General features: G+C 37.7%; 3 protein-coding genes and 2 long non-coding RNA genes across 21 annotated transcripts in view; 2 read left to right on the plus strand and 3 right to left on the minus strand.

Annotated features, from left to right (window-relative positions):
* Positions 1-15,739: 15,739 nt before the first annotated feature.
* SNX20 (sorting nexin 20) lies at positions 15,740-23,237 on the minus strand. 2 transcript variants are annotated; one of them, XM_054840837.1, is made up of 5 exons: positions 23,104-23,237; positions 20,873-21,050; positions 19,492-19,594; positions 19,084-19,235; positions 15,740-16,519 (listed from the first exon to the last, which is right to left on the minus strand). In XM_054840837.1, exons 2-5 carry the CDS (start codon positions 20,882-20,884, stop codon positions 15,851-15,853), a joined length of 936 nt encoding a protein of 311 aa, XP_054696812.1. In that variant the 5' UTR covers positions 20,885-21,050; positions 23,104-23,237; the 3' UTR covers positions 15,740-15,850. The 2 variants fall into 2 exon arrangements, with proteins under 2 accessions (XP_054696812.1, XP_054696811.1); XM_054840836.1 differs by lacking the exon at positions 19,492-19,594 and having other exon boundaries at positions 23,104-23,223.
* Positions 23,238-29,202: 5,965 nt separating this feature from the next.
* Positions 29,203-57,932, plus strand: CYLD (CYLD lysine 63 deubiquitinase). 5 transcript variants are annotated; one of them, XM_054840363.1, is made up of 19 exons: positions 29,222-29,358; positions 32,856-32,937; positions 33,536-33,596; positions 33,800-34,456; positions 35,502-35,804; positions 36,615-36,720; positions 37,756-37,854; positions 39,495-39,611; positions 41,295-41,674; positions 43,163-43,328; positions 44,154-44,295; positions 44,860-44,982; positions 46,301-46,392; positions 46,780-46,846; positions 49,668-49,800; positions 50,431-50,539; positions 51,217-51,335; positions 52,004-52,220; positions 53,694-57,932. In XM_054840363.1, exons 4-19 carry the CDS (start codon positions 33,950-33,952, stop codon positions 53,876-53,878), a joined length of 2,865 nt encoding a protein of 954 aa, XP_054696338.1. In that variant the 5' UTR covers positions 29,222-29,358; positions 32,856-32,937; positions 33,536-33,596; positions 33,800-33,949; the 3' UTR covers positions 53,879-57,932. The 5 variants fall into 5 exon arrangements, with proteins under 5 accessions (XP_054696337.1, XP_054696341.1, XP_054696339.1 ...); XM_054840367.1 differs by having other exon boundaries at positions 29,224-29,358; positions 35,502-35,669; XM_054840362.1 differs by lacking the exon at positions 32,856-32,937 and having other exon boundaries at positions 29,203-29,358.
* LOC129212160 (uncharacterized) lies at positions 41,505-234,336 on the minus strand. 4 transcript variants are annotated; one of them, XR_008579083.1, is made up of 11 exons: positions 234,237-234,336; positions 171,114-171,392; positions 164,129-164,243; positions 144,439-144,605; positions 141,989-142,060; positions 141,137-141,263; positions 138,531-138,576; positions 137,385-137,525; positions 133,388-133,482; positions 44,602-44,903; positions 41,505-41,639 (listed from the first exon to the last, which is right to left on the minus strand). It is a non-coding gene; the product is annotated as an uncharacterized LOC129212160 (long non-coding RNA). The 4 variants fall into 4 exon arrangements; XR_008579084.1 differs by lacking the exon at positions 141,137-141,263; XR_008579085.1 differs by lacking the exons at positions 41,505-41,639; positions 44,602-44,903 and adding an exon at positions 62,007-62,099.
* Positions 103,767-116,055, plus strand: LOC129212161 (uncharacterized). The gene is made up of 3 exons (XR_008579087.1): positions 103,767-103,842; positions 112,812-112,929; positions 115,890-116,055. It is a non-coding gene; the product is annotated as an uncharacterized LOC129212161 (long non-coding RNA).
* A 51,941-nt stretch (positions 234,337-286,277) lies between the features above and the next one.
* Positions 286,278-288,358, minus strand: part of SALL1 (spalt like transcription factor 1) — a 32,152-nt gene continuing 30,071 nt past the window's right edge. For all 9 annotated transcript variants that reach the window (XM_054840476.1, XM_054840479.1, XM_054840478.1 and 6 more), the window contains one exon: positions 286,278-287,799. In XM_054840476.1, the coding sequence (XP_054696451.1) occupies positions 287,359-287,799 (441 nt within the window). In that variant the 3' untranslated portion in view covers positions 286,278-287,358. The remainder of the gene's footprint in view (positions 287,800-288,358) is intronic.

Below are 288,358 nucleotides of genomic sequence, written 5' to 3' on the forward strand. Positions count from 1 at the left end.
AGCTTTTTAGAATGATTTTCACAGACATTACTGAAGGGAGGAGACATTACCTGAATGAATAATAACAAAAATGTGCTAGGCAGATGGTACAGAGATCTAGGATCCAATTTCTGCCAGACTTCAAATGTGACCATTCAGCTGCCTTTACGTTTTCTATGTGAGGATAAGAAAACCAGCTTTGGAAAACTCTCATCTCTCCCTATAAACTTTAAGCAATTTCTAAGAAACCTCTGAGATTTTTTTTGTTTTCTTTTGACAAAGGAAAGCTGGTGGTGTTGTTAGAGCTGTCTAAAATATTTTGACATGGAGCTGTAGTACAATTTTCACTTGAAAAATTTCATTTTCAAGTAGAAAACCCTTGCAGCTTGTGGGGGATTGGGAAATTTCCAGTCAGATATTTTTTGGAAGGAAAAGTAACATGAAAAGTGTAATGATTTTCTTGCTGAAAATGAATCAAGATTGCACTGTGAATCAAAATTTAATGTCAGCTTTGAGAAAGCCATTTTGGATTTCTGTCTAGCATACTACAATGACTGAGATGCGTGCATCCTATGCTAGTCGTCTTTATTTTCTTTTTTTTTTTTTTTTCTCCACTGGTGGGTTTTTTGTTGTTATTTCTATAACTGCCCTCTTATTTTTCTGTTTTTTCCCCTGTGCACTTCATTTGTTAAATTTTAATTCTATGTCAGCATTTCATTATTCTTTTAAATCCCTCCCTCCCTCCCTTGTACTTTTAAACTTTTCTAGATTTGACTACTTTCTTTTTTCCTTCCCTCCTTCCTTTTTTTACATAAGCTCCCTTTTTAAAAATCCTGTGGGTTTTTGTATGCTTTTTTTTTTCCCAAGTGGAAGACCAATAGTCAAGGCAGCCAGGAAAGTGATAGTCTCTTGGTAGTTGTACAAGGAAGCTGCTTATGTGGGAAAGAGGTTGCTGATGGATGGGAACTGGAGTATCAAAATGCAGGCTGCCATTCAGCCTGCACAGAGCAAGGCAGCTACCTGGCTAACAGATACTGAAGGTTTGGTTCTTTCTTTTTGTAGAAATGAATATTTTAATTTTTTAAATTGTATATTTCTAAGTACTGCAGCCTGTAGCTAGCAGAATTGGAGAAATGTAGAGGGGCTGGAATTTGGGACAAACCAACCTGTGGACATCAAAAAGCACTTAGCTGTCTGAGTGCTGGACGCAGTTAACGTGTAGCAAGATGTTTCAGTAGCCTCCTCTCTTTGTTCTCCAAAGAACACTATTCTTACTGCCATTTCCTTTCTTAATTTGCAGATTCTATTTCCTCCCTGATGCATCTCTGACAGTCAGTTTTGCTCTGTAGGTATGGAAATTACCCATACATTTTCATCACACAGTGTCAGGGCTCTCTTGATGTTCCCTGGAAAGTTTTGACAAATAAAATAGAGCTGAATACCAAGTGAAAACTTGTGTCTTCCTGAAGTGGCCCTAAAACAGAATCAGTATTTTTTCCACAGTCATAAAGATTGAAGAGCAGCCCTTTTTTCAACAGTTTAGAGCTTCCAGTTTCAAGCTTTTAAAGCTACAAACCTTAGTCATTGCTAACTCCTGTAGAGGCAGTCACCTGTGGAATCTCTGAGAAATTATTCTCTTTTGGAGCAGGACTGGATGTTATAATCGGCTTGTATTGCTGAAATTCTTTTCTAAGTTTCAAGCTCTATCTGCAAGTGGCTGCTAAATGCCCTTTCAATACTTAACTTTGAGATTTGTAAAAATAGGCCAAAAATGTGTCGTGCTGTTCTGGAGACCAAGATGTTTCTTTAGTAAAATGCATTAAATGGACAGTTCATGTAGGAAAAAACCCCCAAATAAACAAAAACCCAAACCAAAAACATAAAAGATCTGTGGTCTTGAATATAAGAGGTACTGTTTCTCTGGAAGTGTTTTGCACAAGGGAAAGCTGCAAGAATAGCATTGGTGAGCCTTAAATAGTGAGCGTAGAGCTGTATATCTTCCCCAACTAATGATTCTTCCAATGAATATGATCACAAACGAAACTGAATTCAAACATCAGCTTATTCTCATGCTAATCAGTGCACTCTCTGACTTTCTCGCAAGATAACAGTAATCCAGACAGAATCAAAAGCAACTTCTGTTGGGTTTTGGTGGTTAACCTTGTAATTGTACTTTGGTTATTACAAATAGTATTATTTTAAAAGAACAGAGCCCTAAGAGTATGTGTGATTGTGACTTTGGAGGTATGGACCAAATTCAGGGCTGGTGTTAATTGGTGGTTCAGCCCAGTGAAGCTAATGACCATAGAAGCTGCCTCAGGGTGTCTGTCTGTTTATGTAGCTCCACTCTCCCCTAGGCTACTTCCCTGGCTTAATCCCTCCCCTATCCAGCCTAGAAAGACACTTTTTCTTATTTAAGATTCCATAGACCCATCATATTTAATATTAGTATAGAGGAGAAACAGAGGCCCAGGAGACAGATCAGAGTTTCTGCTCTGTTGAGGCATCAGAGTCATTCTTCCCTTAATAAAGAACAGCAGGATGGATGAAAATAAATGACTTAATTAAAAATCCAATTTATTTTTTTGTGTTTTAAAAAAAAAAAACCTTTATTGAGTAAAACTATTTAAAATTAAGTTTTAAACCTATGTTAAGTCCAGTTTCTGATGTATTAAATGTATTCTGATATATTAAATCATTCAAAGTTTAAAGAAAATAAAATCAAAAAATGTGTATTGCTGGCAAGGTTTTCATATCAGGCCAGTGACTCGCTACTTGTTCGCAGTGAAGAGAAAATAGTTCTCTAGGTTCCATTTACTCACTTAATTTTATTCAGTGACTGAAGTCAACACAAAGAAAATTGAGATATTTGTTTTCACTGTGTACTCTTCAGTTATTTTTCTAAAAAGATAGCAATGTTAAAATTTTTCCCTATTAATTAAATACATTTAAATTAAATACATCCTTTTTGCCATATCTGGCACTCAGCACTGGGTCTCTGAAAAAGCAGGATGCCCATTTTCCTCCAAGACCTGTGGTTAAAAATGAAGTGTAAGATGAGACATACTAGTTTTAAAATCTTGAATGCCATGCTAGTCAGAAACAACCATTGCAAGTCACTTTGAAAAGCCTTCCTTTGTTGATTAAAATAATTAGTCTGAAGAGCAAAATATATTTTGATAACTTTACATTTTCCCTTTGAGAATACTTGCATTAATTTGTATTTAGATTATAAATACTGACTTATAATCTACATTTTTGCATATTATTACCTTCTATAGTTGCTCTAATAAATGTGTATAGTTAGAAAGCAATGTATGCAGACATAATAAAATGGCTATATTTAGTCATCAATCAACATGTTTTAAAAGTTACCAGCCTGAGATAATTAGTCTCTCTTTAGAAAGATAACTGAGAAGTATCAATGCAAAACAAAAATAAATCAGTTTTCTGTCTGCTGACTTAAAGGTCATGATTCACTATCAGGCTGTTCTGTTCTAAGCCTTCGAATAACTTGCCAAAAAGCCCACAGGTCTAGCTCATCAGGGTTTAATATGCAATTGACCAAGTACATGTGACAGCAGAGGTTATTCGCAGGAAAAATCACAGTGCTACCACCTTTTGGCACGTCTGTGTCAGGCTTGAAAAACAAAAGCATGTTGTCTAGACATCGGCCAGGAAGGAGGCGTTGAAGGGTGTGTGCGTGTGCGCTATTGTTTGGAGAAGGCCATGTAGGAAATGAGCCTGCTGTTTGATTTGCGTGCATCTGTGTTTTGTTGTTTAATTCAAAAAACTGCAACAGCCTGTCCTACCTTAGCAAGATACCTATCTATTTGCATTTGACCATCATCTGGGTTAGCAAAAACATATACAAGTGGCCCCTGTGGATGAGATCTGCAGAAGCAAATTAGAAACAGGAATTGGAAGAGGAATTTGCTCAGAAGGCTGAGCAGCTCTTCACAGCACAAATTAAAATCTTGCCACTTGTTTGGGACTGGTCTCAATGCACGTTTCATTTGATCCATGGGGTTTATTCCACTTGTTTTCAGTGTGAGTAAATGGAAACATGTCCATGATTTTAGGGCCTGAGGATGTGCTAACTGCCTCCAGTCCTCACTTGAATTGACAGCCTTTGCACTAGCGGGCACAATTCACTTTGATGCTGAAAAGAATTTTGCTCTGGCAGATCCTGAAAAAAAGTAATGTAAACTGTCATTCAGCACTGAAGGGTAAAGGCCTAATCTGGATTTGGATTCCAATTTTTAACACCGCTGTATCATGGGCTAGGGGGGGAAGCTATATGATACCTTTTCAGCATGTGCAACGTGCGAGGGGAGGAAAAAGCAAATACTGTTGCACAAAGAAATGAAGCTCCACATTTGCATATGGAGTTGTTTCAGAATTCACCCCAGTACAGGTTATTGATGGGAGCAATATTTCTACTTACTCATCAATATCCTGTTTTGTTTCTTTTGTAGAAGCCCCCCCCCCCCCCCCCCCCCCGTTGTCTTTGTACCTAGTATTTTTCCACACTTTATTTCCTAAAAGACTAGCAGGTTTGATGATGCATTGTGATTTCTTTTCTACAGGGCTTTATGAAGGAAGCTAGAGGCAGTTCTCATTAGTCTCACTGACATCTTTTATCACTTATCAGAGGAACAAGCAAACGGAGAGCAATTCCTTTGATCATGGCAAAAGTAGAAAGAGTATTAAAAACCCTATGAAGATTCACTAAGTAGAAAGTGGGAAAGACAGTCTGTGGCATGTTTCAAAGAAGTAACATGATTTAAAGTTGCCAGATTTGCTTGTATATATTAAAGAATTGTTAATGATGCTACGTTTTACATGCATCCTTAGGTTTTTGTTGCTTTTTTTTATTAAAAAAAAAAAAAAACCAAACAGGCAAAGGAGTTCTTAGGTAGAATGGATGGATTAGATAAATTGGAAAATATCTAAAAAAGGTGAGCTGTGTCAGAGAGGAATTCTGTGATTCAATGAAAATTCTTGAAAATAAAAATAAGGTTGTAACTGTGGCACAATGGATTGAAAAAGAAACCTGCTCTCATGGGAGCATGTTAAGAAATCTTAAGAATTCCTTTTCTTTTGGAGGCACTATGGTAAATCAATGTATGTTTGTGAAGACTGCATATAAGAACTGCAATGCTTGCAATTATCCATGTATACCTGACTGCCTAACTCTGACCTCAGCGTGCCACTGCTTCTTCATTCTATGGAAAAATAAGATTTTTCTTAGTGGTTCTGTGTATTGATTCACCTAGCATGATGCCCTTGTCGTGTGCCTTGCGTTATTACCAACAGGGAAGGGAGAAAAGAGAAGTGAATACACCCTCCTACCCACAGCTATTGAGCATTATGTAGTCTAGATCCACTAATGCTTTTCTGTACAGATGCAGCTCGGTTATCCACTGCTTATAGACCCCTTCTTGATTTCTGCATGTGATCAGCTCATATCTCAAAGCACCAGATTCAAATTGCCATTGGAGACCCTTGTCTTAACCTGTGAAAATACAGAGACCACAGTTATTTAGGCGTTTTTGTCCAGCATAGACTCTGTGCCAGCCTTGTCCCTGCAGTGTTTTTTACCACCATAGCTAATTTTTAACTATGTTGAATTTGATTTGGATACGATGCAATGTAGTACATTTCTATAGCACCTTTTAGGCAAGCATCCCCTGAGCACTTTCTGATCAAGCTAAAATTAGCTCTGAACTACTTACAAATTTCTAAAAGATTAATTTGAAAAAAAGCTAGTAAAGAGAAGGTAGAAATGTATGCACTCAGTTCAAAATTAAAACAGGCAGAGGGCCAAGTTCTTCCCTGTTACACCAGAGTAACAGAGGAGGAACTAATTCCATATATTGCTTTATAACAGGCTTGGAGTGTGATTCTTCAAGTAGTGCAATGCATTGCTTTAGCAATACTGACCAGAATGAATTGCATGAATGCTGTAAATGACCTGGAGGTGGCAGGTAAAGCAAATACGTAGGTGGGTTATCTCCCTTTATGTTCACATTGTTCTAACATTTGCTTCTTCTGATAAGAAATGGGAAAGCCACACAATTCTTTGTGATACATGGCCTCAGTCATCCATGAGGAATAAATAAATAGCTTTGAGGGACATGAATCATGGATCCAAAACAATACAAATCTTTCTGCCAGAGCAAGGGGCTTGGAGATAAAGCAAGCTCCAGTTGGTGTCTCGGGATTAAAAAAAAGGAGATTGTTGCCAGAAGTTGTCAGGAGGGACAGGCTGGCACAGGGTGACGTGCTGAGGAAGGAGGCCGAGTTAGATCTTTTCCTAGACCTAGAGATTTTAATGAAAATTGGATCTCTTTCATTGTTGTAAGACTTTCTTTTGATCCTTTTCTTTGAAATAAATATTTCTTTTTAAGGCAGTAATTTGATCACCACCATTACTCCTACATGGAATAGAACTGTAGGGCTTGAAGATGCATCAAATCTGCTGAGAAAAGTAGAAGAGAGATTGCTGTCTGAGACAGGTGATGATGGTCTGAACTAGCAAGAAGGGAACTGAACATTGTTAGTTTGGTGCTCTTACTAATAATGGTCATGCATGTTTGTTAACAGTTCTGCCTGTACCAAAGGTGGTAGTCAGGCTGGTGGAAGTCCACTTCCATGGCTTGCCCCTGCTGTTTCCAGAGCAGTGAGACAAAGGGCATCAGTGGCAACCACAAATTGTGGCAACTGTGTGACCATTGCGGATACTTGAGGGTCACCTGCAACAGGCAGGAAAGCCTTAAATGGCAGTGAACAAAAGGAAGAGAAATTTTATAGCCACATGGTGAGGAAAGACAGTATTTGAAGTCTGGCATTTGTTACAAAGAACAATGAAAAAAAAATCTTTAGAGAAAAGTCAGTTTTTTAAATACAACTATACAAGGAGACGTAAGGTCTTGTGACCATAACTAATAGATTAAGCAAGTAAATTGCATTTTCTGTGGACGTGTGCCTTCTAACACTTCATGGCCCAAGACTGCAGCTGAAAACTTGCTACAGGGCACAGCTGAGCTGTACTGCACTAAGGCAAGAAGGGCAGGAAGTGTGTGTGTCTGAAAACTTTATCTTAGGCTGAGCTTTTTAGATCTCTAAAGCTATATGTGCTTTTGCGAAATTAAGAACTTTACCAAAATAGGAAGACAAAATATGGAGAGGATGTATATTCAGGCCACAGTGTTCAGTGAATAAATCCCATCTGGGCCTGAGGAAAGACCAACAGCATAGGTCAGTTAGGAAGTTAAGGGCACCTCTGGAGCCTGTCCTGCTGCAGCCAGTCCTTTATACTGTGGTGAATCAAATGTGGCAACAGTGAGGAGAGATGGTCTCTCAAGTACATTGTTTCTGATTTAGAGACCTTTCTATAGCTAGTAAATTGATCTATTTTGCTCCAAATATAATTGCAGTGTCTGAGAGAATGGGATGAGAGGAAGGAGCAGAGAGAAGGTCTGTGGAGCCACACGGTGACGTTGTGAAACATGCAAAACAGTATCTATAAATACATCCAGTGGAAACACTGAACCTCTGGACTGACATACAAATAATCTGCCCAGCTCTACCATGTGCTTCCTCTGGCTGTGATTAGCTGCATAATTGTTCTTTGTCTCTGCATTCCACTTGATGTTTGTTTATTGTGTTTACTGCTCCCTCATCCCCTCTATTGTGAGCATCAGTGGCATGCTACAGTGTGGCAGAAATAGGGAAAACAGGCCGAGATCAGATAAAGTGTCTCCCTCCTCTGCTTCTTAACTTAGATATTGAATGGTTTTGGGGTGGCAGCAGCACAAAGGCTGTTTCAGAGTGCTCTGCCTTCCCAAAGGGAAATTAATTCCTTTCCTATACAAGAGATTTATGTGGCAAATTAGGTCAGTTATTATTAAGCTACCACACAGCAGGACAAATCATAATTTTAAATACATTTAAAATGTAAGTACATTTAAAATACATTCTGATGCAGTACAAATCAAGCCTCTTACAGTTGCTATGTGGACCAGTTAGATGAAGATGAAGCATAATAATCAAGGAACAAGTTACTTGGGTTTACTGCTGCTTGTGAAGAATATATAATTTATACCATTTTTTATGTTTATTTACCCTTGTTGCTATCTCCTCAGGATGGGAAAAATATAAGTACCAAAACCAGTTCTTCCTGTCAGTCTCTCTGAGTTACTGTTTTTTACCTTAAAAATCTGCATGACTGTTCTCCAGAGGAGATGAAATGAATGGAAACTTATGCCCTTCCTTTCCCAAAGTTTCCCAACATCAGCCTTAAAAATGCAGCCATCTGTTATGCAACTGACCAGCCGTTTGTTTGCTTCTTCCCAGATTTCTTTTCTCTCTTCATGATTCCCAGATAACAAACTTTTCTTCCTGGCTGTGCCTCTTTTAAGTCTCCTTTTCTGATCATCACAATTTAGTTTCATGGCAGACTTCATAATCTCATGGGCACCAGAGCCCTCTGCCAAGGTTTATGCAGATTTAAAGCCTGGATTAATCTGGCCCGGTATTTATAAAATGCTCTGAACATGTGAAGCATTATAAAAGCACTGTATATTATTACTGAATCCATGGAAGTTCGTCCCCTGCTAACTCAGCACACATTTAAGCTGCTGTTCCTGGAGGTGAGGTGCAGTGACAGAAAAAAACAAATCCATGTCTTGTTTTCTGAGATGGTATCTTTCTGTCTCTTTTTTTTTTTCTTCCTTTTTTTTTTTTTTTTTTTTCCCTTCCAGGATTTCTGGAAGAAACTGAATAGGCAGGAGGGAGACCCCCTTCAAAGATTTCACCTCCTGAGAGTATTCTTTCAAAGACTATGGCGTAGTCTTCCTGCTTTTTTGCTGCTGCTGGCTGGACTGCCCAGTTCCCTCATGCTGTTTCCTAAGCACTTTTAAAAGCTAGCAGCCTCTGCAGAAACCTTTTTTGGGGAAAAAATACCTTGATGCAGGGGGAGGCTGCTTTCAAACTCTGGTCTGCAGCTGGCACTCAGTGGGAGGAGAAGCCAGTCTCCGAATCCAGGCCATCCCAGCAACCTGATAGAAGTCACTAGCGCAACTCAGGGAACTGTAGGCCTATGCTAGCCAGATCTGCTGTGTTTTTCAGGGCTGCTTCCAAAAACATTTCTATGTTTTGTTACTTAAAGCACAGACAAAAGAGATGATAGGCAACTACGGTCCAGGTTTAGTTATCATGTATTCCCCTTCTGTGTTATCAACAAGGGGACAAAGCTCAAAATAAAACATGTACATATAGTGTTTGCAGTATATTTATGCCTTGATATAATTAAATTGGTGGAGCTTTAAAATATTTTAAAGTAATTGAGCTCAAAACAGGATCAGCTCTCATTTTCACACTTGGAATTGTGGCTATCTAAAATGGAGTCAAGGAACTTTCCCCAGCGCTGTTCAGAAGGCATTATGGGTCCATTTATTTTTACTTCCCTCCCCCCATTATTTGATAGTTCTTTTAAGAGTTGTGAGTTTTACTTGGTTCCTTTTGATCAGAAGGAAAAGGTACTGCAGGAACTGAGACGCTGCAGTGACTCTGGCTTTGAACTCACCAGGTCTAAAAGCCTGCAAGAACATTTCCTCTCTCAGCTTTCTAGCCAGCTCATAGAGCTGGCTGATAAAGGGGTATGTTAAATTGTCCTGAAGGACAGCTGGAAAGCTAGGCGCTACAATCTGAGCTCACATTGGAATCGATATGTATATATTTAGTGTAATCATATTAAAATTTAAATGTTAGACTTTAGGTTTTAAAAAAATTCAAGTGGTGAAATCCTTTTTGTTAAAAAAAAAAAAAGTTTATTTTCCATTCACTTCAGCTTGCGGGGGACCTGAGCTCCTGCAAATGCTGCAGCCCCACCTAGTGGCCCTGCAGCCCGTTGTCAGAGTGGAGGCAAATCTTTTAGAAATGCTAGTAACGAAGAGAAATGTTAGGATTTAAATTCTGTATGTTCAGTGAAATTCTTTAAGATTTCCTTTCGGTTATCACAGAGTTTGCTCTGGAGCTGTCTGGAATGAAACAATATTTAAATTACACTTGTTTAGAGAGATTAGCATATGAAAGTTCATCCAGTCTATTTCTCTTCAGTATTTTTCTTGCCTGAATAATCACAGACTTGCAGATGTATTCCTATTTCTAATAAAAGAAGGTAGTATTTTTAAAACTATGTATGTATATATAACCACGTGGTACTTGTAAAAGTAGCTTTGATCCAAATTTCTTAAAACACTTGGCAAACATCTATTAAGCATCAAAACATTCAAATTTGTTTCCTCTATCTGCTCATCAATCTATCTGTCCATCCATCCATCATGTATAGAGATTGTGCACGTTTTTATAGACAGTAGACCTTATTCTGCTCTCAGTGGAGTTACTCTCAACTTGCACTGGTCTGACAGGAAAATTAGTGTCTTGTATATCTGTATATAAATACATACAAAGTGTGATGAACATATGTTGTAATGTGATCTTAATGTAAATAGGTTGGTTCTTTGGGGTTCTCACCTCATCCAGATGGGAACTGACATTCAGTGTTTTACACCATTACAACTGTGTTTAGTTTTTCAACACATCTTGCTCCTGCCTTTGATCTAATCAGAAAATAAACATTCTTGATTTGATTTGCTCAGCTGCTGTCTGAGCCACAAAACCTAGATTTCATCTTGTGTCCTGAACTCGACTCCCATGCTGCTTGTACAAATCTGTTGAATTCAATAAATGTATTTAGCCTTATTAAGATTCAGGAAAGCAAATATTATCCTCCAGTGATGCAGCAGATAACAGGAGTTAATAACAAGTATGTGATAAAGATCACAGGATTCCCTGTAAACAAGATGCTGCATTGCACAGAGACCATCTTGTCTGCATATGTTTCATAAGTAACTAGGCATCCTCATGGGCTTCTTTAGTTATTTTAGAAAGTTGTGTAAACAGTATTATCTACTTAATGCCCCAAATGATATAATAATTGATATGGAAATGGGGCAAAGCTCAATAGATCGTAATACAACTCTCCATGGACTCTTGGAGATGATCTGCCCAGATTTTATTTACATTTTCTCCTAGCTTGTATGTATGCAGCCTGTGGTTTGTTAGATGTGCTAGGCAGACGTTGGTTGGACAATATTTTATTTTTTTTGACCTTTTTTCTGGAAAAAAATTAAATGTGAATTTATACATGGATTTTAGTTGTAGATTTACTTCAGAGGTGTCAATGATAATGTGAAGAGTAAGATCATATTGAAAAGCTCTGATGCATTGTGTGCTGTTGTTGAGAAGAGTGGATAACAGATTGCTAGCATATATGGTACCCTGTAATGGTTGTGTGATTCTTCTTGTTTAGACTACAAAAGCAGTGGAAAGAAGTACCAGAGTTCTAAGAAATGCTTAAGACTGGAAAAATGTATTTGAAAATGTTTTTCTGTTCCTTCTTGTGAAAAATGGTATTGAAGCCTGGAGATTTTTTAATATATTCTAAAAATCTCTTACGCAAGACTTTCTGCTTTGTTATTTTTATGAAGTAGTGGTTAAAATATTTTCCCTATGCGACCAGTTATTAGTTCTTCAAATGCATTAATTAGTCAGACTTACTCAACTGTTTTCCATAGACATCACATGCAATTGTCTCCATTGTATGATATCAGCCAAAAATTAAGTGGCTGCCCATGCAGATGAACTTAAGAACATGAAGCCATGACATGTCTCTGTTTTGCAAAGCTGTGATGCCTGTTGTGCTTAACTATTTCTCCAGACAGTGTGGTCTCCAGACCACTGTGTTAGACTTTTGGAAAAAAATCACTTTTCTTATTTGTACCACAATTCCCCCAGCTGTAAAATTGGGAAAATAATACATTGGAATGTACTGATAAAATATAAGTAAAACATAGCTTCATAGAAGAGGGCAAAGCAATATTGCTATTCAAAAGAAATCTGAGATCTGAGTAGACTTGATCAAGGTCACTCAGTGGTTGCCAAGAGTAGAGCTTGGGTCCCAGACATTCTGTCTGTTGACTCCAGCTGCCTTCCAGGTACGGAGCATGGCTGATGAACGTTAATAAAGTAAACAGGACAAATGCCAGCAACTGCTCATTTCCATTTATTTTATTAAACCAAAGAATTTTTTTTTTGTAAAAAGCACACGTTGTTTTGGGAGACGGGAAATGGATGAAATGGATTTATTTATAAAACAGGCTTTTATCACTCAAATATTGTACAGCAATGAAGAGTGGAAGTAAAATGGCTATCTGGAAGCAGGAACCACCTGCTTGCTTGATTTATGTCCCATTCTTGCATATGTGGTAGTGCCAGAGTTTTCTTGTTCCAAAATAGCTTCACTGATGTAGTGCTATTCACTTTTGCTGGCCTGGCACCTGGGGAGGTGGGATGTGTACTCTGGGGACAGCATGCAAACCCCATGGAGAGTGCACAAGTGTTTCTCCAATGGCTTCTTAACAAGAGTTAAGGAAGGGCAATAGGTAAGCAAGATAGATGTGGATGAAAATGTTAGCTATTTCCTGTTTGAGCCATTCAATAAAGCATATGCAGAAGTTAATTTTTGAAATGAGAGTAAATGAAAGCAGAATTCTTTTGACAGGTCCAACAAGTCTCTGTGAGTACACAGCTAAAAAATCAGAACTGGCCGATTGCCTGTGGAGCTGATGAGCCAGCATGGTCTCGCTACAGTCCAGTGCAATAAATAGATAATTTTGTAACTTCTCTAGTGTATAAGGAAAGTAACGCCTGATTCTAAAGTAAGACTGCATTAGTAAGAAACTGTGCAATCAACGGTAAGCACACAGATTTGGCAACTTACTGCCTCTAAGTTCTCTTCCATTTCAAGATACCTTCAAGAAATGACATAGGCTTGTATAAATCATAATTGCCTCCCTCCCAATGCACATTTCTAAGTTAAATGTTAGAGTTAACTTATTTGGTCAAGTTTCACAGCTTTTCTATTCAGTGAGTTCTGAAAACCTGAATGAGGAGACTTTACTGGGGAAGTACTGGGTGAGGAAATAGGGGCACAGAGTTTAAGTTACTTGTGCAAACTTCAGACCAAGTCTGTGGCCCAGCTCCAGATGAAATCCAGCCCCCATGGGTTGCCATTCATTGCCATCACTGTACTAGCTTTCTCTTTCCAAGGATTTTCAATGTCATCTCTGAAGAGATTAATAAATCTGAAGGTCACAGTATCTGCATTTGTAGGAATGGAATACCTAGGTGATTTGCTTGGGGGAGGTTGAATTGGTTGAAGTGGCTTGACTGGAAGTTTCAATGCAGCAGAAATTGAAATCAGCCCTTTGAGTGAGGCAGATGATATGTTCTTCCTGGGTAGTTCTGAAGACGTTGTGGCTGACTGGTTGCCACAGATGCCCCATGGGAAAGGCTCTCCATTAAGGAAGTTCAGTGTGGGGGAATTATCCAACAGATGCATTGTTCTTTCTTCACACCATTCCTGTATTTATTTAGTTCATTTTCCCCCCATAATACACGGAGGCTAACCTCTGCCTGCTGGTGGATAGGGACAAAGTGACCTACTCTAGGACTGTTTTGCTGACAAAACTCCACTAGTACATTATATGGGAAAGCATCGTCAGAAGAAATTTGGCTCATACTAACAAAACAGTGGAGGTTTTGGCCCTGATTATTTTAGTACCTCTTGTATTATGTAAATTTTTCTCTTAGCCAAATAGCACCTCCTCATATTTCTAATGTGCATTGCTATGCCAACAAAAATTGGTTAGCTTTGGATCAGTTAATCCTTCAGAGATGTAAAGTTATAGCATTACCACAAGTAAAGGTTACTTGCAGGATGTGCTGCTTTCCTGGTACTGGTCGTTGCCAGACACCATGTACTTACGGACCCTCCAAACTTGTAGTCAGCTGTAGAGTGAGGGTCTGTGGACACAATTAGCTACTCGCATACCATCCCATAGGAACCTGAAGAGAATCCAAGGCAGCTGTGCCTGGGATGCTGCACACAATGAGGGAAGGGAGCAAAAAGGGGGAAATTATTTTTCCCTTTTCTTTTGGTCTTTCACCACAACCTGCTGTGGAGATAGAGCAGCGTGATGGCCATGCTTCCTTTCTGCCTTAACTCCAAGTCACCCGAGTATGATGCAGAGCCCAGACATGCTTTCTTCACCACTTTGTAACTGATTCAGACATGATCCTCTAAGGTGGTTTTACTGTTGATCCATTTTAACTGTCCTGCAATATAGTATGTTGTGGGAAGACTAGTCCTTAAGTCTCTTAATTAATTACTCTTAATTCTCTTATTTCTGGTACAACTATAAAAAATAATAGTTGTCAAATAACGATCCACATATTTTTAGTTTAATGCCTAGCTCTTAATAGCTACTTAAAATATTAACTTTCTACTCTAGACACTCCTATTATTCTGTATTTTTTCCAAACCATCCTTCTTGTAACAATGCACAGTAATGTTTTTCAGGTTCAGTGCACTTTCAATTAGCTGATTCTTTTATGTGTCTGGGAGGTAAGTTAATACAGTTATTCCTAATTTATAGACAGTGTCATCGTGGTGCACGTAGTATCTGTACCTGGAGTACAGGCCTGATAGTACTCAGTGGACTACGTTCAGCAGAGAATAATGACCCTGCTAGCACGACATGTTAATTACAATATTTATAAGAATTAATTTACCAGATTATTAAAATAAGTGTATGGGAGAGAGAATAGAGTTGAGGGAAATTACAGAAGCAGGTAAATAGAGACTTTTTCAGCTCTTAGGAAGCTTTCACAGGAGCATTAAAGCCAAGACAAGCTTAGTATTTGTATATGTGGGTTGGATCCCTGAAAGAATTAGCTGTAATACTGCAGTGCCACCAGGATGATATTTGCATGGTGTACCAGGCTGTAAAGCTAAGGCAATGCCCAATTTACATAAACCTCTGAAAGGCAACAGGAAAGCACATGCTTAAACAGACTGTCTGTTAACCATGTGTCTCACAGCTTGGTAATCATAATTAAATGCTAGCATTATATTAGCCAGATGTTCTCCCCAACAGCACCCTTCCTTTACGTATATATGTTCCTTTCCATTATGTATATAACACACGTGGTATGAATTTTCTACCCCAGTCAGAACTGTACTTAAAGATCACCCCAAACAAGAATGTGCCTTCAATGCAAGTCATAAAACTGCATCAGCTACAAAAGGGAAATGAAGCATATTCCCTCATCTTTGATGGAATGATCATCACTCGTATTTTTTGCTCCTACCAAAGTTGATTGTAAACCTTCCTCCCAGGGCCTCCTGCCCACAGCAGTTGACTTCAGTGGGAACAGGACCAATCCCATCATTCTCAGAAATGGCAAAGTGCTGTTTGACCAGGCTCCATCTGGAGGAGTAAAAAACTGCATTCAGTGTCTGAAGATGCATCCTTTACATTGCATCGTCTGAGAAGATATTTCTCTTCTTGAAAGGAAGTAGTTTCCACATAAGCAAGCAATGCCTCTGATTCTGCAGATTCCTAAGTGCTTTATTCATTGTATTTTCCTATTCTGACTTTTCACATGAAATAGCCTTTGTTCAAAATAAGCAAATCATAAATGATTTTTTTGTTGCAAATTTCTTTCCAAAAACTTTAATAAGCTTAGGTGCTCCTTATATCTGTGGAATAAATATAATATTTGCTAACATAAATGATAATGTCCCTTTTGAACATGGGAGATACTGGATTTAATTTTTTTTCTATTAATTAAAGTTATGTTAGCCAAACAGGTAATTTCCAGTTCTTACTCTTTTAAGAGTTTGTGTTTGGGAAAAGGAGCTGACAGCTTTGCTCTTCAATGAAATTGTTTCTTGTGTTCATTGTACATACTCCCGAACTGCAAGTTCTTTCAGGGTAAAAACCCGTATGGGATCTTTTTTTGCCTTCCATTCTTCTAGTTTTTCTTGCAAAGACAGAAAATCCTTGCCAAGTTCATATGCCAAAGTGATCATTGTTTCTAACAATGGAATATAATACCTGTGGCTGCTATGCATACGCAGGTGTGATAGAGCTTTTTCTCCATATTCAAAGGCACTTGCTGGGTTTTCCAGGTCCTTGTGGCACACTACGATAGCACAGAGAGTAGGGACAACTGAGACAGGGTTGCCTCTTGTCAACCTTTCCTGCAGACCAATGACTTCTAAAAGGATTTCCAAAGCTTTGGTGTACTGGCCACCCCGCAGGCAACCATATGCTTCCTGAAGCTCTGGCCTTGTTAAAAAGTCAATAAATTTTTTTGATCTTCGGATATATTTCATAGAATATAGAAGTCTCAGATAGTCCTTGAAGGCTAATTTTCTCTCATTGATTATTTCTTCTGTGAAGTTCCCTGTTAGAGTTTTTTTGGGAAAGGTCACATCTTCCATTTCTTCATTAAACTCCTCCAGTAGATTTCTGTGCAGTTTCTCAAAATCTGAGTAACGACGTTCAATTACAGACTTGTTGCTGTCAAAACTCCCTGTTTGCAAAATGATGATTTTATACATCTAAACACAATAAAACAGAAAAATAAGCATGAGAAGGACCATTCTAGCCCCAGTGCAATCAGGTTTTGTCTGTTATCGCTTTGAAAAGACTTTGTGCTTGTATATTCCACCAGCCGAAAGCTTCCTCCGCCAATTTTATGTGTGTAATGTTGTAAACTCCTATGGCTTATATCAGTGCTGCTAAATTAGTTGCTGCCTAGGATTATGGTACGTGCTCAGTGTAGGCCTGATCTTTGAGATCTGTAGCCATCAAATTAATAACTCCCAGCTCCTGCTGTTTTGTACTTTTGTCACCAGACTTAGCCTTAGCATGTAAATAAGTTGTAGATAAACGCTGCACAAACAGATCCCATCCTGCAAGGTGCTGGGAATGGTGAACTAGCAGCAGACTGCAGCATGTAAAATCACTTACAAAGCACTTCCATAGCTGTACTTTGTTTATAACAGCCATGGCTGCTGCAATCAGTCATCTTCAGTGAAGTGAATGGATTTCCCAGACTTAATATTGAATGTAATCTATTTTACATTGGTCGTAATACTCAGAAATGTTGTTTGTATCAGACATTTCTAGGGATTTGGGGGTGTTATTAATGCTGTGAAAGAAAAAGAGTATTTGGCAGTAATATTTGGTGTGTGCAAAAATAAGATGGAGCAACTCCAAAGCCTTTTTTCCCCTCTAAATCATTGTCCTGTTATTCAAACTTATTTGGCATATAAATAATGCAAAAAAGTGACATTTCTACAAAAATCTGTTAGCTATCCAAAATCCTTCACTAACAGCAACACTGTCCTACATTAACAGTATTCTAGAGTATGTCTTCCTCAGCTCTTCACTAGCCTCAAAATGTCTATAATAAATGTGCTATTAGAAAAATAGCTGAAAAATAAGATTGTGTGTTATGTGTTGTACAAATAGATTCTCTTCTGGTCCTGATCCAAGCACAATGATGTTGAGGAAGGGCCAAATTCCTAATATGTGTAAACCAGTGGAGCTCCTCTGAGGCCAGCTTAACTGTGTCACAGTACACCAGCTAAGGATATGGACTGTTGACCTTGCTGGTTTTTGGACAGTGACCACATTCACATTCAACTTCACCCTGTTCCCATTGAATTATACAGGAATTAGAGCAGTTTTACTCATGCCAGTTGTTTTCTTTGCTGCTGTTGAAGGATGCAAACCAGTACTAGCTTTAGTGTTTGTCTGATTCTTTGCCTTGTTTTTCCTTAAAGATAAGTTCTTTCTTTTAATCTTCATAAATGATCTTTACAGGTGCTCCTTGAAAGGTTTCTAAATTTGAGCTGACTTCTCTGATCTCTCTTCATTTGTAAGCACTGTCACATTTTCCTATACTTTGTCCTGCTCCCTGCTGAAAAGTGTGTACGTGTCTGATGAATATCCAAAACAATCATAAGAGCAATTTTTTGAGCTATCATTTTATCAAGGGCAACTAAGTGAATAATTTACAAGTACTTGTTTTTTTATTTGTGGAGTGTGCAGGAAAAAGGGAATATATACCATTTAATTAGACTGTCATTCAAATTGGCTCAATTTTGTTGTGATGTTAATCTTTTTGCCCAGGCATGTAACACAACTATGTTTAGCTACTTGCACACACATTGAATGATATTCTTGTTCTCATACAGTTATACTAAAACAATTTTTAACTATTCAACAAGCTGGATACTATTTAGTGTATGCAAGAATGGTAGCATCTAAGTAGGTATGTATAGCATGCAACAAGATCTTAGGAGAGTCTCCAGAACATTTACCTGCTTCAAATTCTGCTGAGCTGCATCACCCAGTATCAGCAACACTAGTATGCTTCTTAGCATTTTTCATCTACAGATCTCGGAGGTTGTTGCAAACAAGGAAAACATCCCTATCTGAATTTCACAGGAGTACTGAAAGAGACTCACTCTAGATCAGTCCTCCCAAAGGCCAGGAGCAGAATCAGAAATAAACCCCAAATCTCAGCACTGTGAGTAAAGATATAAAAATCCAACCTGTTTGGTTGTTCCTGTCCCTCATATTCATGTTTCACCTTAAAAATATGACAGAAACATGCCATCTAATGGAGCTGTAGGTAAGGAAGGAGAACGATCCCAAGCGATCTAGCTGGAGGATGCCTTAGACTTTGTCAACATCAAAGAATTTTGCACTTGTGCTAACATAAATCTCTGATGTGCAAGTTATACAAAGGCAATGCAGCTGCTACAGCAGGCTAGCTCAGTGGAGGTGTAACTATATTGATATTTTTATACTTGTGTGAATTTCCTTAATGTTGACAAGCCTCTGGGTGTTAAGGACATTCAAGCTACTAATTTACCTGATATAACTTTTCCACTGGTGCAGATTTTGTGAACTGATTATTAGAATTTTTTTTTAGGGGCAGAACCCACCAGCTATGCCCATGTGAGAACAGGTTCTACTAGGTATGATCATGGCTTGCAAAACTTGGCCCTTGGTAAGGCTTTAATGTAGTGAGGCATGCTGTGTGCTGTGCAGACCCCTGTAGAGTGAATAAAAATTAATGATCTTCTTACATATTCATTTCTTAGCTTACCACGTATTTAGATAAGTGGTGCTCTACAATTCTGGTCGATGGGATTTCAAAAAGGAGTTTGACTTGTCTGCACTGGCGTTTTTCATTCCTCCAATATTCCTGAAGCTCCTTAGTGGTCATTGAAGAGTTGGGACTTAGGGATGCACTGGAATCTAAAAACAATGCATTTAGCACTTCAGATTAGAGCTTTTGCATTTTGAAAGAAAACTCTTTTATGCATTTATTGTGAAAGGAGAGCCTAGAATTACTGTTGCTGTAACAGCAAGACCTAAAGACTGATAAAATAAGTGATTTCACTGGCAATGAAGACAGGTCCAGATTCTTTGAGGAAAGACACAAAATTGGCTGCAGAATACGAAGTTATAGGAAAAAGTACCGACAAGAAGTATTGTATGTATAGATTGTAACCTCGGGCACAGCCTGAGCAGGGGGTATGCTTCACCCATTCCAGAAGTAGCCGTAAGAAATGTAGAATCTCCTGAATCAGATGTTTCTCCAGGCTTCTTTGTTGCTAAAAGGAGGAGATAGTACAATGAAGCTGCAAATTCAGACATATATTCAAATACTGACCCTCTTCAAATATTTGGTTCATGCAGTAACAGGTGAAAGCTGAGAAAACATGAATAACCTAACTTTAAAGGAGAAACTTGGATAACCAGCTCAGCCGAAGCAGGATTTCTCACATCCTCTTTTTCTTTTGTAGCTGAACAGATGCTGTAGTTCAGCTACAAATATTTATATACCTCCCTCCCTTCCTCTCTCTCCCCCCACAGTCACATACACACACAAAAACATATATACATATGCATATATAGAAATGTAGGACAGCTGGTTGAAGAGTTTGGTTACAGAGGAATTTGATGCAGCTTTTCAAAAGGGTGGGTTCTCTGAAATCTACTGACAACAGTTTTCATCAGGTGGCATACAGGCTAGCAAAGTGGATAAAAGAAATGGAATATTTGTATTTCAGTGGGCACACCCGTCCCAATTTCCTATCAATAATGTCTCTGTCAATGCAGTCAGCTGAATTCAGTCTGCAATGTATCTAACATTCAGACAATGGAGGTGAATGACTACAAATGAATGGAAAGGTAACAGCTTGATGCAGAAATAGAATTGTAAAGGCACCACAGTACTCTTTCAGTGGCCTCACTCTTACATGTTCTTAATCATTTGGCCATACACTTTCAATTATCAAGGCCTTTGGGGTTTGGCTCAATCTCTACAAAGCATATATCTCCTAACAGAGGTGATGTTTATGACATCTTTGCAGGCTGAATATCTTGATGAAATTATACGTATATTTTGGATTATATATAACATTTTATTTAATAACAGATGACAGCAATCTTCGGCATAGTAAAAGTTCAATGCTGTCTCTTCATAAGGCATGTGAGAGACTACTGCTTGGAATTAGCTTCAATCCAGTTCTTGGTGTCCTTGCTGATACTGCCAAGAAGTTCAGATTTTGTGATGTATGGAAAGAGCACTCCTGAGACAGGCCATCTGATGATCACTGTTTTTGTCCCTGGTGTGTAAATTAAATCTGGAATACATTTTAGGCACAAGGGATTTAAAAGGAAAACTGTGTGTGTATATACACACCAGGATGTGCATCGGCTTCATTATCGCTACATTATTACTACAAGTTTAATCAAGGCTTATCTTCAGTGGAGTATAGCAATGTAAATCTGGACTACTGCTGCAATAAATAAAGCAAATTTTTTTATATAAAAGATTAACGGCATCAATAGCTACATGAAAAATAAAATAAAAGGATAGCATCAACCTTGCAGGTCATCTTTTTCTGGGTTTTCTTTTGTCACTTGACATGAAATTTCAGCTTTGGGTTGATTTTGTTCTTCATCAGATGGACTTGTGGTAGAAAATGTAGTAATCCTGCTTACAGCTTCCAACAGCTCCCTTTCTGCTGCGCAGTGTGAGTCTCGGTCCATTGCAAGCTATCACTGAAAGGTTACAAAAAATATAACATTTCTTAGTAGCATGCCTTTAGAAGATCTAGTCTAGTAATCTTTTTTTATTCACTTACTCATTGTTCTCTGTGAACTTGTATGAGAGTAACTGTAGTTTCATAAAAACTAAAGCAATAAATAGAAATATCTACATAGCTACCAGTGAAAACCATTCCTATTACTATTACCACTGTGTGTGGATATCTTTTTGGCAGATTAAAATCAAACAGGAAAACAATAAGAAGTTATGCTGAATTAGGTTAGGTGGGGAACTCCATTCTTATCTATGAGAATTTTGTCATAAACCTCAGTGGGAGCAGACTCTTCCTCCTGGTATTTTGCCCTCAAGCTTGCAAGTACGAGTTCAGGTGAACTAAAACCTTGGTGATAATTAGTATAACTAGCAGCCTGGCTCTCTTGTACTGCTAGAATTTACTGTTCTCAAGACTCCAAAACTTGCCATCTGCTCTTAATCACAAACTGTAGGGCAAAATATGGCCATATCTAAAATAGTCTAATACTTTTGTCATATTTCACAGTTTTAAGTTCTCTCCAGAGACTTGTCTGTGAGAACAAAATAACTGAATCTGACAATGGCTAGGTGGAAAGAGAACTGAGTTTTCTTATTCTTATGCAGAAGCACTATCCCTTTACTTGTCCTTTTAACCTACGTACTGTGCTTGTAGTAGATTTGTATGCCTGTTCTGCTAGAACTGCTATTTAACCACATACTGATAAAATGCCTAACACAAAATACTCCTACTCCATAGACGAGAATGGCCATTCTGCTGCATAGATGTCTCCCTGGGATGTTGGTTTTTTTAAAAAAAAAGAACAAATCCTACCTGTTACATCATTGTGTTATACTAGCAGTCAAAAAAGTTCTAAGAGCATCCTAACAACTTTGACAGGGTGCTGTGTTCTGTTAGTTAGCCTGAGAGAAGTGTTGCTCACAATTCAGCCAATGGGTGAAAATCAAATAACAGAACAACCTACTTTAAAAAACCCCAAACAAGTCTCCCTGCTACAAATGCAAAAATTATGCCCAAGCAGTGGTCATTAAGTAATGAGAGGGTTGAGGACAAGGATGTTGCTATATATAATTTTGCCTCCACTTGTTTACCACGCAGTTATGCAATGCTGGATACAGAGGTGAGGAAACTCCTTCAGCAGATCTATTAATTTCTGGCAAACTGCAAGGTTATAAAAAAAAATAGTAATTACTTTCCCTGCTGGAGGTAATGGAAGTGCAAACCACTTTCCTCTAACAGAAACCCTTCCTCTGCCTGGCTTGGATGAACAAGTACATAGATGTTGTCATCCTCCTTAATAAAAGTATCATGGAAGCCCTTATTTTTGGACTTCGGACTAGGAGCTGAAAGTTCTCACTGTTCTTCCAGTCCTCCTTAAGATCTCCTTTTTGAACATGAAGAGTAGCCGCCTACTTATTGTCTAACTGCTCAGTCTTTTGAAAATCATAACAGTTTATCCCAAGAGCATAAACTTGCATATATTTGTTTTTAATGTAAAGATAATCTCAAATATACTAGATTAAATGAGGGATCTGAAAATGGCCAAACACATTTAAATGACTACTTTTGTCTTGGTTGTGAGTTGGTATAACCTTATAAGCAAAATTGTATTTATATTCAATATATATATCTTTATATATATGAAATATGTATATAAGTGTGTATATATATAAAAATACTACTTTAAACCATGATTTACCAGAGAAACTTGTAAATAGAAAAATTCAGAAGTGAATGTTATAAGTGTCCTGCTTGAATATATCTGCCTTGAAAACCACCTGTACTTCATAAAACAGGTTCATTTTCACAGCTAAAAATTATTGTAAGCTCTTTTAAGTAAGCTACTTTAATTTTTACATACAAAAAAATCCAAAACAATACAAAAAACTTGTAACACATTACACAATTTTACTTTGAACAGACACCCATCCTGTTCTGTTTCAGGGCAAATGCCACTCTAACTGCTTCACCGAGTTGTAAGTAACACTAGAAACCGAAGTGCACAGAATACTCACCTGGAAACTGCTGAGAGCTTTTAGTTGTGGTGCATATGTAATCTGTACGAAGTCATGAAAGGCCTGCTTTGCATTTTCAAAACGCAGAAAAATATGTCTGTGTTTTCTTCTAACAGGAACATTCTGTGTTTTACAAAAAGGAAGGAAGAAGTCTTGATTAAATCAGACTTCCTCGTCCAATTGGCTCACTGGTTCAGTGCTGACTGATTACGCATGAAATTTCCTATCTGCCTCAAACAGCCCTTGTGCCGTCTGCTGGCGAGGTGCAGCCTGTTGTCCGCAGTGCGGCTTCAGCAGCAAGGGCAGGTTTGCCAACCTGAGTGTCAGGATTACACGTGCAAACACGAAGTCTGCCAGAGAAAAGAGTTCAACAGTAAAAACAATTACAAAATCAATGAAAACTTCTCCGCATGGATTTCTGAAACCAAAAAAACACACTTAGCAAAAGAGAGATTAGGAAAAAAGAGCCAAATATGTAAATGTACTTTTGTGGAAAAATATGCCCCTTGGGACATCTTTAAAATATAGACTTAACATCCAGTTCAGGACAGAAAATGCAGATGGTCCCACAATAAATAGCCTCGCTCTATGTAAACTTGCACTTCTGACAGAAATCCCAATTCCGCACAGTGCTTAAACATACGATTAATTTCAAATATCTGCTTAATTAAAGTTCAAAAAGGAGCATTATCATATCTGACATAACTACTAAACTTGAAATGGGCTTATGTGTGTGCCTAAATTAATCCTGTGCTTAAATTCTTTGTTGAACTGAGGACAAAGTGAAGAAGAATGACGCATTAATCCACATGTACTTTGGCCCAGATGTTTCCTTTTGCAGTTCACTTCACTTTGGAAATTTGCTCTAAAGCATCAGGATAGCTATTTCCGGGGTAAATAATACGGATGCTATCTTTTTTTAGTACTCTAAGTTTCCCCCTTGCCAAAGCTCACTCACTGAATAACCAAGCAATTTTAATGCAGCACAAATGTGGGAGGCAAGCATCCAAAGGACCACATGGATCCTGACCCACACATTCCTTTAGAACAAACAATTTAAAATAATGTAAAAACAGGGCCATAAACTGGCAATGCCTCTCTTCTGCTTTATTTGCAGCATAAAACAATGCCAACTTTAACTTGGACTCAGTTTAAATGTAGAAGTTTTGCCAAAATAGCTGTCAGAATGATGAAAAATCACTCCCACGCAGCTACAGCCATACTGGCAAAAGCCCTAGTGTAGGTGCCGTTATATTGGCAGAGTCCTTTAGCCAGTTTTGCATGTTCCATGCAGAAAGTGATTTAAGTTACACCAGAAAAGAAATCCGTGCTTGCCAATACAGCTCTAAGGTGTAGCTATACCAGCCAACCCTTTTAAGTGTAAACAAGGCATGGGTTTCTGGCTCGAGTCTCATTCCTTTAGATTTATGGGTTTGGTTACAATTGTGAGTGAAAACCAAGGGGGATTTCAGTGCATTTCACTCATGCAGGCAGTTCACAGATGTATCTAAGCTTTAAATTCTGAATCTGCTAGTTTATGTGTTGCCAAAAAGCAATGTATTATTTTGTGATGCTTAGTGCTATTGTCCTGCTCCTGGTGAAGCTAAAAGAAAAGAGGAAAGTATATTTTTCAGTGTATTAAGTATGACCTCTACTTTCAATTATTTCAGAATAAGTCCTAGTCGAATTAACCTGGATGATTGAAAAAAAGTGAAATCTGTTGTTATGAGCATGGCTGACTAATATGAAATAATTTACAAATCAAGGGTGTTTTGCAACAATTTCGCCTGCCTCGGTAGAGCCAGCTGTTATGGTCACGGCTGGTTCCTGATCGGGTTCCTTGTGTCCAGGAGCTGTGACATCCACAGCAGATTTAGCAGGCTGCTCCTCCTTGTCCTACTCCCATGAGCTCGGGTTTGGTCCAGACAGCCCCTGGCCCTTCACTGGGACCCACTGTTGTTAGCCTGGCAGCATTTTACTTTCCTAAATGTCTACTTGATTAGCACATTCAAAAAAAATCTACAGTATACAGTGGTGTTTGCTAGCAGAATGCATAACTAGTATCTTTTTATAGTCTCAGTTCCATTTCCAACAGTCCATACTGTGTAAAGGGTTAAGCAGTGGAAAAGGGGAATTTTCACAATGGCAGCATACCATTCTGAGAGATGGGCAAGTGCACTTACACCATCAATTTATCTGACTATTCACAAAACTGTGGTAAATTTTAATGGAAAAGCATGTTCTGTCATAATGACGGAAAAGAGATCCTCATGCACTGGCTCACTCAGAGTTTGTCTTCTGTGAAAGCACTGTCTGGCATACATAAAGAGCACAGCATTAAAATGCATCTACCAAGGGACATGGGAAAAGAGTGCTCCGCAATAACAGGAGCGAGGCGAGGTTAAAATCCTAACACTGCAGTGCATAAAAGTGGTTGTCACAGGAGTTAAGTCCTCCATACCAATTTAAGATGAAAGGACTCATTTTAGGAAGACTAACCTGAAAGTTTTAGACATAAACTTGGTAACCAGCCACCAGATGAGCTACCCTTGCGAGGCCATGTTAAGGACCCCTGCATTGAAAGACTGTGTTTGTGCTTTTGATGGTTAAAGAACCAGAAGGGACTGCTGCAATACTGTAAAACATCCTGCCTTGATTTACACCCTGATTTGTGCAGTTCACATTGTCCCAATCAGATACATTACCTAAACCCAGACAGACACAATATTTAACCATAGAATACAAAGCTGGTATCAGCTTGAAAAATTGAGAGATAAACCAACGTTATATACAAACTGCAGTTTACTGCCAGATTTTATTGGCATTTTATTACAGGCATAGCAAGGTCTTATTCTTGTTAAAGACTGTGGTTGTAATATCCCTATTATAAAATACTCTTCAGCTTATGTCCTAAGAAATAGAGCTTCAGGCGACCTCATAGAGTCTGTGCTGCTTTTCCCTCTCGGGCCCCAAACTATGTAACTAACCCTTATTTATTTTACCAAATCATTCATTAGAACTGTAGATAATGAGAACAAAACAAGAGGAGACAGAAGTACCTAACATACTTATCCAGGTCCCCTTTTATCACACAACTAATATTTAGAAAATGCTGCAATGTTGTCTTTGACGCTTCTCTAAGAATCTTTCCTCTCTTTTTTTTAATGCAGCTGGATAAATACCTACCATTTCCATGTTTGAAGCAGCAGAAAAATTCAGCTGTTCTGCATGAATATTCTGCACTTTTAGGGTGATGCTGTGATAAATGAATACCATACTCCTATCCTGGCACAGCACAAAATGCTGTTCCATGCTATTTATATAATGTTTAATTGTGTACTGTTGTGTCATATGAAAGTGGAATTTGTTTGCCGTATTTCATTATTACAAAACGTCTCTTAACAAGAGTGTAGTTTAAAGAAATAATTCACCATTTAATGGCAAATATATCATGCTGGTGTTACTGACAGGGTTTTCAACATGAAAGAAACATAACAGGCCCATTTTACACTGCCAAAGCCCTGTTATCACTTTACAACTCCTTTATACTTCTAAAGGAGTATGAAGGAGCTTTAGAGTAAATAACAGTCTTGGCCTGCCTTTCATCTGTGGTCTGTCAGTGACACAGAGCTGTAATGCAAGCCCAGTGGGTCAATAGGATATTAACTTGGGCTACATTTCACAAGCACTATTCAGACTTTCTAAATGGTCTATATTAGTCATTTTGCCTGCTGAAATCATATAGGGTTAAGTACATAATTACATGGACTAGAGAAATATTGTTATATATTTGTTTTTGAGTTATTAGGTATAGCACATGTAGTCACTCCTATCTAGTATTTTGATATTTTATTCTTATAATGTGTTTATCCCCTTCTCAAATATAATTATGGTGTACTTAGGCTAACACTGATAGTCAGGTTCCATGTGTAGTTTATTTATACCCAAACTGTAAACGTAATGAAATTTGGGATAACAGGATTTATAGCAGACATGCTAATGCATTTTGTAGTAGCATAAAAGGCAACTCTACAAATGGAGGAAAATGCAGCTGCTGTGTATAGATAGCCACCTTGAGGATTAGCAGAGCATAACTTGGGTTTACTGCGTGCCCTTCTGCAAAATGAAGAAATGTAACGCACAAATCTTAGTATCTTTTCACTACTACTTATTCTTTAAAAATTAAGTATGGGTTTAAAATGGAAATCTGCATTTAAGAGACTAAACAAAATTATTAGTGTGAGCATTCATTCTGTAGTAGATAGAATCTCATTGTTTCCTCAGGAGTTTCCAATAAACTCCTGCTGGTTTCTGACACTCAGACTTGCGTCCTTTCCATCTTCCGCATATCCACAGTAACAGGAGCCTGTGTTGTGCCTTCCCATCTTCCTAGCAACAGCAGTGGTACTGACACATCCTTTCAGAGCTCAGGAGTGGGCACTCCAGCCCAGTGCGGGGCTGCATTGGATCAGCTTATTGACCGTCCCTCTAGATTCTGGAGATCTATAGGGAACAGGATTAACAGGAACAGCCTTTACTTTAGCTAATGTTGAACTGCACAAGTCACTAAATTACATAAAAACAAGCACTAAAGGAATGTTAAACACTTTACTAGTTTCTTAACATCTTTATTTGTATGTCAACATTATTGTAACCACGTTAGGTACATGATCATATGCTATTTTTTTCAAAGATGCTTCTTTGTAGGAAGTGCATTTCTAGCAGTACAAAATTTCAGAAGCAGTTTTAAAATGAAATTTAAAGCACCAGTTTAGAAAACTATGTGATTAAAAAAATCTTCTATAAAAGAAATGTTGTCTTCTGGAAATGCTGAATGCGTGAATAGAGCCTTTAAACATAACCGACCTGTTGAGCAACTCTTTTCTATTCCGGAGTTCATTCTCTCATTCATTATTTAACAAGTGTTCACTATATATAAAAAACACTGATGCTAAGTGGATAAAATAGAATAGCATTCAGGTGACAATCACATTCAAAAGTAGGTCAGTTAAAGAGGAGCTACATTTGGCTTTTATTAAATCAAATATTCAGTGGCATTACTTATATTTCTTGAGAGTTAAAGGCATTTCAAAACTGGGTATTGAAGTCAGACCAAGTCTGACATTCAAGAACAGTCTCCAGGTAACTCTACAGCCATGTGCTTTATGAGGGACACTTGGAATTACCCCCAAGTTTACTAAGCGTTGAAAACGCAGTACGCCGGGGACAGCATGTTGTGTAACAGCACTGCAAAAATCACTCTTGCCACCTTCTCAAACACTAAAAGCCAATTGAATTCAGTTTTTAACTAGGAGAGGTTTTTGACTGCAAACTAGGCTGCTGTAAGGTCCCGAGATATCTCATTTTTTCCGTCTCCACGCGTTCATTTGCAGGCCTGCCGCCTTGCCGGGTCGAAGGCGGCGCCTTGCCGCACCCGCCGCCTGCAGAGTCCCGCGGAGCGCCTCCCCATCTGCAGGCCCCGAGCCGTCAGCCGCGCTGCGGATCCAGACAAGACACCGTCTCAGTTCACCCGACGTGAGTGCTACCCCGCTCCGGAAAGCCCCTCCCCGGGCGCTGCCCCGGCACACAGCCCCAGGCCGCCTTTCGCCGCGAGCCAACAGGCGGGACCGCGCTCGCCGGGCGAGCGACGCCCGCTCAGGCCGCGGGGCTTGGCGCACACGCGCGCTCCTTCCAGAGACTTCTGGAGAGAACCGGCCCGGCCCTCGGGCGGCTGAGGCCCCAGCAGGCTTCTACCGCAGCGCCGGCGGCCGCCGCTCGGGGCTCGAGAGCCGCTAGTCCTGCCTCTGCCGCCAATGGGGGCGCACGCACGCGCCATCAAATCAGCCTCGCCGTAGCTCCCGACGTCCCGCCTTCACGCTCTGGACGGCCAATCAGCGCCCTCAAGGGAGAGCGTTCCGCCAGCCGTCTCTTGTTGACCTCCCCGTCCCCTCCTCTGCCGTTCATACAATCTTGATGGAGTGGTAATCTCCGAATTATCTTGTCACCTGGCGGCGCTCTTCGCCAATAGCGCTACGAAGCGGTGGCGCCGGCGCGTTGTGATTGGCTGTGAGAGAGGCTAGGGGACGAGGGGGCGGGTTCTCTGGGGTAGCAGGGAGCGTTTCGCCGGCCGGAGCACTGGGCTGCTGTGACGACGATGGAGGAACGGGGAGTGGGTCGGGCCGCCGCGGGGCTGTGAGCTGGTGCCGGGGAAGTCCCGCGGGCGGGGCGCCGAGGCCCGGAGCTGGGGATGGGGAGGTGAGCGAGTGAGGGACTGTGAGGGCCGGGTGCTGCCGCGGGACGTTGCTCGGCGCCGTCAGGTAGGAGTGAGGCGGCTGCGCGGCGCGGCCTGGCCCAACCGCCCCAAGCCGCTCTCCCCAGCTGTTTCCATGGCCGCCGGCTCCGCGCTGGAGGTGCGGCGATCGCTGCGGGCAAGGCCGCCCCGGCGGTGTCGGGGCGGTGGTGTCGGGCCGCGAGGGCCGACCGGCAGCGGGGCGAGGCCCGGCGGCCGGCTGGGTCGGGCCGGGCTCTCTCGGGGGTGGTGGTGGTGGTGGCTTCCGTCAGGGCAGTGCGGAGCCCCCGAGCGTGGCCCCTGCTGTGCGTTTCCCGTAGTTCAGTGTTAAGCTGAACAGCCCGTTGCTCCGACTTCAAAAATGTTTCGGGACTTTCCTTCCCTGTTTTGCTCGTAACCGCCCAGAGAGGTAGAGAAAATTCTCAAAACTTGGGGGGGGGGGGGGAGTAATAATTGTTCTCAAAAACTTAGCTTTGCACAGAGCCTCGTGACTTGCAAGTACATATGATGCATCTTACCTTGCTAGGTGATAAACAGATACATCACTCTTGCCGTTAAGCACTCCGGTACCGATGAAAGTTAAATGTGATTTGGTTTTCATTTCAAAATCTGAGCGTATGCATTTCATTTTATTGAGAGAACTTGCATATCCTGTTGACAGAAGAGCTGTCTGCAGAATAGTGATGGTGGTGTATTGGAGTATACTTGCCAAATCTAGTCATGCCAGAGTATTCTGATAGTTAATAATGATTTTTGTTCTTCCTCTAAAGTAGAATATTTGAATCAAATTTATAACGTCTAACAAAATTTAGTGGAGTTTTTCAGCTGCATTTTCTTCTAGAAATCATGTTACCAGTATGAACATATTTGTATCAGACAATATTTTAGCTGCTGTTTTGAAGAAACAATTTCTGTTTTTCCATTCATGGCTTGTATTGCAGTCATGTAATTCTGTGTACATTGAGCCGCAACTAAATTTACTTGCTCCTAGTTTTAACCTTCCCTTGAAAATGATTTTTGGACTATTGAAGAACATAACTTTGCACCTCAGCTGTTTAAAACTTGGTATTTAAAGTGAAAGTTCTGTATGAAACTGTACAATTTATTTTAGCCTCTTGATGTTATACTTTGAATCAGAGCTACAGACTTGTGTGCTCATGCTGGAACCTGATAGCTGATTCAGGCATCTCTGTATAGTTCATCTAAGGCTACTGCAGGGTAGAAACAAAGTTCTCATATTTCAGAGCAAACTGTTTTTATGATTAGATGTCTCTGTAGTGACAACAGTGACTCAAGAGAGGGGAAAAAAGGAAAGTAGGAAAGCATTGAAGTTAGGTAGCTTATTATGGCCTACCTCTGACATTATTTTTAATGCGTTTTTCTCCCCCCCTCCCCCAAGTATGTAGTGTTGCGGTCATAACTGTGTTTTCCTGGTGCTTCCCAAAATCCTTTGAGCATGGAAATAATTCAAGTAGTAGGTGGAGTAAAAGAATGCAATTGAACAGGCTCTGACACTTAAACATCCATGGTGATGGTCAAGTACTCTCTGGAATGCACAAAGTTTTATAGTTGCTGATGTGCAGTGTAATGGTAACTTGTTGCTAAACATAATTTGTTTGGTTCCCAGGTTAATTCATACTGAGATCTAATAGTTTATCCTGGTCTAGTCCGATAACATGTGTGCTGTTTGTTCAACAAGTATGCTTTACTCACAGAATAATCAATTCCATGGAAAATGACTCTAAAAAATAGTCTTAAAATCAGTGGTTTATGTACATGTATTTCTGATGTATTGCCAGAACTTAACATCCTTTGTAGCAAGCTTTTCTATGCTGTTAAAATACAGTTTATAATTTTTATTATTCTAAAAGAAGGAGATTTGGTTTTTAGAGCTGTATATTTTCTTTGTCAGGGGACAGTGGTGGTAGATAAATTTGTAAAGGAAGGCATTTTATATAGTGATAATGAACTTTCCCATAATGGAAAACCTGTTGGTACTGTATTCAGTGGCTTAATAACATCTCTGCGGGTGACAAGAACTTTGAAAGTCTGACCATGTACCATATAAAGTTATTGTTATATAATCTAACTGCAGCTGTTAACATGTTTTCACGCTGAATTCTTTACCACTAAATCTGTGCAGATTACATAATATTGCAGCAGTGGACCTGCAAGCAGGGTATACTTCTTAAAAAAAATAGATGTGATATTATATTTTTAATAAAAATTAGGGTTTTTTAAGCTCTTGAGCAGACTTCTCTGTTAATGTATTGTTTCCATACATACTTACTAAAATTAAAAAGAATTATTTCTAAAAGTGAAATAGGAAAGGCCATGATCCTTGTAATGCCAGAGATAATTGTTTGCAGTGTATTGGAGGTTGATTAACTTTGTAGACTGGCTTGCAAAAAGAAAAGTTAAGTCATCAGCCTTTGAAAGCTGAGAACATAAAATGGAACTATGAAGAACTAGACAGTACCAATTTTTTTTCCCCAGTGTCTGGAAAATGTAAGAAGAGAGAACTAGACAGAAGTTGGATGGAACTCTATTTTAATATCTGAGTAGACTTATAAAAACTAATGCTCATTTAATCATGTTTCCTTTGGGGGGAAGATCCTGTTGTGTTCTTCATCAATTCCCATATAAAACATTACTATTTCAATCTGAAACTGATATCAGACTTTCTTGTTAATCATCAACAGACATTAAAGACCATTTATGTGTATCAAATAAAAGTGAAGAAAAATATTTTTAACTTGAAAACAGATTGACAGTCTACCAGACTTTATCTCAGTGAGGTCTGAAACTGTCCAGATTCTTTCCCTCAGATGTTCATTACTTTGCAGATGGAAACATTTTAAACCACATAATTCCTGTGAGCCGCTGCAGCAGCAGCATCAAAGTGTGATGATGACATTGACACCCCTGTGTAACATCTGTGAAGATGAGAAGCATGCTATATTCAGAGTTTGAATGGCTGTATGGTACAAGAGCCTCGCTAGGAGGCTCAGCGGGTCAGCATAGAAATGTGCGAATTCCTAGTAGCTGGAAGATGCTACTTTGCATAAATTTCAGGTCCTCTGTTAATACTTTTCTTTGGGTGAAAGAGTTTTCTTAAATATTCTTTTTGTTTAAAAAGAGATCCTGAAAATAATTACAGTACTGCTGGATGCCATTGCTTTCTGATAGCTTCTGAAGCTGGGATCAAACTGAGTAGGAGAAATAGCAATAGATTTTGTGGTATTTGAATGCCATCACAGAAAAGATCTGGAGGAATAGGGTAGCAAGACAAGGCACAAGGACAAAGAGTATTTGCTTTTTATTTACTGAAGCTAAATCCATAAATAATCATTGAGATTCTCCTTTAACTGAATGCAAACTGTGGCATCACAGATTACTAACAGGAAAACTTACGTGACAATATATTCTTAACTTGTATGCTACCCTTTTCTGTTATCTTTAGAAGAAGAGCAAATCCTGTTAAGGTACTGCGGATCTTTCTTCGTATATCCAGTAGGACCTAAACTGTAGAAATATATATGTGTGTATGTATTTTACTTTTGTATCTGCTACCATGTGCAATGACGTATTTTCAAATTGTTCTTGTTTAGTTTATTCGTTGAGAACTGTAATTCTTATAATGATGTTTAACTAAGGTGTTTTCTTCCAGGGTATTTTAATAACTGTAAGTGATATATTTTCTACTTTGTTGAAGTGAATTATCTTTCTAAAATGATTAAAAAAAAAAAAAAGCCTCCAGGTTTTTCTTCCGAATTGCACGTGGCAATGCTGGTGCAATTTGTTTTTCATACGTTGTTCATTGCTTACTGGAACTGTCCATTTCTGTTATTTAAAGAAATGGCTGTTACAAATTACTAAAGTTTCCATTTTCTGTTGCTATATTACATTGACACAACTTTCTACTTCACTAAATCAAAATGTTGTGTGGGATGACAGATGCAGTACACTTTGTCAGAAATAAGTAGTCACTAAGCATGGGAAAATGTCTTTGTAGCGGAAATCTTCCATAAAATACTGTTGGTAAACTTGAGCAGGATATTTATTCCTGTTCATCTGAAATTAACATTTGTCTTCCCTTTCACTTATGAGTGTTTTCTGCATTTCATTATACTTTTTCCATAGCCCCTTGCTTCAAGGAACTAGAGACGGAAAGGAAATACACAGCAATAACAAGTAGAAATGGGTATGTCCGTGCTCACAGTACTATGGCTGTTTTGTGACTATGTTTGCTGTCTCAGATTTTGCTGAACTATTTTTACTCTGTAGGAGGAGTGGGGCTGGTCACAGATTTAAATGATTGTCTGTTGTTTTACTTAGGACTAGCTGTAGTTCCCCAATTTAATTTTGCCTTTTTTTTTTTTTTTTTTTTTTAAATTTTAATTCTAGGCTTTCTGCTCTGGATTTGGTTCTTTACAAAATGAATATTGCATTGTTTCACAAAGGTTGGACGCTCCAGTAGGATTTGTCACGATCAGAGCATTTAAATCAACAGCTTTTCTTCAAGACTTCTGTGCAGCTTTTAAAGTTTTAATCACAATGAATTCAGGCTTATGGAGTCAAGAAAAAGCAAGTTCATCCTATTGGGAAGAGCGGATCTTTTACTTGCTTCTCCAAGAATGCAGTGTCATAGACAAGCAGACTCAAAAGCTCTTGAAAGTGCCCAAAGGTAGCATTGGGCAATTTTTCCAAGACCGTTCTTCTGTGGGACACTCCAGAAATATTCCTTGTAAAGGCAAGAAACTGCAGATTGGATTAAAGATTCTGGAACAACCTCACGCAATCTTGTTTGTGGATGAGAAGGATGTTATAGAAATAAATGAAAAACTAGCTGAGTTGCTTTTGGCCATTACTAACTGTGAGGAAAGATACAGTCTGTTTAAAAGCAAAAGCAGGTTAACTAAAGGCATCCAAATAGATATTGGCTCACCTGTTAGAGTACAGTTGAGATCAGGAGATGATAAATTTCCTGGAGTTGTTCGCTTCAGAGGACCTTTATTGCAAGAAAGGTCCCTAACAGGAATATACTTTGGAGTAGAGTTGCTGGTAAGTTTCTTACTAAGGGAGAGCTTCATATATATTTTATAAGATGAGCTAAAAATCTTTTGTTTAAAGAGGCAGTCATAATATATCTTTTTCTCTAGAAATATCATTACCCCTAAAAATTCTGTAACCTTCAGTCTTTTCATAAGTATTTTTATTAAATACCTGTGAACACACCATATCACATCAGCCTTGTATTCTATATGTTAAGTGAAGCTTGATGAGGTGCGTGAGCTGGCAAAAAGACTTGAACGTACTTTGACTCTTCCAGCCTAGAAAAATTTAATTACTTCCATCCCCATTGTGGCAAATATCTGACTCAGATCTCTGAGTACTTTGTTTTGCCCTGCATGTGGCAGGATACAATCCATAAATGCAGGCTTGTATTTTAGGGCTGCTGGATTTGTAGAGCCCTAAAAGTCAAATGGCAACTAGTTAAAATAGAGAATGTTGCTGTTGTGTGCCCCTAGTGAGGTATTTCTGCAAAATTAATGTCAACCATAAGCTTTTGAAGGATTAGATTCAGGAGACTGCCACTCTTGTATTAGAAGTATATTTTTCAAAGTCCTCTTTAAACTTTTCCCAAATTCTTTGCAATTCCCACTAACAACCCCAGGGAGTATCAGGCCCAAAGACTTGTGAAAATCAGCTCTCTTTATTTGGCATCTAAGTGGAATTTTTGAATGCTTAGCGTTATGTCTAGTATGAAGTAGTCTTGTCTTGATCTGGCAAAAATTTGATGATGGAAGCAAGATTTGCACCTGAAGAAAACATGCTTCTCTGAGTAAAAAGGCTTCAGCCTGCAGCTACTCTCTAATCTAATGACATTTTACTGATTATTCCCCTTAGATAGGGTGTATATTTGCCACAAATTCTGGCAATAGAATTCTCCCAATATAATGATAGTTCATCAGGCAGCAAATTCTTACTGCAATTTCTTCAAAACACTGGATTATGTTACCGCTTTTGTAGTAGTCTGCTTTTGCACAAAATACATTTCTTTTTTTTCTTTTTTCTTTTTTTTTTTTCCTCCTCCTCCAACACTTAGGAAGAAGGTCGTGGTCAGGGCTTTACTGATGGACAGTACCAAGGCAAGCAACTTTTCAGATGTGATGAAGATTGTGGGGTTTTTGTTGCTTTGGACAAACTGGAGCTGGTGGAAGATGATGACAATGAACTGGAAAGTGACTATGCAGCTCCAGTTGACGCAATGCAGGTAGAACTTCCTCCTCTGGAGATCAACTCCAGGGTTTCTCTGAAGATAGGAGAGAGTATAGAGTATGGGACAGTTATATTCTGTGATGTCTTACCAGGAAACGAAAGTTTAGGATACGTTGTTGGAGTGGACATGGTAAGAAAATAATCTGACTTTAATAACTTTTGCATGTGTGTTAGCTAGTAAATTACATGCAATATAGAAGAAGAAATATTATCGACAAGCTGCTTCAGCGGAGGCTGACCTAAAATGGGAAATAAACACTTGTGTTCAAAGATGCCCCTTGGTGGTAATTCTTTTCTGGCATCAAGTAAATGATATCCTATTTGATGCTAAACAGTTCAGGAGCAATACTCTGGTTACTCTGAGGAGCCTCCACTGAGCTACTTGCAATGTTAGATGTCAGTCTTGAAGTCAGAGTTGAGTGTTTGTCTTGTGAGACTGGCTTTGTTTTTGCCTTTTTTAAAAGTAGGCTGGATGCATTTTTCTTTGTTAGCTGTTTTTAGTTGATCTTTCAAGAAAATTTTTAATGACAAGCTTCTCATTATTTCTTGTAACTTGAATTTTTTTAAAATGAACAGCTCTCAAATTTTTGGTAGTTAAAGGACGTTTTGTTTTTGTAGATCAGGTACTTCTATTTTCTTGATTGCAGTAGCTTTTGCTTAACAGTGCACTGGAATTGTTCTAACTTATAAATAATGGATTTTAGTAGAGAATGCTTGTTAAAATAGGAAATATTTCTCAAAAGAACAGTTTTTAAGTTTATGTTTGTCTTTAAAGACTGTAATGTTTGGCTGTTCTAAATACAAAGTTTGTTACAGGAAAAACTAGATGTTGTCAAACCTTTCATTTTCCTACTTTTTACGTTCCTAAAGGCATATGTGTGTATTCTGTATGATGTAAATCTTCTCTTGGGGTACATGTAACATTTTTTTCTATTTTTAGGATAATCCCATTGGAAACTGGGATGGAAGATATAATGGAATACAGCTGTGCAGTTTTGCAAGTGTCGAAAGTACACTTCTTTTGCATATCAATGATGTTATTCCAGGTATGCTCTGCTTTCTTAACCAGAAGGCAAACTTTGATAACATCTCAACCTAGGCAGAGTTATATAATTAAAACAATACTGCAAAACTAATATCCTAAATTCACTTGAATTGGCTTAGCCTTCTGTGTTGTATTTCTCTTCAGTTTCCTCCTCCTTTTGTTACAGTCTCACTAGTAGGTTTAATATTGAACAAAATCCATGTCAAATTGTATAGTAAATACTATACAGTTGTATAGTATTAATGAATATGTGAATGTCTGTAGCAGGAATCTTTTTATTGAATGTTGTTCAATTTACTTCAGGAGTTAAAATATCTTGGCTCAGAAAGCTGTTCTGTGTTTTGAAATGTCAAGTATTATTGATGTGTTCTGTGAGTGAATACTTTAATAGCAAGACTGTGGAAAAAATTCACTATCTGTGGTAATTCACTGAGTAGTGTTAATTTGTAACCACTACAATCCTCTGATTCCTTTCCTGAAGAAAGAAAGAAGTTTTGTGTAAGACTTTTGTTTGTGCCCTATCCGAAGACTAATGAGTGTGCAGTCTTGTACAGCCTGTAGTCTGTAACTGTTGCCCTGTCTCTTCATTTTGGCTAACTTTTCTTATGTTCACCTCCTAAGTGTGAGTTTAGTTGAGATGCATGTTTTGTATGAATTCTCTCTCCTTCTCCCTTCGTGGGGACTTCTCCATTTCCAGAAAAGAGCATTTGTTGTAGATGTGTTGGTAGAAAACAAAGTTTGGAATTTCATGCCTCTGTTTCCCATAATGGAAGCAAGCACTTATTGAAGAATGTGAAATCAATCTATTTGATGTGTCCAAGAAATAATGGTAGACTTAAAGTAATTGCTGATGTGATAGAAGCAAATCATATATACATAAAATGTTGGTTATGTGCAAACAAGGTTTTGCTCCACTCAGTTTTAAAACTTGCGATGCTAGACCTTGGTTCAGTTATGTTTCAAGTTGAACTTCTCTGTGACATAGCTTCCCTTTTCTATGCTTTTACTAATATTCTCTTCATATACCATGTCTTAGAGACTGTGTCACAGGACAGGAGACCTCCTAAGCTTGCCTATACCTCAAGAGGTGGTGGTGACAAAAGCTTGTTCAATCACAGTAAGCCAAAGGCTACAGGTATGTATGGGAAGTGATTTTCTTTACCTATGTAAGATTACAAATTTCTGTTGCCTGGCATTTTCTATCACTTCATTAATTATTTCAGTTATGTATCAAGTTAAATTTCTCTCAAGTAGAGTATTAGTATGAATTTATTTAATCATAGTAAAGATGGTAGTTTAAGATTGCTCAAAATACCTTCACTTTCATGAAAAAGTTTGAAGTTTAGCAAAAATTCAAGAATGTATTACTTAGTTGTCTAGTGTAACCAGTTCAGGGCTGTATTCTGTCTTTCTAAAAGCGTGGTGTTTTGTTTAAATAGATAGTTTGTTGTTGTCTTCTTTCTGCAGAACTAGAAACTTCCGAATTTTTAGCCCAGGAGCAGATCTACTTAAGAGTGAATATGTTAATTTTGCTGTGATTCAAAACCAAAATTCAATTTCCCAAAATACAAACTTCTTTTGACTCTGGTTTTGGCCAGGTCTGAAAATCCTCCCAGGGAAAAAAGTCAGAAGGGAAATATTTTTTCTTCTTTTTTTTTTTTTTTAAAGGCAGAAATCAAAATTCAGTGTCTTTTGAGTTTACTAGTGGCTATTTTGGGTTGTACTATACTAATACAGTATATTCTGTAAGCTTTCATTCTATCTGACATTGGATTCTGGCAGAGATGGTTGTCACTGAAGTAACTGCAGTTACATGTTGGCACAAGTTATAGCTGTGTGGAATTGGACTGGTAATTTATTTGTCCTCTCTGAATTTATTTTTTTTTTTTGCTCCAAAAACAAAGTGTCGTGGTTTAACCCAGCAGGCAGCTAAAACAACCACACAGATGTTTGCTTACCCCAGAGTGGGATGGGGGAGAGAATCAGAAATAAAAAAATAAAACTTGTGGGTTGAGATCAAGACAGTTTAATGTGACAGAAAAGGAAGATGCTAATACTACTAGTAATAATAGACTATAAAAGGAAATGATGCACAGCACAATTGCTCACCACCTGCAGACCACCGATGCCCAGCTAGTTCCCAAGCTGCAGTCCGAGCCTCCAGACAGCTTCCCCAAAGTTATATACCGAGCATGATGTCATGTGGTATGGAATAGTCCTTTGGCCACTTTGGGTCAGCTGTCCTGACCATGTCCCCTTCCAACTTCTTGTGCACCCCCAGCCTCCTTGCTGGTGGGGCAGCATGAGAAGCTGAAAGGTCCTCGACTTGGTGTAAACATTGCCCAGCAACAACCCAACCTCAGTGTGTTATCAGCATTATTCTCATCCTAAATCCAAACCACAGCAGCATACCCGCTACTAGGAAGAAAATTATCCTAGCCTGCTGTACACTGCTGTACGCTGAATCTCAAATGCTTTCTTATATCCATGATTTTTATAGTAATGAAAAATTTGCACTTGAGGGGTATTTTCTGCCTTCTTTTCAGGTTGGTGACTTGAAAGTTGAGCTTCAAGGACTAAGTTGGTTTGGGGTAAACTGCTACCTTGTTGCAAGCTTAAAACTGGGAGAACTTTGATGGGAGAGTTTGCTGCTTTGTGGAAAGGCAGTTATGGCTTCTTCAAAGTATAGTAACAAATTTATACTATGAAATAAGAGCATAGCTAACATTTTGTAAACAGAGATTAATCTCTTCAGTAAAATGTGTTGTTTTGCAGGACCTACCTCTGAATCTGGAAATAGAAACAGATCTGAAGTCTTCTACACATTAAATGGCTCATCAGTTGACTCTCAGCCTCAAACGAAAACAAAACCTCCATGGTATATTGATGAAGGTAAAAAAAGATTATAGTCTTTTAAGTAGGCATACACTTTCTGTAAAAAAAAAAAAAAAACAAAACTAAAAAACAAAAAACCCTCAAACAAATAAAAACCAAAAAACCCCTAGAGTGTATTGATGTTCTTCAAATAAAACAAGTATGAGTTTAAATTTAAAACAGTTGGAATATGTTGTCTTAGTGGAAGATGTACTATATCATAGAAACATCTTGGAACACCCATGAAAATATACTCTGTCTTAATTGACAGACCTGTTGTTTTATCCTGCATGTAGGAGATTACATTCTTGGCAATGTATGCGCAGCTCTGTGGGAATGCGTATGTCTTGCAGGCAAAATAAAAGCTGAGGCTTGGAAGGAAGATATGAAGATATTCCTTGTAGCCAAGTACATGGAGTAATTTTATTTTGCCTTTTTGTAGCTAATGTTACAGATCTAAGGGAACTGTGGTGTTCTAAGGGAACTGTGGTGTTCTGACATGCCAGCTAATCAGTCTGGAAGTAGGGGGAAAAAATAATCTGACTAAGCATAAATGATTTTTCAGTATTTTTAAAAGTTATTTAAATTCTAATGAGTATGGGCGCACATACCATAAGGATCAATATCTTGATTTGCTTCCAGATCTGTTTTTTTTATTTTATTTTTTTTTCCAAAGTGTGGCTGGCTGGCTTAGTGACTGAAGGGATAAATACTAAACTAATAATGTTAATTTACAATGGAAACCTATTGCAGTGGTAGCCTTTGAATTCCATGAACCATAAAAGAAAATGGCTTAAAATTATTCTTGATTGCCTAACAGATGTTGTTCCAACAGCTTGGAACTCTGTTTAAAAATTAGTTATAGTTATAATGTTTAAAATAAAAAAGGTAAATATCCTATCTAGAAAGGACTAGGGAAGTAAAGGATTAAATAATATTTTTTTTTTAAAATTTTTGGACATTAACTTCAGTTAATAAAACAGCATAGGGAGAAGAGGCGATAAAGAAGAGGCTTTTGCTCTGTGAATACCAATTGTGTATTAGAGATGATGCAGAGAGACGAGAAGATACAGAACACTTGTGCTATTACATCTAGTTGTGATCTCATTTATCAAGCACTGCATTAGTCATGACTTATTTAAATCCTTTATTCTGTATAGATTCCTCGTGTTAGAACCAAAGTATTGTGATAGAGCCAGGGGATAAACACTCTTCCATTTGCAAATCATGTCTGCAAGCAATTACTCGTCTCTGTATAAACTGTGAACCAAATCCTTTCCTCAGTCATACTGACTAGCGAGTTCTTCCTAGTTTTTCCCATTACAGACTTAATCCTTGGGGCTTTTAACTTGTATTCAAAGAAAAATTCAAATGTGGGGGTAAAAAAATTAAAGTTTTTAATCTAAACATTCCTGTAGTTTCTGGCTAACATCTTTCTCTGTGCTGTTCGTTTCTATTGGTTGTGGTAAAAGTGGTATGGCTACAGCAGTGTCGCCTCAGCCAGTTCTGTCCAGGGTTGCCAAGTGACAAAAGCCTTCCTACATGTCCCCAGCTGTTAGTGCCCCCTATACAGGGGACACAATAAATCAGATGTGGTTGCAGATAGCTATCAAACCAATAAAGTGTAAGTCTTTCCTTTTTTGAGATGGGGGGCAAAAAAGCCTGTATCATTTACTAACATCTTGGTTTTGATTTTAACAGTTGCTGAAGACCCTGCAAAATCACTTACTGATTCATCTCCTGGATTTGGGCATTCTTCACCACCACTACAGCCACCTTTAACAAACTCTGTGTCTACAGAAAATAGATTTCACTCCCTCCCTTTTAGCTTGACAAAAACGTCAAGTACTAATGGTACTATTGGACATAGTCCTCTCTCTTTATCCGTTCAGTCAGTCATTGGTGATGTAAATACTACGGCTAACCAGGAGAGTCCATCAACAGCAGGCCCAGTCGGGAACTCACATGGTCTTGAAGCAGGTTCCTTGGCTGAAGTTAAAGAAAATCCTCCGTTTTATGGAGTAATCCGCTGGATTGGTCAGCCCCCTGGAGTAAACGAAGTATTAGCTGGACTGGAACTGGTAAATATAAATTGTAGTTCATATTAATATTAATTACATGTTACTAGTTTTCTTTGTGAGGATTGGTGCCTGTGTACTTTTCAAAAGCAGTCAGTCTGGAGGAATTTGCCCAAGCAGGTCACCATGTGATCTTAAAACATAGCTAAATTCTTAGATGAGGTCCAACTTTGGCTGCCCTAGACCCTACTCTGTTAATAGGCTCTGAGATGGGTTTATGTCACAATAAGTAATTGAATTTTTTGGAATGGTCACTTACTTACTTTAAAGGAGCACCCTTTGCTTACATTATGGAGATTTTAATTGAAAAAAACCCAACCGTATGTAATGGTTCTTTACATAAAATGCCCTGGCTGTAAGGTTCTTTACTGAATATCAGGTTTTTGTTTGGTTGGTTTTTTGAGTACCAGCAAACAGGCAAGTGTCAGAGTTGACTGTCAGAGTCATAACACTGTTTTTGATAATCGATGGTAGTGATATTGTTGATTTGACAGCCATGTGCTTTATGTGTTCCTGTGAGCCCTTTGTAAATTCACAGTTACTGAAAACATGAATTGCTGTTATGTACTGACACCTACTCTGTGGCAGCTGCTGCCGAGGTTGTGACTGACTATCAGTTAAAGTAATGTGTACGCAATTGGTGAGATGGGGTTCTTTATTTTGGGAAAATATTCAATAAATTTTCAGATAAAGCAGTGTACAATTACGTAAATCAACAAACACCTTTAGCAAAGTAGGTAAGAATGTGACTGGAATTTCAGCTGTTACAAAAAATCTTGATGCTTGTGGATTTTTTGGGTGAAGCTCAAGCTGTGGTTTGCCGCAGGTGTTCTGAGACTGCATCTTAGGATGCCTTGTGTTAAATTGGGGTCTTGGACTTGCCCGTCATGTGTTTCTGTGTTAAAACCTAGCAGTTGTTAGTAAGCAGGCAATATACCTTAAATCATGTTATCAAAGATAAATAATGATAACTTGTTATTTTTCATACCTAGTTTGTGTTGTCTTTTTTTGTGTGTTTTGAAGCAGATGTTTTTCTTGTGCAGGCCACAGTCCCACTGGAAGTATTCATAGTACCCAGTGCTTAGTGATTTTAATTGAGTTTTAAAAGGTGCTCAGAAGTGCATGTGTTCGCTTTCTAACTACAGAGGGAATCTGGAGTGACTAGCTAGCTTAGTTAAGTTCCTAATATTGACTAGGTTTAATTCTCACTCTCTGCTCCCACCTCCCCCAAGCTGCTTCTGATGGAATTTTTGGTTTATTTTGGATGGAGTCAAAGTTTAAGCATGAAGAAAAAAGGTGCAACTCTTAATTTCCTCAATAAATCCAGTTGAAGAACACTTCAGCTGAAGCTTTGTATACTAAAATACAGGAACATTGTATATCAAGCTTCAGGGTACCTGAAGGGTGACTTATGGGTAGATATTTTATCAAATATCTTACTGCAGAATTCTAGAAATAAGGAAAATAATGAATTCTCACTTGAATTTTCAGGAAGATGAATGTGCAGGTTGTACGGATGGAACGTTTAAAGGAACTCGATACTTCACTTGTGCTCCAAAGAAAGCTCTTTTTGTTAAACTCAAAAGCTGCAGGCCAGATTCCAGGTTTGCCTCGCTACAGCCCGTTTCCAACCAGATTGAACGCTGCAACTCTCTAGGTACTGACCTTCTGCTTATTACTTATTTATCAGCTGGGAACTGACCTGGGTTTTAGTTTCATTTATTCCTGCAATAAATTCTTTGTACTAAACACTTGAAAAATCTGTACAGATATTACTTAAATGAGATTAATGAATAGAAGATCAGTCTGTACAGAACATAATACGTCTATGGATTACTTTTTTATGCTTTAAAACGAGAAGAAGTTCATATATTTAAAGATGTTTCATAAAATTAAGGGATTTTTTTGTTATGCTGTACATTCTTTACTTTAGAAGTTGTAAAGCAATCTTGCTGAAAATGGTATTTGTAACTCCAGCAATATGTGATTGCATTAGCAGAAATAAAGACAGGGTTTTTTTTCTGGAATGCCAAATTATTTTTTTTTTTTTAAACCTAGAAAAGTATGTATTTTTATGGTGGAAGTTAGTGGTGAAAAAACTCAATTTTTTTTCTAACTTCAAATATTATAGATTTCTTGGGTCATGTCATATTGTCTGGGACAACAGCAAAGAAAAAAAGTGTCTGATACTTGTAAGATAGTGTGAACAGGGCATTTATAATGAGAACTTCATTCCTACTGGATAAAATTAATTCAGTGCTGCAGGCTTTTTGAAGCACTCTAATGTGCATTGTCAGTGGAATGTAAGGCCTTGTTCATTCTCTGGAAGACAGTGAGTCTCAGCTATAATAAAGTGCTATTCTAGTCCAGAGAAGGAATGCTTACACTAAGGCAGCAACTTAGGTATAAAACATTAATAGGAAAATCTCAAGGGGGATAAAATTTGAGGCTTTAAAGTGTCTTTTGAAAAAAAAAATTTCAGCCTTTGGAGGTTACTTAAGTGAAGTGGTAGAAGAAAACACTCCTCCAAAAATGGAAAAAGAAGGTTTAGAGACAATGATTGGAAAGAAGAAAGGTATCCAGGGTCATTACAACTCCTGTTACTTAGACTCCACCTTATTCTGGTAAGTTCATAATTTGTATAGTGGCATCCCATGCTAGAAATGCAGAACACGTGATCTTTGTTGTAATGACTGTCTGTCTGTATTATTGTGCAGCTTACAAAGTTGTGCACTGTAATCTTTGACACATTTCTATGCTACTTCAATTTGAACAAGTTCTGCAGCATTCGCTGCATAACATGAAGCGCTAATTGTGTCCAAATGGTACTGGCCGTTATGTATCTCTGCTCTTTTTGACTGAGTCCCTGGACTGTAAATAGTTGAAGGATGAAAGAGCACACAGGTTGGGGGGTGGAGGAAGGGAAATACCTCTTTTAACTTATTTGCAGAATCCTGCCTTGGCAACTGGTTTTGTACTGTGTTGCAGAAAGGATACTGGGTTAAGAGTAGAATTTAACTACTTAGTACAGCTGTGTTGTCTTCTGTCCGTAACTATCTCTTTTTGAGTTTGTTTACTTCTTTAATTCTTCCTGTGGCTTTGCTTGGTTTGTCTTAGGTTGCTCAGGCATCTGAATGGTTGTATCTTCCAGAATCAAAGCAGCCTTCCTTTTCTTTTCTTCTTTGTAGCCTGTTTTCTTTTAGCTCTGTTTTGGACACTGTGTTACTCAGACCTAAAGAAAAGAATGATGTAGAGTATTACAGTGAGACTCAAGAGCTGTTGCGGACAGAGATTGTGAATCCTCTGAGAATGTAAGTAAAGACATGAACTGGTCTCTTGTCAATGTAAATTTTACACTGGATCCCGCTGCGTATGCATTCCTATGACAAACCTGAAAAGTTTGGCTAGCTGCTGCTGCCAGTCTGTTCGGGTTTTTTTTGAGCATTTTTACTTGTTCTTCATGGTAAATTTGATGACTGCTAACTGGAAATAGTTATTCATTGTTTGGTGATAAAATATTTCCACTAGTTTCTATTTGGAAATGCAGTCAGTATAAAGCTATTGTAAAATTTGTATAGATATGAATACAAAAGCATTGATAAATATGTTATGTTCATTCACAACATTCATATTTATATATTTTTAATGCTGCTGTTCTTGACAAGAAAAGTATTTGGGTTATCTTATGTGGAGTTTCACAATTTGATAGATTTGGTGGTGCTTTAAAAGTTTAATTTTTACACGTGGTCTGCAAGTGGTCAAAGCACTTTTAATAAAAGACCTTAACATGAGCTTTGTAATTTCTTAGGTACAATGAACAAAGGAAATATGGCTAAAATCTGCATGAAAAGTTATTTGTCTTTAGCTCAATTTTTTTTTTTTTTTTTAAAACATGCAGATAATACAGTTGTAGTTCTGAAATTCTGTGGGTCGTCACTGAGCAATTTTTCACAAAGGTTTTCTTTTGATTCCTGAAATGAAATGCTGGCTTCTGAACCCTTGTTCTTGTAGGGGTGTGTGTACTGTGCCTGGTGTGTTCCAGGTTCTGTGGTATAAGTAGTAGGATACACACACCAAGTAACAGAAATCTCAAGTGGCCAAGAAGACCAAAAGTCTTACTTCTCCTACTTTTCCACCATGCTTAAAACTTTCTTTGTACTTTTTGTAAAGTTTTAGAGGAAAAGAATGAATGCTCAAAACTTCAGCTTATATGGTCAGCGGTACAGTTCTGTATCTCTTTCTCAGATACTGAAATATTTTTTTGTTAACAACTCCCACAGTGCTGTTGTTATGGGACAATCTGAAAATGATGTATTAAGCAGTGCAAATTAGAGTGAAAACAAATCAAAAGTAATTGACTGACAAATCAGAAAACAGTGATCCTGGTAAGTTAATGTTTAAAAAGAGCTCTAAAGGTTATGCAAGAACATTCAGCACTGCACTAAATTTAGACCGCATTAATAAAACTGGAAGTCAGATTGAATATGAGGAGTCAGTACATAGTTTTGAAGAAATACTGTACACAAAGAAGGATCTGAGAGCCTGTATTTCAGCTTTTAAGATGGTATTTTCTGCTTCTCCGACTTGATCACAAACTAGCTAATAGCTTATTAAACCCATTTATCTTAGATATGGATATGTATGTGCTACAAAAATAATGAAACTGAGGAAAATACTTGAAAAAGTTGAGGCTGCATCAGGATTCACTTCAGAGGAAAAAGGTAACTGGGGAGGTTTTCCTTTCTTTGAGATTTGTAACAATCATAATACGAAGGAATTAAAATACCTTGCTATATAATTATAGCAGAGCAAAGCACATAGATACTTCTCTGTACCAGTAATGCCTACACCAGAGACTTGAGTGACCATTGTGTGGTAAAAAGGTCTTTTCTGCTTCCTCGGGCCATTTGACACCAAAAGAGTAAATAAAGATTTGTGTCATGAAAATGTTCATAGTTTGTCATAATCTTACTGTGTTAATAAAGCTGTAAAAATGAACCTTTACTTTTTTCCTATAAAACTTTTAAAGCTTACATTATTCAAGATTGATTTTAAATGAATCTGGTTTTGCATACTAACAAGACTTTTTTTTCCTTCCTCCCCCCTAGATCCAGAAGAATTTTTGAATATTTTATTTCACCATATTCTAAGAGTTGAGCCACTGCTGAAAATAAGGTAAATCTTTTTTTTCTGAACTCATCTATTTATAGAGGCTGATGGGGATCTGCTGCCTTTCAAACTGAGATAGCTCTTAGAGCACCTTTGACTTGTGTTTCATATTTCTAATAAGATTCAATATAATAAAAGTTATATTGACAAATTCGACACTATTTCCTACCTTTTTTGCAAGAGCTCATGAACATAGTTTCATGAGAACTGGACAAAGATCCCCTGTCCTAGTGCTGTCCGCTTGAGAGCCTTACTGTCTTCTGCTAATTCTGCTGGAGAAGGGCTGCTCTAAGAGGACCCTACAGCACTTCTTCATGTGTCCTACAGCTTATAGCTACTTATTTTTGGGCCAAGCTGCAGAGATTGTTGAATTGGTGTTTAAGGCATGGAAACTGATTTGCATTTCTTTTTTTAAGGCTAATGAAAATATTTCAGTGGCTTGCCTTGATCACGTTTGGCTTCTCTTACTTGATCAAAATAACAGATACTGACATTTATGTAAACCTTCACTCTTGACTGTAGCACTACAAGGATTCAGCTGTCTAAACTGAGTTTAACAGAGGTTGGGAATGTTGCCCACTGCTGTCATTCTGCTAGCTGGCACCTGATATTCTCAGGTTCCTTGCTCCATTCTGTGGCAGCAGCAGTGTTGCAAGGCATTTCCCATAGTTTTTCAGTCTTGTCCTCATCGCAGGAATTTTATTTGTTTTATGTGCTGCTTTAGTTCAGTGGCGTGTGAAGTGTGTAAGTGCCCACTGTCCATTGTGCTATGCAGAGATACGGCACCATAACTAGAGCATCTGTGTGTAGTATGCTGCAGTTCACTGTGTAAGATGCCATTTGAGCATACTGAGGCTATCTTCTGTGGTGGTTCTGTAGGGAAATTTTAAAAAAGTTTGAGGAGATGAGAGATCAAGGCATATCATGAATTTGGAACTGTGTTCCTGCTTCTGCCTAGGCAAAGGTCTATGTATGTAATCTACTATTAGGTTAAAAAAAACCCAAACCACAATAACTAGTAACTTCAAGCATATATTGGGTCTATATAGAAAAGTATTTAGAGAATAGCTTGCTATCTTAAGACTCTTCACAGGTGTTGTTACTGCCTCTCTCCAATTCTAGGAAATACAATGTGCTGAGAAACCCCTGTGGCTAACATATTTTTCTGGTGAAACAGCCGGGGTACAATACTATAATTATAACATATTATTATAATAATTAGATACTCATGTGAGAATGTATTTCTAGTTTTTGGTCATTAACAGGTGTGCTGCTGTAGCAGAAATCACAGCTGAAAGGAGTAAAAAGCAAGGGAAGATGCCTCTTACTCCACTTGTATGTTTCTGCACTGTCTTCCACATTTCTTTAATCCCTCTTTTGTAAAGCTTGGCCTTCAAAGTTTTTGTCATGTCTATGCCATACAGAGTAGAACAGAACTTAGGTTCCACCGTTCAGCTTTAGCACTGAAGTTGGTGTGTTTTGTGCAAGTACCTTAGCTCTTTAAGAGTAATTCAGAAGTCTCCTTCCTTCTAAGAAAGAAAGCTTAAAATTAATATTACTAACTTAGAGCATTAGAATCCTCTGAACACCTGAGTACTCTAAAAATCAATGCTGTCTTAAATGCTGTCTGGGATGGGAGGAGGTTACCATTTATAGCAAATTAGATGAAAGTTGCCAGAAACTTTTCCCAGGAACTTTGACACTGGGATGAAACAGCTCCTACATACATTTTTTTCTTTTGCTTTTGGAGGCCCCTTACTTCTATATGCTTTTTCTCCATGATAGCAAAATCCATTTCCTAATGTGAGCAGAGTCTTCTATATCCCTTCTTACATCCTTCTAGAGTAGGTTGAATTGCTCGTCTGAAGCTGTCTTCCCAAATATGTCAGATTTCTGTTTATGTAACAGAAATATTGCCTGAAAACATCAGTACTTAATTTTGACTTTTGTTTTGAAACATCTGACCTCGAAACTTACTTATAATTGGTAGTTTAATCCTTTGTCCCTCTCCCTGTCCATATAAAACTGTTGTGGTTTTGTTGTTCTTGTTTTTTGCAGGTTTGTGGTGGGGGTGTGTGTGTGTGTTAGTTTGATGTGGTTTTTTTCTGATCCCCCCCCCCCCCGTGAGGATGAAGAAGTTTATCCAGACCCCTTACTATGGCCAGCGTTGGCAGTTAATGTAGTAGCCTGCCTTCTTAATGTTTGCCTAGGTGTGCAAGGCTTCTTAACGATTAGAGCTGAACAGCCCTTAAATCTGGATTATCCTTTTGGAGAGTTTTCTGTTACCTATCTAGTTAGTCTAGCAACACTAGCCATCTATGTGAGATTTCTACTGTAGGAAGCAGTGTAAATATCTCTCTGATTAAAAGGGAATGTTTCATTTAACCCAGCTTTTTTTTTGACTTCTTATTGGGAACATCATACTGAAGAGAATTATTGTTGTTCCTTATGTTTTATTATTGAAACTCTTACTTGTCTTTCCAGTGAAAGCTGCTTTAATGTGTTGGAGTTTTCAGTGCATATGTTTAGGAAGTATTTCTCAGTTGACAGTTCAGTAATGCATAGGCATATGTTTTCAAACATACTCTGAAACTTGTACTGCTTTTGTTTCTTAAATAAGTTTTTCTAAAATCAGTCCACACTTAATATTTGATTGCCTGTCATCTAAGGCACTTTGTTGCTGGCTTTTTTTTTTTCAAAGCACAATATATTTCAATGCAAAGAGGATGTTGTATAAGCTGTTTTCTGGTAGGTGTTATTTTCCTAGTAAAATACAGTCATTGTTACAGTAGAGCTTCAGAATCTGTTTTTTTAAATCTGTTTTTAGATCAGCAGGTCAGAAAGTACAAGACTGTTACTTCTATCAAATTTTTATGGACAAAAATGAGAAAGTTGGAGTCCCAACAATTCAGCAGTTACTAGAGTGGTCATTCATCAACAGCAACTTGAAGTTTGCAGAGGTTGGTGACAGCTGTTGCTTTGTTAGAAATGACGATATCGAGATATTTGCCCATTCAGCAATGGGACAAAAGTGGGATTTGGTGTAAAAACAAAATGCAGACATGTTAGCAATGGGAGTGCTAGGTCAGTGGTACAGGTTGCCTACATTGCAAAACTATTGTAAGGTTGACTTAATGACATGTATCCTTCGGCTGAACAGACCAAAGTAATTTAGGTAAGGAATTGCTAAAAGAAAACTTCTTAGTTACTGCCAGTTAGTTGTCTTAAGAACTATATTTAGCAATACCTCTGTGTGTAAAAAGCTTCACCAAGGGAAGATTTTCTAATTTTTTTATTTTTATTTTTTTTTCCACCGGGATGGGGTAGTGTAGTCCAGTATATTTAATATCATACTTGAGCGTGACTGGGACTTAGGACAGTTGACAATGATTTAGATGCTACTTTTCTGGGGTTTTTTTAGTTGCAGTTTCTCTCAAAGACTTAATTTTGTTTTGCTTACTGTCTTGTTAATTTTTAAGTCAATGGGCTGCAAGTTTAAATAACATGTTTATTGTGTTAGAAGTATGTCTCTAAATTTAGATAATGTAATGAGGTTGAGATAGATAATTATATTCTGGCATTTTACCTAGGCACCCTCTTGCTTGATTATCCAGATGCCTCGGTTTGGAAAAGACTTCAAAATGTTCAACAAAATTTTTCCATCCTTAGAATTAAATATAACAGACTTACTTGAAGATAGTAAGTATATATCGTTGTGTTGTGTAATTAAAGAGAGTTGTTGAGAGTGACTAACAGTGAAAGTAAGTACTCCTGGTAGTTTTGTTTGGTTTTGTTTGGGGTTTTTTTGTGTGTGTTTGGGTTTTTTTTAATTAAATATTTAACAAGGTAGTGTGAGATGCTCAGGCTGAGGAGAAAGGAGAGTTTATTGGCTAGAATGTTTGTGGGGGGGGGGTTTTGTTGGTTTTTTTTGCATAATAATCTCTGAAAATGGCATGGCCTTTTGTTTTACTGTCATGGCCATGAGCTTATCCTTTTTGTTGTTGTTGGGTTTTTTTTAATTTTTTTTCTGGTGTTGACAGAGATCGGGGCTAAGCTAGCTGTACCAATATGATGAGAGAGAACTAACTTGATTTAAAAGTCTGGTTTTACTTGTTCGTGCAGTTGATAGAACTTTTATCATCTTCTGTTTTGCAACTTACCACTCTAAACCTTTTTCTCTTATTCTACGTTGTGTCAAAGGGAAGAGGTTAAATCCAGTGGTATGTTTCTGCTTTGGGAGTCTGGCTTTAGCTTTTTTAATGTATTTTTTTTCTCCATTTAAAGTAGCAATCCTCTCTCCTTCCCATACCCCTCATCTTAAAAAACAAAAAAAGCCTCCCCAAATTGAAATCTAATAATAATCTTTAAAAATGCAGCTCCCAGGCAGTGCCGTATATGCGGAGGGCTTGCTATGTATGAGTGCAGAGAATGTTACGATGATACTGATATTTCTGCTGGGAAAATCAAGCAGTTCTGCAAAACCTGCAATACGCAAGTAAGTTGTCTTTGTTATTCTACATGGGTTTAACCCAAATGGTGTATGTTGTAATAACTGAAAGAAAGGCATAAGAACGTAGTGAGACTTTCTCACCAGCACAAGTGTAACTGCCCCCACCAAGAAAAGCGTAGCCTTCGGTGACAAATCAAGAACTCCACTTGACCCTGCAATTTATTCATCAACAGTTTCTTACTAAAAACATGGTAACTGCCAAATCCAAGATTGAATACAGTGGAGAAGTAGTAATTGTAGGCAGCTTGGAATCTGCTTCCTGCCACCTGCTTTAAATCCTAATTTTGCGTACATGCTACCTTGTTTGAATTGATGAATTCATGACATAGAACCACTTAATTTTGAGAGCTGTTTGGTAACTTGCATGAAGCTGTCATAGTCATGATTTGTTTTCAAGTCTGAGCATAGTAGAAAATTGTTGCATTAAACCTGACCTCCCTTCTAACCTTAGATTTGAATTTTCTGGGCAATATTGAACTACACTGGTGGGGAAAAATAGAAGAAACATCTAGTCTGCTACTGGTTTTGCAGCTCGTTCTCTAACGCCATTAATCTTCAGTTCAGCAGTAATGTTCTTTCTAGCTTTGTCTGCCACTGAAACAAATAATCTTACAGGGTGTTTTTTCTCTTCTGAAATATCACTTCAATTGTAGGTTCATCTTCATCCGAAGAGACAGAGTCATAAATTCAACCCATTGTCACTACCTAAAGATCTGCCGGACTGGGATTGGCGACATGGCTGCATCCCATACCAGAAGATGGAGTTGTTTGCTGTTCTCTGCATAGAAACAAGCCACTACGTAGCTTTTGTTAAATACGGGAGGGATGACTCCGCCTGGCTTTTCTTTGACAGCATGGCAGATCGGGATGGTAGATCTTCTAGTTATTCTAATTTTCTCTTGATTTTTTTACATGTATTACTGCTTTAAATTTCCGTGCCTATTTCTTAACATTTTGGGGATATTAATAGTGTTTAACTTTTACTAGTGAAGTACTTGATGCTGGGACACTAATCTTGACCCAGCCTTACCTCAGCACATTAATTTCATAGCAGCCACTGATTTGCATAGCCTGAATTTTACCTAAATTGGATGCCTTACTAAGTAGATGGTACAGAAGTAACTGCAGAAGTTTTCTAGCAGTACTTCTTACATGTTTTTCTATACTTTGCAAGTTTGCAGAGAGAATTCATTTTAAATAACCAACTGCAGGAATGTGTTCTTTCAGTCTATATTTAAGTGGATGAGTTATCAGATAGTATGCAAATATTGTTATTGCTTTTGCTTAAATGACTTAGTGTAGGTGTCTCTAGAATAAAAGGAATAGTCACACATTACAACATCTGTGCCATTCCTTTGAAATCTCTTTAGAGTTATCAGTGGGAAACTGTAACCCCGTAATAATACAAATGTCAGTAGAACAAGTGTTCTCTTAGATACTGCTGCATTTTAATAGTGTTTAAGAACTCTGTTCACTTCTGGTGCCTGAGAAAAACAGTAATAGATACAAGTGTCAGACTCAAAGTAATAGTCCTTTGCATGAAGAATTCTTGAACCCCTCTGTTACAGTGTGACTGAGGGGACCGTGGAGGGGAGGAGAATCTTGCCTCCTATTGAAAGTGAAACTGCTACAGGATTTAAGTTTCTTTCTTACAATGACCAGAAAGCAATCGAGCTTAGTTTGAGTGCTTGAAATATGTACGACTGAAGTCCTTAAAGAACTACTTTATTTCAGAAATGTAGATCACATGAGATAATCACTGGATAGATCTCCTGCTGATATTAGGGGGTTTGGTATCACAAATGTCTTGTCTTCAGCTGGTGCTATAAGCCAAAAATGTCTGCTGGGGGAACAGTGTCATGGATGGCCATACTTGTGGTGTTTGAATTTGCTCATTTTTACATGGAAAATGGCTAGGAGCAAACCTGCCTTAGTCTTGCAAGTCAGGTACAGACACTCATGGCTTATAAAATCATCAGCTGTTACCAGTTGTCATGCTATTAAAAAATTCAGTAGCATTTGAGGTGGAATATGTAGTCAGGTCACTTTTTCAAAGTCATACAGAATTTCTAGTTTTAATGAAAACCCAAAGTTCTTGTTCTGGTGGGTTTTTGCATGGTGTTTGTGTGGGTATGTTTGTTAGTAAACAAACATACAAGATATTCTGACACCAATTGTGATTTTTCTTGAACAATAGACTTTCATATAAGTTTACCCTGCAGTAGGCCAGAATGGCATATTTAGGTCCTTTTAGAAGGCATTTTCAAGAACTATATATATGTGTATATATATATGTAGCTGCTAATCCTAATCTGTTTCTCTCTCTTTCCTTATGGTTAAAAGGAGGTCAGAATGGCTTTAACATTCCACAAGTTACCCCATGTCCAGAAGTTGGTGAATACCTGAAGATGTCTCTAGAAGAATTACACTCGCTGGATTCCAGAAAAATTCAAGGCTGTGCACGAAGACTACTTTGTGATGCTTACATGTGCATGTATCAAAGTCCAACAATGAGTTTATACAAATGAACAACGTTTTCTGGAAAACTGAAGAAACAGTATCGAGTTATCGACTGTTGCATTTGCTGCATTTTTTGTTTAGTTTTAATGCAACCGTTGCTGGCAATGGATGCGATGACAAGGAAGAAGTTGACTCTGAGAGCAAAAGGATTACTGTTCCAAAAACTACATGTAGAGTTCTGTAATTGAAGTATTTAAGCATTTTGCACTCTGGGAAGTGTGCTTGTGTGTGTTTTTATAAACAAAGTTTAAGTGAAGTTACTAAAACTTAAAGCTTTAAGTGCATTGATTATACAGAGGTTTTTTTGAAATGTTAAAGGTGGAATTATATCAGGAGAAACCTCCTTAGTCCATTGAGAATGTAAAGATACACAGTGTTCTTGCTCATGCATTTCTGTGGACCAAGGATGGCGATTCTCTTGTGTTTCTCTACCCTCCACCCCCACCACTTATCCCCACCCTTTAAGCACCGTGGATTCTCTCTTGAAGACAGAGTACCTTCAGTTTCAGTTAAGATAAATTTTAGACTGCTCATTGCATATTAATTCTGTTCTGTTATTTATTATATTCTCATCAGTTCACACGTTTGCATCTTCAAAAATTAGCATTCATTCAAAGATCTGAATTCCTATCTTGTGTGAAAATCAAGCACACAGATTTTCTATCTGTTAACTTGTGGTTTTTGGAGGGGAAAAAGAGGAGAAGAGGGTATAAAGGGGAAGCATAATTGCTGAAATGTAAAATTAGCAATGAAAGTTAACATGTCTTTTTCTAAGTGTCTTTTTAAAGAAACAAAGCAGTCTGGAGCAGAACAGCAACTATATACAAGTGATTTGAGGACAAAACAATAAAATAGTGGATTGCCTCAGGGAATGTTACTGAAGTGGATTCTAGTCCTTGGTAAAACAAAACTGACTTTTCTACAGTACGTTAAGCTACTACCTGGGAATATGTTGTACATCTGACTCTTCATTTCAGGATTACTAGTGAATATTGAAAAATCTCTGCCTGCAAAGATGAAATTATAAATAAAAGTAGATCAGGATTTTACTGTATGCCAAGTACCTAAAGAAAACTAACTTGAAAAGCTGCAAAACCCATGTCGATCTAAAATAGTATACTCTGAAGTCCTGTTCCTGTTTTGCAATGAAATACTGTTGGTTTAGTTGCTTTTTAGCTACTTCTGTCTACACTGACTACAAACATGCAACTATATATATACAGTAAAATCTGGTTGTACAAATTGCATATATATGAGCTGTACATTTCCAACTCAAAGATGTTTTATATGGAAAACTTCCTTTTTGGGATCACGTCTATAGAAGGAGAGGTCACAAAATGTAACAGAGAAAAAGCCACTGTTGTAAAGACAAGGCAGACTGATCCCATATTGTAGAAAATGTGGTTACTTTGTTCTTGGAAAAAATCTAAAATCTTTCTTTGGGGCACAGAACAGTAACTGGAGAGATTTTAAAATTGTGCTTCAAGGACTAATCTGTCTAAAGCAAGGGGTGCTGGGAGACTTGATCTGTTCCGTTAGCTGCTGCATGAAGTGTGCTTTAATTTTTTCACTCTCAAGAGCAAGGAAGTTATTAAAAGTGTCACTGTTGCTTTCACTTCTGATAGTCTCCTGGCTTCCATGTTCCCTTGCCTTATTTATCTAGTCTGTGCTCCTTGGCAAAACTCTATTTCTTTAGTTTCACTACTGCTGTGAGCTCTTGAACTCTTCCCTGGAAAAATTTCAGTAAGGTTTTAGGTGATGGATTCACCTGTCAGTGGATGGGGTTATTGTCCATTGGCTCTTCCTTGGCTATATAATGTCCTGCTGTGGGACAGCAGATGCTTAGAAGCGTTGCCAAAGATGCCATAGAAGCATCTCATAGGCAATATAAGGTAAAAAGACTAGTTATAGGTCTTGGCTAGGCTGCTTCTATTTATTAAAATGGCTCAAGAACGCTTGCATCGTCTGAGCAGAAGGTATGGTAACCGGCCTTGGCTGCATATTGATGATGGAGTCTGGCCACAGCCTCCAGGTACCTCAAGCGATGTTTCTAAATAGAGCTGTTTACAAAGCAAAGGCAAGAGGGGGCTTGCAGAAAAAAGGCAGTAATATTACTACAGCCTCTGAACTTGCTCTCTACAGAGTTGGATACCTTGTTTGATATCTTTATCCCCCTAGCCCCAGCCTGACTCTAAACCTGAAAGTAGCTGCAAGCGGTGCCGCCTTCCAAACAAGGAGCAAACATTGAGGCTTTACCAAAAGAACAAGCACAAATCTATGTACCAATGAGACCGATGTGAATGTCTGGAGTCTTTCTCCTCCCTATCCCTAGATTTATGTTCTGGTTTTCATGATGCATTAACTTTATATGTCTTCAACTCGTGCCATCTTTCTCCTGCCCAACCTTCACATATGTTACATAGTACCTAAAGTTACAGGTATACCTTACCTCTTCCTGCCTGAACTCGGAGAACAGCCTTGGAACTGCTGTGGCCAGAGGGGAGACTTGGACTTGGCAATCATAGTAAAGTTTTCTAGATGAATAATTTTGTAGCAAAATATCCACTCTCACTACTGCAAATATCCAAGAATCCCATTTTTTCAGGATGCGTATTCTGTTAGCAGAAGTGACTGAAAACGGATGTAAACAAACTGCTTGGCTTCTTGCCTCCAAGCTTCTGCCCTTTGCCTGGAAATGTAAAAGAAGTTGTGTGAACTCTTACAGTGGTACACATAGAGAACAGAAAAACCTGAGGAAGTTTCAATGCATTCTTGTGCATGCTTCTTGGTCACAAATGCTGTGTTTCAAAATGCAGGCAGTACTTTGCAGCCTGCATTTTGTACTACTTCATACTGTTGCAAAAGAGTAAATGGGATATGATTACAAGGTTAGCTAATTGCTTAACTGATAAGAGGGCAGAGATGTCTTCTATAGCATTAAAAAAGTGTTGGTTTTGACAATTGAGTCTTCTTTTAATCCAAAAAGTATTGGTTTATGGTGTACTGTATTGGAGATAATCTGGCCCTGTAAATGAAATGTTATGGAAACTAACCCCAATCTTTATTTCCTTTCTCGGAGTCTGCAGACAGAAAAGTGGTTTCACTGTGAAAAGAAGCTTGTAAAATAACTTATATACAAAGGTAAGAAACTGTTTTAGCCTTCATGTATTGTGGGAGAATGGAATACGTAACTTTTGAAGAAACAGCCTGCATTTTAAAGCATCTGTTGCTGTTAAATGTAATGCCCAAAGATAGCACTTGGATGATTGTTTCATGGCTCAGCTCTTAAGTATTGCTAACAATGGCCTTAATCTGTGAGTTGGAATACACATAGAAAGTATGGTTCCTTGACAGACTGTAAAAACATAAAGTTTCATAATAAATAAGCTTTCATATTTGGGAGGAAAAACTGCACCCCTATACAACCCTCAGCCCTTACTGTACTCATTATTTTTAGAAATAGGGGTTCAAATCAGTAGAAAATTGAACAAATCACTGTGCCACTAAATGCTTATTTATTTTGAGCAGAAGGTAAAGGTGTTAGTTAAAGGTGATGCCTTACACATTACTAAAATAAAAACCCCAAACCCACAGTGAGGTACATCAGAATGCTTGGCTTTTGGTGTGGGAGATGATTGGAGGAAAAATAGAAATACCTATGTTCAGTAACGGTCTTTCCTATAGCTGCGATACTGATTCTGTGCTCTTGAAAAATGTACTACTGTGTTTTACTAAACAGCTTGTCAGCTTTCCATTTTAAGCAAGTACTATGTGTAACAGGAATTACTCATAATCATAAATGGTTCATTTCTATGCACTTATTTTTCTTGTGCGCTTTATACTGCACTGAGCAGATGAACTTGGTCACCACGCTCCCTAATGATAGCCTGTTTAATACAATCTAAGGCACAACATGCTGCAAACTGGAATTTTATGGTTTCAGACTGAGTTGGTGTAAAAAGCAGCGTGAAAGCTTTGTGTATTTTTATCACTGTAACAAAGCATGTTTTTCCTCTGTTCTTGATGTTTTGCTAAATAAACATCCCATGTTTTGTGCACAAATAGTCTCTTAAACTTACAAAGGCTGCCTCCAAGATTGAGTTAGGGAAACAAAGCATTGTATCACATCGTATCGGATTGCCCTCAGCTAGCCTTAACTTCCCCCACCCCAATGGTAGAGCGGCATTAGCTGCTACTGGAAAGCAATGTACCCTGTGCTCTTTCTGTATTAATGTTAATTAAAAATATTATTCTTATGGCTCAAGTCATTTCTTTGGGGGCTTAGAGTTTTGGAAGTGTCACAAACAATCACTAATACAGTATTGAATCGGCTTGTTTTGTTACTCAAGAGATTTTATATTTTTTTTTTATTGTCTCAATTTCAACATTTTTAGGAAATTTAAGAATTGCTGTACTGTATCAAATCAGGTCTAGGTATACTACTTGTGTCTTACCAATTAGTTCCTGATGTTATAATGGAAAACCAACAAGAAGCTACTGTAGCTAACTGCAGTTTGCCTGTGGGGAAAAATTAATTTATGTTTAAATGCTGAGAGCACTACCTTACTGGCCCTGGATGATCAGCTGCTCCTGGGATCATGCTGTAGCTTCAGTGCTGCTTCCGCAGCTACCATTTAGAAGACCTGCACACCAAGTTTGCCTGCATTCTCTATCTAGAAAAATACTGCTATCCAGTATTTCTAGGTTTGGTGGTTTGGTTTTTTTTTAATTTCCTGAGTATTGTAATAATAGTAGTAATAATAATAATAAACCCCAAGTTCTGCCTGGGTCTGTAGAAGGAATGCTGTCAATTTAAGTATTTTTAAAATCTTTACCTTATTGCAAATACTTAAACACTTGTAAAAATACTTGCAAAAGATTTTTTTCACGAAATGTATTACCTACTTCTGCAGTGTTTGTTTTTTAAACTGAGTTTTTGATTTGCAGTAAGATTATTATTTGATCTTTTTAAAAGCTAAAGCAGAGCCCTCCTGTGAGTCACTATGGGAAAAGTGCTCAGAACATATCACTCAACTTTTTTGTAGCAATGACATCAATGTTTGTCTCCCGTAGAGCCGAGCTCTGCGGAGCCGCTGCCGCTGGAGGTTTGCCTGTAGTTCGAGTACTCAGCCACACGAGGGCACTGCCTGTACCAGCTGGAAACGTCTTGCCTGTTCCTAACCCATGGCTTCTAAAAATGCAGATTAGTATTCATATGTGTCTATATAACTATTGTAATCCCACTTTTATAGTGCTGCTCTTAAAACTACTTTTGAGCTGACATAATTAGGTGCATATAAAATTTGCACAGGTTTATAAATTTCAAACCTACACCAAATTTAACAGAATGGGTCTTTAGTTTGGAATTGCAGATGTGCAATTCCCCTGATGGCCAAGCCCACAGCCATGAAGTGCCGTAAGTCGAGCTCTTGTCGCTGCTGAGTGTGGGAGCTACCCCAGGGGCTGGGCTGGTGTCTCGCACAGCAGCCTGAGTCTGGGCAAGGCGGCTGCAGGGCCTTCCTGCCCCAAAACTGCCCGTGGCTCTGGGGCCCAGCTGCGCTGTGCAAAGCTCCCATCACGGAAAATTGGATCCAAATGAAGCCACTGTTTGAGTGACTAAAGCAGATACTACTGGGAGATGTAAAATTCCTAGGAGATCTTGGGGCATTTGCAGAGCTTAGTGAAAGCTAATGAAAATGGTAAATGACTTGAATGCAGTAGTAATTTTTCAAACCAAAATCTTTCATGAAAAAAAAAAAGTCATAGAAAAAAGCAAAATGTGAGTCACAATCTTCAGAGACTTCATGAGGAGCAGGTCCAGCTGCAGCTGCTGACCCCAGCAGTGTGGCTGCACCCTCCACTGGCCCTACCTTTTTTTCTTTAGGCTCTTCCTCGGCGATCGCTCTTGGCCAGTTCGGGAAACGAGATCTGCCACGTAAGGCAAGCAACTATAGCAAGGGACAGTAGGGAAAAATCAAAAGAAAAAAGGGCTGATTACTGTGTCACAGCACAACCCAGCTGCAGGCATGAATGCCCCAAGGCACCGGGGCAGCCACGTGCAGGCCCCGGTGGGAGCAAGGAGGGAAGACCTATGGCTGCTGAACTGCGTGGGTCCATGAGTGGAAAGGGTGCAGGCGGCCATGCAGCAGCACTACAGGTATTTGTAAGCAGTGACAAATACTTGGGATGCATTTTATAACTAAGTAGTGCAATAAAAACATTTTAAAAAAGAAAAAAAAAACCACCAAGAAACATCCTGCATTTTATGGCCCTAGTGGTCAAGTTTTGCAGCTGCTTGACCTGTGAAATCTGAAAGTGGATGTTGTTATTTATTAATTGAGGAAAAATTTGGAGGGGTTTTGGGTCTAACTATGCTCTACATGCATTAACTGACAACTGCAATAATTCTGTGTGAGTATGTTCTATCTCTGTATATATGTGGCTCTGTGCCATTTATTTGTTATTGTTGATGCTGACTTGTCTGACAACCGTTAGGCCACAGATTCCCCCTGCCCCGCCCCTGGTTTGATGCTCCAACAGTGGGTGAGCTACAGCCTTATCAACACGGGATGGGATGGGATGGGGTGGGATGGGGTGGGATGGGCGCTGCTGGGGCTGGGCCTCCTGCCCACACCACACTTCTGGTCTCTGCTCGTGGTGGTGGTGACACTCGGTGTGTCACCTACAGCCCAGAACACACATGTGTGTTTCATTACACACCCCCACAGCTGGGCACTTCCTCTTGAGGCAACCCTCTCCTCAAATGGAGCCCTCCTATGATGTCACATGGTAGCTACACATCAGGGGGTTTTGGCTAGCAAATAAGTGGTGGTGGTGGTTTTTTTTCCCCTCCCCCAATGCCTACTTAAACCCTGGTTTAGGCAATGAAGTACTTGCGGGGGGAGTGGGGTAGGGGTGGAATATGGCCATAAGTCCTCTTTTCACTTTTGCCACTCTGTGTTCAGCCCAGCTCTGCGAAACAGCACTGTCTCCATTGCAGCGCAGTGAGCAGCCAGGCAGCACCCCTGGCCTGCAAGGCGGGGACAGTGAGTAGCTCCTGAAGGCAGGAGCTGCACAAATACAGCTTTTGTAAGTAAGTGTGACATCCACACTTAGAGCAGCCCTAGCTTAACCAAATGTTTTGCAAAGTGCCTACATTTAGGTTTCCAATTTTTGAGGAGTCTTCTCTTCCCACCCTATTTATCCTTCATTTTCAGCTGATTCCCTGTTCCACGAAGAAAAGAGATATCAGGGAATGTAAGGATAATTGCATATAAGTTACATAGTAATTTCTTTTTAGTCTATATATTGGCTGGATTCACCTTCACTTTCTAACAAGACCAGTTTGTATATGCTAGCACTCACACATTAAGATGCTATTCACTAGGTAGCATCTCACTGTTGGTTTTTTTTTTTTAAAACCATGCAAATTTCCCACTTATCAAAATAATTTGCAAAGGTAATTTTACCTCATCTATTACAATAAATCAATGAATAAATAAATTATAATGCAGCAATCAAATGTATAATAAGATGGGCAACAACTATTAATAAATGCAGAGCTAGTTGCCCAAAGGTGAACAGACGTCCCCCTCTCTTCTTACAAGTCGGGTAATGATCTTTCTATGATGGAGAAACAAGCAGCTGCTAAACATGTAAATGAAACCAAGGGATATATGAGTTCACACTATAATGCTGCTCTTCAGCCTCATTGTTATTGTCACATTATCGGGTTTTCTGTGACTTTTCCTCTGAATATTTAAAGACAGGGAGGGGATATGCAATTATTTTTAAACATCCTTCTGCCAAATGACTGACTGAAAGAACCCAACCATGTTGCTGAAGTGCTGGCTCCCATCAGTAAACTAACTGGTGCAGCACGACTGAGTTTTATCCCAGGAGTGCTATTACAAACTCAGTGTTGATCTGCAGGAAAAGCCAAAAGAAAATGCTGAAATTCCATGAGGGATGAAAGTCCCTCTTTAAAAAAAAAAATCAGCATTTTAAATATCAAATCTGAACAAAACAATACAAGCAGTGTATCTTCTAATTTTAAATATGGCTGTAAATTATAATATCACTACTGCTCCCAGTAGTTTGTTATTGCCATAAAGAAAAACCAGGATGATCTTAATACCTTTTTTGTCCCTGAGCTCTTCCTGCTGCAGTAAGCATGCTCCAGGATGCTTCATGGTTCTTCAGCAACTGTCTATCTTCACTATTTCTTTCCTATTCAAAATTAAGTGCCAGAGAGTTACCATTTCGTAGGAACAGCCTTATTTCTTTCTTCAATAGCCACAACAGTGAACCCCTTGTCATTTTACTCCTACTCTTTCCTGAAAGCGCGCGCTCTCTCGCTCTCTCTCTCTCTCTCTCTGTGTCTCACTTCTCCGTGTTTGCATTTACCCACATGTATGCTCCACCATCTGAGATCACATTATTCAGAAAATTTGTTTTTAAAGGACTGATCGATGCATTTACTGGGTTTGCCCCAATCTGAGCTGACTCCGGCAAGAATGATCCATTAACATGGGGCTGAGGAGATACAGCATAGCCCAGAACATCAAGTTGTTTATCTATCTAAAACTTTCTTATATTTAGAAGAATAAGGGTTTTTCTCCCCCCAGCATACAGTTTCAGAATTTCAAGGGTAGCTCATTAGTTAGCAGAGCCTTCAATGAAGCTACAGTGGTTGATTTATTGTAATAGATGGCAGGAAACAGAATTATCTTAGCAAATTAGTTTGGCTGATAGGAAAGCTGGCCAGCAGATAAGACGCAGTGCTGACGTCTGACCTGACCTGCACATTCTTCTGATGGAGTTACGCTGATTCACAGTTGAGGATGAGTAGCTACACTTAACAGAAAGGGCTCAGGAAGAACAAACAAGCCAGCCATGACCGTAGCCAGGAACTGCATGCAGTATGCTGCCTGGAAGTGCTGTCCTTGAGACTGTCTGGCTGCCCTGCAGTTTCTGGCTCAGGTGGGAAATATTAGCTGATCCATTCATAGTTTTTATACAATTCAAACACTCAGCAGGAGGCTGTTTCACAGAGGCAGCGGGACAAGTGTTTTTCAACTCACATACTGCAGTCACAGAAGTTCAACTTTATTTATCAACCTTAATGAAGCAATTTCTTTGGCTTTCCATTGCTGCACCTGTCTGGGGCTTTAAAACCCAGCAGCAGCTGGCATGAGGGAGATGTACGGCAGTCAGTTGACCTATGGAGATTTTACTAAAGATACATAGTCTTATACGGGATCTCTCATGCAGATAAAACCAAATGCAGCTAACTCTTCCCCAACACTTTACTAACTGACTACTCCCACTTCTCCTGTTTAGACAGGAAAAAAAAAAGGAATCCCAAAGCCTTTAATAAGTTCACCGTATATGTTAGTTATCACTGAATGCAGCTGTCTCTGGAGTAGCGTGCAGAAGCTGTTTAAAACCAGGCAGAAAAAAGACACATGTAGATATAGAAAGCTCATATTTGAGGGGAATTTAGTTTAGGAACTGTCATTAACTGCACATGTGTGTGTGAGGACACAGTAGTGATAAAAATGAAGCAAGATCTTGCCTGCCATACTTCATCTTGCCAATGCTCCCTGGAGCATGATGGCCAGTGCGGGGACCATAGGACAAAAGGCTTCAGGTGACATTGTTGGTTCATTGCTGTACAAGGTGCTCAGGAGACATTAAATGAGTAAAACATTTTCTAAGCAGGCATTAGATGAACCTTCAGCTTTCTGTTGAGGATTGCAGGAAGAAGTTTCAGCACTAACTCTATCTTTGCCAGCAAGCCCCAACGGATCCCCCTCCGGACAACTGACAGGTTTAATCTCTTTCATCCTTTAGAAGCAATTTCTCCCAAGCCCTGGGACACCCACAGTTTGGTCAGGGATGCTGACTGACCTCACAGACAAACATTTCCGTGCTCAGTGAGCAAAAGTCAAGTCCCCCCCATAAGCTCAAAACTGCAGAGTTGTGAAAAAAAAAAAAAAAACAAACCTCATCATAGGAGCAGACTGAGAAACATACACAGAAGTAATGGTCCCCGCAGATATTGGTATCAGTGGGTGGTCAAAGCCTTGCCACTTGTGGGACACCTGGATTAACATATTTATCAATGGTGTGTGGAAATGAGTGAATAACAGGAGCTTTGCACTGTGGTTAGTAGCATTCATCCTGTCTTTGCTGAGGCTGGGAAACCTTCTAGACATTCTTCAGCTAGAACCAATGGCCACCTCCTTTAGTTCTTACGACAAGTGTGGGGAAATTAAATGATAAACATGGGGGGGGGGGGAATGGAACCCTTTCTGCAAGGTAAGAACTCAGTGATAAATAGATCTGTGCATATTTCCCAACCTCATTCCTCACTTGCCAAGTCTGATGCTATTTTCATTAGGTCATGTTACCATACATGTCATTTTATACAAAGGTGCAGTATATCACAACTGGAGGTTGAGGTGCTTGTAGTGAACACAAATGAGCTTGTAATGGTCCATCTGCTTTGATTTTATTTAGTGATCCCTCAAGGGCTGGGAGCTAGAGTGAGAATAACAATGCTTCAACCCATCTGCTATTGTAGTACCAGCTCCAGTTGAATTATCACATGTTCTGAGTGGCTGGCATATGCTGTGACATAAAGCTACAAGAAAGTGTTGCTCTCCAGCTGTTGTGTTGACAAATACTTTTCAGCCAGTCATTAAGTTCAGCTCAATAACCAGGGGGAAACTGCAGCTAAAAGTTGATTATTATTATTTTATTTTATTTTAAGCATTAGAAATCACTAGGACAATATATTTTATTTAAAAATGTGTCACTAAGGGTGCACATTGTATATAAGCTCTAACAATAAAACTTTGTCTGTGATGCCCATAAATTTTTGTGTTAAAGGATTGGATGGGCATCTCTGTAACTGAGAGTGTAAATCTTAGTAATGAAACTATGGGTAACCTTGTTTAAGAAACAGCACATCTGAAGCTGTGTATGTATAAACTTGCTGGCTTAGTGGTGCTATGGGCCATGAGTGTGCACAGAAGGAACGGCTGAAAGCGATTGTGAGCTGAGGCCACGTGCAATGATGGATAACTAGGTTGTCTTTAAATTGAGGAGGAAAGCAAGTAGAGACCCATGTAGAGACATTAACCTGGTGGACGCAACAGGTCTGGATGGCTCACCCGGCAATGCACCTCATCTGTGCATTGCAAGGTGTGATTGCTAAATGTGGCCACTAATTCTGCCTTTGCTCCCTCTTCCACTGTTGGTGGCCTGCTGAATTGCTGAGGACACTCTGGAGCGCCCTAATTTATGCACACACGGGACACTTGCTTCAGAGCAAGTCTTGGAAAAGTATTTGTGGGTCTCTGCTGGCAATGGTCAGATTCTTCCCTTCTCCTTCCTCTCTCCACCCTGTCCTCTCACGGCTGCGGTGGGTATGGAATCTGCCACTGTGTCTGGGAACAAAATAAAAGGAATTTCCCACAGGTTCAAAGGCTTGTATACAGCCAGATGTATGTAGGAAATGTGAGGTTCCCTGCACAGTCTAATGTTCCTCTCTTTCTGCGGATAACACAGCCAGAGAGGGCACATGCCTTTTGGGCACTGTCCACTGTTCAGCAGATGCATGTTCGATAAGAACATAACAAGTAAAATCACTCTCCAGAATTCTCATCCCTAATCTGAGACAGCCCCGCTGCAGGTGGAGACGGGATCGGTGAGGGGTTGCAACCAGAAGACACTAAATGATGGTACCAAACCCTCAGTGCTGCCACTAACCCAGGAAGGCAGGGTGGGCTCTGTGGAGCGTGGCTCTTGTGCATTTCTGTTAACCATTGCATTAGGGATTCAGTTCTTAAATACGACTTATGCTTGTATTTTGTCTCAGAAAAACAATAGGCACTGTTCACACTGAAGCATTTCAGTTCTAGAGGTTTATATTTCCTATTGTATCCGAAGACCTGTGGGTGCCAGCTGTCACTGGTGCTGCCGTTGTATTATGATCCCCTGGCTAGTGCAGGAATTGTTGATTACGTTGCCTTTTGAATCAGTTGATTACCATGAATAATAGGCCAAAAAGGCTGTCAGCATTTTGACTTTAACTATAACTGTTACAATTAATTATGGGTTTAATTAGCATATATGCCTAGCAGTAGAGAATGTAATACTTCATGGGTAACAGATGATCCTGCAGCTGTAACATAAAGTGTGATACAGGTTGGGATACAGATAGTTATTAATAAATGGCTTCTATTGTTTGAGGTCCTTATTTATACAAATTAGCAAGCACGACATAATCAACCCAAACTGTATAATTTATAATAATTGATTTCATTTTGACTGACCACCAGTCGGCCTACTACATGCCCTCAGAAGAAAAATAGCCCTATTAGGATAAGTTTAATCCTAAACATAGCTAATGAATCCTATTACTTTAAGGTCATATTTGAAGCTTTTGTTAATTGTCAGAACCATTTTAAATTGATTAGAGTTAAATTAAATCAATGTAATGTTTAGAAAAACAATATTTCTAATGGATGAGGCCAAGCTGACCTCGAATAAACATATTTATCAACCGATTTCAGTGAATGAGAAGGCTAGCAGCTGGGCTCATAATTCACGATTGTCTATAATATGGGAAATGTCACTATCTAGGCAATTAATTATGTCAGGTAATAAATCTGTTGCTCACAGTTGAGCATTTGCCAGTTGGGGTGACAGTCCCCTCAGCAAGGTTATGATGTTTAGAGACTCTCTCCTCCCCCAAACCCAGACTTTACAGTAGCCGAACAACTACATACAACTTCAGGGAGAATGAATGTGGTTTTTTCCACACCTGACAAATACCTGACAACATGCCAGACTGCGATAACTTAGTATGGAATCATTTCTCTACCAGGTCATTTCAAATTACAAGGATGTTCTATGAGGAAAAAGTTTTGCTGAACTATATTAAAAACATTTCCCAGGCTGGAGAGGTCAGAAGCTATTAATAGTTCCTTACAGACCACTACTAAGTGATTGGTTTGCAGTAAATATATGATAAAATGTATAATGATCAGAGAAATACTTGTTTTGCACAAGCTTGAGAGTGTGAGAAACTCAGAATGGGTTAACATGAACTAGGCTACATGATATGTCACAGGTAATGACGGGTACAGTTTAATACAACAGGACATAGGAAAAATGATACACAGAAGTAGGATCGGTTTAAGGTTAATCATGCATTCAGCAGCTTAGGAAAATGTCTGGCATTATTGCAGACAATTGACACAAAACATCTGTTCCCTGTTCAATATTTTGTCAAAAAAAGAGCAAAGGTAAACTAAATTTTCATAAAGAAAGAGTAAGAAAACAGTATAAAAATGGCACAGCAGTAACCAGAGACAGATAAATTCTCATTTGTATAGTATTACATGTGCAGCATAAGCTGTCTTATGTTGAACAGCTCACAGAAGAAAAGACTGAGTATAAGTAAAACACAGTAAAACAGTAGGATAAATGATGAAAAGTTGACTAAATTAGAAAGAATCTGGCACAGTTCAAAAAGGTTCTTACCATTTTTGTGGTGCTTTACTTATTCTCTAGAAGTAGACTTTCTATTTTGCATGTCGATACAAGATGATATGTTCTGGTCAGCATGCTGAAGCAGCACCATGGTTGCAATGGGTGAATCATCCTCTTACTATCCTGCTTTTGGAGCATCAGCTGGTTTTTATAATTCAGGTTCAGTCAACTGAATTTGACCATTAGCCCTGAACTGTACTAATCATAGAATCATAGAATCATAGAATGGTTTGGGTTGGAAGGGACCTTAAAGATCATCTAGTTCCAACCCCCTCGCTGCGGGCAGGGACACCCTCCACTAGACCACATTGCCCAAAGCCTCAGCCAACCTGGCCTTAAACACTTCCAGAGATGGGGCAATAAACAGTCATATCCTGACAGTCATAATCAAAGGTTAATATAGCCTATGCGATCTTAGATTTTTGCACATGGAAGGTACGCTGCACTAGCAGGTACATGCTGCATGCTGCACTTGCACGTACATGATCAACATTTTGGAACCAAAGTGTTGGCTTCATAAATTAGATATGTGTCTTCAGTGAACCACATCAAATGGCTCTTAACAGCTACAAGTATGTTGTGAATTGGTCTTTTTTTGCCTGAAGTGTATCAACAGCTTTCTAAAAAAATAGTTGTGAAAATAAGAAGTACTCAAATGCAAGTTGTAATCTTACACGTTATCAACAACAGGTACATGAAAAGGCCTTTCAGTCATAATATAAAAATCGCCTCCTATGAGAAGAAGAAGATACAGATGGTTTCCTAGATGCCCAAACAAGGCGGAACATGTTCACTAAAAGGTTCTGCCAGCACGTTTTTTTCATCGTTTCACGGACAGACACTTATGTCTTAGGAAATAAGAAACATAGAGGTCATCTGGCAGGATTAGACCCTTCATATGGAGCACCCAGAACTCCACCCCATGGACAGGTTGCCTTGTACTCTGCTGCCTCTCTTACAGAAGCTACAAGCAAGCCCCAGGCCCCCATTCACTCCCCAAGGTGGGAAATGTTTTGGGTCACACAGTTCAGCGTCCCTTGTGCTTTGCCGTGAGTGTGTCTGAGGGCTGGCCTGCCTGTGTTTATGCTGTGAAAAGCAGCTGCTCAGCCACCACTTCTGATATGGCTGAGCACGACTCATTACAGTGGGTAAAATCCAGCCTTGCTTTCTATTTGGGCTAGGCTCTTACATTAAGCTATTTGTGTTACTAAGACAAGCCATAGTGAAAGAGAAATTTACCCTAATACACACAGACTTCATTTGTGGCTGAAACTGCCATTTGACTTCAAAGCTCTGGCAGATACTTTGCAGATACTACTTACAATTAAGCATTTAAATAGGAATTGGTTACATTTGTAGCAGCAAGTTTGGAAAAATATGAGAAAATCAAACCATCACCTGTGAAACACTGTACTGGAAAGCTGCTTTAGGATATTAAGACAATTTGTGTGTGTCATCTGCGTGAGAAAGAATGCGAGACTGTGTTTGTGTGTGTGTGTATAATTACTATTTCATTTCTTGGGTAAAAGTCCTCCCCCCGTGCTCCCTCTCCCCCTTTCCTTTATGGCAAGGAAAATTGCTCTTCTAACCTGTCTTCAAAATGTAATAACTTTACTTGCAACCAACCACTGTAGACCCTGACTGGACTCTGAATTATTACTGTGAGATGAAACATTTCTTTAACAAAACTGAGTCCTTTAATATCCCCCATCTCTGTTATTAGATGGACAAATGAATTTTACTTTGAACATAACATGTGGCATTGTCTGAAAATTGCCGGTATGAACTGAAGTTGGCAGGTATTTTCTTGCTCTCCTCGTCAGTGATTGCCATTTATTATATGTTGCACCTTTATCTGTCAAATACTGCAGAGCGCTATATTGATTTGTGTCTGCTGCAAAGCAAAGGTCACTTTGATCAACATACTACAAAACCAGAAAAAGTAGGGTTCTGACATTTCATTACCTGGGAAAAAAAGGACTAAAATAAATAAGAATATGTTTGAGAACAGAGCACTTCAATATCACAGTGTGCAGTAACTGTAATTAACAAAAGAACTGCTCTATTGAGGTTAAAGAGAAAAAAGAGAAGGCAGGTTTTCTTGCAGGGACTATTCTTTACATGACTGATTCTGTAACATTACAGCTGTGATCTTACTGAAGGGTTACATTCATTACAAATCAAATACATTGGCTTCTCAGATTCAGACTTTTAATGAGCAATAAAACTCAGGAACTCTTCAGGAATTGGCAAAGATTTTATAAAAACTTTTAACTTTGTCTAAGAAACCCTAATGAGATTGGGGATGTTCTGTGCTATACCCAGATGAAGATATGGTCCCTACCTCAGGAATTTGCAGTCTGAAGAGATAAAACAAAGCATGGGAGAAAGAACTGGACCCACTGCTGCATGTGGCTTGCCCACAGTCTGCAAGGAGTGAAAGGCAGAGCCAAAAATTAAGCCTAGATCTCCATTTTCTAATAGTAGCTCCCAAGAGCTTGGGAGTCTTTCAGAACTAGCACACAATTTAAAGATTTGTAAGGAAAGTGGTGTCCCAGGTGACCTAGTCTTGGTATTTTTCTTCAGGCCCAGTGTCTTTTGGGCAACCCCTACATATTGCTTCACTGGGATCAGCAGTCACTTCTTTGCCTTGTGTAAATTTTTTATTTGTGCGGAAACTTCTGGTTTACATTTTGGGAATCTGCTTTTAAAATTGGTATGGTTCCCCATCCCTTTCCCAGTAGTTTCTCACTTGTTTCTGCAAGAAAATCTGGCATTTTTTCATAAAGCATCTATTTTTTGCTAGTAAAGATAACAATTTTGTGTTGGTTTGGTTGGTATGTTGGTTCCCCCCGCCCCCATGCAGCACTCAGGAGCTGAGTTGGTAGACTGGGCTTTTCCTGGAGCTGGATCTGGTAATTCATATCCCTGGCCTTTCTATACAAAAAAATGAGTATGTTGTCTTGCAGGTATTAGTGCTCTACCTGAACACAGGCAACCAAGTAACCAAACTGCTCTCCCATCATTACTGCTGTGAAGTTTTCTTTTTTCTGGTTTTAAATATAGTGTTTAGTTCTTCACCTGAAGTCACATTGTCATTGAAATACAGCAAGCAGTTATACCTAAGATCTTTTGTTATACCTACGATCATTAGGGTGCATATCACAGCTTGCATGGCATATGGCAGTGCTTATCATGTCAATAACAAAGTCTGAATAATGCAATTCTTGTTTGTAATTATCTTTTATTATTATCAAGGGTCATTCCTGGGCTCTTCATCCTTTCATCTCATGTGGAATTTTGGGCTTCCTTATTAATTAAATAGCCAGTGTGATTGAATTAATTAGCCAATTAGCTCTGCCTGAAGGGAAGAGCATTGATCCAAACAAAGGGTCTGATTCCACAAACTTGTTGCTGTGAGGGAGAGTCTTGCAGGGCGCTGGCTGGCAAGAGTGGGCTTGTAGGACTTGGCAAGCTATTGTTTGCCTATCTATCTCAGTTAATTTGCAATTATTAGACCAGGTTAAAAAAAAAAATATTTGGATACTTTTCTACTAGGAAAGTACTGTTTATCAAACATGAAACCTTCCATGGGGATTTTTGATTTTATTAAAAATAATGTGTGTGAAAAAAATCAGATGTTGCTATATAGTGTTCTGATGCTAGCTTCTTTTTTTTTTCCTCAGAGTGACTTTAAATAGTCGTATTGTAATTTAAAATTTGTAAAGTTTAAAGTGAAAATTGGAACAAAACCTTTTAACATTAATAGAGGAGTCCTGACTGTTCCTAGGTATTGGAATATATTGCCGTAAAAGTCTATATTGCAGAAAATGTCCCACTAAGCAAAAAATTAGACTGTCTTCAACAGCTACTTCAACAAGACAATGTATGTTCCCTAATCCTAAAGCACAGATTCAAATCCCACATGGCAACAGGGCTATGCATCTCTTAAGTACCTGTGCCTAAAAGGCACACTGGATATGTATGCAAATGCAGCTCATCTCTCTCATGCTCCACCATACTCACTCCCTTTTTTCCTCCGTTTATCTTGACATGTTTACTATTTCTTCTACACTGTGCTTCACTGAATAGCAGATCAAACTTCAAAGCAACTTTTAGTTTTAAATTTGTTTCCAAGCTCCTAAGCTATTCTTTTTCTGACAGCAGTGGATAAGAAATTGTCACTACCACTGGTGACATGTCATCGGGAGATACAGGAATAACAGATGGGCAGCAGTGAGATAGCAGGAAGTAACTTCTTTAAAAGATTGTGTTGACATCACCAACTATGAGAGCAGAGGTAGAATGACCCCCAGAAGGGAATCCAATCCGCTCAGCAATTTCTGACTCACAGGCGTTTTGTCTTATTTATTTTTGTACATAGATAATACTGGATTTAAGTTTGAATTAAACCAGCTATGTTAGAATTAATGGAAACTATTAACGAGGATTAAGAAAAGGATGAATGGATTTAGCCACTAACCTCAATGTTTAAATGATACCACTAAAATGATAACTAGGATTGCTGATGTAACTGGTGTAGCTGAATGCCATTAATAAGAGTCAAGAATCCTTGATTGCAATGTGAGATCAATGGGTTATGACATTTTGATGTCAGGCTGATGGATCTGACTTTCTAAATGAAGAATGATTGATTATGACTCTTCAAAAGTATGGCTCATTACCAGCATATCTAGGCAACTCTTGACACCAACCATACATAACACCCATTATGGTATGTCAAAAGTCATCGCTTTGGGTGGGTGGCCGTGATTTCTGAGAAAATTAATTGTTCTGATTACTGCAAGATATTATAGTATATTGCATAAAACAAAATAGTGCATGGCATCTACAAGGAAAGTACGATAGAGGGAAAGAAAAGACAGTGATTTTTTTTAGCCCTTACTGCATTTTGTATGTAACAGATGGTCCACACAGCCTATAAGAAATCTGTTCTTTCTGATGGTAGTAGGAAAATGATATAAAGGACAACATGGGCTTCATTTACTGCATTCTATACAAGTCTTTGAATTTGTCTTCCAAACCAGGAATGACAAAGACCCACAGGAAAAGAGATTTCTTGATTTCAAAGAGAACTGAGTTGTGCTAATTACTTTTGAAAATCTCCCGCTATGCTGCACTTTATATTCCAAATTTCAAAAAAAAAGTGTTAGTGTTTTATTTATAGTACATTACAGTCCAGTCCAAAGTTTTGCTCTAGAGTGTAAACTCCACTGTGTAAAATTGGTGTACAGTGGATAACACGGACACTGTCATGGACTGTACATTAGATGCAGAGCATAACACTATCCATGGTAATAAAATAATGCCTGAACAGTCCAGCCCAATACACCATTCTGTACTGAGCACTACTTTCGAAAGAAGTCGATATTACAAAAGAAAATGCTAAATATAGTTTTAAAAAGGTGTATTAAATGTTGTCTGTCCACCAATTCATTACGTTTTATTATCTCCTTCAGAATTCTTGGAAAAGCTCTGGGCCACTGAAGAAAAACCAGTCACAGCAGAAATTTTTGCCACAAGGTCTGACAGAGTGAAAACAGAAAATAGCCAGGAAAAGAGATTTATCTCGGGAGATAAAGCAGCCAACTACCCTCCACTACTAGCTTCTGAATTACTAAATGTAGGATATGCAGGATTTCCAACAGGCATTTGAAACAGTTTCAAACCACCACATTTAACATTATATTAATTTGACTTGGGCGACATCATAATGTATTGACTTTCCATCTAGGACAATAAGACATTAGACAATTACAAGTTCAATAATATCACTAATTCTGCCAAATCTTGCCAATTATGCTGTCTCCCAAAGGATAAAGAATACAGAAAAGCTTCATACTGAGAAAATTATTTTTTTTACAAAAAATTAAAGGAAAAACTATTGTGAATAAATATTCTTTTAAACCAGGGAAAGATCTGCTGAAAGATTCCCCCCCCCCCCCCCCGTTCTGGGAAAAAAAAAAAAATTGGTGTCTGGTTGAAATAAGGTGGCAGTTATTCAGGTGTGGACTTACTTTAGAGTGCTTCTAGTAGGAGCTGGACTTTAACCTGTGGATTGGTTTTGGAAAAGTCAAGTCTTAAAAATAGCTAACAATTGCTTAATAAATAGTAACAACTACTAAGCAATCATTTTGCAAATTCCTCTCTGTTTTGGAAGGTCATCAAATTCTGAAGTGACTTGTGATTTAGACATACCATTTTACTTTTGTGGCTGCAGTATGTATGTCAGAATGGTGCTTGAGAAGTGGCAATTTCCAACACTTGCTACGCTAGTTGACCTGCTATTTCAGATGACTAAACAGGTCTCTGTTGGTTTTATGAAGTCATATTCACATATATAGTATTGACTAATACTTACATGAGACGCTACTTGCTCCTGCTCTGAACTAGGGCTGAGCATGATCAAAGAAAGAGCTCTGCTCCATTTGGATCTGTTCTTATGTCTATACTGATTGGGGCACATGATTACACAAATCACAGGACAGTGGAGATCTATCCTGGATCTCTGTTGCTGGAACATCACCTGCCAGCAACATCTGGAGTTTCAGTTACTGTAAATCAGTATAATTATGAATTAGTGTTTTCAGGAGAGCAATTGCTTGGGACTTTATCAGATCTTAAGAAATTCTACTAATGTTACATCACCATATCAATGCAGAGCAATTCTAGCAAGCAAATACTGTATCAGGCCCTAGGTGTCAATTTGGAGTTATAGCACTGTAGGTTGTTTTTTAAATTCTGTTTCTTTTTGGGGGGGAGTGGGGGGAAATGTTAAAAAATTAACAAAATCTGTCCAAATCTGGCAGATTTGATGTGATGAACAGATCATAGTCTACTAACCGAAACCTTCTAAGCAGTTCATCAATTACTGAATTTAAGCCAAAAATTTTTCTTCATCCTTAATGATGTCTGTTACAATTTAATAGCGAAGCTACAGAATATTAATAGTGAGTTTATAGAAATTGCCCTGAACATCTACAGCCTTCACTGTTGCATGTCGTTCAGCTGTGGCCGTTTGAATGGTTTATAGAAGAGAATACAGTTCCCCATAATTTTTACAAACAGAGACTGAATCAGTTTACAGCAGCTCCAACACTGGGGGTCCTGGAGAGCTAAGGAGAGCTTGCGTTTCCCCAAGAGGGTTTGCAGGCTCCTCTAACGCCCATTCCCAGCATATCCATTTGCTTCTCTGGCCACCAAACTTCCCCCTGCGGGGGCCTTCACCTGATGCCTGCCTGCTCCGTCCTTCTGGAGCTGTGTAGCTGGTATTTTGCCTAAGAATTCCCTGTGGCAATGACAAAAATCCTCCAAATAAATAGCTAAAAATCAGCCATGTGTCCTTTCTCCCTGACTGCCTCCCTTCTACCTGCGGCATATTAAATTTTTTGGTAGTAATTCTCCTTTTTGGTTTTACCTTCTCTGGAATACATCTGTATAACTTTTATTCTTCAAAGTCAGTAAAGTCAATACAGAAACTTCAGTGACGTGTCTGAACTGGCTGGCCATGAGGAGGGCTTGATCTCACCAATACACAGCCCAAAACTGCCTGACACCACTGGATGAAAAGGAAGAGTTTATGATATATGCTCAGCTTCACTGGGGAGACTGTGAAGACACTTTCTAGAAAAGAAAGACAACTACATGTACCACTGAGACTGTAAAAAATATGACAGGAAAAAAAAAATGCAAAACCTATCTACTGCTGTTAAAGTCTTGTATTTATCTTTAATATTTCCCCCATAACCATTCAAGTTCCTTAACTTAATGTTGTTCATTTGGAAATGATGGCTTGGTTTTTGTATTGACTTGACAGTTATATATTCAGCACACGTAAGCTACAGCTGAGCAAACAGAAAGCAAAAAATAAGGCATGAACTATCATCTGTTGTGCACAAAAAAATGCATGTCAATGGATTCTTAGCATGACATGTAGGTTTAACAATTACAGAAGCAGTATTTCAACAACGTGATTCTCAAACTATGTTCTACAGACCACTGCTGGTCCATGAAATTGTGTTACATTACTTGCAAGGGATGCCAAGGACTATGCCCATTACAAGTCTGCCAGGGTTATGCACAGAGGTCAGAGATAGATACTGAAAGACAAAGAGTGAGGTGCAGCTGTAGACCATGGATGCATTCATGGCAGGTCATAGATAGACGCACAAACGTCCAAATGCAGGACCAAGTCGAAGTTTGTAAACAAGTAAAAGCTGACTTAGTACTGTATTCCAAGTACTGTTTAGCCTTGATCACCTTCGAACTGACTCTTTATGGTGCCAGTTCAATGCGCTTTCCAGTATGAAATATCTTCATATATGCCAGTAGCTCTTAGTAAAGGCAGACTTAGAAAAACCCCAAGCTCTCAGCTTATTGAATGAGGTGGCTCATTCCTAAGCTCCCAGTTTCCAATTTTAGGCAGTATTTGGCTCACAAACTTCCAGGGAAATGTGACCTCACGGTGACCAAAGCAGCTACTTCAATCTGCAGAGCACTTGGGACAATTACCTTATTGCCTTATTCATTTCTGTAGGGTGTTAACCCAGACACCCAGGAATGGTAATGTAGATGTCAGGAGGAGTTATTGAACTCCTCATGTAAGAAAGATCTGTACAATCTGCTGTGAGTGACATCTCATCTTAGTGTCACAAGAGGGTGATAGCTGGATGATAATGCCACTTACTTGTTTCATCCCCCATCAAAAAGAAGAAAAGCCTAGCAAAACAGGGAAGCCCCTAGCAAAGCATCACAGTAATTTGTTATATTGATGATTATTTTTTATTTTTCAGACTGTAAGACTGTTTTGTGCTTAGTGCTGTACAACTGAGGAACTAAAGATGACCCTTTCCTCAAAAAGCTTTCAAAAAAACCAGTGCTAGCCACAGAAAGATGGGCTAACACAGTCCTGGTCAATATAGTAGTCTATGAATTAAATTTTTGCTCATTTGCATAGTGTAAAATGAGTGTCAGTTCTGATTAGCTGAGCTTGGTTTGAAAGCTGGAAGTGTAGCACTGCCAGCACAAGCTGGAGAGCAAGTCAAAGACAGGATAGAGCTGCGTAATTATCCCAAGAGTTGGAAACAAACAGAAGATTCTACTATGCAGTAGCGTAGTTCCCGCTCTCTCCCCATCCTGATTCCCATTTTTTGTTAGGATGAGGTTCTCAAGGACTAGATTTTGGGAAGAAGTGAACAACAGTAGTAGCTTAAATAAAAACACAAAACTCCTGTGAATATAACTGGAATAGACTTTAATCCCTGCATTGATGAAGTAATTTGAAAGGAGTGCTCCTTCTCAAAGGCACAAAGTGTAAGATTTAGAGAAGGGAGACCAATTTCAGTTCTAGGACATCATTAGCTCTTATTCCATGAAAATTCCTTCTAGCCACTTACTTATTCAGACCAATGAAGAACCAAAAAAAGTAATCCATGGACTATTACTTAGGCCATCGCTTGAGTGTTTCAAGGCTACAACTTATAGATGTGATTTTCCCCACCCCCCCATCCCATCCCACAGAAAACTTGTGATTTTATGTGCTTTTTTATGCATGTATTAAACAAATGGCACAGCTGAATAGCTTTTCTTAAAAACTGGACATTCACCAAAAAGAAGTTTGCCAGCACAGACAATTAGGCTTTCTTCTTTTAACAATAGATTGACTGACTGGCACATTTGAAATGCGAGCGTATTTTTTATTCCTCCGTTCACCCTTTGAGCTGATAAACATGAACAATGGGAAACAGCTGGGACAGGAAAACATTTTAGTTTGTATTTTCAAAGCAAGCAAGAAATAAACCCATCAGTGGGAGCCAGATCACATCTTCTGCCTTAGGGGTAGTCAGCAATTGGGGGGAAAAATACGATCCATATTTTTAATCAAACATTACATATTTATTAATGTGCAGCTGGCCTATTGTGTGCATGATTTTTTTTCTTTAACGCTGTGCTGCGTCCGTCAGCCTGACATTGTTCTGTAACTGACATTACTCTATAAGGATCTGGAAATGCACAGATTTAATAGGAATCATTGAGACAATTGCTTTCTGTATTATTAGGTCTGTGTGACGTAGGTACCATCTGAAATTCAATTTTAGAAGAAAAATAAGATATTGTTCTATCAAGGCAATTTTGTGCACCTGTGATACAGTAAGAACATACACCCCCGCCCTCCTATTTTCCTCCTCACTCATCTAACTTCGTGGCCATTTAATGATATGTGCCACTCTTTTGTTAAAAATGTTTGGGCAAATGTATTTTGATGTTTATTGAGATTAAACTTTCAGTACATCTCCCTGGTAGCAAAGGTTGGGCTGTTCATTAGTTGGAGGTTTGGCCTTGTCAGGTTCCATTGACTGTTGGCTAAAAGGATCACTTTATCATCATTTGTCTGCAATGGAGACAGTCTTTATTCAGCCTTGATTCCTCTGGGGTCACAGCTGTCATAACTTCACTTGCTTTATAATGCAGACCCCAGCTTTGCAATCCCCTTAGGTAATTGTCTAATAGATTCAGTTTACCTTAATATAGGTAATACGTTATTTATAAAAACAATACAAGGGAAAGGAAGGGATGATATTGCTTAAAACATCCCCCTCCTAACCTACTGCTTGGGATCAATCATTTGGAAATTATGTTGAACTCAGTTCTCATTTTGAACCCAAAAGGGAAAGATGCTTTTTTTTCCCCCGAGTTTTACTCTCATCTTTTAGCTGCAAATCTCTAGACAGAACCTTCAGGGCTGATTTTCCAGTGGTGAAAGTTGAGGTAACTCCACAGATTTTGACAAGGCTACGGTGTTTTGGAGAAAAAGGCCTTCATTCGCTCTTATTTTCAAGATCTTGTATCTAAAAAAATTCTGGGGGAGTTTGGGCTTGTCTTAATTTATTTTTGGTGATTACTTTGGTTTTGAGATTATGCAACACAGAATGTTTCATCATAAACAACGTATTTCATACTTTTTTGGTTCTCTTTTCATTAGCTGTGTGAAACTGCTGCCACCAACCTTTTCATTACATGACAGGATTTTCCTCAAAAACATACCACTTCAGTGGGTGATGCAGGACATTCTCTTGCTAGGTTTCAGTGGGAGCCAACACAAACAATGGAATACTGCAATTCCTTCCTAATAGCATCCTGAGAACACCATTTGCTCCACTTTCAGCCCCAGGCTTCTGGTTCATTACTGGGGCAAGCCCTAGGTGTTGGCCCACCGCTCTGCCTGCAGGAGAAGCAGGACTGACAGCCAGTGACTGTGCAGGACGGACAGGCAGACGATATTCAGGCTCCTTGGATGGGAGTGCTCTTCGAAAGGTGGTATCTCCTGCAGCATCCAGGAATATCAGTGAAACACATGTTCTGGGCTCACAATTTATTTGCTGAAAACTATAGTTTAATTCAATCTGAAACAAGAAGTTTGACCTAAGGTCAATGTGCTAATGTTCTGAGCGAGAAATCAGCAAGGAGAAAGATATGCTACCATTGCCCCTTCTTCTCCAAGGGGGGCACCCACCCAGGGGCTCTGAGGAAGGGCTCTCTTCTATAGAGCTCATCCAGTTTTGCATTTCTTGACAGAGGAACTGGAAATGAGATTATTTCCCTCAAAAGGAGGCCAAAGAATCTGTTTGTCTCCATTTGATTTAGTAAAACCTGAAACGTGTTACAAAAAGTGGAACAGCTCCATCAGAGCATTGTGAGAAGCCCGTTTTTGAGTGCCTTGGTAACTGATGCACTCCCCTTGCAGGTTAGATGTTGGCTTTCACAGAACCAGAACCAGCTTGACTGCCAAGAAGGGCTGACCAGGTTCAAGAGTTGGTCTTCTTTAAAATTCCCATTAAAGAATGAGGAAAAAGAATCAGAGCTTGATTTTCACACTGTTACTACTGCCTTTACAAACGTTTCTAAAATCTGCTGGCAGCATCAGTTACTGTAAATAAGATATACTTCTCATATTTTTTATTTTATATCTTTTAAGAATTACACAGAAACAATTGTATGCTTCATAGAAAGTAGTTGCCATGCTATGTTCTTAGTAACCCTACCAATGAAGCTTTGCTTTTCACTGTTTATTTTCCATAGGAAGACTGATGTTAAAGTATCTATAAAAGGTATGTAACAGGGACAGTTCTGAACAAAAAGTCCTAGTATAGAACTATACGGGTCCAGACAGATACCTCTTTGCAGGTGACTGCTTCAGGGGAGTAATTTCACAGAGTTTAATCATTAAAAGAAAGCCTTGCTGTAAAGAAAAACATAATGAAAAATAAAGAAACACCATGTCATGGGAGTCTAAACTTCAAGAGGGAAGTTGCGCTTTCCTTTGCATTTGTGGAGGTTTGTGGAAGCTCAGACACACACAATGGTCCCACACCTTCCTCTTCAGGAGGATCCAAACACCAAATCCTCTCCACAATTCACTGGCTGGCTATTTCTTTTTCAGACTGTTTCCTGAGAGAGCGGCTGTATTTTTGAGAGAAAATATGGACTCTATCAATGGCATATTCTCACAGTAAAGTTTCTTTCAAATTCCACTCCGTCATATCTTGTGTGTGCATTCGTGCATTAGCATGTGTTGAATTTCCCAGCCAATATCTTAACTAGAAGTTGAATTTCATTTAAGCTGCTAATTCAATGCCAAAACTCACTGCACTATAATATCTTAATTACAGTTGGAGGTTGATAAGCAAACAAGGAAATGGAGCCGTAATGCCGTGGAAAGTTTCCCTATAAATATTAGCTTTCATTTCTTTCTTATTATTTTCTCCCAAATATTTTCCTTATAAGACATTAATTCAAAACAGTTATAGAGAAAATAAACATGATATAGGGAAAACAAAACCAAAACCAAAAAACCCAAAGCAATCTTTTAAAGTGTTGCATAAAACTGGATATAAATGCCTGTTTCTGTGCGTACTGCTGCACCATCCATGAAAAGAGCCTTTAAGACAACTCATCTTACAAAGGAAAATGTCACGAGATATAGTGTTGATCATTAGGTGTACTACAGTGCATTCGTCTGCTTGTACCCCACTTTGATTAGTATAAAGCAAAGATGGCCACAAGCACTCAGAAAGTTTTATTGAGGTTTAAATCTTCATTCAAATGATGTAAAGGGGCATTGGATGAAGATTTAGAACTCTATAAAGCTGCTTGGCAGTGTCTGTGGCAATCTATGCCACATAAAAACTGAAATGCTTCTACTTTGTTATTGAAACATTTCTACTGTAATTCTTTAATATTAGGTAGCAGCCACAGTGTTGGGACATTACTACATCTGGGAGTATTTCTCTTACTGAGGAGCTTGCCTGCTATCAATTGTGCAGGATATTATAGAACGTACACACTGTTGATGTCTAGGAGATAATGGAAGAGGAATTGTTACTGCAATTACATATTATTATGCTTTTCAGAAGATAATGTGGGTTCATTCATGTGAGTATTTTGAACTAGCAAATACCCTAATTGCTTACATGTCTGTCACAATCCTAAATCCAGTTGACATATCTGATGTACTGTTGCATTGTTATCTGGCCATTTGCACGTGTAGCCTTTATGATTTTCCTCCGACCTGCATGAACTCTGCAAACAAGGAACACAAGCGTCTTGCGCATTTCCTTTGCAGTTTTGGCCTAAGTAAAAATCCAGGAAAACAGAAAGACAGAGCACTGTAACCAAGTGTGCTTTTTTTTCTGGAATATAGAAGTAGTCTGTGCAAGAGCAGGATAAGTGCAAATGATCTGATTATGCTGTAATGACAAATTTATGAAACGAAGAGCGTGCATATTGTTTCAACTGTCCTTTCACAATATATTGGATTGACAGAGAATGTGTGGCAAATTATTCACCCATTCACTTAACCAGAAAACAAAGGGAGATGATTAAGAAACATCAGTATTCTGAAGCAGCAATCAAATTGACCCAGCCAAGGAGTGCAGAAGAACAGCAAGCCCAGCCAAAAAATGCTGCAGTCGTCTCGCTTTATAACCATAGGTTTATGGCCAACATTGTTTCACTGACTTTCCTGAGGTGGCAAGCAGGGGAACAGAGATAACAACAGATAGATACATGGGAACAGCACAGTGCCTATAGTATTCTCATGTTCACACTGAGTGACAGAAAATGTTTGCAGAAAAGATGTATGCTTTTATAAATTCTTGCTTAATAATCCACTAGAGGGAGCTTATGTATAACCTCTGCTAGACCAATTATGTCAAAGAGCTCAGTTTTGCATAATTAACAAAGATGAGGCAGTTATGAGGGGGATACCTGCACTGCTACTCATTTCTCCACCAGTCATCTTGGAGCTCAGAAATGGCATTTTTGGAATCTCCAGTTCTAACCAGAATAGCTATTTGCTTTTCTCAAGTGGAAGCAGCGTTCTCATTGGTGTCAGCTGAGATTCACCTTCATCATTGACAGACTCAAACCTGTGTAAGGGCAGCCACTGCCGAGCAAGGATATACATTTACAATGGAAAAGAATGAGCAAGCTTTAACATACCTTATCTTCTGTCCCTGCCCATTTCAGTTCTGACTGTAAAACAATAATTCACTCTCTATGACTCCCTCAGAAGAAACAGGCAAACAACCTGGATTGCACACGTTGCTTCTTTTTTACTTCAGGACTTCAGGCTTTCAGCACAGTGTTTGCCTGGGTCTGCTTGCTTTCCAAGTGGAAACTGTGTCCTTTCTCTGGGAGACAGTTGATATAAAATTTGGTGTCCTTCACAATATTAACCATGCAAACACCTTCAAGTATTTCCTATAATGTTAACTAATAAAAGACAGGTTTAGATCTGTCGTATCAGAAATATGAACTTTAGTTTAATAGCGAAGATGCACTTGCAATTAGAATTCTGGCTAAATCGAGACATAACACACTTTCAAGCTACATACCCACACAGTACAGTCTAGCTAAGTAGTCAGATACACTATCAAAAAGCTTATCATAAAACTTGAAATTGCTGTATCCTTTACACTCATTTTGCTGCCTTTTTTCTTTCTGTTTTTCTGTTGGAAGAGAAAACTTATGACTACACTTCAGCTGTCACCAGCTTTCAAGGTTATACTGATAGCAATGAGAAACATATTCCTAATCTGCATACCAATGCATTGCGAATGCAAAGGCAGGCTTTTTGCCATTGAATAGATGATGATAAGGTCTTAAGTCTTTTGAATTTCTTGTGTTGTACTTGTATTATCATATGATTTCTTAAGCCAGGAATGAATATGTAAATTTCTTGCCACTGACTTGCTCCAAAATAATGGACATTACACTTGCACAGTGGCAATTCAGAGAGTAAAATTGATTAATATTTGTTTTCAAAATGACATGCAATGATGTATGGATCCTTTTACAACTTAAATTAATACTTTAAAGAGATGAATGGTCTCTACAGAGGATGTTAAAGTTCAAGCTGAAAAATTTGCATATTTATATTACAACCAACTGATAATAATTGTCGAAACAGAATGTAATGTGGTTCGTTTTTCATTTTAATCTGGTTGTACTCAAACACAGGACCTCATTAACTTCCAGCAACTAATACAGCATTATCAGTTCCCATAAAACAGGCTTGCCTTGAATTTATGAATTTCAAAGACTATTTCCAGTGGTGAATCACTGCTAAACACTGGGTCAGTCACTAGCATGTGCACTCCATGTCATATGCCACAGAAGCATGAAAGTTACCTGGGCTAAAGTGCTTGAGAATCCCATGGCCAGTTACCTACTTGCTAGCTGACATTTGGAGTCAAAATTAAAGTGCGATATAGACATCTTGCCTTTGATAGCTCACTCAAAGGCAGAATTTTTTTTTTTTTGCTCTGAATGACCAAAGTCAGGAAATGCAACTTCCTTCTTTGGTTAGGTAATATTCTTCAACAGTGAAAAAAGAGCAAGAGATCTTTCCTTAGGATATAAGTTTTGTATAAGGAAAATGCAGAACTTTTGATAGAGAAGATAAGAGAACTTGGAAGGTATTGAGGTTACAGCCCATGTAAATACTATTTCATTTGGATTTAAATAGCAGTAGCAATAGAATTAGTAGTATAGCGGTTTTCTGAGGAGAGGAACACAAAATAAGTATGGTATCAACATGTAATGGGTAGTGCATTATAGGCATTCTTGTACCAGACATATCAGGAAAACAAACATCTCTAGAAGAATGAACAGTAAGCAAGTAACCTCACAGCTCTGTGAATTTCTTGTTGTGAAATGGATATCTAATCTTCTAATAACGGTGCTTATTTCTTTAAAAATTTCTTTTTTCTATAAAAAGAGGAGGTATTGCTTACAGTGTACTATTTCCAACTTTTTTCATTTTTCCATATAAGTACTAATTAAAAGATAGTGTGATTAGCTTATTTCTATGAACAAGATTACTTTGAAGAAAATAATAAACTATTTTTTCTACATCATCTCATATGTTGACAGCTAATCTGAACTGGTCTGTGGTTTTGAAATTCCATGGGCCTAAGAACTCACATTGACCCATCTGTTCAAGGAGTCTGCTGTATAGCTGGTCTGGTAGGATGGGAGAGCAAATGTAACTTTCCTTTACTTTAATACTCTAACAGCTAGAAATAACTAAGGACTGCCCTTGACTCAAAAGGGCTGCCTGACAGTTGGCAATATCTGGAGTACAGAGGCATTTGCAATCTCTTAAGTATATTCCTACAGGGAAGAGGGTAACGTTACTAAACTAACTTCCTGTAGCCCAGATGTTGTTTTTAAGCAAAGAACAGGTCAGTTAGGTCAGCCCCATGGCTGCTTTGCACAGTCCTGGGAAAGTCCTGAGAGGCTGAGAAAAAGAGGAGGAACATTACAGAAACTCTGTAAAGAAAGTAAATCTATACCTTGCTAATAAGAATAACAAGAACTTTTATTTAAATGAATGAAAATCCCCAAAATGTCAATACCTGGAATTATAACTATTATTTCCTGTGAAGCCATCCAGACTTCCCATTATAAGATCATGAAGAATTTTCTTGTAGATCTTCCTAACAGCTGCCAAATACCTGGATGACAACCCGTTCCAACTGCACAGTGATTGGCCATTCAGTTGTTGTGGCAACTTTATAATGTTGCATGAATTGACTCTTTGGATGCTCCTCGCAAAATCAGTCCACAAAACACGTCAGTGAGATGCCTTGTTCAATTCCCAAGCTTTACTGAATGAGTTATGCTGCATTTAGGCCACCACAAAACTTAAAAACAAAATCAGAAAAAGGGCAGGCAAAATAGTAAAACCTCTCCTCCAGCATATGAATTCATCCATGCTACATGCTGGTCTCTAAAGTATGACAAAATAATTGATTTTTCATGATGAAAGGAATGTTCCTTACTATAGAGCTCTGTAATGGGACCTATGCTATAACAGAATCATAACTGACTTGGAAAAATGGAGGAGTGCGTATTCTGGTGACAATTTAATTGCTAGTAGAACATTACCTGGTACAGTCAAAAGACCAAGATTTGGAGAAGAATCTCTAAGCAACTTGGTAATAAAATGGCTGAAGAGAAAAGATGCTGACAAAAGAAAACATTGAACAGGTGGGGGGAAGGGAGGAAAAAACAATACCGCAAACCAGAAACACAGTATGTGACTCTAAATAATTTATAATCACTTAGCGAAGTGAGAGAGTTGGTATGGACAGCGAACATTAACTCAATGCTTAGGCAAGGAATGGAAAAAACATTATATATACACAGCACCCCTGATTTGTAAATACTTCGCAGTGTTCAATCTCAAATATGGTATTAGAGAATAGCACAGAGAAAAATAATACATAAGATTTTGGAATGGTTTCTGAAAAAAATTAAATAGATAGGATTCCTTTGATTAGGAAAGGAAAGCTTGAGGGAGGATTCGTGAGGAGTCTATAGAAACATGTCTTAGCACAGAAAAGATGAATTGGGAATAAATAGTCACCATCTCTCATACTACATCAATTAGGGAGCAACCCGTGAAATTACAAAGCAGCAGCTATACAGAAATATATATTTCTTTACATGGTTCTTATTTAATCAAAACAGACTTCCATACTAAATTTGGATGTTAAAGTTGTGGGGGGGTTCAGAAGGTGACTGGAGAAAATTCAGGCAAGAAATATCCATCAAGGATTATTAAACACAATGGTGTAGATGTAAACAGCAGTCCCCAAACTCCAGATTTCTGGAAATAGTAAGAATGGAAAGCTTCATTTGGTTGCTCCAGCCTTATGCTTTTTTTTTTTTTGCAAAAATCTGCAGGAGACAGGATGTAAGGCTAGATGCTTGCACAGAGCATGGCCACTGCTGTGCTCTGACAGACTGAAGGAATGGCACAGCAGCAGCAAAATCAAAACTGGAACACAGGAATACTTGTTCTACTCTAATCACAGCTAAGCAGATCACAGAATATTTCGGGGGTTAGCCCCACCAAACATACTGGCAAATTTTCTTAGTGTAGCAAAATTCTTGGCCAGTGAAACCAGGCATTTCTAGTACAAGTTCTGGCAATCCCTATGAGGCAATGAGGGCAAGTTAAGCCATCAGAAATATATATTTACACATGGAAATTGTTAGCAATGCTGCTCTTCTTTTCCCTAGAGACAGCTCCAGTGCAACAGCCTTGGAAAACGCATGCACACACACACGCACACGCAGAGAAACAATCAATAGATACACTTAGAAAGCCTGTTATATCATGTTGTGCTTCACGGATTTTGATAATATCAATCATAATTGAGTTAGATATAATCCATCTGACTTTCAGTATGCTGGGGTCAGCAGGGGATGCAATGCCTCACTTCACATCAATTACCACATATAGTAAGGTGGTGGTAAGCAATTCCATTTGATAGTTTGCAGCTATAAATAATTATATGGCAATAGCAGTAAAGTTGGCTCTTGGGCACAATACAGAATCATGAATTTTCATTTACTTATATCTCAGAAGCTGTTAGGCCTACTGGTTTGAAATGTGAACCCCTGATTAGGTATATCAGTCTTTATATTAATACAGTATATGCAGCTGGTAGATGCTTTTAAATGAACATTTTATGTTTTCTCTTATTTCATGAGAATATTTTCATTACAAATACAACCACATGATACATAAGGACTGATTAGAAATTGCTATGACAAAGCAAACTTGGTCTCATGCTTCTTTAATATCATGTTCCATCTTTCATTCAGTTTAGGGTCTGTCCCATCCAAGTCTCTGTGGGATTTCAGTAAGAAGATGTTTTTTACATGCTGTATAATAAATTCTCATCAATTTGAAAACATACAGAGTAAAGCAGGTTTATTAATCAGAAGAGTAGTGCAGAAAGGTTGCAAAAAAATCAGAGATTTTTCTACTTCCTTGCTTTGGCTGGATACCTGTTCCTTCTTAAATGCTGTTATTTATGACATGTTCTGTGTTTTAAGAGCATCAGTCAGCAGAGACAGAGTGAACATAGATATGAAGTCAGATTAGGAATAAGGTAGGAGCATGAGAAGGAGTTTAGCTGATTTAAATTTGAAAATCAGAAAAGAACCAGGGACACCTAAGGAAGGCTGGATAAGTACAAGAAGAATAGCATGATGATGAAGAGAACTGGAAGAATTACAAAAGTCCAATCTTCCTAAAACATATGGCCCATAAAAATGCAATAGAATTCACTTGAAGTTTTAAAAGCAATTTGGACGTGGCGGCTGGGAAGAGTGAAGATTCAAGACAGTCTGAGAATTAGATAACTCATTTGCCTTAAAAAACCCCACCCGCTTATAGAAACTTTATAATCAAACCTTTCCCTCAGGGTGATGAGTTTGGGGGGGTGTGTGTATGTGCGTCTCCATGTCCGCTCCTACATGACATGGATAAGAAATGAAATATCCTTATAAAGTCATATTTCTAGATTTGAACTGTACAGAAATTTTGAGGAACATCTACTATGTATAACAAAGCTTTTATAAACTCAGAATTTGGTTCAAAAGGAGCAAAGAATCACAGCCTCCCGGTACTTGTCCACTGGGAGCATATAATCTTGACACTTTCAAAAATTAAGCTTTACAGTGTCTTAGGGAGAGTGTCTTGTTGAAATAATGCTGAGACTCTCTACAGAACTAATATGCTGTGGTTCATTGATTCTTGTCTTATCAGAAGGTGGACGAGGCTGTGAGAATAAAACATATCTGGTCTGTGGTCATTTGCTCATGTACAACATATTTCTGGCAAGAAGTAGCCAATCACAGCTAGCAGCTTCTGCCATATACCATATTCCACCATTGATCACAGAATAAATATAGGAACATGCCACGTTCTCTCCTAAAGATTTCTGTGGTGGAGCAGGAGCAAATTTCACTTGTAAGCTTATTTTCAGAAGTGAGCATGCCACAAGCAGGTGTTGCAGAGCACTCACGCAGAGGGCTACTAGCAGTTTACAAAGATGCTGGGACTGGAGGCGCTGTACAGGAAACAAGGCAGGGAAAAACGGTGCTGGGGCAGTGACAGGAATCAAATCCAAGAGTGCTGATATGAAATGGGGCAGACATGGCTATGCAACACCAGGAGGGATTTCACAGTCAAGAATAGAAAAAGATGCCTCATCAGCTAGATGTTGCCATAGGATCTAGATTTTAGGAAAGAGTCTTTCTCTTTCTTTCACTCTGACCTAAAGACCAATTGTGAAAACTATTAGCATTTTGAACAGTAAAGAAAATCAAAAAATGTGCAGTAACCTGAGAAGGAATTAATCTAGGAAAAAGTCTTCTAACCAGGAGGAAGATTAAATGCATTAATGATGTCATAGATATTTGATCAAGAGTTAATGATTTAAAGGAAAGGCAGATTACATGTGCCAAAGGAATGCATAGTTGTCACTAATACTAGATGAATCACTAAAAAACATTTGAATAAAAAAGGGAAGGTTTGCTGTATGATCAAGTAAGAACTGTATCCTTAATTATGACTTGATAGGATAGATCTAATTTTACTAATGCAACCTGTGTAAAAATTATGCAGCCATAGCTTTGGGAGGCTCAGGTCACAGCCCGTAGAGCAGCATCTTGCTGATCAGAGAACTGGTATTTAGCAGCATGAATTGAACGGCAATCAACAAGGAGCTTGATTTGTGTTCTAAATTGGTGTTTAGCAGCATGATCTGAACTGCAATCAAGGGAGAACTCATAGCATTTTCTAGGGGGAGCAAATGGATAGTTTCCAATCTCATTACACAAAATATTTGTAGCAGTTTAAATTAGATTGGAAAAGATCCCAAATTATTTTAACATGAGATCTGTAGAAAGAGAACTTTTTGAATATGTTTCAGAGCAGAAACCTGCACAAATGTCAAGGTTCTAGTAAAAGATCTAGTTTAATTATGTCTTTTATAATTTTTTACATTGGAAAGGAAAAAATATCTGAAAAGCCATTGTAATATAACAAGTAGTTATTTTGTGTCAGGTTTTTTTACTCTGTTCTGCCATTAATTTCTCTGCCCTATAACACGCTGTAACACCTGTATTAGTTGCTGGTTTTTTTTCAGCAAACTCTAATGCTTCCCAGAAAAATTGCAACACATCTTGATAAGAAAGGTATATTGCCTTGTGTCATAGGTCAGTTTCCTGATGTCACTGCTCAGAAGGCTAAAGAGCATAGCATAAAGTAATAATCCCTAGGCATAAGTATTATTAAAGAATTTGGTGGCCTTACCATGACCCTAGTGCGCTGTGCATCATCCCAGTTGGCACTGTTTTCCCTGTAATTATGTCATCAATCTGATATTATACCCCAAAGCTGATATTTCACAATATTCCCACAATTGAATATTTTAACAACCACCTCCCATGCTGTTTTTGTACATTTTGTGTTTGTCTCATATTTTTCTTCTTCTCTTAACTCAATCACAGCCAACGGTCAACTTGATCCGGCTACCCGGCCTGTTGCCATACCTCTGCATATTCATGAGTAAAATCTTTCCATATCCACATGGCAAACCTTTCAAACTGTCATAAGGAAGAAATAATCACCTTTTCTTTAAAATCTAACAAAGCCCACCAGAGCTGTGTTCTTTGTATAATAGTTAACATTGTCACTAGTAATCAATTTATTTTACTGGTAAAGACAGTATTCTCATGACAAGTCAAAGACCTTTGGAAACAGTACATCTGTGCCTGCTATTTAAGCACACACAGACACAAAGCAGCAGAATATATTAGAAACAAAAAATATGTCAGCTTGTATAATGGTCCCATTGTTTGCTCCACCAGAGAGGGATTGTGCCATAACATATGACGCTGAATGTGCTTTTCTTGTTCTCCAGCCTTCATAATAAAGTATTTGATGCAAATACCCTAATCACATGGAGAAGATGCGGATGTTAGTTGTCCTTCCTTTCATTGCTATCCTTGCTGCCTCAAGAAATGTATTTTTATGAATATTAAAAAACCCAAACATCAAATTGATGGAATCTTGCTTTAATGTGTTACTTTTGATAGCAGGTGCTTGATTCACACTGGGCTTAATATGAGCTCCCTCTGCCAGACACTGAAGCTACATTACTGTAATGTTCAGTAAATGACACCTGTCTTGTGCCTTCTCCATTAGGCTGCTAGTTATTTTGTATAGGATAAAAGAGAAGAGGCAAGAAAAGACACAGACACTAGCATACACCCTATGCAAATACATTAAATTGCTCCATATAGCACTGTAACTGTATGCAGCCCTGTGCAGCATTTCCTAATGCGTGGTGCCCACGATTTATAGAAAAAAGTGGCTTTCCAGAAGAGGTAGAATAGGCCAGTTCACTCATTTGTAACACTTTACTTCCTCCTGAGTAGGGGAAGTCTAAGGTGCAACTTCAAATACACAAAGTGACGTTAAGTAACAAGGAGCACATTGACCTTTAATTATGCTGCATGGACCCTGGAATTATCCAGTGCTAAAACAGCTCGTCCAGTTCAATATTTCTGTGCCTTCTCACTCATTTATCAATGCTTGATAAAGAATGGGAAACAACTGCCCACAAGACAAGGACAGGAATAACTGTGGAGAGGACTATGGCTTGTAATAGGGGCCCGAGGCAGAAAAGTCACAGGTTCACCCCAGCTACACTCTAGAAAAGTGCCATTCTCTGTTGACAGGCAACAAACCACTTGGCAAGCCTGCCTCTCCTCTGGCTGTGCACATAGCTCTGCACTAACTGTCACGTACGGCTTGAAAGCTGCTAATTTTTCTGTAATCAGAAAAAGGGGACCTCCATGAAAGAAACAGGACAGGGATGCATTCCTTTATCCCAGCATACTTCGTTGTAATACAGCTACACAACACTTCTATCAGAAGCAGCAGCCTCAATCCTAGTCCTACCTACTGTTGCACATCTCGTGGAGTTTTGCAGTGGTCTTCTGGATTACAGGACAGTTTCCAGACTTCTGCTTTGTGAGACCTAAATGCATTCTTCCCAAGTCATTTGGTAGAAATATAATAGTTCTTTTCTGCCTGTCTGGAGTTGGAATGAAAGGACAGGGCAGGCGGATACTCCTCTGCTTTCCCTTCCTGGGCACTCATTAATTGGGCTATTACATGCATGTCTACATGAGAGTATTGCATGCAGTTAAGAAGCACATGGGGCTTAGAAAATCCATGGCTACCATGTTATATTATTAAATTTCATACTTTTTTCCTTATAGAAACCAAGGAGACTTCACGTGTAAGTCAGCTACTGCAGAAAGCCATAGTGCACCAAAATCAACTGTAAACCAACACTAATTAAATTGAATAGACTAAATATTGCCTGCTGCAGCATGCAGCCACTATGAAACAACCAGAAGTAAAATCAGAGAAGCAATTAAAAAGGTCTGTTAAAAGTACCTGATATTATGCATCTAGGTCCATGTGGCCGCTAATGTCTGGCATGAGCAGAAGGGGCCTACAGTGGTTAGCGTAATGGCTGAAGCTCCTCGGGACCCATTAACAACCTCAGCAACCCTTCCCCCAGACACTGGACAATGTAACAGAATTCCTACATCTCAAAAGCCCACTCTATAAACAGAGATGAAATCTGAATATTCAAACCTTTGGCCCTCCTGCTGAGCACAGCTGAGCCTGCTGCAGCTTAACTTCAAAGGCCAGAGAGCCATGAGAAAGGAAGCGAGGCCTTATAGCGCACACTTGACTCAGCACTGGTGCCTGGCTAAGCTATATGACTATTGTGTGTGCACTATTAAACAGTACCGTAATGTACACAGCAGATCTTCAGCTTTGGAAAAACAGACTCAACATTTGGCTATTCTCACACAGGGTCAAATGCACCTAATTATTATTTGACTGTTAATTTGCATTTCAAAAGTCCAAGCCAGCTCTGCATATATCACTGCTATGTTATATCTTACTGTGGGTTAGATAATAATTTAGGCTATGCAGTGACAGTAGGACACAAACTTTCCCTCTACTGTTACAGAGGTTACTTTGTGCTGGGACCAGGTGCTCCAGGCCATGGAACTTTTGAATCCCGGAGCATGTGCATGAGACTGTGCAGAGGACAGGTACCAACCCCCCCTGCACCTGGTCCGTGCAGCAAAGCCAGGGCTCTAAGCTGCTGCTGACCAAGGATGGAAACTCTGATTCCTGGGGCACAAGAAGAGTCAGGCTCATGCTGCAACAGGCAAGACTCTGGTGATTTAAAAAACCTTTCAGGGATTTGGAGATCCAGCCGCACTTCCCTGTATTGCTCAATTCTGAATTTGCATCTTCTGTATGCCAAGCGTGTACTCAAACTGGTGGCAGTTCAAAGGAGGACTATCAGTGGTAGGTCCTCGTAACTTAACTCTGTTCTGATTTCCCTACTCCCCATCCCACTCTGCACTGAAATGAAAGCATCATTCTTCCAAAATATTTCCCAAAAATTTAATACTTGAGATTTAGACTGCAATAAAGTAATATCCTCTTTGAGGGAGTAGGACAAGAAGATACCTTTGTCTCATTGTGGCTTCTGCTGATGCCTAGGGACCATATTCAGTGTTTCCATCTAGTATTCCATGCAAGTATCTTTAGCGAGACCTTAACACACTCAAGCTCATCTCTACTGAACAGGCATGAAGGAGCCTGGGGTGCTTCCTTGTAAAAGTGTTCAACAGTGTGCTTGTAAGAACACCGTTTCTTTCCGCAGGAATGACCAGACGGCTCCCACATAAGCAGGATACTGTAAAGAAAATTATTTGTCCATTCTTTAGGACTCAGGACTTTCATCATCGTGATTGTTGTTCTTTTGCTAGGACAGTACACAGCTTGCAGTGTTTGAAATGAATGATGTAACTATAATGCAGCCAGATGGTAGCACCACTGACATCCCTGGCAGAACTATTAAAAGTGCCACATCTGAGGGTAAGATTGATTTACTTTTCTTTGTCTTTTAGAAACACTACCTGAACTGTAATCTGTTTGGGTTTGGTGGTGGATTTACTTGTTGCTTCCTTTATCCTTAATGGGAACACACACATTTATCTTTGGGTCACTCATAATTTTTGCTCTCTCTCTGAGCTTTCAAACTGATCCCTGTCATGACCTGTTAGCCAGCACTTTCTAGTTATCTCTACTGCAAGGCCCATTCTAAAAGATAAAATTATAAGAGAATTTGTGCAATCTATGCCCAAGTATCTCAATATGCCCTTGTCAGGCTGTAATAGCATCCCTGTCTCTCATTGAGTGTAGTAGCTCTCTGAAGCCTAGATGCTAGCAATGGAAATGTGGGCTGCTAACACATTGATAGATTCAATTTTTCACTGTCAGTGAAAGCATTTTTATTAAGCAGATATGTTAAAAGAGAAAGGTTTGCAAGAACATGCAGTGAGGTGCGTTGCAGTTGGGAAAGCCATCTTTACATCGAAAGCAGGCGCAGAAGTCTATCCTCATGGGTATCTTTAAAGAATACAGATCTGTGATTAATCTTACTCGCGATTGTATGTCATATAAATGTCATCAAAATCTCAGCATGTATCTGGCAGTAAAAATACCTAGTTGTTATTAAATAAAAAGTGAGGTGATGATGATAGTTTTCCATAGTTCAGCACATTGCTTATTTCATGGATCACTGGTTTGGGGCTGGGAAGAGTAGGAGCAGGGCAGAAATGTTCGTTTCAGGCCCTGATTCTGAAAACTTTTAAACCTTAGTCTTATTTAAGAGAAGGACCTGTATGTATGAATTACACATACACATAGCTATGTGTGAACTCAGGCACTAAATATTTACTTAGCAAACTGTCTAGCTGGCATACAGCTTTGACTCAGTATAGCAGAGTTACAACTGTAAAGTGAACTGAAAATTCATATAGTCAAGAAAGATTCCTCAAGAGAGATTATTTTAATGATGCAATAGGCCAAAACTTCAAGATCTGACACAACTAGACAAATATAATAAGAAGCTTTTGCACTAGTACAAGTGAATGCATACTTGCAACTAAAGATCCTGGGTTGTGCTGAGGAAGATATACAGCTGCTTTTTTTCAATTGCTGCCCACCTTTTTTGTTTATTTGTTTATCCTACCAAGATTGAACACAACAAACTGAGTGACCATCAGGAAGCTCTGCTCCTTTAACAGCTCAATGATTGCTATCTCTAATGGAACTTTGAAAGCAGCGAATCAAAGAAAATCTTCACCCGTATCTGCTCTCATCAGTATCCCAAAGAGACACTCTCGCATTGCGTCCACAACATTTACTAAGACAGTAAGGAGGGAAAAGAGTGTGTGGAAAGATGTTAGTGAGATTGCTACTATATAACTTATAGGGAAGCCAAAGCAGCTTTAGTTTTTGAGCTGATGATTAGTTACATCATGGTTTTGAAATGATTAATACAGTTATATTATGCTGGGCCAGCCACTGTTTGTGCAATGACAAATTAAATATTTATTTTAATTACTACCTATAAACTAAATTTGTTCTGAAGGTACTGTTAGTATATTTATAAAACATGTTTGATGTTAGCTTAGCTGATTAAAAATTGTAGTTAATTAGATTAATAATTTATCACAGTTTTTACTAATTCAAGACATTCCTGTCCTAGCAGACAAGGCAAAGATTGAATAGGTACGGAGAAAAGACAACCTAATCAAGTCCTCAAAGGAGTCCCATCACATCAGGGATGAGACCTGTGCTGAAAAGTGTCCTGCTAACAACCAGGCTGGTGTAGGCAGATGTAGAGGCTACCAGTGCAACATACCACTCACCAAATTTTCCAGTCTATCATGACATAAAGAAATATTTTTGCAGAGTGAAGGTGTGACATTCAACTCCCTTCACTTATTCCTCACAACGATGTGAGGTTATATTGGGTTTTTTTCCCCAACCTGTTTGACATAAAGCAGTGTTCATCTTCTAATAAGAGACCCCAAAAGTTAGGTGTTCCATGAGGGGAGACAGGGAAAAAAAATCACTTTTTCGGTTTGCACAAATTACTTTATTCTAAGTTTTCATGAGCTGAAGACATTGGAAAAGCTATTGATTGCAGGTGAGCAATATCTAGACACCTCACATGAGATTATTTCAAGGTATTTCAAATACCTATTTGAAAGTGTATTTTATTAGAATTACAATGATAAATATTTCCTTCTCAAAAGACACAGAAAAATTGGATTATGAGGAATAAATTTAATTATGTTTTCCTTTTGTTCTCTTCTGCCTCAAAAGATAAAAAAAATGAAAATCAAAATTCCTCAAAAGCTCTAAAAGTTACTGTTGCATTTCATGAGAAATCAGTCAAAGATGTTATTATTTACAGTTTTATTCAAAAACTTTCTCTTAGTCATGGCAGATTACAGGAGAAGTCCAGGCACATCTACACCCTGAAGGCAGAATGAGAACTCATGGCACTAATGCAAATGCAGAATATTGTCCGATTGATTTCTGCAGAGGGTTTTATTTTCAAAGTACATAAAAATATGTTGTGAAATAGTTAAAAACACTATGAAATGTCCTTTTCTGTGTTATTAAAAGGTGCCTCTATAGTCTCATCTAGCTGTTTCTAGGGAGAAAATATTGTTCGTTATTACTTGACTTGTGTCTTGGTGTCACTTCTAAATACAACTGTCATTTTAGCTTAGCTGAAACTAATATTCACTATTAGGCACAGTTTAGCTATAGATTTAATGACCAATTCCTTCCATGTCATAGACTGCAAGATTTGATGAGGAGTACAAGTTGCATTAAAAATAAAGGATAATTCCTTTTAGCATTATTTCCCACTAAAAAAGGAAAAAGGAATCTGACAATCAAAGTAAGCATGTTATAGTTCCCTTGCTCTAATAAATGAAACTATTCTGATACAAAAAGATGAATTAATAACTCCTGCGTATCAGCATCAGAGACTGCCTATGGAAGAAAAATAACCCTTTTCCATTTGGATTGTGCTGATAACATTTATTTTTCTCTTTCCATCTGGAAACCCTGTGGGTATCATGAGAATTGTAGCGAAGCTGATTGGGGTCATGTGTGAGGGCACTGGGATCAGAGCCAATGTCACGTCCAGCCTCCTGCAGCTTCAACAGCTCCCAGAGAGAGTGTAAGTACAAATCTGTGGCATATTGGGAAATGAGGGTGGTAACAACTGAGGTCAGTGGCCAGAGTGTTTCAAATAGTCTTGGGAGCAGTGATCAGTTCTTAACCTGCAGCAGATATATTGAATGGAGTTTCAATACGGAATGGTGGTGTATCCTGCAGGAATGATGCTCTAATCCTGTTGCTTTATGAAATTTGGGTACAAACATAGAAATACATGAAGCTTACAGATTGCACATAGAAAGCCTTCTGTTTTCATCTGGCACAGAAGTTAGAATGGCAGACCTCTTGCTTCTCATTTATTTACTTGTTTAATACTATTGCTGAGAAGAAAATAAGACGACAATGAAATCAGTATTTTAACTACTGTAAGACTTGAGTTTTCCAGCGCCTCAAAGAAAGGCAAAAGTGACAAAAATCTATAGCAGTAGGAGTAACTGTGGGCTTCCCCACACTGCTCCTGCAATGTCTTCCTGAGACTGAAAATTATGTGGAAAATGTACTGTCTGTGCTATATTTCATATCATAAAATATGAGTTGATTTGTCTCATATGAAATTGGATTTTGTACAGGAACTGTGGAATATCATCTCAATTTAGCAAAGGCAGTGAACCACAGAGATTAAATGTGCTGCTCAAGGTCACACAGCAAATCAGTGAGAGCTGGGACCCCCAGCTCCAGTCTCTGCTCTAGCTATGCGCTACTACTACCTTGTTAAAAAAGCTAGTACATGAACACTGGTACAGTAACTGTGGAGACAACCATATTCATTGCCTTCAGACTGCAATACTTCTCTGTTGAAGTTAGAGAACTTTGAGAAGCATCCCTTCCTATAAAAGAATCCAGAACCACCACAAAAACCCTATGAGGAGAAAATAGTGCTGAGTAGCAGATGCCTTCTGAAAACTGCCACAAGAGCCTGACTGCTATGCCACACACCAGTGCTTTGAACGCAGTACACTAACTGCCCTAAGCTATGGGCCACCAATCCACTTGGGGACATGCTGAAGGCAAGACGTGTGAAAGCCCCTCTCTCTCATGAACTCAACATTAGGATTAGAGTGGAATATAACTGCTGCAAGGACAGCTACTTGAGTACATGGTGCTCCTGACTCTGTTCTATACCGCAGTCCGGTGGCTGGAGCATTCACCTATGAAGTGGCAAAATGCGATCCTTCCCCATCGCGGCCCGAGGGTGTTCAGTGTTCCTTGGAGGAAGGCTGGCTACCAGACAGCAGGAGCTAGGTGGGCAGAGGTGCCACTCTGCAGAGTGCTCTCTGGATTCTAGTTCTGGTCCTGTGCAGGAACCAAATTTGCTTTTTTTTTTTTTCTTCACTGAGAGTCAATGGAAAAAGTGTCTAGATAGCAGGACTAGGCCATGCAAATCCAAAGCTCCCTGCCCTCCCAACAGGTTTTGCATCACCGAGCTCGGAGCATTCTCCTTGCTTGCACCTATGAATCATGTGACAGGACAAAAGAAACTGGAGCCCTGCATTCATTTCTGCCCTCTCAGTACAGCTTCCAACACGTGCTCCTCAGGGAATTTGAGCCTCTGGAAGCCAGGTCCATGAATCCTAGGTATAAGATACATTAAAGCACACGGATCAGCCAAGATGGCAGCTGTTGTAGGCATGTGAAACTGTCCTGTGTTCCATTAGCAGCAATTAAGCATACTGTTAAATACACCCAACTTGTCAACAGTATCAGCTACAGAAAACTACAGATTCTTTAACTGAGGTGGAAATGAATGTTCATCATCCTGCAGAAAGAGACATTTTTTCAATTGAATTTACAAGTTTTTGTGCAGACAAAAGTGAATTCTCTGGGCTAAGGAGTCTGGCTGACTGGTATCATCTCCAAAGACACTATATTCCAATTTCATTTTGCCACTATGTAAAGAACAACAAAAGATTCGACTATTCATCTTTCTGAAGAGATTAATGTTTTCATCAGATGCATGTTGGCATGGGATGCATTTAGGTCATCTGCGCTGTGTCAGTCCCAACCCTGAAATCTCAGTGCTCTTAATGTGCTTTTTCAAAAAAATCTGTTATGTGATTATTTGTCACTGTACAGTTTTCATATATACATCTATATACATTTGTATATACATATATCTGTATGTCTCTATACATACACACACACACACACATATATGGGAAAAGGGAACAGAAATCAGCATCTGTGCTTTACTCCACCACCTATACTTTTCACGTCCCCAAAAATACAAGTTGTTGAAGGGGCAGATCACTCTTGGATCTCTCCCCAGATAAGCAGCAACACTGCACTGTTACACCTCAGTGCTTCAAGAGTAGATGCAATATGTCTTCTAGGTAGAAGTCCAGTGCCCTATTATCCAAAACCAGAGTGTTAATCACATGCTCTCAGCTTGTAAACAACAGTAAAATCAGTAGACAGCCTTCAGAAAAAGATTCTCTCATGCCAGCCTGTTTCTGGACTTTAAATTGTGCTTAGAATTTCATAAGTTGAAAAATTCCTTACAATGCGTCAAGATTTCTTTTTAATAAATCAGATTCTAATTCAAGTATTTACTTTCCCACTGTTTTTGCACATAAGTTTAGGACAGCTGGAAAAGAGAATATGCAATGTATAGTTTGTTGTCTGATTCCTAGCATGTAAAAGTGGATTCTAATGGGACTATCACAGACTTGAAAGTGAGCATGGATACCTACACATGAACAGGTATCAGAGCAGTACTTTTTCAATGTGTTGATTTGCTAGACCCCATTTGATAAGTATGGCAAGATCTGAGAAATCACAAGGGCCAAAATATTTTTCACATGCGTGAGCCAACCATCTAACCTCATCCCACTAGGAAATGTGGTCAGCACAAACGTGGTGAGCTCCAAAAATTTAGAAATGCTATAAGCTAGGGCAGAAATTCTACTGCCAGATTTTACTAAATTTTAGAACCAAGAAGGAATATTTGAACAAAATGTTGTTGACCAATTTGTTAGAAGTTGCTCCAGTTCTTCCAGCTTAAGTGGGTAAAACAACAATGATACTATAATTTATCAGGTCTACTTTACCTGACGGCAAACTTTTGACTCAAACTGTTTCGTTTGCTTTATTTATGAAATGCATCTCATAGTTATAAGAAATCCTGCTGCAGATTATGCGAAATGCCTTTCTTTCTAGGAAGCATGCAGTAGCTTCAATGCTACCAGTGATGAAAAAATTTGCATTTTTACAGCTTGTCATATAACCATGGAGGAGAGACAGATGCCTCTGGGGGGGAGTAGGCCAGAGTCAGCTTGCATTTGAATGAAACTTCCCAGTAACAATGTTTTAGTTTTCTGCTATTTGAAGCTATTATAACCAATATAACGAATCCAGTAAGGCACTGCTGCCCACAGCCCAGAGAGAGAGATGCGCTGGAGCAATGCAGAGCTGTCAGAGACCTGCTGCTGTAGGCAAGCTCTGCGCCACTCACACTGAATGGAGCTGGGCTACCACAGAGGTGTGCATTGGGTTTCCTGCACTGGCCAAGCAAACCCAGGACAGCCAGGCTTTTGGGTGCCAGTTGCAGTAAAGGAAAGTCAGTACCCACACTGTTTGAAATTGTCTATTTCCACACAAGTCTGCAAAATCCATTTATATCCAGGAGCTATAGATATCCTATGTCATCACTGGGTTCTTTTGTACCTTTAAGCTGCCCTTTTCCATTCCAAGTTTTTTTTTCCCCTCAGTTCTAGCCCACCTCCTGCTCCCTCTCCCCCAGTTAATATGTTGCATCTTATTTCATGCTGTGACACCATTAGTGGAACCTAATCTCCTCTCTAAAGTAGACTATTAGTGTTGGTTGGGGCCACTTACGAGGTCATATGCTCACACAGCACTTATCTGAAGTAAATGCCTTGTAGCTAATCAGGAAAAGGTAACACACCATCACCCTGTCCACAGCTTCCCAGCACCCAAATTCCACTAATTTACAGTGAAAGAAACCCCGAGCAGACCAAGCTTTGGTTTTTTTTTTCTTTTACATGACAGAAGCCATAGTCCCTAAGTGACTAGGATGGAATGAGAAGGGAATAAACAATTAGACAGGGCTGCTGGAACAAATCCTCCTGTTTCATTTTTCTTCTTCACTTGTCTCAGTGGGAGTAGTTTTACCTCCTATTGACACCCATTGTGCTCTTGGCTGCTCGCTATGATGCAGCTGTTTCCTTAATGCCTATCAACCCTCTGCCTTTTCACGATACAAAGGTGACTTGTTAATACAAATGTTGTTGAAACCTTAATAACAATGAGCCCCAGTTGTGATCAATGATATTGCACCTTGGCAGGGAATGTATCAATGCTTATGGATTCATTTAAAAGTCATCTGCACAAGGCTGCTGATTTTTTATTTTAAAAATCTACACATAAGAAATATGCCTGCTCTATTAGACCGACGTTTCTAACTCTACTGGGTGCAGTAATACAGTATTATAGTTTTACTGTTTCCTGTGATACCTGCTTTGTCTCATATTACCATTTTCTGTCTGCTCCAGAGACTACATTTAAACAGAAACTCAGTCCTCCAATGAAATCCTTAAATCCTAGTTATGCTCAGTTGTCTTAAAAACGTACTTTGATGCACCTGTTCTTCTCCAAAGGTACTTCCAAAACAGAACAAAGAGCCACATGATTCTCAACACCCTTTTTGTTTCATTATCAAAACCTCAGCCCAAAACAAGTGTTGGCACCACCTAACCACCAGCTGAATTGTCTCTGGACTTACTAAGCAGTGTGATAATGTTATTTCAGAAAGGACATTATTCATCAAAGCTGCGTGTATGAATGGCCACACCTCAAAATGCCATTGTGTTCAAAAGTAAACATACAATTTTTAAAGATAACAGACTGGTTCTTCTTTCCTCTATGACATCATTACATGGATGTTGGTCTAGTCACATCAATAGATATATGCTAGTACAAAGTGATACTAGATTAAAAACAGATCAGGAATAATGAAATTCAGTAAAGATACTCATACATGTAACTGACGTTAGTGTGCACAATCCATAGAGAAGTGCCATTTTCAGATGGGAAATGAGCCCAAGCAAACTTCATTCCTCAAATATTCTTAGTCCTTGATCAGAGTATTCTAAGTCATTTCCTTCTTAATCCACTCAACCAGAGGTATGATCATTGGACTATGCAGGGATCAGTTTGCCCTAGAGAATAAAAGCTTTTGGTGTTCAAAACATGAAACCTGAATCATTCAGAAAGTGGGCTACACTGCTATTGTAATTCTAAGTAGAAGAACTATGTAACGCAGCTGCTTTATGCTTTGAAAGCTGTTTCCAGTGTTCCCGTGTCATATATTCCTCCACTCCAGATCATTACACTCTTGCATGAAGCTAATCAACATTACAAAATGAAATTAATCTAACAAACACACTGTTTCTCATCATAAAATTATTAGGTTCCATTACACTGTTTTAAAAATCCACACAGGGATTAGCTGGAATTTTGACAAGTGACAACCGCAAAAGCAGGAATAGTTTCTAATGCCTGATTTAGAAGTCTTCAGATTTTGTACCTCTGTATTGTGAACAATAGAGTCTTTTTTGGACCTTTGGTTTATGCTAGGACTCTGAGTCACCGAATATTTTATGGTGTTCAATGAACTACAGTATGAGTCATTCATCAGCTTTCAAGTATTTTTGGAATTGTGTTATCTTGCTTAAAATTGCAGAAAAATTGACTAGCAGAAGTGATAGAAAAATGCAGCATTGTAGATTTAATAAGATCATGTGATGGAATCAGAGCATATATGCATCAGCATAAAAAATTAATTTAAGCAAAAATTAGGTCTACAAAGGAAACGAGGGATTCAACAATGAATTGTTAGAGAGTTATTGTATTCTGAACAGGACCCATTTTACTGGAGCTAGTTATGGTTGCCAAAAAGTTCTTGCCTCAGATGCTGTCCGTGCTTACAATACTTATTTCCATACTCTGCTGCAGTTTACCATTTCTACAGCATTCTGCAGACATGCAAGATTTTTAGGAGCACTAACTGATTAAGAGCTTTATTGTAGGAACATCAGATATCATACAAAGTGTATGATCCAAAGCTAATTTCGGTTGGTGAAGTCAGTGAAGAAAAAAATCCCATTGAAAAGAGTCAGTCTAACTACAGTCTAGGATACAGAGGGCTATTCCTAGGGCTAAAGATTGATTATTCCTAGATTTAACATAGGGCTTTTGTTATTTTTCTTTTTTTCCTCTTTTTTTTTTTTTTTTTAAATAGTGCCTAAAGCCACTGTATACCATAAGCAATGGCTTCAGCGTGAGGACCTGAATCATCAACATCACTGGAAGGTAGGGAAAATAAAGTTTTACACAAGGCACATGAAGAGCTGTGGCAGAGCTCAGAGCTCCCAAACTTGAGTTTATGATGGCCATCCAACACTGCTTTTCACACAGGTTCAAACTAAATGACATTTAGTCATGGTTCTCTTGAGCAGAGATCACTTTTGGCTTTCTAGCAAGGCTGAACTAAAGCCATTTGGATTGGAGAAATAATGGGAAGAATTGTGTCAAAATCTGGAAGTTTTTCCTCTATTGAGAGCCAAAGTTCTTGTGTCACAAGACTTCGCCTGAAAGAGAAAGTTTTCTTAGATGCATGACTGTGTTGACACTCTTATTCTTGCTTGAGAGTGGCTTTTCATGGTTTTTTTTTTTTTTTGAAACTTCTTACTAAGCAGTATAAACTAAGTCAAATAAGAATGGGCTCATGGGGCTACTTTGGATGGAACTAACAAATTTACACTTTAGTTAATTCTGAACAAGCCTTCCCTGAATACACAAGATCTTAGCCAGTGAGAAGTTCACCATTTCTCAAATTAAAGCTTGGTCATTTGGATATCAAATGGATGGACACCCCATCTTGTTCCCTGTGATGGGAGCAAGAGATAAGTATCAAGCTCGTTCCAAATGTCACTGTTACCAAGTTTCTGAGTGATTAGGGGATGAGGGATCTGCATTTTCTAATGTGATTCTATGAAAAAGACATTAACTCACATCCAGCCTGTCCCAAAAGATTTCAATACCCTTTCCTACTGCATATCCCCAAATCTGCTGCTGATGAAGATGGAGCTCTCTTTCCATACAGTTAGTAGTCTGCTGCAGACAGACTAAAGCCGTGGAGAGTCCCAAGCTCATGAGACTGGCCATTCAGCTTTTAGTGCACAACTTTCCTAAGACGACAGGTATTATTAGCACCAGCAAGGCATCTTTTATAAAATATTTGGTCAGAATACCACGTTTTGTGTAAGTCAAAGAAATGTTTTCTATTGAGTGTTTAAAATAGGTCCTCAGTTCAAATAAGAGGAAGAGGGCTAAGGATAAGTTCTCAACTGGCAAAGGATGTTGTTCAGTGCATCAAACCATTCGAAGTACAATGTCTCCACATCATCATTGATCTGATATGGTGGTGTATCACAGAGTGTAAATGAAGTGTATTTGTAAGTAAATGGTAACATGGCAATCATTATACAAACTTTTTTTTTCCATGAAAAATGTTGTAAGAACACTAATTGTCTTGACACAGAAAAATTATATTTGGGAAAAAAGTTTCCCACACAGCTTCAGTATTATTACATTTAACTGATGAAAAAACTGAGGGAAAGGGTTTGTCTGTCACTAGAAAATCTGCAAGAGTAAGATTATTGCTCGGACTTCAAACTCCTTCCTGTCATGCATGAATGACAGGTGCCAGTTGCAGTACTTTTCTATTCTCCTTCCTGGAAAATTTGAATTGTGCTCCTCTGAAGAAAGAGCTAGCTGCTCACCCACATTCACAGCTACAATGAGTAGGACTTCTACAAACTTCCTCACCACAGTTCCGGTTTGGAGGTAAATTCTCCCCTTTCAAGTTTTAGAAAAATGGCTGCTTAAAAATCAAGGGGCTAACAATAAAGGGGCTGGGGTGTGTGTACTGTTTCTCATGCTACCCTATCAAAGGACCGCATGAGTTAAATAGCTTTTCATCAAAAGGTAAAAAAAAATAGGTACTATATGCCACATAAAGGCAAAGGATAAATCTTTCGTTAACATTTTGGAAGAAAGGTTGCCTACATTTTTGCTGACATTTTTTCTCCAAGCAGATCTAACAAAACATTATATTGTAACAGCGTTTGTCTCAGTCAGTCTAGTACATCATGCAAACATATCATTCAAGCTTGTTTCAGGTACAGGTTACTTTTTCATTAATTATATTCCAAGCACATGTATACATATCAGAGCTGTTGGGATGTCTATTTCTATTAGTTTAACAAGCCCTGGTATTAATGAGATTGCTCTATAATTGAACCTTTTCATGGGTCCCTTGGTGATGAAATTATGCTAATCTGAATCTGCAACCACAAGGCATCCATCATACTTGATCAAATAGTAAACATCAACAGTGATATGCTAGGAGTGTAAATGTGTTGTTAATTATTACATAAATGAACAAGCCCCATTATTTCATCTTTATATTTGTGCAACTTAATAAAATGGGTGAAGACAGAGTGTCTTCCACTATGTGGCAGCATGGTCCACTTAACAAGAGCATGAGCTTGTAAATATTGTGGCCTGATACACTCTGTGTGTATAAGAGAGGAAAGAAGGTGGATATATTTCATCTGCTCTGAGTCGCTGTTGTGGGAAACGATACTCATCAGTTACATGCCTTTAAAAGAGAAAAAGCATCCGATTTCCCAACTGCTGTACTTGTTCACTTCTAAAGCATGTGTGGTTTGTGGATCACCAAGGGTTTTAAGTGAGGAATATATATCTCCAAATGTCTGCTGTGGGATGATTTATATCAACTTCAAAAAATGTTTGTAAGCTGAAGGAAATAAGATCTTATGTACCTACACTTGCAAAAATAGATGGATTTGCAGAATATCTGCGTTCCCGTAGGCATCACTCCCCACCTACGGTCACACCACACTAAAGAAAAGTAGTAAAAATATCAGGCCAGTTTTAATTAACAATATGAGGAGGAATGGAATTGTCACAGTGCAGGCATAAAAATTAATATGCTTTTTTGCCCATGTTTTTTATTTGGTGCACTGTACCTTATAACTGTCTGAGCTAGTACTAAATTTCAATGCAAGTTGCTTCTATTGTTGCTTTAATATATACGGAGGTGAACAGAAAATAAAAGTTAAGACTTTGGTTTAGTTTGGTAGCATTTTAGTTTGACAAATAACAACCCCAATGTTTTATTTTTAGTGACCAGAGTATTCTTCCACCGTTATTCTGCTGAAGGAAAAATATATTATCAGAGATCTTATGAATATTGTGAACATGATAGGTACTTCACTCATGTGGAATACATCAGTGCCAGATGTCAGGGACCAATTTCTAAAAAACAAGATCATTTTCCCTTTTTGAATATACTTCACTAATTTGTATAAAATGGAGTATGGTGTGGTGATGATATTAATTCTAGTTTTTTAACCCAGTTGGCTCTGCCTTTTTAATATTTAACACAACTATTTTAACTGTATTTGTGGAAAAAGATATTCTATAAGCCATCAAGCTACACATTGAATGAATACAAAAATATAAGGATAAATATTTTTCACTATCCATTCCATAAAAAGAGCATATAATTCGATGAAGGAGTATTCAAAAATGTATTCAATAATTTCCAGACATAGTTCAAAATTAAGTTCCCTGGATTGATGCAGCCCTGGCAGCAATGCAACATACAGGACTACAAGTTGTTCATTCCAAGCTGATTCTACTGCTGCTAAAATTAAGATAAAGGTCCTTGTGACAGAGCCTGTTCCAGTATTTATGTTACCTCTATAAGCAACTGAGCTACAAAACCTTTGGTTGATTCAACAAATGAACACACACAAAAAAATGTTGTTAGGAAAGTTTAGTAGATTTCTAAAAATGTTCTGATTGGGTTTCTACTCTTAACATACTTACTGAAAAACATTCCTATTTTAAAACCTAAGTCCCGACTCTTCTATATAGACAATGACACAGAAACAAGTTGAAAGTGAGAACACTGCCCCTCTGAGCTCCCAGGCTTATCGTGTATTTATTCACATCCTGTTAATGACATTTTGCATTCCTGAGATAGTTTGCCCCAAGTTCGCTTTATTAAAATTGAATTATTTTGAGATGTATACCAATCCTGGTCAGAGTTTCATAATACAGAAACAGTATATCAAAAAGTACAAAAACATATTCAGTCTTGCAATTTCTTCCCTTTTCAACACTTATCAGTGGAAGCACACAGGATGTTTCTGCAGCACTCCGCTCCAGAAAGTGCCATGTTCTGTTGCTGGCAATATTTAGCAAATAAAGCTACCAGAATGTGGCTGAAGATCAGGAAGCAGCACTCTTTCTGCACACAGCAACATGTAGCAGGGATTTACACAGACATTTTTTCTATTAAGCATTCTTACTGAATATAGTCACAGAAAACCCACCTTAACTTACGCTCATTGTGAAAGGAGTGAAAACTGTCTCTCTCACAGGTCTCACTGACACCTTACAGGTCAGATGTTGGACCTGATTCTGACCTTATTTACAGTATCATCACTGCTCATTTCAGTAGCCTGACTTACTCCAGTTTCAAGCAAGACTAGTGTCAGGCACTTGATTTTTAAGAGATTATTTCCATCCTTCCTTTTTCTTGTTTTTGACAGCATTGTCTAATGCTGTGTTTCCCTCAGAAGTGTTTTTGTAACTGTCTCCTGCTGAATCAGCAGCCTCACATACTGCTTGTAGCCATGCCAGCTAGATCAGGTTCACTCTGTTCTATGCAACCACCTATGAGTCTTAAACCCCACAGAGAAATGCTGTGATTCAAAAAGATAAGAGATCGCAATGTCAAGGGACCTTGAAAATTAGGGAGAGGTGAAGGAGAAGGGTATCCACATCCAGAAAAAAACCAACAATAAATAACGCCCCCCCCCCCCCAATCTCACAAGTTTCTGCAAGTGTATGGATTTGAGCATACAAAAGCTTTAAATTCCCTTTGTAGGACTGCTGGCTGAGAAATGCTGGCATCGGCAATGGCAGGTACTGTTCCTAGGTACTTCCAGGTGCCTCCCTGAGTCTGCACAGGCTTATACTGAAATCATTGAGCCTTCACAGAGACAGTTCCTTCTCTCTAGTAAGGTAACAACACATCTAGCCTAGCCAAAATGGTACTGAGGCACTTAGAAAATCTGTCCTGCTGGCATAACTCTCCACAGAACAAGTATTTGCTTTCAGATCCCTTCTCAACTCTTTTTGAGCACAAATGCATAGTCTTAAACTTGCAGGCTTCATGAAACACTTCGACCACCTGCTCAACATAGGCCAGATGCTGTATGAGAATGCTCTTAGTTTGGGCTGAACTAGGACATTTTTAAATATTCACATTTTTTTCTCAATGTTTTCAGTGTTAGACAGCCCCTGTAATCACTGCTTATTGTCTCCTTTTTGGAAATCTGCATTTTGTATCACCTGAGCTTGTCTAATTTCCGATTCCAGTTGCTGAATTTGATTTTTATTTATTTCTAGATTGAAGATTCCTTTATCAATGCAGATACGTAAAATCATCCTCTAGATTTCTGTTAGGTAAACTATAGTAACAATAATTTATCATAAGTATCATATAATACAAAAGCATGGAGCAGCTTTTCCCAAAGGCAGAAGTTTATTGAACACTGGTACATTATTTATAATTATACCCAATTTTATTCTATCCAGATAGCACAGTAAAACCACTCACTGAGGTTCTTCTGTTCTTGGCATTTTAAAAATAAAAACCTCAAACTGTTCTTACAGTTCCTACTTTATAGTCATCGAAAGAAATCTATCCTTTCTTTGGTTTTATTTCTGTTATACAATGCCTTTTTACTTCCTCTCCAAACAACAGCAACAAACCACACCTAAAATCCTATTGCTTCTTTGCCCATGGTTCCTAAATATTTAACAAAAGAGTTTAAGCATTCTCAAACTATGAATGTTTCTATTAAAACCAGAAAATCTTTACCTAATTTACATCTTTATGATTAGCTTTGGTATTATTTATGTAAGTTTCTAATCTTGATAATATATTTATTTCGACTACATATTCTAACCAGGTGCTTGATTATCTGCTTGCTTCTCCTCTTTATAGAAGTCACCTATCACAAGATTTGTCAGCAACAACACTAATCCTTTTCTATGTGAGACCATAGATTTCCAAATCATGAATGACACTGAAACAAGTAAGCCCACTAAAGTAAAAGTAGACTGCAATCCTCTTCCTTTTCATCTATTCAAACTTTCCCAAATAAGTTATTATCTGCTATTCTAATTTCCCAGTCATGCACATCTTCCCACTAGGATTCAGTAGTAACTTTGGTCAAATTCATTATTAGCAAGCAATTACAAAACTGTTTATTAGAAATTCAGAATTGTTTCTTATCTATATATTAAGTATAGCACAATAATGTATATATGATACTTAAACAGTTTGCCTGCTGACAAGTATATTCATTTGAATGTAAATTAAGAATGACCATTTAACATGGTATTGCTTGTTTCAAGTGTATTTCTATCTAAACAATTTCCCTTGTGTCAAGGATATCCCTCTATACTTTTATAATCAATATAGTCCTGATCCTTTCTTGACTGGGAGTTCTCAAACCAAGCAAACAATCAAGTAATCCCAAAATACAACAAGGAAAGGCCAGCACTGAATTTGAAAGCCAAGTAAGGTTAAGTAATTAGTGCAGATTTTCCAAAGTTCTTGTCATTCAGAAACTCTCATTCTGACACTTCATGGCCAAAATGCAGATCTCTCTCAGTATTCTGGTTCTAACTAATTTATCTCATCAAACTCAAGATGAACGCCCGAACAATTGTATGCAGTTTTGAAGCTTTCAAGTCAATTTATAGGAGTTATACTCCATGCAAAACCATTAACATTATTTTCCAGACCATCATAGAGTCATAGGAGTGTTAGCTGGACGGAAACACTGCAGGTCAGTTGGTCCAACCTTCCACTCAGGCAAGGACTGCTGTCAGCACTAGAACAGCTATGTCTTTCTGTAGCTGACTCTTAAAACCTGCACAGACAGATTCCACAACAGGCCATATTTGGAACATCATTGTCCACAATAAAATAACTAAGGATTCAGAACAACCTATTTCAAAGATCCATAAATGTCAAAGGTTTTCAGGTGGTCTTGAAAGCCAAATGTTCACCTTATATAGATACGGATGGGTAAATCTGACAGTTACAGCTATCACAAGAATTTGGTCCATGTCAGCCTACAATATTCATTTCTCTCACAGTCCATATAGCCTTTTCAGGTAACTTCAGATGCATGTAACTTCTGATTCATCAGCTGAGAGGAAAAAAGAAGGTATTGCTGGTGCCACAAGAACAAAGATATCAGTGCAGAGCATTGCACTGCAGAGTAATTATAAGCTGAACTTTCAAGGAATTCAAGGTCCATTGGTTAACTATTCCAAAACTCCTGAAGCAGATTTACTTTTGCTCCCCTCCTACTATCTTGTGCCTGTCAATACCTGTCACCCAGCTTTTTTTCTAGATGAATACGTCTCAATCAGTACAACTGAGATAAATGAAATGCCTGTGGATATACACATGCATTACACAGGTATGCATGCTCAGAATCACTAAGGGATGAGAGAATTGGCCAACAAGAATAAAGCACAGAAATGGAAATCTTACATGAAGGGTTGATGTCATTGTTTCGGTGATATTCTGGGGGGGGGAGGGTTCTAAAATTCTAGCTGAAAACTTTAGAAGGCAGTCTCTCAGAGAACATATATCTGTGTATACATGTATGTGTTCATGTGTGCTCATATGGTCCTTTGTTTCCATTGTAACTATAGAAATAAAGTAATTTTCTTTTAGATCAGCCGTACTAACCTTGCTACCACTGCAGTTGGATTCCTACCAGGAATCAAACAATGTAGTTTTAAGTCAGATATGGTATCATTACTGTAGATGACAGTAGTCAATAATAAAAACCTGAAACTTAGTAATATGAAGCGGGTGGAAATCCACGGCAGAAAGGTAGAGTGTCTGAAAAGAGCACAGGGGCTTTGTGGAAAGAGGAAGAAATTACTCTGGAATTGGACATGGCTGTGTGAAATCAGCTTAGTGTTTGGGAAGTATCAGGTCGCTTTGGAGTGGGACTGGAATAAGAAGTGGTGATCGAGGAACTCCAGGGGAGTTTGAGGTTGCCATGAGCCAGCCTCCTGCCCTTGCAGAACACCCTAAATAGATTTCAGGCTGGAAACACCCTCAGGACTGGTATGAATACACCTACTTCCCTTCTCACATTGGACCATCTACTTAATGCCTCAATTAGTGTAACTTCTACTAAGCAGCAGAGTCTGCAGTTTTCAAATATGCAAGCACAGTTTTTACTGCACTAATAACTGTTTGCAGTTACATTTAGACTACCTGGCAAAAAGCTGCCACTGAACAACTTGTTATGGGTACACAAATTCACTTACAACCTTTTTTAAAGAACCTGCTCCCTTCTCCAAAACCCTTAGTGGAAAAAATAATCTGTAGACCATCTTGATCTGTGCCACTGTTAGGTGTTCAGAACTGAATGTGTTCCTTATGTTTATTCCTTGACCACTCCACTCACTTTGTTTGCCTTCCTGGGTGAATCCAAGGTTTTAAAACTCTTACTGCAATCATTTAATGAGATTTCTTATACAGTAAAATGTTCCATGGTCATAGGTTGAATAAGGCCAGTGCCAGCTATTGCCCTGCAAAAAGATTATATGTATGTGCAGATGGGGTCATGTGCCAGGGTAAATGGTTAATGCTGAGAAGGTATCAGCTAGTTCTTGGCTCTCTCCTTTGAAAGAAAATAGGTTTAGTAAATGAATCATCATGTAGTTTTAAAGATTACTTAACTTACATACTTCCTTCACCTTATAAGTTTGTGTTTGCACCTTTGCTTGCTCAAAAGATTGCAGACTTTCTTAATTTCACACAAGGAAGACTAGAGCTTCACATTAAGATTAGATTCAGATCTGCAAAACTCAGGAAACTTGTAACAGTTAATTTTAAGGTTATACCCCACTATCGAGTTACAGAATTATTATGTTCATTAATGCAGCTATGGCTGCAAAACCCCAATGTGTTTACCGCTGAAATAGCTCTGTGAAAAAGCATTATGCCTTCTTCAAGAAGTCATACAAACCCCCGGAAGTTCTACTGCAACAATTCTGTTTGTTTTTACAAAAGGTTCCCTGTTTTATAACTTTTACCTGACAGACCATAGAGATAATACTTTTTCAGGCTAAATGAATTAATCTTTGCTGGACAGATTCCATAGCTATACACTGGATATAGATTATTTGTGAAAGGGGGTGAACGGAAATCTAATTAGATTTCATTTTAAGTCTAGCTGCTGCAATTATGACTTCTGAATAAAAGTGGTTGTTATTTAGCAGGGTAGCCTAAGCAATGCACATAATTATTATAATTATTATGTACCTAATGATATCTAATAGGAGTCAGCATTGTAAATAAATGCTGTAGACTGTTCAGCAGGGTGGCCTGCACTTTGCAGAAAACTAAATAACAAAGGTTAATAAATATGTTTGCAGATGATTGTTTTACAGGAACCCTGGGCAGCACTATCTGTTGGAGATTAGCTACATTAGGACTCAACAGACCAGAAAACATCCAGAATAATAGTCTTGGTACTAGCTTATAGATGCAGTGTATTAAAATGGCTAAACCAAATTCATTCTTTCCCCAATTCTCCTCAAGTATAAGCTATACTGTGAATTTTTTTATAAGGTCACTTAGTGAACAAAATTCAACTTCTTTATTTATTCAACGTTATAAATCAGAGAATGTGAAATCAACCAGACAATCAGTTCTTCTGTTCCAAGCTCCTATTTAATTCTCCGAATTTAAGAATATAAAACGGATGCTGTTGTTTGAAGTGTGGATTACAATAGCTGCAGATGCTGCCTAACCCCTATTTGCACTGTATTAGCAGAAGAATTGTATTTATGTAATGAAGACAATGTCCACTGCTGATATAGATGACACGTTATAGATGTAAAATTGCATGTGTTTGCAAAGTGCATTTCAGAACCTTCAATTTCCAAAATCCATTGTGTTTTCAATTATCTTCCCACCCAGGCAAACTAGGGAGAGACTAATCAAGCATAATGTCCTCACACACTTCCCACTATGCCTTCCTTAGAGAGGTCAAAGGGGACTGTCAGATCAGGATTGCAGCTTGCTCTGCCATGGGAAACACTGGTATGATTTACAGTTTATAGTCTCCATCACTAAATGTAGCCATTAGTAACAGTATGCCTAGCTACAAAATAATTAAGCATTTTGTTATTTAAAGTTTTCCCACATGACTTTTGAGGCAATTTTAGCATTTTAAAGTTATTTTGGTAGTGGTCAGTTAGGTTCCAGAAAACAAAAGATATCAGCCTGTGGTAAATATTCCAGTAATGTATTTAAGGTTCATGCATTGATTTGAGTGTAAATATTTGTTTTTTTAATAACACACATAATACAAGCTGCAAATGAGGGGAAAGGGTATGTATCTCTCAAATGTTAGTAGATGGGTTATTAACTGATTGCTGTCCTAGAATAAAAGGGCATAAACCAGATAGTCACCTAATTGCCTCCTGAATTGGAGGTTTGCAGGTCATCACATAAAAGCTGTCCCCAAGGGAACCTTCCATCAGAGATGAGAATTGGCCACTCACTCACTCACTCACTCACCTCTGTGTTGAGACTGCTCATGTTAAACTATCATTGCTGTGAGAATGAGCACATTGTTACACTTCTCTATCACATACAACAGGCACTGCCATTATCAGGTCGTCTGGGGAGGAGAAAATTTATCCAAGATTCTACAAATGACTTCATTTTGCACACCCAAAAGAATGAGACCTCTAGGACAGTTGAACAGAAGGATAAAGGTAAAAATCATCCTTACCAATATATGTACCCTTTCCTCTATTCACTGTTAGTGGAAGGCAGAGCAGCTTAGAAGTTTTATCCCACTGTATAGCTATCATATACAAGCCATAAATGCATAACTAGAAACAGTATGTTACAACATGTGCCTCAGAATATGGTCCTTTAAATATGTGAAGCATATACCAATAACAATAATGAAATATTGCCTTTAACCTAAAATGGGTTTACTAGAATCTAGAGAGGTGCAGCTGTCACAGTGAAAGTAATCAGTCAACTGAACATTATTTTACAATAATAAAAAAGGTAGCAATGCTTTTGGAACAAAGAGGAGGGCTCCCTTCTGATTCAGCTTTCAATACAGGAATAATGTGAAATTATGAAGTTGATTCAGCTCAGAAAAAGCATAATTTTTTTAATCACAATATTTTTTAAGCCACAAATAGAATTCATTTTAACAATTCATGAATTAAAGATATGCTTTGAAATTGAGTCCAGCTTCCTAAAAGCATATATAATATATCTATACAGCAAACTTAGGCACTAATGTAAACCAAGTTCTATTTACATTTTGATTGCTACCTCATATCTATCAATTAATGTACTGTACTCATAAAACACAACCTTCAACACTCAGCTGATGTGAAGAACTTCCATATACATTTCAGGCTCAGTTTCTACAGACTACTATGTTGCAATGCTATGTGTGAAGTACTATACTTGCATTTTTATCTATCTAGAATATATTTATCTAATATTCTATCAACCAATTTTTCTCAGGTGAATTCCATGCCTTAAAAAATACAGCCTAACAGAGTATTAAAGCAACAAAAAGCAGCCTGTTGCATACATGTTAACAGAGATCTAACAAATTGCATATGAAGTCACAAACCCCATTTTTTCACTGATATCAGTAATAACTTTGATTCAGAGAACTAACATTTTCCTCATTTAGGAAAAAAAAAAAAAAGGCTCTTAACTTGCCATTGGTTTGAACAAGAATTTTTGGTGTGCATAGCCAACAAGTTGGGTCTACCTGTTAGATTGGCAATAGGAATACACGAGAGGTCAGTACGCTTAATGAGTGACCCTTTATTCAGTGAATAAAACAGCCTAAAAAAGAGGCCCAAACCCACTTCTTTTTACATACATATGATTTCAATAGTATTATGCAGGTGAACAAGGGAAGCTGAACTGGTGTGAATGTGCTTGTTTATATATTACTGACCTGCAAAACAAGCCAAAATATGTCCAAAATGATCGATTTGATTAGAAAGATAGCAAGTTGGATATTCAGATGGAAAAACAGGATTCAAAGGATCATGAAAAATTGCAAAGCTCATCCCTGTTTATAAACACAAAATACACGCGCAAGCTATGAATGCTATGGAACTGAACCTGCTCCTCTCTCTCTTTCTCTCACCCCACTTAAATCAGCACTTCCAGTAATCTGGACCCAGTTTATTGATTACTCTAGCTGCTAGGAAGGAGGTGGCTGTTTACACTGAAAGAAACAGCTCAGCATGTCAGAGAAGAGCCTTTCAGAATAAGCCACAGCTCGGTGTTTCAAACTTCTTTAAAGCAAGAAAGATTATTTATTTAAAGCAGGTTGAGTGTTTGTGTTTTGTTCTGTGTTCAAATCCATTGATAGCCACCATGCGTCTTTCCTCTGAAGCCGGTGCTGTGAATACAAATGGTTTGTTAGTCATGGCTACACTGGGCTATTTAAGCAGACCAGAGGCTACGCAGAACAACATCAGCGTGAATTGAGGAATAGAAACTGCTTTGCTTTGAGAAAGAATGATGCCATAAGGAACTTAGCGTGTTAAAACAGGGCTGGGGCATGCACATAGGCAGTACAGCTGGCGGAGTTAGCCATCACTTGTATGCAAATAGGTTGACAAAAAGCTTTGTGCCATCGCAGTGGGTTGGTGCCCACCAGGGTGGATTTTGTGGCACTTGCCACTGAGCTCTTGAAAGATCAGGTTGCAGCGTGTCAATTGAAAAGATCTCTCGCAGAGACCTTTGCTAGTTCATCTCCAAATCTGGCTCCAGTAGTGTCAGTTACAGTGAGTGAGACTGCACATTTGTTCCGGTAACTAAGGCTTGTTCGTATTTATTGCACATTCCCCCAAGAGCCTCCTCCTCAAGGAGGAAGTCTGGTGCACAGTATTGGGAAGCTAAATTTGGGAGCTTTTGTCTCAAAGCTTTCTATAAATTTGACGGTTTTCTGTGTAATTGGCACACCTATGTAAGTGCTACCTAGGTTAATAAGCTTTCTAACTTCTTAGGTGCCTCAGTTATGCACTATGTTGCTCAAGGTAAATATCACCAACTATAACATGCTAAAATTGAAATACTGCCATTATGCTAAGAAAGAGATGTTTCCATGAGAAGAAAGGTTTGTCATTAAATGAAGTGTCAAAATTTATGATGTTTAATCTGCCAGAAATCACTCTTCTGCAAATAGACTTCAAAGTTGACTATAATCTTGTCTTTTTTTTCTCATGCCCTTGATTTCCTGCACTGGAAAGCTTCCACTGAACACAATTAAAAAAAAAATAAAATTGCAATGAGAACAAATCTGATACCAGGAAATTATTTATTTATCTTTACTTAGCAACTCAGTAGAGGGATGAGTGGCAACTTAGGTTATTTTTATTTTTTGTTAATATTATCTACAGATTATTTTGTAATTAATCCTTTGCTGAACTCTCTCCTTAAAAGAGGCCTAACAACTAACTTCCTCTGTTTAAAGGTCAATCCTGACAGCAGTTGGAAGACATGTGAGGAAATTTCTCCACCTTTGCATTCATTTCTTGTGATCATAAAAAAAGGAAATGAAAAAAATATTTTTAAAAAAACAGAATAAAAATTATAGTGATCATTATGAAACAATTATCAGCAGTAGGCCCTCAGAATGAGTGGCATGGACTAATGTATATTTATTTTGTCTCTTCAGGATTTTCTCCAGTCATGAAAATATCAAACATAATATTGAAGTAAGCCTTTCAAGTATCTTTTCTTGACACTGTATGGATTGAAGACATAATTGTTTGTTTAATCTCCCTCAGAAGAAATTGTTAAATCAATTTGGATTTGTGTGGATTTATGTATTCAGATAGAATCAGGAAATAAATGGATTTTTATGATAAGCCTATGTTTGGGAGCATTATTTCCATTTGCTACATAGATATGACCTATATTTTCAAAAAAAGGTAATAATTTCCCAGGAAGACTTCGATACTATTTATGCTTGTTAATTCATTGTGATTGAGAACAAACTGCTTCTGAAACTGGACAAAAAAAAAAGTCAAGTTTTGCAGTTAATACACATGTTCATTAAAAGAAAAAAGACACCTTTTTATTTCTGGTATTTATAATTAAAGAACATGTAAAGAAAGCTCACATGTTGCTTCCCCATCAACAATGAGTTTCTTTGCTTTTTGAAACTGTTAGCATGTATACACTTGAACAGTTTTTTGGTAACTACCTAAAGGAAAAAACAAGCAGCCTTCCTACACAGAATATTTAGAGAACAAACCTGTAGTTTTATATGAAGGTCTATTAAAGGAAGAGATTACTTTGTAAATAAAAGACACGCATTAATCTAGCAGAGCACCACAAAATTGGGTTAACAAATGTTTGTCATATGAAGGCATTTACAGTGTGTATTAGTGGGATAATTTACATTTTTGATGAACTCAAAACTAAAGCTAATTTGAATGTCAGCTTTTAGACTTGTGACTTCAAAGGTCTGTTTCAGGTTTTCATGCTGGTTATCATTGCATTTTCAACACAATGGGGAAAAAATAACTCAAATGCTAGCTATGTACTCTTGTCTTATAGCTAAAAAAAATTTAGTGTCAATTTTGGTTATTTTCATCATGAGGTTATTTTGGTTATTTTCATCTTGAAGATTACTCATTGTACTGTTACATCTTAGAATTTTATAACCATTTAAGCTAGTAAATATGGAGCAACAAGTCCCTTGTATTTTGCCATTTTTGAGGAATGTAAAGATATATTTCTTCCACGTCCCATAACTCTGAAACAGAAACCTGGCCACCAGTTTTGCTTCTCTGAAATTATTCTTAAAGATCAGGTAACAATTTCAGAAATGAACCAAGCAAGCTGAAATCCGCAAATCTACTTTTTATAATCTCCACTGTTAATTAGAATATAGCAGTATTGTTGATAAGGGGCTTGCTTGTGCAAAGTCCCTAGCCTCCTTTTTTTTTTTTCTCTCCAGTGAATGATTAATCCCATCTGAAAATAAAACAGCTGAAATGCTCTCTGGAGAGGTATTTTTTTTCTCTCCATTGACTGTTGGGTAGAGAGAGACTAGATGATAAGTGTAGACTAGATTGCTCAACTTAAAACTTAAATTGGGTAGGATGGATTATTAGTACACAGTCAAGGAAGCAGAGCAATCTGCATGAGAATGGCCAACTTAGACTGAAAATCTAGTCTACAAGGTGGTCTGTGGTAGGAAGGGCAAAGTAAGGACGACTTGTAAATACTTTCTAAAGGGACTTCAGAAGGTAACCATTTTTATAAGCTCTGAGTAGATGGCGTGGTGCACCTCAGATGAGAAAGCGGTGAGCATGGTGGACCGAGCAGCATATTCAGCAGATCAGCTGGGCAGACAACTGATTTTTGCTCCTGGATATAGGTGCTTGTTGACTGCATAGTGAAACTTCCTACTCATCCCCAGTGAGTAATTACCGTAGTATTTTTTTCTTGAAGTACAGAGCTTATAGCACCAAACTTCTAAAAAAGTGAGAGGTTAAATTAACCAGCACTTAGTCAGTTAAGAAGGGGTTCTCATTAGCAGTATATTGCATAGTTATTGTAGTCAGCTATGAAAGAACACATTATTTCTATAGAACTACAGTAGGATGAGTGGCAACTTACACTATCCACATCACTCTGCCTCTCATGTGATGCATCAGATCAGAAATTTATACAAGAGAACTATCTATGCATCACATACATTATCATAATTGTCAGTAAAACTGAGTTCTCATTGTTGAGTTTAGCATAATAATAGCAATCTTGGAATCAATCCAGATTACGTACATTCAGTTTATAAACAGCATCCAATTAAACTCCTCGGAACAGGTTACCTGATATGTTATATCAGTCTGTGAGAAATAGGTTAATGTGGACTTATAAGTTAAAGTGTTTTCTTAATTCTTTCATGAACTGCAATTGCAGACTTTATATACAATGCTTTAATGATGTCCCTTGTAACATAACAGTGATCACTAGGCCTAAAATCTTGCAAGAAATTAACTGCCTCATTGAAATTAGCATTTTAGTTTGGACATATACCAAGGTGGATCAGATCCCTTGTGTTCAGGTAAGGTTAAGCAATACTTAGAAAAGAAGCCTCTTCCAGAAACTGGCACAGATAATGTGGTACATTGAGTTTCTCCCTCAGGTTTTGAACAGAAGGATTTTCCCTATGTAGTATGAGGATATTTTTCTGCTGAAGTGAATGCATTCAGATAAGATATAAGATTTGGGGGGGGGGGTTTGAATTTCTGTAGCCACTACTGGCCCAGTTGACCAGAGTCTATTTATTAAGCTGTTAACCCTGATGTCCTAATCAAATACAAGACTCAGATAATTGCATTCTCTTTGACTAAACTATTTCCTTTGTGTTTTAAACTGCAGTATCAAGTAGCTGTGTGATGTTCAGATTTGGGGAGGATATAGAAAAAGTCACTGTTCCTGGAAGAGGATAGCCTAAACCTTTCTACTGGACTTGTATACAAGTTGGACACTGACCTACTTTAGCACCAAAGTCTGTGTACCTTTAAAGAACAAACTGTAAACTTTTAGAGTGGAGTACCCTCAATGAAGATAAACTCAAGGGCTGTTTCTCTGCCCTTCCTTATAAGGGAGCTTTCAGTTCAGATGCTCGACTGAAGTCAGTATGAGCATAATTCTTTGTGTGAGGGAAACAATGAGGTCCTCAAATTATCTGAACACACATAATGCTGGGAAATGCAGTTTACCATAAGCAAGAGGAAGATACTGTGAGAATTACTGGCTAAAATAGACAGCATGTTACTGACGTACAAAACGTATAGGTGTGGAAGGAGGTGAAAGTTTGTTTAGTTTAGCACGTCACTCATGTTAGCCCGAGCCTTATCGTGCTGCTTCTGACCAACACAGCATTTAGCAAAGCTCTTTGAAGGAAAAATTTACAAAGATGAACGGAGGTGTGAGGGGCTGGAAAATAAAACAAAAGTATCAGGTGACAATTTTACCAGTTTTAGTAGTTTATTAATAACTTCTATCATAGTGAGAGGTAAAACAGCACATGCAAAAATTTATGTTTAACGGGACAATATATTTTACTGTTAAAAGAGGGTCTTTCTTGGGCAGAAGTTACAGTTATTACTTCCATACAGAAGCTCAGAAAAGCCACAGCTAAATAATTTGCATACGAGATTGCAAAATTGCATACCTGTCTCTAGCTGGAAAGCTAAACGGTTATTTGGGCAAATGTTTGCTGTGGTTGCACAGGTTAGTGAAGTGAATGTGAGGTATTTGACATAACCTATGTGTTTCAGAGTAGATCAAAGTGGTAGAGTGAATTGTATAGGGAAGTCAGGGGGGAGGGGAAAAAAAAAAAAAAAGAGAGAGATTTAAGCAAAGAATTTGGTTCTGAGCATACCGGAAATTAACCATTAATGCTGAAGAACCATAGCCCCCCACCTCCAATCATGGTGTGCTCACAGAGATGAAAAAAAAATCTCAATATACTATTGAAAAGTTTGCGTGATGTCCAATGCACAGTCTAATGACTGAGGAAGTTTCCCTGTGTATCAGATCAAGAGACCAGTCACTGACTCTTCTAAGCAACACCTTCTTGAACAGAATTCCAAGACCATTACCAAGCCAGTCCTTTTCATATACGTTCCATTTTTCCTGCTATTTTAATCTCCAAATCAGATCTTTGGAATTATCCTGTGGTTACTTCACTGACGTACTATGACTTCAGACATGCCAGAGACACATGGTACTCACCAAAGCTGCCTTTCTTAAAATCAAACAGTCAGGATTGAGAAAGAAGAAGTGATTGTGGTAGGCATAGGCAGAAATAAGGAACAGATACAGAACAACTACAGCATCTTGAATGTTACTGCCAAGCCACACAAATAAGAGTCTATCTTTACTTCCAGACTAGTTACTGTGAGCTCCCATCATCTGTTATCAGTCCTGGCACAGGCTGCTATACAAAGTTTATTAGGTAGATATAAGCATGGTTAGTCATAGTATTACTGATGACAGTATGAAAAAAAAGGCACCGCAAGCCATCAGCAGTGGCAGTCTGGGCAACACGCACCTATTTGTTTCTTGCAACAATTTGTCAAATTCAAAGTCTCTCATTTCTTTGTTTCTCCCATCAGGAAATTCTTAAAGAATAACTAAACAAAGCTATCATATAGAAGTAAATAGATTTGCTCCCTTGGAACCTCATTGCCAGTATCTCCCAAAGATTACCACATAAACCATCTAGATCTGATGTTTGATTACATTAACAGCAGATGACATAGGTGAGGAGAGGCTTATGGCTCTGGTGAGGTTTCATGCTTTATGCTTTTCTCCATGTTCTGAGGACTCTGATGTAACAGCAAGTGGAAGCATTGCCCAAGAGGATGAGTGCAGGATTATTTCACCTTTATCCCTAGAGAACTAGAGATAAAGGTTCAGCATGTCACCTCACTCAGCAAAATGCAGTTTGGATCAGAGGGGTACCATTGCTGACTTTTAAAACTTCACTTTGTTTCCTAGTGCTGCACAGCATTTGTTAGCCTCTGAAAACTCCCAATAACCCTCTGATCTAGGTTCATTAGGGGTCTTGATTTGTTCCAAAGAAACATGCAATAGGGAAAAGACAAACCCCAGAAGTATAACATTTTATTACATGCAGTTCTTCAAAGGCAGACTGCAGTTTTAGTTAAGTCAACTAGCTCAACAGAGGCACAGTTCCATGAGGATTTAAAATGCCCTTCATTCAAATAGATTTAGCACGCAGATGGCTGGATACTGCGTACAAAATACTTTTCAAACTAGCATCCACAGACAGTTACAACCTGTGGTGGTAGTCATTTCACTTGCAGGAAGAGAAGACAGCTTCACTGTCTCTAGAGGTGATGGAATTAAGAAACAAAATAGCCAGAATTATCAAAATGCAGAAAGCAATAGTATGGGCACATGCACAAGTAGATGTAAATTCTTGAATCTATTAATATGCTCCCCTCCCTCCTACATTGCTAGGGCAACTACATTGTCCACCTGCACACCATGTGGCTCTGGCTCTTTAGTGAACAGTGGGCCATGTTTTTTTTCACTGACTTCATTTCATTGTCGCACATTTATATAGCAACAACATGTGACAGATGATAGACTGAGATCAAGACAGAGGAGGAAGATAACATCAGAGTTTGCCTGTTCATACAGCTGCTGACCACCTTTCATTTCTCCCAGAAGTTTGCCCCTACAGCGCTGAAGCATGAACAGTAAGTAACACAGTACTGCCATAGCCTGCAGCTCCCACTGCCTGCTAGCAACTTACAAAATACAAAACCTGTGCTTGAGAGTACTGACAATCATGGCAAATCCAAGCAACCATCTAGGTATGCCTTCAGTTTTCACCTTCAGGTTTGGTGTGGTTTTTTTGTTCTTTTTTTACTGCTGCACAACCTTTTGTATTTCTCTCTACCCATGCTCCCCCTCACTCAGCTAAGAAAATTCACAAGTTTGAATTTAATCCCACAAATAATTGCAGCTGGGGTTTTTTTGACCAGGCAATATTTTCAGGGGAAAAAAAAATCATTTGATCTTTTCAATTTTAAATAATGTTTTGTTTAAAACCTTAGTTATGTTCAATCATAATTAAAAAGCCCGATTATTAAAATTTCAACTAAGTGAAACCAATGATTCACAGGCAGGTTAAACCACAGATCCAATAAGGTTGATTACTCTGATGTATTGCCATAGTATATAAATACTTGTGGTAACTCAAAATGAGCTGCTACCTCCAGACTGCAGGTGTGCATTCAGAAACACTAGCTCAGGCACCAGAAAGGTCCTCAAAGTGAATATCATAAAAGTACACTATCATCTTGCTACCCTGCTTTTGACTGCAGAGGTGGGTTATTCCACGTTAGCTCAGAGATCACCACGCTATGCAGTGCAGCACACCCTTATGTGCTTTCCTGAAGATTGTTCTTAAAGTCCTAAGACCTCAAAACACAAGTCATTCAAAAGAGAATATGGGCTTTTCAGTTTACACATATTCTTTAAAGACCGCTTTCTCTTAGAGTGTAACCCACTATTTTTGGCCTCACTCTATACCTTCGATTTAAGTATGCTTTTACTGATGTAGTATTTTACACCTCGAGCATTTTTATTAGGATACAAAATGGTACCTGCAGACTAAGGCCACCTAAGACTCACTACAACCACCTTTTGTTTTGCTAAATATCGAAGTTGATACTGTTACCTTTTCTACTCTTTTACCCAAAGAGAAAAAATTAATGAGGATGTTCATAAACAGTCAGAAAGGAGAACTAGGCTGTAGGCTTGATTTGTTCTCTCCACACTTTAAACTCATGAAATGCCATTATCTTAAAAACTGTGTTACTTTCAGTTTCTCCTAGGACAAGACAGGTGATGGTACCAAATTATCTGTGTATTTATTTGCCTTTTACCCTTCCTACCCTTCCTTTTCTTTATCTCCTCCTCACCAGATTCCCACATACATGAATCACAAGAAAACAAAGAAAAGAACAAAACCTGCCATTGAGATTGTAAACACAGAATTCAAATCTGAAGGATCAGAGCATATAACCACAGTGATTCTATTACCAAGGTCAGATATTGCAGATATTAAGTCTCTATTAAAAGAGACTATAAAACTGAGCTATTTTATGCCTTTTTTTTTTTTAATCTGGCAGAACTTTTTCAGATGGGTATTGATGGGTCTTATGAATGCACTACACAGTGAACCACATTCAGAAATGAAATGCAAATAGGAATTTAAGAAAAGCTTTGTTAAATGTATAGCATTTGCTTGAATACGGAGAATTCACAAAGAAAGATGTAGCTTTGTTAAAAACCAAGATCAACTAATAACACTTATAAGCAAAATAGGGATAGTCCCATAGTACTCTGCACAGATTTATTTCATAAAAAAATACAATACTGACAGTTAAGCCAATATAATGCTATGTGTACACTGTGCTGAAAAAGTTTTCTAACAGTTGAAGAGAAGATAAAGAAAATATACTAACAAAACTCTTCTTTTGTTTCTGACTTTGAAAGTTTTCTATTCAATTTATTTGATTATGTTTAAATCAGGTCTGTAACTAAACCCTACTGTAATTTCTCAAATCTCAGAATGCTTTGGTTAACTTGACAGCAAATCTTTGTGTTCTACTCCCTAGAACACCAATATCTTCAGAAATGCTCCAGAAACAAATACTCAGATGAAACTTCAGCAGATTGCAATCCCATATTTTCTCACGTGTTTTTTTTCTTTGTCTCCAAATTCTGTCCAAGAATTTTTTGCTACTGTCCTATAAGGAATTTTGATTAACTTCCATTAAGTGACTAATTCCTTAGACGGTATATTTCTGAGTAGTTCCATTGATGTATGCCAATTACACCAGCTGACAAACAGCCACTGCATTACAACAACAAAAAAAATCCATATTTTTAATGACTCCCTTGCTGTCCTCCATGTACGTGTGTATGTCATGACATACAGCTTTCTGCCATCTGCACCTCTTCCTTTATATATATGCATTTTGTATTATAAATTGCTTGGCTGTGAGGTATCTTGACATTTGACATAACAGCAGAGCTGGCGGGGGGGAGCCTAAGTGCTGATCATTAGATTATTGCTGAAGTATTCTCTCCTTTCCTCCCCTCCTCCCTGTGTTCCCTGGAGACACAGGTGTTAATAAAATCAAACAAAATGAAAATGGGTAAATTATTGCAAGCTATGAACACCTACATTGTGCCATGCCTCACTAGTTTCCAATACCACCTCATTCTTGAGACAACCAAAGAGAAAGATGCAATTTCATCCTGTAGACTGGGTGGTATAAGGAAAGGACAAAAGAGACAAGATATTGCAATCCAAAGGTCAGTGACCCACTCCCTTGTATAATTATCGTATTTCATTTATATCCTACCAATCTGTCTTTGGATGGCTGATAGTAAATTAGTGGCTAAAAAAGAGCAATTGTAAAAATTCCTTAATAACTAGTAACTCAGCTTTAAAGCTGGACCATCATATAAGGAGATGAGCACAAGTACTTGCTTGTAATTTATTTTCTAAAAATAATAAAAAAAATACTCAAAGAGGTCAGATCTAGAGATCTAGTTCTGTGTCTCACTGCTGTACTTCAGGAATCCTGAAAACAGATTTAATCCTTATTCTAAAAACCACACAGATGTTGAAGAGTTTCACGGGTCTGAACCATTCCTGAGTGCAATATAGAGCCAACTGAATCTTCCACAATGGATGCACTTTGTACCTTTTTAAAATGTAACCAGTACATTTTTGTGCTGCATTTCTCATGATAAAGCACATAATAAACTGTGCTCTTCCACTGCATTCTCCCAGAAAGGTTTCATGCAGGAACAAAACCTGTGTAGGAACATTAATGTTGAACTTTTTACTAATATACATTAACAGCTAATACCAAGATTTGATGCTTGCGTTTGGTCCCTCTCTAGGTACTGGAGTAAAGCTTGGTCTAGTAAACTATGTAGGGTCTTAATACTTCTTTGTGGTCACAATTGAATTAAAAAAAATTGATCAACCATAATTAGGAGATAGCTGTAGTTTTGGCTTATCACATATGGTACTTGAGAACGTAAATGATTTGGCCCACCTTTAGTAATGAATGGAGGCCAACATTTTAATAGTCTGCTAGCCACTGGTACTGGAGCAGTATTGTACTGGTCTTCACACTATCATCTACCGAACAACCAGATAAGCACAACATGAAAAAATTTAGATCTGTAGAACTGATCAAAGAATCACTCAATCTATATCCATCCAGTATATCATGCAATGCCAATGACTTACCGGTCTCACTCTCTCTGGCATAGCAATGTTTCACACTTCAATGCAAGACATTAAAATGCTATATATTATACAATTTTATAAGAAACTCAAAGGGAAATAATTCTCTCTAAAGCACAGAAAAAAAAAAAAAATCAAGTGCTGCCTGTTAAGAATACTGGCAACTTAAATATTAAGGGCAGATACTTCAGAGAGCTCCAGTCCCTACAGTTGCAGGTCACACTCATGACCTTCATTTACATTCTAAATATTGACCAGAACTTTGAATTCAAGACTACACCTTCTTAGAAAAAACCTGATAGCTTTCCACTTGCAAAGCTGTCTATCTATATTTATTTCAACCAGATCACAGTAATTAATATTTATGAGAATGAGTGAAAGAAGGATGCTCATCACCAAAGGAGATTATGAAAGCACAAGAACATGCGAAGATGCCAATGGAACTGAATGAATGGCACCCGCGACATACATGCAGCAGGCACATGAAGTGAGAAAAGGGCAGGACAACAGTATGTATGTAGCTGCCTACACATACAGGCACAGAAATTTATTTTTTTTCTTTATTCCACATGCAGTCCAGGAGAGACTTGGTACTTGTACCAAATACATTTACCACCACTTCTTTAACGGGTTTATTTCACTGTTACGGACACTACCATCTGAAACATCTCTGATTTCAGGCTAATCAAAGTAACAGTGGCTGGCACACGTTAGCTTCTTCAGTGGTAAGTACTAGATCTGTTACGGGTTTTAAATGTGAATGTGTTGCATATTTCTGGATTTATATCTTACATGAATATGACGAATAAAAAGTGGACAGAAGAAGAGAGCTCTGGAAAGAGCTTGTCAACAGTATTTTTCAGGTAAAAAAAATGAAAAATAGGTGGGTTTGATCTGCAGAATGTGAAGTGTATGAAGTACAACAATTAAAACAGAAGGGTAGATACTTTGAACTCATTAAAATTTCTTTTGAAGATGAAAGTCATTAGATTTCAATGAGAACTTGGAGCAGACGCTCACATTGACATGAGAATATTTAACCTGTAGTCTACAGTGCTTCAAGCAATTGATAGTATGAGAAATAATTGCTTGGCTGTAGTAACCACATAGAAGGAAAAAAAGGATTACCCTAATCAAATACAGTCAGTGTGGTGTTGCATGTCTCTGTGCTCCACATTTCATTCTGAATTGCTCAGAAGTTTGCAGTTATAAAAACGGAAATCCTGAGTTCTTAAAGAGGAAATTGTAAAGGATTTCTTTTCCTGTCACCTCCAAGAAAACTTTGATAATATTCAGGGTCAGTTCTTCAGCTGGCGTGATCAGCATAGCTGTGTTGAAGCCAGTGGATCATTGCCAATTTATAACAGCTGAATGTCTGGTCTTATTACAGGGACAACTCCTTTTTACAACTTTTTTTGCCCCTACTTTTTTTTTTTTTTTCCTTTTTTTTTTAAAAAAGACATTAGTAGCCAAATATAGTATTTGTTGTCAGGAAAACCTGTTCTCCCCTTCTTCAAGGTACAAGACTCATATTTTCATGTTAGTGAGTTGCACTAGTGATTAATTCTTAATGATGTTAACAGAGGCCTAAAGCAGAGATAATAGGCCCTCCTGAAAAGGCAGAGCAAGCTTGGGTTAGACAGCAATACGCACTGTAAACAGTGCTTTGCAGTTAGTTCACTGTAAAGAAATGAAAAAGGAAGACACAAATAAAGGCTCCAGGCCATAAGTCAATGGCAAACCCAGGACTACTCTTACAGGTTATTCCACTGGATATACAGTGCCCATGCAGCCAGGGGTAAAACCAGAGCTTGTCCTTCCTCACAAGAGGTGCATTTACATAGTAAGCAACACATAAAGACCGTGGGGAAAAAAAATCCTCAAAGCATTTCCTATTCAATCTCTTTGCACTTTCCTAAAAACTCAGATCCTGAATATACAGTGCATAGCAATGTTCTACCAAGCCCTCTTTGCACCCCGAGCAGCACGATCCCTACATAAAGTATCCCTACAGAAAAAGAACCTGACTTCTTTTTAGCATATAGGTACTTTCTGCATGAATCAAGAGGATAAAATTAGGAGAAATTTGCACTATTTGAGATTCCTCCTGAAGGGCTGTGTAGGCAGAGGTTTTCATTTCATTAAGAATACAGAACACAAATTTCACACCTTTCTAATCCTAGGCAATGTTTCCTTTAACCCAGAATTCTTTCTTTTAACAGAAAGATAAAACCTTTATGCTTTAATCCAAAGTTTGAAATACAACTGGTGCCAACAAGCAGTGGCCTCAGTGGCCCACTCCACAGTGCAAGGCCTGTGGGGCGGGTGGGTGCAGGCCCCCGCCCTCCATGCAGCCCCCCTCACTCACAGCCAGCTAACCTCTCCTCAGGCACATCTCTCCACATCCCCACTGCTCTTCAGCCCTGAGCTGCATGCAGTCAGCAACCTTTTACTTCTGACCAGACTTCAAAATGGCACCTTCTTCAAATCAAATTCCTGCTGTCTTGCTTCACAGCTTTCCCTCATTAAGGTAACGAGGTAACAAGGTACACAGCTCCCAGGTGTTCCCAGGGGCACAGCTCCCAGGCTCTCCTTACTACTTTCCTGCCAGTACTGGCGGGGAATCAATTCCACTGTAGCTGTGTAAACACAAAAATCGAAATTGTGAAAAGAAATCATCTAGGAAGGAAAAATCAAAACATTTTATCCTGCATATTTGAAAAAAAGCAGTTTTCTTCCATTTCTCCCCTATAAAGAAAATGCTCTAGGGAAAATAACTGATTTTGTGAAACCTTTTATTTTGACAATAATCCTCTTTGCCTTCTTTGACAAACAGGGGTTTGGGCAAAACATTTCTGACTGACTTGCATAAACAGGCTTTTGTAGGTCCACAGGGCAGCTAGGAAGCCTGATGGTAAGTGATCACTTGTGGGATGCTAGACCAGTATTCATTCACCTCTAAAAAGACATATTAATAAAAAAAACCCATGCTCATCTACAAGAAAATATATAAAGACCCAGCTACTTTTAGCTAAATTAGCCCTAAAAACAACTTCCCAAGAGATTATGACTCTAGGCCTGGACATGAAGGGCAATAGAAGAGTCACTGGACAAAGATGGAGAGGGGATAGGGCAGCTGTCAGAAAAGAAACAAGTCAGAAAGTAGACCTGTGGGAACCTGGCAGAGAGGCCATACAGACTTGCTAATGCCATCACTGGGAAAGGGGAAATGTGGATGGTCTCCTTCAGTCAACTTTTGCAATCTTCCAGAAAGATTTGGTTTGACTCGAGGAATGAAGTTGTAGCAGATTTGTTTCTCTCCTTAGTAACAAGAGCTCTACTAAACTTCAAATTTATCTTTGACACACACAAAAATATAATAATTAAAAAAAAATTCAATCTAACCTTAAAAACCAGTCCATTTCAGTAAAATGTCTCCCCAAATCCTGATATCAGCAAGGTTCATTGCAAGGGAACAATTTAAAAACCACATTTACCCTTTAGATAAATGGTCAAATACCACTGAAAATGTGGTACTTGCAAATAAATTTGAAATTTAGCCTCTTGAATGCACAACTGAGGCATGTGTGCCCCTAATGCTGCCCTGTCAGTAGTGCAGGGTTAGAGTGATGTACTGATTATTACAGAGGAGACTTTTTTGGCTGTATACTGCATATTATTTTCAAATTGCAGTATACGAAAAGAATGGTTAGAACTATGAACAAAACTTGATAAATAGAACTTGACAGAAAAGACTTTTGGAAAGTCAAAGTTTTTTATTTAAATGAGAATGGAATCTTTGGAAGAGATGATGAGGAATGACCTTCATAACTACTCAGAGGATCCTACATTCTAATAATTTGCTCATTCAGCTAGTAATGGAAAAAACCAAAGTTCAATTTCTTGGTAAAATATGCTCTGGTAAAATATATCAAAAGTCTACACTGCTCGTATCCCAGCTGACTGCCTGGACCACCCAAGAACTGTCAAGTTTGGGCATATCTATCTTGACATTCCTTTTTAGACCTTTTACAAAATATGTGATGAAAATATCCATTTAATTTTGTTTTTCCACAAACCACTTGCAAGGGACGGTGAACCCAAAAGTTAAGAATGAAGGATGCATCATCTGGGAATGTACTTTGTTAACCAGTGCTAACTGAGAACAGACTTTCTGAAAAATCTGTTATCTGATTGAATACCTCAGATTTCAACACGATAAGCACTCACTGCTGAGCTACTATCTATTTTGTTGCAAAGGAGGTATTTTGCTGTCATTTTTGCTGGAAATTCCACTGTTAGCAAAAGTAAGAAAAGTTTGATAGGACCCTGTGTCACTGGAAGATCCCCCACCTGCTCCTCTGTGTGAGTGGCTGTTTTGCACAGAAGTAAAAAGTTAGTTACATGGAGCTGCTGAAAAAACATTTGCTGCATGAGATCTTGTGTGGCAAATGCTTCTGTGATTGTTCTGCAGTAAAGAGAAGGCCATGACAGTGGATCACTGTCATAAAGCTTTGTCCCAGTCACTGGCAAAAGTTCCAGTTGAACAATGTGCTCTGCATTTGCAAGCACTGTTAAAAAACCAAAAAGGTTTCATTAACATCAATAAAACCTCCCCAGAATTCAGCAGAAAACTGACTTGTGTTGTTACGTAAAATTTAAAGCTCCTATTATTACGTTAAATAATCTAAGCAACTTGAACATTTTCCAGAATATACTCTAAGATAAAAATGTTTTTCAAATACTTGAGAGGAAGGGGAAAAAAAAGGCTAAAGAAATATTAACGTAAACTTACATAAACCCCCCCAGTGCATTACTGAGTAGCTGTCACTCTAAACACTGTACATTCGAGATCACTACCCAAAATAAAGATACTCCTTTGCTGGTTTGTTACTGTATAGCCCTACAACCAGACTATCTAGGACTAAATGTGAAAACAGAATTCGGGCACAGTGTAGCATTTAACGTTTAGAAAATCCTTTGCCCTTATGGTATTCATAATTCTATTATGTTAAATTTAGCTGGACAAATTCTGCTCTTACTTGAACTTTACATCTGTCAACATAAAGTGTACAAGGCAGCATTTAGCTCAGCATAGGGAGAGATTTGTATTTGAAATACATTTTATCTTTTGAAAGCCATACGTTTTTCCAATAATAAAAGTTGAAACAAGGTTCCCCAGGGTCATGCAATCTGTGTTCTTTCCCACTCGGCTAAAAATGGTATTAAGGAGCTAAAATAAAGAGAAATATTGTCATTTGGTTATGTAATGTGCTTGATATCGTTCTTCTGACACTTTGGACACTTTGTTTAACAAGGAAATCAACACAAGCACACTAGCTGCTGAGTACTTCCAGGTTGAGAGTTTGTGACAAGACTGGATTGTCAGCTTGAAGGCTGTGTGCATGCCACCAAGCTGATAAACACACACGCTCTGCAGAGCAGTGTGAGGAGAGAACTGGCTGCCTGGTGAATGGTAGACTTCTAGCAGCTGGTAAAACAGCAGCACTGCAGGCAGCTGCTGGCCTTATTTGGCAGACAGCAGCTGCAGACATCAAAGAGAATAAAAGAGAAAGAAGAAGGTGGAAAGACTGAGGTTAAAAAGGAATTCAATTCTTGATCCCATTGCCTGTAAACTAAACTTTTTTTAGGTTTTGGGGTTTTTTTAAATTTATTTAGCACCAAAACTGAACCTGGTGAAGCATTTTCACTGTCACACTTGTTTCCTGTTGGAAGCAATTTTAGTTTTTAAAGAGTCCTGGAAAATGGAGACAGATTTCCTCTGCAGATGTTTCAGGTGAAATAGTTATCCATATAGCTAGCTACCTGTCCACTTAAATCACAGGCATCTGCACACCTGAACTTGTTCTGAGCTTGCTTGATGATTTATCTCTGTTTAATATTCTTTGGTTTACACAAAGGCATCGTCCCCCTTCAAACAAAGCAACTAAGTAGGTGTTTGAGCAAGTGGTAATTCGATTGAGGCCAACACAATCCTTCCCATACACAGGTGAGGGATATTATACTCTGGTCTTCTGAAGCTGTTCAACAGCTTGTAGATTTAACAGCATTAGTTTGGTGTGTCCAATGCCAAGATTTAAATTTTAAGATTAAAATTCACATATAAAAAATATCAGGATAATTCTATCAGCTATAATACTGGAACGTGCATGCATACAGCATTATATACAATGTCAGATTCAAACAGGCCATTAGAAAATGTCAGATGGTTTATACAATGGCTTGTTTCCCATAAGAACCTCAACCAAATATCATCAGTTCTATTTTTTCCACATTGTACTTTTCCCTTTCCAATTGTGTCCAGTTCTTCATAGAAGCATTTTCCAATATGATATAGTATACATAATATTTTATAAGACACATCATCTGCCTTTACACCCTTAGACTTTGGGACTTGGTGTCACAATGATAGAAGATAAACCTTTTCCAATGCTTTTTCTTTTTAAATAGTGAACTGTAAATAACCAATCCAATATGAAAAGTGCTATTAGCTCCTTTGAAATTCTAAGGGAGATTGTCTACGGTTATATCACCCACTGCAGAATCTTTGTGTTGATGCTTTACCTGCATATGTGGAAGGTATAGGAATGTTACCTGCATATGTATGCATATTTCTGTGTTGGTCTGCCAGAACAGAGAAATTAGGGTTGGGTGCAGCTAGCATGATAAAATTGGATTCCTAAACATTAAAAAAAAAAAATTATTTTGCTGTATTTGGGGGTCATAGATTTTTACTTGAATATTGAATGGCATATTTGCTGTTAAATGTAATTCAACCAACAATCTCCCTGTCTTTTTTCTTATTGGAAAATCTTGAATTATTTCAGTTCTGTAGTCTTGCTGGTTCAGGCTTCCCAACTCTAAAATCACCACTGAAGAAACCTTGCTGCAAAGCTTCACTCCAGCCAGTCCTCATTTTCTGCAAGCAACAGCACTTTCTACCTATGTTTACATTATATGGCACGTAAATATCACGGCATGCCTTGGTGTCAGCAGCCAAGTCCAGATGGAGCTAGGACTGACTGGGCTGTGCACATTGATCCTTGAGTTTAGACCTCTAGCTCTGACTTCGCATTAAACTCAACTCCTAAGCTACCAAGCCTTCCTAATTACTCCACTCTTTTCTCTCATTCCCTTCAGGCTCCATCTCTAGTGCCTTCGACTACTGAGCAAGCTCTGCTCCATCAGCCTTTATTGTATAAGCTATGATCAAGGCTTGTAGAGCTCAGAAGCTCTTTTCTCCCTGACAGCCTTAACCAAATCACTTTTCCAGGCTTGCCATTCCTCAGAACCCTGCCTGGCTTTGCTATCACCAACCCAGCATTTCCAGAATGCAGTTAAGTGCTTATCACTTAAAACTTTAAGTGCTAATTGCTTAGTAATGAAAACTTTAATTGCTGAGAGATTAAACCTTTAACTGCTCAGTGGCTGGCGGAGTTCCAGTCCATAACAACCAAAATTCACTAATATAACAGTTTTAAATGCCCTTTGTAAGAAAACTATTCTATACCCAAATGTGTGAAGGCCTAGATACAAGATGGTTGTTTTCAGTGTTTCCAGGATTGAGGAAAAAATGTAGCTGAATTAGCAATGGCTAATTTGGGATTAAATAAAATCTCACTGTTCATCTTAGAAATGTCTAAATTATCCAAAAACATTTCCCTCCTTCCTTCATTTCACCTGCCCATGTTCTCAGGTAAATTGATCTCTCTTGAAAATGTATGCTCAGTTTTGTCCTGATCTGGTCTTCAGGATGGAGACTCTGGTGTGTTCTCACATTGATAGGTTTACTATTGATTGCCAAAGCTCCTGTGTAACCTGAGGAACTTTCCTCACCTTATAAAATGGTATTCTGATCTTGAATTTTCACAGCTTCAGAGGAAATACTACCAGAAATGAAGCAGTTCATTCCCTGTAGATTATATATATTCTGCTCTTTTATTGCAGGTGCTAATGGAGCTGAGTAGAGATGTTTAATGCAATTTTACTTGTGAGACACAAAAGGCCTTACACTTGATAATGAAAAGGAGATACAGGCAAACTGAATTCCTCACGTACCATTAACTGCTCAACTAGAAATTGGATTGGGCTGAATTCTTCAGTCTGCTTTCTAGTTTCTAGAAATTGCAGAAGAGACATCATGGAAATAGTTAAGATAAAGCATCAAGTCTATATTCCTTAGCATCTTTTCATTGTTTTCAGTCTATGTTCAAAATTCCAACCCATTTTTTACGATCTCTTTCATGCCACTAGAGTTTTGCAAGAGGGCTTGGACAGTGTTCCCAAACACAGAAAAACATAGTGTCTCTTGCTTTTACCTTCAGAGCCACAATATGAGAAGCTTCTGGCACTCTGATGTTCTGTCAGTTTTTAATGCAAACTCTGGAAGTTCACGGACACGATGCTGCACAATCTGAAGAAGATAAATCACAGTTACTTCAAGCCAGCTGACAGCAGTTTAAGCAGCTGCAATCATCAACCACCAAGGGAGTTTCCTCTTTTATCTTACTAAAAGCAAAAGTATACCAGGAACTGGTAATATCACTGGACTATCAGGAGTCCTGCTTTTACATAAATATCAGCAAGCGGTAAGTAAATTCTGTTGACGAAATGTAATAAAACAAAGACGGTTTCAAATATGACCATTCCCTGATGCATTCTGTAGCCCCGTCTTACTCACTTATTGCATGCTGCTGAGATTATAAGGTTTGCTTTTATCTGTCAGAAATCAATATTTCAAACATCGGATAAAAGAGGAAATTGAACTGGGAATAGGCTGAAGTGCTGTAAAAACTACAAAGCACAATTATCAAAAAGCACTTAAAGTACTTAATAGGACACACATATAAAAATGCTCAAATTAATGTCAGGGAACTATAATGAGAACTTTTTCTATGCTTTTTGATCCAAATGCAATGTAATTCGAGTGCAGCCTGGTCAGTCAATACAGTTTTCAATTTATATGAAACCCTAAGGATTTCTAGCAATCCATTTGCTAGAACTTAACCATTACATATGATTGGTTAATATTTCAATTTATTGAAAATACATTATTTTGTGTAAAGTGTTTAAGTTGTTGAGGTTTAACCATTATAAACAGTTATGATAAAAATAGATCTTTGGATAAACAAAGACCTTACAGTCAAGCTTTTAATAAACACTAGTATAACTAGAAAATTGGATTTTAAGGGGAACAGACATAATAAGGAAAAACTGCAGATATGGAGTGGTGAGATGAGAGGGCAATGCTGTATAGAACTGATCTTTATCAGCATGCATTAAGCTGAGAAGGGACCTCTTTGTAAAATGTTGGAAACCATGGTTATTTTATGCAAAAAAGTTCACTATTAACTTTGGTACTTTCCCTTTAGATTTATATATTCATTTATCATCTTTAATGCTATTGAGCTGGAGGTCTTTACAAAACTATGCTAGATCAGAAATCACTGCAAATGAGTGTGTGCATGACTGTATGCACATATTAGCATTTATAGAAAAGAGATTGTGTGGCCTTAGATAATTTGATATGAGATATGAAGAGCTGCAACACCCAGAAGATTTATAGCTATGATTTGAGCAACCAAGACCCACGCTAACTAAATGGTTGTATCAAACTGTATCACTCTTTTCTAACCTACACCCCACATTTTTAATGAGGAAGAACAAGGAATTCTTGGGAAATCTTTTTTGTGGAAAATTATTCTTAACACTTATAATTCCCTTTTTCTACTTTAACCATGACACTTTTTTCATGTGAGGGAACCTTAGTTCAATCGCAATTAAAATGTGCTTCTTATTAGAACTACATCAAACTCCCTGAACTTTGGATCAGATTGTGGTTTCCAGTAACAGACAAATGGTTTCATTAGTGTAACCACCTTCCTACCACCTCTCCTCATTACAGTTTTGGGCCTAATACAGTACAACTTCTTGGTTAACATACCTACTTTCTCTTGTGATTCAGGCTAAGTCCGAACTTTGTTGCTTCTTCCATTTTCAAGATGCAAAATTGAATTTCAATCCCCAGAATCCTGATTTGGGTCAATTCACTGCTTTAAATTCATCCTCCCTGTCTTTTACAGTTCTTCATATATCTTCCCTTTTCCTGCTTATCTCCTCATTAGTCTCCCCACCTCCCTCCCATATATCCACTTTAATCAACAAACAATGCCACCCCAGCATGCTATGCCATTCTCCTTGCTTTCTGTTTGCCATTTCTGTTTTTCCCCTGCTTACTTGTTATGGCTTGACCTTCCTAAGTCAGTTTGGAAGCGTGCTACCTTTTCAGATTTCACAGCTTTTCTGAATACACGCTTTTACTTTAATGCTTGCAAGAAATTCCATGAGATAAAAGGATTAAATGGGGATGTAAATTAAAAAAAGGTAATATTTCACACAAAATATCTTTTAACAGCATTTTAAACATGTAACCAAAGAACAAAGTATGCACAAGTCACGAACAAATAATGTATTTGCATACACAAAAAGGAAACTGAACAAAAAGCCAGAAATATATCCATGAGTATATGATTTGAAATATAACATATGCTTTACTATCTGCCAGTGTGGCCTTTATATTTTCACAGAGTTACACATTATATAAATCATGTAACTGCTGGCTACTCATGAAGCTGGACAAAGCTGAAACAACATGGGCCAAACCCTAGAATTTAAACTCTGATTGGCAAAACAGAAGTTTTGTTTGGCTAATAGAAAAAGAAATGCTGGGATTTGGGACAAGTGTATCTGTATAATTCCAAACAGCTGCTCTTTAACCTGTTTCTGCAGATCTCCAAAGACAGAGACTTCAAAATTTCCCAGGCAATATATTTCTTACTATTATAAAAGTTGGGTTGGTTTTTTTTTGTTGTTGTTGTTTGTTATTTTTTTTTTTAAAGTCTAATCTGAATCTTTGCTACTATAAGTCCTACTTCTTGGCCTATTTTATGTGATGGAGAACAAATTATAGTATTCCTTTCTGCAACAGATTTGAGTATGTAAACACAGTCATCACAGTTTTATTCCAACCCCACTCTTTTTGCCCTTCCTCATAAGTCAAGTTTTCCTCAAAAGCACTCCTAGATCTGGAATAGCATTACAGACAAGAAGAAGAATGGCTTAAGGTAGTCATACTAAGTGAAGATTTCTGTTGCTGTCCAAAGTCCTCCGCAACTTCAGAGATATCAAACCCTCATTCTGTCAAATGGGTATAAAGCTGCTGTTTCACAGCCCAGGTTGTGCAGTTTGAGGTCTTTTTACATCATACAGCTTCTTTCCAGCACAGAGGTTGCGTGACTAGTACGGTCAGGCTCTGATCTAGACAGTTAATGACTTATGCAATTCATCAGGTAAGAAAGTTGTCAAGAATCTCTTTAAAGTTAAGCTGCACAACACATAGCCAAAACCCGTTTTCTAATAATTCTGGTCTTGTGTGTATTGAGCAAAATGTAACATGATTTAATTGAGTGAACTGGGAAAGAAATCCCCTAAAACCAAGTGTTTTCACATGTAAAAACAATTTTGACTAGACTAAAAATAAATAGATCGCTTCAGCTGGATACTGTATTCACTTGAATGGTGGCTCAAGTTTTCAGATTTCCTGAATCAACACACAAAGCATACAACCTTTTCCAAATAGTATATATTTCCAATTAACAAAATAATAAAGAAATATTTTGTTTAAAAACAGTCTGAGTGGAAAACATAATATGATCTGGTAAGGCAATTGTAGTTATGACAGTAGTAATTGCATAATGCATTTCACAGAAGCTTCTTCTGTTGCACCTTATTGTATTTTTTTCCTTCAATTATTAAATTTAGAGGCTTAACCTCAAAAGCAAATGCACTTGTCTTTACATGCACTTGAATTGTTACTGCCATTTAAAACTAATCAATGTTTTCTTTAGTACCATAATAGCTTATTTGCAAAGCACCTCTCAGAAAAATTTACATGGTATTCTAGAAGGAAACATGTTTCACATTCTAAGAAAAACTCCCAATAAAGAGAAAGAGGGCTTGATTCTTATTTCAAAGTTTACTGCAACTAAAATGACTTCAAGAGCTTAAAAATTTGTGCGCAAAGGGAGTTGCAACTAGATTATACCAGTGTGTTCATACATAATACGAGGGAAAACTATGCATTGTACACTAACCTTACATCCCTAGAGAAGTCCAGAGAAGTCCAGGAAATTAATTTGAAAGGGCTTAACATAAAAACATATGCTTTCATTATTGTTAACAGGGAAACAAATGGTTAAAATCTTATTGTTAACCAGTGTTTAAATACATATTCCCTGGAAATATTATGGCACTCACGATTTGGATGTTCATCTGCATGAAACTCATAGGACACCAAGGTCTCATTGAGTGGTGGAAAGCCCAAGCTACTGCAGTAAAGTCAATATATGCATTCGGAGTGCAGTTTGACACAAACAGGAATGTTCACACCACTTTCATCTAGGAATATAAGGGAGGTTTCTGAATTAGTCTCCATAGACTCCTTCAGAAGGAGGTCAAAGAAACCAAGTTAAGCAATATGAGTACCCCCAATGTCTCAAGTTCTACAGTTATTCAACAAACTGAAGTCTTAACAAAGGAAAAACAAAATTTGCACAAAACTCACAAGCAGGCTTTTTTTCTTTTCCAAATGTAAATATCTGCTGCTTTAATAAGCAGATCAACTCCAGTTCAAGCTATGCCTGTACTTAAATACATGCAAACCCATTTATTCCAGTAGGGTAGCAAATCTATCGCTGGGATGAAAGTTATGAAAACTAATTAATAGGGGTTATAATAATTGACCATTTGTAAACAGAAAAGCCTATGATCAGAACTGAAAATTCGATACAGTTTGTCTCATACATCTTGTTTAGCTTCACAGTGATAAGTGTCTATTGTAGGTCTGCAAAGTATTTGGTTCATTCTATTTGGAACACAGCCTTTTCCAGAATAACAGTTCAGTCTCATGTGACACCTTGTGCTTACACTTCCAAAGCCTTACCTTAATCTACGCATTGCTTTCAATTGAATGTTACTAATACTAATAGTGGTAGCAGGTGATTTACTTTCCAATATTAGCCATGCAGAAGATGCAGTGTGGGTCTGCTCTTCAAAGCTCTGTAGCTTTGCAAATATGTGTTAAAATCACACAAGGAGCCGAGTACCTTAGCTAGCATAGCTGCAGTGTAAATTAGGTAACTGCATGCATGGATAAGTACAATTAGCAGTTGCAGAAGTTAAAGGCCTTGTGGGCAAACTATTGCCTGTTTAACATACACCAAGCAGAGGAGTGTGATTCTGTATTCCCTTCCCCCTCAACATACAATATATTTTTAAAAATCTGACTCTATTACAAATATAATGAGCAAAACTGACAAATTTAAAAGTAAGGATGCAGACTTTGAATGACAAGGACAAGAAGTTATTCACCTGACCAGACAGTTCATGGACAGAATTGCTTACCTATGAAAAGTGTGGGGTTCAAAAATACATGTATTTCAAGATGAGCCTAGAAACAAGAAATAGACATATAAAAATTAATCAAAACTACCAAAAGTTTCAATTAAGAAAATAAGTTGGGTTGAGGAATACAGAGTGCCAAGCTTTACCAAAAGGAAGAAATAGAACTATAATTCAAAGCATTGGACATAGTGACTGTCCACAAAGTAATACAACAACCTATGCCAAAGCATTTGCCATCAATTTATTTGCTGCTTAAGACTGAATAGACTGAAGTCTTGCTCCTTTGCTAAATTACATGTTTCAGAATTAATCCTGTAGCCTGCAGCAAGTACAGATGCTTTATAGGGCAACTTAGAGCAGACAGTCACCTATTACTGCTCATTATTTAATAGCACTGCTTTAACTCTACTGTGACTGCCTTCACTGTTGGATAGTTTCTCTTACAGGTTCATGTTTTCACAGTTCTTTTCCAGGGTTTCACACCTCCTTCCAGAGTATTACATTAACTCCTGTTGGCCCAGTGTATAACAAGCAGCAGCTGGGAGAAATTTCCTGTACAATTTGTCCTAGATGGGCTTACCAAAAGCATGAATTTATTTTCTTATCACTAGTTATCATAAGACCCCAGCTAACAAATTTGTGTATATGTTTTCAGTATTATTCACTGTCAGTTGTGTGCAGTACAAAAGGAAAATATGCAGCTTATGACCAAAAAAATTGTCAAAGTCCATGATACAACTCATTATTATGTGATGGTTAAGATAATCCTGTTTGCAAAGTTAAAAACATGTAAAAGTTGCAATGTAGGGCAAAGTTTAACAGGGGCCAGCAGAAAGGACAGAGATGACAAATTTTCTATGTATTTGCTTATCTAGAAGTTGCAGAGAAATTGCCATACCAGTAATCCAATAAATCTGAGGCAAAGGCTCTTGCAATTAGAATTTACTTAATTTTTGCTAAGCTTAATTTCTTCTTTAATAAGATGAGAATGTTTTTCTTTTTCAGTGATTCTCTATTTCTGGGAATATGATTTTCATTTGGTTCATGTCTATGTTTTTAGAGAAATACACAGAGAACGACAATGGGAAAGCTATTTCAGCAAATTCAAGGAACACCACTGAATTCAGTAAAGTTATTCCAATTTTTTTTCATTCTATCTGGCAACAGATTTTTGGTTCAGATTCTTCTACAGCATCAAAAATCTGTTAAGGTAGCAGCTGCCACATTATATATAATATTATTTCCTGCAAAGTTTTAAATTGTATTTTCCAGTACACTTATGTCCATGAATTTGGAATCTATTATTTTTATCATCTAGAATCCATAGCAAATATTTTGCATGTGCAATCTTGAAAACAATTTAATAGGGGGCAGCAGAATATTTTTTTATTTTATTGGTTTATTGTATCTAAGTGCTGGCAATATGTAGCATCTATCACATATTGCATGTACTCTTATATTATAGAAATCAGCTCATCCCCTGATTTTCTTTTATTAACCAAGATTATCTTTCCAGCTGGTCTTGAATTAAATATTTCAATAAGGATCGTTAAGGAATTATATATAAACTCTTCATAGTTCTCATTGTTAATTATAAGCACTTCATTCACAAGCAGCTATAAATCTGAATTTTGCCTTCCATTTTTACTACAAAGCCTTTTTAGAATAGGTGTTGAAAAAAAAATAAAATAACAAAACCCCCTTCATTTCAAAAAGAAAATTTTCCAATTATATTAATTTAAAATAATCAAGAATTTACTTAGTTTAAATAAAGTGACTGAAAAATGAATCCTAGGATTTTTCCATTCTTCTTCATTCTGGCTAAAATAAAGGCAGCTCATAATTATAGATTATTCCCTTTCTTCAAACAAGGTAGAAGGTGGTGAGACAGTGCTGGGTAGATGCACAGTAGAATAGATTATGCAGATTTTTCTCTCCTGGGTCACTGTTATGAATCTGATCCAAGATAGTGACGAAATGTCAGTGTCATTTTAGCATGAAATCCTGACCCTATGAGGTCAATGGCAAAACATCAGTGATGCCAGGATTTTCACCTTTTGAGTCTCTAGTGTGCAAAAAGAATTAAAGTCTGACTCAGCATCCGTTGACTTTAATGGGAGTTACACTAAGTTCAAGGTCTGGATTTTTAAAAGTCCTTAGGTGCTGCTTTGCTTATGTTTCGAGTGTTAAGAGCTGGATCCTTCGGATGATTCAAACACTTAAAATTGTAGCATTAAAACTATAAACTTTTATCCTTAGAGTAGAATGTTCTGATGGGCAAGATAATACAGTGATGCTTAGCATACACGGTATCAAAACAACGTACACATGCTGTGTGTCCTGCTGTCACTCCTGTGGCCCACCCTTAGGCATAGCACAACAGGACTTCTAACCATTTCTCTTGCCTCTTCTAAGAGCTAGGAAAAGATCTAAGTCCTGAAGGCTTCTCTGCTACAGCTATGCAGGGACCATGACCCACATGTTTTCCTCTCTGGGCAGGAAAATGCGAAGCAGGGATTCTCAGAGGGCTGTGATTGGGAAGCAGTCCTGTAGTGGGGTGTTAAATGGTGTTGCCCGCCTAGAGTGTAAGCCACATGTGGTCCTACCTGGGCTCCCTCAGTGGACAGGGAGAACTGAGCACCTCAGAGGTGATTCACAGCAGCTGCCTGCTGACCCAGCCAACGTCAGCAAAGGTCCAAACATTGCTGCCTAAAGCACATCAGTGAGGAAGCACTAAGGAAAGAAACAAGCCTTTAAATCAAGTTATTTTCAGCAGCAAAAAAGACTCAGCCATGTGGAAGCCATAGTATGAGATATTTTAATGGACAGAGGCCTATGTTTTTTCCATAACTGAGCAGAGCTCAATTTTTAAAACTGTGACTAGATAATTTGGTGGCAAGTACTCTGCCAAAAATGATGCAAACCTATCTTTTTATCTAATGACTATACTGGCCAGAGGAAGTATGAGACATTGATTCTTTTGCCCTCCTTTATGACACACATCCCCTTGCTCTGCTGTCTGGATTACTCCGCTCCACTAGGCTGAGCACTGGAAAAGGGCTGTTTTCACCACATTTCTTCACTTCTCTTGCTTCTTTCCCTGAAAGCAAAATCCTTGTCTGAGATGGCAGGAGGTTCAAAACCTCTTGGACTACCATGTTTGTGGCTCTCCAGAAATTTAGCACAGATTGTGGCTTCTACTCTGCATTCTGTCGAGTCTGACTTATGGTCAATCCCAGAAAGTTCACTACTACAGAATGTGAGGTCTCTGTAGTACAGGAATAGTAATCCTTTGTGTCAAAATGACTAAACAAAACTGGCGAAGTCATCAAACATCCTTTCTGGAATGATTAATTCAAACAAAATCCTTATCAATTCCCTGAAAGCAGCAGAAGTGGCTTGTTATTTTATTTCGTTCAGTTTGGTAGCAGTTGTTTTGTAGAAAGGACAATACAAACCATTTTAAACCAGCAGTTGCAGGGTCCTAACTCTTAAGTCTTGCAATTCTGCAGGCTTGAAAAGGTTTGATTCTGAAAAGGAAACAAGAATATAAGCCAAATGAGCTGTTAGATTTTCAGTGTTTATCCAGAATGGAAACAAATTCCCAATATCAAATGATTAGTTCATGCCCTCCAAAAATACTAAGTTACACAAATATAAAAATTATGTCTTGCTGTAACACATGCTTTCCAGAGATATTTCAGTTGTACAGATGCGTAGTTCAGGCATGCATTCCTAAAAGTATTTAACTATGCTGAAAACCACCCAGGAATTAAACTGGATGAAAGCATGCTGAAGAAGTTGTTGGAGGTTTAATTACCTTTTCCTTTTTTTCTCTTTAGTGGGAGTTCTGAATTCTGGAGGAGTAAAACTCCAGTCTCTACTGTATTGAAATGATATTTTTTTAGCACTCCAATCATTGTCTCTACTTGACTAAGACATTTCTGTGCTAAAGCAGGTGCATTTACTTTTCAAGTATTATTTTACTAATCAATTGAAAAATTACCTCCATGAATGACAGAAGTGCAGACCTTTGGAGTATTTCATTAAAAGGAGCAAACATTAATTACAAATCCAGCCCAACCTTTGCAGACATAAATTATGGGACAGATCTATTTTCTCCATGCTTAATTGCAAGCAGTGACTAGCTCTTTAAATTATTATCTCCAAGGCATGAATGAAATTAGAATGGATTTGATGATATTCTCAAGGCTTATTTGTGTCTAAATAACTTGGCCATGTACTATCTCGTCATATAAGGAAAATTAGGTGAAACACCTTTGGGGCTCTAAACAGTGGCTAGCTTACCAGGAAAAAATTGGGAATTGCAAAATGGAATTGGAACCTTAAAGTCTTTGCAGACAGGGAAGTCTAGTTGCAGGTTTTAACAAGGGGATATTTAATATTTTCCAAGTGTTTTTATTCTAATCTAAATTCTAAAAGATTTAGGTGTGTGTAACTTTCTGAAACATTCACATTTCAGGCAGAATTTTTCAGGCAGTATCTTTCCTGAAAGGTAATATTTACATTCCAAGAAAAATAACTATTTTTCTAGTGAAGTAAAACACCCTTCCCCACAGAATTAAGAAGGTTGAAAATTTTGATTTTGGAAGAGCTACAGTGCTGACACATTTGTGATCGAACTGAAATCTGGCAGGAAAATAGATGCGTAAAGTGCCTTTGGTTGGTCCGTTGAAAACTGATTTTAAATTAGTTATGTTTGTTGATACAAAGTAGAATTTCAAAGACCTTCAACAATGGCCAAATTTTCAAGTGATCTTTTCTCCTAATATATGCTTTTATAGCATATTCTCTACTTGCCTTCTTGTCTTTTTTAACTATCAAGAATCAGCAAAATTTTTTCTTTGTTTGTGTTAACATAGTCCTAAACTTCAAATGAACAGTTAGGGTGTTTTTCCAAAGCCTTTGTAAGTAGTTTAAGACAGAAACTCTGAAAACAAATTTCCCAAATTTTAAAACAAGCTTTACTTAATCACGCTCTCTCTACCTATACCAGTTTTATAACTCCATCTGTTCTCTAAGGGAGAAGTATTCAATAGTTACTATTTATGATGGAATGACTTAAATTATTATTATATAATACATCTCCTTTTCAATTTCTAAAAAAAATGTTTGTTCAATACATGACAAAGAGAAGGAGCAGAACAAAATTAAAAATTGAACATGCATAAAACTCAAATAAATAAATGCAAAACTATCTGATAAGCCTCAGCATGAGGCAAAACTGATCCTGAAGCTTCTGAGCACTTAAGATATGGAGAACTTCCAGTCCTCTTCTGTTGAAAATAATTTAAAAATTAATTCCAGCAGGAAATAAACAGCATTGTATACATGTAGATAACAGAAGGTGCAGTTTACTATGACAAATTAGGAATAGATATAGAATGCAAGGGGTTTGTTGGTTGTTTTTAATACAATGATGAAAACAGAATTTTTCTTTTTTTAAATGTATTTAATGATTTAGATTTTGCAATGGAAATAGAAAGCTTTCTTCTATGAGAACTATGACCTTCATATACCACACAGAGTGTGAATAGAAGAGTCTAAACAAAGACTCTCAATGGGTACTGCCTGCCCTGTGTTTTTACTATCCTACCAAAGAAGTTAATCATTTGGCATTGCATGCTTTAAAAAAAAAAAAAAAAAAAAAAAAAAAAAAGATATTGGCTTGCTTAGAGTTCAATTTACTTGTGTCATGATACAATAAATACCAAGCTGAGTTCTCACAGTATTAATCATTAACCTAGGAGAGGGCATTAGCCTAAAATGCATTCTTTCAACTTTGATATGTTTCATGAATACATTTGTAGATATTTTAACTGCAATTTCAAATATGCTGAAGTCATAAACAAGTCCAAGTTCCCCCAAAAGCCAAAATCTTTCTCACCTTTTAACTTTTGGATATAAGTTACCATCCATCTCTGCTGCCAGAACAGCCTCTGAAAGCAAAACAGAAGCTCTGCGAAGTTGGATTCTGGGAGGTACAGAGGAAGTCCAGCTCAGATTCAGAGAGTTTATTTGTGCAAGACACTGCAAAGAGCAGGGCAGGGGTACCTATAAAAGGCAAAATATTCTGATATAGTACAGATTTTTTTTTCCACATTTTTACTGTGACAGGCTTCTCAGGCCCATAGCAAAATGTTTCTGGTACCAAGCTGAAGACTGCAACAGCATTAGAAGATTACTTGGAAAAAAAAAAAAAACCCCGTTCTGCTGGAAGGTTAGAGATTGCTTCAAAAAATTTAGAAATAATTGGGTCAGCACAGAGAAGACTTCATGGGCTTCATAATTGTGACTTGTTTAGGAGAGGGAAGAGTGAGAAATCCTATTTGCTTAGACTTTGGAAGTATTTATGTTCCCTTTCTTCTCCATGGTATTTCATCCTAATTTAAAAGTGATGAGTTAAAGATTGATCTAGAGCTTGGGAAAAGCAGTCAAGCAGAGGACCACTGGGGACAGGCTGAACCCTTTAACCATATTGCCCGAGAAAGGCAGTGCTTGGCAATCTGTTCCTGGGAATGATAATATCATAGGTAACCTATTTGCTCTGGAATCTAAACCAGAGTACCACAGTTAAACCACCTGCATCTAAAATGAAGGTAAATATGTTATGGGGATCTCCCCACTTACACAAGCTTGAGTGGAATGTATGATTTTAACAGACCTGGGGAAATTCCTCAGTCTTACGAGTATACCATTCAACTTAAAAAAAAATTGGTGACATTTTCTTTCCTCCCTAAAACCATCCAATCACAAAATCTCATTTAGATCTAGGGGTTGAACATCATGTCCTTTATATTTCTTTAGAAAGAAAATCATCACTAACAATTACTGGTTTTAACACCTTGTAGGTTATATATAGTTTCTCATATAAGGAAGAAACACCTTAAGCACTATGTGAATCTAACACCAATATAAATGTAGAAAGGTTAGAGTAGAGAAGGTATGAAATTGGTTAAATGGGAGTTTTAAAAATTAACATACTTTCTTTATCAAGGGTTATGGAAAACATATGAAGGAGATAGAGTATGTACCTTTAATCAACAGATAAATTTTTTTTCCTCTGAATACAGAAATGTAGAGAGAATTTTGCTTCAAGTTGCAAAGATTGCTAACGGAAACATTGAGAAATCATTATTTCCATCTAAATATTAAACACTGGCCTATTAATGCCTGTTTTATAGTCTAAATGTAGTCAAATGTTCATTCAGACATTTCTATGCACCCAAACAACACACATTAATTATAGCTAAGAAAGTGTGAGCAAAGACTGTTCTGAGGCAGATCCCAAGTCACAAAACATGCAATACAGCTTCTCTGACCTATGGATGTTACAGCCTTTCTAACGTGGGCTACAGCATTTCATGGAGTGGGCTGTACCACGCTAAAGGGTGCAACTCACAGAGACTTTTTGTACAAGAGTGAGGGCAACCACATGGGACTAATAAGCAGTTCCAGTGCAGCTTCTACATCAGGACTACGACATGAGTCCATTTGACTGGATAACCCAGGAACACTTCTTCCAGACTCTAGTGCAAACATGGGCAACCCCCAGAGTTCATAGAAGGACAAGATCTGAGGGCATATGAGTGCACTTGCAGCCTGGTTTCTGTGCACTCAAATCCATATGCCTGGACACGGAGCACTGTATGGAAACAGCCCCTGTGACCACTAACAGGACTGAGGTAAGGCAAGATCTGCTGGGTAACACCAATATTTCTCTGCATAAAAGATGAACAAGTATGGACCACCAAGGCCAGCATACCTGGGTTGCACAGACCCCAGCGTGACCCATGCTGTACGGGAACAGAGAGGCCCCTGCAGAGAGCTGCCCAGAGCCTCCCTGTGCTCCCCAGGGGGGGCGGCATGTGGTGTGTGGCCCACGGCTGTCAGCCATGCTGGGATTTCAGCACACAGCTCACAGGAAGGCTCGTCATCCTGATCACTGCCGGTGTATGCAGATAGTTACAGATACACAAAGCTGACAAGGGTGTGAATGAGTATCACATTGGGGGCTGCAAAACACAACACTACCTTCCTGTAAGTTACGTGCATCGTTTTCATTCTGCACTTTTCTCCTTTTTCTCCTTCTTGGTCCAGCAAATTCTGAAGTAACAAGTAAGAGTAGCATCAGTACTAGCTCCACCCGAATGAGAGAACAAGTGTGTAAGAAACAGGGAAATGCATCTGTTTAATGATTTTGAAATGAGCTGACTCCTGGCTGTGTCACCAGTCCACCTTATCTTCCTCCAACCAAGTTTGTTCTTGTGTTTTCAGTTGAAATCTGACATGGGAGAAAAAATTATTATTATATCCATTTGAGCTATCCCAGCCATTTAAATACTCAGTCACCTGTAGATTGTGAACAACCTTGTAGCACATTGTGTAATCACTGTGTATTGAACTCGTAAAGGATAAAGGCACAGAATGGTTCAAGTAATAGTTCTTGGTCTTTCTCTGACAGCTGAATATGAATAACAATTTATTTTAGCCAAAACAACCAGTTCCAGGTGAATTTATGTCCTTAATGGGAGATCTGCCATGACAAACAAGAAGGGGATGTAGCTATACAATGCAGTACATTCTAGCCAAAAGTAGAATATCTTAAATCAAACGTTTCAGTAGGCTTAAAGGTTCCTGCTAAGCCTCTCTATTAAATCTTCATAATAATGTGACAAGCTAGAATTCATGTCTTCTACTTTATTAAAAAGAGGGCAACCACTAGAATAAAATAATATTGAGAAATAAAATTTACCTTGGATTTGTTTCATGTAAACATAAAAAAGTCAACTTCTCAGAACTCACATGAAAAACATAATGTAGTTAATATTAAATACAATGATTATGCAACCTATTACTTTTACAGTTTGTGCTCCTGTGTCCTTGATTTCGGCCCTGTTTTGCTTATGATTAATGAATGACTCACCTTCAGTACTCTCTCATTTATTTCATACCTCATTATGAATTTGAAAAGGTCAGTTTGTTATTTCAAAACAGCAAAACATACATGGAAGTTGAACAGTGTTCATAAGGGCAAATTACACATTTTTATAAATAAATTGCCATTGCCCAGTATTACATCTTGTTTGAATAGTTTACATTTTCTAACTGCTTTTGTTATAATTTTGAAGAGGATACATGACTTATTCCTGTAGAAAAACAGGTGAAATTTCTGCATGTGTTTTATATGAACATCAGGAGTGTCTGTGCACTCCCTATACAGTCTCACACACAAATCCTAGAATGGCACCTGGTGTACTTAATTGTTCTCTATTTTAATTTGTCAAGATCCCATGCTATAATTTCCCATGGCTTTTCATTTGGTTTGTTTGGAATTATTTTACCAAGGTTTGATAGTTTATGATGTTATGTGATTATACTGTTAGCATTCAGGTAGGGACAAAACCTAGGCTAGAAAAATTGATGGAAGTTTTTTTGTGTCTCTTAAGCTCATAATTGATAAAGCAAAAGCACTAACTTATTTATACTAAAAAAAAGTTTCATACCACCAGTTCATAGTACTACTTTTGTTGTTGTTGTTATATCCTTTTTCTGTTTTGATAATTACTTGCAACTACAAAATTTGGTAGTTTCGTTTCTTCAGCAGAAAAGAAATGTTTTGGGTAACATCAATGCTAAATCACATTCTGTCGAACACTCAAAGGCATAAACCAAAAAACCCATCTTTTCTCTCAGTTTACTGGAGGTAAATTCTTAAATCACTTGGGCATCACTGCCAGAAGATGACAGTTACCAACTGTAAGAAAACACCTGTGATAAACTGATAGCTTGAGGAGTAGATTAAAGTATCTAGAGAAGCTCAGGGTAACTCCATTCAACATAGTCACTATCATAGCTGGCGAGCTGCCCCGGGGAACTTGGGAGTGGCACAGAAATCTTTTGGGCACAGGGCAAGTAATGCTATTCACAGCGTTCACCACTACGACTATGCAAAAACAGGGTCTGTGCTGTCTACAGAGCAATGGCCCGTGAGGCTGTTTATGGATTGGCCTATACTCCAGACTGTATAGACATGCCCAGGATAACTTTAAACTGGACAGTTTGGTGATTTCTGGCACTCAAGCTGGAGTTGTACATACTTCAGTGTAGGCTAACCCAGCCCCTCCAGAAGACTCTGCGGTCTGCTCTTCTCTCATCACTTTGGCAACCTTGTCCACGTGAACACGTGGAGTTTGCAGTTCTGCAACAGAGACTTCACTGTGTAAAGGCATTACTTCCAAAGCCCCAGTGACAGCTGTACCCAGCTCCTTCTGCAGAAGATAATCTGTTTTTATGCCTTAACCTTTTCAGTTTCTGGCTCATAATTTGTAAGCAGCAGCACCTGCACCTACTATTTTTGCCCTGTTTTATTTGCAGCTGGATTACGGCTGTGAGGTTTATTCAGGTGAGGTTTATTCAGGTTGGATGCTGAAGCCACATTTGACTGAGAGTAGACCAGAGTCCATGGACTTTATAAACAGAAATGTAAAAATCAACCCCAACCAATTGCATATTTCTTCACTCTGTACAATATGCATGGCTGTTTGTGGTGCCAAGTTCAACAGCTTCAATGTTGTGTCATCACTAAAAATAATATAACTGACCATGGTTAGTACCTGCAGGCTGACCTTCAGCCTTGGCTTTGCTTAATATTGTAGCTTTATGTTTTTCCCCCAATTTGTTCAGAACTCTTTGTACCATGGATTATTAATCTATAACTAAACATTGTCCTTGGTGTTCATCTAGTTGACGATATTTGGAACCAATGCAAATCTATTATCTTTTCTTTGAATTTTGCAAGCATGGTCATTACAGGCCTTTATTCTTCCTACAATTTCGGTTAAAACTGTACAAGAAAAAAAAGGAATTGTTTATTTAGGATCATTGTTTTAAATCACATCCCACCTATGATGCACTTTAAGATCGGTGAACAGGTTGTACTTAAAATTAACAAAATCAAATACCCATCCCAACACTGTACCCTTGTTCCTGCCAAGCTCTATATTAGCTTTCAGTGTGAATGAAGAAAAGAACATCTTTACACATGGCAAATGTAAGAAGGCAATAATAAATGGTTAATTTGCCATGAGTTAGGAAGTATGGGGGGTGTATGGAGGGGTGGGAAATAATTAGTGAACCCCCCCCCCAAACTTCCTGAAGCTATAAGAAAAACAGAATTTGTGATGGACATGGCAGAAATCAGAGAAAACTACACAAAGCAGGTCTGAATATATTGCTACAATGTTTGAGTATCATCTTCAGTATAGAATGATCAAAACCAAAACATATATACTATGGAAGAAGTGAAGTTATGTAATGATGGTTTACATCTAAGAATTTAATTTTTAATAAGTGGCATCTAAAGCAGTGAGAGCATTTAGTCTCCTCACCTAACTAGAATGACAGTCTATTTCTCAAGGCAAATACTTAGAAATAACTAAAACCAGTCTGACACTTGACAGGTCTTACTTCTGCTACTTCAAGTGCAACTATTTAAAAATATCATTTATTCTTTTTTATTATTAAAAAAACCAAGAAATATTTTCAGGAACTACCCTGTCTTTGTTTTAACTCAAAACAATCTATATGGCTTAATTGGATGTTTTTGCTAGAAATTTTATAAAGGATTTGAAACCGGAACCTATGCTAAGTCATTAGAATAGCCTAGCATTTCTACACAGAATTTTGAGTTAGCCGTTCTCCCACATGCCTGTGTAAAGCAAATAGAAGCAGGTAAGTTCTGTTGTTTGCAAACCCCAAGAGAACAAAACCAAGTCTCCCTCAGGCTATCAAGAGCACTACATGTTTTTGCTTTACTGTTAAGATAACAAATATGATTTTTCCAAAGCATTCTTAAAAAATAATTCTTTCTGTCTTATATTTCCTGTGCAGGAAAAAAACGTGTATAAAGCTAGTGAGAAGGGATGATTGTTTTTTCCAAGTGATAAAATCACACAGTAGCAATATGACACCGGATTATTGGGATATTTCTTCCAGACTGCACTTACTATAGTCCCACAAAACAGATGGCATAAAGAAAACAGCATTTAAAAAAAAATAAAAAATTAATCCACTTATCAGCATCTAGAAACATGAAATGCAAAACAAAGTCCAAAAGAATATTAACTCCCGCCTTGCCTTTCCTTTCTTCATCTCTGCCACGGACAGTGAATCACATGTGCAGATACCACGCCAGAAAGCCTCTATCACTCATGGTCCCTGTTTGGAGCCATAAGAAAATGCACATCAGCTCTTTTAACACAAACCTCTGAATTTATGAGCTCCTTCAGGGAGACATGTGGCAATATTCTCACTCCTGTATTTTTTCTTTGTTACTGAACAGACTAGACTTCATGCCTGCTTCCTACATGAGCTGAGCACCACACAGAAATTGACTTTTAGGAAACATATTTCTGTGTATTCCAGAAACCAACAGTGCATTTATACCCAGGTAGTTGACATAGCTAGTTACACAAGAAATATCTAAATACATTAATTTAAAGAGGGAGGGGGAGAGGGGAACCATAGTTCACAGAAGCACAATATTCAGAAATCTCAAGTGAGTGTTTACCTTCAGATTGACGTTGTTTAGACAACTAGGCCTGCAGCTCTCCTGGCTCTACGGTATGATGACATTCACATGTTGCTAACTCTGAATAGAATAACATAAGTAATACTTATCTTCAGGACAGAGTGACCCTTCCTATCTACTTTATCATACACACATTTCCATTGCAGAATACTACTTATTGAACCCTACCAGGCACCCATGGTATCAGGGCAGCGCAAGCAGAACTTGCATTATATAGACTCAGAGGGTGAAAATATTAATGTCATAAACACCATATCTGCAAACTGCAAGAAATTATAGAAGGCCAGATTCTGCCCTAAAGCTCTACTGAGGCAAATTCACCAGTGGTGTGACTTCAAGCCCAACCTCAGATCTGAATGTGTAAATTAGATCTTTGGCACTCTTAACTAACAGACACCTGCAAAACTGTGGGAGCTTAAGCTACTGTTCAGATGATTAGATTCACTTTCATTGCATTTTTGAAGATTGACTTATAACAAGTGAGGATGCAGAGTACGTGAGGCATTCAGAGAGGAGGTCTTGGGGGAAGACAAAGTACTTGAATGTTTAGCATATTTTATAGATAGGTCTGGAATACAGGATGTGGATGTTGTGAGAGGCAAACAATGAGGTGACTGGCAGCAAAGAACTCTGAGCTGGAGCAAATGTGAAGGTAGAACAGAATCGAAATAGTGAACCATCTGCTTTCTAATGAAAACAGCTCTACTTGTCAGCAACATCCAGAAAAAATGATTTCTGAGTTGGAGTGTATAACTGAGGGAAGTAGCTTTTTTCTATATGAGGTAATACACTCAAATGATGTATGACTTAGATAATAGTGTGGGTTAATGATCTTCAGCTGGATCAGGGAGTAAAACAAAGTAATTTCATAATACAGAACATGATGGATTAAATCATGTTAATACTGGGTATATACATTAAAGAAAATGATCTTTCCAGCATACTAAATGGCAAAATAAAAAGCACTTTTAGTAAGTTATATGATTAATTAGTCTGCCCTTTTATTTATGTACCATGATAAAGTAAAATGTACTTCTTCTGGTTACCTCCCAGGCAATTATTCTAAAAGTTATATTGAATACAGCAGCTTCATTGTATTGCACCAGTCCATCAGGAACAGAAAAGTAGGTCCCTGTCTTTGTTTAAAGTCAGGGGTTTTCTTTTTTCTCTCCCTTTCCTGTCTTCCTTGCTATAAGTTATTGGGGTTTTGTTTTGTATGTTTTTTTTACTCACAGAAACATGAGTTTGAACATAATATGTCGATATATTGAAATAATGCAAACATTGTTTTGTCTTGAGTACCATTAATTATGGAGAATGCAAAAAATTACAGTAAATGAAAAGTTATAGCTCAGATGTAATTCAAGGAAATATTTAAATATAAAAATTCAAATGCACCAGAGTCCATCCAAATTCTGAGCTTTTTCATTTCCTGCCTTCACCACTTAGCTGTGTATCTTGCAAATTTCCACCAGATTTCCAAAGGTTCAATCATATCCAGAATTGTTTAGAAAGAAGCTGAAAATGGGTTTTCAAAGGAGATTTCAAATGAAAGTAAAAATCTCAGATTTCAGAAATACGGTACCTACAGATGGAGGAATATTATTTTTGAGAACTATGCCTCTTCCAGTCTCATTTTACATTCTTTTCAGAAATTATGGCAATGATGTAAGACACAGAAGGTTCCTCTAGTACCAAATTTACCTGGAAGGAAGAAAAGCTACAAAAGCTATTGTTAGCACTGAATTTACTTCTTTCTTAACATGTTATGAGCCTGTAGAAATTGATAAAATGCAGGAGTTAATGAAAAGTCCATTTCATTGATCTGAAAAAAAAAAAAAAAAAAAAAAAAAAAAGAGAGAGATATTTAGCAAGCTGGGGGTATTCTTCTATTCTTTTAGGGATTCACATAGTTCCTCTTCAAGTTGGATTGCCTTAAGCAGATATACTGGACAACACGGAAAATCTGAAAGACCAGACCTGAACAGTTTTCTAATGCTAAATTCAGAATTCAGGTGGAAAGTGTCTTTGACACACAGTGTCAAGCAAAGTGTCTTTGCCCCCCACAAGGGGCCCAGCACTTACACAGACTTATCCTGTTCCACAAACTTGCACAGAAAAGTGAGTCCTGATTCTAAAACACTAGGCTGAAGGAAACTACTTTAAAAAAGAGCCAGCTAAGAACAACTACCTTTTTTTTTTTTTTTTTTTTTTGGTAAGCTAGTGCCAGAGATTTGTCTGCCACAGCAAGTGCTTTGAATTTCTGCATGAAATACTCCTAATGTTCTAATTCTGGATTCTCTCACAGAGAGTCCACCCGCTGATACAGAGTCAGTATTTGCTGACTCATCTTTTGTTTGCAACATCACTAATGCTTTCTTCTGACTCTGGGGTTTTTGCCTTCTCCGCTGCAATGTGAAATCTGTCTTTACTGGGGATTAATTAAATCATGATAAATATAAATCCACATATTTTCAGTATTTATTCCATCTGTGTATTTTGTGTTTATGTGCTGGCAAAGGAAATGTGACCAGCAGGCCGAGGGAGGTGATCCTGCCCCTCTACTCCGCTCTTGTGAGACCCCACCTGGAGCACTGCGTCCAGATCTGGGGGCCCCAGTACAGGAGAGACATGGAGCTGTTGGGGAGAGTCCAGAGGAGGCCACAAAGCTGATCGGAGGGATGGAGCACCTCTCCTGTGAGGACAGGCTGAGAGAGTTGGGCTTGTTCAGCCTGGAGAAAACAGGTTGCCCAGAGAGGTTGTGGATGCCCCCTCCCTGGAAGTGTTTAAGACCAGGTTGGATGAGGCTTTGGGCAACGTGGTCTAGTGGAGGGTGTCCCTGCCCATGGCAGGGGGGTTGCAACTAGATGATCTTTAAGGTCCCTTCCAACCCAAACCATTCTATGATTCTATGAAATGCTCTATCATCAAGCTCTACAAAGGCACCTTCTATTTCATCGTATTTTAGTGTGTGTGAGTGCAGGAAGGGTGTTCTTCCCTGCTATAGAGCTGTCCTACGTTTAATTCTCATCACCAGTCAAGGTGTACTGTGCAGTTTGCAGGCCTCTCAAATTTCTGTTTAGTGTGGAAAAAGCACATGAATTTTCCTCTTGTCAAAGGCATCTTGTTAATATCACCCTTCTCTATGATCAATACTCCCCAAAATTATTCCATACACCTTTTCTAAGTGTTCCTCCTTAGAACAAGGAGGATCATAAAGGCATTAACCAAGAAGATTTTTGCATGCTACTCACCAGTATCATATCTGTACTACTTTTTGAAGGGAACAGATTTATGATAAATATTTGCTTTATTTCACCAATTTATTCCAATAAAGCCTATAGCTGTTAATAGTTATTTATATATTTCTAAGTAGGTTTTCAGCCTAGAAATACTGGATAGATACTGCCTAGAAATTCCAAATAGATACTGAAGCTCATAAATAGAAAGAACGTGACCACCTCTTTACAACTAGTAAATAAACTTTAAAACAGATTTTTTTTTTAAGATATGAAGTATTAGCTGCTAGTGAGACTGCTATGAGAATATAGAAAGTGGGTGAAATGTATCACAGAAAACAGGGTATAAGCACAGCTTCTTCAAAGTGTTGGTCTAAAATAACATTCAATTATTGCTACATTTTAAACTTTGTAGGATATAACACCATGTAGAAGTGTGACTTTAAAATTAGTGTTTGCAAGTGCCTGTGGTGTGAGGAGTTTTAGCAAGCAGCATGTTTTAAACCTAAAATTACATTAATTTATTTGCTGCAATAAAATTAGGTGGATTAGTTACTGTTCAAACTGATTTGTTGCACAAAAGAACAGCTTTTATATTAAAAAAAAATTAAAAAAAAATCTGAGAGAAGTGTTCGTGCTCTTGTACTCCATTACTGTTGGCAAGACTCAACTAGAAATGCAAGATATGTATAAAGAGTAATTTTGTCTCATTAAACGACAACACTAGTGGTTCCTCTTCATCTCCTTAATTCATTTCTTATAGTTTTTCTTGTCACATCCACTTGTTTTATGGCTTACTAACTTGCAAGTTATGGTTGTAATTTATGGTCAAAATTGAGTGGTAGCAAATCACAGAATATTTTCATTGATTACCCTAAATTATCTAATCTCCTATATGTTTTTAGGACTTGATTGGGTGGTATTTACTGATTGCCTTCATCTAATTTAAAAATCAGTCAATAGCAACAATGAGAGGTGGTGGATAAATTGAGTCTAATGCAGCATAACTGCAGCAAATATCCATCAAAGGCTCATTCTCAATCAAATTTGTGCGAAGTTTTAATACATAAACCAAAATGTCTAAAAGCCTTACTTCTAGAGCACATCATTTTAAAATTGTGCTCTGCAATGTGACATCGTATTGCTCTTATGCTGTCTATTTAGGGCAGTTTTCCACTGCTAAAATGAACATATTTCACTACAATAAAACTGTAGCAAACAAGAAAAAAAAAATGTCATCAGCTTTGGTTTAAAGGCACTTTGTTCCATTTTCCTTGATATTATCTGTATGTAATAATGGGAATTAACATAACATCAGCTTTTCATATAAACTGTGTGCATCTTCCCAGAGATAAACACTCTAATAGGTGTCTTGATGGGAAATATGTTTTCTACATTGAGAAATCAATTCAGTAAATTTGTTCCTTACATTGTGCTTTTTTTGAAGCATCATTTATTTCCTGAAGTTTTGGATAGCAAACGTGAAAGAAATTGTCTGGAAGGCAGTATTCTAATTTCTTGACGCTATCAGGGCAAAGACCTCATGCAGCAAAGGACAGAGAGTAAATGCAAATCTTCTCTTTTCCAAGTGATGGCAGTACAAACGTAAAATGCTTCTTTCTGATTTGTCATGAGAAAACATGACACAAAACCCTATTTTATTTGTGAACTAGGTGTGGATCTCCCGTTTACATTAACTCAAAGTAAGTTTTCTATAGGCATATAGAGGTAAAGTGTTACATAAATTGAGGTCAGAATTATGCTGTCATTTACAGCTGGATGAGGAACTAGTTCAATAACCTGGAAAAGCAAGTTAAAACTGGCCTCCAATCTTGAAAGAATTTTAATCCATACTCAGAAACAGATATTTAATATAAGAATTTACTCAGTAAATATTCAGTGTAGATAGCTAAGGAGATTCAGCTTTTATTTCGTGATAGCATGGGACATATGATGCTATATACTTCCTGGGCACTAGGAGGTTCTGTCTTGTGCCTCCATGTATTAATACATGACCAGTAAAGGAGAGAAACTTGGAGGTTTGGGGCTTTTCTGCAATTTTGCAGTTATTTGATTTTGATTTGAGTCCAGGGTGCTTATGAGTAGATAGACATTTTTTTTTCTGTATTTAAATTCAAGCATATAAGATAATGATTACAGCCAGGGAACAAACTCTGAAGTATTATATAAGAAGACAGAACTGAATTTCACCAAAGATGTCCATTAAGTAGAACTTTGAAGGAGAAAGCATATATCCTTTCCTAAATATTCAACAAGGACAAGGATTCTCAATTAACCAGAACCCAAATGCTGAAGTTGCACACATCATGACCTGGGAATTCTTTGCTTTGTGTTAACTTTATAGCTGACCACTCTCTGACACAGATATCAACACCTGTGATTCTTAATTTTTACATAATTCAGATGAAAAAACAGAACTTTTATCATCATCCTATCACAGTCATATTCTCTTTCAAGTGTTAAACTTGTTTCATATTTGTAAGGATTGTTCTTATCAATGTTATTTTCATTCAGAATGGAACAGTGCTGAGTTATTAGAGCAGGTGCTTTCCTTTCAAGTCTTCTACACTTCCTAACCAAAAGACAGAAAGGTAATGCATATTATGAAGTGGTTTTCCCTCTTGAGAAAACAAGGTCCAAGAGCTTTGAATGGTTCTGAATTTGATTGGATGAAAATCCCATGTTTTGTACTTATCTAAAGAAAGTACAAGTTACATGTCTACAATCTACCACTACTGCAAACAAAACTGTGGATGTGTACCAGATTGGTGGCAAACACCACCACTCTCGAAAATAATACTTCTGTTCCAATCAATTTTAAACTATCCTTTGTTGCTAAACACTTTTTCAGGAGTGATCTGGCCCAAGCAACAGATCACAGCATGTATTACAAATATAAAAGACAACCACCAAAGAGAACCCTACCAGCAGTCTGCTGTTTATTAAAATTCTGACATTCTGAGATATCTTCTTGCCAAGGGCCCTCTTACAATGACATCTGTACACTTGTCATTACATCGCAGTTCACATTACTTACATAAACATGCCACAGGGAAACCATGACTGATATAATTTTTGTAAGACTGAAAGGTAGCCGTTGTGATCATTAAAACAAACCTGAGAGACCCTTCCTGATGATGGAATAGATTCGGTTACTTCTATCCTTCTTTGTGGGTCATTAGTTAAAAAGGGGAAGGTGGGGGAGGAGGGAGAGAAGGCCATATACTGCAGGTGTTTTATCCTTTGTAAGGAGACTGCACTGAGACAAATGATTCTAGCTGGCATTTTGTACACACCGGAGATTGCTTATCGATCCAGATCAGAATATTCAGGCTGGCCCCGGGGAAAAGGCAGAGTATTTTCTGAGGGAGTTAATAACCTGGCAGCTGAGCTGTCTTGTCCAATTCACTGAACCTAGGGCTCTAATCAGGCCAGAGTTTCTTATTTTGAGAAATCTTGCCATATGTGTCTGCTAGCTGCCTTCCACTCTATTGGACCAGTGACAGTGATTGAAATGACAGCCTATAGATAGAGCCTAATCAAATTGTTTATTATCAGCCTAAATCAATATATATAGATTGTTGAAACATCACTGTCATGCCATGGAAAAGTCATACTAATACTACATGCTGCAGGTGTAATTCTAAAATGTATTTTTCCATTCTAAATTACATCTGAATTTAACAGAGTAAAAGAACTTGTAATGGTGTATGAGACAGTGAAAAATATACATGTTTACACATTTCAATAAAATAACACTAAGGATTAATGTTAAAATGTCATGTTGTGCACCACTTAAATACGTTATCATGTTCCCTGTACAGAATAGAGGCAACAGAACTCTGGGAAAGGAAAAAGGGCTTGAAAAGTGTTTTGCCTTCTGTATAGAAAGGGAAAAATGTCACAGAGGTCTGCGTAAGCATGTTCTGCAGCATGAATCAAATTCCAGCACATCTCACAAGCAAGTTTTGAGGCATCCAGACTACAGATATGAAACACAGAGTAATGTGAATTCCTTTGGTACTACACAAATATTCCCCCCAAAAGCCTTCCAAAGAGCTTGGACCATGAAGTCTAATGATTTGATAGGGAGGCTAGCAGGGCAAACAACTTGCATTCTGAATTTAGAAAAGACAGACTAATTGCAAGCATCTAAAATTTAACCCAAGAGTTGGTTTCCTAAAAAAAGCTGTATCTTCTGAAGACTCTCGGGTACTCTTTTTGCACAGAAAAGATATCAGTGCGTTATATGGAGAAAAGTAAAAAATATTTAGTAATATGCAGTGAATTAGATTCTACAGTCTTAATTAATATCTCAAGCAGAATTGTTCAAACACTAAAAAATGAGATGAAGAAGAGATATTCCTGAGGGCATGGCACTGGATGGAAGTCTCTGAGATTTAGGATAGGACTGATAATCTTTCTGACCCTGTGAAACTCATCTGAGCAGTACACATGTGAAATTCTTCTCTAGAGTAACTGACCTGAAATGGATAATCGCTGGAGTGCTTGCGGCCCAATGAGAGTCAACTGTGTAGTTTATAACTTTTGAAGTAGGTCTACTGGCAGAATTTTGCTCTAGCTAATATGTCCTGTGCAATAATTTATTGCCTTGCTCTTCAAAAAAGAATTTTCAAAACTATTTTGAAGTACTCTGGCAAGGTAATGGAGTCATAACCTTAGAGTAAATTATACTTTTTGTGCTGAAGAATGGTGTAAAGTAACCTTCAGGTTAATTATTCTTTGCAATGCAATACACTCCTGTTTGAATATCATTTACATTGTGTGATTATTGGGTTGAGTCAAACGTATAACAACTTTTAGCATTACAGCATATGTGTTAATAAAAATAATACTGCCTTGTAGGTTGTACTGATTTAAAGTGGTATGTTTTTCCTTGGATAAAATGTACTTTTCTTACTGTGTGCATTCAAAGCCCTCCAAACAGCAATTATCTTTGGCTGACTGATTCTAGGAATTTTCCTATTACGTTCCAAATAAGAATTTCTTCATTGCCATTTTAAGAAATAAAGGTACTTATTCAGCACGAAACTTTAGTACATAAGTCTAAGTATATGCTTAAGTCCCTCCTGAGTTGGGAGAGAGGTTAAGCAGATGCATATTCTTAAGTTCTAAATTATTTCAGTGGGACTTTCCTTTGTCTTAAGTTTTGAACATACCTGCGGCATACTCATAGCTAAACATACGATATGAATACAGGTGGCTAAGTTTGGCCTACAGCTGGCACAAAAACAAAATTTAACATTACTTTTAAAGTGTTTTGACTAAAATCCAGCAAAGCACTTAAGTTTACACACAGTGCTGATTTAACTATCTCAGTTTATAGTTACACTGGTGCAATTTCCTACAATGGATACAGTTTTGCTAGTATTTATCTTGGCTTAACTTAGCAAGACACTTTAACAGAAATGAATGCCACTGAAAGTCATGGAAGAATAGGGAAAACCTGCAGGAGATAATACCAAAATTGAATAAACTGAAAATGCAACAGCTGGAGGGGCATAAGTAGTGGAAAATATCTACTAAATGAAAATATTCAGTTAGCTTTCTTCAAATGCACAAGGAAGCATTCTGGAATTTTAAAGTCACATCACTATCTGTCAGCATATGGACATACTAAATGACTGAACATTAACCCCTAAATACTTGTTTTCTAACTGTACTTGAAAGTACAAAATAAAAATATTCTATTTAGTATTTTCAGTGATCTCTACTATGTCTCAAGTAATTGCTATAATTTTCCATACAAAATACTACTGCCAAAATTAAGAATAGAAGTTTAGCCTCTAGCAATCCACTATCAGTTTTCATGGATACCATAAAGTATTTAACAACTTCCCTTTTTGTCATATGAACCATAGCACCAGTGACTCTAATGTTAAGTTGATTTCTCCACTTACCAACAAACGAAGCCCTGTGTTGAACTATTTTTGTTTGGTTGTTTTTGTGGGTTTTTTTCAGTTGCATTGTGATGTTGCTGACTAAATCTAGTAACATCACAACAATGCCTTACTTGTGCTCAGGCTCAGAAACTTTGCAACCTAAACGTCAGAACTAAAATATTACTATTCCAATAAGAAGGGAAAATCTAATATAATATAGTCCTATGCCTCACAAAACCTCTACACATAGTACTATTTCACTTCAGATGCACAAATAATTGATGCACTGTACAAATCAGGCCTGCAACTAGGTTTGCCTTCCAAACTGTGCTTCAAACCTCGTTACATTTAATAGTTCCGTACCAAAATGCCAAGTCCCTCAACAAAAATTCTGGCCAGATTTACGTACTTCAAAAAAATAGTACTGAAACAGAGAAACATGGAAAAGTGTAATACTAGAAAGTTCTGAATTCAAACTACACTTCAGCTGCATAAATGGGTATTAATCAAGAACTGTGATGGTGAACTTCTAGAAGAGTTTAAGAAGTGATATCCATTCCAACAGTGCTGTGTCATGTCGCTAGGCTTAATTGCAGCACCTTGTCTCTATCAACTGAAAAAAATATTTTCTGTACTGTTCGCGGATAGTGCTGGAAACCATTCTTCTGCATATCCTGCATTCCCATGCCCTGTGTGGAGTTACGTATAGCAGAGATGACATGTGATCCCCAGGACAGTCCAGATATACTTCTGGAGAGCTAATCCTATTTTGCTTTAACACAAGATACAGTGGTAGCGACCATGCTGATCTAACATGTTAAGATAGATCTGTAGAAGTGTAAATCAGTCCTAAATTAATACCAATATTTTTTTATTTTGTATCAGAAGGAGGTGGGTACAATTTTAAAAGAAAAAAAAAAGAAAAAAAAAAAGAGAGACTTCTGAGGTACTTTGTGAAGCTTGCCTTGGTAAACACTAAGGAGAAATCCAGGGATTTTGTCTGCAGAGAGAAAATTGTCTAAATTGTCTGGAAAAACTCGTTGACCCAGTCAGATTGTGTGAAGCTTGCGATCAAATACAGCCCTAGGCTCTTCTGCCTTATGCGCTTGTGCATCTTGCTCAGAACACATAGCTCAATGAAAAAACCCACTATTTCACTGTGATAAACACTACAACAGACTGGTGTTTGCACATGCATGCGTGGGTTGCTCTTCTTTAGGAGTCCTGGAAATATTACATTCAAGGTTTGTTAGGTGTAAATTTATAGACACCACATGCAAAGAATTTTCAGGTATCATTCAATTATTTTAAGTGGAACAATGAGTCCACCAATCCTACAACAATACAAATTAATCAAACAAGAAAAAATAAAGAAATTAAAGCTGAGCAGTGAGACTGATGAATTCACAGGTAGAGAAAACTTCTGCAATGCATATTCAAGAGCCTGAGTAATTAGACACATAGAATCATAGAATAGTTTGGGTTGGAAGAAACCTTAAAGATCATCTAGTTCCAACACTCCCTACCATGGGCAGGGACACCCTCCACTAGACCAGGTTGCTCAAAGCCCCATCCAACCTGGCCTTGAACACTTCCAGGGAGGGGGCAACGTGTCTTGGCAACTTCTTCCAGTGCCTCACCACCCTCACAGTAAAGAATTTCTTCCTAATACACAATCTAAATCTACCCTCTTTCAGTTTAAAGCTATTAGACCCCTTGTCCTGTCACCCCATGCCCTTGTAAACAGTCCCTTCTCCAGCTTTCTGGTAGGTCCCTTTAGGTACTGAAGGCTGCTATAAGGTCTCCCTGGAGCCTTCTCCAGGCTGAACAACCGCAACTCTCTTGGCCTGTCTTCATAGAAGTGCTCCACATGATGCTCTGATCATCCTCCTGGACTTGCTCCAACAGATCCATGCAGAAAGATTGTTAATGTGCCCTTTATTGTATATCTCTGACATCTTCTCCACTAAGAAATCAAGTACATTGTTTTTGTGGCTCACTTTGGACAACAAAAAATTAGGGAGGAAAGACGGTCCTGTGATTTAAAGCATGGAACAGGAGATAGGAAGTCTCTTGAATCTTATGACTTCCTATGTAGCTCTAGGCAAATGACTTAATTTCCCATCTGTAAAATAGTCTGACAATCCTTCTGTGTGCTTATGTGGGCTAGGAGGACATGTATGTTAAGAATTCTCAGATGGAGAGCATAAAAATGAGTAATAGTATTGTTCCAAGTATACAACTACAAAACTCACCATACCACAGGTGTTCCATATAATCAAAGCTAGCGCATGCCTCTACTATCGTAAAGATGTGAGTCTGCAAAACTCCTGCATATGCTTCCTTACCATTGTTAGGCAGAAACTTGTATTGCTACTTGCTACAAATTCTGAGATGGTCTCATCTGTGGGAGCCCAACTAAGCTGGTACTCAGTTTGGAAAAGTGACGAGTACTTAATGCTGGTTCTATGCAAGACTATCTGAATTTCTGCAGTACCTCTGAATATGAGACAGAGATTAAGTTTAACCTTGTGAAGTTAGTGTTTCACTGTACAGACAGTGTTTCAGATCATCTAGTTCAGATCTCCATTCCAAATTGCTTCCCCAACCCTCTTATGTGCTCTTTTTCTGTGTTGACTATAGCAAAGCCAGGATCACTAAGCTTAAATTACTCTTTTTTGAACACTCCCAGGTCACTTCCAAAAGCTGGCATCTAAATTCATACTAGCATAACTTCCAAGGTGGAGAGATGAAACAAAATTAATCTGATGAAACTATACTCCTTAAGTCATGATATCTTGTTTTCTTTTAAATCTAGATTCTGGTTTATATTTGGCAGCACATAATTTCTACATTAGTCCAAATAATTCCAAATAAATAATTTAGTAATTAGGGTATTACTCCCATGAGTGAGACTGGGTGAGCCCATAGCAGTTCTCAGATCAGTAGTATATAACAACAGTATGTATTTGTAACTTTCTGGCAGGATCTAGGTAAAGTGCCACATAAGTAAATATTTTAAATAAAAGTCAGTTTCAACCTTTTGTCGTTAGGTAGCACTGCAATTAGGAATGATCTTCACTTACTGCATTCTGACCAAATATGAGTCTAGGTCAGTTGTCCTTTGGAACAAACATGTTAAGTGATACAGAGCAGATGAATAGCAGTGGATCATTGTGATACACAGAAGTGACAGAATATGGTGAAGATTATATATAGCTTCATTTTGCAAATCCTTTCAGATTTTTATGTTTTCTTATCTTAAGGTGATGAGTAGAAATCTATAGAGATGGATATATATATTTAGCAGTTGAACCATATTGAGTAATTTTAGTTGGAATTCCTTGGAATACATCATCAACAATGTGAGATTAGCTCTAACATTGAGCATATAAGGAAGTCTGTGTAATAATCTTATCCTATGAATCCAAATAACAAAAAAACAAGAAAAAGCCACCTTGTCTACCTTGACAACAGTGTAATAAATTATTAGTCAGGCACAACAACAGAATGGAGGAAAAGAGTAGAGAACATTAGCTTGAATCAAAACACTGATGAGGCAACCTATTTAAAGTGATCTAATCTTTATGTCCCTGAAAATATTTAGTGCTCCTCCTCCCTCAGGCTTTGTTTCCCCTCAATGATTGCAATTGTTTGCAGATAGAGATGCAATCTTCTCTGCTCTCACCCTGACCTGATCCTTAACACTTGAAGTTTTAAAAATATTTTGCTCAATAAAGCACAGTGATCAAAACTTCTTACTCTATCTAAAACATTCATTCTATCAGGATTTTATAATGAAAAGTTCTATAAGATCCTTACCTGAGTGAACATGGATTTGACTGGAACTTTCTCTTGGGCCCTCTAAGGTGTGATTGTGCGGATGGAAGATCAGTTTTACGTTTATCCTCTTGTTTCTCTGAATCTGCCAATGAGCCTGTGAAATGGGAAGCATGCCACATAATTAGAAAATTATCCACTGCCAACTTTCTATTACTCTATGCCTTTTCTAAAAGGAACAAAACATATGCCATACTAACAGTACTTCAGACAGTTAATACAAAAAGCTCTCAAGAGTTTTCAGCAGTCTTCAACTTAAATAACAAACACTAGATAGTTTATAATATGGTAGCTAAAGCTAAGCCTTTTAAGGAGCACATAACCTTTGAGTACTTTGTATACAGCACTAACAGTGAAAATTATAGTAGAACAGCTGTTTCTTAGGCTGAAGACATTTCTCTTTAGGCTGAAGCCCAGCCAGGTTCCAATCCCTTAACCTAGAGCTTCAATCTTCATAGAAAGTTGTTTTTCTGTAACAAGCATATTAATAAGAGAAGACTTTGGCCTCCGGGCTCTCATTGTTAGATTACTCTTTATATTCAATTGTCACAAAAAAGACTTTTTATAAAGTAAAAGATCTGAAAGATAATATCAGCAGAAATGATAGTGACTGATAGGAATCCAGGAGAAAGTCCATAGGATATCATTTAGGAAAAAAGGTAGCAATATTTTGTAAAATCTCTTCAGTGTGAGAAGAGGGAAAAGAGGATTCTCCTTATGAAAACTCAGTGGAAAACTTTTAAGGGCTCCCAGTTCAAAGGATCTTTTTGTGCTTTAAATACTCAAGTCATTAATATTAAGCATTGCTTCTGTACCTCTTTGAGGAATTCCAGTATTACACAGGTGCTAGTTCAACACACTGAGAAAGTTACTTTGATGACTTTGTCTTTCAGAGAGCTAAGTCACTGAGGCCCATATTCTCCTAAGTGCTGCTCCCAAGGGTGCAATGCAACACACTGAGAACCACTGAAGATAGAAGTGAAAGGTGCATCCTTTTCCATTCCCTGGCCACAGCCCTGTTTTAACTGGTGAGGCAGTGCTGGGACTGCTGCCAGATTTTCTGAAAACGGTGTCAGGAAATGAAGCTATTGTTTCCATCTCAAACACAATTCAATAATTAGACAATGAAACTCGTACTGCTGTCAATAAAATTTTGGCCAAAGGTCAGGAAAATGTCTGGTGAGAACATTGTAAAAGGAACTGAAAATATGTCTCCAGGTGAGAAGGAAAAATCCTATTCCTAGCTAAGGATTACGTGTAGAAAACACATCACAGAGTTATGCCTCAGCTAATGCTATATGAACTGTGACAGACTATCTTGTAGTACATTCATGCGTTTTCAGTTGCATCACTAAGGAAGTATTCACTGTATCTACAAACAGATGATTGCATACATTGTATCAGAGACTCCAGGCAAATTATTCAGTACATTTCTAACAAGCAATTAATAGGTATGGATTCAAAAAGCTGAATTACTCCATAATAATTATTTGCTGTTGGATTCACCTTACCATCCTCTGTTTATTTACAGTTATGTAAAGTTTACCCTCACCAGGTAAATTAAAAACAGTTATCTGCTTTCTACCAGAATGATGAACATGTCTCAGAAAGTACCAAAATCACATCATTTTTCTAACAATATTCAGCCCCATGGCAGTTCATGAGTTCTCTAATACTGGGCTTTCCCTTAACACACCAGGCTGTCGTGGCTCAGCTGTAGAGCTTGAATTTGGGCAGAGAAATCTTGCTTTCCAACCCTTATCATCTTCACTGTTGATGCCAAGCTGCACAGCTTGGCAGGTCACATCCTACACCTATGACAAATGTGGGAACTGCTCTGTCTCCCGTCCCCGACAGTGTGCAGTGCTCATATTCCATGCTTCCAGTCTGGAAGCCACTAGGTGACACAGCATAAGGTATTTTCTTGATGCTTGGGTACTGATAGTGAAGTTCTGTTACGTTCTTGAGCTGTTGTCTGATATTGCTACTTACACTGTGCCTGGTATTATTTTCAGTGGCCCTGGCATGCTTTTTGTAATGGAAGTCAATTTTTGCAAAAGCCAGAACTTCCTGAACCTTTATCTTTTTTGATGTTTGCTAACTAAATAGGGAGGGCTATTATGGAGTATGTGACCCATGTCACAATGAGAAATTTAATTTCACTCTGGTTCTTAGAAATCCATAACTACTATGGGGGAGAACATCAAAAGTCACTGTGAACTGTATGGGTCTGAAAGGGAGCTTAGAATAAAGAACTCACAATTAAAAAAAAAAAAAAAGAAATCCTTCCATCTAGCATTAACATATTCAAGGAAAACAATAAAGCACGTTCTTAACCAAACTTTGATACAGGTTTACTTTGCAGTATTCCACGTAACTATACACACATTCACACCATGTTTCTTAAAAAAAAAAACGAAGTGAAAAGTAAAAAAATGCAACTGCCAAAGGAGGGTTATTTATGTTCAAACTGTACTGGAGAAATTAGTCAAGGGCAATTCATGCATGTGAAAATATGATTTCTAACACTGCCAAGGTCGATAAGACCTTAGGGAGTAAATGCTAACCGTACAAATCAAAGATGCCTAGAGGCGGTTTTGAAGATGAGTGGCAAGGCTTTAATAGTTTTAAAAACGCTGTTAATAATCCAAATGAATAAGCAATGATACAAGACAAGCAAATAACTTGTTTATGACAGGAACAAACCACTGCTAGATGTCTTTCTTTCCATGGATTGGATTGCCCAAGTCCAAAATCATATGCTTCTCTCCTACATTTCTTTTCTGTCCCACAATTCCTGACATTACACCCACGTAAACCAGGGAAAGCAGTGGCACTTAATCAGGCTGTTCAAGGAGAGTCCGTATGATTCGCAAGGTTTTCACTTAACTGCCTGAGCCTACCCTGCCATTTGCCCCATGATTAGGTCCCATCCCACACTTATAGTAGGAGTATATTCACAGAAGTATCTGATTCTTTCTCCAACCTGAAAAATTAATAAAGAAGCCAACAGTCTAAATGAATCTGAGCTGCCAAATTAGTTTGGTTGTAAAATTTTAATAAAAAGACCACTTCAGTGACCAAAGTAGTTCTATAGGGGTGTTTCACCTTTTCCCAAGATGTCTAAACAGAAATTAATTTTATCTGAAAATGCATAATGGATACCAATTTATTTATTTATTACCGTTTTCCCATGGTAGATGAACAAAATCAAATGGCTTTATTTTGTTGTTTTGTTTTCAAAAATTAAAAATTTTCATTTTAAGACCAGACCCTGAACTAAGAGAGTACTTTTGACCAGCTGGCTCCAGACACTCCTTTTGTTGCCACTAGTGTAATATCTAAACATCTCTTAAACTTCAAGTTATCTTTTCAAATTGGGTAAATTAGAACACACACATTTTCCACACAGCTCAGATATCTGGGATACACATCTAGTCAAAGATAGCTGAAATCAAAATGATTTTTAAAACAACTTTTTAGAAAAAACTCAGTTTGAGTCATTAAAAATAGCATGGATTACTAACAGGATGAGCTTGTTTCTGAGTCAGACTCTCCAAAACCTAAACAAAGATGAATTCAGAATAGAGCTGGCAATTAAAACTCACTGTGTATTTATTTGTTTCTATTAATAATTAATTGTAGTTTAATATTCCTGTATTGTGCTATTATCTCACATTTTAGAAAATACAATCCATGATAACATCCTGATTTTATTATTGAAGAGATTCAAACCATTTTTTACACTGCTTCTGTGTAGGTAAACTGTTAAATTGCCACGATCCCTTTCATCACAAACTCTTCACTTTCTCATGCTCCTATTAAAAATGCCCATGGCTCTTCCAATCTACTCTTTTTGATCTTTGCTTTTTAATAGCTCTGCCATCTTGATATCAGAAAAAAAGAGGTTGACTAGATATGCAGATTCCTCTGATTTAGGGATAGGGTAATTAATTCAGAACCTCAGCACGAGCAAGCAGCAAAAGTCAGAACAATAAGAAAACAAGGATGCTGTGGAGAGCAAATGAAAGTAGATACTTAGGGACCAGTTGAATACAGGGAGAAGACTGTAACCCAAGTCATGCAGCCAATTTAAATCTGTTGGAAAAGGGTGCAGGATGAAAAGAAGGAAGGCAAAGAGAAGAGCCATCAGCCAAACAGGCAAAACTGCTGCGTTCTACTTCACACAGTTATGACTCCAGGTAGCAATTGGGTAGAAATTGAGCAGATGATTGTGGAGTGTGTGTGTGTATCTGAGATGTAGGAGAGCAAATCTCGTTGTTAATCTTGATGTCAGAGACACTTATGTTCCTGCATGAATCCTTCCTTTTTGGCCTTTTAATCTTTTTCTGTTTAATCTTTCTCTTTTCCCATTAATTTCCTCTATTCCTTGGCCTCAGGGCCACTCTGGAGTCAGAAATTAGAGAATTTGATTCAAATTTCCAAAAGAGTGTAAGGACTTTTGATCACACAGAAGCATAGTTTAAGCAGCAAGGGTAGCAGTCATCAAAAAGTAAGTGCCACAGACCCCTACTTCTCCCCCCACCCCCAGATGTGCACTGGCTCTTACTCCTATAAGACAATACAATGAGCTTAAAGAGGAGGTTTTCACAGTCCTCTCACTCTGGAGAGGGTAAGAGTGCTGGGTAAACTGTATGGAAAATACAGATGGAAAATACGGTACGACCCCATTACAATTATTACAGTCAGTGGTTATCCCGGCAAATCTCCTGGCCAAGACAAACCAGAAGCTCTACAAGTGGAGGAGGACTGTGTTTGTTGGCTGAGTTTGGAAATCAGTTGAAGCCAGACTACAGAGCCAACAGCAGCTGTTTCTAAATTTTTTTTTTTTTTTGGAATCTCAGCACAGCATGCAAGTAATTTATGATGGACTTGAACTGGAGAAGCAAAGTATATAGTATTGTGGAACTGAAATCCAAAAAATGTAATATTTCAGGAGACCTGTAGCTGGTAAGTTGAAACTACTATTTCTGTTTACATTCCATTTTCTGTCTTGGTCACAGCACTCTTATATCCTTATATATTTAACTTAAATGCTCAGGTATTGCTTCACATGCACTTTGGCTATTTTCAATGCATCAAACATGTTCACAATGTTTTATAACTACCAACAGACTTTACTGCCAGCAAAATCAGTTTCTGTTTTTTTTGTTTATTAGAGTGCAATGAAGACTTCTGTCCATGGATGCATCTGGAGTTTGCTGAAACATTTTGGCTAGTATTCCCAACATATTCTCATAGAACTGATCAGCTGCTGTAAGACATAAGTGCCACTGCTCCCTGCCAGCACACACCATTTTGACAGGTAGAAAGAGTGAAGTTGTACAGACTATAGATGATGTAAAAGTAATACATAACCTACTAAAAGAAACAGTATCATACTTATATGAGCCCCTCTGTAGTTATTAGGGTTGATTGTCATGGTTTCCCTCAAACCCTCTCCTCAATTAATCTCTGATATCCACAGTTTTGATAGGCTTTCCCACGGGGCATGCAAGGAACACATTGCTCTCCACATATAGATCAGAGGCCTATAATACAAGGCATCTTCTTTAGAGACATTTTTAATCCTGCATTAATTCCTTAGCATGGTTGCATTACCCCACCTTCCAAATGGTTGGCAAAATCCAGATCATCATCTGGGAGGGGCAAAAGCTAAGTGTTAAACGAGGTGGTCCTAAATGCAGATTTGATTGCCCAAAGAGTCAGGCAGAAAGACAGGTACTTTCAAAGAACATTTATTGTTATGGTAGCTAATCTGAAGCGTTTCAGTTACTTTAGGACAAATTCAGGACTAACACAAGGAGAAAGAATCAGAAAAAATGTAATAGCCTGTAGCTTGTTTTCTTATTTAAGACCAAAGTATCATAAAATATTTTATATAAATAGGTAGGAGTAATAAAACCAAAGGGGGATGACCAATTAAATAGTACATTATTTTAAGAGATGAGAGGCAGATCACTTAAGATGATGTTTCAACCCATCTGTGGTAATTTGTATTAGCTGAGGATTTGTCCCTAAATATTAAAACAGCAGTCTTGACACTTTACTCTTTTTTTTCCAATTCTAGAGTTTAAAGACACTTTGCAGTTCAGTGGTCCAGAGTAAGAGAAACTCTACTGCATACTACTTCTGGGTGATAACACAGCTGTCACCTGCACCAAAATCACTACACAATTGTTTGGGTTTTCTAAAAGATGGAGTGAAGAATAACTACCTAACTATATGCACAAAGGCAATTTTTGCTAAGTAAAATACAATTATACTATCCAGAACTTCTTTTGAACACAATTAGTAACAAACGTCCCTTGTTCTATGAAAATGTGCCAGGAAATTTTAATTGACCGCAAGTATCCAAGGTTGCCATTTAACACATTATTTGAAAGATGAATTTATTGGGCCCACATTTAACTACCATGTAACCTGCATTATGGTTTACAAGATGGAATGATTTTGTTTTACATGACAGTTATTGGGCCTACTTCTACTTGCAGTTATGCCAGTGAAAAAATTGGAACAAGTCCAATAAAGTCAATGGCTCTAGTAAAATTAAACTCAATCCCTCAATGCAATTTAATAATAATTGGTATTACAAACTAGCCAGTCTTCTGCTTTTCCAGTTGGTAGTGAGTGGAACCAAGCACCAGGTATCACGTACTTCTAAGATAAAAGATGCCTACATTAAGCCTTGGCCCTTCCACAGAGACCCAAGCTCATGTAACTTGTCTGACATGAGACACAATGTGCTGAGTCCACTGCATGCATGTATATTCCCTAGCACTTTGGGAGGACCTCATCATGAGGATGAGGAAGCAAAATGAGAAATTCAGAAAGGGATTTTTTTTTATTATAACAACATTTACCTGCAAATCACTTAATAATTAAAGATTCTTTTTATTAACATCAAAAGTTTTGAGACACGTTCTCTTATATGGTTTGAGCTTACCTTTTCTTGTGATTTCAAGGTTTTCCACAGCTTTAGGTCAGGCAGGACTTTGTCTTCTATTTCCTGACAGGGTTATTGTGCTGTACAGAACAGCTTTTCTCCTAGCATGGACTCCTGTGTTTTTATTATTTCTTCAAATTCAGAAGCTCCAGACCTTCCTGAGACAGCAGTACAGATCCAGGCTTCATGGAGTGGGTCTGGTTTTGGGGTGCTTTCAAAGTAGATGTCCTAACTGGCAGTCTTTAATTCTCTGCAGTAGAACATCCTTGCAGAAATTTCCTGAAATGGAGAATAACATCTTACACCTCAAGAAAAAAAAGGACAGGTGATTAGCATGTGCTGTAATACAAAATGACAAACATCATCCACTGCCCACAACCAGTTTTCACGATCTCCAAATACCAAATAGTAAACACATAATGGGTAGTACTCAGGTGCTCTACCTAATAGAAGCTTTCTTTTTATATCAATCATTAACATTATGTATTTCTGTAATTTATGTATTGTAATACTCAAGTCAGAAGCCCAAATATATAAGAAGACTACAAAAATACTAGTAAGTGAAGTTTAAATTCAGCATCTGGTGAAGGTAAGCTCTAAGAGTCTAAGCTAACGTGTAGGGTTTTTGTTTTGGTTTTTTTTTTTCTCAACTGTTTTTCTAAAAATAGTAATTTTAATATATACTCCATTTGGAAGCTTTTGAACAGAACTAGATATACTGCGTTATTCATAATCTGTCCTGTACAAATTGAGCCAAGCATTAGGTCACTGCACAAGCCACTGTACTTAAGTGCAGCTCTGGGCGAGAGACAGTGGGAGTAGAAGGAAGTAGAAAATGAGATGCTGTATCAAGATAGAAGCACAGGGATTTTTTCCTCCTGATTAAGAAATGAGCTAAATTATTGTTACTTTCTTGGGAAATTCACACTCTGAAGTGAACAAACGTAACCCAGTGACTCTTGTACTCTCCCTTCTATTGTTGGTGTTGCATTACCAAATACTGTTCATTGCTTGAGTTTTTAGATTTTAAACTGTTGCTAACCAACAGCTTTACAAGGATCACATGGATGTGAAAACTAGTGTTTCCTTCCCAAGTCCACTGACAACTGGCTAACTTGAAAAAGTATGTTTCTACCTATTACAGCACACGTACATGTTGATAGCTTTCAAATGATCCATTTGTGTTAGAACTGGTAAAGTGATATTCTATTATTTCATTGAAAATAAAATGTATTGAGACATTCACATTGTTTTTCATTTTCTTCTGTTTCAATATTCTTTTAACTTCGATTTGTGCCATCTAACAACTAAAAGTTATTGAAAAAGAATTGTTGCACATTACATCCATTACATTAAGATGATCTTTGTTTATAAAATGAGATTGTTTTATGAATAAAATACATTGAGAAAATATAGCTGTCTCAACAGCAACTTTGTCTGTTAAAAATGCAGTGATATAGCTTGAATTTCTCCACTTCAGTGCATCTCATGAGGGAGTGAAATGTTTATTAGATGGTAGCATGCATTATTCTCCAAATCTTCTTTTATATGCCTATTTTAAGTATTTGATTATTGCCTGGCTAATAATAGGTGCTTCTTCAGTCAAAGAACAGACTAGAGAAGACAGTGTAAATTGTAGCATATAATTGTTCACTGACTGCCATTGAAAATGTTTAGCTACATGACAATCTTCCTCTGATGTCTACAGCCACTGTTTCATGTAACAGCAATAAAAGCTGCGGGAATCAGGAAAAACCCACCCAGAGAGTAATCCCACCCCATTAATTTTTAAGTGCATAGAATACTCCAGAGGACAGGCAAGCCCACCTGGGGCCAGTGAAAAGAAATCACACTAGTCATTGATTTACTGGGGACATGAGATGAGTGGTGAAAAGGCTGTGAACCTCCCAGTTCCATAGCACTGCCTAGCACAGCTCGTTCCCTGTCTTTCCTTCTGCTCCTTCACCTTGGCCACCACAGTAACCATACAGAGAGACATTTTGGCTGCATCCTACATTGAACACGCACAGAGCTGCAACTGAATTGAATCCGGAAGGGGCCAAGGAAGCTGGTAGCCAGAAACTATTTCTGAGGCTGTGTTGTGTTATGGAGGAGGATCTTGAGAGCATGGCAGTTTGGTGAAACAGAACAGGGAGAGGCTTCTGAGCCAACCACAAATGGATCAGCATGTTCCAGACACAAACAGACTGAAAAAAACCCTGAAAGCTGCCCAGAAAACAGCAAGATATGAAGGAACTGAAGCAAGAAGTTACTCTTGGAGTCTGAGGATTTTGTCTTTCAGCATATTCAGAGATAATCTTCAAGATAAATGGATAACCCCCTTTTGAATTGAAAAAATATGTGGCTCAGTCCCTAGCCTCCAAAGATTTTAATTAAGTGATTGGAGATGGACCTATGTAACATAAACAGGAAGCATTTCAACTACTCTAGTTCCTCTCTAGTGTCAAAAAATACCTCAGAGCTTGACTGAAAGCTTGACTGAAGACTAGCCAGTCTCAAGTGACTACACAGGGTATTGTGGCACAGAAGAAAATGTATCTTTACTTTTAAGAGTGCCAACTCATAGGCTTGCCATGAATGTTCAAGAGGATGTTAATTTTCTGAACAACTACAGGTGCTCAAATCATCCTGCCCCATTGCTTCCTACCCCCAACCAGAACACTCACAAATTACTGTGGGCAATTTTGCAATAAGCCAATTGTGTTACTCAACCCTTTAACACTTAGAGAAGCCTTTTTATCCAGCAACAATGTAACAGGGAAGGTGCCAACAGATCCAAATGGGCTCTGGAATGATTTATTCATCCTAGGCTTCTAAGTCCCTTTTCCTCAGTATTAATACTAAGATTAATGTGTCCCATCAATGCGCTGCCAACAGGAACTTTAATAAAAGCAAGAACAACTAGTTGGCTCAGCTTTCTTTCTACTTAAGGTTAGGACATCATAAAAACAGAAGCCTACAAAGGCTTTCCCTTTAATTCACTTATTGCCTTACAAAATGAAAGTAATTACATTTAATTTAATGAAAACACACAGATTACAGGAACATAAGTATATCACTGCCTAAAGTTATTCATTAGTCATTTTTTAAAAAGGATAAATGTAATATATTTGCATATTTTTAAATGGTGCATATATATCTTAAAACTTCTTAAAAACTTAATGCAGACAGATGCATTTGAACATAACCAAAATACAACATCTACAATACTTAGGAAGGATGCCAGATTCATAACAATGAGTGACATCCATAGATTAAATGACAGACTGGATGTATGTACAAACTAACATTAAGGAATTTGTTAGATGTGAAGGAATACTTGTTTATGTATCATCAAACCTTGGTCCCTTTCAAGTCTGTTTATCTATTACCACGGAGAATACAAGTGTACCACGTTAATGGTCTCGGCGATGTGGACACTTGCCCTTTATTTCACATGTGCCATTTAAGTCCTCAATTGCAAATGAATCACAACCAGCTGGGCTAGATTTTGCCCAGGACAACCTTGTGCTTAAAATTCCTTCTCTTCACTAGCCCTTCAATTACATGGTTTCTACACCCTAGATCCTCAAGTATCCAATTTCAAAATTCAAACCCATCAAAGTCTGTCCAGAAAAGCTTGAAGAAAGCACCTAATGAATGCTATTTGAAAATATAAGAAAAAAAAACCCCAAACCCAAAAGTTCTGTGCCCAGAGTTGCTGAGAGAGTTTAGTGACATTCTAACAAACTGCAGTGTGACAAAATCACCTAAATGGACTGTGAATGATACTGCAGACTGTATATTGCATATTTGAATGCATAAAGCGTTTGGCACATAACTGCAAAGCTGCCCAAGCCATTTACAAGTAAGCTTTCAAATTCATTCCTGATCACATTTCTATACTACAAAATGTCCCCATTTGTACCTGAGAGATGTTTTAAGTTCTTTTTCTTATAGTCACCAATCTTCCTGCCTTCTTTTGTGGGAAAATATGTACGAGTGCTTGCATACTTTTCTTTCTTCCTATCCCCTGTACCAATTGTTCACCTAGATCAGGCACAGAAACTGCAGATTTGCTGGGTGGTGGCGATGGGTGAGTGGAGCAGAAACTCCATTTCCCCCTAAAAGGCAGAGGTCACTCAACTGAAAGAACAGAAAGGCCTTTTATTCCTATAAAGAAGAGGAAAAAGCTCTTCACAGTGAAGATGAAAAATATTGTATTTGAATCCTGAGAAGAACTTGTTCTTCCTACACTGGAGAATAGTCTATTCACAGCACAATTCGAATAGCCTTTTCAAATATTTGCAACTGGCAAAAAGAATAATACACATCTGTTTACATTTATTTTTATAAATTATTTTATGATCATAGTATGTATGTCAGACTAAGACATTTCATGGTATTCCATTCAAATGAGGAAGTTAAAATTTCTTAATCATCTCAGGCACTTAGATTTGAAACTTCACCTATTTGGCTGTTATTGCAATGATAACATAGTGTAGGCTTTGATTTGTTGACTCAGATTTTTAATGATGACTTGTGTACTCCTATAAAAGTAGGACTTGCAACTGGCAAGAAAAAAAACCCTGGGAACATAACTTATATCTAAAGGTCTAAATGGATATATAAAACTGCCAAATATTTGACCAAATTCAGAACAATATACTCTTCAGTGAACCCCACTTTTTCATTTTCTGAAATGTCTTACAATCATTTTGAAAATTCTCAAATGTTTTCTAAAAATACATGAAATATAATCCTTGAATTGCCAACAATTTTTAATTACAAATGGCAGATGCTTGCAAAGAAAGAATTTTGTACAATGTTGGTTGGTGATATAAATGAAGTGTTGTATTTCTAGTGTTTTATTAGTTATATGATGTAAATCAGTCAACAATGTACAAATTGAGAACTGTAAAAAGTAAAATTGACATTTAGCACAGAGAAGTTTCAAATACAGGTAATTATATAATTTCTTTAGTCAAAGGACACAAGCAATATCACATGACCTATCTAATCTAAACATAGAGGTGCAGATTTGGTTAGGAATACTTATGTCTAAAACCAGATTTCTCAGTTTATGCTGTGCTCAGTGAATACCAGCAAAATGGAAATTCAGAATATTACAGTCAGAACGAAAATTTCCTGCATACAAGTTGTCAAGATTTTAATTTCAAGCTTTACATTTTGTAAAGACTCCCACCATTACGCTTTTTACTAATTGTATTAATAAAGAGTGGCAGACTTATACTATTGCTGATACTAACCTGAGAATAATAATTAAAAAGTATGATTTTGTCTGTTATAAAAAGTTGGAAAGAGAGGTAGACCCACTTAGCCCAAGTAGAATGATTTATCCCAGTTTCCTCAGTAAGCTTGGAAAGAACTCATCAGATAAATAGCTTGAGGAATCAACCTACCTCTAAATATTATTTAACATCTGAAACTACAACCAATGATTTCTTGTAAAATCCTATGCTTATCTGTATTTGAAATAGGGGTAGACCCAAACTCTGGTCTTTTCTAATGAAAGGTTAATGGTCTGCCTCTACCTTCCTGCATTAAGCTGTTTTCTGTTAGAAGTTATTAGGTTCTGTTGGGAAGAAAAAAATGCCATCCACAAGTCCTATTTTATTTCCATACCATCTTTGCTTCTCCATTTCACTATTGCTGTTGGGTTTTGCTCATTTGCATTTCCAATCTCATGCTGCCTTTGAATAGCGACTGAAGACAATTTGTCCCAGTTCAATATCCCAGATTTTGAGAAAGTCTGACTACAGATCCAAAGGTCTGTAATGGGCCGAAACAAATCACCACCGTAAAACCCCTAAAGTATGCATCCAGGCTGAGATGCCTTACAGTGTGAGCCTACTTGATCTTGAGAACTGAGAGCAGAATGTGGTTGGCACCGATAGGATTATTATTTTTGGAGAGCAGATCATGCAGGCAACTACCCAGGGTAAGGGGGGAGCCCTAAAATTATGTTTTTCTGAACTAGTTAAACCATCTCTAATTAATTCTGATGGTTTCAGCTAAAACTTTCCAGATGAGCAGTTTAAGCTGAAGTCAACACTGAACAATCATTGTGTTACTGAAATGCTCTGGTGTATTCCAAGTCCTAACTTTTTGATTCAGTGAAATTACCAAAAAATGAGCAGTATATGTTATCTCAATCCAGATATCTTGTGATTGTGTTGCTACTTGAGCAGGATAAAAATTCCTTTTCACCACCCCCTTCACTTTTGCAAAATTCATCCCTAGCTGTGTCTTAAAAATGTCATACATACTTTACTGTTTCCAAATAAACACATAATTTTTGGCAGAATTAGTAGACAAGAAAGGTAGGGGCACTGTTGTTATAGGAGTTCATATAAAAAGCAAATTTTAATGTTTGAAAATTTAAGACTTTCCCAAAGTTTTAAAATACATCCTCCCTGACTCCATCTGTATTATTGTCAAAAGCATTATGAAGTGTCCCTTTGGAAAAGTAAATCTGATTAATTAGCATCAGTCTCCATTGTAGAATTGAACAGCTATATAAACAGCCATGGACTTTTCTTAACAAGCATTCTATTATTGTTTTCAGCATTGTTAAAATCTAAAATGATTTAATTGTTTAACCATTGTGTTCTGTGCATTGTTTGCAAAGTTTGTCTAGTGAAAAGATTTTTTCTTACAGTGTTCTAGAATGATACAGAAACACACTTTTTGTTCAGAATTGCTCTAATACAGTATACAAAAGTAGGATTGCTTTTCAGTAGCAATTCTGCATACAACGGGAAAGAAAGCAGAAAAACTGGAGATAACTGAGAATGTGAAAATACCAGAAAACAGTTTCCACTGCAGTACTCTATTTCAATAGAAAGCTTGTGTCATTTCTGATATCAATGAGATTAAAAATACTGCTTTCACTGTTGTCTAGCAAGAATATGGTGATTTCAGCAGCAGGTCTCCAGCAAAAAACTATCACTACATGGTAACAGTGCTTGGATACTGACACTGTCACGGCGGTATAGCTTTTGTGCAAGAGGCTAAGTACATGGAGGCCATTGCCCAGAGAAATCCTCATATCTCATAGAAATTACTGCATTGAAGACACTACTGCCCCATATCCTTGCTGATCTCAGTTCACAGACAAAGCAGGGCTACAGCTCTAAACCAACAGCAAGGCAGCCTCTCAGGAAAGGGATTCACATCACCAGCTCCTCCTGTTGCCATCTGACTATGGACTAGTGAGGAGTAGCTTGTACTGCCTGCACTGGATCAGCTTAATGCTGGAATTGCAAAGGCTTCAGTTTTTAGGTTTGGCAATCTAACACCTTTCTTTAATATTCACTTCATACAAACAATTTCAGAAGTCCCTGGCACTCTGCAGGAATTCAGTTAACACATAGTTCCATTAAAAATTGAGAGTAAAAATATATGTATATGTTTACTTCTGTATTAATACCCAGAGAAATTCTTCAACTGTGAACTGTAAATGTAAATTTAAATTGGGGGGCGGGGGGGCGGGGGACACAACACGACACACGACGACACCAGCAAACCCTCCCAGTGTTTACTTGCTTGTAACACAAAAAGCAGGATTTCAACATTCACCACAGCAACCATAAATAATATGGCCATCTTTAATTTGGCCTCCAATATCTGACCAACCTTGATTTATCCACAGACAAAACCAAGCATCTCTAATTTGCTAACCAATCACTGCAATTCTTTTCTTACCAACCAATAATTCTGCCATCTCTAATTTACCAATAAATAATTCTGCACTCTCAAATTTACTAACCGATAATGTGACCAATTTGCTGACCAATGATTGTGTCAACCAGTAATAGTGCCCCTAGCAAACAGTAATTTGCCAAGCAATATTTGGACCTTTTTCTCCCCCAGCAATAAAGAACTCCAGTGGTCTTTGATTCAGTATCTACTACATTGCTCTGAAACTGCTTATGTGGATAGTGAGTTTTTTACAAAGTATTTGCTTTCTGTGGGAATATTTGTTTACATTGACTGCTTAGAAATTGCACAGGTCCCTCTTAAATGTCCACTGAACTAGAATATTGTTTTCCCTTTTAGCAACATTAGCATTTGAGGGAAGCTTATTTTTTCTGTTAGCAGTATTCCTCTGCATATTGCTAACTCCTCTGTTAGTACTGTTGTCATCACGCTGGGATTTGGCGACAGTTCCACAGTGCTTGGACAGCCTGCATTAGTAAAGCAGTGACACCGCTAGCCAGCTCTGTCACCCTGCTGACCTTACCACCCAAGCTGATTCTGTCTGGGCAAAGATTTGAGCAGAAAGAGTTCATATATAAAGCCATGTGATTGATTTGTTTTTTCTAATTTCTATGTCCCTTGGCTTGAGTGAAAAACAGGTCTTGAATTATTGGTTTCTTTAAACAATAATAATAGCATTTTGAAGCCATGTAGTAACTTCTGCAATCAATTTTACCTCCAAGAAATGTTACCAGTTTTGTGTAATTTTATTAGTTCATATTAAAGCCATTAGCTAACACAACATTAGCTCAGTGAGCAACCACTCTAACACCCATTTTACAGGGAAAGTCTACAGAGAATAAGGGCATAGCAGGATTGACCATCAGTGCTGAAATTAGTAAAGAATTTCCAAGCTCCAAGCTGCTGGCTTACACAGCTACAGAAAATAAAATATCTATAGGCTGTGGACAATATCACTGCAAAATTATACAACAGAATATTTGCAAAGAGAGAGACTGTGAGTTCAGGCACAACTCTGTGCAAAAGACAATATCTGCACCACCTGACCATATATTGTTCCTTGTAATCAACCTCCTAATGCAGTGCACTGTTTAATTTATTGCATATTCCAGGAAATGTTTCAAAGCAATATTAATTCCAAAACAGAACAAAAATTTGAGATTTCTAACTTTTACAAGAAAAAAAAAAGACACTTGCAGTTTAAATTCATATAAAAATATGAATTGATTCTGTTAAAATCTCATCCTGGAAGTAGTAGGCTGGAAGAACATTCTAAAACTGCATTGCAGGGCCCCTTTATCTTTTTCTCTCCCATCTTGTGGGATAAGCACAGCCTAAGCAGCACTGTTGCTTCTTACTTTTTTCTTCCTGAAGTCTCCTGGGATTCTTGAAAGAAGAGACAGAAATGCCATTCTGGGTGGCTTTTCCTTTAGAGGAGGTTGTGAATAGGGAAAGTTAGCCAAGAAGGAAAAGGAATTGGCCAAGGCGGCAGGAATTCCCAGAAGGCCAGAGGTTTGGTATGTTTAACGTTCTCTTGGTGTTGGACAACAAGCATAATACAACTGAAGCTGTACTAAATTGTATTTCCTGAACCTAGTTGTATGACAAAAGTAAAATATAAAAACTCACTATCTGAGTTTTAAGGATAAATAACAACTCTGATGATGGCTTCAGTAGTATTTCTGGTAAAGATATCGAAGAGCCATAACATCGGGGGTTTTTCCAGAAAAATATTTGTTTTACAATCTTGGGCTTGTTAAATTTTCAGTAACAAATATTTCATTAGCCAGTATTGGGAAGATTAACTCAAATACAAAAAGCAGTACTGTTTATCTGGCAAGCATGAAAAGTAGGTGTGATGCAATAAAGGCACCGAGAATGTGTGTGCATGCATCTCTTCCTCATATAAAGTTAAAAAGGGTGGGAAAATGTCATAAGTAGGAGATTGCTGAGGTCTAACACGTGAATGAAAGATAATGGTGTAGGACAAGACACAATGAATGTCAAAGCAGACATTTACAGGATTGTCAGAGGGACTAGAAGATGGTCAGTCAGAGTACAAGTGACAAAAAATAGGAACGTGTCTACACCTTGAAAGATGAAACATAAGTTTGTAGATCTGTGTAGCTATTTGTGTATCTCTCTTCCATAGTGGGCATGAGAGGAGAAAAATTTGCCCATTCAGGCATTCCTAAGTTTGTTTTACAGTGTACATACAAGTACATCCACAAGGTTACAGAGGATAGTACGAAGAGAATTGTGAAAGGAAAAAACACATTAAAAGAACATAAGCATATACATATAGTATTAGTATAATGTTTTACACCGGGGAGAGCATGAGGATTGATGCAGGTGGGAAGACAGTCTTGCCTTGTCTGGTTAAATTTTCTATATTAGGGTACTATTGATTTTCCTAAGTATATAGGATACTGTATATACCCCATTCTGCTACCCTTACACAGGTTAATTCTTTTATCCATTTCAAACCCAGTCAATCAATAACAGTGATCAGGTAGGTTGTGAAATTGCCTGGAAAACACATCCACAAAGTAAACCCAATACAATGGCCTGTCTATGTGACTTAAAGCTTAGCACGGCATTGAAAATCACTAATGGAACACTGTGCAGTTTGTTCATGCTACGAGCAGTCAAGAATCATGCATAATGTAATAGTGCATCTGCTAACAGCAGCTCACACAAGCTAATTTAATCTTGTTTTAAACTAGACACAAGGAATTAATCTTTAAAGCTGCTCCCGTGATTCTCTTTGGCCCTTAAAATATCGAGGGTCTTTCCACCTCCCCATTTACAATACTGTAAAGGGATGCATTTCAGTTATCATTGTGTATTTACACTTCATCTACATTAGCTGGAAAATGGATGCAACTCCATAATTTATCAGTCTTAAAAAGCACATTGCTGGCCCAGTCCAGAAGCTGTGTTTTGTGTTGTCACATCTGAAACTGGTATTAAGTCTCAGGCTCTACTATGGAAGTCAGATTCCCTAAATAATTAATATTTGAACAGAAATAAATTACTTTTTTTCCCCTCAAGTTTAGTTTGACTATATTAATTACACAAGACCATCTCACAGCTATTTCTGGTGCAGAAGTTACAACTTTACTATTATTGTCTTAATTACTTATATTGCTACAGTGCTATTGTGTTTGGTACTGTGCAAACACTGAAAAAGACAGTCTTCACCCCAAATAACTTACAACTCAAGTCTAAAAAAAGATACAGACAGATTGAAGAGTACAAAAGGAAAAACCTGAAAACAATATTGATTAGAAAGACAAGAAATAAAATACTCATATATAGTAAACTTGACTTTGGCAAGATTTCAAGTTGGGAGCTTGATCGTGAATTTTTGGACCTATGGCCAAAGAGAAATTTTAGTAGGGCTTTGAAAGACAACAATGATGTCTCATACCAAATTCAAAACACAGCACTATACTGGCTACTAGGAAGAAAATTAACTCTATCTCAGCCGAAACCAGGACAACGTATTACCTTCACAAATGTTCATGGCAAGCTCCTTGTAAGCATAAGGGAGACTGATAGAAAAAAAAAATGCTTTTAGGAAAAAGTAGCAAGTGGGAGGTGGAGACTGGTCACTCATCAAGATTTGTGAGGCGTATGATGTCTTAATATTGAGAGGAGAATGACAGACAATGGGAAAGGAAAGAGCGAACATGCAAACAAGTATTTTACTACAAGTGTGATAGAGCTAATGAAAGAAAAACAAAGGAGAAAGGAAAGAAATAGTCTAGGTAAACGGGCTTTGCAAAAGGTTTCCGATTATATGCAAGTGAAGCAATACTATATTTCAAGCAAAGTTTAGTATGCAATAAGCAACAGAGGATGATGAGAATCTGGAAAAGCGTTTATGCTGCAGACGGGACAGGACAGAGTGTCTTTCAGAAATGGTTTTCCAAAATAATCAACAAGACCAAGATATGGCCTGAACATCAAATATTGGGCTAAGGGATGGTGACAGTAAGTGACAGGACCAGGAAGCTGGACAGTGCAATTAACAACAGATACGCTGAAAAGAAGTTTGGTTGTTGTAATCAGCTGTCAGCAAAAGTTTAAAGCTCTACTTTAACTGTGATACATTGAAATCCATGGAGAAACATTAGATGGTGACAGGCCAATATTATACTTCAAAGAAGGGAAAAGTAAATCTGTGAGGTTTCTGACTAGGGCTAGTTGTTGAGTTTGTGTTTGTGGACTCTCTGTATCTCAGAGAAAACCTACAGAAAGAATACCAAAGTGCGAGTAAAGGATACACACATGAAGATGAAGAGCTAGTGCAGCCTCCCTGCTCTTTGCAGGGAGGTTGGACTAGATGACCTTTAAAGGTCCCTTCCAACCCAAACTATTCTATGATTCTAGAAGGACAGACTCATTGGAATCAAATGATTTAAATTGATTTAGAGAACATCATCAGAAAGTAGTTTAACAAATTTAGAGCAGAGACAGAGAAGGAAAACAATGAGTAGAAGTGCTAGAAAAGAGGCCAAGAACATTTTTTAGATAGAAAAGTTAAACTGTATTTGTGTGATGAAGGGTTAACTCAGTATAGGGATACCTGAGAAAGATATGGTCAGAATAACGCAAGTATAAAAAAGTGCCCAGATGGGGATGAAGTTAGAGAAAATGGACTGAAATGGAGAAACAAAACAACTGCCATGCACTGTGAGAGAGGAGGAAGAAAATTTTTCATGAAGGAGAGAAAGCAAACAGGGAAGGCAAAGAGGTGGTTTCAATTCTTCTTGGGAAAATGTGAATTCCAGTAGGATTCTGAGTAGTGTGCAAGTAGTAATAACATAAAAGTGACCTGTGCTGTTGGCATTGGCTCCAAAAAAAATGCAGAACAACAAAAAATCCATTATGAAAGCCATGTGCTTTCAGTACTGGTAAAATTTTATATTGATCTGTAGGTAAGCATGCTAGCAAGCAGCAAACATGACAGAACTTGCTTGTTTACTCAGGTCTAGAATGAAGGAAAACACTGTGCATTTGTGGCATATTAGACCTGTAGGAATAGCAGAGTTAGGTCAATACCAACCTTCCACAATTTTCAAGTTCAATTTTAGATTCAAGACAGCCTTTCAAATCCAGTTGGAACTCTCAGGTTTTATTCTGCATCCTAAGAAATACAAATATTCCCCAGATCTTCTGGAAAACTATAAATCGAAGTCCTTTGAAGCCTGTTTAAGACCACTTCAGAGGTTGGTGAAGTGTTGCAGTTGGAGCATTCACTAAGGACTGTTCATAAAATACCTCTGTTTAAGCTTTAAATATAAACAAGCCTCATGAGATTCAAACCTAAGTATCTCCTGCTCTGATTTATAGTAAATGTTTAAGGGACAAATAAGAAAAAACAGAGAGTCTGATAAGGACAATCTTTATACACATCCAAACTAATAATCAGAAAAAGAGTTCTCTAAACCCATTCAGACTGCTTCTTGTTAACATGCATTAATAATATTTCTTTAAACAGTTTCTGAATACTTGGCTCTGACCTTAAAAACGCACAATCCAAAGATAGTCAAGTAGTCAGAGACTAGTGGAAAAAGAATAACAATAATAAAATGATACAATTTATACATGTCAACTTGATTCACAATAAGCACAGCAGATCTTTAAAAGGGACTTAAATGTCAACAGGGTGTTATGAATGAAAGAACAGAATAAACATCCATTATGTTGCAGAGTATGTGAAAAACTGCATGGAAAATAGAAATCAGGTTTGATTTAAGATTATGAACCCATAAATTCACTTGTACTTCTTACATGTTAAGCCTGTCTCATACAGTACTTATTATTATTTCTAAAGAAAAAAAAAAACAAAAAACAAAACAAACAAACCAAACCCTAACATCCTGTATAATCATTAGAATTTACTGGTTCCTTGTGTTTCCAGAAAATACTTTGTTGACTCCATTCTCATTTATAATTAATTTTAAGCTCCTTTCTGTTTGTTTTAAATGCATCTTAGTAAATGATAAAACCTCTTTCTGTATGTACACACATACACACATAAATGATATATAATACACACTTCCAAAAAATGCCTGTCATGCCTTTTCTCTCAGATATATAATGCAATTTTAATATAAGATATTCAGTATAAACAAACACTGGAAAATAACATTTAGCAGAATTTCCTTTAAAATTAGACTTGAGGCTTTGAATGAGGCCTGAGCTGCAGACACTCTTCATGGCCATAAAAGGAAAGTTTAAGTAAACAATACACTGTTTTTATTTAAAAAAAAAAAAAAAAGGAAAGAAAGAAAGAAAAAAAGAAAAATCATCCCATGCCAAGCCCAGTCAAAATGCATTATTAGGGTGTCCAGGAAATTATAGCTTGTGTCCATTAGTCCTTTCAGGGTTAATATTGATGCAGATATTATTTCTATCCATGGTACCATTTATTTGAAATATTATGACTGGGAGTAGCTGCAGCAGTGAATCAAATCAATTGATAGAGCAGTTAGCCCCGCAGTCAAGGCTGCCTTTACACCGTGCAGCGAGCATGAAATATTATGGAGATTGTTCTTTAAAGTGATCACTTTATCATCATTTGTCTGCAGCCCAGGCTATTCCTTCCTGCCTCGCTTCCCTGTTGGGTTAGAGCTGTCATAACTCAATCAGCCGTATAATGCTGTTCATAGCACCTCCGTAGCAGGTATTGAACCTGTCAAGGGCCACTGAGGGAATTATACTTATCCATTTTGACAGCTAGCAACACCACTCTGATATTTATGTCAGTTTATATATGTATGATATGTATTTCTTAAATGTAATTAGAAGCCTGTTTGTGTGTGATATATCTGAATTGCCCAGAGCTGCCCATGATTAAGACATTGATTTCTAACCCTGTGCATTACTGAAGAAGGGAATATGACAAGCTCCATCACTCAGGGGTTGCAGCTAACCTCTTCTGTCTATATACATCATATGAAATTGTCACTATTGTTTATCTGTCCAGCAAAGTTGACTACAAAGCAACTGTTATTTTAGTTTGCTAAATAAACTAAAAGACTGTAAAACAAACCATCATCCCTGTCCCTCCAGAGCACTTGTGTTTTTCAGCTGTGTTACTCGGACTACAGTTGCAAAAGCAGACCACACTCTGAAAGCCGAGTGAAGATCACCATCATGTTTGCTATATCACTTGTTCTCATAGGTATCTAGAGCACACTACTTGGATTTCAAAGTGACATTTTTGTAGATATCCGATGTGCCAAGCAATAGAAGAATATATTGTATTTCAATTAAAAAGGGAATAAAGACAAATATGAACAAACAAACAAAAAAAAGCCCCCCAAGCCCTAACCACCTCTTTATGCTTATTCATTTATTTTGATATGGTTTCAGAATGAGATTGTTATAGAAAATAGTTACTGTATGTATGATCAGGCTCTCGACTCTTTTCCGTCTTAATATTGTACTGGTTTGAGGAAATTATATTCTCCAAACCATTCTTCCTCTCATTGCAGAATTAATGCTGAAGCAATTTGTTGTTGGGGTTTTTTTTAAAGTTCCAAAAAAAATTTGATTAGGATCTCTGGATTCTAACTTAGACAATTCACTTTCTCTGGCTCACAGAGCATAATCTGTATTGATTTTATCTCTGAAAATTCACACCCTTAATCTTACAGATTAAAGAGGAAAAAAAAAGTTGTGAGGTTTTTTTAACTGTACACTCAGGTTTTACCTCCATTTCCCTCAAAAACTGATCGCCTTCTGAAGATATTTGGGGTCAAAAGTTTCAAATTTGGGTAGATTTCAAAAAAGCATCTGCATTAGATTGTTTTGAAAAATCCTCTCTATAGCTCTAGTTTGTAATACAGGATTCTAAGGAAATTTCAAAGCATTATTTTAAAGGATCGGAACTTTCCATGTCTTTAGATTCAAAAACATAGGTGGACAGTTTAAGCTGTCACCCATCATCAACAGAAATACTCATCTGAAGATGTCTTGAAGCTTGCAGAGATCAGAGATTAGCGTAAAATGTATCATCCTATTTCTGGTTGGTTTGTTTGGTTTTTTTAAACACACAACAGATGAATCCAAGAAAAACAAGAAGCCTGCAAACACTGCTTACAAATAGATGCTAATTTTTGAAAGTATAACCACCTTCTGGAAAAAATCCCATTGCAACCTTAACATTACATTAATCTAATTTTGAGATTCAGGTGCTTACATGAAACAGAATATCAGTGAAACACAGAAACAGCATTAAAAAGGTCCAAAGGATCCATCTGCATCTCTAAATGTATTTGTGACAGATCCCTAGCAAATAATCTAGAAAATGTCTACTCCATGAGTTTCCCCACAGAAAACCTGTTTCTTTTCTCACAGAAGCCAAAAGATACCAAAAGCTACAGTCTGTCCTAGAAAAAGCACAAGCATTCAAGCTAAATATCATTCAGTTGTCATTGTTCCAACCTTCCCTTAATAAAATCCAAAAACCTCTGTAATCCAAAGATCTATGATGAGAGCTATGTGGTTTAATTCATATGCTTCCAATGTAATTCTTCCAGATTGTTTAATTTATAATGAAAAGGGAAGCATATACTTTTGTTTTCTGGGTTACAGCATGATGTGCCTCTAGCGGATGACTTTTATGTAGCTAGAGAGAAAAAAAAACACCCAAAGAAAAAAACTAATAATTTTCCTTACCTCTGTGAAATAAGATGGCTGTGTAAAATGTATTTTCTTTCTGATTTATCACATAGAAATATGATAAAACAGAGTAAAAAAAAGTGGGTGCACCAAGGAAAGCAAACAAAATTAGTATTATCTAGCAACAAGTTAATTCTTGAATCTAAAGTGCTAAACATTAATTGGAATAAATCCGAAAAGCTTGCTCATAACTTTTGTTAAGCTACATCAGCCATTGTAGGTAAAGATTCTGCCATTAGAAAATAGCTGGATCAAAGGCATATAATCTCACAAGTTACATCTGGCTGCATTAGCTTGTGAGATAAATATTACGCAGCCTATAGCGCTAAACAATACTGACCTCAGTGACCATATGGGACAGTCCTGACAATTACTATCTGCTGCCCCCAAAATATCTCCAGTCTATTAAGATGTAGTTTCCTACACATTTCATTATTCCAGTTTCACTTTGCAATGCATTTTTTTGGATAAGTAGAAGATCTAAGATGCAGTTAGAAGGAAAACCACAAAACTCACTGACAGCAAATTTCAAATTATCTCTCTTACACTCTCATAAGGAAATGACACAAAGACGGGACCTTTCAATTACTTTTGTTTTAAAAAGACTTTTACAAAAAGGGCTCCAACTTTTGAGCATTCAGACTAATTATCTTGGTCCTGCCGTGTAAAGATAAGGACATGCCAAACTTGAGAGTTATAGCTTACTCTGTGGATGATGAATAACTTTCTTCCTTCCAAAACCCTCCAAGATGATTATAAATGCGCCCTTCATACAGCTATTGGAATTAGGATCCTTTTAGTTTTGAACACTGGAACTCTGTAACAGTGTACAGAAACAATTCACAAGGGAGAAAGAGGAAGAATTATCTAACAAGTATAACACAAAATTTTATTTTTAACAAGACTAAATCACATCTCATAATTTTTGATGACTTTCATTTGACCAGCTATGCAATTAACACTTCCATGAAAATAGGTGTATAGAAATAACAAATTGTCTCATTTGGAAATGGCCTGAACACTAGTGTTAACTAGAAGCACCACCCCTTCTTTAATAACAGTGATCAAGACTCTCATTTTACATCTCCACAAAGACAGCTCACTTCCAGCAGCAGACTGCCTCCATAACACCATTGGTTAAGAGCTGATGCAGAGCACAGAGTCCCCAGCAATGAATCACCCATGTTAATTCCATGCTTTGCATGCAAGAGCGGACAATTTCATAGTGTTATGTTATTCAACTGCCATAGTTTAGTGTGTTGCATATAATATTTATGATGCATTTTATATGTTTAAAGCACTGTACAAAGATTATAAATGAAAATATCGTAGGAATTACTATTTCCATTCATATGAGGAAAGAGAGGCAACTGAGTCAATGGCACAGCAAAGAGAAAAATTCTAATTCCGTGCCCTGAATTTTGCCAAATACTCCTAATAAAGGGTTTTCTTGGGCAACACCTATAGTCTACTTTCAGACAAGCTGAACTTTATTATGGTGCCTCAACACAGGTACTTAGTACCATTTGAAATACACTCGGGGATCCCATCAGCTCCCCAATTGCTCCTACAAAACAACATCTTTTCATAGGCTGCCCAGATATAGATTGCTTGGATAACATAAGACATTTCAAGGGCCCCAGACATCTACACTTAGGCAACTGAATCAAACCATCTATGCCAATATTTTGTGTCACAGTAATAAATTCCTGACTGTGCTGAATATAACAGTATCACTTTCATGGCAGGCCCAAGCCAGTACTAATTAGCCAAACCCTTTGAATCCTAGCTATGTGCAAGAGCAGATGTAAGAAATCTTATTCAAAATTCAGAAAAATCCAATCTGTACCTTCTGTTTAGTACTCATTATCACTTGTGGCTTGCAGAATTTTCATTCCAAAGTACAAATAAATTTTGAGTGTTCTTTCTGAATGCAAAAATCTGATTCCAACTTTTTATATAAATTCATTGCAGGAAAATCTAATTAAAAAAAAATTGCTCTGCACAACTATGAAGTTTTTTATGCTAGAATTGCACCCAATATTTAGATCTGAACTTAAGATTTCCTATCTGTTATTAGCAAAAGTCAGCAGATGACAGATTTGAACATTAGGAGTGGTGGATACCAAAGCAAATATATGCCAGCATATGCTTGAAGAGACCTGTATGCCTGACAGATCAAAGTCCAGGAATGGAGAGAAGAAGCTCCTGCTGTCTCAGAAAGAGAAGCCTGGCTGCAAGGCTGAGACTACTCCTGTTTCTCATCAGCACAGAAGGAATGGGGTGAGGGGGATATCAACAGGCGTACAGAAGTGAGTAGGACCTAGCAGGAGGCAGGCACAATTTCTAGGTGAGGGGAACCAGGAAGGCAGCTTCCAAGAGGCCATCCACTCACCCTCCACTGTGACACACCTCATGCAGCAGCTTGAGGGGAGCACACACATTAGAAAGCAGATGCACCTGTAGGTCAGCGAAAAATAGAGTTGCTTGCTGAGAGGAACTACAAGAAAAAGAATGGTGAAGCAACTTGGTACAATCTGTGTTTAGGAAAGGTGTTCAATACAGACAGGCATGGAAAAAAAGATTCAAAACACTGTGATGTTCATGTTAAACTTTGGCATTTAGGTTACTGAGTCATCTACTCTATCTGAACACTGCAAGTGCCCCAAGAAAAGATTTCGAAAGGGACTTGTCTATACAGCATACAGAGATTGCAGAACTTCCTTTGCAAGCGGAGAGGGCCCATAACTACTAGGGAACAAGAGGTATTTCTGCACATCAGTTGCAGGGTTACTCTGGCACTGCACACTTAACAGTTGCAGGGTTGCAAAGAATGAAACTTTTGGCAAAATAAGAAATTCTGCGTTCTACTAATCCCATACAAATTAATTTTCCATAATGTCTGGCAACTTTTTTTATTGTATTGACATACAATAGTCTGTCAATAAAACATGAACGCCACAGACATTCTAGTAACAGATCATCTTAGGTATCCGCTAATTAATATGCAAATATAAACAAACACCTATGGAAATATACTTAAGCTGTTACCAATACCACTTATGCAATATTCATGGTTATTTTAAGGCCATTTATAACTGTGTACTACTAGTCTCCCCCCCCTTTTAGCATACCCCATTCCTACAGCTCTTTATGAATAAGTGGCTTACTCTAATGGCACCCTTTTTTGTCACTCTGAGGATATCTTTATTCAGAAAATAAATCAGTGAAACAGGATTTAAAACACGTAGATGGGTGGTTTAAGATCTGTCCAACTCAGCCCACACTGAAAAAGAAGAAAGAACCACATGCAAAATTTTGATCTGCATTCAGATTCTGAACTCCCAAAGTCTGAAGTTCTTTGGGTCACAGTTTTCTCACTAATGCACAGAGCACAGGATGACGACTCATATTTCTGATTCTGCCACAGATCTGCTGAGTGGACTTGAGCAAGGCTCTGCATCTGGATAGAATGCTAATAATACAAATAATCCTTGTAAAACATTCACAGATCTTCCTGTGAAAAGAACAATAACGCTACTGTGATCTGGTTTTAATGTAAACTGGAATATGTCATATAACAAATGATTTTTCATTACTTCCAATTTCTTTATTGAATAAAGTGGCTTACCCAGTTTGTCTCCAACAACCTGGTATAGGCATGAGAGGAGGAACAGGGAGAAAGAGGGGGAAAGGAGAGAGAATATGGACTGGTACTTTGGGGCAACCAAAGTCATCACTGGCTATAAAAACTTTGGGCCATCCTTACTAGACCTACTTTCAATAAACAGTCCCTGCAGTGCACCTCCACTGGCACTGTATATTAGAGTCAAATTTAAAAATTAATTCAGCTGCTGCTCTTGGGAGCTGTCAAAACAAGAGCTACTGACATCCTGATCTTCAGCATGAACATGGACCTGCAGTACCTAACCATAAATGACACTAGTAACAAATACAACTATATCTGCTAAATTGCTGCAACTTATCTCTGCCACCTTTTCCTTCCACATTCTAGGGGATGGAAAGCGTACATAGTTATGTAAAATCATTCTGAAATGTCTGAATTCATTCTTGCCGTGCCATTCATTTTACACAGCACAAACAACAATCAGCCAACAAAAAGGAAAAAAGGGAGATATAAATCATCATGACCGTCTTTAAAAACTGTTCTCACAACCTTCCTGCTCTACCCATACTGATTCTTAAGTACCTCTCTAAAAGCATTATGTTTCACAAACTCTGATCCTGCAGTGACATGGCATCTAGAAGTACAGAGTAACTGTTCAAGACTGGTAACAGGCTCAAGGACTCTCTCTCATGACAATACGATGTGTGGCTTTCACAGCTTAGTCCGAACTCTAACCCTGTAGAAACAACTGCAGAAAGTAGGTGAAACATTAGAGCTATTTCTGTTATTACTAAAAGCATCAGACTTGAATGCCAATCTACTATTTCAAAAAGGGTTGCTATGGGAGAGAGAGAGCAAAAGAACAAATTCAGGGGTTTTTGCTAGGGCTCTGGGATTCACTCCTATATTGGTCCATCTGCCGGTCTGGCGATCTGTGAGCTACTCTGCCTCCCACTGTGTCTGATATCAGGAGTGCCAGAGTGGCTGAGAGATCAATGGAGCAGCTGAGGGAGCCAGCTGGCAGGGGAAAGGAGCAATGGATTGTGAGGGATAAAGAAATAAAGAGGAAAAGAAAAAAGATTTGTTGCATTAAACAGTAATGAGGAAGGGACAGAGGAACTCACTAGCCCTTTTAGAAGGGCCATGTTAAGTCCTCCACAAAACCCAGGACCCTCTGGAGCATTCTAATCAGTTTAATGATGCAGATCCCCCTTCCACCCCCTGCATGAGCTGAGCTGTTTTTTTGTCTCTTTATCAAAGGATGACTTTACTAACAATGATATCATTCACAATGCATACATTTCTAGAGTCGTGGCAGCACTGATCTGCTGAAATGATCATGGTCATAAAATACTTACTTCTCTACTACAGAGCAGTCTGACATGATCCTCAATTTGGGAAAAATCACAGATGTCTTAAGGAGAGGCAAAGTTTGCAGAGAAGAGGAACATATCTTATGAGACCAGTTGCTGTATTTGGGGGAAAATGCATAAGCTTTCAGGCATGTAAGAATATCTACACACCTGAAGCAGAAGCAGCAAACTTGAGGATAAATATAGTCTGAAAACAATTCCTGTGATTTAACTTAATTATGTTACTCTATTAGGCAGTTTGAGAGAAATTGCTTGTTAGAATCTGCAGAGGGGGATGCCAACAAGTAAGAGATCAACAAGGGAATTGGGCTCTGTTGGACAGAGAGGAGAGAGGTACAATCATATTTATGGAAGGCTGAGGAATAAGAAAAATATGGGTTATGCAGAAAATCTTGATGCATCAGAATATACTGATACACATTGCATATTCTAAATTCCATATACACAGTATACTCCGATTATGCCTGTTGGGTAGTTGATATGAGAGATGAACATTCATATGCCCATATTTACATCCCGCAGTTGCCTAGCTTGAAGACAGACAACTTTCAACATGTACATCCCTTCTGGGAAGGGAACACAGACATGGGCATCCAGGCCTGATAAAAATGCAGTGGCTCTACTCTCTGTATCATCTATTGATTGATTAGACTAAAAGTACAGCTTTGATACCTAATGGCCTTGTAAAACAGCGTGATTCTGCAGCTGTAACAATGCAGTTGCTAGTTTACTTGGGTATGTAACCCACATCCATTAGGTGAATGATCCTTGCTGCCAAAGAGCGATCATAGGAATCCCTTGAGTCTTCCCTAATGTTGGCACTCATAGCAGAGGTAGTACGAGGAACAAAGGCTTCTTGTGCTGCCACATGCATCCATTCTTGCATTCCCTTTACGTTAACAAAAGGAAAGGAAATCAACTGTCCTATCACAGGCATCTGCTAAGGGGGAGCATCTGAGTAGCAGAAAAGTTTTAAAAAATTGGAAACACTAAAATTTCAATGACTCCATTGGTATCATTGCTAGAAATCTGATGACTGACAGCTTATATCACTGCAGGCAAGAAAAAGGAGAACCTCAATGAGAAACACCTTTCTAGAATAATCTGGGATGGAAGCACTGAGACAGGGAAGAGGAGGCAGAGTTTATTACCACTAAAACCTTTGTTGAAAAAGCAAAGTACAGGTGGGAGGGATAGTGTTCATGACTGGAAAAGGCAGTGGACTAAAAAGAACAAAAACTTTATGTCTGTGATTTACAATTAAATATTTTGTTGAAGAAAGCCTGACATGCATGGGGACAGCTATGATAAAACTACTAGCTGGCATTGTCACCAGGGGTTTTATGCAGCTGATCAGTCAACATATTTCCAAACAAGCAATCAAAAGCAAAGACAGTTTCAAAATATATGCATTAGTAGTATGGATTTCTATAAAGTGTAATACTTAAGAAATACAGAAGAACAACAAATGGAAGCAGAATTTAAATGAAGGCGTTGTATATTTGGTATGAGATGTGAGATGACAGGCATTCCCACCAATATGCATAACATGGTTGAAAAAGCATGCCAGGCTGCTTCAGGCTCTCTACTGCTGAATATAGTAGTATGGTAAATATCCTTTATATAAACATTTATAACCCAAAAAGAAACACAAACCCCTGGATTGCATATAACACATGCAAAGGAAACACCTTTATCTACACTGTTTCACAAAATACTAAAGGCAAGGAAAACATTCAGATTCCTATAAAGCCTACATAATTGGAGCTGAACATGCTCCTTTCTTATAAATTATAAGCAAAGCTTATCAAAATAGTCACAAAAATGTCTACTTTCAATTTATTATCAGGTTGTTCACAAATGCAGTAAATCCAATTTGCTACTTGCTTCTTGCTTGAGTTGCACTAGTGTTTATCTCCATTGCTCTTGCATCTCAAGATATGTATAATATTCTGGCAGAATACAATCACAATTGTCTCGGGATAGATGTTAGAGGAATCCACATGGAGAACACGAAAGCATAAGGATTCAGACTTGACGTGAACAGCAGGATGAAGATGAGTTGTTCCCTTTGGCCACAGGTTTGCAATTTTTTATATAGAACCAAAAAGGTATTTCACAGACCATTGTCCTAGACTGTACTTTTCCTGGATTTTCAATGCTTCCTTTCTAGAGGCCCATCAGTGATCTATGGGCCACAGTTTGACCTGTTTCATTGACCTAGTTCACACCTGTGCTTCAAGAGAATTTCGGTATATGTTGTTGGTAGGATACTACAGAGCGGGTAAGACAAAAGCAAATCTTGCCCCATCTCCATGCAAGGAAGTACAGTATCCACTGAACAAAGGCTGGCAAGTCTAAAATGGCTAAACCATACTGACCTCTAAGCTTATTGTTTTGGGTAATTCAGGAAGTGGTAGCCCCGGGTTAAAGCCAGAAAAGGATAGCTGGAGGACGGTGCCCTTCCTTCAACAGTTGTTGTAATTTAACCCAGCAGGCAGCTAACACAACCACACAGCCGCTCGTTCACTCTCCCTCCACCTGAGGGGGGAAAGAATTGGGGGGTGGGGTGGGGAAACAGAAAAACCCCAATCCCCTTGTGAGTTGAGATAAAGACAGTTTAATAGGACAGGAAAGGAATAATAACAACAACAACAACAGAATATACAAAACAAGTTATGCACAGCACAATTGTTCACCACCCGCAGACCACCAGCTAGTTCCCGAGCCGTGGTCCCAGCCTCTGGCCATCTTCCCCCAAGTTATATACTGAGCATGACATCATATGGTATGGAAATGCCCTTTAGACAGTTTGGGTCAGCTGTCCTGGCATGTCCTCTCCCAGCTTTTTGTGCACCCCCAGCCTCCTCGCTGGCGGGGCAGTATGAGAATCTGAGAAGTCCTCAACGTGGTGTAAACATTGCCTAGTAACAACTGAAACATTAGCGTGCTATCAACATTATTCTCATCCTAAATCCAAAACATAGCACTGCACCAGCTGCTAGGAAGAAAATTAACTCTATCTCAGCCAAAACCAGGACAACAGTACTCCAAGCAACCAAGAATTTAAGCACCATTGCCATGGTATTGCCACATAAAAAAAAAATAAATAAAAAATTAAAAATCCTGACAAAATACTTTCCATGGGCTGAAATTTTCTAGCCCATGTGTCTTTTGATCTTTACATGAGAATTATAGAAGCAAACATACAAATCTCATTGCTCTTCTGACACCTTTTTGGGGGGCTTTATGACGCTGAACCCTGGAAGCTTTACTTCAAAGGCTTACAAGCTATTCAAAAGGATATTGCCTTTTGATCACTCAGCTAATTTACCTAATACTACAGTGAAAGAATTGTTTCGTTGAAGAAAATACCACATGAATATCATCCAGCTTTCTCCACCAGATAAGACAGACATTGAGAGAGAAGTTTTCTTCTCTGTCTGCCACCAGAATACCTTTAATTAGACATCTGTGCCTCAGCTTCCCTGTGTGTGAACGATGAAGGTGTATTTGTTTCTCAGATTTTTCCATCTGACAGCAGGAAATATGTAGCAGATTCAGCTCAGTTTTATTTTACATTTTTGGGTTCATTTGATCCCAAAGCTCAAAAATATGCAAAGCCACATTACATTTAGTTTGGAATATGGTGTGTAAAAGACAGACTGCACAATACTCAATAGCAAAGCGATGCCAAGAAATTGTTTGTAATGAAGAAATAATAATGATACACTACAGTTTTGTTCACTCTGAAAACAAAAAAGAATGGCCACCAGCTTACAAAATGGCGCTATAAGAAAAGTCAATCCAATTTGCTAGGCCAGAAGAAGTGGGTGATTTTGAAACTCCTGCCTCCCTCGGCACCTAAGGAAAGAGATTAGAATGGGAGAAACTGCAAAACAATGGCTGAAATATATGAGACCTCAGAACAGCACAAACTTCATTAATGAAAAAATCTGGGTCTTCACTATTCTCTTCTGGGAGAATTAATCAGATGTTGCAGTTTCAGATTTATAGATTGCTGTGAGAATGGGTAATCTGAGGGGAAAGCCTCATAAAAACTTAACAGCAAAACAGAGATAATCTGTGGGCTCACAGTGGCCATGTCAGGGCTAATTGAAATGTTTAAGAGCAGCACAGCTTCCAGGCTCCCTGTGATACATGCTGAAGACACGAATATAGACCATCTCTTTGTCTTGACTGGACATATTTTATCACTCTGTATCATGAGACTGTCACCCCAGACTTCTAATTGCTCAAACCTTTAGACATGGGGCACCTAATAATTGCAGTACCATGGCCAGTCTAATAATAAAGATAATTTACAGTTCAAAAGCAAAGGGTAATTTGTAATATGAATGGCTTTTTGTGTCCCTAAGCTCATTTCAGGACTTGAGGATCCATGCAGCAATAGCTACAGCCTTTTGCTTGAGTGTGTGACTTAGTGCGCTGGTTTACTTAGCCATTTTGTTCCAGAGAAACACAGAAGCCAGTGGATTTAGGGGAAATCAATGGGGTGTTCAGCACCAAGCAGATTCAAAATTGTATCCTTATGAATTCCTCTTGTACGAAGATATCTCCTGCACAAATACAAAAGATTTTAACTTTGTATAATATTCATACCTGTAAGTGTTACTAAAGTGTACAAGACCAAAAGGAAGCTTAAAACTCATTCATAATTAGAACAGTATCAAAGTCACAGTGATTGTTGCATTATATTTATGCAGAAAAACAGGAGTTAGTGAAAGTAAAACCAGTAACTTCATTGAAGGAGAGGATCAAGGATTCTTGTCTTTATCAACACTAGGAAGAAACTGAAATGCCTGAGGAAACATTTTCTCTTGGTAGCTGCACACTCCAAACAACTTCTGCCACATGCAGGTCCTTTCTAAGCAGTCTCCCCATGCTGCTCTGCCCCCTCCAATGGTCTGCAGGGCAGACCCACCAAGACCCTCGAGTCAGTATCCTGCTCTTCCTGTGAAAGAATTTTCTCTTCCACAGCACCAGGCTCCTATTATACAACCACATTTTTTCTTTGCTTTTTTATAGTTCTCTCAGTTTTAGACTCAGAGCCCATGCCACAGCCTTAGACCACTCCTGACTTTGCCTTGCCACCCACATTGCAAGCATTACAAGAACAAAGCCTCTGTTACTGTAAAGCTTTAAGCCATGACAGTTTTAAAGAAAGTCACAGTGCACACTGTGTAGGAAAAGGATCTCTTTACTCCTCAGTGAGATCTTGGTTTTGGAAAAGACAAAGAGCAATTAGGATGCACATGTTTTCCTGACAGAGGCACAGCTCTGGACCCGATAACCAAAGGCACAGGAAGTCTGTCTCACCAGCCATTTTAGTCTCTTGTAACTTTTTTTGCCATTTGCTTGGCGTGTCTGATTGCTCTGAATGTATCAAATACACCCATTCATCTTGCAATAGCAAATGGGTCTCAGAAATCTTGTTGACAATCTTACCACCAAGCCCATGTGCAATTTAAACTATTAAAAAAAAGGAAAAAAGGAAAAAAAAAAAAAAAGGAGAGCACAAGAAGGAAATAAAATGCTAACACGGACCTTCCAAATGTGGTCACACTGACAGGACGGCACTGGAATCTGGGTTTGTTTTAAGCCTACATTGTTTAAAAGCAGCAGGGGACCAAAATGATGATGGCATCATACTGGCTGAAGGGAGGAACCTGAATTGAACTCTCAAGCCAAATTCTAATCTCAGATTTCAGTTTCTGTATTCTTCATTAAGGAACTCCCATGGACATCGATGGGATACCAGCATGAAGAGGGCTATGTGAGCATAGCATGAGGATCAAAATCTGTTGTATGGGCACCACACATGGAAACACTACCCACAATTTTTCTCACCACACGTCAAACATCTTGAGAGCACAAGTAAAGGATAGCAACATTCATAAAATCAAAACCACAAATAATTAAATATTTAGTTTTCTAATCAAGTCAAGTTGTGTGTAAGCCCTTAAACAGCATTTACAAGCATTTGATTTGTTTTCTCCATTGACTATATAAGAGTACTCGTGGGCTCACAAATCAGAACTACTTGTTTGATTTGTTTTAACATGCTTGCCACATCAGGTGGTTTTTCCTTATTTCTTGCTGTTCCTTTAGAATCTTGTAAACCAGGTCAATTTATTGAAATGTCAGCTTTTATAAATATTCCTAGCCAGCCAAGCCTCTAACTTAACACATGCTATAATTACAGCACAGCCATTTATGGGAAGTAACTAAAAGTGGGATAGCCCTTCTTACTTACATTGAGAAATATTCTACACCTTGAGTCAACATTTTTATTTCAGTTAATTTACTTTTGGAATTCACTCTGGAAAATGTATTAGCATTTGCAGAATCTGCCCCAAATCTTACTGCTTTTTCAATTAAGTTTCAATCTTTAAAATGGGCATTAAATATCTTTCAGATTGAACATTTTCTGTTGTGTTACTGAAACTTCTGCTTTGCCAAAATGAGGGTGGTCAGCTATTAGGTCACAGAGACAGAAGTAAATACAGCCATATTTCTTTAGGTGGAAATTTAAAAAAAAAAAAAAAAAGCAGCAAAGCAAAGCAAAACCTTTAGAAAAAGGCCACATCTTCCTAGGACTGGAGGCAACTTTAAGTTAATCTTATCATCATTATTTGGTATTTTGCCAAAGCAAAAAAATAATATTCTTTTATTTGGCAAGGGCTGCAGGCTCTTGGAAAAATGACATCTGAAAATAAAACAGCAAGCAAAACATCAACAAAGAAATGCAATCCCAGACGGCATTTAGAACAAGAAGCAGAAGTAGACATTACAAAAAGAAAAGGGAAAAAAAAAAGAAAAAGAAAAACCAAGTGTATATATTAGCATGTTTAAGCAACATTTGAGTCCTTTCTACTGTAGCAGCATAGCTATTTGATATGTGCAGTTTCAGTGTGGAACAATTTGCCCAGCATAGGAAAGTACTGAACTCTGTGCCTATTCTGGAACAAGAGATTTGTTTTAAAGATACCTTGGCTCAGTTGAGATAAAGATCAACTAGCATTTCATTTGAGTGAGTATGCAATAGAATACACATTGCCCTATTTGACTGTCCTGTACCAGGACCATAGATCAGTTTCTACCTCCCCTTCTCACCCTCCCCATCTTTGCCTGTAAATATTTCTGTTTGGAAAGACACATTGAAAGTGATTTGCTTACACAGCAATGCACAAAATTCCCAATTGTCTATGACAATAAGGTAGCTTAGAAATACACTAAACTTCCTTTTATTCACAGTGTCGTCACTGACACTTTGAAAAAAGACAAAAAAATAAATCAGATATCAGTATGAAATATCTATGGCAAAGCTCTAGGCAAACAGATGTTTTTTGTTTGAAATTAGGGGCTTGCCTGAGACATGACTAGATTCCAAGTCAAACCAAGTTACTCAACCAAATCTTTTTTTCTTCTTACCAGCATACTCCCAACAAATAACTGTATATAGAAAGTGACAATTACCCTATATTTTGGCTTGTAATGGAAATCCAGGCAACACAAGCACTCTCCAATGATTAACATTTATTGTCTCTCTTTGTTTTGCCAAATATAATTTTATTCAAACAGGTTAAATTGAAGCCTCGTATTCTGAAGAATTTGTGCTAGTCACCGAAAAAAAGCAGGAAAACAACCCAACCAAAACCAACCAACAAAACTCAAAAACCATCACAACAGAAAACCAAACCAACCTAAAAGGAGGAAAAAAGCGTACTATGTCCAGAATCCATGTTACTCGTTATGTACAAGATAAATATGACTATTTCAAATACAGCAATTGAAATTACTGGCCTAAACATTAGCAATATTTTGTACTGTACAAAACCAGATATTTTTCACGAAAAGAACGCCCTGCTTTTTCCCCATCTGGAAAGTGAATATGCTGGACATTGGAACTAACAGCTGCAGAAGTGAAAGGATCTGTCTCTTAAAGGACAAAGTATGTGAATCCTCTATGCTACCTTGGGAAACACATTATGTGTAGCTTGATAGATAGACATAGATAAGTATATACACAAACATCCATCCACCTGCATCTTTGGTGGAGTTTGAAAAGGGCTTTCTTATAGGCCTTTGCACATGCTCTGAGGAAGCACACCAAATGCTTTTGAAAATTTTGACACCACAGAGGACATAAATTATTTTGTTAAGAGGCCACTGGGGCTTAAGAATAAAATCCAAGGGATGCCACAGTTTAGAGAAGACCAAGAGCTTCACACTCTGGCAATAATGATTAGGATGCACTGCAGAAATTTTACCTGGTTACTGATTCATGTCACAAATGAGTGTAGAATATATTTCCTTTGAAAACTACAACTCTTTTTAAATACCTGGTCAGGTGGTACAGAAACCTACGGGAGAACACATTCCTTCAACCAGAGACATTCATCACCAAAATCTATGCAGTTTTTCCTAAATAAAAGAGCACTGGTCTTTATTTCCAAATCATAAGTGCATATTTATGGCCCAATCTTGTGACGGCAGTGACAAGTCACATCATGATAAAAAGGACACCGAACAGGAGCACAAAGAAATCTCATGTGATAGGGAAAGCCATCAGATACGGAGCCTTCACTTGTTCAAGATCAAATATTACATAGAAGTTATATAACATAGGCTTACTGCACTGTGGTGCAGAAGTGCAAAATTGAGTGCAAAGTAGAAAAGGAATGTTTGAGATACTCTTCATGGCTGCTTTTGCTGAATTTTGCTGAATATTGAACTATTGAGAAAGTTACAAATATATTACTGCAGATCAACTGGTAGGCAGAGTGCAGAAGAGATATTCAAAGGTGTCTGACAAATGGTTCTACTATTTTATCACAGCAATTTTATTTGCTTTTATTTCGCATATCTTACAATCAAATCATGAAATCTGTGAAGTGCTTTGGGATTTAGTTCAGCATGTGGACACTAGAGCAAAAGATGGAAATGTAGCACCCTTATCAAACCATCTTTTTTGGATTATTTTATATCTATTCCCACATCAGTTTGCTTCTATTCTTTGTCTTATTTTTCTGGCTTCTGAGTTTTAAGAGGATGATTGGTTAATTCCTGAGAGAAAGGAGTGGTTCTTTGAGCACAAGGAACAGCTGGAAAGACAGATGTCATCTACGTTACCATTTTGTTGCTGAAGAAAAATAAAACAAGATGGTAATTTCCACTGAATAGAGATTTTTAAGTTAATTCCAGCTGCGATCATGTGATCAGCATCTACTGTGTTTGGCCCTTAAGCCAGGTGCATCTGGTAAAAATATTTCAGAGGTGTGGGGAGAAAGGGGGCAGTTTGTATGATTATGTTTTATTTTAGCATGCATAATAGGGTTTTTTTCTGATTTTTTTTTTAAAAAGATTTGCGGGCAGATGATAGATGGGAAGAACACTGAAAATAAGAATGAGCACAGAGTAGGCACAAATAAGATTGAAATGACAAAGCAATCATGGATGTCAAATTATAAGGGACTGATTTAAAACTACTATGAGTTTTAACACAGTATTACTATTAAAATAAAAATGTACATATAGGCAGATTCCCTTGAAAATCTTTACTTACACTGAGATAAAGCAACAGGAAGTAGACAAAAGAAAATTATTTAATATCTAGATAGAAATGCTGTTATAATGTGTCACGTAAATAGTAAATACCACTGGCAAATTAAATATAGGTAAAAGTTACTAAGAATATTAACTACATATTAATAAAAGACATAGGATCTATAGAACGACGTCAGGTTTTGCACTTTAGTATCTAAAGCTACCTACATCATATGCAATTCAATATTCAGTCTTTCTTACAACCATACTAAAGAAATCAACCCCCCCTGACTTGCACCCACAACTGTGCTAAACTGTCCACTGACATATCCCATTCTCAGTAGATACAACTGGTTAGGAGACTGGGTCTCTTGTCCTGTACCTGACATCTTTGAAGACAACTGTGCTCTGGAGAGGCTCCTCTGATCTCTGCTACACTTATGGGACTAGTGACTACATGAGTGTACATTGGTGCTTAACATTAGGCATTTGAGCCTAGCCTTGGATTTACGGTTATCAGAGAACAATTGTTTTGAAGTCTAACTTTCTTCTGCTAGGGAATAAGGATTTGCAGAAAGTTTTGTTAGTAGGTAAGAACATAAAGAACACACACTCCTTCCACAAGCCAGGAGTGCATGAATCCACAAAAACTGCTCTATGTTGATAAATATCTTCTAATGACTGCCTACTCACTGCTAATCAAAGAACTGAGGTGCTCCCGTGCCTGGGATTTGTGCAATTCCCTCTTCACAAGTTCTTGTTCACCGTCTGATATGTAGAACTCTAATAAGAGATCTTTTAAAGAGCTAAATCTATGACCCAAATCTGGGCTGTGGCTCATTGCTTTAAAAGTGATCAATGCAAAAACCCCCACCATCTGGAGCTGGGGAGTTAGTCATTCACTATATTAGAACAAGTAGTTTCAGGCTACTTTGCCACAGTTAATTTTTACATCTGCCTATTATTGCAGAAAAATATACGATTCTCCAGCTGCTGATAGGCTGGTAAAGCTCAGCAAACCCTAACTGCATTTTAAGCACTGCAATTTAGTGCAATTATTTGAAAATAAACAATATGCTCTGTCAAGTAAACATTATTTAGGTTACATTTTTGATACATCACACAAACAAGCTTCAGGGCTGCTTTTGTGAAAACTGACATTGCATTGCTACCGTCTGTGTAACAAACAGCAAACAAATGGATCACACAAAGCTAGCCTTAAGAGGATTATAATCTCTCTCTTATCTAGAAGGTACACAGGAATTACTGTTTGCCTGTATAACATCATTCAGTGCCAGCAGACAGTTATTGTTCCTTTCATTCTTTACAGGACCAGAGAGAAGCACAGAAGCAGGATTTAAAACATTAGCAGAAGTTCTATCAGGGAATCTCTTTGATTACTGAGACTTGAACATACTTTATATTTGACTTTGTTTTGGCAAAATATCAAACAGCATGATGTTGTTAAAAATTTGAATATTACCAAATTGTTCCTATTGACAGTCACTTCCCACTGTTCTGCCTCCAACTGTGTGAATTACTGATTTTCCCATTAGTTACTGGTCAACAAAAAATGAAAGTTACCTCTGTTTTCTTGGTAAAATAAAAAAACTTTAAAAAATAATCAGAGAGATATAAAATCATTAACTCATGTTTTTATGTTAACAAAGATATTTATAATTTAAAAATTAAAATTTGCCTCGCTTTATTGTTGTTTTGTAACTCTTGTTTTCAAATGGAAACATAACATTCATTATTTTAGACCCAGCAGAAATTACAAAAAGTTTCAGTTACACTTTTGGATTTTTTTTTTTTTGTGTGTGTGTTCAACCCTCTAAAGCTTTGCATGGCATATCAATATTGAAGTTGAGGTGAATTTTCAAATATTTAGTCCTCCAAAACCAGTTATGGTCAATCAAGTGTTCCTGTGAACTACTTCACATAGCTCTGTCCATGACATACAGTATATCCAAAGCTTCTATGCTTAGATTTTCCACTGTTAAGACTATATTTCAGAGATCAATTCCAATTTTGCAAATTACCACTCTTACTTGTCCAAGATACTGTTTAGGAACCAGGCTATGTATGCCATTTTGTCAGTCTAAACACATTGCTCCTCTCAGTGGGAATAGCATCTGCTATTTTAATTCATGTCTTCTAGGGCTTGTGATTGTGTTATATGCAAGTCCAGGAAATATTTCATAAAAGCATCATCTCTTTCAACCAAATGGTATAGTTAGGCTAGAAAAATGCTGTAGTAGATGGAATGACCAAGATGACAATTGTGTACTTTTTATATGAAAGTGATAGTTAATGACAGTAGCAATTGCCTCAAAATCTTGTAAAATAGGATTACAGTCAGGAGTCTTGTTTGGAGTATGACTTTAATTTACTATGTACAGGAGTACCATTTGCAAACAATACTTTCAGAATTCAAAAAGCTGTGTTCTAAAATGTTAATACATTTCAGAGATGAGGTGGTTTTATCAGAGAGAACTGTGGCAAGTAGAAATAAAGTGGTTCATATTGAACCTGCCCTGAAGAGCAAAGAACTCATATGCAAAACTTGCATTTTCAGAAAACTAGCGTTCAAACATGGACAGGACTGTCAATGTGCAAATAATGCTATTAGTATATATGTAAAACAGAAGCTGTATCTGCATGTGCATTTAGAGAATCAAGGGTAAAATTTATAATTTGTTAGAATCTACAATTCCAGTGCAGGTCAGTGCACAACGACGAGAGGTAGAACAGACCATCCTTGTTCGATGTAATCCATCAAGTCACTACCAGATATACAAATACACTCTAGGTCCCTGTGTCCAGGACCAGCACTCTCTCTCATGGACCACAACACCACCTGGCAATTCTTTGCTGAAGTGCTTTTGTACAGATGTTCCCATGGCTGGAATGCTTGGGTTTTCTCCCCTTTTGTTCTGCCCTCCAGAGCTTTGCATGGCATCTTAATACTGTGTGTCAAATTTTTCTCTCTTGTTTTTTATTCATTCCAGATTGCACTGAGACACAGGACGGAAATGCAATCAGGAGAGTCTGTTCTTCAATTTGAATAGGAAAAATTTGGAAAACTTTACATCTTAAGACAGTCTGTGAGAAAGGAATGAAGCATTTGGGTATCCCTCTGCAGTACGAGGTTTGGGATGGAATCTTAAGAAACTCTGCACATTTATGTAGAATTTTATGCAATAGAGTCAATTATGCCAGATATATATTGCAAATACAGAATTTAACTATCTCTCCCAAATCCTCAGTCTTACTCTTAGTCCTGTGGTACCATCCCGTTTGCAAAGAATTAGTTCCATTTGGAGAGGAGTGGGCAGCCTAAAAAGAAATGCATACTGTGTTTTCAGCCACTGTACCACACTCACGCTAAAGGAAGATGCTCTGCAATGCATCACACTTGCTAGAGCAAAGGCAAGAATCTCTTTGCAAATATTTGCAGATACTTGAAGAATGACATTTTTAAATATAGGTGGGTCTTAAATGAGTCCTAATGACTGACAGAGCAAATGCCTCTAATATTGCTATCAATATGCAAATGCTTTTAATATTGCTATCAATGCAATCCATATACTGTTTAGTATATCAAAGCACATGAGCCCTGTCGGCAAAGCACCAACTTGGCTTCATCTCAGTTAGCAGCATTCTTAGGGTAAACTAAGTAATAATAGTTTTCCCACCTATAAAAGTCAATATAAATTGATAGAAAGAGATGGCTTTTAATCTGGTTTCTTTTCTTCTTCCTGTTATTTATCATTAATTGCCACCAATGAAGGTGGTACCTACATTCAAGGGAATGTAATGCCAGAACTTGTGCTCTCAATAAGTAGAACTTAAATATTGACATCAATGACGTGTCTGTGATAGTTCAGCATTGCTAGTGATGCTCTTATAGCACTTCTACATTCAAGACAACACCCTCACTTCACACAAGCAATATCAATCAGTAAAAGCCAATTTCCAGCCTGCCTCTGGTATGCCTTGTATGTATTATGCAGAAGAATGGTGCAACATGTATTTTCAAGTATGGAGAGAGCCAGAGGGAACCTGAGGCCTTGATTCCCCTTAGCAGCAGCCAGCAAAAGCTGGTCTAGGATATTCGGAAGGGCATTAGACTGCTTTAAACATTCACCAACAAACAAGAACCTTGGGTGGAATTGTAATTCCAGCAATTACCAATCTGTGTGCTTACAGCAAAATCTTGGTGAAAATAGGACAGGTAAGGTTCCATTCATGCCACCCCTCTGCATTAACATCGCTTTGCTGAAAATAGGGCAAGAATTAGATGCAAGAAAATGGAACTGTTATCACTAACAGGAAATTGCATAAAATCACAAACAAGATCTTTTTGAAGAGATGGCAAAGATACAGTCACGGAATATACTTGCTACTTATCAAGACAGTGGCAAAAAATCAAAATTATTATGCATCTCTCGATCTCTTTTCCCCTTTTCCCTCTGTCATTGAGTAGCATATAACTGTTAGGATATTGCTTTACAGTTAAGGAATTTAAACTCAGGAAACTCTCACAAAGTCAGCTCATTTCAATATCTCCAGCAATGCTGATGCAACAAGATCATTGCTAACATGTGTGGGAAAGGGTCACAATCACCCCGTCAGCTAATGCCTCCAGAACCAATTGTAGAAGTAACACTTACAATCCACTCATCCATGCGTAACTGTGCAAAGAGCTACAGAATAGTCTTCCTTGTAAAACTTTGCCGTGAAAAATAAATCTTTCTAGACTATAATATGCCAACTTCTATATCAGTTAATTGTTGTTATTTTTTAGGGGATTCATCAGGACATCATGGAAACTGAAAGTATGGAAGGAAATTACATAAATAGAAATACCTTCCTGCCTTAATGTATTTAAGTTGACCCGCTAATTAACATATTTTAAAAATTCACAAAACAATTATTTTCCATGAAAAACATACATGACTGTACAATTACCTGGGTAGATAGTTAAAAAAAAAAAAAGCTGACAGAAGAGTCTTATGGAAATCAAACAAGGACATACTGTAAGTTTTTATTAATTCCAAACAGGATTCTTCCCTTGGGTAGTTCACAGAGAGACTTTCATTTTTGCACTTGGACTTCTCTGTAAACTCACTGATATCCCAATGTTTAAACATCTCCTACAAGGCATCCTGATTCATAGCACAGAAACATCCTTCCTTTCCTCACACTTTCATGCTATACTGGCTAATTTAGAGGGACCCCAGCATGTTCTCTGGCAGGTGTTAACCGCTGCAACACAGAGTCTTCCATGGAGGTGACCTCAATCCAGATCCCAGGATAAATCAGGTCAATACCACCTGCACAAATTTGCCATCTTGTGGAGACAGCAAAACAGAGGACTAACTCTACCCATATTCTTTCTCATTTCTATCAGTAGTTCTTGTATCAGCTATGCTGTGACCAAATGTTCTGCAGAGCAGCAACATGACAGAAAAGTTGATCAGGGTCCAGGAAAATTTTAATCTGGGAAAAAATCAGGTAAAGGAAAGAAAGAATTGCTTTTTTCAGTAAGAAAAATAAAACTAAAGACCAAGCTGGTCTTGGTATGTATTTGTTCATACCTGCATTAAAAAATGTGGCTGTGGTATCTGCTCTACCTTATTTCTTGGTCTGATCATAAGATCACAAAGATGGTGTACTGCTTCCTACGCTGTCCACAGTTATTCCATCAGGCCCAACACTCAAGAGAGATCACAAAGTAGCTCATCATCCCTAGCAGGAGAAGTTCCATACACAATTTCATTACAAGCACAGGACAAAACATACGGAAACAATATAATGGAAAATATTAAAAGAAAAAGATTTAAAACCCTTAAAAGAAAAAAAAATACATTGAGCACAAAATGACTCCACTAACTGTACTGTGCTTTTGAATCACACCAAACGCTGGCATTGTGCCTTCTTGAGGGAGGCAGTTTGCCAGGATATTGCCATGGGCAGCTAATAATCACCCACACACAATGGGCAACAGAGATTAAGCCCAAATATTTGAAGGTTTGCTTTAAAAATATTTTTACCATATTTAAAAAATAAAGCACTATTTTATTCTTTCATATTGAAACCATTAAGCCAATTTCTTCAACATTAAAACATTCCTTATTTCCACCAGCTACCGCTATAACTGTTTCCCTTCCTGGGTGTCCTGCCATAGTGCGTGTGCACACTTGTGCAAGGCTACTAAGTCTAGGGAATTCCTCTAAGTCATTCAAGTCCTGTGCCAGGTGTTTGTAAGGATTAACCTTGCAAGGACTTAAACAGATTGGAGTTTTCTACAAATTACTTTCAAATCCAGTTCTTAGGCTGGATGATAACTGATATTACTGGGTAGAGTTAAAGAAAAGCCTCTCTCAAGCATTCATTTTTGACTATTTCAGCACTGCCGTTTCCTGTTTCATGCAGGAGCCAAGGGGTTAAGAGATGTAACAGTTTTTATGATGTAATGATACAGAAAGACTTCTTTTCTTAAGGAAAGCAGGCAGAGGTTATATTTTCCTAACATTACCATGAATGATTTGGTTGTAGTGAAAGGCTTGATTTGTTCTTTGCTATCAGTAATTGATAAGGTCATGGAAAATGTGAAACAAGACAGAGATTTGGGAAATTTTGTTTTAATACTGTGGCTGAAAAGTCTTCTGTCTAACAGTACATGTTCCCTCTGGATTAAGTAACCTTTGCAAGTTTTCCACAAACTGATTCTGCTGAATAGAAATTGATTAACGAGCTCAGACACTGAAATTGTCACTAGAAAATAGCCATTGAGATTCTAGTCAGCAATCACTAGCCCCAGGGTCAAGGAAGACCATGGACTGACTTAGCTGAAAAGAGAGCAGCCTTCATTTGTCTTCTTACTAACTTCATTTTAACTGTGCCTGGTGGCATTGGGTGCAGCCAGGAGTCTGCTGCTGCTTTTTTGATAAACCCATGTACTGAGGGCTTCTTAGCTAAACTATAAAAATTCCTTCAAGGCTATAATTTCATTGGTCTAAATCTGCACTACCTCAAGGCTTGTGAAGTTATTTACACCTGTGCAAAATTAGAGAAAAGTTGGAATCAAACGTAGTCTATCATTCCAGGCATTAGGAGCATCATCTACAATGTTACCTCTAAAGATTCCTACTATCGTTGTTGCCAGTTTCTTTTGAAAATACATGCTGTAGTAGCATCAAGCTTACTTAAGAGGGGTCACTTCACTTTCACTTCACTCTGCTTCATACCATTGACAGCTAATATAATTAGTCATGTGTAAGCTCTTCATAAATATAAGACTCCAAAGAGCTTTCTGTGGACAATGTTCAACCACCACCATGATCACCCTTCAGAAGTTTTCATCTGCTGGCCTGAGAGAGTGACTTTGCAGTCAAATCAATCCTCCAGCCTGTTTGAGGGCGTGTCATGTTCAACAGATATGAAAGGAGATAAAGAAGAGAGAATCAATTTTCTTGCTAGTATGATGCCCTTTATCTGGTGCTGTGGAATAAGGATGAGAGAAAAATAGGAACAGGAAAGGAGAAAAAAAGATGTAGAGAAGACAGACTGTCAGCATATGTAGGTAAGCATCACACAGACAGTCTCGAGGGATAATAGTCTTGAAAACTGAAATCTTCTCTTTGCCCAGACACGGTCAAAAGTTTTAGTTATTGTGAAGGAGGAGGAGATATTATTGAGTTTTCTCCATGACAATGTAAAATGGGTACCTCTCCTACTAGATTATTATTCTACTGCTAGGAAAACCTGTAGCCACCAATGAGATAGAAGCAGTCATCCTATCTCAATTGAAAACACTATCTAACAGGGGAGTTTGAATTGCCAGTCCTTGAACTCTGACATTCTCACTTGAACAGGACATTGAAGAGGAATTTGAAATTCCAACCCGAAACTCTTTACTTTGTCCTGTTTACTGTGGATTTCTTATTGACTTAAAAAATAAATAAATAAAATCAGAGACTAAACCATTTACGCTATTTCTACCCTGAACTTGCTAATTATTTTCCTGAAATGTAATGTATTCTCATTCTTGATTAATATTAAGTATTTATAGATTTTGGGGAGATTACTGGCTAGTAATTGCCATGTCATTTTCTTTGTTCATCCAATTACTTTGCATCTGAAAGTCGTCATCACTTTTAATTTTTATACCTTGTATAAATTAGTGGACGCATGTATTTTTATAAATTAAACAAATAACTATGGACAAAATTATTATCTACACATACAACACAGAAAATTTAAGCTCCATTATAGTCACACCCATTTTAAATTCAGTTTAATTTAAAGATTTTTTTTGTTCATTAGAATTCTAAAAATAGGTCAATGGTAGTTCTAGTAATAACTACGGATAGTGGAAATTGTGTAAAAGTTTTATCACTTCATCATAGTTTATAATACATGCTGGATTTCTAGAAAGACAGAAATTTGTGAATTATTAATGAAACAGTTCATGTTTTAACAACTAATTTTAAATTCTGTTTTTCTGGTAGTTACTCCATCAGTAAGGAGAGATGTTTTATCTATGGGTTTAGGTTTTGTTTTGGTTTTGGTTTTTTTTTTTCCTGTGAGGTCTTAATACATTGATTCAGTTCCGATTCCTTTTCTGTCCTTTAAAAACAATACACTTTTTGATTATTCAACAGCTCTGCAGTTTTAAACATCAAAAAAGATCAGTCTTGTGGGTTTTTTATTCAGACTTTCTATTCTCATTCTCTACTTCCTTGATGATTTCCTTCTTCCCATTATGTGCTTCTTGGGAAGATGCAGTCTCCAGGGGCTTCTTTAGGCAGAAGTAATACAACTTGAAAATTATTTTACAATGTGAACATTGTTCAGTCCCTGAGGTTTATTTCACTCACTGAGCTAGGGGAATGATAGACTTTAAAATATAAGTTAGAGGGTTCCCAGCATTCACATATCTCCGATGTAAACTGCAACAAGATATTTAACCTCACCAGGTTTCCTTCCCACTTGCAAGATGGGTTATCAGGAATTTCTTAGGGATATTGTGATGAAAAATTATTGCTTGCACATGGAGTATGCTGCAGAAACCATGTTGACTAAGACTGGTAACATTAGTCCCGGTTCTGAAAACCATATGCCCATGGGCAGCACCATACCTGAGCTACTACTTTCTATGTTTCTATACAAATGCCTATATTTCTAAGTTGGTTCTGCACTTTTTAAAATGTCACCCTTACTGTTCCACAACCACTTCATTTGCAGTTCTGATTTGAATTGCACTGCAAATCAGGTAGCCTTTAAAAAATAGCAATAAGTCACACCAAAAATCTCATGTAAAATTAATTGTATTCAACACATGCAAGCATGTTTTTGTGGCTTTTTCTAGCTAGCAACAAAAATAAAAGCAGTCAATTAACTAAAATTATTTCTACATAAAAAGTATTTCAGACACGAAATTGCTAAGTATTAATGAAATATATGCACAAATTCAGAATTTATTGCAATGCATACCCCAAATTTTTTTCTGCATTGCTCTCATTGCAACAATAATTGAGATATAATAAAATCTAACAGTATCTTGCACCTGAGAGAAGTAGCACCAATAGACACACAAGGTTTTGCTGCCTAGAAATAGAATATTTCTAGTTATAATGATAGCCAGACAAAAAGCATACAGGCCTGAGTAGCTTCTTTGGGGTTATTTTCATTAGATGTCATAAGGTCCCTGGGTACTTGTACAATCAGTAACACTTCACAGAGCCTTCACTTCTAACAAACAATTAGCTAAAATTGAACCAGAGATTTCTTACATGCATGTCATAGGTTTGATATGAATAATGAGGGAAAAGGTTAACAGTGGGTCATAGACAGTTCCCTATCTTCCAGCTTATTTATTCAGTGAAATGAGAAATTGATCACATTATTTCGTATAGAAGAACCTGATTCATTACAATCAGCTCTGAATTGGCAGTTTTTGCTTTAGGCAATTTCAGAACATTACTTATGCTTAAACAGTTACTGGTAAGGTCATTTTACAACTTGTAATCACATCTCTGACCCTTTCATGACCATAGTCTCAAAAGCTGAAGCGTGTGTGAAAACTGATAAGATCATATATATGAACAGAAACTAACAGTTAAACAAGAGTTGCTGAACAAACAAAACAACACAACTGAAGTATGGGTGACCACATTCAGGTGTACTAGAAAATATCAGGAACACATTATCTCTTGCACATCAAAAATGCAAATCAAGTCATCCCTAATTTGGCAAGATATCTATTGGAGAGAGAATTAATCTGATATTGCATGCAGCATTAAGTAGCGGAGGGTGAGAAAAAGGAAAGACAATGGAGACAACTACAGGTGAGGATCTGGAGTTAGAGGTGATAATATGGTGGCAGGAGGGACAGAAAAGCAGAGTTAGTTCTTTTCCCTAGGAGTAGCAATGGTCACTACTCCGCTCTTCTACTGACCTAAACTCTCTTAGCGCCATGAACTAAGCTCTTTTTATTCTACAGTAGGTTTAAAACAGCTTTCCAGAACTGTTCACATCACAGGACAAGCTATCTGCCCTCGCAGGTGCTCCATGTCTTTTACCAACATTTCCTCCTGCTACACCAGTATCGCTCCATCCAGGTTGTCTTTTCCAGATAGAATGAGAAACTGTAGTCCCTGCAGGGCCAAAATCAATTCCTTCCCAATTACAGAGAGACACTGGGTGAAGCTAGGCTGAAATCTGCAGCGTTTGAGAACCAATGTTATACAGACACTGCAGAGTGTAGCTGCTGCTGGGCTCCAGATTAAATGGCAGATATTCACTGAAAGTACAAGCTCCTCTTTAAATAACATACATGATTTTATTTAATTGGGTTTGCAAAACTGAGCCCATTATTGAGGTTATGGGTACTCCATTGTGTGTTATAAGGAAAATAGTAGGAAAATTTAATAAGTGTTTGAGAACAGAGGCGAAAAAGAAGCAGTACAGAACTTTGGCTGATTTATGACAAAAGGGTGTAAATTACTATAGAATTAATTGCTTAGCATATGATATTCATTAAAACAGCTATCAAAGAGCAACAAGTTTTTGGTTGTTAACTGAACTAGGATATGTTCAAGGGTAAACTACAACACAAAATATAACGTACAGATTACTTTTTTTAAGCACATGAGTTCCATATACTTGGGAGGCTTCTGTTCAGATCTACAAAAGGCTTTAAGTATCTAAAATGAGATTAAGAGGACTTCTTTAGGTTTCTACACCCACAAGAGCAATCCTTCAAACTCCTTCCTGATCCCACAGATGCTAGAAGTCTATAATTGCTTACAGGTCACTTCATAAAGTTTACTAAGTGCTTAATAGTCTGGTTTGCACTTGCTGAAAACAGCCTTCTCACCAACAGAAGGAAGCAGTTTGAGATTATCCAGCAGCTAAAGCTGACACGATCAACAAGAGGGCAGTTGTCTTCTTATGTTCCCTAAGAACCAATGCTTCCAAAGCACATCGGTCTGCTAGGTGTTATCAGAACACGTCCAATGTGTATCTACAGGAGAAAGATGTGATCAAAGACGGAGGCATCTCAGTTTTTAATCAATAGCTTAATGAACACATGCTCAAACCTTCCTTAACCTGACAGAATCCCAAAAACTTTCTTGTCTTCTGAGAGAGTTCACTAATCATGTATCCACAGGCTGTGAAGACCTGAGAAGGAAGACCAGTAGAGAAGGAAGAATCCATGATTCACAGGAATAGAGAAAGGATAAAATGCCAAACAGCATTCTCTAGCCCAGTGAGTCATCTGGAAGAGGAGAGTTATGGGTTCAGGTGCTTACGCTACTTGTTTGGAATTCAGTGTCTCAGTTTTGTCACAGCTGTAGAGAGTTTTAGAGCACTTTATTCTCTCTGTTTAATTCAGGGTTGTGGATTTCGCTTATGGAACAAGGTATGTAAATTCAAAGCATAGTGGTGTTCAGCAATTCCTCTGGCAATTTTGTCCTAGATTCCTTAAGCTCACCCAATAACAAAAACAAAACAACAACAAAAATTTAAAAGCATATCTCCATGTCTTGTTCCTGAATGTGTGGTTCACTGAAGCTCACTTAAATTGGATACAAATGTGTAAGAACAAATTTTATAAGTTTTGTCAGCATCATCTTTGAAAGTGGTCTAAATGGTCTTAGTTTCCACCTTCCTTTAATTTATGTCATACATGATTTGATGGTACTTCCAACAGTTCAAGGGAGAGGAAAAGCATACCTAAAAATGAACAACACCTAACATATACTCAACTGCAGTTTTAGTATCTGCTTTAAATGAAGGTATTGCTTAGCTGTGAAAAAGCTATTGGCAAGAAAGTTGTAGAAATGTAGGTTAATTCTAAAACTGCCCTAAAAATTGCAGTTAAGAATGGTTTAAAACATGCCTGTAACAATCATATAAGTCAATTACTGATAGCTGTACAGTTGAATGTTCTAGTATGCCCACTAGAACCTGGACTGATACCTGCAGCTTCCTTATCTTCATGATGGTTAATTTACTGAGATTTGTTCAATATTCATAAGGAATGAGAATTATTTGGTTGAAAAGGAAATAGGAAATATCCAGTTAAAAAAATTAGCTAAGAATCTCATGGAAACGTGTGTATTTCACTAGCAAACACTACTTCAAACATTTTTGTGAATATGAGTATATTTTATCTGACTTTCATGGCACATGATTAGCCTTTCTGGACAATTATCTGAAGTATGTGAGTAAAAGGTTAGCAGCAGCAAAACCAAGTATCAGCTACATATTTCATACACTCCTTTTCAACACATCTAACACTTTCTCTTTTTCTCACAGCTATTCTGCTTTGTACCAAGTAAAAGATTAGTGAAGGAAGAACTTTCAACTTCTTTCCAGTCTCTAAAATTGTCACCATTATACAATCTTATTTAAGACAAATATTTTGACATAGTTTCTTCCCCTCATTTAGGTCTTGTCATATTGCTAGGCTGCTGCTTATGTTCCTTCACACACTACTCATGTAGACTTAAACCTTCTTTTGTATGAGGGTGCAGAAGCTTTGGCTCTGGCCAAAGCTTTTCTTGCAAAAGGCCTTCCCTCTCTTCACAGGCAGGATGGGGTAGTCCAGCTGCCATGGACACACGAGAGCTAAACAGGTCTCTTTTTTATCCCCACCCCTTTTCCAGAGCTTCGGCTTTGTCAGCACAGTGGATTTACAATTTATATCTGCTAGGACATACAGTATTTGAAACAACCAGGCAACAATTAGAAAAGCCAGTCATTTTTTTTACTCTGGCTAGTACAAAAAATATGTCAATCTAAATAGAATACCACATATATACATAGCCCCTTCCCTGCCTCAGAATCTCACAGGTGTTCTTGCTTCTGTGCCATCAGCTGCAACAGAAGGCTAAAGAAGGGCAAAAATGTTCCTGCTGCAAAAATGCACCCAGTTCTTTTCTAACTCACTACACCGTTGTAAGTCCTTTCAATCCTGCTCCTACTTAGACTCGATAGTTTTGAGGATTTCGCAAAGCATTAAGACCTGAGGTCTTTTTTATCCTGTTAGAAATTGTCTGGTTGGTAAAGTCAAGTTTCCTATTGTGAAATTGAAGAAAACATTTGGGTTTTTTGTTGGTTTGGGGTTTTTTTGGTTGTTTTGGTTTGTTGGTTTGGTTTTTTTAATGGGATGTGACCATCCCATTGTTCTGAGATGCTCCTACACGAACAAGAGCTATCAAAATTCAGCAACAGTATTTTGTGCTTGGCATAGGAAAGAGCCCTGAAAAATGTCATTGATATATAGAACATATTCGCGATTGTGACAGTCTCCCAATCTTTGTGAATTATGGGATCTCAACCAGAATTCAGAAATTGTATGTAGACTGAATCTCCAGATTTTCAGAAATACACATAAGTAGTAACTAACTTTATCTCACAAAAGTCCTTATCTGATACAAATTACAGTATGTTGCCTCACAGCACTATTACAACATTCAGAATTATTTTATTATTTCAGATCTTTTATTACTACAGCTTATATGACACTCAGGTGGCCTTTTTCAGGAAAAATAAAAGATAATTCCTGTCACAGGTAACTTATCCTTGCCCTTATGTCTATAAGTTGCAGTAGTGGCTAGAAATATTTTACCTGTGTGTACTTTTTCTTGCAAGATCAAAGTTCAGTCCTGCAAAAGTTTAAATAATGAATAACTTTGGAAATGTTATTCATTCAGATGTTAAAAGCTGAGCAACATCTAAGGAGACAACACAAAGACCATGAATTAGCCTTGTGAAAAAGAAAAGCATTTTCCCCTTTGGAATCATCATTTCTAATCAATAACTGTCTTGGGCCCAAAAGTGAATAAAAAATATAACAAAATATGAATGTCAACAAGTCAACAGCTGAAGTATAATTTCTATGTTTAAAGACAGAACTAGAATCTGCTTGCATTTTCAACCAAATGTGTCTTTGCAAAAGTTGCAAAATTTTGTGCAATCAAGTGTTCCACCTTTTATTTATTGCTTCCAGGATGGACTCTCTTATCAGGAAGATAAAATTATGAAAGACAAAAGTGAGCATTCTACCTACTATTTAAATCTAAAATGAAGTGATGTTATATAAACCTATTTTGTGAAAGTATTTTAAAGGATTTCTGCTCAAACGCAGAGTGAAAACACATTTTCAAGCTTTGAAGAGCACACAAAACAATCGTGATTTTTTTCAGGCTAGCTGTAGACAGACCTATCCCATGATAATTGTACATCCAGCTACAAACATCAGATGCCTAAAAATATAGTTAACATCCTATTTCTGCAGCAACTGTATTATAGCCTTTCTTCAAAGGTTCCTAAATCCCTATAATAAATTGGAGATATTTCATTTTAGACACTAGCAGATTCCTTAATGAGTTAAGCCTCTTTACAGTTTATTTTAATAAAGCACAGCTTTCTAAATATACAGAGGCTATAAAACAGGCAGGTTGCAGCAATAATATGTTTAGTAGCCTTGCTTGATAAAGTGGAAATGTTTGCATGTTTCAAATTACAAGCAATTTAAAGTAGGAAGTAAGCAAACTAGCTCTTGTGTTATGAAGCTTGACATTGTTAAGCCTTAAGAGAACACATACTTCAAAGTCATACAGACTGAAATGTGCCCTGTAAGCTTGGCAAGAGGAGCTATGCCATAATGATGTACTGCACAAAAATCACCACAAACTTCCATTTCAGTACAAAGTCGCTTAGTTGTAAACTTTAAAAATTTACTGCTGGTCCTATTTTTAAAATTCATTCATTATTCATTTTCTTATGAAAGAGATCAGTGCATATGAAAAACACAAGAAAGCTTTCAACTAAGCTATATCAACTAGGAAAAGTTAGCATTGTAAATTATAAATAGTAAAAAATTTACCTGTATTTTAAATGAACTGACAGAATCAGAAATATCATTTGATAATGAATCTTTCAAAAATATTATGGTAAATTACTATTCTTTTCCCCTGCACCAAGGGTGGAGACTTTTTTTTTCTCCTCCATGAATTTGGTATTAACTCTGCAAACATTTACACCTGTGTGTTTTCTGACCATAAATAGAATTAAAGTCAATGATACTACTTACAAACCTAAATGGAATCATTCCTAGTTCTTCACAAATTGTAGCTAGAATTCAATTAGTTAATTTTTGTATATATGAAATACAACAAAATATTAAGAATGGACTAGAAATTTAAAAATCTCAACCTAAGCAGCCTCTGATTTGCTTGTCAAATCAGCTTGCAATATCATGACTTTTCAAATCTATAGCCACTTTATTTCAAAATATAACTGATTTAGAGATGTAGCCACATGTACTTGCAAAGAATTATTCTCAAAGAAGGCTGCAGTATGAAATATGTGTACAAGTCCACAATTAGAGTTGTTACATGCATAAATGTTTAGAAAAATATAATTCATCAGTTCAGCTAATAAACTGACAGAAAATAAGATACCTACAGGCAAATCAAAAGTATAAATGTGTATCTAAAGTTTTTCTGAAACAGGTAACTTACTGAGAATCACTGCTTATTTTGTGTCCATTACAATGCAAAAGTAGCTGCTTATTTTTGACTATGAGCTGCATTTAATGAACCTTCTTATTTTTCCTTTGTTCCTTTAGTAGTCATTTAGATGAAACTCACTGGCTGATGTTAGACATCTTTGTCACACAGCACACTGAATATTATACACAAAATGTTGTTTGGGCCTTATAAAAATAAAGATTCTTGACAAAGCGTTACCACAGAATTGAGAGTTACTATTTCTATCCATTCCGTTGGCACTAAACTACAATTTTATTAAAAAAGAAAAAAAAAAAAGGCAGGGGGAGGTGTTCATTTAACAACTCCTCAGGTACTTCAGAAAATAGCATCTCCTCCAAAGCTCTTTTATTCTTAGTATACAAGGTATGCCTGTGAACACAGATGTGCTCCCTTTGGAAATACTTTTAATAAACAGCAAGAGTTGACAGATTTTACATTGTGCATATCTATTTCTGAAAGATCATTAACTAATATACAAGGATGACACTGTAAGCTAACTGAATAAGATATTCCAAATTGACTAATTTAATGACAAATCCTAAATCATGGCAGTGCTTTTGAAAATCCCTGTCTGTATGCCTGAACACGACAAATGCCAGAATACATTAAAGCCTCTGACATGTAATCAGCGTTGCTTATGTAATCCAGCTTGAGATGCTACTTGAAAGACTGCTAGTGCAGTCTTACTGTCAGTAAAAGAAATTAATGCATATTAAAAATACGTGAAGCTTTTATATCATGTTCTGACACTTTCAGGTGATGAAAAACTAAAGCTGTTGAATACAGAGAATCACAGAGATGCCCTTCCCTCCCTCAAAGATGTTTGCTTAGCAGCTGTGTAGGCACTGCAGTGCAGAGCACCAACTGAGCTAACCTGCTCTTCCAGGAAGGTCAGACTAGTTTCTTCACTGCTTTGTGCTGTTATGGAAGACAACTGTTATGCGATTCCAAAAATTCTGTACTACATCATGATTCATAATGTAGGCTTTCTCACTGATGTATAGAAGTTTATGGCAACCTTCACAAATGAAATTTTATTAGCTGAGTTTGAAACACGAAGAAACAAGACTTGCCAAGTGAGTTCAAACAAAGCTGGTGGTGGAAACAGACATGTAGCACAGGATTTTGAGTTCCCACACCTTTCTTTATATGCTAAGAGATTGAACCTTCCCCTTCAAACAATTAGAAAGTGATAGAAGCAGCAAATCAGTCTTTGTTCAATGAAAGCTGCAGAACTCTTTTTTGTGTAAAAATAGATCTCTCTGGACACTACCTCTTCAAGCATACATGATGTATGCAGTTTGCCTTTTTTCTAAAAAACAAGAAACATTAGTCAATTCAGCAGAAAGAGTGCTTGTGGATATCTGTGGGCTCATATCATCACAAAAGGAATTGACTAGTTTGATCCAGACCATATGCAGGTGACGATACATCCATCCTGCTGATTCTGATTTAATAAGCAGCGTCAATTGGCTATAAAATAAACCCCTGCATCTTTATGGGTCTGGGGTTGGTGGGGTTTTTTTGTTTTTTCTTGTTTTGGTTTTTTGTTGTTGTTGGTTTGTTGGGTGGGTTTTTTTCTAAGTCATGCACACTGAGAATCAGAATGCTTTGTCAGATAATGCTTTCAGTTGATGCTTTTGGAGACTTGAATGCATGTAGCTCCTGACAATGATAATATGCACGTGTTCCATATAATTCCAAAAGCACACCCATTATGAAAGATTAGTACAGTTGTGCTTATGATGTATTTAGGTCGTCTGTTACTGAATATTTCTACTGTCAGTACAACAAAAGTGTGATGATCACAGTTAAAGCTTAACAAAGAAAATGCTGTCAGGCAATTAGTAAGCTGAAGTCAGCAGTACTAAAGTGAATATATCATGTTTGGAATAGCACAGTGGTTTGCTTGTGATAAATGTTGAAACAGGTCCTCATACACAGAACATATCCTAGCCTTGGAAAAAAGTTTACCATAAAAAAAAAGCAACACAGCTTTAACAAGTTTACCTCATTATTGGATTTCTTTCTTTTCTTTACAAAACAGTCTCAGCCACTGGGCATCCAGGAAGGTGAGTATTCATTCATTATAGCACATTTGTCTTCTTATGAAAATGGTAACAACAGTACACCTTAGGAAAAGACTGCACTACAAACACATATATCTGCTTAAGAAAAAGGAGAGTCTATCAAACAAATCATCTCAAAAACTGCAGAGATTTTAGAAAAAAATTCAAGTAAATCTTATTCTTGAAAGACTGTTACATAAAAAAGAAATAATACGGCAAAGCTAGCTCTCCATTTCATTGGAGGAAATAAAGAGGTAGAAATACAGTAAATTCAAAATCAGCAAGAGGTCTTTCCAAAGTCTCTAGCCTTCCCAGTTGACAACTAAGCAATTACAAAAGCTATAAACAATATGCTTTTAGAAAGGAATGACAGCTAAATTCAGGTACGGCCTGATCAGGCATGATTTCATCACAAGTTAGTTAATATTGGCTGACTTAGAGTAGGTCTCAGTTTGTTCTAAAATGCTTTACTGGCCCCATTTCTTAATTGTCAGACTTCAATTTCCCTTAGCCTGGTTGTCATAGCTATGAAAATAAATCCTACTATATCATACTATAAGAATATAGGCCAGATCATTCCTGACCAGAAATGAAGTATTTATAAAACCAGTGAGATACAGTTCAGAAACAGGATGCACAAAAAGAGAGAAGCTAAAGCAAAAATAAGGCAGGCCTGAAACAGAGAGAAAATACCACACACACACGCCCCAACACCACCAAAACCCTCTACTGTACTCTAGAACTACTTAAATTATCAAAAATATTCTCAATATCAAAACCAGCATAATCTGAAAGATAAGATTCCTGGGCAATATACAAAGCAAACCTGTGATCAGAAATAGCTATACCAAACCACACCATAAAAGCTGCAAAAGAATTAAGTCTCTGGTATTAACAAGTGCAACACCAATAACTGTGAGAGGTGTAAGGGAGAAAGAATTGGTTTTGCTCATTGTTGTAATTGCAATGGCAGCAGCAAAATATATCTGAGTTAGTTTTACTTTGGATATTAATACCAATGAAAACATGCTAGCACTGACTTAAGGATGGTTGCATGAGGTCACTCTTGACAGCCCATGCTACTAGCGCTACATCTTTCCTGCTAACAGTAATCAAGCTACTTAAATTCCAGATAGCCACATATGCTGCACTAACACCTGCGGTTTCCAGGTAAGCATCTTTGTAATAACTTATGTAACAAATTAATTTTTTTCCTCAATGTCTAGAACAGAAAAGAACAGAAGTATCATATGAAATGATCGAGCTTACTGGAACTGCAAAAGCTAAGTACTGAAACTTGAAAATAGAATATAGTCTGAAAATTCTAAGACAGGCTGTAGAAGTTTATCTGATTTAAAACTGGCTGACTGACCTTAAAACCAAACAAAACCCCCACATTTGGATGAAGTAGAAAGAAAGGATCCAGGGAGGGGCTGTAAACACCCATTTAAAGCTTGATCTCAATTAAAAAACCCCACAACCATAAGGATAGTGTTTCAAGGTCCTATTGTCCAGAAGCTTCAGCCCAACAGGGAATACAAGAAAAAAAAATCACAGACACAGCCTACATAAAAAGTAACAAGTCAACAGCAGCACCCAGACACATGTGCAACCAGCACCCAGAGATCTGGTCAGACACCAGCTGTTACTGACAAGCATGGGCAGAAAAACAGAGAAAAAGGGACTTGAGGGGAAATGGGGGAAAAAATTAGTTTGCCATTGACCTAAGACTGATTACCCTCAGGGTCTAGGCTCTGAACTGCTACATCTGTTCTTTTATGCTGAGGCCTTTCAAGCTGGATTCTGTGTATTATACTATTTTCAACAATTATTTCTAGCATATTTGTTTGAGGAACATATTAATGGTGTAAGAACATCCAACGTCCATACTGATTTAGACTAAAGGATTATGTAGTCCAGTGACTGACTCCAGCTGTGCTAAAATGCACAAAGAATGAAGTAAATGCACACAAGTATACCACACGAGGACCCTGATAATCTAGTACCTCCAAGCTGCTGATGTATTTACTTGGTGACACTATAGATACTCTTGTAGGATCTATTACAGTAATTTTTGAGCTAGAAGAGGTATCTAAAAAAATAAGGGAAGGATTAATGTGTAATAGTCCTGAATATATAAAAGCTGGCACCATTTGTGGAAAAATACTATTACATGGATAGTCAGAAAACGGGAGAAATAAAGAATTAATAATCTAAAGGAGTAACTTAATGAGCTTTTCCAGAATATGGGGAGATTTAAATCTACTGCAATTTGAAGTACTGAATAGACAACATGTGGCACTGAGAACTAAGGTCCCCTTTTACTACAAAGACTATGCTTTGAACTGCCCAGAACTAAATTCTGGGTCTGTTAACTCGTGAAAGCTGTAATACTACTACATAATACAAAATGAAGGGAATTCAGCAAAGAAAACGTTTTGATGGGACTGGTAAAGACATCAATACCAAATGTTTGGCAAGTTAACACTATGGAAGGTACAACTGTTTTCATTTATATGAAGGGTACAGACCAAAAAAAGTAGTAAAATTGCTTGGTGTATCAAACTTTCTCTCAATAATATTTGTCATTACAAAGCTTAGAGAGATTATTGGAAAGAATGAAAATTGGGAAAGGTGAGAAAAGACCTGGCCTGAAACTGTTTAGGAGAACCTCCTTCTAGCTGCCTGTATGGGTCGATACCTTCCCACAGGCTTGCAGTGAGCAATTAGTGAAGGTGACCAATGAGAAGCAATAAGTAAGCCACACCCTATAAACTGTAAATCACACAACCACTCTTTAACTGTTACAATAAGCTGGCAAGTGTTCTCTGATACTCTTTTGGTATTATTTAGTGGAGCTTGTGCCTGTAATGGAATCCATAAGTTAAAATTCCCGGGTACTTGGCATATGCTGCAGATAGTTCAACAATGACAAACCCCCCCACAGTTGTACGTATCTGGCCCAAAGCTTTTTTAAGGCTGTATTTTCAGGACAGGCAGACAGCAGCCAGATGCTTTGGGAAGTCCACCATTGTTATTCCATAGAAAAGGAAGGAGCTGTCCTCTGGCAGTTCTCTGTTGCAAAAAATCTTACATCCCCACTAATTGTGATCTCTCTTACTGAGGCACTGACTTACTGTCAGCCACTGACTGTGTCTATGACACACTCATTTAATGTCATATTACTAACCTTCTACATTCTTCATTTATGAGTTGCAGGTACTATGCAGGCAGGTAGAACCAAATTGCTCCATTATGGCTACATTTAGCTTTACAGAACATCATCTTAGAATCTATTTAATGTCAGACGAACTAGTATGACAGAATGTCTGTGAGCATTTGACACTGAATTATAATTCACCATTTATCTTTAGTGACATATATGTCTTTCACTATGATGGCCAACAGCCTCTCAAAAACTTCTGAAAATATTTTTTTTCTGAAGGAATAATCATTCAATTTTCTGTGAAGTTCTGCTTTTTGTCTCTCTTATTCTATACTTCCACTTAGTTCTAATGGAAAATTATTGTCCCAAAGGAAAACACATTTCTTGGGTAGCTAGACAGTCCTCTGCTGCCTTTTGTTATAGTAGAGTTGTAGCCTTGAACTATTCCACTGGAGCAAGTGCCGAGATGATAGCTGGAGCACGCTGTGTTCCACCTGTAGTGCACAGATAGGGTGCTTGCATGGCAACCACTCCAGTGACATCTTGCAAATGACACTAATACATGGATATGTGAAAAAAGGATTTAAGATTTCTACTAGTCACTACTTTATTTACCACTGAGTGAAACACCTTAGATACCTGCTGTCTAAAAGTTGCAAGTCAGCTGCAAAGGCCCATGACTACACTGTGAAGAGGTATAAGCATCTTAAAATTAGGGCAATCATTCTCTGAACCAGTCAATAGCTTTCTGTCAACTCTCAGAGGAGAGGCAACCAGGTTACCTGTGAAAAGTAGAGAAAGCAATCCGATGTTCAACCTATTCCACCAAGTAGAAACTGTAACATCTCTTCCTGAGAGCAGAACTCGGAAGATGCTTATGAAGTTTCAGCCGCACAGACCTCACTTTGCTTTTTGCATATATCTATAAATTCCTCAGTCTCTGATCCAGTAATGAAGACCTCTACTTTCTGCCCTCTTCCCAACACAGCTGCATAAGCTCCCCCTCCTTCTGTCTCCTTACGCAGAGAAACAATATTATGTTTCTGTTTAATACATTTTAATTGCTTTTAATGCCATTTAGCAGTTGAAGGGAAAAAAATCACCAACTCTCAGATATGTAACAACTTAAGTGTTGTGCAAAGCACATCTTGGTAATTCTACAGGAAGCAGAGCTATGATAGGACTGAGAGCACAGTCAGTCACCTGAACAGCTGCCTTCTTCAATTCATTCTACTTGTGCTTATTTTCCTTATGATGGCTCTGCTTCAGCTTTTCATTATGTTCTATGGGATGTGAGGATGGACCAGACTTTCACTGACAGTCTGAATTGTTTTCTCAGGACACCAGCCAACATTGACAATATGCTATTTTCAAGATGAATTATTTTGATAGGCAGGAGCACAATGACATCAGGAAAACAGCAGCCGCAACATTAGTAATGATAGTATTTTCCTGTCACTTGGACTTGCATGATGGCCTGAAGAACTTGCCTTCACTGGTAAGACAGACATTGGAAGTGCATAGGATGAATCTAGGTAGGTCCCTTTTTGGTTGTTTTGTGGTTTGGGTTTTGGGGTTTTTTTTTTTTCCTTCTCTCTGTTGTTGTGATCTTCCATTTTGAATGATGTTGAATTAGCAGGAAAGAACAACTGCACTTAAAGCAAACCAGCATAACGGGTGAAATCAAAATGACAGAAAAGTGCATGCAGTGTCAGGACAAGAATACAAATAAGTTCTGGAGTTGTGTTAGTTTGAGGATCCCAAAATCATCTTTATGTTCTTTTAAATTTTTTCCAGAGATTTTATAATATTTTGCAACCACAAATACAGAGAAAAATCCCAACTCCATGGATAATGTTTGGCCATAGGCAACAGGCAAATCAGGCCATTGCCAAAGCAGCAAACTAACAAGGGACAGTAAAATACCTGCAGTGCAATGACCTGGATTGCCTGTGCTTGAACCCTGCAAAACCAGGCTTGCTACTGATGCTGTTAATGGAAGAGTCAGGATCTGAGGAGGCTGCAAGTATCTGTGGGAGCCCTATTCAGCAACAGTTTTCAAATCCATTCGCACCAGGCTTCATCAGTTTGCAGCCTCAGATGCATCCCTTTCTTCACTTTCTTTTCTTTCCTTCACTGGAATGACTCAATCCCTTTTCTCAGGGACAGCAATTCTTAGATTTCTTTATACTACTTTGAGTAGCTTCTTCCTGATGTCCCAGGGACTACAGGGAAGGCAGAATTACATCTTTACTCTTTATCTGAGCTATGTGTGCCTTTGAAATCAATGTTAGCAGCAGAAGTAGAAAGTGAGATTTTAAGACTTAATTTCACTATGATATACAAATATACAGCTCCATCCGACAACCTCAGAGGGATTTTTGACTTTCTGCCCTGATAGTACCCTGCACACCATCACTGGAGAGAGTGAGGTATTTAACATACACAGCAGACAGAAAACCTAACCCCTGAATTTCCACTTCTTCATTTCTACTACTGCTGTTATGTACTCACCCATCCAGTAAGCTATTTCCTTACCATGTTTATGATGATGTAACCACATTGTCTTCAACCGAGTTATTGATTTATACTAGCATAAGAGAAGAATCAGACCTAATATCTACAAGATGAGAATAAAGACCGATTAGTGCTTGCACAGAATCTGTTTGCACTAAACTTAATTCCATCTGCAGTAAATCTAGACAGTAGACAGAAATGTCAGTAGAAAAATAAGGATATTTTGTCTTTTGCTTCTTATTTACTTTATTTAAGGATATATGTTTTTCAGTGCTATTTGTTAAAGTCGTCATTAAATGTAAATGGATTAAGCCCAGTTCTAGCAGACAATATATGCTGTTCAAGAGCCTTACAGTACAAGAGCATCTTTCTTGAGTCTACAGATTTCTGCACAGCAAGGGTTCTTCAACAGTTACTAAGCATTTATACATATCATCTCACATCACAGACTTAGCTATTACAAAGAGACAGTGGTACCTTCCACACAAAGGTCATAGGCCACTGTTATTGACATATGCCTTTAATCCTTTCGACGCTTCAAAAGATGAAGATTAGCAGCAATCCTCAGAACTCACACCCAGGAGAAAGCTATTTGTCAAAAAAGTTGATATTATTGATGCTTACAAAAGAAGGAGAGTATGTAATTTATCTAATAAAAGTCAGGTCTTGTTTGCCTTGACTCCAGAGTTTTGACAGTTCCCTTGCTGAATTATTTGATGTTGAGTTTCATATAATAAATGCAAATTTTTCATCAGCTATGCATCTTCTTAGGAGCAACTGGTATTATTTGGTGGATTTTCTTCCTTGGTTTTCTCCAGAGTTTTTCCTCTTAAAGTCTTTGTTTCCTTTAGAATTCATTATAAATGACATAATTATATGTCTTTTTCTCCCTTGATTGAGAGCATTTCTTACAGATGATGATTTACCACTTGGAAATTACAAATAGCATGAATAGATACAATTATATTGCAGAATTTCCTTTAAAATTCAGAAATGTAGTTTAGCTGAACTGTTCATAAATAATAAGTATGCAGGTCACATTATTTCCTCTAATCTCCATATGTGACCCTTGATGCAAATTGACGTGTTTCCTCAAACTGGATTAGGAGGTTTCCTCTGGAATGTTGAATAGATTTAGGATTGGGATAAGCAGAAACGGACATGAAATGCAAGTAAAAGAAACTACACAAGAGAATTACTTTTATGAGTATTCTTTCAGGCAATCACCATGTTTCAGTAAGATAAGTGTTCCAACTGAGGTTTAACTGGGGTACGGAGTCTGACCAAAGCCCATTGAATCTACTGGAAAGCTCCACATTAATTTTGACTAGACTTTAGCCCAAGTTTAAGAAGATGCATTAACAACCTTCAATTTTCTAGTCCCATTTTCCATAGGAAGAAAGTTAATACAATGTTTAAAAGTGTAAACCATAGCTGTATGAGGCTAGCAGTGGTTTTATAGAGTCATCTGTTATCATGGGATTTATTTATGGAAGTGCTTGCCCATGTCTTTGTAGGTGGTTCTCCACAGCTTACAAAGATGAACCAAGAACAACTTTTTGTCATACATAAATCCCATAGTATTTGTTGTTTTGTTTCTGCTCTTATGGAACTGCCAGAATTAAAATGTTTTCTGCTTTAGAAACACATTTAAAGTAAATATGTAAACTATTTCTTTTGACAATGGTGTTGATTAATTTACAAAGCAAAAGCCCAGGAACACTTTTACATATATGATTGCCTGTGTCCATTAGCATGTTAGTTACTGCTGGTACACATACGCACTAAGGGCTGCATCAGAGTCTGTTACAGAAAGTATGGCCTGAAGCCCACTGAAATCAATCTAAATATGCAATGACTTCAATAGCGTCCTGTGTGTACGTGTTTGCAACAGATGGCTGTTCAACAGCCAGTTCTGAGTATTTGAAACAGGCTCATCCTCTCTTCGAAAATGAGGGCCAGAGCATCCATTAGTGGAGTGAGGAGAGGAGGCAAGAGGGCCACGGGAATTAAAGATCAAAGAGTTGCAATTAGGCAATGTTAATGAGGAATACTCTCAAAAGGTTTCCACTTTTGTAAAAAGCATTCAGTTTATTTTATAAACAGGACCCTATATAATGTAGAGCCATCTAACCATTAATTTGAATTGTTTTCAGGCTCCAGTCTTTGCCAGAGAATGTTATAAGTTAGGGCTGCTAACATGTTAAGCATACTTTGAATGAAATCAAAGTCAAAGCTCATATTCACTTTAGACAGGGCAGAGCTAGGCCAGTGCTCAGGACTTCTTAATATCCTGTCCATAATGTCTAATACGAAGTCCTACTTCTTTCATTAGATATTTACAGCTGAAAAAAAAAAATCAAAAAACCTACAAACAATCCACACCACGATATTTTTCTGAGATGTGTAAAAAAACTTTGCCGTTTCTTTCATTGACTTCAAATAAAATGTAATAATAAATAAATAAAACCAAAACCCCACAACTTGCTACTCCAGGATTTGATCCAGGAAGTAATGCACAACAACAAAGTTCACTCACATAGAAAAGCTTGCAATTTATCTAAACAGATACTGTGAAAGTCCCAGTCACTTCTAATTCATCCTTTCTCCTGGTCATAGATTGCTATCCCTTTGCTTCTTTCAGCACTGGCATTTATCTGATCATGTAAATCAAGTGACAGAAAATAAACCCTGTAAGAAACAACAAATATATTTCAACATGATACAGACATGATTCAGATGTGTATCAAATGCTAGATGAGTCAGAGAAGTGCTCACTCTCCAGAGATGTATTGCTCCATACAAAGAAATAAAAACCACTGTGAACAAAAGTCTGGTTACAGTACAAAGAATGCAAAACCAAGAAGTAAACTTCTACAGCCTATCACCAAACCTAAGCTAAATAATCCCAAAGAGTTTAAGAAACAGCTTTGCATTGAAGTGAACTAATTTGTCTGCTGCTTCTGAGAGTAGGTCCTCGCTTTCCATATGCCTTCCCTTATTGTCACTCATCTGAATTTTCTGAGAGTAAGTACAACTTGTGAAGCCTCAGAAAACTATAATCTGCTTTGGGTGGGGAATTGCTTTTGCCAGGTTAATGACTCAAATTATTTCAAATAAGCAGCAGGAACATGTGGCAGAAGTATCAGCAGAGGAACAGAGCAGAACCACCTTTCTTCTGCCGTGATGAATTTGTAGACCCGTTCATTAGGTCTAGTGTAACCTGGCCAAAATAAAAATGCTATGCACCAAGAAACTAGAACAGAAGTCCAATGTAAGGAGGCCAGTTATCAACAGTATTGTCCCAGTGGCCAAACAGAGTCACTGTAAAGGAACAGAGTATCCAAGCAAAGCTAAGAATGATGTCCATATATTTGATGCCAACCAAAATGTTCCCTCCTGATATGTCGCTCGTGACAGGAAGGACAGACTCCTGGCAAACAAAATGTACCAGGAAGCATAAATGGTACTTCAAGTGGTAGAACAACATCAACATCTGAACAGACCAGTGACAAAGATCACCTGAATAGGTAATACAATCACAACTGAGCCATAGCATTTATTGACAGAGATAGTGAGAATTAGAAAGGAAAAAAAAAAAAAAAACCAAACAGAAAAATTGTTCTCAGGGAGGTTGGAAAATCGTGTCTATTCTCAAAGTGAAACCTCTAATTTTCATGTACATTTTGGTTTTGTTAGACTGTTCTTAATACGTTTCTTATATTTCAGTTGGAAAACAAAAGTAAGGTACGCTGCCTTCTAAAGGAATGAGAAAAGTAACGATCTTTGCATGTGAGAGAGAAACAATTTTTTGTCTGGCTGACCAATACTTATCACATTATTTTCTTATGTTCTTCTATGAGTCTGCTTTCTGAGTTCTATATCCAGACTAGAAGGGATCTTTATCTTTAAACCATCAAGGGTCCGCTGGTGCCTTTGACTTCTACACTTTACGTCAATACTAGCGGCTGTTTGGTTGTCGGATATAAGAAATCCCTAATGACTTCTGAAGATCAAACACAAAATTAAACAAACACTTTTATCTGAAGTTTTGGCCAAGTTATTGTATCTTTCAATTTTTTTCCTAAAATATAAAATTATATATTAGCAACACATCTTGTTTTTAATAAAAATATCCTGCTAAGTTCAAAGTAATTTTTAAATCATACTATTTTTAGTTTACTGAAACAAGTTTTTGAAAATCCCTCCTATGAAAAGATCTTTTAAAATTCAAAATAATTTACAATAACAAACAAAACAGTCTAAAATTTGGAGAATAAATACTCTGTTGTGAATCTGCAAAATGGAAACAACTATCAAAGTTCAAAATGTTTCACAAAATCAATTTCGTGTTTTTCAACCAGCTCTAGTTACACACTTATTACAGTAGAGCAGCTTTTAAAAAGCAGCTGTGTTTTCCACCAAGGGGTGACAGCATTTCATTGTGGGGATGATGTGTGTAAATGATCCCTTCATTATATAGGGTCTGATCTCGTATTCTTTGTGCATCCTAAGTTCACGCTGAAACTAACTATGTGTTAACAATAGTATTCTAGCCAAATTCTAATAGGATAATTGTGTCATTATGCCTACCTAAATTTCACTTATTTCATTTGGATATAGTATATTACTTTCTGCTATTTAGCCAAAGTCTTCAACAGGAGTTTTGCCACAGAAAGTTGCATAGTTTTTTTCTGACTTGCTAAGATTATATGCACCTTGGTATGCTTCCCCGCTGAGGCAACTGCACTCTGACAGCAGAAAAACTTTCTCCCTTCCATGTTGCAGGATCTGGCAACTATTCAAAAGCAAACTAACACTATCCAAGATAGATCAGAAAATAATCATATCTACTCAAATGGAAACAAAAGAAACCACTCAGGTTCTGAACTATTATCACCCAACCTGGAATTTAGCTGGGATACTTGATCAACATAATTACTCTCACAGAGACTACTTGTCAAAGGTTCTTCTACTACCACACTTGTCAATGGACATTTTGCATGGACTGAGAAGCATAAACTCCTTTACAAAGGGCAAAGTAACTGCTGCAAACATTTCATGAAAAGTTTCCAAAAATATTATTCTCCTACCTCAAGTGTAATCTTAAAACCTATAAGCCAAAGATAAAGCATCCATACATCATGAGGGTCTGCATACTCTGATTTTGAGGATATATTGCAATGAAAACATGAAATTATTACAAATTAATAACCAAAAGAACTGAGGGCTTCATGAGGGAAGGCAGATACAAATGTAAATTTTAAAGACCAAAATTTCCATACTTCTTGGTGAAAAGTTAAACACATGGCAAAAAAAGAAAATGTCCAAATTATTGCTTGTAGAATCAATAATATAAAACATATCTCCATTACACTCTGATTTAATTGAAACTACATTTCTTTAATCCTTGCCAAGAAAAAAGAAAGAATATGGCTACAGAATTCATGCACCTACTTTTTATCTGCACGACCTGCTTCAAGAGCTAAGCCAACTTTCATTAAAAATTATTGGTTTCATAACTTTGGTTGTTTTGTGGTTTGTTTTTTTTTTTTTTTTTCCATAAAGAGTCCCAGATGGCACCAATATCAAGATAAAATTGTGGCAGTGCAACGTTTTTCCCACTCTTATTTTTTAAAAATACTATAAAGTGACTTTATGGCAAAGTAAAAAACTGTCAACAATGACAAGATCTGACTTGAAAAAAGTATCATGGGCAGTTGTGCAAGTTTTGAAATAGGGTATTTTTATCTGAAAGATGACACACAACAAGACGTTCTCATGTCTTATGCATTGTACTGAACTATACTAGCTCAGTGGAATACTATTCACTTCTTGCTGGGTGCTTTGCTAACACATATTGTGGTATTAAGGAATTCTTTTGTATTACTGTGGCATCTGCTAAAAATGTCAGATGTGATCACAGCCCTTGCAAAACAAGTATTTTAACAACCAAAACCTTATGATAGGTTATATTTCAGTGACTTGGAAACAACACTGCATTATCTGAGAAAACAGCACAGATGTTGCTTAATAAACTGCTCAGTTTATGCATTGTATTAACCTCATGAAACATTTATGCAAATCTTGCATTAACAAAAGGTAAAAGAATCATTATAGGTTATGAAGAAAACAATGTGACAACCTTTGTTTTTACCTCCGTATTTTATGGGGACATTTTAACTCTTAGGGGTTTCTGTTTAGGAAGACACAGGGGCATTATAGATTTTCATCTATTTTGTTTTCAGTTCTGCTATCATTTCTTCCAGCTGATTTCACATTTTATAATGCTAATAGTGGGTGTATGGTTTTGAGTTTCTCTACTGTCAGCTGGTCAGTAGGTCTGGGGGATATATTTAATGGAATCTGACAGCTGATGGAACTGATCTCATTGAAAGGGGATTTGATATGTGGGATGAATGTGGTGACCCTCAATTCGCCATATTAATGACCATTATTATTCAAACTCTTGCAGCCAATATAACTCTTTTTCTTGGACACACCAGTACATGTGTATAAAAGAAATGACTTATGGATGAGTTAGTCCGTATCCTAGTTTGAGTGTCATTTAGATAGCATGTCAAAACAGATTAGCTGTTTTACCCTGAGATAAAATTAAAGGAAAAGCCTTTGTACTCTGTAAACTTGTAAACAAAGCAATCATAAAAATGGATAGTTTCACTGGACTGAGTCAGAAATTCAGCAAATACACACACCTTCAACTGTGGGAAAAAGCCCCATACTTCACTCTGGGCAATATAAAATAAAGCCTAGCAGTGAGATACTGTAGCTGCAACCAACAGGTCTTCCTCTGCTATAGGTCACCCAAAGAAGTGATAGGCACCCTTTGTATGCAAATGATTTTTAGAAAAAGGGAAATGCATCAGCCTTACTTTACACAAACCAGAATTTAGATAACTACACCAGCACTGTAGAACATAACATTCTGCATTGATTTGTGCCAAAATATTTATTGTTTCATTTACTTTTTGCTTGTAGAATAGGAGAAATTTGGCCCAAAGCTGTGCATGATGGGACAAATGATGCTATGTTCAAAGAACTCCTTAGATTTCTGTCATATTTTGGCAGAAAAGAAGCTGGTCATAGATGATTTAACAGATGTGTAAAGGATGCAAAAGAAAACTTAAAATGTGAGCTAGAATCACAAGGAACAGTTTGCTTTATAAATTACATGGTGCTGCTACTTTTTTAGGTCACAAATATAAAATCTATTATCGATCTTGAGCATTGCCTCCTATTTTGAATGTCTTTTAAAGCCAAGGGCACTCTAATGCCATTTAATCAATAACTGCTTTCACATTTTTGAAGCAAATATGCAATTTGTTTACAGATTTTAAAGGCTGCTAATGTACATTACCTTTTCTTTTCTATCATATCTGAGAGGAGGTGATGTTCTACACTATTCAGCTAGGGTGCCTGCTGTGCCAGGCAGGACATTCAAAGCCTTTGCAGCCTGTTTTATGGCCCTTGTGATGCATGAATAAAATAAGCACGCTGCATTGCTCTCCTTTCCTGCTTTAACAAGTTCTCCAAAGGGAGAGAAAGCTTTGAAAGGAACCAAATAAAGTGAAGCCACCACCAAAATAATGTACTGAGACACTTGACCTACGCATATAAGTATTGCGGCATATGAGGAATGCATCAACAACCTTTAAGTTATTAAGGAAACCATCTGAGAAAGAGGATGTAATTAGATCATAGCAGCGAGGTTCACATTTGGTTTCCATATTTTTGGAGATTCAGGCAACATTAGAATATCTCAATTACTGTACGATTTGAAAGGCTTAACCATATGATGACACTCAATTACTCATTCATCTAGCCAAAAATGTTAAAAGTACTTGAAAAGTCAGTTCTTTTAATCTTTTATAAATTGCCTTTATCTAAACACTGTCCCCACATGAGCAAGGGCACCGTATATCATGATCAGTTTATGTTTATTTTCTTGTTCATCCTCTATTGATGGAAATTCTAGTTAGGATTGTTTCTCAAATTTAGTATCTACACTTTCAGGACAAAATGGAAATTGGAATAAAGGTAGACTTAGAAACTCACAAGGAACACAAACACATGAACATGATAATGCTAAAAGTTAATAAGAGAATGAGCTTATTGTGCATGCTAATTTTGTTTGAAAATTTAGATCCTTAATACTCTATTCCACATTCAATTTGCATGTACCTCCTGCAGGGAGTCCTCTCACCATCCACAAGCTAAACTAACATTACGGTTAACTCTGTTCTTTGTCCTTATGCCTTACCTTTGATGAAAATAATATTAATCATGAGAATAAAATCAGCATCTAATATTCTGGAAATAACATCTCACTTCAAGATATATGCATCTGTAATAGGTTCTCTGCAGGAAAAAGAAAAAAAAGGATGATACTCTATCTTTGAGCCCTCAAACTTGTTCATAGCCCTGTTTCAAATACTGATTATTAGTTTTAGCCAGTAATAATCAGTGTCCTAGTGTCAGTACTTCATTTCTGATCTTTCCATTGTTCCTAAGCAAGAACTATTTCATCTGATCTTTGGTAACTTCTAGCTTTCAAAACTTTCTCCTTATAATTTTGCATCTTTAAGCCACCTATACCTGCGCATATTTACATAAGTACATCTCTACATTACATACACAAAAACAGAAAACCAAAGAACACATAAAACACATCAATTTCTTTCTTAGAATTTGAATAGGACCAAAGCTTTCCGCACATCTATTATTACACAGAAAAATTTGGACCAGAACTCAGTGATCATGCCACTTTTATATAAAATAAAACAGAGGAAATTGTAAGAACCATTTTTTAGCTGTTTTGGTTCTACTTCATCTAAAATGAATATAACACTCTGCAGACTTTAGGACCCTGAATGCTACATAATCCACATATTGGTTTGCTGAACCTGAGCCACAGCTGTTCTGATAACAGACCCTTTGAAATTGCTACAACTTTGAATAAAGACGTTTCCAGTAATAATGTTACATGGGTGGTAGGTTAATCATTGCTATGCATATTTCTCAAGGGGTTTTTGTGTTCCTCTTAAATAAGTGTATGTAGTACTCTGAACACCTGAAACTGCACTCCTTTGCCCATGCTGTCAGAATGGTGAGACTTCAAATGAAATGGATGAACCCCATCACCTATTAAAAAGGGCAGGATTTTGCTTGCCTTAAACATGGTAATTGTTATCGAATGATGTGAGAAAAGCTGGATCCAAGTCCCTAGTACCACCATTACATATAAGAAGAAAACCTCTACAAGGCAAGATTGTAACTGACAAAATAGAACAGGGTTCACAGAGTATAATTTGTTAATTTGGATTAGAACATAATCTATTAATAATGAAAAATTGCTGAGTATATGCAAATCCAACTGTATGACTTGTATCAGAGACTGAGGTATCCTGAAAGATAAAAATTCAGCTAAGAGAAAAATAAGTATTTTTTTAATTAATCCAAACCACATTCTTTTAATCCCAAACTGAAAATATTAGAGCTCATTTATGTGCAGCTTGAGGTCAAATTCATTTATGCTACAAATAAAATTTTCCCATTGCTGTACTTGGTGATCTCAGTATGAATTTTATAGTGGACTACCGAGTCATTCCATCTTGCAATGAGGTCCATAGGTCTATGCTAATGCTACTTTCCCAAAAGAAAGGAAGATCATGGCGCCTGCCTCTTTCAAATTAAACATGCTTGCTCAGTTCCTAGCTGGTGACTGTCTGCACTTCTATGTGAGAAGGTGACAAAGCAGTCTCTGTACCTCTGGAATGGCCAGGCTTAATAAGCACAGCAATGCTGCTGTACTAATTCCCCTTTGCATCACTCTTAAAGCAGTTAATGGTTCTTTCTTCAGTGTTCAGTCTACAATGTTTGCAGAGACCCCTGAAGTTGAAAAAAATTCAGTGAAACAGGGAAGCTCAGCCAGAGACAAACAAAATTCCACCTGCTTTGTGTCAAGTGCTTCCTATTGTTTGATCCTAGCCATCAAAGGCACCAAGCCAATAAAACATTAACACTAGACACACCATGGTTTAGATTTAGGCCACCTGAACATCTCTAAAAACATCAGCTATGATTTATTGATATTTTGTACCTTATTAGTTAACTTCTGTCCCTTGACCAAGCATTTAAAAATACAATTAAAATGAAAACAACAATAGTCACTTCTGTCTGTCATAGAATTGCCAAGGCAAAACTATCCAGGACTGAAACAATATTCCTGTTGGTTCTCTGATATATCCAAGGTGACATACAGTGATAAAATTCTAAGTTATGAAGAAAAAGATGTTCTTATTTAAATCAAAGCTGCAGGGTTGTATTCAGTAGCAGCAGACACTAAGGAGGACATTGCTGAAACTGCCTGGTTAAGATTTTCATTATGTGACAGTATTGACTGAAGAAAACAGCAAACCAACTCTGGTGTAAATCAATGAGCTTTTGCTAGGCTTTCACAAAATAAAAGACCTGCTGGATTCAAAACTAAAATAATCAATTTTGTTACATTGAACAGGTTGAAAATTGCAAGGAACAATTCCACAGTAATAAACATTTAAAGGTACTGAAAAAGAGCCAGGTTTTATTATCAGACCTGAAATATTTGGTTTCTGAAGATACAAACAAAGATGAGATGCAATAAATGCAAGGTCCTGAAAAGTGATCTAGCTTTGCACCAGACAAGGTTATTCTGGAAGAAAATTTCAAGAGAAAAATCACCATGTGAACAGCTCAAAAGAGTAAGTAGAAATAAATGGTTGAGATGATATGTATTAGTTTTGATCATTTGTGTATTTTTTTCTCTGAGCTAATATGTTTTGTTTATAAAAAGGTAAAATAAATTAAGGGCGGGGGGGGGGGGGGGGAAGTATCAGTAGATGCTGGAGGGAACAGGCAATGATTCCAGCCACATAATAAAGATATGTATGCTTTTTTTTACCTGACTGATGTCACCAAATAAAATTAAATATTTACCAGAATTTATAACAGTTTTCCTTCTCTCTCTTTACATCATGATTAATTAGTTATAGAAATTATATCTACAAAAGTATAATTTAAAACACTTCCTTTCTCTTAAGGTTTGGGGATTTCATAAAACACAATTTCTTTCTTTTTCTTTGAGTTATATTAACAGTTGAAAGCTTCAAGAACTCTCTGCAGCACAGTATTGGCAGTGCTCTCAGGAATACCAGCTACAAATAATTCTACTTGGCTTTTCCTGTTGTTAAAACATCTGGAATTATATCTCTGGTCCTGGCAGGAGACTGCACATATGGTGTGATGGAAACACAAGGATTCATGGATCCTCAGTCCAGCAGTCAACTGGATAAACTGATGAGAAAGAGGATTGCCCAAAGTAATTTGTAAAAAAATTTCACAATTAATTTTTACTAAATATTACCTTCAATTGAAGCTAAAATGAGGTTTACTTCAGTTAAATGAGGCTTAGTAAGGCTGTAAAATGCATTTCACCCTATCAAAAATAACTATAACCTCTTCCCTTGACAAATAGCTTCTGAAAGGCACCGAAACACACATAATTATAGGCTAGAAAACACTAAAAATATTCTCTGTACCCCACACATGCAGCATAACAGCTTGATTTCATCATAACACTTAAATGAAATATTTTCCTGCACAGTATTATATTAATATGATAAAGAGCAGCCAGCCAAAAAATAGCTGAAGAGCTGCAAAGTGATTTCAGAAATTGAAAAGCAATTTCAAATGTTTGGTAAGCATTAACTTGCTCACTGTGCCCTATCAAAACCAGCTGCTAGGCCATAATTCTAACCTTTTCCCTTTCAAAAATACAAGGCCTTGAAATCCTATATTAATGAGAAATGAATATGGTAATTGAAAGAGTAAATGTAATTATAAAACAAAAATCCCACCATCGGAACCTTCCTCTTATTACATCAGCCTGTTCTACCAAATGTCTTCTATGTAAGATACTTATAAATCTGTCCTGATAACCAACAGTTTTCATCAAATTTTAAAACATTCTTCTGCACCACTCAGTGACCGATCTCACTGAACATTCACTTCCTACAGCTCTAATTAATGGATGTAGGCATGCTAAGAGATACAGGCATGTTCAGATGTAGGCACGTTTACAACAGCAAACAAACTGAATGGAAGGGCACCTAAGAGAGTTGATATCAAGTGTTAAAGATTGAGTTGTCTCAGATCCCATGTCTCCCCTACATTAAGATGCACCCCCTATAGTTCTGCATTAGGCATCAATGTGAAAGTGGGATTCATTTTCAAAAGCTCGCCTACAGACAACTGGCTCACAGTATCAGAGAGCAGGCTGCTGCTCACCATTTATACAAACAGCCTGCAACACTCAGAGTGGCAGTGCAAAATGCAGACTTCACATACTCCTCAACCTGAGGCATTTTGAAAGTGTGGCTTTTACTTCTCTAGCAAGTGCTTTTACCACCAGCTGCAGTGCTAGACTAGAACAGGATACTGTTGAAGGTACATCCTTATAAAGGAAAGATTCCACATTGCCTGGAATACATCTCAGCATCTATTTAACATACATACATAGTGTAAACAACACCCAGATGAGGGAATTAAATGAAGAGACTTTACCAGAAGAATGAAAGAGAATGGCTAAGGTGGAGATTACATTATGGAATAACTACCATGCTACTACCCCAGGTTTTGAAAATTTTTCTGGATGTCGAGTCAGCATTCAGGCTCAGTAAGAGCCTAAGCCCCAGTGATTTTACAAAAAAGTGGGATTTCTATATGGCTTAATTAATTTTGGAAAGCTGAGTCATCATTAAAAAATACACATCAACTATTGTTTTAACAAAATTGCACTAGCATCAAATATGTATGCAAATAATACTGGTTCAGAATTGTCCTTGGATAGAAAGCAAGTGTGCTGCCAAGTTTAGACAAGAGAAAGAGAAACGTAACATCTTCAGAAAAAGAGGTACTCTTGCTTCCCCATCTCCCTTCCCAAGATCCTCGTGTCTTGAAAATGCCTATGCTGCATTCAGAAACTGCATTCAGGAGTTTTTTTGGCTGTTTCCTCCTCTTTTTTTTTTTTTTCCTGATAGAAACAGATTAATTCATAGTCTGAATTTACATAAGAGGTTTTTTCAGTGATAAATCAGATATTTAGGAATTATTAAAAATAATCTCTCCGTTTCAATGCACTCTTAATATGCAATGACAATATTGCTCCATCCTAAGCCTACGTCCCATTGCTGACACTCCTAGGCCCATAAAATCTCTTTTGTGGATGCAGCTATTCAAAGAGAAAACAGCTTTTGCTGCCTTGTCTTCCATTGTCCATGGGTGCAGTATGACAATACTGGTGGGAAAATACCTTCCAACAGCATAAAATGCCCCCAAACTAAAGGGTGCTTTTCCAACATAGAAGCAAGGAGCTGATATAGCTAGAGGCAGAGTAAGGGTGAGTACCTTATTTTCTTTGTTTCCACATGACACTTCTTTTGGTACCCATGGTCATCTTTAAGCACACTGAGTTGTTTGCATGTATTGTGAAGACCTTCAAATATCCAGCAGGCAGTAAATGTACCCCCAACCATTCAAATACAGCAATCTGGAAGAAACCATCTGACACAGTTGAGAAACCTGTCCCCCATTCTGCAAATGTTCAGATAAAGACATAATTTCACTTTCAATTCAGGAATCAAAAGCCTCACTCTACACTTAAATACAAGTGATCATGTGGCACTCTTACCCAAGAAATACCCTTCAGCATTTCTTTCTCTTTTAACTTTCAGATCTCTAACTAGCATTCATTGCAGTATGTGGGATATGGCTGAAAGCAGAGAGGCTGCCAGTTAGCCTGTATAAACTCACTTTGGTGCTAGCACATAATTATATGCTCTGTAAAGCGTTTCAAGATGTCTGACTATTAGAAATGCACTTTAAGAAAATGAAGCTGTCATTGTTTGTAAATTTGCAAACTTCACTACCAAAGACCTCAGCAATTAACAGCTTCATGCACTGCAATCTTAAGGAATAATCAATCCATAGATAAACAAAAAGACAAGAAAACTTTAAAATTATGAAACCCTGAAGTAAAAAATGAGAAATTACATATTATGCAAAGTTAGCATTGTGTTAAAAGAGATTACAACAACAACCCTTACATTATTCCAGATGGGACTTCCCCAACAGTCACTATGAGAAAACTTTCCCTACCTGTTTTGTTTTTTTCAACTGAAGACATTCAAGAAGGCAGGTCAGTATTCACAGGATGAAGAATATTTACACAGAGGCTGCACACAACCAGTGCAGGCCAACTGTGGAGCTGATGGAACAATTTATACAAAAGACACTCTTTTGTCATTGGACATAGTAAAGTTGCAAAGAACTGGAAGTGTTTGAAAAAATGCAGCAAACTGAAAAGTTGGTCTGTATTTTGATACTCCCTGCAGAATTCATAACAGGCATAGGTTCCAATGAATGATTATTCAATAATGAGCACCTTTTTACTGTCTAAACCCAGGAAGATGTCTCAATGCATTTAAAAAGTAACAGCCAAAGAGATACATGCCAGATAGTGGCATACTTCACAGTAATCTTGAAGGTAAGAAGCAGTGCTGAAAGGCCTTTGAGCACTGAAACATAGGGGATATTTAGCCCTTTTCAATTGCACATGAAAGTAACTTTTGCATCTATTATTACACAACATTCCCTAAATCTGTTTTCTTACAGCACTTCCATTCTGTTCCAAACATACTCGCACCTCTATAAAAGAGTGACAGTAAAAGCACAACTCTCCTAAGGGACAAACTGCTTCCGGTTTGTAGTTAAATAACCAGACTAAAACATGAGAGCATGATCACAGGCAAACACTCCAACCTCTACTTTATTCCTCCTTTCCTCCACCTTTTCCCAATAAACATTCAAGTACAATTCTGTACAGGATGCTTTCTATCAAGATCGGGGGGGGGGGGGGGAGTCGCGGAAAGAAGGGACAAAAGAAAAAAAAAATAGGTGGGAGGAGTTGGTACAGAGGACTTTCACAGATCAAAACCAAGCAGAAAAAAAGCTGACATAAAAGAAAGCATTTTAACACCTCAGGACAGTTCTGGGAGGTGGCAAGAATCTGAGATCATCTCTTTGCCCACACGTGGAGCTATGAGCAGAGGCTAGGATTACTTTTATTCCTTCTTGCTACCTGCACTTCCCTCTTTCAGCCAAACATGCAGTGTGACTTTCGCTTTACCTAGCCTCTTTCAAAAAACTGATGAAGCACTCTACATTACAGTCATATAAACTCTAAATAAAATTCAAGTAATAAAGATCAAGAGGATCATATTAATCGTGTTGTATAACCTCCTACATAAGAAGCCATAGCTTGGATTAAGAGTGTGCTTCTGAGCTGAATCATCCCCATTTACCACTTTTGGTGCCATCAGAACAAGCTCAGAGATAAAAAAATGGAATGAAACCAAAGACATGCTCCAGGAATGTACCCAATGGGCTCCAACCACTAATGGGTATTCATTCCAAGTAATCACACAGATAGGATGAAATAGCCCTCTGTTACAAGTATGACATCAGTGCCAACCATTCTGTTCTGTTGCACAGATCCATTCATCTTGGGTCACACCATTTATGCACAGATAAAGCACAGGAATAGTGCATACTTATTCTCTTTTTGCAAGTACTTTTGTTGAGATATCTATTGCCAGAATATTTTTTTTAGAAGTTGTTCTAAACATGGGCAAAGAAAGGTGTAAAGAACTAATATTTAATTTCATCAAGGTAATATATTAATTGTTGAAAAGTTTTGCTTAAAATTATTACGGTGTATAAATCTATATGACAACTTAATACATTACAATCGTGTCCCATAGGTAAGAACAAAAGAAAATTCATTATTGCATTTCATTTATCAAACATTTAATAAGAATGTCATTACTTAATCCTCCCTGCCTTATACCTATAAACAATACCCTACTTCCTTGAGCTTCATGTTGCCATAAGACCAAAAATAAATGCATGGCTTCGAGAAAAAATATTAATCCTTTCCGCAATTGCCTAATCGAGTGTAAAAAAGTTCTTGAAAGTCCACAAAGGCTAAAAACACGAGTAACAGCTAGATGTACAAGTTTTCAGCAAGAATGCATAGGATGCTTCAGGTTTTGTTCTTAGAGTACAGATTTGAGTATGTCCCAAGTCATACAATTATCCAAAAGCAGTATCTCCAAGCAGGATACCCTCAAAATTGAACAACACAGTCAGTAAACAAAAATAGCTTCTTGGATGCATAACTGCTTCAGAGGTGACAGTAAAAGCATTTGGAACAGAGGAAAGGAAGGGAGAAGGCATCTTAAGTTGTGATGTCTTGTTATCTACAATCTTCTAAAAATGGGGGTTTTGTGAGCCATAATTCATTACTAATTCTGAGACAGAGAATGACAAAAGTTTAAAAAGAATTTGTACTGGGATCTTGAAAAAATAAAACCTTTCTATTATTCACTTTAAGTTGACTGAAACAATGTTTATGTGGTTTTTCTGCATGATAATAGATACTTCTGAAAAATCCTGCTAAAGAACAAGTAGCAGTAGCAGACATTTCTAAATGTAGCTAGTTGAGATCAATCTCAAAATTATGTATAGGTTCATTTTTTTTTATAAGGCAAATGACCTTTTATCAACACTGGAATTTTAAACTATTTTGAGTCACCTTTTCCAATAAAAAACTCTTCTTACAAATGAAGAGTAGTGGTTTCCTGTTTCTAGTATTTTTTCATTAACATCAGCATCTTCACCACACCCATTTCTTCAGTAACATGACCGCCCTACTGTCTCACTCCTTATCTTTCTTTTAAAAGATGTTTACCTCTGCGCTACTATTCACACAGCCTACTGATTTTGATTTCACACACATTTAAACAGAGCCTGTCCATTCCCACGATCAAAGCCTATGAACTCATGAGGTTCAAGCATGAGAAACAAACTGCATTACGAGATGACTTCCAAAACACTGCAGTTAAGTGTTATACTCTCATAAAAACTGCTAATCAAATAATATGACATACATCTAAGTTATGCACAGCCAGAAGCACAGATTTTTATATATCCTTTTAAAAGAAACTATGCTCACGTGCTCATGCACAGAACAACATGCATATAGTTTTCATCTTGTCTTCTGAGGACTGGATTCTCTAGATTGCATCAAATAAATAAAATAGTCCTTGGAACAAATGGATTCTTTTTAATTCAAGTGAGTGCCAGCACTTATCAGCTTTCACTAATATTAAATAAGCAATTAATTGGCATACAAGATATGATTACCTCTCTCCATCTTCCTACTGGCTGCAGTAGCCCTGTCACCCAGATGCTCAGGCCAAATAGCTCTCTGAATAGACTGCTCCACAAACTTGGTCTCAACCCATGGCCTTCCCCTAAAAGTTGTAACTCAAAAAGTCCATAACAGTATGAAGCAACTTAGATAAGGTGGCGTATTCTGCATGAATCTAACAGAAGATACCCTCAGAGCGCTCCACTGTCAGCAAAAATGGCATGAACAGGAATGCTGTGTGACTCTTCTCATATGCTGGGAAAAAAATACCTTCTGTGCCATGCAATACCTTTTAACTTGCTAACTATGTGGGAGCACCCCGTTCCTCACCTGAGCTATCATGGTTTCAAGAGGAACTCCTTTCATGTGGAAGTCAACCCCCTGGCCACAGATACTGCTCACACACCCAAAGTCAACCCCATGCCAGAAATATTGCACCAAGAGTTATTTGAGAACCGCACCAATCAGCACCTTGAAGGATTCATTTTATATTGTCACACTTTTAATTTTAATATCAAAATGTTTTGCAAATTACTATGGCTTTTTCTTGACAATTACAGATTCTTCTTAAATAGATAAATGTGCATCTCCTGAGAGAGACAGATGTAAGATTCAATCTATATTGAGAGTGGGGGCTGTTTGTTCCTCTGTGCTAAGCAAATATCTGGCATTTCAAGCTACCATAAATTAGGACTAGCAAATATATTTTAAAATTCAGCTGTCCATAGTCCTCATCCTTTAGAACCTTCATACACTGATACTGTTACAATGAAAGGAAGTCTACTTCAGGACATTTACATAGAAGATTTTTTTTCTTCAAGAAATAGCTTTGGTAAAATATTCATTCATGATAGTATGACAAAAGCAACAATTTTACATACACCAAAATTTGAAAATTGTTGTTAAATTGACATGCCTCAATAATTCATGCATCATTTTCTCCAAGAAACCATGAAAGTTACTTTCTTTAACAATATACCCACACCTTATTTATGGCTTTCACATGACTTTTGCTTAAAAATATTTTACACTCGTCTATTTTTGCAAACATATTGCAACCTCATTTTGAAACACCTCAATTTTACTTTACAAATACACACACATAGAGCAATCAGACTAGCACAGGTAAAGAAGCATAAAAGCAAAACAAAGGCTCTATTTGTGTGTATATGTATATGTAAATATATAAACTACGCTGGTACTAAAGCTTTGGAGTCTAGTTACGTGATTTGATTCCCCATCAAATCAGTCAAAGAAATTTAGATGAGTTCCATGTCTCTTGATGATTGTATGTAATATTCACTGAGATTACATACATATAGAAATATGAAGCAAAGCTTTAACATTATATTAAAAAGCAGGCATAGATAAGACTGGGGTACATAAATAAATCAAAAATAATTCTGACTGTGTTTTGTGAGGAGAAGTTATAAAAACTAAACACTTTTGTTCGAGTTCTTAGCTCTGTTCCCACATATCCCAGCAGAGCACTTGCTATGGAACCCAGGGAAAGCTGTTCCCTGTGTCTAAATCAACTTCTCCAGCTTCTAGCACAGGGATTCTCTTTGCAAAACCCAGATTTGGGGCTGATTTACATGTATACTTTTGCGGAGTATCACTTCAGTTATCTAGAGCTATCAGTCTAACAAATAATTTTTTTAAAAAGTTTTCTAATTTGGGAAAGAAAGAAGTCATGTTGTAACATCCTATAACATGCACTAAAGAGCCGTAAGGATTTATGCTGTTCTTGCTGAAAATGCCTGATAACATAGCAATAGCAAGTATAGCAATTGCTGGACTCTCCTCATTTATTTTTAACCTCAGTGAGTATTAATCACTATCTCAGAGCTTTAATCAGCATTAATTAAAATAGACTTCAGATCACCTTGAAATTTGTAAAAATCAACATGCAATCGATCAAAAATTATCTTTTAACATAGTACATACTGTTACATTTTTACCTGTTTCTAGAACAAGAAGGAAACTGAAGTCAAAGCTTTCTAAATGCATGTTTACAGAGCCACACTTATGCCAAGCTTACAAACAGGGAACAGGTCCACAGTAGCAAATATCTGAACTTTGCGCTGAATGAACTATGAGGGGAAAGAATTCATTTTCATGCCCTGGTAAATAGAGTTAGCATTGATAAAACCAGAGTAAATTCTGAGAGCTCCCTATTATTCTCTTTGAGGTAAACCCTGAATTTTTCCCTTTTTATTTCCATGTTGGTGGTTAGATCCTTTTGTTTTTTCTCTGCTTAAGTCCCAAGCCTTTTCTCTAGTTAAGTTCAGACCAAGTAGCATCCTGTAAAAACTTTCCTTTGTGGCCAGGCCTAAACCATACTGTTACACCAATCCGCTCTCAGTGAAACTGCTGAGAAAGCGGTGTTACTTGCATATGGATTCCTGCCCTCAGCTTAGGGCTGGCACAAGGTATGGTTAAAAGGTAAGAAGACAGGTGCACTCGCTGAAACCTTAAAATCAGGAATGATAATGTTCACCACAGTAGGTAATTTCTTTACCCAAGAAATAAAGCATCTTATGTTTTCCAGATTTTAGTGAAGGAAAAAAGGAATTCTAATAACGATTCAGGATAAAGAACATAGTGCCAAAAAATCCTATCTGAAAAAGTTGGTTTGCATGAGACCTTTTTTTGTCAGAAATGAAAATTTGTGATAGGCAGTATTCGATTGTTTTAAAAACCCTTCTCATCAGTTCTGTTTCCTAGATTATTACCCATGAAATTTAGTGGCTGAGTAACTAATGTTTTGAACCTTGAAGCATTCTTTGGCCCAAGAAATTTAAATAAGTGTGTGTGTGGAATATCCATATTGCCAGAAGCAGCAGGAGGAAGCCATTACCGTTACTTACACAATCTATTCTCACTGAGAATGTTGCCCAATATAATTTACAAAATTTCTGTTGGAAATGCATTAGCAGCTGAACAGCAAGCAGCTTCTAAGGGATAAATAGAAAAAATAAATTAAAAACCTAGCTTCCAAGCTTCAAATGTTATTGAACGTCAGCTACAATCCCTGCAGTCAGCAGTCTATAACCTTTTAAAGTCCAAAGAACACTTTTTTTAATGTGCAGATTTCATCTGATTTTGGTTTAAGAAACTTTATTGGGTTCAGTTCAAATAAAGTGACAATTAATTCAAATGCAAAAGTAACCTTCCACACAAATTAACACCACAAAGTGCATGAACTGTTCATACAAATGTATGATGTATGCATGCATACACATGTATATATATACACACATACACAGCATAAAGTATAATTTCCAAGCTGCATTTTATTTGGTAGTGAAACAGATTCCCTGCTAGTTGCACAGTATTCTCAAGTGCTTAGTTAAACTTTTTCATTGTTTCAGAATCTTTAATAGCCATTTGTGCTCTTTACATTTTAAAGCAATAAAAAGGATAGAATGCATTTTCTCAGTTTAAACACAATGATTCCCTGATACTTTTGTAAGTGGATCTCTCTTCTCTTTTTACTCCTATTTTAATTTTTATTGAAAGTTCTTTTAGCACAAAAGGTCTATACTCTGAGAGAATAAAGCCTCACCCTGCTTTCTCACAGAAAACCTTCAAGAGGGTACTAGAATCAAGAAACTCTTCAAGGTGAATCTCATGAGGTTTTCTACTAATCTCACCCTCAAGGGATAATGGTGCAAAAAGTAGTTAGAGGCTGCTGCTTGCCAACTCTGCCTTTCCAAGAAACCCACAGGGGCCGGACGTTTTCTCAGCCCCAACAAGCTAGTTAATCTTCTTTAACCAGAAGGATCCTAGCACACAGCAACCTGCTCTAACATGAGAATATGCCCTCTGTCATGCAAGGTTAATATCCTTGTTACCTCTTATCCTTACAGTCTCTGTGCAGTTGGATTCCCTTGGTATAGCCTCGGAAAAGAGAGGGAAGGCACCATTTTACAAACTCATAAAACTTGTAAAACAGTGGACAGCCCTGGTTTGCCATACCAATATCCTGTCAGCTTATGATACTGCATTTCGTTGCATTGTACATACAATTCTGTATACAATAGCAGAATTAAACATTCATTACTGGTACCAGACTAATATCCTAAGCAATGCATAGATCATACAGGTCATGGTTAAGAGTCCAACCAACAATTACAGATAACAACAAATTTCCCCACATCAGCCCGGCTATATGCTGCTATCTATTCAACTTGTCATATTTGTTCAGTTCTGTGCCAGCTGACAAGTATCCCATGAGCTGTTGTTCACACTAAGAATTTGTATTCACATTCTATGAAACAGAAGAGCAACTCACTCAATGTAGAGCAGCTAATACTCTGGAATGTGCCTTTTAGTCACCACTGACCCGGGCCAGCAACTCGGAGGCTACAGAGGATGTAAAGATTCTGCATTTTATCTCTAGACTGACAGTTTGTTACACCAGCACTATACATTGTACATTACATAATCAAAATCAAAGTATTACCTATAGTGTACACATAAAATGAGACCTTTAATGAAATTGCTATTGTAATAGAGGGATCAATGCTTTCTTAGAGATCATGTCATTTTGTTCTTTCAAATGTTTTCATTTATGTTGTCCCTTATTTTGCATATTTCCATTTCTCCTCTTTGAAAAGTCGTCCTTCATTATGTCTTATATATTTGTTTAACCTATTAGCTGGTAGCCTTGCACAATGGTGTAACTCTTAATGATACAGAAAACAATCCATTTCTTTTCCTGAGAGGTTGAAGCAATCATACACTGAGATGCAACAAATGAACAGATTTGGAGACAAGAGAAATTGTAACACAGCCTAAAAGACTTTACCTACATCTGTTGAGAAGTGTCTTTCGGCTTGGTTAGTGAGATAGAAACTGCGTGCTGACTGTACCTGTTAGATGTCCTGCTGGTTTTTTTGAAGGACCTTTTAGGTATTTACTTAGAATTCAGTTTGGAGAAATAATAATAGGAGAATGACACATGCTTCTGACTTTTTCCCCTTTCAAGTTAGCGATGTTTCTTGGTAGCTTTTTATCCTATTTAAGACAAAACACAGTGAATGACTGCAGTATAAACAGCACGTGTGGGGTCAAATTCACCTTGTGGGCTGAAAGCGGTACAGCTGACAGTAATTGTGGGCTAAAAGAGAGGCAAAGTCAGCATCCCCAAAGCAACAGGTATTTAACAGCCTTTCCCATGAACTTTCCGATCCTACGCTGTTCTATTGCATAACGCACTCCTATCTGTACTAGTTGTACTTTCTTCACGTTGGAAGATGTAGCATTGCCAACAACTCCAGGGATTTGCCCCCACCATCACCACCACCACCTTCAGGCAACACAAAGGAGGGATCAAAACATGAGTCATTTTCCTAATTCTCAGGAGCATGCAGGTAGCTGCTTTACTTCAGTCATCCCATCCCCCACGCAGCTTAAGTCCCATGTGCTCCTCAATGATCACTGTGAATTTCTATAGAATAGCATCTATTTTGAGAGTAGGATTCCTTTGTATGAGATTTTTACATGAGAAGGACTAATAGATTATCTGTATGTACATATTCTGCCAATATTATTTAGACACCCTTTAGAAGAAATTATTTAGGTAGAGTACACTGATCACAATACAACAGATCATAATACAATAATACAGAAAATAAAATAGGGCATAGAATATGTTACCAGAAACAAGTGAAAACTGCTGCAGAAACAAAGCTGTCTAGCTGGATGGTGAGAAGTACAAGAAAGCAGTTCTGTCTACTTCCACAACAGCAACAGAACACAGTTTTGCAGCATGCTGAGTTTGTTGCACACCAATCCTGCACCTAACCCTACCTTTCTGTGATGGCCACCCGATGATTATCTCCTGAGGTGTGTGTGTCCCTGAGGAAAACAGGCCTTGTCCTTCAAATAAAAGCTCAAACATATGATCCACGTTTCTCCCCAAGATCATTCTGTGAAAGCAATTTCCAATACTGAATAAGCAAGATCAGTCCAGCTCACCAACAACTAAGTAGGGGTTTACAACAGAAATTTATCTGCTAAATGTTATTCCATATACTATTACCTACTGTCATAATGTAAAAGATGGTATATGCAGGATGGATCAGTCAACGGGCAGTTAGCTTATCAGTCACACCTTGCTAAGTAAAAAGCCAAAAATATGGTATCCACTGGGATTTTTGAGATGTTAAAGCTTACAAAAATAAATTACTCCTTTCCCAGATTGTAATATTTCTTTTTCTACATGGCCTGTGTTAGACAGCTCAGTACCTACCTAAAGATATTAGATAAGGGCAGAAATCATTGCTACATCATTGTTAACCTCTGGCATTATGCTTCCATACAGGGTAACAGAAAGCATCTCATTTTAGCTCCTTTCCATCCACAGCTTTTAAACAGAATTAAACAACTCAGTTATTATGCTAGAAGGTGCCATGAGCTTCGGCAGACATGCAAATAATTATAATCAAAGTCAGTGCTACACAGGATGGAAGGAAAGAGGAATAGAAGAACAAGAGCTCTCATCAGTCTGAACCTCCAGTACTTCTCCTAGCAGGATGTTAAGTGGCTTTGCTTTTCTTCACTGCCAGTCCCCTTCTTGTAAAAGCTTCTGACTGCTGTTTGAAAACTATCCCATTTGCCCCTACCAGCTATCAATATAAGTACATTGCTCACAAGGGTCTGGCTTAAGCTGCTCTGTAGAAACAAGAACCCAATTCAGTGAGTGAAAACCCCTCATCTCCCATTGATTCAAGGAGAGATGAGGGAATCATTATTATGGAAGAGGCATTTAGCAGTGCCTGAATCCCACATGCAGACTGCACCCAGAACTGCAGCTCTTGCTTCAATGGGTAATAATTAACTAGTGTTGCTGATCTCAGTTGTATGAACCAAGGTCTCAGGATCTGGCCTTACACCTGGTAGGAATAATTTACCAGGTATTTTATGCATGACAGATAATCAGAAGGCCTGGCTTACAGCTCACTCACATTGAATTACTCCTATAAACAGCGTAAGCATATGCTGATTCTACAGCTAACGTGTTTAAGGTGAACTATTGGTAAATCTGGGAGAATACCACCAAGAATACAGGATATTTGGATGACGTTTTTACGAGTCATAGTTAAGTATTGGATTTACTTGTGTACCCTTGTAATTTTAACAAGAGAAGCCAATGTCAGCAGGAAAGGTGTTCTTAGGCAGTTTTATAACTAAACATTTCTAAAGCTCTTGAGCTTTCAACAGTAAAATACAATCAAGAGTGCAGAAAAAACAAGGATTTAGCATTAATTTAGATGCTCAGATCAGATCCTTGAAGTTGTTCCCAATATTTCAGAGTCAATTTATCAGGACCATAACCACTTTGTGAATCCCTGTTTCACAGTCCAAGGATCAAACCCAGCCATTTACTTCTTTTGAACAAATGACTTACCAGCTGTACAACTAAATGCACACATAAATAAGGCAAAGAATTTATGCAGTAAGGTGTGGCAGACCCTATACATAGAAGATTATTCATTTAATGGATTGGAAAACAGAGCAGAAAATAGGCTATTCTACATTAATAATTATTACAAACTTGGAACCATATGCAATAAATACATTGTTCGTTTACCTAAATGACTGTAGCTAACTGGAGTGTAAAGACCAGAAGATATTCAGTTCTCAACTCAAGTGATCTCACTGCCAAAATACAAGCCTTTGATTATTATATTTACCATTTTATACCTCCTAGATCTGTTTTATGCAAAATAAATCCTAGCCAACTTCACTGACCCAAATCCCATTTGCAACTAACCATCTTTAGTAATATTATGGTATGTTCACATTTTGCTGCAGTAAAGAACAAACAAACAAACAAAACCCCACATGAATCCTTTAGGGTACTGCTCACCAATTAAAAAGTGTCATATTAAGCTTCTTAAAACCTTTGTAATCTGCAGTATAAAAGCACATTTTATGTTAGTAGATAATTTAGCATCCATAATCTAATTAAATGAAGTGAGTGACAACTGTATTCTCTACATAAATGATATATCAGTAACAGATAATGTACGTGCTTAAGAGACTGGAACCCCATCAAAAAAGTTGTTACAAACACTTGCCCTTATCATAAATCCAGCTAACATTATGGGCTAAATTCTGCTGCCTTACTGACATCTCACCAACAGGGAACTATCAACCAGAGGAAGAATTACTTACATGAGCGAAGTTTTGTGAGACTAAACTGCTGGAATATTTTTGCTTAAGTAACACAAAAAACCAAGTATATTTCTGGTGTTGCACAGAAAACTACGCCACCCTATAAACTTCAATTAATGTCATCCTCAACTCCACAGTGAAAGTTATTTCAAAAATGTGCACAGAGCAGCTACAGAAGTACTTCATGCTGGTTGCAGATATTCTTAGAGAAAAAATGTGTCGACTGCAAAAAAAAATTCAAAAAACTGTCTCCTTTTCATCACCTACCATCAACACGGAGAATCATCATTCTAAACCTTTACCGAGGACTTAGCATGACGACAGAAAAAAACAAAAACAACAAAACAACTAAGTAAAAGACAGCCATTACTATGCTTAATATGATGGTCACTTTATTACAAGTATGACCATTTTTGGGGAAAAAAAAAAACCAAAACAAAAAAAAGAAAATACTTCATGTTAATTTTGGATGTTTCCACAATGTATGGCAATGCAACAGGTGACAACACAGTACTCTGCAGGTTTGCACTCATAGCAACTGCTCTGTTGGTCCTTAGGAGTCCTTTCCCTCTTTTAAAGCACTCCCTTTGAAAATATTGTCTTTCTTACCCACCCTCTTTTAGTATTGCATATGCAACGGGAGAGCCAGTCATGCTGACAGCATTATTGGCACCATGTCTGCAGTCACAGCTTGTGATTATGGTACCTTGCTGAAGTGTACGACACCTGTGTACACTGAACTTTTATAGTGCTCTACTGCTGCTTCTTTTTAGTCACATTACTGATGAGAAAACAGCTTAGAAAAATCAATGGCTTAAATTATAACTTTATGTACTGCATATACAAAACCACTGCCAACACAGGAATACTTTTTCCATGACTAAAAATCAATCTTTCTGATGCTTCTACTCCTTTAGCATTTTTTTTTTAATTATTTAAAGCTTTTCCCCAGCCCCCAGCTACATCTGGTTGCTTTATTCAGGCTTTCTTCAGGTTTCCTGCTCAAGAGACTAGTTTTATCTAAAAGGTCAATTCATTCAGCGGGGCACCAAGCAGAATTGAATATAATTATCCCAATCTTTACTGTGTAGAATTCATGCTTGAATTCATTCAAAAAATAGCAAGCAGTATAATTAACTCAGAGCCCAACCAAATCTATTGAGAATGCCTCAGGTATCATACAGTCCCACTTACAATAGAACATTTTCATTTAAAGACATTGTACATATTAACCCTAGTCAGCATCCAATTACTCGGAATAAGTGAATTCTCTGTTTCAGGAATGTAATTTGAAAATGTTGTCATGCAATCTGAGGTAAAAGGTCTTTTTTCATTAATCTAGCTCTCATTAAACTGGAAGCCTGTAGGTTATTTCAAATCCATTAGATTTAAATACAGGTGAGTACAATTCTATTGCACATAAGACAACAGAAATGTCTTTTAGAAAATATTGTGTAGTTTAGAGAAGTTGATGAGTTTGTGAACTGCCTCATAGTTTAAAATAAAAGTTACTATCTGACCAGAAAAAGCATGGTTATTGTTAACCTGATAATTACATATAAACTAGATGATAAAATTAAATTCATTTTTATATGCAGATGACTTCAAGATAGCAGGAACACTTCAGATAGTTCGGAGGTCAAGATAAGCATCTCAATATTCAGCCTGGAGAAAAGAAGGCTCCGGAGAGATCTAATTGCGGCTTACCAGTACCTGAGGGGGGCCTACAAGAAAGATGGTGAGAGACTGTTCATCAGCAAGTGCAGTGAGAGGACAAGGGGTAACGGGTTTAAGCTGAAGGAGGGTCGATTTAGATTAGATGTTAGAAAGAAATTCTTTACTGTTAGGGTGGTGAGGCACTGGAACAGGTTGCCCAGGGAGGTTGTGGAGGCCCCATCCCTGGAAGTGTTTAAGGCCAGGTTGGATGAGGCTTTGGGCAACACGGTCTAGTGGAGGGTGTCCCTGCCCGTAGCAGGGGGGGTGGAACTAGATGATCTTTGAGGTCCCTTCCAACCCAAACCATTCTATGATTTTCATGAAATTCCTCACTTCCTTCAAATGTACAAAACTGTGATACAAGTATGAGCTCTTTAGGATTTTGCCCATGATCACAATTAGAAACATCATAACAATTTTTCATGTAAAAAGAGCAACTCAAGCTCTTGGTTTAATTAAACATGAGAAATCTGAAGGATCTCAGATTTCCATGAGAGTCCCCTTATAGATAAAAGTGTCACGAGAGGTGATCTTTTCAGCTCAAAACATGAAAAAAATCACCCACTATTAAAAATTCCCAACTAAGCAACACCTGCAGAACTCCCCAGAACTCACTGCTTGGAGAATGTCCACTTTCTTGATCCACTTTGAAGGACAACAAACCTCTAAAACAATAACAATGATTTTACAATTACAATTCAAATTACTGTTTGTCTTGTTTAGTAGACTTTGTACATGCATGTAAAATATCATGAGTTTTGGGACATGCTGAATGTGTGCATTGAAGAAAAACTTTTGCTAATACTTGCTTTTGTTATCCTCCTTTGAGTAATGCCTTGGAACCATAGATAAAATTGAGAGCACGTGGCAATTCTGTTTAATTGTTTACACACAAGATGGCACTGCATAGTATATCACCTTAGACAGCATATTGCGTAATTTCCCCACAGTCCTAGTCACTCAGCTCTTGACTGACTTTGCTCTATTCTTTTCTGCTGCTATTTCTCTCCTATTAATATGAAAAGAATTTTTAAGGAATATTTAGCAAATCGTCTCTCTCTAGGCCAAGTTGTTCAGTTGCATAAATCTCTCCACTTGTGCATTTGAGTGTACAGCCTCCTACAGGCCTCCCAGCAGCACTAGCTCAGAAGACGCTATTATAGAAATTGCCACCCCATATCTTCCTTCAGGTGTGCAAGCATGTAATTTCCAGTAATGTGTGACATAAGTCACTGCTGTATTGGAAAGCATACCATATTGATGGTAAAATACTGCAGTGCATAACACAGTGAGGCAAGCAGTATAGGCACACACAGACAAAGAGATATAAAGATCAGAGTTCCCACTTAAAAATTCAGGATGAACTTCCTATTAATTCCTGCGAGGGCCAATGAACGATGCTTAGGAATGCTGAGGAATAAATATATCTTAATGACTTACATTGGCCAATTAACAGATATTCTTCAGGATAGAAATATTGGGTATAGTGTATAGTGTTAATTAAGGTTCTTATCCTAAAATGTAGAAAGTTAAACATTTACAGCCTGTAACAGTATTTCAAATCTCCAGTATGAAAACAATCCACCCCCTAGAAGATCCTCCTCCTCTGACTCACTCCTCCTCTGCATATTTGGTTTGTACGCCTACTATATAGTTTATCTTGCATAAAACAATGACAAAACTCTTCTCTCCTGAATCCACCCACAACTGTCCTTATAACCATCTTTTCTTACAATCTATTGCTTAGCACCTAGTTATGTAATAAATCACAATGGCTATCACCTCCTGATGTGGCACTAAAACTTTTTTGTCATACAGACCATCAAAGTCTGAAACTTGGAGTCAGCCTAAATTACACAGACAACAAGGGAGCAGTATTTTAGAGAAACATTTATCACATTTTTTTAAAATGAAGAAGACAGATGTGTTCCCACTGTGATCCACACAGTCCCTGTAAACGTCTCAGTTATGTTTTGTTTCACATGAGTCTGCTCATGAGGAGAATTTATGGGTGCTGGTTAGCCCTTTTACTGCATGTGATCATAAATCATGTGTACACATATGCATAAACACACATGTGCATATATCTATTACATGTTGTGTATACAATTGACTCAAGCTACCAACTTGCAACACTGAATATATGTTATCCCACTGTCTATCCATTTACATGCATAAACAATTATAAAATTGACACATGAAAAGCAATTTGAAGTAGATCCTTCTTCATAATTCTTACAAAGGGTGAAAAAAATGGCAATACTTCAAAAGATGCTCAAGAAACTTAGAGTAATGTGTAAGAGATTATTATTAAAGATATTTGAAATCTCAAATTGAAAAAATAAATACAGTGAGTCAGAAGTGTGATTCAGCAACAGGGACTAAAAACACGGGGAAAAAAAAGTAAATCTGGTATAATTAAAAAAGAAGAAAAAAGGATGTTAATGGCTAGACCAATAAATCAAATGAGATCTTGGCCTAAGTCAAGTCAGTGAACTTGAGGCCAAGATTTTGCCCAGAACTGTACTAAAGATGGAAAGAAAGTAAGACTACAACCAGATGGCTATTTCAGACAAGATGGTATGCTAGAAGTCCCAGCAGAACCAGGGGCAGAGGAAGAGAAAGATCCACCAGCCGCTGCCCAGTCTCACTGATATTTGAGCCTGTCAAGAACCTATGTTTCATCTTTAAGAGCTGCTGCTTATTGTGATACTTTAAAACATCAGTATCATTATGTATTTCCACACTTTATCAAACTGTCCATGAAACAAAATGTATAATCAGGTTACAGAGGTCTGCACCAGAGTTTTCCACAGATGAAAGCAGTAGGACAAGTAGATGGAGAGAATTAACTTGTGTGAGTTAGCTTTTTTCTGCAACAGGGAATCCCTACAACTCAGAAGCTTGGGAAATACTTTGAAAGACTAGGGAGAAAAAAGGCAAGGTTGCAGGACAACTCTACCCCAAACTTTCACTGGGACCTCACCTGAACTAAATACACCATTGATACTCAAATACATTCAGATATGTTCAGTTAGATTTTCTTAATTCCTTTCTTTGTATTTTGACTTCTTTTTGCTTGTTCTTTTTTTTTTTAAATTTTTATTTTCTTGGTTTAATTGTTCAGACATGCACCTGAAACTGAAATGCTTTTTCTATCCAAATACGAATGCAGATTTTTTTATCATAGTTGGGGTTGGAAGGGATCTTTTAAAGATCATCTAAGTCCAACCCCACTGCCATGAGCAAAGACATCTTTCACTAGATTAGGTTGCTCAGACCCCCATCCAGACTCTTTCTAGGTCTAGTCATCACTTTATACTAGGACATAGAAAACATTCTAGCATTGACTGTGTTTATTATATTGCATGTAAGCATGTGTTAAAAAGTTTTCATCCCTGAATGCTAGGAGAAGGAGTTGATTTTATTCTTTAAATCAGACGAAACGTGAGGTATTTTTTTGAGCTACGACTTCCAATGTACTGACTGGAGGAATCCCCCGTGTTGTCTTGCTCAGAAGTACTGAGATCTGTAAGGCAACATTATGAAGAACACCGGAGTTTCATAAGTTAAGACAACGTAATAAACATGGTTTCACATTATTTATATTTATTATATATGTTTATTATTAACACAATTCTCCTCTAACTCCCTGTTACCTCAAAGTCTGATTGATTTAACCTAATAAGGACAGACAGAAGAAAATACTTGGACAGTAGCCGCAAAGCCAGGAGAGAAAACTAAGCAGAAAGCAAAACTCTTTATATACAATTTTACAATATATTCACATAAATTTTATGTGCTAAGAAAAAAACAACAGCAAAAAACCCACAAAAATTCAAATTCCAGAGTAGTCGTTTCCCAGTTCTCATGAATAAACTATTTAATAGCATAATGTTAAAAATAAAAGAGAATCAATTTAATACAGCAAAATTATGAGTGTGAATGATGTTGCATGCCTGAATTCTAACAGGATCAGGCTAAAATACACTTTCTTATAGACATTCTTTTACCATGTCATCAGTCCTATAGAATTCAATGCAATTACTTGCTGTGACTGGGACAGTTACATTGAATAACACCTTACCATAGTATTTAGGATCCCTTGCACAAATAGAATGGATCACTAGCTGATATTTTGGTTATTTCAGAAAGCATTCAAACAGCTGGCTCTGCCGACTTTTTTTTTTTTCTTCCCTCTCTGTGGTGGAAATGCAAGCAGCATATAGATCTTTTTGATAAAGTCACTCATCTTTGAGAATGTAGAATTAGAAATAATCTTCACTAAATGGCAAAACAACAGAAAAAACCCAAAATGATCAGAATTCAAGTATTCTACAAATTTTAAACATGTACAAAAAGCCTTAACTTTTGATTAAGTGGATAGTGCAAGGCTGTTCAAAATTTTTCTTTAAATTGAGTACCATCATAAATATGACTAGCAATAGAGATACTGCAAAAAATATGAAGAACATTACCTGTGTGACTCTATGTAGATCAAACATTTACGTTTCATTTATGTTTCTTTGCTTCAAAAAGCAGGCATTTTGACATTTATTGACAAACAATTACCTCTGCATTAAAAATTACTACTCAACTGAAATGTATGACCTTTCTCTCCAAAGTACCACATGCTTAGTAGCTCTCACTGGCTTGAAGGTCTAGCTCTATCGAAGGAGGATATCAGTAAGCCAGAAGTAAATGTGCAAAAATCTGGTATGCTACTCAAAAATGTTAGGTCATCAAGACCTTGTTCCTACTATTTGCAATGCAAGACATCCATTAATTTCTCACCTGCATGTAGGTAAGATGAGACAGTAAGACCCTTTAGAATTTGGCATCCCTTTGAAATCTTTCGATGTGGAGTTGACACACAGGTATGTACAGCAAGTTCTACAGTGAACATCTGTGGAAAGCTGCCTGAGTTAAGTGTACAATAGCAGGACAGAAAAACTTACTTTAATTGCATCAAACAGTATTCAGATCATCCCTTAGCATTCTGTTTGCACATAGCCTCCATTCTGTCTCCTTCTCAAAAGTACCAGTGAAATAATATTGGGCAATTCATACAGGACTTGACCTGCTTCCATACTGTTTTGTATGCTCACTCAAATTACTTTTTTGTAAACTGCTGTGTTTACAACTGTGCACCTATGTGAACTAACAGTTTAGTATTCCAGGTAGATAGTCTAAGCACAACATTTACAGTGTTTCTCCACTGAGCTCAAGGTTTTTCTTTAACATGTGCATTGCCCACTGGAACATTCATTCATTTTAACAGATTCTTGTGATGTATTTCATAATGTCAGTAAGTTTTCCATTCTTTGAACTCCTGGCAGGCACCATGTAGGACACAGTGCCAAGAGCCATGATCATTGCAGTGACATGAAGAAGGGATGCCTCATTGCAAATGCATGTGCAGAGAGATGAGTTTGGGTTTGATTTCACAGGGTTCTGACACAGTGGTGGAAACATAGGAAGAGGGGAAACAGGAGAAAACTTAAGTCAAACATCTACTTCTGAATAGTATCTGATAGAATTTTATGTAGTACAGAGTAAAACAGTCAGCTAGCTCTGACTAATGGGAGAACTTAGCCTTACGGAACTGGGATGACCAAAGTGCAGATCTTCAGGGGGGACAAAAGACTTTCAAAGAAATCTGCATTGAGCTTTTACACATACTGCAAGGCAGAATGGTTCCTGTCAAGGAGGGGGAAACATGTAACTAAACTGTTGAAAGAGTTTTGCATACATGCAAAGAGGGAACTGCTATCTAGTTTCAGAAATTTGTGCACAACATAGCTCTTTGCACAAAGGGGATTCTGAGAACTTATTAAAAAGTATTAAAAGAAAGGAAGATTGTAGATTGACCTTGAGAAGTCATGGAACAGCAATAAGACATGAATTTAGAAGACTGGAGTTTGGGTAGTAGCATACCTGACATCAAAGCTGTGTGTGTTTTTATGACTTTATTCATCCTAGCACTAGCTAAGTTTTGCACAAAACCAGTAAGAGAAAGATAAAGTATACTGGAGGTTAAAATAGAAGCAGTGGAGGTAATACCCTTAACATCAGGCAAAACGGAAAGTGTGCCTGAAAAACACTGTGAGTAATCAGAAGGAGACAGCCAAGGAGGCATTGTTTCATCTTCTTGCAGTTAGGAAGTATTTATGGATATTGACAATGCATATCTCAAATGTTTCAGCTGATTTGCATCAAAACACATATAATTCAACAACAATCCCAATTTCTTTAAGAAAAAGAAAAGAACATCTGTCAAGCCTAAAAATCACTGGAAGCAGGATATCCTGAAATTAAGAAATATTCACAGAAGTGGGTAAATCGCATGTTGCAAATGAAGCTGACACCTTGTATGAGATCACCACCATGTCATACCAAAAAGAAGCACTCCTGGTTACTACTGCCATTTACACAGAGCAATGACATCCAGTCAAGATGATCTTGGAGCAACAGAGACTCAACTTATCAGCCAAATACCTCAAAAATCTGTGCAAAGTAGTGTAACATATGGAAAACACACACATTTTGAAGTTATCCTTCCTCTTCTACACATATTACTTATGTGTAAACAAAAAGGCACTGTTTTCTAGAGATGTACCAATTTCCACATTAGTTCAGAAAGTTTTCCATAATGTTGATTTTATTTTTCATAGAGGAAAAAAAAATAAAATCAGATGAATAGCTTGAATCGTTTTAGGCTGAGACAAATTTCAGAGGATAGATGATTGATGCCTATTTTGTTTGCTCAAAGCAAGGCCACAAAATTACTCAGCATTCCTTAAAAAGGTGGTAGCAGGCTATTTTGGCTTCGTTCTTAGGTGTCTACCTGAAGTCTCTAAGATAGTTTTTACACATGCACACACACACAGTTCCACTAGAATCTCTTTTATTCAGACAGAATAGCTATGATTGTAATTCACCACAATTTTAGTAGACAACAGGCAACTTAAATCTTATTTCTATAAATTACTGTTCAATCTCACAGATGCTACCTACATTGGTGGTAGCTACTATTTGGATCTCTATGCCCCATGATTAGTTTGAAAAGTGTGTTAAAAAAAGTTTATTGCACTTTAACTAAGAGAAACAACATGTGGTGAATGTGGCCATTCTGCAAATAAAGTGCACAGGAAACGAAATCTAATTAATAACATTTGTGATTGACATTATTCTTCTTTTGCGGTTGACAGGAAAAAGAGGCTTTGGTGGTCCAGGGATAATAGCATTTTAATTAAGAATTTGCAAATCTTTGTGAAAAAAGGGAGACTGTAAGCATGAGCTGCTCTCTATGGTATATTTTAGAGCAATTCCTCCCCACACAAAAAGAACAATTCCCTTTAAGGAAAGAGGATCAGTTGTCTAATTTTCAGGTGTGGGTAAGTTCAAAAGAAAACAAAGAAAAGTTTTGTTTTCTTTTATATTTCAAAAAACCTCTAGAGACCAAAATATACAAACTCAAACATATCTAACCCAGACAGTGAAAGCCTGAGGTCTGATTACAGTGTATGACCCTCACACAGGTTTAAGTTAACCGAAGAAGACAAACAAGGAAGAAGAGTTCTTACCACTGATGTGTGGCCTTTTGGAATGAAGGGGCTTTTCTTTAACAAAGTAACAGGAGATATCATCTTTCCTTGAGAAGGAATCATTCACTATAAGCACAATGTATTATTATTGGGATTTTTAATTGAAATGTAAATTCTGGGAACAGTCTGACCTAATTTACTGCCAGAAAAAGAGGGCAAAATTCTCATTTTCAAAGCACTATATAGACACTTCACTATTATTAAAGAGTCTTGCTCAATGGTTTGGGCCTCTACCGTTCTGCAAAGCTGACAGTATTTTACAACTTTCAGCTACGGCTTATATAGACAGCACTGTTGATTGTTACATCAAGTAGCGTTCTCTGATTTGTTTCTTTGACAAAACATTTTTAAGTAATAGTTTTAAAATAGTTCTAAAATGACAAGCCTCTGTGGACAGGATGCCAAATGCACCGACAGCAGCAGCAAATTGCAGTGAAGCCTCCCTCACCCAGAGTAGGATTGAATCTGGGAACCTCCATGCTCTTAAGAGTTTAAATCAAACCAGAGCTGTTGAGTTGTTTTGGTTTTTTTCCTTTTTAAACAAGTTAATTGTAGGCTTGAGATCTTAAAGTCTGAATAAATTAAAAAAAGGAACCAAAATATTTCCATGACATGTCCAGTCAGAAGTTTGATTCATAATGTTCCAGATTATGCTTATTTAAGATTTAGTCTCAGGAGAGCCTTCTGAGAGCATTTTCATGCACCAGAGTCCCAACACAAGCCCTGTATGTATTACTTGCTTTTAAATGCTATGTAGTCAAAACCAAAGTCTTTTTTCCAATAAAGTTGGCATTCCTATAGATTTCTTCCAGAAAGAACAATCAAGTGTTCACAACAAGAATGAACATGACAAAAACAAAGAAATGAATAGCAATCTCAGAGGGCTACAGCTTTAAAAATAGCAAATAACTATGTAAACTTGATCTTATCAGAGATGCAAACACCAATTATATTTTTTACAAGCTACAGTGTGATTGAATTAAAGTATGTCTGGCTCTTTAAATGTACAACACTGAAAAACTTCATTTGCTTTATGTTTTCCATCTAACATTTTTCTTAGGAGTAACTGACAGTAAAATTCCCTTTTCTCTCCTTGGGTTTACATATGCAACACTGGGCACGAGAGTTTCAAACAAGTATTGTGAAAATAATTTTGACTATTTTAAATTTTCAAGGTTCAAATATGTACCTCTTGGAACTAAAGGTCTTTATAATATTTGCGTGGTTTTGCAACAGGCTTTAAAATGAAAAGCTGTTTTCTGCGGAGGATTTCACCTTCAAGCGGGGTTATTCATTATCACGTTCAATTATCTTTAAAGTCTAACTGTACTTAAATTAGAAAAAACATATAATAAAATTATTCTCCCCTATGTCTGATAAAAGGAAACACAATTCTCCATGTAATAAAAGAAGTTGTACGAGTAAAATTCAGTTAAATGAAACAAGCAAAACATAGCTCCTCTTTGAGCAAGAGGAAACAAATGACACTTGTAGGGACTAGAAGCATTCCATCTGAAGCCACTACAGTAGCATGCCATGGCAAACTCAATCCCAGGCTCCAGTAAAACAAATAAGCACCTGAATACTCTTGTATTGCATGTGAATACTCTTTTGAATTCTAAAGTACTGCACATTCATTCAAATTAAGTAATTTTCTGAATCTGAGGCAGAGTATTCAGCATTTTGCAAGATCAGTCCTTAACCATATTTACTTAGGTGATCAGCATGGAATAAATATGCACTCAAAATAAGTAAACAAAGGTTACTATGGTCTTTTTACTGACTTAATTGATCATTGAATCCAACTAATATGACAGGAACCTAGATTGCTAAAAAATTAAACACGAGCCATAACAGCCAATAACTACCACATGAAAGACAGACACCTTGACAAAATCATTGTCTTGTTCTCCACATCCATGTATTATATGAAATCCAACTTTCTATCCAATATAAACTATAGAGAAAATATCTTAACTATTCATCCTTCTCTGTGTATTATCAGATGTACAGCAAAGATCATAATGTTAACTGTGAACAACAGTCACATAATAATGTGTATACGGATATTCTGACATGGATAATTATTACAGCAAAACTACATACAAGTCCAGTACTTTCTGCAGAAAGCTGAGATCAAAATGCAATTTGACAAAAAGGAAGAAAATAATTGTGGCAGCAGAAAGATCAGTTAGAAAGGTAATAATAACAACTAAAGAAGAGAAAGGATCACTGATCTTGGAAATCCATAGGGCAGGAATTAAACACTATAATCAAATTGTTTGTGCAACCATTTAGCATCTCATTTTCTTGCTGTGCAAGCTGAAGAACCACTTGAGACAGGCCATCCTGGAGAGTAACAAAGTACACCAATAACTAACATGGGATTAAAAGAATATTGATAGCCTGTGACAAGCGGCTTCCTGAGAAATGTTGCTTAGTCAAATAGCAGCAATCATTAAATATATGAGGGTCAGTCAATTTAATCTGCTCTTTTTATATGGATTAGTTTAGCAAAGTAACAGAAGAGACAATTAATGCCTCCATAGCTTTTCATGCCATGACACTATCCCATCATTTTTAAAACAAATGCTTGAAAGATGATTTTCTACACTACTGCATGTGGCCATACTCATTTTAGCTACTACTAACAGCACTGATAATGACTGACTTTATTATGAGGCATAATTATACATTCCAGAAAATCATTACAGTAAAAGTATATACTATCTTTTAAACAAACAGATCCCTAAATATTTCACATAAAGATTTAAACTCCTAAACTTTCCAAACTGAAATCATTATCCTGGAGAGGGTCCACCCTTCTGTGCCACTGCTGAGTTTACCATAAATCAGACTTCTGTCTAGGGACATAACACTGGCATCAATGAAATGCATACAATACCTGAATTAAATATGGTTACTGTTCGAGTGGAGAAAAGTCACGTGAAAATTTAGGGCAGGAGGCAAAGAATTATTCTCGTGATCTTCTACAGAAAAATCCTGTAGACTGAAAAAAATAAATGTGACCTGCTTTGAAAAAAACAGCATCTTATTATATGCCAGAGTAAAGAACTACACACAGCTAAAGGAATACCAGTTTAAAGCTTCTCTTTAGAAAGTCAGAGAACTGGTCTACAAAGAATAATTAAATGAAACCCTAGAAGAATTTCTAATAGATAAACTATAATTAGAATTTGGCCAAGGTGCCAGGGTAACAGTCCAGCTCCTGGTGGGAAGTATTATGAGCTGGTTTAAGGCCAGCCATAAAACTCTTGCAAGCAGTAGCCAACTGTCCAAGGCCACCAGAGACCATTCAGTAGCCAGAGAATCTGATCCAAGACCACATTTCCAACCTGCACAAATACAGAAAGTTTTGACAGTGTTACTAGATTTTCCAGGATCTCCTCAAGTAGCTGTTCATACAGGATGCAGCACTTCCACGCACAGATCTTTCAGCACTATGCTTCTCAGGTGTTTCCCTCTTGGCCCTTTCTGACAGTTGTTTGACAGATGATACAAATTGCCTGACACAGATTTTAAAGTCAGATATTTAAGAAAACAAATTACAGCTGACGTCTTTGGTGTAATGCTTTGTGACACAGACAGTTAGGGAGAGTGACACAGTTGGAAAATAATGTAAGCTGAAAATGTTTGGTAAAGCTCAGGATCCAAGGTGACTTTGTGCTGTAATTCACTACTTTTATAATTGTTTTGTGATACACTTTCTGGGTGAGATACAAAGCCCAGAAGAGTCAACAGGTCTGTTTCCATTGACTTCTCTGTCCTTTTTATCAAGTCCTAGTAAGACAGCAATTCCAAGTCAAAGCATACTCAGCAAAGCTTGTGCAGACCTAGATCTCCCAATTAGTCTTTCAAACTTCAGTCCTTTAGCGTTGGTTGCTGCATGTAAATTTCCATCTTTTTTGTCTCTAAAGAGGAAAGATTTTTTCTTTGTGTTAGAGAGGAAGAGACATCACAAACATTTCTGCTTCATCATGTACTCCCATAAAGAATTCTTAGTATGTTGAGCCAGATACAATTCCTGATCTTTTTTCCCTAGTTTGTTCAATAGTGAAGGAGGGTAAGAGAGGAAAACAAGTGTGTGCCCTTGATGTTATTCAGGTTGGCAGCAATTGACCTGATGCTATTATTCTGGAAGCTTTTTTTTTTTGATAGCTGTACATTGCCCCAAAGGCATTGTTCATCTAAACAACAGAGCTAAAAGCATGGTCCTCTAGCTTCAGTTTTGTTGGTAAAACAAAACAAGAAAACTAGCCACCTAACACACATACCCCAAACAGCCTCCCAAAAGTAAATCAACCTGAAGACTGGGTGCATACAAGCCGAGTTGCAGATATAAACTTACTATCGCTGCAAATTCTCAACATTATTTGAGACTGTACAGGAGTTTTTTCATGACTGTAATACCTCTAAGAAAATATGATATTTAAGTATAATACAAAGGCAAATGAAGCCAAAAGAGCATTCAAGGTATAATTATGTGGTACTAAAGAGTGTGGCACTTTTTTTTTTTTTTTTTTTTTTTAGACAGGCAGACTAAATTTTAACATTTCAAAGTTTTCAACTAGCAATTAGAAGAGAGACATAGAACATAGTATCAGACTTATTCTACAATCCTTTAACAACACATTGAATCCACAGACACTGCTGACACGCAGGGCATATCTTTTACTCAGCTAAAATTAATTGTAAAAGATTGTTTATAAATCTTGGAAGATTACACAACACCTATAAAAACACAGATTACAAGGTTCCGAGAGCTCATTTAGACAAATGATATATTGTGTCTGTTTCATGTAGAGGGGGAACTGGGGTACAAAATATGGATCCTGGTGGGCATATGAATGTTCTTAACTTCAGAATAAGTATTTGAACTTACTATTCCAGTTCTAGAATGTCATTAGCTTAAAATAAGCATATAACACTCTCATACACACAAAAGAGTAGCAAAATCTGGTCCTGTGTTGCTCTGTAACAACTCAGTAAATCTGGCCCTACTTATACGTTTCAGTGGCCACCAACAGAGTGAAGTATTGCTCAGTAGAAGAAAATAAGGCAAATACAGTCCAGAGTAAACTGCCAATTTTAATTAAAAAACAAGAATGGAATTAAAGGTTGCTTTAGGCAAGAATGGTAAAGTTGAATTAACATTGCTTTGGGAAACCCATTTATCATCCTGGAATGATCACATTTTAACATGTTTATTGCATTTATTATTTCTAAACATTTCTAAATTCTGACAGTCTATAATAAACATGAAGAACAGAAAGTTTCATCCTGGATCACTAAAATGGCCTTGGGAATCTTGAGTTCAGTTGCACAACAAGCTATTCATCATGTTGGTGTAGAGACTTAACCCAGAATTGTAGACTGACTCAAACACCATCCAGTGGTAAATAAGAGTTATTACATTACAGCAGCAGCTCCATCTACATTACCTTCCCTCAAGAAAAGTACTTAAAGTATTTCAGAAAACAACTCCACCTCAGCTGAAGGGAAAATAGTTAAAACATAAACCTAAGGATATTGGGATGTAAAAATAGATACAAGAAAAAATGAACCCCAGCAATTACAGCTGCCATTTTGTAGCAGACCTCCAATAAATGACCTTCAACAACTTGAACTAATGGATCAGTCTCTACAATAAGACAATAGAAGTGGCTTCTGTGGATCAACTAGGATCTCTGCATTGATTATAACATGACATTTATATCTTAAAAATACACACCATGAAATTCACACGGTCTTTCGATTTTAGTCCTGCTATGTCCCTCAGAGAGCAGCATTCAGCACTGCCCTATCTGCCTTTGCAAAAGCCTAGGTCCTCTCTACATGTCCCAACCAAGCTTACACATTTTATACACACTGAAAGAAGAGATTAAATAGCCATAACAGAAAGGAAGGAAGGAAACATAGCTGCTCTGTTAAGAAACAGAAGAGTTGTTGATTTCTTTCTAGACAATCACCGTTCTTTGCATCATTTGGAGAAAAGATTCCTAGGAATTACAATGTCTTTGACTGTCCTATTGTAATGTAGCCAGACAAGAGACATTGTTCTTTTCCTTCTTCCTCTGCCATCTCAAAGAGCCTTGTACTGCTATCAGACTTCCATAAAGCACTTTACAAACATATTATTTGACTGCATTACTGTACTTCACACAAAATTCAAAAGGAAAACAAACCAATTTGTAAGGCATGAGCCTAGACCTTCCCTTTTTCCTGACTTTAGCCTAATTTCCAAAACATTCATATAATTGTCTTTTGTATGTTTAACATTGCTTCTGCCCATAAACTTCTAATCATGGAAAGATTTCAGTTGGAAGGCACCTCTGGAGATCCAGTCCAACCACCTGTTCAAATCAAGGCATATAAAGCATCCTATATATATGTAAACAAAAATATTTTGGTCCAGGTTCTCAGTTATGTTTGACTTCAGTAAGGATGTCCTAACTTATATTTTACTGCACATTTGGTCTTTTATACAAGTAACTATTGTTACAATACAACAATTCCCTTGGCAGGAAGTTATTGTTATTCTTTAAACAAACACATGGAAAACTGAGGCAGAGAATTTGAATGTGTCTCTATACATCTGGGAATCATCATTAAGATCTGAAGTTCTTAGGTGCGGTGACCTCACCAAAATTTAAATCATTACACCATATTTCTACCTCTTATATCAGGCAGGGTACTAGCTAAGGAAATTAATTCACTTAATTTAGTATCTTAGAACAAATGAATCAGAAAATTTAACTTCAGATTTTCAGATATACATTTCCAAACACAAACCTCAGGTTTCTTCTATTGTATTTATATTGTAATATCTTGGTCCTTGAATATTCTGGCAGCTGTAAAATAAATAATCTAAACCAATCATTATTAAAGGAAAAAACAGCACATTATTTTTAGTCCTTAAATCATCAGAATTGTTGAAGAAGAAAAAACAGAAATACAAGAACCCAAGAAACAAACAAGCTTTATTAAAAGAATTCATACCTATAATGCTCTTATTTGCCAGGAGTTCACATATTCACCCCAGCATGCCTACTCACATGAAGCATGCCAGAGACCTAAATAGGAATTCTTAACAAAATGATCTTGTACCTAGTGAATACTTAGAAATGGCCAACATAGCTCATGATATGCAATTAGCCTGACAGAATAACCTCTCACTACATTTGTAACTACAAGTTACAAAACAGGGTTATGTCACCACAGTTGTCTTGAATTTAATGCATCATAGTTCACATACTGGAAAGTCTTCATGAGATAAATCATATTTTTAAAGATAGTTATTCTTTATGTATACATATTCAGAAAGAAAAAAGGATGTGAGTTCAACTACTGAGGAGCATTCTACAGTCAATAGTTACACTGTTAGCAGCCAGGTACATGAGAGGATTTCTCTGCATAGGGCTGTGAGGAAAGGTGTGCAGAGGAAGGAATCATCACACCCATCCCCTGATGGTTAGTGCACTGGAGGGCCAGCACACTGCACAGGGAGTGCTTGGGTACCCTGCATGATACCCAAGGTCTTCTCAGCTCCCATCTGCCCCAGCCACACTGGGGTCTGTCCAGCCACAAGGTCACAGCTAAGGAGAGGGTGCCAGGGCTGCCAGAGGGGTAACACCCTTCTCACTCGACTAAATGTGGTGAGTAGGGATGCCCCCATCTTCAGACTGAGAGGTACAACAGCAGGCTTATGTACATACACAAAATTATTTTCTCAGAAAAAGTCATATGTCCATTAAAGTTCAGAAAATGTTTGTTAAGACAAGTAGCATGAAAGTAATATATTACAGTTGAAATCAAACATATGCTCACTTCCCCCTTGCAGATGAAATCTCAATGCCAACAACCCCCCTCTACACTCCAGCAGAGAGCCAGAAATTTACTGCAGGTCTGAATGTGACTGATGCCATGGATGTCCTCCATCCAAAACCATAAGATTCCCTACAGTGTTTATATAAATTTACTTCGATTCTCCCTGTGGTAAAAGAAACTGTAGCAAGAAAAAACCAGAAAGTTAGAAGCTTTGAATTATAGAGAAGGCTGGCCGCTAAGGTGGCGCAGAACACAGGAAATACGCTTTGTTTTAAAGCCAGGTGAAAGCACAGCCTTTGGCAAGAGGAGAGAGAAGAGGAAGAACAAGAAGTGACTAATCCAATAAGCAGAGAGAGTTCTATTTTTCACTTGTACCTCAGCAACACTTCCCAAGCCTCAAAATGGGTAAGAGTAGTAGATAAGCACATAGCTTATTCACACTTTGAATAGCAACAAAGTAATCAGTTACACCGTTAACAACAATAAACCAGTCAGCTATATTGAAGTTAAATATTCCATTGGAGCAAATACATACGTCTAACAGCTGGTAAGTCATACTGCTAGCAGCTTTAGGAAAAAATCATTGCATTGTTTATGTTTTAACTCATTTTTAAGTCTTCAGCAATATGACTTTTTTTTTATGTGAATATAAGAGATTATACCAAGTTTACTTGGTTTCACAATACCATTCTATCTCTACATGGATATGCTGCTCCAGTGGAGTCTCCTCTGCTGCTATAAGTTATCTGTAAGCATTTATGCAGTATTGCACTTTACTCACCCACTCCTATACTTCCAAAATCTACTGAGTAGGCTTTCAGGCTAAGCATATGAAAATCTTACTCAATATTGTTGAAAATATGAATATAAATGGATGATTCTCCATTGGTACAAATACTTTATCTAATTCTATAGGATTGTTTAGTGTGCTTCAGAGATTAGTAATACTTTCCTCACACACACACAAAAAAAACCCCAAACCCACAAACCAAAAAAACCTATAAGCCATAAATGTTTTGGTGTCTAGTTTGGTAGCCTAAACAATCCCTTCCTCCATTGAAAAAATTTGCAAGAACTCATTAAACAAGCTGAATTAAACAGAGGATACTAGGAGATGTTGATGGCTAATGAGTTACATATTTTATTGAATGCACTGGTGTTTGATACTACAAGAGCAGAGAGCAGACTGAAGTGTGTTGTATTCCAAGAGAAAAGTAGCAAACAGCTTTGTCCTGATACCCACGTGAAGTCCACTGTAGATCAGGGTTCACATTTGCAATAACTGTGTGCCCTTTACTGTTTAATGTGATGATGTCTTTTAAAGTCCACTTTTCAGACAATTTTATAGCCATGTTGAACTCAGAGAGATTTTTGGAAGAAACAAAGTTAGAAGTGCTTTAGAGAGCACAGAATTTTTAGATCTCATATATGGAAAAAATGTGAGATGCTTGTGGATTGAAATAGCTTCTTAAATCTCAAATTTGGACTATAATTTTTTTTTTTTCACATGAGACTTGTAAAGATGTGTTAGGGTGTGACATTTTATAAATATTCTAGACACATTTCAGTCAGGCCTTTAATATATACCAGATCTTCTGTTAACATCAACTGGTATTAAAGAATGGAAAAACTTTGACCTGCAACCACCTATCTATGTGGGATGCTCTTTTGAATTATACACTAGACTGCGACTCAGGAGATGCGAGTCCATTTCTGCAAGATGATTCTAGACTAGTCGTATCAACACCCAGGACTTCCCCACTCTCACATCTGTGGAAATTGTTAGAATCTGGAAAGACTGAATTCCCATTCTTGTAATTTTATTAACTAACACTTGGTTTTTCTTATTTCAATGCTCTAAACAAGTACATGAGCAACTGAGTGGCAACTAGATGTTCATAGCATGCTCTTTATATCCTTTCCAGTGTTAAAGATCATGGTCCAAGGCTTTTACTCTCATTGTTTTCTATAAAGCTTTGGAAATATTGTGGTACAGTATAAACAATGCTATGTTCCAGATTTCACACAAGCACATATGTACTAGTGACCTACACTGTGAAACAGTGTATCAAGAACAAGGGATCTAGCATCAGGACTTCTGTATTTCACTGAGCTCCAGGAGGAGAGTGATTACATTAATAATTATATTGGGGAACCAGGTGTTACAGCCACTGAGACATGACTCTTCTCTTGCGTACATCTGATTTATGCCAGTATGATTAAAACAGCAATCAGGACCGTAGATTCCCTTCTTAGTTCTGTGACCAAGTCACTGCTGAATTTGGGCAAAGTGCTTAACTAATCCTTACTAGCCAAGTCTCTTTGCTAAGGAGGTAAAGTTATATCTGTCTACTTTAAGTGAACTAGTGTTGTCCAATACCTACATTAATAGTATATTTTTAGAGTCCTATATAAATGGTGCTATTGAAATAAAAGGCAGTATAACTCCCTTTTGACTTGAGCAGCAAGCCAACGTTTAGGGCATGGTCCTTCCATTAGGAGAAATTGATGATAAAGTCAGCTCCTTCTTTGACACAAACAAAATCCTGTTTCTCTGAACATAAAAGGAATTGAGATAGTTTCTTTTCTCTTAATTCTCAGCTTTCTTTTCTCATCATTTAACTTAAAAAGCCCCAAAACTTTTCTCAAGAAAGTGAGTTCATGTCATTCTGGCTGCTGCTTTTTTACCACTTTTTCTCTCTCCTTACAAGCTGTTTTTCCTGCATCATCCCCTGAACTGTTGTGCTAAAGCCTCTCTGTCTGCAATGGTCTGAGAGGCTTCATGTGTGTCTCTGGTTCGGGCAGTGTCACATGTATGTGGTTTGTTGAAGGCCCCCACTGTTTCAGCTACCTGGTTCAATGAAGGGGCTTAATGACTTCTTAATAACTTTCTAAAATGGAGCACGATGTCAAAGGCCTCACTTTCAACCTACAGCAGTATTATCAATGCAATCAATGACTAATAATAGCTATACAAAGGCAAACATTTCCTGGCTGTTCTTAAGTAAGTCTAATCTTAAAGGTGGCATACAAAGCAAAACAAATTCAGACAGAGATTTCCTTTCTTAAATACCATACAAGTGGCAATCACCCTGTCCAGAAATACATTTTTAGAAATTGTTTACACTCCCTTTTCCCCCCGCTTTAGTTGACACTTCGTATGTTCTGATACTACATTGACGTTCCTACCAGTTCTCATCCTGAGTTAATATCAGTATGGTGAAGCCAATTGAACATATTATTTTGTATAGGTACAATTAGTACAGTATTTTGGATGTGGTTATAGCTTAAGCCACTTTTTACCATAACAGCTTTGACAGCAGTATCTCCTACTATAATTACAGTAGTGTAAATGTGCTTTGACTAGTATGGCTTTATCCACAGATACCTTTCTACTGATAGTGTACTTCATTAATTACACGTCTACGTACAGTGAAAAAAATGAGAATATTATGATATACTGGTACTAACAGCAGCAGAAGTATTTCTGATGATACATTCTGCAATACTTTTACTGAACCAAGCTATCTCTTTTTTTTTTTTTTTGGCCTTCAATGTTAAAAAAAATTTGACATTTAATGATAAAAAAAAGTATTGTTTTTGCTTTTCAAGCTTATATGAAACATTTAAACAGTGCCTGCAAAAGATGAGCAAACATTTGTCAGTTCTCAGTCAAAATAAATATAGCTTATGAGTAAATACTACTTTTAAAATAGTTTTATTTTACTTCTGTTTCATTTTACAATTAAACCTACTACAAATCCTAACTCAGGGGAAAGAAAAAAATATCAAAGCATCTTGTTTTGTCTTCAGGCAGACTATTGCTCCTCTGTAAGAATAAACAGCACAATTAGACTCCTAGTAAGACCACAATGTTACATAGCATTATTGTTGGACGGGTTTTCTAGTGACTTATAAATGAGATTTTATTAAGTACAGAAATAGGCAAACATGGAAACATCTTTAGTTTTCAGATCCCAAAGAAAGCAGGTGCCTTCCTAGGCAGCTGCTTAAGATTAGTAAATTACAAGCTCAGAATTTCATTCCTAAATATGGCTAAAGAATAAAATCTTTAGTCTGGCAAGTTGGAGTCAAACTGCCACAATGAGCACCTGTTGAGAAAGCCCATTATTTGAAGCTGGGGGTTCTGGGTGAAAAGATCACTGTGAATTAATTTTGATTGCTTCACAAAACTCTGCATAACAAATGGTCTCTGACAGGGGTATCAGGAGACTTCCATTTGAAGGGGAGAAAAAAAGATTTTGTTTCTAGGAAGGTAACATAATCTCTGCAGTGACATTAAAACACACCAGTAGCTGCACTTGCTTGAATCTCTCTTCTGAAACAGATTGTATGTGCTTAGGTTACCAGGTATTATGTTTTGGGAGAGGAAGAAAAACAATTGATATCAAAATCTTTTAGATAAGATTAGCTAAAAAGAATACGGTCAGGGATCCATGAATCCTGAATTGTTAAGGCAGTTAGTTGGTCACAAGTTAATTCACAGCCACATATCTGTGTGTTCTGGATTGCTATATATATTGTCAAAATGGAAAAGAGACTAAATCAAACCAAAGTTTTTGCAGTTGACTAAATAAATCAGCAGGTTTCTTGTATGAGTTAACTCTAATAACAAGTTAAAGTAACACTAAGGATAATATGAATATCTGGTAAATGTTTCTTTTGCCTAGTGTACAGGCTATTGAATATAAAACAATTTCTGCCTCTGAAAAGAAGTTTCCATCTGAAATATACAAAAGCGCTACCTGTCTGTCATCCCTTGATTAAATCTAAGGCCAAGCTTACCATCTGTTTGTGCAAATGAAAAGCATGATATTCCACCAACTACTCTGCATGATCACTTTACTTAAGGGTTTCCTGCAAAATTATTTTCAGTTCATCCAGAGCTTATTTTTAGAACAAAAAGAATCACCAGAAAGCATTATGCTTTTAGCTAATAATCATGATCTAGTTGACTTTATGCTTGATTTGCCAACTCTTAGCTGTTAATATTACATGAATTACAACTTCTACAATTCTTTCAAAACTGACTGTAAAAACTATATACATATGAAGATAATAAAATGCTCGTATCAACTTTCCTTTTTATGTGAGTTCTGTTTTTAAGGCAACCTGAATTACATCATCATCAGGGTATTAATTGCACCTACAGAAAGATTTGGATGCGTTTGGATTCATATGGGTACCAGAGGCTTGTGTCTATGCTCAGCAAAATCATTGCAGCCATGATCAAGTCAGAATACGGCCACACATTTCATTAAACAAAAATAACAGAAAAACTCTAGATAAATCAGATCCTGCACTTTGTTAATTTATGGTATAGGTAGAAATCTAGTAGTAAAGCACCAGGCATCTAGTCCTTCCAACTTTTGCAGTATCTCTGCGTTACACTACAGGGCACATGATGGCCACCTGAACAAAGAAAACTGATGCTGTTCTATTTCCTTCAAAAAAACAGACTGATATACTGTCACAATCCCAGAAAAGAAATATTAGAAGACATTTGCATACAGTGATGTTTCGCTGTTGTGAATAAAACTGATAAACTGACCTGTTTGGAGTTGAAAGTAAACTCTGTATTATCCAAATGTATGTCAGCTCCATTTACCTGCACATGCCTTTGACAACACTACAGTCCTGCAGCCCTCATGTCCAGCCCCTGCCATCCTAGAACCTTCCCAAGATGGATGCACAAGGGAGGAGCTGGTTGCACAAAGACTGTGCTTAGTATAAATCACTTATATTGGACAATTTGAGGGGTTTTCCACCAACTTTTTCCCCCCTGTCCCAAGCCTCAGCTATCCTGAATATCTCTTACAATTATCACATGTATCTGTTCAAGTATTGTATTCTCTTGCTAATTCCATTCTTTGTCTAATATAAGGCATGAAGCAATGGGTAAAAGTGGAAAAAAAATCCCAAAGATGTTGTTTCATCTTTTTCTCTCTTTTTTTATTTTTAAGATAAAAGTCTTTCTAACAATGCCCCTGCGATTCTATTATAGAACACATTCAAAAAACAAAGCACACTAGAAAAGTATGAGCCGTGGGAAATATGTAATATATCCTTCTGCTTTTTTTCTTCATGTCTCCAAAAAACTACAAATTTCCCATGTTGAAAAGTTCTTCCTTAAGTTAATAAAATCTGTCACTTTCCATAATGGTTGATTTGAAGAAAGTCCACAGGTGCAGTATTCTGTTGTTCACAGCTTGGGAAGTCAAGGCTTATAATAAAAAGCCCTCTGTGTTGTGGTCCTCCTTCCCCATCAATTCACATCAAGTATTATTAGAATCATCTGCCACCTCAGTGGTGCTTCCTCTGTGCTCAAACTGCAGAAGCAACAATGACATTTTACTGCTCTGCAGGTGCTGCTGTGTGTGGTCACGAACACAGAAGTGTGGCCTGCTATTGTTCTCCAGTAGCACTTTGATCTCAAACACAAAAAGCCACATAGCTGGCTGCCCTATTCATTCTTATGCTGGGTTTATACGGGTGAGAGACAGAAGAGGTGACAAGAGATGGGCAATCCATAATATTTATTTCAACAAATGCTTCAAATCTTTTTAAACATCATAAGAACACGGCTCATTAAACTACAACAGCCTTGAAATTGTGTTATAAAACCACAAAACAAAAATCAATACTTCTGCTGGAAAGGAGGTAATGAAATATATTGAGTTGGTTGAAAAGTGGTTTGTATGAATCATAATATTATTATGTGCACATCACTTCTACTCCCAATATTTAAGAGTTAACAAACTAGGGAGTGCTTTCTTTCCCATCACTTAAACAGGTGCTACAAGGTGGAATTTATCAAAGTTATTTTCCAGACTCAATCCTTCTGCCATAAATAATGCTGGGATATAGGAGGCTTAGTAAAGGGAGATCAATTCAATGCATATTTGCTACCTGAGCTTCAGCTGTTGTATTATTTCACAGTCTGATCAATACCATGCTCCATAAGAGCAAAGGAAAAAGCCACAGCATCACCCTGATGAGTCACTGTAGGTTTATTACTGAAGGATGTAACATTTCTGATTTTAGTAAAGACTAAATTTGGTAGCAGCATTTGACCACTATAAATAGTTTAACTCTCTATTTCAAGTCTTCTGCAGTGACTTGTCCAGATTTTCAGCAGTATTATATAAATGCTCCTGGAATCAACATTCCCTCTGCTGAAAAAAAATCCTCTTGAATATTATTTAGAATTCTCTCTCATTTATTTTGAACTGGCACTACTGCTCTTCGATTGAATCCAGAGCAATCTGGTACTTTAAAATATTTTAACACAGGCAAGTGATAATGGCATTAAAAAAAATGAACACTGAACCGTATGAGATGAAGGAATGGGAAGGAAGCACTCCTCAAGGAGGCCTAAATTATATGGTTCTCACTCAGAAACTGTACTGTAAGGTTACATCAAACAAAATCCAGGAAAAATTTACATGTCTCCACCCACAGACCTTCACATACACATATTGTGAAGAGTTTCTTTCTAATACCTTTCTCAGGAAAGATCAACCATATAGACCTGGAAACAACAAAGAACAGAAGGAATAATACATTGAATAGTAACTAAACGAGACTAACAAAAAGGTCAGCAGCTACTTGCTGCCACTGTACTCTCACCCTCCTCAGAAATAAAAACCCTAATCTGTCAAAACTGCCCATCCCTGTCCACCTCCTTTTGTAGTGTAATCAGGAGAAGGAAAACTTCCCACACCAAAATTCCTCCATTTAAAAGGACAGTGCTATATCCACACAAGTCTTTGAAGAAGAAATAAAGGAGAAAACCATATATCCAAAGTCAATTGATGGAGGGAACTAAAAGCAATTTTTAAGACTTGCACAGAGTGCTTAGATTATCTCTTTCCACTGAAAGAGAAAATACAGAGTATTAAACAGAGTCTAAAGTAGGCTCTGGGAACAGAGGAATACAGAGCATAACCTGGGACCTTCGTACCTCTGATTTGCTGAAGAGAACCAAGATGAGATCAACCCTTGATTTAGGACAAGCTCATCCAAGAAATTTCCATAGTTGCCACTGCTGTAGCCAGAAACTTCTCTGTACATCACTTCTTATACTATGAACTTTGACAGAGTAGATTGAGCCATTTTACTGCACTTCAGCCATTCCCGTCTCCTGTGTTGGAGATCTGTCTTAATAGATGTGTGTCTATCCCATCATTTTAGATAGTTATGGCGGCACTGGAAAGACTCAGAATGTCCACTCACCACCAGAGACCAAAAGCTTTGTTTTACACCCAAGCATAAAAATCTCACTTCCGCTAGCATGTGAGCTTCTAACCCCAGCTGGGGTCTAGTTCTGCAGAAACTGAGGAAATGCCATCCTGTAAATTAACACCTCAACTTCCCTTCAGCATGCAGAATGGACTAGTTTCTCCAATTCCAGTAGGGATACTTTCCAAATTATGCTTTGATTTTACTACTTAACAGGAGAGGGGAAAAATGGTGCTACAGCTGGTAGCTATTTATATTTAATCTTAAATTTATTTTTATTTTATTTTTTCCATAAATAGTCTTGTCTTTCACCAGCTCTACTGCTGTTAGAATCTTTTCCAGTAACTGTCAACATTACACGGAGCCTTAAGCCCTGAGAGAAAAAGAAAGAAAAGGAGGAGGGTGTGGAATACAAGAGACAACTACTAATCCTGAAGACACGTATCACATCACCACAGGACTCCCTGCTACTTCAGAGCCTTCTACAGTAACTGTGTCTAAGTAAGTCTATAACAATTTCATCTGCTTAAGGTCAAATCTCCCCCAAAACTTACTCGGAAATGCAGCAGCCTGGATTTGGCCCTCTACAAAGGGCTAAGAGCATACTGCATACATCTCCCCACAGTCACATTCCATGTCAGCTACGGGTACCTGACTACATCATGACTCTATCAGCACCATTGCACCCACACACATACTTGTACATATAAAGACTAATCAAAAAACTTGCTTTCCTTTGATAACAATTTTTTTTTTTTTTTTCAGGGAGGTGTGGGGAGGAAACTGCCAGCCATACAGGACAGGCACTAGGATGACCTCAGTGTGCTCGTCTAGGATGTCAGCTTGCAACTGCCCACTATCATGGGATTTGGGTTATGATTTTAAGTGACTGTGCCAACACTTTTTAAAAGCCTGATTTTTCAGACAGAGTAGCACTTTCTAAAAATCATTATTCTTTGGGATGGTTTAAATTGAGCATTATATAAATTGAAACAGCAAAATAAAGCATTGAACAAGTTTGAAATTTAGGCCAAGTTACAAGAGAGCTGTGGGTGGGGGGTGGAAATTGCTGCCCACATTCTTCATTTCTCCTGTTCTTATTGTTGTTACTGTTGTCAATATCTAATTTTCAGATAAAAAGAAAGCCCTTCAAGATGAGTAGTAGTAGTCTGAAGTCAGGACTTCAGACTTTAGTTGACAGTTACTTCAGACTCTGGAGGAAATGAAACTCACTCCATTCTGTTTCTCCACAAGACAGACAGGGAAAGAACATATAAAGGTACGTGTAACTTCCTGACTTGTATGACACATGGCCAGTGTTTCAAAACCCAGAGTTACCCTTTCAAAAGCAAAGATTGTCACTGCCATATATAGGGTCATAGAGAGCAAATTGGCTAAACAAAAACAATCTCTCAGAGGATCCAAAAATATTTCCTGTCCTTACCATGATTCCTAGTGCTCAACAGTAGAGCAGACAATGGGCATACCTATAGCTGCATTTCAACACACAGCTGCACCACTGTGCTTGATGCTCATAATTTTATAGACTACATGCAGATATATACTCTCTGGGAGAAAACAAAGAGCATCAGGCAATATTACAGACACTTACACCAAAACCAACAACTGTAGAGGACCCCAATCTGCACGCTTTATTTCAATATGGTCTCCACTACACCACACTGGCACTAGCCCTTTCACATCTTCCTACCTCACACAAAACCCTCAAGCAAACTAGGAAGTCACTAACGCAACATGTCTGACCCGAAACTGTCATATTGTACATCATTCGGCATTTTTCTTTGGATTAAATATGACCTCTACAATTCCACATACTTCATTTCACCATTTTTTTCATATATAGGGGGAATATATAAAGAGAACTCATTACCTGAAGTCCAGGCTGAAAGTTATCTGTGATAAACATCACTGAAATTAGAAATCAACAACAGCCACCTGTATGTAAGGCAGTAAATGCAGTTACTATTTCCTTGTACTGTGCCTGAGAAAGGGATATTTTGCCTACATGGCAAATTTTAAAAGATTGTGGCTACATCCAGTAGTTCAGCAAAAACACAGCATCTCTTGAGACCTTTTGCAAAAATTGACAATTTGGTCTTACAAATACAGTAAATGTGTAAGCATGTATGACATGCCATTAACTTTTAACTTCATCTGATAAATGGCAAATGTTGTACTGAGTTACCAGCAGAGCACTTCCAGGTGTTCTGGTAGATGCTGAAATTCAAAATAGCTGTTTTGCATTGGATAACCATTTATGTTCCAAGAGAATAGCCATGCATGGTATACACACATTCTAAGAGATTAATCTGAAGTTTCCTATTAAATATCAAAAATAAACCAAAATTAAAGGGAAGGAACTATTGTTAGCATCATTTTACAAAGCGCATCAAGAGATTAGAGCAACTTGTCCAAGGTCACATGTGCCCAGTCAGGGATGAAACTTCCATTTTCTAAATTAGTCCTCACGCTTTAACCACAAGCCAAACCTTTACATAAGACTCCAAAGTTCCAAACCACGCACAATTAAAATGTAATAAATTCTATTCAACAGCACTAACAATAAAGGAATATGTGTGTATCAAGCTAGTGCATGCATCAATAGACAGAGAGTGAAAACAACAACAAAATCATCTGCTCAAACAGCACCAATGCAGGAATTAAATTTCAGTATTGCTGTCAACTTGTCATTTTCACTAATGGCTTTTAAGAAAGCCAGACATTTTTTCTCAGTCCATTTTACCTTTTCCCTCCATTTGACAAATATTGATTTTCATTTCCTCCAAGTTTAAGTGCATTGAATGCTATTGTGACTAGTTTGTTTGCTTTTTTGTTTGTGTCCCAGCTTTATTGGGGATGCCAGCATGAATGCATACAGCTTTGGAAAGAGAGAATTGGTTTAATAACTTCTTCAAGTCCAGGAGAGAACACAGGAGCCCAGTCTACCGTTTTGTATAGGTCAAGTAAGAAAAGTGACTCCAGGCGACTATCTAATGTCAGTAAGGAAACTGCTGAAGTAATAGCCTTGGTGTTTTAAGCTGTTACTGCTATGCTCTGTCACAACAGGACAACTTATGGAGTGTTCTTTCTCCACTTCAGTGGAAATCTAGACATACTATCTTAAAAATGCCTTTGGGGGCATTTTAAGCTAAGCCCATTTGGTAGACGGTTGGCATTTTAGAAGGCTTGGTTTGGAAGGTAGCATCTCATGAAATTCTGGCTCAAACAATCTGTAGCTTTATGAATTCTTTTCTGCCTGACTCACCTATGTATAGGCTCAACCTCCTTTCATAAGATGATCTCCTTAAGCTTTGTGAACCTACCTGGTACATTTTGGATGCTTCCTTATCTTACGATCTTATTCACCAAATAAGAAGTCACTCTGTCTTTGCAGTGATATAAATAAAGAGTGCTTATGTGATCTATTCCACCCATTTAGGGGGGAGGGGGGTGGAGTGGGGGGAGCAGGGGAAGAATCTCAGTGGACAGAAATAAACATCTGGACTGAAAGGGAAAGACAGTAACACCGTAAACTGCCACAGACACTTTTACAGAAAATGTCTGTACAGTCCTCAGACATTCATCACTGTTAGAAGCCAAAGTAAGTTGAGCTAACTTAAGCAGGGGGTTAAATTAGTTTAAGTGTATCAGCACCGGAGGCCTATGCTGGTATTAGGGGATCCCCACAACTGAGCTAACTAGTGATCTAACCATCACAAACAGCCTTGTTCTCATCAGCAGCTCTGATACAACTTGCTAAGAGGACTCAGCATTCAGCCTAGACAAGGAACCAGACACATAAACGTTTGAAATCTGTTCTGCCTCTCTCTGTATATAATTTGCTATTCTCTGGATCCTCTAACCGACAGAAAGACAGGAGTTCATATGAATGTACGTTTAGCATTGAACATGATTATCCACTTAGTTATTGTACATATGAAACAAATATTAGCTTCACTATGTATTAACTGACATTTTAAAATTCTGATGAAAGGAAAGCAATTTAGAATTATTCACTGCTAAAGGAAGCTCATTTTCAAAACAGGCACTGCTTTGAAAAAAAATCTTAACACTATTCATCTGGTTAGTCTCACTGGCTCAGCTTTGAAATTGTTTTTCATTAAAAAGATGGGGAAAAGAAAGAAAGTAGTGACCAGTGGGGTTAAAACCATGATATTGTGCCAGACCACTCCATTTTTTTTGCTTTCCATATTCAATCCTAAATACCGCTCGTGTTGCACCACCTGATGCCAGGTGCTGCAGGGCTTCTGCTACACCCACCTGACATTGTGATGCTGCATTTTTAAGACCTTTAAATAATGAAAATAGACCTTTGCACTTCAGCACTGCTCTGGTCAAGAGAGCTGTCTGTACAGATGATATGAATGTCTGCTAACATGGAGAGACTTCTTACTTTTGAAATGAAATGACACCAGAAGTTTCAGAGCTGATTGTTCCAGTGAGGACCTTTCTTACTAGCATTGGTGACAGAGTCTAACATGGGCATGGACACATTTTTGGTCCCCATCTCACCTGAATTTAAACTGCCTTCCAAAAATGACAGTAACTTCTGAGAATTAAGAAGAGCCTGCAATTTGGGTTAATTAGTTAACTGCTATAAAAAGGAAGACCATATCATGTCCTTACTCTACAACTCTCCAGTAGGCATTCTCAGAGGCATACCATAGGCTCAGTCAGCTGCTGGCCCCACCCACCATGCAGAGTATTGCAGAGAATGTCCTCAACCCTTGAGTGCATGTTATTGTCTAGCACTGAGGGAGCTGGTGAGACTTGAGCACTAAAGAAAACTTCTCTTTCCTGCTCTCCTGCTCCACTTCCCATATCATTGAGAGATTTTGCCTCTTAAGAAATTTAGACTGTGGATTCAAAAATATGTGTCTAAAGAAAAACAGAAGATAAAATGGGAATCAAAGAAAGAAACTCATGGTAGGACAAAACTATATTATAATTTGAGCCAGAAAATTAATTTTAATCACTGCCATGCCTACACCTCACTTACCTGTAAAATATTCCAGTCACTGCATTGTGGTTCAAGGCCTCCCAGTATCCCATGTCCCTGGAACAAGGAGATTTTCCCAAGGAGGAATCACCATGCACTCACTATCTTCCAGGCATCTGCTAGACCACCACCAGTAGTGATAGAGGGACTGTCTCAGGGTAGCCATTCTGATATTAACTATAACCTGGATGTAAAAATCAGAAATATCAAATCAGGAAACTGAACATAAATGCAGCTGTCAATAACACTGTTCTCAGCTGAAGTTGCATACTTTCCATTTATTCCTGTTCTTTTCTATTAAGATTAATATTTCCAAGCCTCTACTCCTCCTTAACTTTGAGTCTAGAGATAGGTATTTCTACAATGGACTGTGCTGTATGTAAAAGTCATTAGATTTCAACTCAGCAGTTAAGAGACATATTGCTTCCGGCTCGTATAAATAACTGTACCCACTTATTTGCAAAATATTATTTTAACTTCTGTCAGCTCATATTCATGAGAGAAGGAAACCAAATAGAAAAATGTTATTTCAATTTTTTTTAAAAAAGCAACAACCACACAACAAAACAAACAAACAAACCAAGCACCCAGAGATAAAACTGGAGAAGTACTGAAGACTGGCAGGGAGACAGCAAAAACAAACTGTCATGCTACAAAGTCACACCTTCTCCTGCCAAGTAAAAGTAGCCTCCTGCAAAGACACAACCTGGTAGCTTGTGACTTCAGGACTTTCAAAAGCAGGAAGTATGCCCCAAAGAAAAGGTCAAACCAAGCAGCAACTGTTGCATTTTGATAGTCAGGACATATTCTTTCCAGAGCAGGGTTGGAGAGATTTGTTGACCGCTGCAGCAAGGAGGGCTTGCAACCTGTCCCTAAGTCTTAAACCACAACTCAGCCTAGGAAGAAACACCGAAATTCATCCGACTTCTCCCTGAGAAAAGGGTTTAGAATTTGGTCGTCAGCAGCACACAAAGTAAGCCAGGCAATTTGATGCTCCGCTTCCCTTCTCATCCCTGCCTCGCCGATAGAGAAACCTGCTCATTCGATGTGCTGCCCTGACTCTTCTCTCTCACTCCACCCTGCTGTTATAGCGGGTCCTTTTGATTAGCCCTCCACGCCCTTTCCAGCCTTTCATCCCATCTGCCCCGCCACAACTCCCCCATTTGCCCCAAGAAAGTAAAGCGACCACCCGCCGGGCTGCTCCGTGGCCGTGGGAAGGCGGGCGGGCTTGCACGCCCCTCTCCGCGGCCAGGCAAACGGCGCGCCCCCCGCTTCTCTCTCTCGGTCGCCGCCACGTCCTCGCTTTCTCTCCTCCCTACGGCATTCGGGGAAAACCCCAAATTCACAGGCCGTCCGCTAGCAAAAACGCCTGGCAGGAGGGGCAGCCCTGCGGTTTACCCAGCCGGCACTCGCCGGACGCCTCCGGCCGCTCCGCCGCAGGCTCTGCCCAAGAGGGGAAGTTTCGCACTCTATTAGCCCAATTTTTAAATAAATCACGTCTGTTTCTGGGCGAAGAAAATTACTCGGACTGATTAAACGAATGCGCTGAACGATCGTTGGCGCTTAGAAAACGAAGAAAAAAAAACCCCACCCCACTGTGCTTTATTTTAATGGATGATAAAATTGTGATAGGCGAGAAGGAGAAAGAGGGGGGAAAAAGGAGGAAGGAAACTTTGGTGCTAATGAAGAAAATGCGGCCGCGCAAACAAAACTGCAAAGAAAAACATCTATTCTTGAGGAAGGATTAATTCAATGTCTGTGAATAGGAAATCCCGCGCTGGGTAACTGTAGCGAGGTAGCGCGGCGCCCAGCTGCGAGGCGACGCGGGCACCGTTGTGCGCTTGCCAGAGGACAGCTCTGGGGAGAGGTAACTTCCCCCGATCCCCACGGTCTGGTGTCAAGTAACGGGAAACTTAACATTCCGCATTTCCAGAGCCAATTATTCCACCCTCCCATTCTCCGGCAGCGCGCAGGTGGAGGCCAGCCGGGCGCTCCGCCTGCCGGGGCGGGGAGCCCCGAGCCGACCCTAACCCCGCACCCCGCGGGGCACGGCCTCAGCACCCTCAGGGGACGTGTCCGGCTCCTGCAGCGCGCCGGACCGCAGCTCCGTTCGGGGGCGGCAGGAGAGAGGGAGCGAAAAGCCCTTCTGCATCGCGGGGATAACAGCCCGGCCACCCTCCACCGAACCCAGGAGGCACAGGACAGGGGATAACATCCCAGCCACCCTCTTCCCACAGCGGGAGGCACAGGACAGGGGAACGGTTGATTCCTCCCCTCCAGCACCCACCTTCGCAGACGGTAGCGAGGGAAGCACAAACCGAAACAGCAGCAACAACCGGGCGGAATAGGGCAGGGCAGCGCACTGGCTTATTAGGGGAACTCCCGCCCAGCCGGGCTCAATCATTGCAATCAGGCAGGCGGCCGGGGGAACGGGGAGCCTCGCCCGCCGCTGCCCCCCGTTCCCGGGGCAGGCTCCCCGCAGCCTCCGGGAAAGGCTTCCGAAATGCCGAGGGAGAAAAGGGTCTGTCTCCTCTCGCGGGGGGGACCCTGACCCTGGGTGAGGAAATGCAGCCCTTCGGGCAGCGGGGCCATCCGCACCGCGCCTCCTCCGCGGTCTCCGCTTCCCCCGGCGCCCCCTCAGTGAGGCGGGGAAGTTACCTCAGCCGCCCCTAACGGTCGCCCGATGCGCGAGCTGCCCCCACCCCACCGCGCGCGGGCCTCGATCCGAGGGGTGTCCTCGCGGGGCGGGCGGGCTCCGCCTGAGGGAACAGGGCGTCCAGCAGCCGGGCGGAACCCCCAGACCCTGAAATACTAGGGAGAAAATTGCTAACTTTTTTTTTTTTTTTTTCCTGAAAAACGCCGAGTGCATATGTTACCCAGCGGCAGAGAGCGTCCGGGAGCGGGGTGCCCCGGGCGCGGCTCGCCCGGCGGGGACGGGGCCTCTGCCCGTTCCCCGGCGGGGCTGAAGGGCCCTCGGCCCCCCCAGACTTGGCTTTAACATGGGAAGAGGTTCCGAGGGCTGGAGTAAAAGCCGTTAACGAAACTCCAGCCGCGTGAAGGAGACCCTCCCAGAGCACTGGGGTCTGCTAACCCTTCCTTGCTTTTCTGTTGCACAAATCTAAACTCAGTTTAAAAGGAGAATTAGTATTTCATTGATAAAAATAATCAAAATCCGTTTAATTTACCTTTTTCTGAGACCAAAAGGTGACTTGAAATTCTTAAATATTCACATTGACAAGCCAGCTGGCTCTAGTGTACAACTTACACGTTAACAAAAATGCATATCATTCACCAGATGAATCATCGCATTCGAACAGGAAAAAGTTCTAAAGACATGAAGTCCAAGAGGTATTCAGACTACAGCGTTAATACTTTACTAAGGATTCGTAATCATATGAAGGGTAAAAGCCCTCAAGAAAAGTATTTCTCACCGCAGCTTTTCAGTGTTAAATCCTCTATGATGCCCAATTCACAACTCAAGCTACTAGGGGGAAGACCAAAGTGATTCCTTCTTGTTTAAAAAGGCAAGCAACTCCCCCCACGCTGATATTAAAAAAATCCTGTAACACAAAATACCTGAATTTTGGAACTGAAAAAAAAAATTATATATATTTCACATCAACATAAAAGTGGTTATTCTTGTTGGGTTTTTTGAAGGCATAATTTGAAGGCAGCCAAACATTGATTTTTCATAAATAATAATGTAAGGAGATAAAACTCTACTGGGTGAAAATATCGGGCTGAAATTCCTGTTTCCCCAAACTCCCATTGAGGTTAATGATCATTGCAGGTGCATAAGGGAAGCCAAATCATGTGCAAGGCCAAAGCAATTTTTTTTTTTTTTTTTTTTTACAATCAAGTTATAAACCCCATATAATATTATGGAGGTTTGCAAGTGGACATCTTAACACGGATAGAGCAGCGTAAGCATGCCACAAACATACAATGCTCTTGAATAAAATTAATATCAAATATAAAGCATTTGAACCAAATCAAGCCTTAAATGTGACAAATTATTTCCTTCAAAGGAAACTTACCTAGGCTCAATAAGGTCTTTGCTAGCAGCATTTTTTTTATAAAGAAATTAAAAATGCCAAAATATCTACAATTTTATGAGTAGGAGGAGTTGAATAGTTAAGGAGAAATTTCCCACTATTAGGGGGTATGAAAAATATACTAGCAATTAATATGCAATACATATATGTATACCCATACTTACAAATATAAACACACACATACAACCTGGACAGTTCATGTTAACCAAGGGAAAGGCTAAATAATACAAAGCAATTACTAAATACAGGTATACTTTAAAAACACAGAGACAGCGAATTTTATCTGTTGCAAAAATGTATTTGATTACTCGAGTAAAATTACAGTATCTCTGCTGTTAGTAAGTATTAAATGTTAAAGAAACTGGACCTCTTTTCCTTTCAACTTTCCGAGAAAGTGCATGTAACAGTCCAAGGTTCCCCCTGCCCGCCCCCCCCCCCATACCTAATACAAAATAAACAAACACTATACTTGTTCCCTTGGTCAAGGAGTAGGGCTTGGTCTTGTAAGGAACATATGTACATTTTAATGAAAGTGATGTCTTATTGTATATACAGGAGCATCTACAGTTGTCCACGGAAGTTGTTCAAGATGCCATACTTAGCAGCATTGTGAAAGTCCAGCACATTTTCTATAATGAATATACCTACAAGGCAAAATGTTACGTCTCAGTTTCAACTACCAAAACAACACTTCAGTATCTTCTCTAATAATCTGCGTGCTTATTACTGTACAGAAACGTATTAACACTTAAGACAACTCAAGTAAAAAGCACAATACAAATAACAGTTCAAAACGGAAAATGTTAAACCTACAAAAATTAAAGCAGTTTTAATTTTATAATAAAAATCAAAAACTGAGCTGTATAAAGGACCCACACTGTTCAGTTTATATTCTTTCAGTCCTTTTCTTAATTCTGTTTGGAAAAATTAAACAATGTGTTTGCTGATAAAATTTCCAGCAGGATCGAAGTGTACATTTATATACAGATTTTTATTAGAGATCTAATGCATCACTGAGGCATCGCATCAATACCAGAGTTCATGTTAAACTGGATATAGAAAATAAGTTAATGCCAGAATAAGATCACCTAGCAGAACAGACTTGCAACTGCCATAAATGTTACAGCAAGTTTACAGCACTCTAGTCGATTAGTATTTAGTTCAAAATACAGGAGACCAAAGTTAATGCTTGCATTTGTTTGCAAAGCAAGGTTATATCACTAATAAATAAGCTCTCTTAGAACTCTAGAAGTAGAACATAGTACAAAAGAAAGTCTTTGTAATGTTGTAGCCTGCAGCTTGCAAAAAGCAACCCTAGGTTGCACTATTTGCAGGAATGTTATTTTATGGAGTTATTTCTAATTTGTTACAATTTCTTTGTTGTCTTCCACGAAACGCGTAAAACGGAAGTTTGTCCCATTTTCATTGCTTGCCATTTTCTCCAGACCAGCTAGAGGTGCATTGGGTTCTGAATTCTGGAGCTTCTCCAGGCTTCCTGTCAAGCCGCTGATGGGAGAGCTGCCACCGTTGCCCAGGCCCCCCGGGGCCGGAGGGATGCCGCCGTTCTGGATGACGGAGATCTCGTTGGTCTTCATGGCCAAGCCATTGGAGAGTGCTGCTGCATACTGGTTCCAGAAGCTGGAGGGGTCTCCATTCCCCGACCGCACAGCCAAATCCTTCTGAAACATTTCTGGGAACTTTACAGGATTGCCTCCTAGGAATGTCATGGGGCCATCTACGGAAAGTCGTCTGCCTCGTCTTGCAGGAGTACTGTTCCACATGTGAGTGCCCATGTGAACCTGAAAAGAAAGAAAGGAAAAAAACCAAACAGACAAAAAATAGGGGTTGACAGGGATTTCAAACTTATTTGGATCACAGAGAAGGCAGCAGTCCATGAACATGTCCAGTCTTGTTACATAATGGACGGCACTAAAGGTAGCGGATGCAGGGCTCCATTTCCCATCTGGAATAATAAACAAACTTCTTCTGGATTAGCCCATCACCATTACCCAGAATACCCTGTTTTCCTGCTGAACAATACATTGCTTGTTACTCTTTTTTTTATTACATGTATTTAGTTTATAATGACTTCACGTTATTCTGTCAATTGCAGATAGCTGCTTTCAGGGCTAGAATTGCTATGTCCACTTTCATTGCAATGGTAAGTATTGTATTTGACACCCTTTACCCTATAAACGTCCTTTTCAGACAGGCAGAAAGTATCCTTTACTGATTGTTCATCGGAGAGCCTCGTGTATAGACAGAATGGCCTGAAAGTAATTATTCATCTCACATTACTGGCAGCAACCTCTAGAGAAATACTCTGTCAACAGAAAAATGTACACAGTAAAGTGCTCA

This window comes from Grus americana, chromosome 13 (genome assembly GCF_028858705.1).
Source record: "Grus americana isolate bGruAme1 chromosome 13, bGruAme1.mat, whole genome shotgun sequence".
In the NCBI taxonomy this organism is placed as follows: domain Eukaryota; kingdom Metazoa; phylum Chordata; class Aves; order Gruiformes; family Gruidae; genus Grus; species Grus americana.

What these genes read in the sequence shown, in the direction of transcription:
- SNX20 (XM_054840836.1), bottom strand. Translation starts at nt 21,038, where the DNA reads ATGGACCGAGACTCACACTGCGCAGCAGAAAGGGAGCTGTTGGAAGCT. An exon ending in AGAAAAAGATGACCTGCAAG is followed by an intron (nt 19,236 to 20,872) that starts GTTGATGCTATC and finishes CATTGTTTTTAG; the next exon opens with ATTCCAGTGCATCCCTAAGT. An exon ending in ACCACTTATCTAAATACGTG is followed by an intron (nt 16,520 to 19,083) that starts GTAAGCTAAGAA and finishes TATTGTGTTTAG; the next exon opens with ATGTATAAAATCATCATTTT.
- CYLD (XM_054840362.1), top strand. Translation starts at nt 33,950, where the DNA reads ATGAATTCAGGCTTATGGAGTCAAGAAAAAGCAAGTTCATCCTATTGG. An exon ending in ACTTTGGAGTAGAGTTGCTG is followed by an intron (nt 34,457 to 35,501) that starts GTAAGTTTCTTA and finishes TCCAACACTTAG; the next exon opens with GAAGAAGGTCGTGGTCAGGG. An exon ending in TTAGACTCCACCTTATTCTG is followed by an intron (nt 44,296 to 44,859) that starts GTAAGTTCATAA and finishes TCTTCTTTGTAG; the next exon opens with CCTGTTTTCTTTTAGCTCTG.